Source organism: Chenopodium album, chromosome 22 (assembly GCF_948465745.1).
Source record: "Chenopodium album chromosome 22, dcCheAlbu1.1, whole genome shotgun sequence".
Lineage (NCBI taxonomy): Eukaryota > Viridiplantae > Streptophyta > Magnoliopsida > Caryophyllales > Amaranthaceae > Chenopodium > Chenopodium album.
In genome coordinates, this window is record NC_137855.1 from 37,971,186 (window position 1) to 38,257,615 (window position 286,430).

Consider the following 286,430-nt stretch of genomic DNA (forward strand, 5'->3'; position numbering starts at 1 on the left):
ATTGAAGAAATACTTCATATTTATAGTAGTGTTAGTGGACATAGTTCTTGAGATCGAGTATTAAACTTTTAAAAGAAAGAAATCACACAAATTAGGTCTATAATGTATATTGGGCACGTTGGCATTTATCTCTTCCATTTATAGATTATAAAATCATTGATTTTAGCTTAGAAATGGAAAAAATATATATCAAAATTTATCGTGTCAAAATAAAAGAATGAAATTGGCCTGGTAAATGCACTTAATTAGAGTGTGCATCATTTTATCGAAATTTATCAACTTATATAATTAAGAGAAGAAAATCTTTATTAATTTAGCTAGAGTGTAAATTTTAATCAAAATTTATTAACTTACAAAATTAAGAGAAGTGAATCTTCATTATATTTCCCCTCAAAAAAAAAAAAAAAATGAAGCTATAAAGAGAATTCATATATAATTAAGAGAAGAAAATCTTTATTAATTTGTAAGCAAAAAAAATGATGTTATAAAGAGAATTCGGAGTATAAATTAACAAATTAAATGCTTGTATACTATCTTCAATTCATATATCTTTTACATTAAATTTTTATAGGGTAAACAAATTTTTTTAAAAAAAATTTAATTAAGAGAATATAATTTATGATTAATTCTGTTTGTAATAATGGTTAGTATTCAACCCCTTATAACAACTTCAACTTTTTTTTTTTGAAAGCTAACAATTTCACCTTTATGTTTTTTCAATAAAAAAAAAAAAAAAAACTTCACTCTTTGTATACTCAAATTATATCACAAATAATACCTCAAAATTAAAACTAAAAGTTAACGGAGTTAGTACAAGTATTTCGGTATCCATCCTTGTGTGATCCAGATGATTCTTTGTCATCACAACGAAAACAAGCCGTTATTCTATTCCAAACGAACCCTTTTTCTACATTAAGCTACCCATTCATGTCTCGTGGCACTCGTTCACAAACAAAAAAAGAAAAAAAAAATAAAAATCTCCGTATATTCGGATCCGTAACAAAGAATCTCACCAATACGTCACCGTTTAATCTCTCCAAACTTCTGAATCTTTCAATCTTACATCAAACTAACAATGGCGTGTTTGGATGAACCCAATTAAAACTACCCACTTTCACATTTAAATTCACAAAACTCCATTGATGAACTCAAGAAACCTTCAATTTTAACAACCATGCCAAACACGCCCTTTTCGATTTTCTCTCTCCTCTTTCTTCTCATCTTCTTCCCCACTTCAAACCCCCTGAAATCCCCATTTTACCCCTCTGATGTTCTTCCTCTTCTTCCTAAGGAGGTTTCATGGCAGGTTCTTAAAACCATGAACCGGGCGGTTGACCTTTTGCCGACTTTTGTGGGGGCTGCTTCTTCTTCTTCGAATAATAGCTTGGATTGGAAAGGGGCTTGCTTTTATGAGAATACTGCTTGGCTTGAATTTCATAATAAAAGTGGTAGTCAATTTGGTGGGGGTACCCTTCATATTAAGGTTTGTATCATAATTTTTTTTATAATTTGAATTTGTTTTCTTTTTTTGATCAGTTTTGAGTGATATTTGAGGTTTTTCTATGTGGGTTTTGTGAATTTGGACTTCAATTTGATTGAGTTGTTATTTTTTGAATGAAATTGATTTTTTTTTGTTGGTATGCGTGTATGTTGTGTTTTTGTTTGCATATGAACTTCAATAGGATTAATTTGTTTTTCTTCCTGAACTTCTGTTTAATATCGGCAAGTGGGTATAATGTTAATTTAGCTGAAATTGATTAAATAAGAATACTGTATAATTTTAGTTGAATTTGAATATGATAATTAAGGCATGTGTGTGTGTAATTTTACTTAAAATTATTTGATTTGTGAAGTTTTGTGGGAACTTGGTGAATGGAGTAGTGCGGTTAACGACGAGATGTTTGGAACTGTTTGATTAGGTTTAAATGGGGAAAAGAAGGGAAGGGGAATGGGTTATTGGCTGTTTGATGAATCCATGGAGTTTTGGTTGGAGAGGAATGGAGTTTGAATATTAAAGTTGAGAGAAACGGGGTGGGGGGAAGCAAAGCGAAAGCGGGGAGAAGTGGAATTAGAGCTAGGAATAGGGGAGAGAACCAATCAAATGCAAAAAAAATATTAATATTAGGCTATCATCTTTTCCTTATCTTCCTCGCCAGTGATATGTCCTTCCATACTGTGTTTGGATAGCATTTTTGGAGGGAGAGAAAGTGAGGGGAGTAATTTTGGAGGGAAGGAAAGGGAGGGTAGGGAAAGGAATGTTTTTCTTCCTAATCTTCTACTGAACACCACAGGTCATAATTAGAATTTCGAAAAGTTGTACGATATTATTATGAAATGTAGGGAATATACCATGCAAAAGAAGGATTATCACTCAATGAGTGAAACAATTTACAATTGTATTATGGCTTATTTAGCTGTAACAGTAAAGCAATTTGCGAAATATTATGGCATGTTGGTCTTGTAGTAGTAATTTAGTTGTTTCTGTGTTGTGATCAGTTGTGGCTCTATTCATACATATGTACTTATGCAGTTATATGAATGTTTTATAAGTACTGTAGATATGAAGATCTCACTTTGGATATGCCTGGAAGCAACCTCTTTATGTTTCTGCCACTATGAGAGTTTAGAGATATGTCCATGGGAACATAACCTCAAACCTTTTCCGATTTAGATTCTAAGTTCAGTGGCTACATGTGATTATAGCTAAGTTAGCTCTATGGCTCTATGTTATATGTTCTCCTGTATCACCTATGTCAGATATGGGTGTGACTCTTCAGACTCATTGGTGTCAATTGCTATATCCTAGTTTAACACTTTTGGTGGGTCCCCATACATAGGCTTTATGTATGTTTATGTACATATGAGGTGCAATGTATCAACAAATGATTTAGTGTAGAATGGATTGGCTTAGGTATTCTTAGAACTTTCATGTTTACTTTTATTTGGTTAGCTAATGGGAAATGAAGATAAAGAGATGGGTTCATTGGCTGTTTGGTAATCCCATGGAGTTTTGAGGAATGGACTTTGAATCCTTATTCAATTTTAATTTGGGAATTGGGAGTTTGGGTGGATGGCGTGCACACAAATATTGATAAACATAGTATTACAAAAACATATGTCGGGTGGGGTTTTTTTTTTTTTTTTTTTTTCCATGTTTTCGGTCGATGCTGCCAACAGTAATGAAGATTGAATAGTAAATGTGATTTACAAATGGTTGTGAAGCTCTGTTGAGAACTAGTTTTCTGATGTGTCTATATTCAGGAATCTAATAATAGGTATTGCTTGCTCACTAATCACTAAACTTTTAGTCTTTTGCACAGAAGTATTACCCTTCTCGGCTTCTCAGCTCCTCCTTATTTTGGAACAAGACTCCTAATGTCTGCTAGAGCATGGATGTTTTCTCTGATAATATTATATTTGTTGCTTGTACAGTGTCTTTTGTGTTTGTATGGGTGGAATCCTTCAACGGATATTTTACCCTCCTTGATAATCTCTTGATTTGTTGTAGACTTTTAGAAAGTAGATGGCTTTCTTTTTCTTTCTTTTATCTTCATGCATTATCATGGGATCATTTGCCAAAACCTTTTGATTATGGGTTTTGTCACTTTTTGGTATTTTGGTGTTGTAAGCCTTGGGATGCTTATAAATATGATCCTTGAAACTCTGGATTACATTAATAGCCTTATCTTTGTTGTTATGCAACCAGGTTAGCAGTGCCCATAGTTGGACCTGTATGGACATTTATGTCTTTGCAACTCCATATCGTGTGACATGGGACTACTATTTACTATCTCGGGAACATACTCTGGAGTTCAAAGAGTGGGAAGATAAAAACGAATATGAATATGTAAGTTCATTTCATTCTGGGCATTTCTTCCTCTCTGACTTGGTTATTAGGAATTCATTGACACTATCTTTATTTCAGGTAAAAGAACATGGGGTTTCAATTTTTCTTTTGCAAGCTGGAATGCTTGGTACTTTGCAAGCTTTATGGGAGGTCTTCCCTCTATTTACAAATACTGCTTGGGGTGAGAACTCTAACCTTGCTTTTCTTAAGAAGCATATGGGGGCTTCGTTTGAGGAACGCCCTAAACCTTGGGTTACAAACATTACCACTGATGAGATTCAATCTGGAGACTTCCTTGCTATATCAAAAATTCGTGGCCGTTGGGGTGGATTTGAGACCCTGGAGAAGTGGGTCACTGGATCCTATGCTGGTCATAGTGCTGTGTGCTTGAGGGATTCTGATGGAAAGCTATGGGTTGCAGAATCTGGACATGAAAATGATAAGGTCAGTGTAGTTATGTCTTCATTTTTGATACTTGAGTTGAAACTTGGAAACTGCTTATTTGTACTAATTGGCCCTCATTTGAACTAACCTTAATCTATTTGAATTTTGAACGTATGTTTAGTTGTAAATTGCAATTGATAGCCCTTATCTGAACTTATGGACTCTTATCTAAATTCACCTGAATTATTTGCCCTTAAATGAACTTATTTACCCAAAACTTATATTAAAGTTTAAATGCTGAGCATTATTGTATCTTATGCATGGTTATCTCAAGGCTACAACTTCATATGTACATAATTTTTTGAATTTGTGCACGTCTGTGTTTTCGGAAGTTGCCGGTAATGGAAAAGTTGACTAGTGATCAAGCTTCAAGGGGTTTAGTCACTTCTGTGGAGGATCGTTGGTTCTTGGTTGAATTTTTTATTCACAGAATGAACTAAATAGTGGTGTAAATTTTATACCTTTTCTATAGAAACATATTTTTGCTTCATTTATTAGTGACAACTAGTTAAATGTTTCTGTCCCACCCCCCCCCCCCCCCCCCTCCCAAAAAAAAAAAAGTATTGAGGTAATGAACTACTGGAAACTCTTTTTTTTAATAGTTGTATAAGTGCGAGTAGTCAAGGTAATTGTACATAAAGAAAAGGGTTTAATGCATTTTGTAGAAAATTAACCTTGAAGTTTGAGTACACTCCATACTTACCGAACAGCCAGGTTAATTGTTTTGCTGATACCTGGATTCTTTAAGAGAAGATCATGGCTTGTTCACTGATTGATTTGGACAGTCCTGTTTCTGGATTTCTAGAACTTGGCTGTGAAACTTGTGCTCCTTATCATCAACTTGTTCCTATTTTTAATACTATGATTGTAGGGATGGATTTTAAGACTGGAGAGGTTGAGAAATGTGGAGATCTTAAATCCCTCAATTCTTATTGTGCTAGGGGTATCCAGTATGGGAAATTTTCATTTATTTTCGCTTGCTTCACCATTTCTTTATCCTATCATTCCTATGTTATCCTCACCACTAACCTCCCTTTGTCATCTAGAGTCTAGACAACTTTTTCCTCCCATGCTAACTTTAATTAACTTAGAAAACTGCTTAATTGAGAAACATTGGTGAATTAGTGATGTCCTGTCATTTTGCTATGATTCTGCAGGGTTTTGCTATTTAATTGAGAAACATTGGTAAATTAATGATGTTCCTGTCCTTTTGCTATAATTTTACCATTTGCTGCTTTGTGATTACTTTATTTGTTATCTGTCTAGAGGTTTAGCTGCCTTCATTTGTTTTGTATCAGTTTGACTCTGAATTTTTGTAATTTCATGTTACAGGGAGAAGATGTTGTAGCTCTGCTTACTTGGGATGAGTGGTGGGAATATGAGTTGACTAAAGATAACGCTAATCCTCACATTGCATTGCTTCCCTTACATCCTTCTCTACGCGCCAAATTTAATGAAAGTGCTGCTTGGGAGTATGCAAGAAGTATGGATGGGCAGCCATATGGTTACCACAACCTCATTTTCAGCTGGGTAGACACTGTTGATAAGAATTATCCTCCTCCTTTGGATGCACATCTGGTATGACATATTTCTTACATTCTCTTTCAGCTTAGTCCACTTTATTCTGGGATTATTGAATTCCTAGAAATTGTCCTACCATTCATTCCAATTCATATTCTTTATACGGGTAACTTTTGGCTAATGAGTTCATCTTTCCACTTTACTTCATTATTTATTGTCAACACTATGCTTTATATCCTTGATGTCATATCACGATCACATGAATATTGTTTTCGATTATTCTCAAGAATATGTGTTCACTCTGTGGCCACTTTTAGCTGCATACACAGTTTGCTGTTAATCCTAGTACTGTTGTAACCATACAATCTCTGAATTGAAAATTTCCTGTAATTAAACATGATAAATGATGTTTGTGTACTAGTTATTAATACTTGTTAAGTGCCAAAACGTGAAAATTCTGTAAATTTTGTTGCAGGCACTGATAATTTTTGTTATATTTTTCTTTATATATATATATTATCTAGTGTAGATTCTGGCCATCCAGCTTGAGAATTCCATTCTGTTGATGCTTTTATTTTATTTATTTTATCAGAAATTAGCTATTATGTCAAAGCTTGAATAGAAGGAAAAGTATAGTGTCTGCATTATTAGCCACATTTTATTAAAAACCTTGACTATTCTGATTTTTTGCTACAGATTTTTTTTTTTTTAAAATTTTTTTTTGGAAAATAACTTCATGGACTTACAGCCTTACAGGTGGTAATGTTTTACATATAAAATATCTTAGATTATTAGTTATTACTATCATTATGTCAAAAGGTTATTTTCTTATGTGAAAAGTGGTAGCTCATCTTTTAGTGTCCTAAAAGTTAGAAAGTGTTCAGGTATTTCAGTTTGTTGGAGAGTTTCTCAATTAGTTTCAGTCTCTTTTTATGTCTTAATCACCTTTCAGCTAACAGATATTTCAATTTCACTTTTATGATAAACTTTAAAGGTCTTTTGATGTACAAAAAACATTATCTGATTGATGGTTTCTTATATAGTAGTACAATTTAGTTTAGTTATTCGTCTATTTGTTTCCTTTTTTCAGGTTGCTTCTGTAATGACAATATGGTACCAGATGCAGCCTGCTTATGCAGCCAACTTGTGGAAGGAAGCATTGAATAAGCGGTTGGGAACTGAGGTAAATGTTCCATAATGTCTCTCATTCTTAGTTTTTGTATTTGACTCATCTATTGTCCCAACTGATGATTGATAAGATGTGAATGGTGCTTCCTGATTAGCATGTTCTATTGAACCACTGAATTTCCCCTCTTGTGTGCTACCACCCTTTATTTTTAAGGAACATGATTTTATGATATTCAGGGAAGGAATGGAATGTTGTTTCTAATATAAAAAATTGTTACAAAAATATTTATACAGGGATTTGACTTTTGTAAATGATTTTTGCTTTTTTTGCGGCTACCCTTTCTCTATGCAGGATCTTGATCTTCCTGAAGTTCTTGTAGAAGTTGAAAAACGTGGCTCATCCTTTGATCAGTTGCTTGCTATTCCTGAGCAAGATGATTGGATCTATGAAGATGGATCGTCTGTCTCGTGTGTTGCTTATGTTCTTCAAATATACAAGGCAGCTGGACTCTTTGGGCCACTTTCTAGTTCCATTCAAGCAACTGAGTTCACTGTGAGTTTTTTCTTTTATCCTCGCTCTACTAATTTTTTAACTGGCCCTGTTTAATGGGGTTAATCGCTGTCCTCGTGCTTCATATAATTATGTAGCATGATTCAGGAACAGTGCCCTTGTGTACACCAAGATCCCCACAAGGCCCCAACGGTCTTCTAACAATACAGCATCACTTGAGATTTTTTATTTTTTTTTAATCAGTCAGCTACCTTACGATTTGATCTTCTTTTGATTGCTCCAATATAAACAGGCAGCTGAGCTGCTAATATTTAATGTAACTCGGGGCACAAGTTTGAGGACTTCTATTCTCACTGTCTTTGTGAAACCAAGGGTTGATATATTTTGCTTTGATTGCAGATAAAGGATGCCTACTCACTGAAGTTTTTCGAAGATGATCTAAGTCGGCTTCCGAGTTGGTGCAACGACAATGATCATGTGGAGCTTCCTTTTTGTCAAATCCGAGGAAGATATAGAATGGAATTGCCTGGTTACAATACCATTGATCCGTACTCACATATGAACGAAATGTGCCCATCCCTTCCTCCAAGATATTACAGACCAAACAACTGTTAATGAGTCACACTAGTTGGTTTTAGCAAAATAGCAGGATTTTTTTATACTTTCATGTTATTTCTGTACATAATTTTCGTGTATAACATCATAACATATGTAGGTTGATGTAAGGTGTATATTTGGTTCAGCTAGTCACCATAGAGAGTGTTGTCTGTACACATGATTAATCTAAATGCAACTTTTGTTGTAGCTTGATTCGACTCTGATTATACGTAGTATATAAGTTTCACCTTTCCTTTTAGCAAGTGGTATCTCAAATTGATTCTTCAATTATGGTTGCAATCAATCTTTTGTTGTAACTTGGAGCAATAGCTCCCACAAATTTTCCTACATATTTTCGCTGAGAAGATCATTCACAATTGATCAGTTGTATTTCACTATAGTCAGGAACTGTGTACGTCCTTGATATTGACAAAGTTTCCCCTGAAATCGACAGGCTTATAACAGCATAGAATAAGTTGCAGTAGTAGCATGGTTTTTAGTTACCATGTTAACAGTCACATTCTAATTCCACCTTATAAAGGTATAGAGTAAGTGCAGCTTGCATACTTCACGCTTCTGCATCCGAGCCCTCGTTTGTCTGGCTAGCAGTTCCAAGGTCTTCGTTTGAGTTCTTCTCGCAATGGCTAAGGATGTGATCCGGCCTGCTCATTAGAGATGTCCCGCAATCAAACATAGATTTGAGCATCTTACTTGATATTCTCTTTCATTATGCGGTGTCTTTCATTACCATTTAGCTATCTGATATGATGGTGAAATTGCTTCCTGTGTTCCAAAAACAACATATCTGGATAAGCATGTAGTAGTATCATACATTGTGGCGACATATATAAACCCAAGAGTTTTCAATAAGCTGGAACAAATCGTGTTTAAGATGGTGGTTTAATCGTCTTACCAAAATTACCCACAAATGTAATTCCATTCCTTGTCCCTATAATGAACCAAACATCCCCTATCTATATCTACTATGGCTTGAGCCTTAAAGGGAATAGTTGTCTACAACTTTATAGATACCGCCAAGTTTCATGTTCATGATTCGAGAACAATATGCAACACAGGCGCCATTAGATTGTTTCAAGGATTAGTTTTTGCTGCAAGTATTTAAGTGAATTTGAATGGAAACAGGATACTATTGGCTTGAGCAACAAACATTGAACTCATTACGAGTGTGTACTGTATTTGCTGCTGGTAATTGCTGCGACAAATCATACCCTCTTATATGGAGTAAAAGTTGCGGTTTAAAAAAACTACTATAAGCGCTGAGATCTGGGACTGAATTAGCTGAACTTGTTAAGCTCCAACATAACAGCACACAGCAGAATTGCATCTTTTTATAACAATTCAGTATGTAATAAGCGGTTGTCTAATACAGTAAGTTTTACTGATCCAAATTTTTGCTGGTAAAGGATTAACAGTTCATGAACTGGGGACTTGAACTATTATTCTGAAACAATTTTTCATCGTCTATAATTTTTCAATGTACATACCTTTGAAAAACTCTGATTGTTTGGGCTGTATGGGGCAGAATTCATCATACCTACAGTTTAAAGGCCAAGTGCCAAGAAAGTAGTAAATCTTTGACAATTCTCTGTTATGCATCTACTTCAGGGTTAAATCCGGCAGAGTTTTTATAGGATAACTTACTCTTCCTAAGCAAATATAAGAGATATTGGCAAAATGGCAAGGCAAATTGGCCATCTCTGAAGTCACTAAGAATGAAAGTTGTACGCAGAATCAGACAGTAGTAAATTAGAAATCAATTCATCATTTCATTTCTAAGAAAAATTAGTATCTCGGATACACATACATTTGTCATATTTCAATACAAAATACATCTTACATAAGTAAAAGCAGGCAAATTAGAGATCTTTTCGACTTGAAAATGGTATACTATAGCTAGGATTCACATAGCTAGGATTCACAGTAGCTGTAAGAAAAAGAATGTTACTAGTATGCAACAGAAATGTGCTGTAGGGCAGTCAACAGAACTTTTCGACTTGAGAATGGTATACTATAACATTACTCAGCCTTGGCCGGAAAATGGTTGCCACCACTTGCTACCTTGTAAGCGTAAAAGGCAGTCATGAATGCACTGCAAATAACAAGAATGAGAGATGGATGAGAATTTATCAGAAAAGGAAGAAATAGTATCGAGCAAAGGAGCTGGAAAAAGATGTTTAATTAACACATGCATCAATTAAACATATGCTAGCATAGCCTATGATTATGAGGTACTTTGTATATCATGGTTTTTTAAAGTGACTAATCATAGGCTCCGTAAATAAACATAATAAGTTAAGTATTCTAAACCTCATATCGTGAAATCTTAAGTGCTCATGCATGAAATCTTCCTGGTTTAACTGTTTAAGAGTACTTCATATGTTCCAAAATATAAGTCGTTTTAGCTACTTCATTTTGATCCAAAATATAAGTAGTTTATTATAATAATGCAATATTGTATGCCAATCAACATTAGCAATTTAACAATGTAGACCAATTTAGCACAACATACTAATATTAAATGTAATGCAAATTTAACCAAATTTTATTCAAATTCTTGATGTGTAAAAGTTCCTGAAACGACATGTAGATGGGGTAACATTTTGCCAATGATTAACAAGTGTAACATCACATAAGGCTCCTTTGAATATCATGGAGAACTCTTTATGGATTTAAACACAATGAAGATGCAAGGAAACCATGCTACTAATGCAAAGAGAATAACAGAGTAGGGTTTTCTAATCAAGGTACCTGATCATGGCAATTACTCCAGCAGGCATTATCTTTGATGTCTCCATATAGCGTTGTCCCATAACATATGTGAGTCCAGTTGCAGTCACTGTTGAGATAGATAGATAGATCAAACTTCAAATACTATGCTTCAAGATATTTCATGTATAGAATGAAAGCTGAATGGCCATGTTTTATTTGTCTGAGTTAAAGTGAACTTATGATGGTTGATTGGTTTCTTGACTTTCTTCAACTACCATCAGAAGTAAGCCAGCTATTTCAAACTTTCAATCCTTATTATTGTCTTTCTTGAATAAATTTATAGGCAAGGAAGTATGGACGAAATTGTATGCATTCAAGGTATGAAAACAACCACCAGATGCTAGAAGCAAAAATACATACTCGTATAAGTGCATGTAAGTTTTAGTGTTACTATTGCAAACATAAAACATCCAAATACAAAACTAGTTTCTTCTGCATGTTTGCCTAGCTTTATCCAGATAAAAAAGTATCATAGAAGTACTTGTAGTCTCAGAATACATCACAAATAATTCTAAACAGTTAAGGAACTGCAATTTTAGAAAGCCTGCAAGGATGTGTGCATTGCATTGGACAAGAACACTTTGCTTTACTTATCTATGATCAGGAATCATTTGCATTTGGAAGTTGAACTATATGCTAAATCTACGTGAAAATCGCATTGCTATAATCTTTAACTCAAAAGGTCTTGTTAAACATCTCCAATGTGTTCAAAAGGTCCTCACTTAAAATTTGGTACTCCTGATCAACGAGCTTCCAAAGGCCGAGATCTCTAATTTACAAGAAGTTTGATAATATATGGAATCTTTCAGAATCAGATTCAGGAAAGGAAAAAACTAGCAATCCCACTTACAAGGGTATAGTCGTATAGAAACCCTTCCATAAAGTTAGATCAACATTTCACATCAAAAACAACATATTGCTGTGTAGCTATCCTCTCTTTCATCAGCTAAATTTCGGTTACCTAGAGCTAAGAGGTGTACCAAAAGAGTCAGCACAAATTTTATCTATAGTTAGTACACAACTACACAGGTCATATTGCTTGCACAGTTTTCTGCCCTGCTTCTTGCAGTACCTCATATAACTATATAAATCTTCCCGCGAATTAACTTACCTCACAATACCTCTTAGATAGTCATTTCTGCTCAAAAATTCATTAGTCATGGCCAACATCAGTGCAAGGAAAAGGTTAAATACCATTAAACCTTATCATCAAGATTCAAGACAAAGATCATTTTGAACAAACCTTAAAATAGCAACAACACAATTCTTTCCCCTAAAATCTGAGGTGGCAAAAAACCAATTCAGATTATGATTCTTCACCTTAAACCATGGATCAACCAAAAATAAAATAAAATTATACATCCTACAAGCTGCAAAATCAATACAAGTCACAATTCTCACAAATCTAGCTAGGTTCCAACTTCCAAGAAGACATAGCTCTAAATTGTTAACATTGCGATGAAAACACACATGATCACATTATAAAAACCAACCAAAGATCACTTATGAAGAAATTCATCACAAAATTGCCCAAAAAAATAACTTTGAAAAGCCAATTGAACATAATAACATTTAATTAAGCATACCAGTCTCAAGAATCAAAGCAAAGTATGAATTTTTGCGCTTTTTGAAAGCATTGAGGCTCAAATAACCAGCTAAAATGAGCAATAAACCAGCACCAGCACCCCCACCAAGTGAAGCCAAACTGCCTTTCTTGGCGTACCCGATGAGCCCGCCCAATACAAGAACAAACCCATATGGGATTGTGAAGCAAAAATCATGCATTTTCGACTAATGGGTATTTGAGATTATTACAAGATTGATCAAATTTGAACTGGGTTTTTGGATTTGAGATCGATGAAATTGCAGAGAGAATTATTCGAGGAATTTTGGAAATGGTCAAAGGGAAAGTGGGTATTGGCGTGTGGCCACCTTGAGCTATTGCAATTTGGTTAGTTGTATTAAAAATTACGAAATGGAAGCAATAATATGGATTAATGGATGATGAGTAATTACTAATTAAGTAATTAGTTAGATGTCAACGACTCTCCGATCCTAGTTTTTCATTAATAATTTATGTTTGTAATAAATTGGTCATTATCTATGCTTTATCCAAATTGTTGAATGGGGAGAATGGACCACTGAATACTCGATTATCAAGTTTAACTCTACTAGTGAAAAAAATTGTACATCTTAATCTTGAGGTTGAGATTCAATTTCCACTATAGACACTTTAAGGATTGGACCCCTTACTCTTTCACCTATTTCCTAGTTTTATATAGGTTAATCTAATTTTTAGTCGTCATCCTATTCACTTAATTGATTCTATGTGGGTTTTCTTAGTCCATATCATTTCATCAAGATTATCATTGTTATTAGTGGTTTTAAACTTTTATTTGTCATTTAGACTTCTTCTTTTTCAAATGCATTTCAAAAATGATTTTGCTCTAAACAAAATAAGTTTATAATTGTTTTGAGCTTGACAATACAATACGGGAGTGAGAGTGAGAAATTAAAATGTAACAGAGGCTTGATGAGAAATGTAGATTTTAAATTTTCAGCTCAAATTAAGTTTATAACCGTTATGAACTCGACAGCTCTCGGCAAGAAAAAGGATGGGAAATTTGAGTGTAAGAATGACTATATGAGAAAGGTAGAGCTTAACTTCTCGACCATGACCATATTAAGTTAATAACCATTATAAGCTCGATAACCCTCTACAGAAGAGACAATGGGGAACTAAAGTGTAAAGATTGCTAGATGAGAAATGTATGTAGAGCTTAAGGAAGTGACATATAACTAATTGAGAAAACCATTACGAACAAAGCTAATTTTCTAAGATCGATTAGTAGGTGTACCAAATTATCCGTATTTACAAATAGACGAAGATGTAATTTATCTTCCTCTCTTTAGTCCTTACATGAGTTACATCCACTCCATTCCTTTACCTAAGCAAAATACAACACATCCATGCTAACATATTGTTAAAACAAAACTTTTAAGCACCCAAATAACACCCCTAATTGTGTACAAGCTTCATGTCTCAAGTCAAGACTAAGATCAGCAACTTCCAATGCACCAGCAAACTTTCAACATTTTTTACCAGAACAATTTTTTCTCTCTCTAAAATCCCAACTTTAAAGATGAAATCCCAGCAAAATTCCAAGAGACCCACCTGCCCATCTTGCTCTAAACCTCTTTCTCTCTGTCTTTGCACTCGACTGAAACACCCAAATCTTAATAACAAAGTTCATGTCACAATTCTTCAGCATAGCTTAGAAAGAAAACACCCTCTTAATTCTGCAAAAATTGCTAAATTGGGTTTGAAAAATGTCGATGTTTTCACTGTTACTGATGTTATGTTTGAAGCTCAGCTTGATATTCAGCCATTGGAGTTGGATGGTACAGAGATTTTGTTAGAAGACGAATGCACGTCAACTGTTTGTGAAAATGCCTCTGAGAGTTTAGAGGTTAAAATTTCTGGAAAGCGGGGTTTTGATCAGGTTACTGATCTTGATTCAGAAGCTGGGTACATTGAAATTTCAGATTCTGAGAGGCTTTCGGGTTGTATTCAAGAAAATGTCGATAAAATTTTCGAGTTCGAAGGAAGTGGTGGTGCATTGGCCAAGAAAGATGATCACTTGCTTAAGCAATGTGATGCAGAAGTTGCTGGTGTTTGTGATAATATAACTAGTAAAAATGTGAAATCAGAAATTCCTAAAGCTGTAATGAGTGTAACTATTGGTAAATATGGAGAAATCAGCAACATTTCTCATCAGTGGAAGCTGCAAGATGAAGGGAAAACACTCAGTCTTGAACATCTTGCCGCGTCACCAGAGGCTCTGCAGTCACTAACGGGAGGGTTCGTGGTAAAGAAGCTGCAAAAGAAGCAGATCAGTGGGAGTTTAGAACTAGAACAATTTGAAGAGTTTCAAATCACGGTTCCACCAGGATCAGCACTTCTGTTTCCTGCACAAAAGGCAATGCCAGCTGAGGCTGTGGACTTTGAAGTGAAGAACTTGATTGTTTTAGATGGAACTTGGTCAAAGGCGAATAGAATGTATAATGAGAATCCATGGTTGAAAATTATACCGTCTGTGAGATTAGACATGGAGAAGTTGAGCATGTTCAGTGAAGTTAGGCGACAGCCTAAGCCTGGATATTTGTCTACCATTGAGAGCATTGTGTATGCATTGGAGGCACTAGGAGGAAGCGAGAAATTAGAGGGGCTGGATAACTTACTAGATGTTTTTGAGTCCATGGTTAAAGACCAGAGACGATTCAAGGAGGAGGCACTAAAGAATCTATCTTCATATCGATGATTAGTGTACCAACACAATGTATCTGCATGAGCGCAATCTTTATATACACATATACGGAGTATATTTAAAACTTGCTGATTATTAATTATATTATTCTCTTGTCCTTCACTTTGCTAGAATCCTGCTTCAGTCTCTTTCATCTTGCTTCTTGCAGTATCAGGCTGTTAAATGTTTACTTCTACCATTTGCCTCGCTTCCGTAGAGTAAAACATAGAACTATATTGAAATGAGGTTAATTATGCCTATGGTGGCAATTTGAACAATGTGACTGCTGCTTTGGACTGTAGGCAGGCAGTATGCAACTAATGCAAGTAAACATATGAATATATGATAATGGCAGGTTGAGATTTCTTGCGACTAACCTGCCTAGTAGGTTCTTAATACAAGCTATTATGTTTGTTATATCTCCTTATTGCTTGCAAATGTAACTTCTATGACTTAACTAGGCATCATAAAGAATTGCATTATGTAACTAACCTATTTTAGTCTCACATTATTCAAACACAATAGTCACATATACGGAATATGGAGTACTATATAATATTGTCCTGTTGTATAGATGATTATGGGACGATGATGTTATCCAATTCTCATGCATAGTTTTTACTACTCTGTATTTAAGTTATCAATCCCTCGGCCAAACCACCTCTTCACCCAACAACGAAAGGGTTATCAAAATACCCTAAGCCAACAAAATCACAAAAACCAAAGTAAACCGAGAAAAAAAAAAAAAAATTTACACATTCGGTTTGTATGGGTACTACGACCTATTAGTACAAATCAACTTCTGAAATCAACCGTAGACCCGATTTGATAGCTCTATCTAAATTCAGTAATTTTTTTAACTCAAAACAATTATATCTAATCCATTGGCCTTGGTCACAACAAAAGAAAGCCCAAAGTTCTTAGAAATCCAGTCCATATTATAAATGGCTGAAATGCTGATAAAACCGTTCTTCTTCTTCAACTCTTTCAGTGAGAGTAACCAGAAAAAGTTAACTTCTTCAACAGCCAATGCTAAACCTCCTAATACGACGTCGTTGCATCCCTCTAACCCAATTCACTTCCTCCTTCTCTTCTCTCTCCTCCGACGCCGACGACCCACCTTTCTCTCTCATCCCAAAACCCCAAAACAAGAACAAGAAAGACAAACAACCCCACAAAAATACCCAAAATGCCCCCAATTTCCTGGTAAATTCCGACCTACCCTTCGACTTCCGGCACTCATACTCCGAATCCGACCCATCGGTTAAGCCCATTGGGTTCCGTGAACCGCCCAGTTTTTCTCCGTTTGGGCCTGGCCGGCTTGACAGGAAATGGACCGGGACGAATGCTCCGGCCCAAGGGGAAACAGAGGAGAGAGAAAAGTGGGAAATGGAGAAAGAGAGAGTTTTGGGTGAGCCGCTTTCGGAAGAAGAGGTTGCTGAGCTTGTGGAGAAGTATCGTCATAATGATTGTAATCGCCAGATTAATATTGGTACTTTTTCTCTCTCCTTTTATTCAATTCGTTTGTATAGTAGGTTCGTTAGAGGTTCCGGTCTGGTAGAGCGCCTTAAGAAAACAAAAAAAAGTCCATATTTTGAGATATTATCATTTCTGTGATTTTGGAGATGATCATAAGCTTTATATTCTATTTGATGGGGTTGAAATGTTTTGATTGTTTGATAGTTTGTTGTGTGATAATGTGGATAACTTGTGTATTTGCTAAATTTCATACCATTTAATGTGGATTGTATGTTGGTGATATTTGACAAAAAATAAGAATTCAACATGTCCTAGGGTGTATGGGTACACAATTCACTACCTATGCCAAAATGTGCACATATATGTATTAATTTGCTTTTTCAGTTTGCTGTTTGCAGGGGAATGAGTTATCTAGGTGACACGGACTTACAATAACTTTGTGTTCGTGTTACGTGTTAATCAAATACTATGTACAAACATATTTTTGTAATTTTGTTTCCTCTTTGATCATTGTAGCAGAAGCAGTGTTAAGTGTAGAAGAAACATGACCCTGCAATCTTGCATGAATAATGCTGTATGTTGACCTTTTGATGAGTATAAATAATTAAATTTACAGCATTCTAGTTACAATATATAGAGTATAATTTCAAGGTTCTGTCATGTGATAATGAACAAGTATATTTGATTTCTCGCACTAAGGAGATTGGTTGTCATGGCTTTGTATAATCCATGGTACACTTAGTGTGGTTCCATTATAATGGCTTCTCTATCCTCGTTAAGATAAGAGTTACTTGAAAGTGACTTGACAATTTTGTTTTATTGTCCCCTCTTCTTTAATGGGGTTAGGGAAGGATGGAGTTACCCATAACATGTTGGATGATGTCCACAACCATTGGCGGAGAGCTGAGGCTGTGAGGATCAAATGCTTGGGAATTCCAACTCTTGACATGGACAATGTTTGCTTCCACCTCGAGGTGCTGATCCGAATAGCATTTATTTTATCAGCCTTTTTTGGTGGGAATTATGGTCATTCAGAGATGTTGATATTCTGCTCTTTTACTTACTGCAGGATAAATCGGGTGGAAAGGTCATCTACCGCCACCTTAATGTTCTAGTTTTATATCGGGGTAGGAATTATGATCCCAAAAACAGACCTGTTATTCCTTTAATGCTTTGGAAGCCTCGTGCTCCAATTTATCCGAAGCTTGTGAAAAATGTTGCTGATGGCTTGACTTTTGAAGAAACCAAAGAATTGAGGAACCAGGGGCTTAATTCTCTTGCTCTCATGAAACTCAGTATGTTATTTCTCTTAGTTATCCCTCTGTTCTTTCAATTGCTTATGAAGTTATGATTCTATGAAATATTAGGCAGCATGAAAGAAAAAAGAGAGGGAAAAAAAAAAAACACTTTTTCATGATTGATGTGTTTCTTTAGCCAGGAATGGTGTGTATGTGAATGTGGTGCAAAGAGTGCGGGATGCCTTCGAGACTGAAGAGGTAGTGAGACTGGACTGTACCTATGTTGGAACCAGTGATTGCAAAAGGATTGGTGTGAAGCTAAGGGTAGATCTCTTTACTTAAGTTTGGGTTCTTTCACATTTTCTTTTATAACCATTGTTTTAAAATCTATGCAGGACCTAGTACCATGTATCCCAATCTTGTTCAAGGATGAGCAAATTATTCTTTGGAGGGGAAAGAGTGACCAAGGCAATCAAGCTAGCTATAAAAATGAGCCATCAAATTTGTAGTCATGAATGAGAGTCGCTCTGTGTTATTACTTATTACCCAACATCTTATCACTACTGTTGGCTTCAGGTTGGTCCGAGTCAGCGATGTACTCATTGATCTTCGTCACACTTTCTTATATGTCAAATGGGAAGATTGTTTCACCCAATCAGGAGGTTTCTCATGCATGAAGCTGCTGTATGTCATAAAGATTTGAAGCTGTACCATCATTACACATACTCTACATTTCTATTTAACGGCATGGATGACAGTGAGTCCTAGTGATTGCTGCTCTGAGTTCTGGTCGTGGTTGATTGGGAAGGTAGAGATGAGAAGAGACACCTGAGGATTCTTATGTTCATTGTGTCATCATGTTTATTTCATTTGAACCTTGATCAATATCTATGACAATTGACAATGGACAAGTTGTAGCTTCAATTGTTGTGGTTGTTGTGATTCCCTACCTTGCTCTACAGTTCGTACCCTGATAATTACAAACTCTAAATGAGATAAATCTTGTACTTGTATTTTTGTTTTTTTTATCAACAAACATGAGCATACATCTTATAACATATCTTCCTTCGCCTTGGCAATGTTGCATTTTTTTGTTTTTTTTTTTTTTTTTTTTGACATCCACTAAACTTAGCTGAAAAACTAATGAACCGCTAAATTCTGTTTGCAAGCAATATCCATCATGTGGCCTGCTGGGCTTCATTTCTGAAGACTGCACACAGCAATGAGAAGACGCTTTACATCTTTTCGTGTATGGTGGAGAGATGCTTGTTAGTCAACAGGGATGCACTTCCTATTTCTCAGAATTTCAACGAGTGAAGCCAAGTCTGATAGAATTCTAACTCTTCCCCAGTTATTTCCCGATCCATTCAAATAGCCAGCAGATGTGCATGAGCTCCAATTGTATTGCTGTTTGAGCCTGAATACTGCAGGGTTGTATATAAGGTATCCTGTTTCAGAAATGGTAACCTAAACTATATCAGCTCACTCAGAATCATTCTTCTATACCCCATCAGCCCATCTGATGTTAATCAAAATTGTGTTTCAATTACCAATTAGCTGCCCTATTTGAGCAACTAGAAACCCCGGCTGAAATCACAGTTCTGATTTTCTTCTACATAGAAGGGCTGAATGTGGATCTGTATCACATAAACTTTCTCCATTTGTTCTTACCAAACCTCTAAAATTTTAACTTTTTGCATTTACATAAATACTTGTAGCTTTATAAAACTCTCAAATGTGCGCTGTGGTGTTTGATTTCAAATCCAACATTACATGAAGATAAGTGGTGAAAGTATTCGTGAATGTATTTGACACTTTTACATTGGTTCACTGAAAATGGCATCTCCATGGCTCACTCATCCAAGTTGTTGAAAGTCTTTTTATAGAAAAACTCATTGACCCAGATATACAAATCATAAAGCTGTGTTGGAGGAATAACTGAAACAAAACTGCAACGCCTGCAAGTATACAGGAAAAGGTCCAAGATGAAACAGGGCGATATACGAGTACTTCTATATATATAAACATCTGTACTACAATGGTAAAATTTTAGATTACACCATGTAGTAACAAAAACAATAATAGCAACATAAGCTGTAGAGGACACAAATTCCAGTACAGAAGCAAGATACAAGATCTGCTAAAACCAAGACTGTCAGATATCCCTGTAGCGGCAGAGGTTCTAAAATAAGCTCTATAGCCATCTTTAGACAGGGTACAAACATGATTTGATGACAATATCTACAAGGAATCCTGCTAACTGATAACAGGAATAGTGGAATACGAAAATAGTTGCTACTATCTGACAGTCCTATGGCTCCAAAAGTATTTTCCTGAATTCAGGTGCCTTGTCTGCAAGGCATCCTGAACTAGCTAAAGAGGTTATCCAGACCTCATCTGATTTAACCGGCTCATCATCATCATTCCTATGCCAGCTCCAGAAAGCATGAGATGAGTTCACAATCTGGAGTTCTCCATGGCCAAAGCTAGCTTCCCGGAATACTGACCACTCAGGGTGCGGAGTTTGATACCTGAAGTCCATAGAAAACCAAAACATCAAGGAAGATCAAGGAAAATCAGTACAAACCTGATATTCATGAAGGAAATGAACAAAAAGGCTGAGAAAATTTAGAATTAACATCAAAAAAGGCGTGATCATTTATTCATAACTGATGAAGTTACCTTCATATATACTATCTACTCACAAGTCTATATCATTAGGATTTTATGCAATAAGTAGATGAGTATTCCTTCTACATGATCATCTAACAAGGACAGAATGTAAACACAAATGTAAAGTGCAAATGAAGAAGGTTCATGAGTACACACCTTCGAGCTAAACCCTCAGAGTTCCCACCATCACCAATAGTAATATGGACGGCACCACAACGGTCAGATTTACCTCCATACACTCGATTCTGTCAACATATGGGTAAATATTTAACATACAATTTCTTAAAAAGACCAACAGGATAAAGGAATTTAAACACTCATACCGATCGTTCATAAGCATGCACATGCCCAGCAAGCACCATGTCTACACCAGCAGCATAGAGTAATGGTTCCATATATGACATCATCTCATCTCCTTCACCTTGGTGAGCTGTGTTGCTATTGTACCAAGGGACATGGAATAAAGCAATCAACCAAGGAGTTCTCTTTCTGTCTACCTTATTAAGATCATCCTATAAATAAAACATGGGTTAAGTAATATCAAGCTACAGAAAGAAAAAAAGAAAAAAAAAAAAAAAAAAAAAAAAAAAAAAAACCAAATTGGGTTCCCCAAGTAACAACCAATCCATTCAATGATTCAATTAACAGAACAAAAGGCCTTAATTGGATTAACCAACTAACAATCATTACATTTAATGATTCAATTAGCAGAACAAAAGACCACAAAAGATGTTTCCCCATGTAAATTACAGAATATATCCAACTTATCAGTAGTGAGAGGCCATGCATAATACTTCCCTATACAAATGGAAAACACAGTAGACTGCGGTTAATGCATCCTCTAGCAAGTAGCAATTATTATCCAGGAAATTAGTGTCTAAGTAAGAACATATTCTATCAGAGCAATACCTTGTACAGTAACATTGAGAGGTATATAATTAAGAACAGATCTTTGACACAAAATTTGCAATCAGTAAAGTAATAAGGTCCAGATCACTAAGTGTCACAGGCTTTTAAAATCTCTACTTGTAAAATGAAAGACGGGTGAAGCAAACCCAATAACGGCACTAAACATATGCTTGAGGAAATATTTCTTGTATAAAGCATCCCAACCATCGGAAACAAGTAATTACTACCATATGTATATCTGCTAGTATAAAATACATGCAGCAATGTTTCAATTTGATCAGTAGATATGCAAATTAGATATATCTTTATCTCGATTCAATCTCTTTTTTACATCAATACCTCCTAGAAATGGGATCGCTATACATGTCAGAACTTGAGAAACTTTGCAAATGGAGTAAGCCTATATAACCATTTGGCAAAATACATGATAGTAACAACAATTCAGAAAGAATATTGTTAGTGATGAAGGGGTCCAAATGAGTTAAAACTGGAGAGAGGTCTCAGAATTGATAAAGGAGTAAAAACACTTCAAACAATTTGATCACGCACTATCTGTCAAAAGATTAAGAGTGAGAAATAAAGCTAACCTTTAGCCAGCTAAATTGCTCAGAGTATTCATCATAATCTGTATATGAACCAAGCATGATAACATGCACCTCCGCTACTTCAAAAGAATAATAAAGATTGGAACTTGAACCACTCTCCTCAAATGGCATTTTCCATCGTGCATTGTATGATTGGAAACCTTCTTTCACTAAAGGGATGTTTTCTTTTTCATGGTTCCCTTCCGTAACCATCCAAGGCCTTCTACTAGCTAGTGGTTGCACTAGTTCACCAAATGTGTCCCACCTATGCTGCATGTAATTAGCATAGGAAAGATCTCCTGGTAGCAAATGCATATCATACTTGCATAAATCTATGTGGTCCAACGTTGATTTTGTCCAGCCCGTTTGACCTAAATCACCAGCAATAGCAAAAGTAATCGGTAGTTGAGCTGGAGGAGTTTTCAGCTGGAACTCTGGACCTTCCCCTCCACAACGATAGAAGTATGCAGTGTCAGGGTTCAGTGGCCCAATAACAGTATGATGTATCTTTCCTGATTTGTATAGCATATAAGAGTAGGAGGTGCTCTCCCCCTCAGCTTTTGCAGAGTACTGTCCAGGTGATGTTCCATATTCAACTATAGAAGGAGCTGATGAATCATCCGTAACCCATGAAATTCGCATATGATTGTCTCCTGCCAATGAGATATGTACCTGAAAACAAAATAAATGTTAATAAGACCTCTAATACTTCAGTTTAAGATTGCCTTAAAACTCCTGCATTATTTGCTTTTCCTTCGACCCCTTAACTCGCATTGCACCATTTTGATGGGTGTCTCAGGCAACAATGTAGTTTAGCTCGCATTAAACAAAAACCTATTGACAAAATGTAAAGGAAGTATAGGCCCAATCCTACAACAAAGATTCACTAAGGGCCTGTTCAGATTTACTGAACTGAACTTAGCTGAACTGAACTAATTGGACTGGACTGAGCTGAACTGAATATTTTATGACAGTACAGAAATTAAGAACTGAATTGAACTGAAAACAAGCTGAAGAGAACAGGCCCTAAATGCAAGATACAAATATAAGCACTACTCAATCAAACAACAAATTTATGCAGTCACACAAAGACAACACCTTGACAAATAAGAAAAAACAGCGCCTTTGAGACTGGAAAGACAACAAAGAATTCACATTTTGCCATCTATAATGCATATTTCTAAGTTTAACAATGTAGAATCCTGATTGTTGAGTTTGTGCCACTTATGCAGTCATGCTTTAGCAAAGAAATGTCACTAGTAACATTCTAATTTCATCCCAACTACAACTTCTACTTACAATCACACAATGTTCCTTTCCTTTACATTTTTTAAGGGTTTAATTAATTTTGCATAATCAATTTACCTACTACAGAACAAGAATTAAGCAAAGTTTCTCTAGATATATGACCACATTCCACATATACTTCGATCACAACAAAAACAAAGCCTTAGTCCCAAATTGATTTGGAGTCGGCTAACACCCGAGTACCCGACTATGTTATCTAAAAACTACTCATGAGTCATGAAGGTCCTTTACTAGAGAAGACGTCAACTATCTTAGTTGATTAAAGTCTAGAGTGGTATAGTAAATCCGTGGGTACCCAAGACCTAAAATCAAATCAGGCCTTTATACAAGTAAAATTTAGGTCCTTTCCTCCATATAACACCAAGATCACCTCCAACAGGATTGATTTATCATAAGCAAACAGAAAAAAATAATTAAAAAAAAAAATTGAAACAAACTGAAGATAAATACACGAACCATCCAAAAATATATCAAAAATAAAACCCAATTCATAAGTTAAAAATCAAACCATAACCCAAAGATTATAGCAATCAAATTAACCAATTAATAAAATTTCAGTATATAAAAATGAATAAATGGAAAAAACCTGTTGGGGTTCGGTGGAGCTGCGACGATTCCATGGAAAATGAAGAAGTTGACGAGGTTTAGGCCGAATGTATTCAGTAGCATAAGAAGCAGAGATTAACAGAGTTACAGTTACAATAATTAGTTGCAAAATTTGACAACCCATGTTTTTGGGATTGAATTAAATGATACTTGTACTTGGAATTTAGGAAAGATTTGATTTTGTTCTAATAATAATGGGAAAAGAAAGAATCCCCCATAAATTTCGGGCCAGGTGGTGTAAATCTTCGGAAAGTTAAATTGGGAATGGTATGTTGTTTTTCTGCTTTTAGGATTGAACTACTTTTGTCATTTTTTTTGTTTTACTTAAGGGAGGTCATTACTTTACAAGCAAGTGGCTAACAAAAGTCGTAAAGTTTGGAGGCCAAAACTAAAACAATTGTTCAAGTCGGTAGATCATATTCACACGCCACAAGACAAAGTTACTAGTTTCGCTACGACTATGGGCTATTTCTTATTATTATTATTATTATTATTATTATTAGGAAATTTTGACATTTGCTACCAGGTAAAACACCTCCACTCACATTTGCTACCGTTTTAATTTTTTTTTTACTTTGTTACCACCAAAATCAGAGTTTGTTGGAAATTACTACCACTTAACGGAATCCGTTGGATTCCGTTAAGTTTATTAAAAAAAAAAAAAATTAAAAAAATTAAAAAGAAAAAAAAAAAAAAAAAACCCCAGCCACCCACTGCCACCCTCCCCCCACCCCCCTGCCAGCACCCAGAGCTTCGACCAGCGCCGGCGGCCCCACCCCCTCCCGTTCCCCCAACCAAATACCGACACCCCTAACCCAAAACCACCAGCCCGAAACCCCGAAACCACCCTAAACAGGTATTAGGGTTTCGCTTATGGTGGTTTTGGGGTGGTGATTTAGGGTTAAGGGTGACCGAAAAGGGTAGGGGAAGGGGAGGGGGGGTCAATTCCGGTGGAGGAAATGCCGCATCTTCTCCACTGCGAAACCACACATACGAATTCCACAACGAATTCATCTTCTCTGAGCAAATTTGGAGCAATTTTGGTTCTTCTCCGAGTTGATGCCGCTGCTGCTGCCACGATTTGCTGCCGTGGTGGTGAGACAAGGGAGGTGCGGTGCTGCTTCTAATGGAGGAAGGTGCGGTGCGTGGTTGATTGTTGATGGGAGCAGGGGTGGCTGATTGTTGGTGTTTTTCGGTGCTGCTGCCAATAGAGCGAGGGAGGTGCGCGGTGTCCGTGGTGGTTGATGGTTGGTGGTAGCAGGGAGCAGGAGTGGCTGATCGTTGGTGTTTTGCGGTGCTGCTGCTAATAGAGGGAGGTAAGTGGTGTCGTTGGTGGTAGCAAGGGTGGCTGGAGGGAGGGAGTGGTGGCTAGAAGGTGGGTGGACGTTGGTTGGGCCCCACTAACGGAGACAATAACGGAATAAGGCATGTGGTATTGATTTTTAACAAACTCTAATTTAGGTGGTAGTAAAGTAAAAAAAAAAAAAATAAATAGGTAGCAAATGTGAAACATGGTGTTTTTAGTGGTAGCAAATATCAAAATTTCCTTATTATTACTACCTCCGTTACACATTATTTGCAACGATGTGACATAAAGTAGAGAGGGAAAATGTCTAATCGTTGCAAATAATATGTAACAGAGGTAGTATTATTATTATTTTTTTTTTGACAAAGATACCATGGGCTATGTTTAGTTCACCATAAATTATGAGCAAGTTGTACAAAAGACATTTGAAATGGAAAAATGTTTGGGCAAGCATGTCAAATACTTCATCCGTTTCTATTTAGTTGACGTGTTTGATTTAGGCACATATATTAAGAAGAGGAGAGAGAGTGATAGAGAATGAAAAAGCAAGTGGAGTAACTTGTAAAGCAAGGTAAAAAATTTACCCAAAAAGGAAACGTGTCAACTAAAAAGAAACTTCCTAAAAAGGAATACGTGTCAACTAAAAAGACACGGAGGTAGTATAACCTTGGATTATTTTTATTTTTTTATTTTTTTATCAATCCTGATATTATCCTCTTCAACAGTTCAACTTAAATCACCTTAAAATAATTTGTATATTAGAGAAATTTTTGCATTTGAAGTTAGGTCTTTGCCTTTTCTAGTTTTCTCATTGATTTCAAGGCACATTTAAAGATACTTTGTGATTTTTAGCACTTACATGAGATTACAAAGAGTCAAAGAATATACTTCCTCTGTTTTCTTTTAGATGCAACACATACTTTTTCACGGTATTTAAGAAATGTGGGATTCACATGATATAATAGACTTTAAAATAGGATGAGTGGTGGTTAGGAGTGTAATTTAGTGGGCTATGTGCTTTAAATAAGGAAAACAATATAATTTTTCCCTAAAGTAACTTTTCTTTTATGGTGTGTTGCAAGTATTGTGACATTTTTTTAGGGAAGTGTTGCAAGTAAAAGAAAACGGAGGAAGTAATAAACTGCCGTGGGAATCCCCCCACCCCCCCCCCCCCCCAACTAGTGAATGCACTAAAAAATTTCACCATGTGAATCCTAGTATATTTTATTTTATTTTATTTATTTTTACATAGAGAACTAGTAAAAAAGGCAAAATCTAACAAAACCTAAAAAGACCAAAAAAGAAAATCACGATCACGAGCCTTCCCGGCCAACCAATGCGTCGGGGACACCCAATCCCTCAAAACCTTCTGAATCTTGCAAGAGTTAACAGTAGCCAAAAGAGCCCGAATGTCACAAAGTAACCCATAAAGCGAAATATCATCACGTTGTTTGTGGGCCAACGTCAGAAAAAGACATTCACAGTCTGAGAAAGCAAGGATCCGACGGAAACCTTTGGAATAGGCATGACGTAATCCCTAGTAAAAGGCCTGCAATTCAGAATGGAAAGCTGAAGACGAGATAGATGCACGGGCCCCTCCTCCTCGTACAATAGGTGAATCACAATATCGGATATTCCATCCCGCACCTGACCTATTGTCTGTCGGCGACCACGCCCCATCACAAACCAAACAAATCTCATATCCTGAAGATGAACCACAGAGCGTGGCAGTAAAACCCGTTTCAGGAAGGCGGACAAGAGGCCTAGAGCACAGTCGGCTACGGAATTCCTGAGCCTACAATCCCTGCACAGTCCACAGGGAGGCAAGAAGGAAAATGTCATCCGATGAAACTACTTGGTGCCGAAACCGGATACTGCTCTGAGAAAGCCAAATAGCCCATAAAAGAGCAAAGAACCGAACCAAACCCTTAGCAACTCTCAGCAAAGAGACTGTCGAGTTAAACCATTGAAGAAAAGGAAGATGGAGAAGTCCTGGACGATGAAACCGAAAGGAACTCTAGACCCATAAAGATGCAACAAAGTCACAATCTTGGAAAAGATGGGCTACCGTCTCCTGTTCCCTGTGGCAAAAACAACAAACTGAATCAACCGAAATACCACGAGCAGCTAAAGCAGCAACCACCGCAAGTCCAGACTAAATTAACTTCCAGTCGAAAATCTTCCATTTCGGGAATAGCGGGAGACCCCGGAACTTCCCCCACCAGGAAGAGTCTATCCCCTAGAGAAGGTACTAGAAGTCTTCTTGAGCAAGAAAGCATAAGTAGACTTCGTGGAGAATTCACCATCCTTTGTGAACTTCCAATACATGCACAAAATCATCCATGAGTTTCAACGGACGATCTAGACTAAGAATACGAGAAGTCGTCAGATAGTCAAAGAACTTGTGGATCCTCGAGGAATCCCGTGCGTTACACTACTAGAAAATAGCTCGATTCCGACGGAAAAATTCTGTCGGAAACACCCCAAAATTCGTCGGAAATGCCGTTTACGATGGAATTCTGCCAGAACCGGTTGTCGAAAAAGCCTTCGTAGGAAAAACGACATCTTTCGACGGAAATTCCGTCGGAAACCTTTCTCCGACAAACTTTCCGACGGAATTCTGGTGTCGGAACAGATTTTCTGGCTCCGGAAAAGTCCGTCGCAACTTCCGACCGAATTGTGTCCGTCGGGAAGTTGCGACGGAATTTCCGTCGGAAAATATTTCAATTAAAATAAAAAAAAACACGCCGCACCACCAGGGCACGGCGTGTCACCACCCTATCCCCAACTGCAGACCACCAACACCACTACCCCCACATCAGCCTTACCCTAACCACACCACCCTCTTCCCCAGCCTTACCCTAACCGCACCACCACCACCCTAACCCAAACCAGACCCACCCCCTAATCCTAAACGACCATTTCCACCACCCTAACCCACCCAAATCAATATCTAACACCAAAACAAACCCAGATCTACAACAAATCTGGCCGTACCACCACCATAAAAAACCACCACCACCGCTAAAAACCACGAATTTCAACCCAAAAACAATAAAAAAAAAACCACGAATTTCAACTAACAACCAAAATACAAAAAACAAAAAAAATTAAAACCAGAAAACATACCTTAACAACCGAAGCTTCCAATTTCAACCCGAATTTGGTTTAATACGGCTAAATTCGACCCTGAAACCTCTAGATCTAGAGATTTCATGGTCGAATTTGGCCGTAAAAACCATTAATATGAAATAGCAAGAGAACTAAGGCGCGGCGCCGGTGAGAATTGAGAAAGAGGAGGAGGAAAGAAGATGAGGAGAAAATTAAAAAAAAAATAAAAGAAAAAAGGGAGAGAGGAGACCGTGAGAACTGAGAAGTGAGGAAGAGGATAGGAGTAGAAACTCAGAGAAGATGGGAAGAGAGGAGAGGAGAGAGAGACAGAAGAGAGGCGGAGTGAGAAAAGAGGAGAGAGAAAGAGAAATTAGAATATATATGGTGGGAGGGGCGCCGTTTTTAATTAGGGTTTGGGGGGTTTGTTTGTTTTTTTTTTTAAAAAAAAATTAAATTTCGTCGGAAACTTATAATATTCAGTCTGAAATTTTTCGACGGAATATAATTCCGTCGGAAACTTTAATTTCCGACCAAATATTCCATCGGAAATTTCCTACGGAATAAAATCCGTCGGAAAACACTTACTTTACGACAGATTTTCATTTCCGTCGTAAATTTCAGACGGAAATTACAAATTCGTCACAATTTCCTACGGAAAATAAATCTGTCGGAAATTAAGTGTTTTCCGACGGATTTTCATGTCCGTCGGAACCGTTCCGTCGGAATTAGTCCGTTTTCTAGTAGTGTTAGAACGCGGATCAATAATGTCAGACACATGAGTCGGGAGATCTGACTGAGGCAAACCCTGTTTGAAAGCAACCGGCACGCTAGGGGCCCAGTCATCCTCTAAAACCCGAACACTCATACCACTACCAACCTTCCATCGAACTCCGGGAGTTGTTACCGACAATGCCATCTGTAAACCTTTACCCCCCATGAGGCTCGGGGAATTCTGGTGTCTGGAGCAGAAGCTAGTAAGGGATATATAGAAAACATGACCCTAGATACCAACAACTGAGGATTTTGAATCGTCCTCCACCCAGAACTAGCCAGAAGAGCATAATTAAAACATGCAACATTACGTAATATTCCCAGCCCTCCTAGGCCTTTCGGCAAATGCAGGAGAGAAGCCAAGCGCAAGGCGAAGCCCTTCACGAAACCAGAAGATCGCCACCAAAAGCTGGCTAAAAGACTATCAATTTGGGAAGTCACAAAAGACGGAATTTTGAAACTGACAAGATATGGTTAAAAGAAGCCACCAACACTGAATTTATAATTACCAATTTTGTTGCTGCCGACATGCGCAAAGAAGCAAAAGCAGACAAACGGTTAGCAACCCTGTCAATTAGGAACTTGAACTCCGAAACTTTACTTCTCCCCAGGTTAACAGACATACCCAAATAAGTCCCAAGAGAATCCTTCGACTGAAGCCGCAAACCCCGCGCTAGGAAATCCCTGTAATCAGGAGGAGTGTTAGGGCTAAACTTAACAAAGGACTTCTGAAGATTGATCATTTCGCCTGAAGCAGAACAAAAGGCGGCAAGAATGGCTAGAAAGAGTAAACCACAATTTTGGTTATTAACATCATTGCATTAATTCCCTAGATACCGTCCAAGTAGGATCGGTGTTGGGTGTTTTTTTATTAATTTAGTTCAGCTTAAACCGTGAATGACAATAGCGGTTATAGCTTTAAAACCGCTATTTTTGTTAGCGGTCTCAGAAAAGAGATAATCTTTTTCTATTAACAGGTCTCTTTTTCTCCTGACCTTCTGTCAAAGTAAGAAGGCAAATAGACCTGCCAACAAAAAAGGCGGTCTCTTTTCTGAAACTATGCCTTAGCCAACAGTAGGAAAGAGAGCGCCCACATTAGTATTGTTAAGTTCAAAGAGACTTGATTTCAGTAATAACTGGTCTCTTCGCTTTTTAATTTTTTATAAAAAAAATACAAAACCGCTAATGTTGCTAGCGGTTTTAATATAAAACCGTTAATAAAATTAGCAGTTTTAAGCCAAACCAAATTACCAATCCTACATAGACGGTATTCTGGAAATTTGCTTTTAAATGGGTGCATAATGGGAATTTGTTTTTGTTTCAACAATATTGAGGGAAATCGCTCTAAATCCATCTCTTCATACCATCAATGAATCTTGCTAAGTTGATTGAAAGCCCTTAGTACTACATGGGATGATACGTTGAGGAAAATTTATCCCCTTAGTGCATCCTTAATCCCTAATTATGTTAATTTATAGGAAATTTTAATAATATATTTCATCTGTTTCTATTTAGTTGACGCGCTCAATTTAAAAAAGAAATGTGTCAATAAAAAATTAACTTCAAGGGATATGTGTCAACTAAAAAAACGGAGGTAAGTTACATTTGTTACATTTGTAAATTTGCATGAATTGTTAGGAGCATAAAATAAAACAAATAGACTATAAAGCTAAACATTAGCTACTTTGTGTTCAGGAGCCATATTCTTGTCCATTGGAAATGTTGTCTAGGTGATAAATTGTTGTGTTTGCTTCTTTGCTCCATAGGCCATAGCCGCTGAAGGTTACCAAAGGCTTTCGTTCCACTAATATGTTCACGGTATCCTGTATCCATTAGTAGAGGTGATGTGAAAAACAGTGAATGATGGCAAGATCCAATCTAGAGAGAGAATCCTTTTTTTTTTTGCCCAGACTTAGCCTAAAAGCCAAACAAAACCTAACCCAATCACTTGCCTGGTTACCCAATTGTGGAAAATTATAATATGCACCATGGTGCATATAGTTCTATGTGAACCACCCAATTAAAATATACTCTTTCTTCTCTTTCCTCCTATACTTTCCTAATTTCTGATTTTCTCTCTCTTAAATTCTCTCTCCTCTATTTTCTCTCTTCTCTATTTTTCTCTCTATTTTATTATTCATTCTCTTGAATTCGTTCATCATCCTTTTAATTGAATTCCTTCATATTGTTGATACCATATAGTGAATTCCATCATTACAATAGATTATATTCAAAAATTGTTTCTCAACCTTCAATTTGAAGCTTTGTTAATGGAGTATTTACAATGAAGTAGTGAAGCTAAAAATGGCGTCGTCGTCGAGGAGAAGGTGGTTTAGACGATGGTGTGATTATTTTCCGATGAGATTTCATTATCTAAATCACCATGCCTAGGTTTGAATTTCGGAATATGTAGCTTTCATTAGTTTTTGATTTTTTTTAGTGATAATTGTGTATTTTGTTATGAGCAGTTCTATATTTGAACATTTTAAGTTAAAAATATGAACGTATGATGCGTTTTCTGTAAATACATAACATGTATTTTTGGAATTACGAACATCTTTATTATAATTCTGAACATGCGATACATTACTTATGAACTTATTTTTGTTTTAGATCTTTGTATTTTTAATTTTATTAAAAAATTTGGCATTCTCTACTTCATAGTTTATAAATCTGAACATTTGGCATTCGGAGTAGTGTCTTCAAGTGCAGAAGTTTTTGAAAGGTGTTTAGTGGTTAGTGGTTGGGTTCAGAACTTTTTGTAAGGGGTTCAGAGGTTTTTTAGGGTGTTCAGTGGTTTATGGTTGGGGTTCAGAAGGTTTTGTAGGGGGTTCAGAAGTTTTTGTAAGAGTTCAAAAGTTTTTGAAGGGTGTTCAATGGTTTGTGGTTGGGCTTCAGAAGTTTTGTAGGGAGTTCAGAGGTTTTTGTAGGGTGTTCAGTGGTTTGTGGTTGGGCTTCAGAAGTTTTGGGGGGTTTAGAGGTTTTTGGAGGGTGTTCGGTGGTTTGTGGTTGGGGTTCAGAAGTTTTTGTAAGGGGTTTAAAGGTTTTTGTAAGGTGTTCAGTGGTTTGTGATTGTAGTTTAGAAGTTTTTGTAGGGGGTTTAAAGGTTTTTGTAATGTGTTCATGCAGTGCTTTGTGGTTGTGGTTCAGAATTTTTTGTAGAGGGTTCAGAGGTTTTTGTAAGGTGTTCAGTAGTTTATGGTTGGGGTTTAGAGGTTTTTGTAAGGGTTCAGAAGTTTTTGAAGACTGTTCAGTGCTTTGTGGTTGGGGTTCAAAAGTTTTGTAGGGGTTCAGAGGTTTTTGTAAGGTGTTCAGTGGTTTGTAATTGGGGTTCAGAAGTTTTTAACAATTGATTTTTCTTAAATACATCATCTAATTTTTTCTTTTTTGGTGTTCATACGCTGAACATTTGATTATTTGTACTGTTCAAAAAATTTAGGGTTCAAGTTAGTATTTAGCTCTAAAAATTAAGAATTTAAAATCAAATTGCAAATTTAAACAATAAATTACTTACACATCTTCATCCCCTTTAATAGGAGCAGATAATTTTGATTTTCTACAAAAAAAAAAAAAAATTAAAAAAAAATTAATTTTAAAAAAAGTCAAAAAGACAATTATGTAGAAGAATATAGTTTCAATTTTACAATTTATTGAATTATATTAACAAATTTAACATAAATGTAGGAAAATCAAAGAAGTTTAAGTGATGTTTATCTTTTTGAAGGTGTTTTCGTGTGTGTTTTGTCTTTTGCCATGGTAGATTGCAGGTTTTTAAGAGAGCAAGATGGTGAGAGGAGAAAGAAAATACAAAAGAATTAATTAAAGAAGGTTTTTAATTTATGAGAAGAGAGAGAAAAATTTGAAAAAAAAATAAAAAAAAAATAGATGTGACAGTTTTTTTTTTTTTTTAAAAACTTAAATAGATATGACAATTGGAGAAAGGAGAAACTATTATTCTTATAAAAAAAAAAAAAAATTTAAACTTTGTGGGCTTCTTTTATCTAGGCTTCCTTTGTTGGGCACAAATTGGGCCAGGTGCACCTATTTCTAGGTGCACCATGGTGCACATAATACTAATTGCCCAATTGTGGCTAGGCCCGTATCAAACCAACCTGACACTTTGGTATACATATGGGCTTTGTTCACTTTACCTTATAAAAAATAATATTAAGTATAAATAATTTCAGTCCAATAAAAATAAGGTCACTTCAATAAAATTCAATAATTTTGAAAAAGAAATATCGAAAATCAGTATGAATAATTTCAATTCAGCCAAAATAATTTTAGTTCAGTAAAATTAATTAGTTCTTTGTCCGATTAACATTAGGATACTCAAAAGAAACAATTTTTTTTTTTTTTTTTTTTTTTTTTTTATAAATTACTATTAGTTTAATTTATACGAAGTATCTATTTATGTTATTGTAGACACCCATTTGTGTCTCCCCAAAACCAAACCCAGTGATGAATACCTGTCACGTCGAACCATAATCGAATGAGGTGAAAGTGTGAAAAGTCAAGTGTTGCGGTTAGTTTTTATTAAAATCCTTCTTTCTGTTTTCGAAAACCCACTCTATTTTATGAAAACGTCCAATTAAGTTTATTTTGGTCCATGATAAGGGTCCAATAATGGTGTAGTTGGATGAGGCTTGAAAAGACCTTTCCAACGATATATTATAAGCCCAATTCCGATGAATAATGAGGAAGTTATGGCCAAAATACTAAACTGGGCCCAAACCGGATTTTACCTACGACCCAATGATCATGAGGAGGGTCCAAAGGTTTAATCCTATTCCTAAACTAATTAGGATTGATTAGAATCTTCTATAAGTTTCTAAAATATCTTAATTATCCTTTTTTGAAAAGATAAGATCATAGAATTTGATTTGTATATAAACTTTTCTTTTTTAAAACTTTCCTAATTCTATTCGGATTTAAAAATGTTCAAAGATAGTCAGATATTATTTTCGTGCCTTATAATTTTTATCCAAATTTTATATGGTTGGATAGATCTTGAAATTATCTTTCCAATGATATATTATAATATTAATTCCGAGCTATAACGAAAAAGATATGAAAGGAATATGAAACTCTATCCAAAAATGACACCCTTTCACTATTTCGGCCATATCTTTTTATCTACAAAATATTTTAATCTGATTCCAATTGCACTGGAAAGTAGATTTCAAGATCTTTCCAACTACATATTATATGACTTATTTGGACTTCTAGATCAAAAGATATGATAAAAACAAAATCCGCAAAAATTGTCTCTGTCGCCAAACGACAGGCTTGTCGCCTCGCGACAGACTCTGTCGCCTGGCGACAAGATAAATTCTTGGCGACAAGGTCCGTTTGTTAGCGACAGAGTGGAGTTTTATTCCTTATCAAATTCTATGATTTTCCGGACTGTTTTCTTATAAATAGGGTCCGAACCTCTGTTTTTATTCATCAATTCTCTCAATCATCTTTCATCAACTATCATCATCAATCAACTTTCATCAACTCTCATCAAGAATTACTTAATTCTTAATCTCTCTCTCTCTTTCTAAACCAACCTTTTTACAATATTCCGCATTCACAAGACTTAGAGTCTCTTAGCCAAGTTCGAAGTTGCCTTCGCCCTAGACGTGCAAGGTTGATAATTTCTGAGGGTTTGGTCCAAATCTAGTCTAAACTTTATTTAATTTGATTTTAATTTAATTCTTTAATTGTTCTTTATTTATTTTCATTGAAGTTTACTAATTTGTGTATTTTGTTATTAGAAAGAGGTACGAGGCTTCAAAGTATGTAATCTTATTACTCTCTTTCAATATAGAAAGCATGTTTATTATTGATTTAATATTCCTAGTATCATGTTAGGATGTTTTTAATGCTTCCTAGTATCATGTTTAAGGTGCCTTAATCCTTTCTAATATCATGTTAGTACCATGTTGGGTTAAAGCTTTGATCTTTATTGTTTAGTGACATGCTAGGAATTGTTATTAATCTTGTTAGTATCATGCCTAGGATCTTGCTATTATACACTACAAAAAAATTCTAGCTTAAAAAATTGATGTATCAAGTTAAGTAACAAGTCTAGTAGGCTTGTAGCTAAGAAGATTAGTATGATGGTGGGTTGTATCTTTACATGTGGACGGTATAATTTGTAAATGTGTTTACTAGAAAATAGACTTAGAAAATAATAGATTAATTGAATGTGGTTGGAGTTGATTAGAAGAGTTGTGGTGGATGAAAAGATAGAAGAGATAAGATTAATGTGGTATGGAAGAGAGAAATGGAGATAAGTGGTATTATATATTTGAATTTTGGATGTACTGTTCAACGTTTTCGATGTTGATATGGGTTCACGCGTTTTAATGCTCAATTCAGCTTATCAATTACTGTAGTAAACCCGTTTATGCGATGTTGATGTAGCATATGGATTAATTTCATTACTACTTTGTGTCAAATAATTTCATTACTACTTTCCTATCAAGTGATAAATAAATTACTCTCTCTCCTCTCCCCTCTTTTGTCTCCATCGGTTTTAAGTTTTTAACTAGTTAGAAGAGTAAACATAAACCTTTTGAATTCCTTCAAAAAACAAAGTTTATCTCCTTTTTCCAAAGCAGATTGTCGTCAAATTATTTCATAGGTGAAAAATTATGCGAGATCGAAAAGATTTTAAAGTTTTGGAATACAATCAGATAAATCAGAAGGAAAACATCCATATAATTACGGGAAATAGTAAGATTGATTCTTCAATAAGGCGGTATTTTTCAGTGATATAAACAGGAGATACTCCACGGTTGAAGATCTACTCGACGAGTCGACGATCATAGTTTTTATGAATTTTTTTTTTATTTGATTCAACATATTATGTATATGTTAAAATCGAATATTTTTTTTTATATAGATGTCTTATGATTTTTATTATTAATGAATTTATTTTTCTATTTAAAAAAATAAAATTAGTAAGTCATATTTGATATATGAGTTAGTTGGATGTATTTTTTTAGAAGAAAAAAAAAAATTCACGTAATCTAAAATTTTAACACAAGTACATACATAACACATTAGAAGTAATTACATCGCAAATTCAATCAAAAACCGTCTTAATAAAACAGCTTTATCCGAAACAATATGATATGTGAGTCGGCACTAAGAGTTTGTTTACATTTACTGAACTGAACTGATTGGAGCTGAACTGAACTGAATTAATTGGAGCTGAACTGAATATAGATGAAATGAATATTTTATGAGAGAAGGAAATTAGGAGTTCAATTGAATTTAACTAAACTGAACTGAAATTAAGCTGAAATAAACAGGCCCTAATTCGGCTTGAAATCCACCAGTACATAAATTGGATTCCTCAAAAAAAATGAAGGAAGTATTACCTTTTACGACATGCATTTATTTGAATATAGTACACATTAAAATACATTCAAATCCTCACAAATTCTTAAATGAACCTGGTTCACACTAATTTATTATGGACTACTAGTATTAGAGAAAATATGGTTGTTTTATCAATAAAAAAAAGGTCACTATAATAAAAACAAGGTCACTATGTTGAAATAAAAGTCATTTTTGTACTATATAGGTTAGAAGAGGTTAATTTTTTTAATGAAACATTTTATATACTAGTTAATATGAATCATAAAGTCACTATGTTCAAATAGGTCATAACATCATATTCAAATTCATAATAATATTAAACGGTATATAAGTTTTAATAAAGGTTACTATGTTAAAAATAAGGTTACTATGTTAAACATAAGGGTCACTATGTTCAATATAATGTTAGTTACGTGTGTATAAATCTCGGGTCCACAATAATATTATTGTGGACCAGGTCCACGCAAGTCTTTCCGTCAAATCCTAACATATTACAATTAAAAGTTGTTTTTGTAAAAATAGAAAACAAAAACAATTATAAATGTTTTCTTTTTTACTTGACAAAATCAAAATAACTTTTTTTTTTTTTTTTTTTTTTTTTTTTTTTTTTTTTTGTAAAAATAGAAAACAAAAACACTTTTCTATTGACAATGATTAATTGAATGACTTAGGGAAATTTAAAAATTCTATAAGAGTCTTCCTTAAAATGATTATTATTATACTAATTTTTTATGTCAAAAATAATTATAAATGTTTTCTTTTTTACTTTTAAATTTTTCTCCTTGTTATATATATACTTTTTATTTTTTTATTTTAATAATTAATATATAAATTATTTTAATAATTAATAATTAAAATTTAAAAATTAGCTAAATGATTTTTAATTAATTTTTTTTTTCTAAAAATTAGTTAAATGATTTATAATTAAATTTTTTTCTAAAAATTAATCAAAATCAATCAATAAAAAATTAGTAAAATAATACTTTAGTCATTTGAAGGATACCTACCATATTTCCTAAAAAAGAAAATAACTACCATAGAACCATGTTGTGGAATTAAAGTAGTTTTACATTTCCAAGTCAATAATTGATTTTTTTTTCCTAAGTGTTTATTTAACAAGTAATCCACTGATAAGCAATTATGACAATTATCATTCGTGTTCCAAATAAGGAAGACTATTCAATAGCTACAATAAAATTGTAGCTATTGTATTAGTTTTAATCTTGACCCTTTATTTTTAATGACCAATCAAAAAAAGAAAAAAAAAAAAAAAAAAAACTGCCATTGATCCTATATACACATGCAATTTCTAAGTTCAAAGGAATCTCCAATATATATCCATAAAAAACTAACATTTGATTCTAGTTTATCAACAATAAATCTACTACGTAGTACTCTAGTATCTAGAGTATAATTTTTCCATTAAATTTATTAAATCATCCTCCATGATGCATAAAACAAAACCAAAAAAATGAAAATGCCAAGAATTTGAAGATAATAAAAAAATTGCAAGATTTGTCGTCTCTAATTACAAGAAACCACTTATTTGACATCATCCAATAAGATAAAAAGCATAGGTTCAATGATGAGACCAGATATTTCCAGTATTAACAAAAAATTGAAATCCCAGACCAATTAAGGCTAAAACTTTTAGTTTCCCAATCATTATGATGGAAACTACTCCCACCATTTTTATATACTTGCTCCACTTTTCTTTTCGGGCCGTTTTTAAATATTTGCTCTATTTCCTTATTTGAAAACTTTTTACAATATTTAATTAATTTCTCTTACCTAGTGGACCCAACAATATTAATTTCATATCCCGTCAAAAAAAAAAAACAATATTAATTCCATATTCTCTCCTTCAGTTCTTTCCCCTATTTTTGGTTTTTTACAATTTTTTATTTTTCAACCAACCTCACTATCTCCATATTTTATTACTTTCTCCAATTTCTCCTAAAACTCCGCGCATGAAGAAATTGAGCAAATATTTAAAAACGAGGGGAGTATTATGCAGGTCGCAGGTATATGTATTCCGACTATTGAAGCAATGAAATTGGGGAAAACTAATTAGTCTTCTGTCATGTATTATAGATAGATTTCAAATATTATTTTCATTGTTTGTATACAAACTATTAGTAAAGAATTTGCAGAACGAATTTTGTGAGAAATTCTACACTTCCTTTCCTCCTTCAGAGAACTCAAACAAGATTGAGGAGAAAAACCAAAAAATAACTACTCTAAATCAAGAGAAGCTGGCAGTTTTTTTTTTTTTCCTAATTTTTTTTGTAAATATAAAAGTTAACCATATCAACGGTTTATATTAGTCAATAAAAAATAGATGGTTATGACAATTTAATTCTAGCCATTTGAAAACTATCCTCCAAATAACTCAATTGATTTTTTTTTTCCAAGGCTCACTACGCGGTTGGTTGCGTTGCTCTTAATAGATGCAATATGGTGTTTACGCTAGAAGCCTAACATTCTGTGTTTATTTCATTGTTTAGATCAACCATGAATGTAAGCAAAGCTTCAAGTTTCAGCAACATAGAGGAGGAACTAAAAAAATCAGTTGAGGAGTTGGAAAGCTTGAAAAATGAAGTGATACAAAGCTTAGACCAGGCTAAAAGTGCAAATAAAGAGATACTAAATGAGCAAGATATCCAAAATTGGATAGAAGAAGTGAGTAATATTGGGACTTTTGGGTGTGTTGCTAGCAAAAAAAAATCAATCTGCTTGCCGAGATTCATTTGGGGTAGCAAGCAGTCGAGGAGTTTGGAGGAGGATGTTTTGAAAAAGAAAACAGACATTGCCAATCTTTTTGCTCAAGGCGAGAAATTCTGAATGTTTGACTATTGACCAACCTGGAATTGACATCATACCACTAACCGGTTATGTTGAATTTCAGTCCAGAGAATCTTCCTTTAACGAAATCATAAATGGTTTAAAAAATAAGGATGTCAGAATCATTGGTTTGCGAGGGATGGGAGGAATTGGAAAGACTCAACTAGTGATAAAGATCGGTAAGAAAGCTCAGGATGACAAGTTATTTGATCGGGTAGTCTTTGCTGCGGTGTCTCAAACTCCAAATATCAGGAATATCCAGGGGGCTATAGCTGACATGCTCGGCGTGCAATTCAAAAATATATCTGAAAATGATAGAGCAACTAAGCTTCGAGAGGGAATTTCTAATGTCAGAAAAATCTTGATAATCTTGGATGACGTTTGGGAGAAGATTGACTTAGGGAACATTGGAATTCCTTCACTATCAGATCACCTAGGCTGCAAGATCATCCTTACTACCCGTCTTTTGGAAGTTTGCCAACGCATGGGTTGTGAACAAGAAGTTAGTCTAGATCTTCTTAAGTGTGATGAGGCGTGGAGTTTGTTCCGCAAGTTTGCGGGTTTAAAACTGGTTGATGACCGTGATAAATTGGCGAAGAATATTGTCAATCAGTGCGGTGCCTTACCTCTTGCAATCTCTGTTGTAGGAAGTTCCCTAAGGGGTAGGAAAAGTGTAGAGGAATATGAAGATACATTTAAAAAACTTGAAAGATCAGACTTTATTAACGTCGGAAGTGCAGATGAGGAGATTTATCACCTTTTGAAGGTCAGTTATGATTATCTGGAAGATGAAGAAACCAAGAAGATCCTCCTATTATGTTCTTTTTATCCGGAGGATAGTAGAATCGATTTGGAGACGTTAACAAGGTGTGCATTTGGGTTAAGGCTATTTGAAAATGTTGATTCGGTCAGTGATGCGAGAGAGAAGATCGTTGTATCCATCAAGAGACTTTTAAATGCATCCTTGCTATCAGGCATTCAATATAGACGAAATAACTTATATATGGCTGGAAAAATTTACAATGCCTCCTTCAAATCATTGCTACCAGATATAGAGGATCATGATGAGGAGAGGTTTAACTACTTCCAAGACACGCTTTTCGTGACAATGCATGACGTGATTCGTGATGTTGCGTTGTGGATAACCAAGGCTAATGGTGCTCCTTTCGTCATGCCAACATCACAGGAGCTACAAAGGAAGTTCCTGAGTGGGAATAAGAATGCCACTGCATGTTATCTACGATTAAACTCAAATTCTGATCATATTCCCCTACAATTATTTCATTATCCGAATTTAAAATTTTTGATGATTGACTGTGATGAATTGATAAAATATAGAGGTAAGCTTTTCTAAAAGTCTTAATTAGCGAACTACTTGTATTATCTTTTCTAATGTTAAAATATTCTATTACATGTTTTTAACAGACAATTTTATGGAGCGTACAACTGACCTACAAGTTTTATTGGCTGGCTACACATTGGTGTTGCCAATTTCGCTGGGAAACCTCAATAGTCTGATAGTTCTTGACGTTGAATGTTCCAGGTATTAGATTCATACATTTTTTAGTGCTACTTTAATTTTGTTCCCAATCGATTTATGTCCTATTAATTAATTTAGAATCTTAACTGTTACAAATCTAATATATCATATAACTAATATATAAAGCTAAACTTTTAGTCAGGCGACGAGATAACGACACTTGGCGTTCCAACTTTTCACCAAGTGTCGCGCCACGTAGGATAAAGTTATATAGAATTCAATTTGTTAGATTAAAAAAAATTAATTTAGAATTCTATTTTCAATCAAATTTGGATAGAATTTTAAGATAAAATTGTTAATTTATAGTTTTATTTTCGATAAAGTACCAATATTTCATATGTACAAATTAAATTATAATTTTATTAAAAAAAAAATTGTAACACTCCTAAATTATCATATAAAATTATTTTTTGTATCATAGTATTTTTTTGGAGCAAAGGAATTAGCTCAAAATGCACCACATCCATTATTTATAATATATTCTAATCAATTAAAACAACATACTTTACAATCTAATATAATTTTATTACTGTGTGTAGACCTGTCAATCGGGTCGAGTCACGAGTCATTCCGGACAGGGTCATTATTACAGGTTACGGGTCAAGAAATGTTTTTCACCAATGTTATTATTATTAGTCATTACATGTCTACTATATAGTTTAAATCATCACAAAAGCACATCAATTCCTAACTTATTTTGTCTTATGTTTTAAAATTTGACATATAGATTAAAAATTATCTTAAAATTCAATAAACAACCCGGGCATCGCACGGGCACAAAACTAGTATATATATAAAGGGGAGTTTTTTCCCGAGTTTTTAGACAGCCACGTAGGATCTAATTTTCTCAGTGCGCCATGTAAGATTATAAATCTTAGTAGTAGCCAATTAAATAAGAGATTATTAACTTCTTTTAGAATTAAATAATTTAAATGGCATGTAAGCAAAATTAGCGAATGAAATTTTTAAGTTTAAATTAATTAAATATTATATATTATCTTTTAATATTAGAAATTTTATCTAAATATATAACAAATTTTAGGCTCATAAATACAAAACAAAAAAAAATCAAATAAACCATGCATCGCACGGGCTTCATCTAGTCATCATATACTAGCCAAACTTTTAGTGAGGCGACGAGGCAGCGACACTTGGCGTTTCAACTTTTCGTCAAGTGTCGTGTCACGTAGGATAGAGTTATATAGAATTTAATTTGTGGGATCAAAAAAGTTAGTTTAGAATTTTATTTTCAATCAAATTTGGATAGAATTTTAAGATAAAATTGTTAATTTAGAAATTGAATTATAATTTTATTCAAAAAATAATTAGATTATAACTCTCATAAATTGTCATATAAATTTATTGTTTGTATCATAATATTTTTTTAGAGCGAATGAATTAGTTCAAAATGTACCACATCCATTGTTTATAATACATTCTAATCAATTAAAATAATATACTTCACAATTTAATATAATTTTATTATTACTGTGTGTAGATCTGTCAATTAAGTCGGACCACGAGTCATTTTAGACAGGGTCATTATTTCAGGTTACGGGCCAAGAAATATTTTTCACCAATATTATTATTATTAGTCATTACATGTCTACAAGTTTAAATCGTCATAAATACACATCAATTCCTAACTAAGTATCAATGATATGTTTTAAAATTTGACATATGATTAAAAATAGGATTTTTTGTAAATTACCACCCTAAAATTTAACATGTGTTGAAATAACCACCCATTTTGTTGAAATTAAAAATAACCACCTATATTTTACAAAACTGTAGGTTTTACCACCCCTACCTATACTTCGGCCAGTTTTCCGATCATGTGCCATTCAATTTCATTATGAAGAACCCTAATTTTCAATTCAAATTGAATAAATCAAACAACGATTACATCATTAAATTCCTAATAAAACACATTCCAAACAAAAAAATATCGTATAACTTGAATTCTACTTTATTAAACATTGCAAAATAACTAAAAAAATAAAAATAAAGTGCGATCGTCAATTACCTTGATGTAGAAATTGGTGTAAAAAAATTAAGTGCGTTCTTCAAAGGATTCGATTGTCAATTTGCAAAACTTGGAGTAAAAATTGGTAGAATTTGTGGAAAAAATGAAGAATTTTAAGTTTGGGATTAGTTTGTGAAACAAGGGAGGAAATAAATCGAGAAACAACTTTTATAAAAAAAAAAAATACAGCCGTTATGTGGGGCCCATGCTCGAAAAACTGGTCGGAGTATAGCTCGGGTGGTAAAACCTACATTTTTTGTAAAATATGGGTAGTTATTTTTAATTTCAAAAAAAAATGGGTGGTTATTTCAATACATGGTACATTTTGGGGTGGTAATTTACGAAAAACCCTTAAAAATATATCTTAAAATTCAATAAACAACCCGGGCATCGCACGGGCACAAAACTAGTAACTAATATACAAAGCTAAACTTTTAGCCAGGTCACGAGGCAACGACATTTGGCGTTTCATCTTTTCGCCAAGTGTCACGCCACGTTGGATAGATTTAAATAGATTTCATAAGATAAAAAAGTTAGTTTAGAATTCTATTTGAATAGAATTTTAGAATAAAATTGTTTACTTAGAGTTTTATTTTCGATAAAATACCAATATTTCAGATGTAAAAATTGAATTGTAATTTTATTTAAAAGAAATGTTAGATTATAATTCAGCGAACAAACCGGGCATCGCACGGGGCACCAAACTAGTCTATCTATAAACCTATACTAAAAGCAAATAAGTAATGACACTTGTCACTACATTATGAATAATTTTCCCGCCTTTTTATTTTTCCTTTTTTCTTCTCCTATCTTTTATTTAAGGAAATTAAAGTAAACAATTGGAAGGTGGAACATATTAAGTTAGTAACATACAATATAAGTAATATAAATAAGTCAATCATACCATTTACAAATCTGTACAAAATGTTAAATTTTTTTAAATAATTAAAGCTTGACAAAAATTGTGTTATACGGAGTACTAAACATTTTGCATACTACATCAATACTAGCTAAATATAACTTTGTCTTTACATATAAAATAATTAATAGTTTCATAGATCATACCAGGAAAAAAAAAAGGCTTTGGATATAGCTCGATATAGGGCTAATATAGCTAATCTATGTATGCATTTTTTAAAATAATTATTGATATTAATTAAATCATTTCAATAAGTATTAGAAAATTTTAATTGTGTAAAATATTATGAGATAATAGAGGAAATATTAAAGAGACATATGTATCTTTCAAAAAAAAAAAAAAAAAAAAAAAAAGTAGACATGAGTAAATAAGTCTTTGTTCATATAGTCGTCATACGTACATTTTCTAGCTTTTAATTAAGGAATAAGTAAACTATGAGGGAGTGCAATTTAAATTTTATTGTAGTAAAAACCGGTGGAAAGCAGGAAGTTATGAACCCAAAAGGATATGCATACAAAATTAACATTAGAATCTTCATTTAAGTTGTAGAGGCAGTTGGAAAGATTTTTTTTATCCATGGTTTTGATTTAAAATTTTATGAAGTAGTAGTAATGATTTCATTTTTCTTGAATGTATTTATCTTTCTGAAGTCTCACCAACTAATACGTCTTTCAAGATGGTATCCATAAAAAATATAAATAAATAATAATAAAATTGGTAAAGACATAGATTAACTTAGCCGAATTTAAGATGATAAAAAAACCAAAGGGAATGAAATAGTGATAAAATGTAAATGCTCCAATAAAGTCTAAAATGTCGCGTGTTTGAACTTATCTATTTAAATATGTCTAAAACCGAATAAGTTTATACATTGAAATATTGCTTTACTTTCATTTATTTATTTTTTTAATTTAATTTGTTACATATAATTATTTTTTTTTAATAAAAAACTAATTTAAAATGATTTTTTTAAAAAATTTATTAATGTGCATGGCACGGGATTTAAAACTAGTATAAAATAAAATCAAAATCAATGAATAATAAGGTCATTATAGTCTTTTTCTCAAAGTAGTCAAGGTTGTATGCATGCCAGCAATGATTAGCTCAATATTTTGTAATTCCTTCATTTCTATTTACATGACTAACATTCCTTAAATGGAAATATCCTATTACTTGATGGTAGAGGGATAATCGATCGTTGGACAATCACCCTAAAGCCAAACAATATTTCTACCTAATCCAACCTAAGACAAGTCTAGGGTAAGTAGAGGGTCGTATCCCACAGGGAATGGGTAAGTACACCGAGAGTATGAAACGATTGCAATCTAGTTCGGTTACAAATTGGGGGTTTTGATTAGATAACTTCTATGGAGACAAACACTAGGGGGATATGGGAACGACACCAACCAAACCAACGGATCAAAACAATAAGCAAGCATGAATACAAATTGGGTGATAGAAAGAGCACTCAATATTGTCTTCTTTCGAAGCCACAACACTAAGCATTCCTAAACCAAACTCAACTAACTAGATAGGCCAACCAAGTCTTAATGATGCGAAGTAGATTACTAACTCGGGTTTGTCTTTCGATCAGTTTAAGAAAGTATTAAAGCACAAGCAATTGAGATTTCTCACCTAATTGTTGCAACTAAGACTACTACATCATCCAAACAAGGAACCATAATCAAGAGGAATTTAGCATAATCATATAAGAAAAGGCTCACAACTAGAATCCATCTCTCAATGCAAACATAGGAGTGACTACATGAGCAATAAGTGGCCATCCAATTACACATGCAATTAACCAATTCTTTAACAATCAATCATTAACCCGGCCAAAATGAAAATGTAAGCACAAACATCAATCAACCCATGGCTTGGTTGGGTCTTCACCCAACCCCTAGCTAATTAACTACTCACTAATCATGGTAAAGAACATCATAACAACAAATTCTAATTCTAACATTAATCTAACAAGTTGAGAAAAGTAATAATAACAAGGTAGATTGAACATGCAACAACAATTAAACAAGATTAAGGGAGAAATTAGCAATTCAAATTTATTAATAACAAAAAATAAAGAACAAGAGATAGAGGAAAGATATTACTAATGAAGCTTCAAAGTTGAGGAAAATGTTAAAATCAAGATAACAAACTTCAATTAATCTACTACAATGATTGAGTTTGAGAGGATCTAAACTAATTAATGAGAGTTCTAAGAGATTAAGGGCCTAAGAAGACTAAGGGGAAGAAGATCCCAAAAACTGAAGTCTAGCGTCCTATTTATATGCCCAAAAATTACTTTGTAAAATCCGTCAAAAATCGGGTTCAGAACAGTAGGAGCGCCCGCTCCATCCCAGAGGAGCACCCACTTCATAGACAAGAGCGCCCGCTCCTAGCTTCTCTGCGCGCCCGCTCCTAACTGCAGCTTAGAAGGCAGAATGTTGGAGCACAGTTAGGAGCGCCCGCTCCTTGAAGGCTACGCGCCCCGCTCCTAGCTACACAGTTTGGGGCAGAATGTTGAAGTTCACTTAGGAGTGCCTGCTCCTCAAAGATTGCACGCCCTCTTCTTGAAGATTAGGTTTAAGGCAGAATGTTGGAGGTGGGTTTTGGAGTGCCCGCTCCTCTTGAGGTGCCCGCTCCTCTTGAGGTGCACGCCCGCTCCTTCCTGGTGAATGCTTCCTCGAGAAAGTCTTCAAGCTCATGATACTTAACCACATTCTCATTGCATTTACAAACACGAGCACACACATAAAAAGAAACGGAAAAGCCAAAAGATGAAAATTAGCACAAAGAGGAGTTATAAAAAGGGAATAAAGTAGGGGAAAGAGTACAAAATCATGTTTAAAATGCCATGATAAGTGGAAAAATAAAACTCTTATCACTTTCCTATACTATATGTAATATGTGGTAAGTTTTTGGGGGATATATTCTCTAAATTACCCTCAACAAGTGAACATGGGGGCAACTTTTGGGGGTAATAAGATAAGCCATATGCAACAAGAGCCTCAAAACAACAATTTCTCTCTCCTCTTCTTATATATTGTGCCCAAGGCTCTAGGTTAAGTAAATAGAAGCGGATGAAGTATTTCCTAGTACTGTCATGTATGTCATTGCTAGGAAGGATCCTGTTATTGCCGTTATTTTGTTTTCAGTGCATGTTTGTTTTGCTTGCTATTGTTGTACATAGGGTATTGTATTGCTACTTGAATGGTAATGAGAAGTGACTGAACATTCCCTCTATTGAATTCTCTTCTATATTTTTCTCTCTATCCTCTTACAACATTCGTTTTATTTTACTCTTTGTGGTATCAGAGCTAATATTGCAAAATCATGATAAAATCAGTAGAACTGAAGTAGCTTTCTCGTTTGAAATACACTAACTCAGTTGTTGATCTTCTTATTTCTTCTTCATCGTTTCTTCTCATATATGTTCTCCTCTTCTCTCAAAATGGCAACTGATACAAATAGTCTTCTTTATCTGCATCCGAATGATGGGTCTTACACTATTAGTGTTGATAAACTCACTAGAGTAGTAGAGTACAGATATTAGAGAAGATCTATAGAAATAGCCTTCACTATAGAAAATTAAAGAAGATTGGGTTCATAATTGAAATTGTTTTGAGATCTTCTTACACTGAGGATCCTGTCAAAATTGATCAATGGGACACCAGCAACTCAATGGTAATCACCTGGATCCATGCTTGCTTGTCTGATACAATTAAAATTCTGTTTTGTATGTTAATACTGGTAGAGAAACTTGGATTCAGCTAGAAAACCGTTTTTCTATGTGAAATGGATCTAGGAAGTATAACCTGAATAGAATTCTTTACAACTTAAGGTAGAATAATAACCATAAATGTTTACTACACTTGTATGACTAGTTTGTAGGAAGAAATAGATTATATGAATGTTATGCCTGTTGTGTTTGAAACCTCTATTGAAGTTAAAAGTTTGTTGAGTGTAATCTCAAAATATTAGGAGGAAAATAGGCTTTTTCAGTTTGTGAATGGCCTGGATGAGCATTTTGGTGCCATGAGAAATCAACTTCTCATGTTGACTCCTTTGCCAACTGTTGAATATGCATGCTCAATGCTTGAATAAGAGAAGAGTCAGAGAGAAAGGTCTTGAATCTAATTAGGTTGGAACCTAGTCTTTCGGCTATGTACAATCGTGATGGTGCACTGACATACATGAATGTTGCACAAAGTCGAGCAGCTCATTCGAGTAACTATGTATTGTTACTGATCTGAGTGTAGTTCTTGTGGAGGAAAAGGGCATACTTAGAACAAATGATGGACTATTATAGGGTATCCAAAATGGCATCATTAACACAAGTTTGAGCCAGTGTCAACTAATCCTAGATCCCAGGACCAGATTTGGAATTACAGATCTACACCCAAAGTGGCAGCTGCTGCTCAGGCTTGTAACAATAACTCAGGAAATGTTACTCTCACACAACAGTATTTTGAACAATTAATCAAATGTTTGACTAGAGTTAGTGGTAACAAATTAAGTGAGACAGATGAAGAGCTAGACAATAGCTTTTCTAGGATGGTTTCATGTCATGCTCCAATGCCCACTACTAATGTGTGGATAATAGACTCAGGAGCCTCATATCACATGACATCAAACCTGGATCTTGTGACTGAACCGAGAGAATGCAAAGAGAATTTCAAGATCAACTTGCCTACGAGAGCCACTACAAGAGTTTCTCACATGGGAATCATTGAACTTCCCAACTTTCTCTTATTGAAGAATGTGCTAATAGTGCCAAATTTCAAGCATAAAATTATGTCAGAAATTACTGCAGGACTCCTAATGTGAAGTCATCTTTCACAAAACACATTGTGTGATTAAGGATGTGGTGACAAAAGGAATAAAAGGGGTAGGAAAGGCTAGAAATGGGCTTTACTATCTTGTTGATAATGCTCTGGATATGTTGTCTGGTGAACAAAAGACTAAAGACATCTCTCATTCCACATGTCTCGCTGCAACTTCCAAATTAAAACCCAGTGCCATTTGTTGTTTGGCACCTAGATTGCATTGGATCATGCATCCTTGGAAAAACTCAAACACATCGAGTGTTAAAAGTACCATCAAGGATAATAATTAAATTTGTGTAGCTTGTCCTATGGTAAAATTCACTAAATTACAAATCTCATGCCTGTACTTTCTTTTAGCTAATCCATATGGATATCTATAAACCTTACAGGGTGAGCACTATAGGGAAATATAGGTATTTTCTTACAATAGTGGTTGGGCTTGTATTGGGCAGTTTACAAGGTTCTAAGGGTAAGTTTGAGAAGATCGAGGTGAGTTATGGAAGGTTTCGACTGGTTTTAGGGGTTTTCGGGGTGGGTTCGATGGGACTAGGTCAAGTGAGTGGTGGTATGGGTTCAGGGTGGTTAGTGTGTTTTGGGGTGAGTAAGGGTGGGTTTGAGGTGGATCGGGGTGAGTGGGAGACGATTTTCGGTGTTTTGAGGTGAGTGGGGGGTGGTTTGGATTGGTTTAAGGGTGGTTTGGGGTGAGTAAGGTGGTTATACGGTGGTTCAGGATGAGTGGTGGTGGTTTCGGGTTAGTTTTGCGATTGTTAAAGGGTGATGGAGGTGGTGCCAATGAGGCTGCGGTTTTGGCTATTATGGTGGTAGCCTAGTTGGATGACTGTTGTTGTTGGTGGTGGTTAATTATCTCCATTCTCTCTCCTATCCTTAATTACATACTCTTTAATCCATTAATTAACTATTATGAAATTTTATCTTGGGTTCCGTGAGAGCTCCAAAGTTGTGTATAATATGATTTGGAGGTAGTATTAAAATGAAGTTTTTTGCTAAAAAGGGAAGTGTAACAAATTGTGTTTCAATTGAGAGCGCTGCAAATACCTGTAGCTGTTAAATTTTTGTACATTTTTTTGTTGCGTGTTTATACAAATAATGCTGTTATTAACTCATTAAATGGTTAACTGGTGTTGATTAGTTATTATTTGCAGCGTTCAATAGATAGGTATGCTGCAAATAGTGTGCTAAAAATGACATTTTTTTCACTAGTGATTGGACGACTCACATGCTTTCTGTGTAATTATTGGATTTTTTGTAATTTTTATACTTTACAAATTGGTTTACATTTTATTTACAAAAAGTAAATGAAAACTTAGTAAATATTATTAAATAAATGAAATCAGTTAAACCGTAATTGACATTGCGTTAAAAGAAAATAAATGAAACTTTTAAGACATTAATGTCATTTTCATAATTTCCAGTTTTTTATTTACTTTATGATTGATTTCATTTATTTTTACTAAGTATTCATTTACTTTTTAAAAATGAAACTGAAAATTATTTTGTAAAGTTGAAATATTACGAAAATGTCATGACACGGGAAGCAAGTGGACCCTTATATAAATTTTGCCAATATGAGCTCAATTTGGTCCCTGAAATACTAAAATGACACCAACATCTCAACGGAACATTTTTGGCCAGGAAATTGAGGAAAATTTTGGATGGGAGGCAATGAACAATTTATTAGTACTTTTGGGCTGTAATTTGTAATTTTTTTAAATGTCTGCAATTTACGAAATATAAATTTTAAATGACTGTAATTGATAAATTTTCCTTATTATGTAGAAAAAACTTGTTCTTTTTTTTTTTTTATCTTTCATTTAGTGCTGATATAAAATAAAGTGGGTCCCACATTTACTTTTTAGGTACTCGTATGAGAAAAAGTTGTTGAATCCTTGTTTTAATAAGAGTTACACTTACCAAATCCGACCGTGTTTTAATAAGTGTTACACTTCCTTTTTTTTGGCAAAAAGCTATATTAAAATATTATATCTCTCTCCTTTCATGGTCCCCACCCAAACCCACTAATACTTTTTTTATTATATCTTTCTCCTCACATTCATTACTTTTCAATAAACTATTAACTCCACTATCTTTCTTTTACAATTTTTTAATACTCCAACTAATACCCCACTTACCTCTTATTTTATTTAAGTCAATTACATTGCCTTAAACTATGTGCCGGTTAAACTGTAACACTTAAACTATGTGCCGGTCAAACAGTAACACTTACAAAAAACACGGAGTAGTAACATTATTACATAGTTTTATGTGGACCATGTGGTTGGATAAAGAGTGTGATAAAGGTAGAAAACTTCTTTACCATAAAATGAATGTAGGAATTAAAAAAGAGTGGAGGGAGTATATAGTACTCTGTATAACTTATTTTAAAACCTTAAAACCAATAATGTAAACTATAATTGAAAATGTAGTACTCCCTACGTCGCCAAAAGTTTAACCCTTTTGGCCTAATTTTAGTCCCAAAATGATCGACCCATTTGCATTAAAATACCCACCAATTTACAACAATTTTTTTGCAAATTAGCTTCCTCATATAAAATTTTGTTTTTTCATGTATTTTTATTACTTTCTATTTCTATTTTTTTTACAAACCCCATATAAATTTATGTTTTTATTTAACTTTTTTTAATTAATACCTGCGAAATCAAGTCAAAATGTCGTTCTTTTGGGGACGGAGGGAGTATTCTTTTGAATATTATACTCATTTGATTTATAAAAAGTAAATCTAACAAGATCCCAAAGGGACACTAATTTTGGTGGTTTGTCTAAATGATAGGAATCTTTGCATAATCGGAAAATTGAAGAACCTTGAGATTCTCCAAATACGAAACCGCGGATATGAACGTGATGTATTACCGGAAGAGTTCAGAGAACTTTGTAACTTGCGAGTGTTGGATCTATCTCTCTGGCGGGAGCTGGGAAGTGTCCCTTGCAACGTGTTGTCGAGATTAACAAGGCTAGAGGAGTTATATGTCTCTTTTAATTATATTGTTGATCCGACAGTGCTTAAGTTCTTGCCTCGTTTGACTGCCTTCTCTGGCAGGTTTAGTGGTGTCATGTCTCTTCCCCATGATTTTATATTTGGAAAGCTGCAGATCTTTCACATACGTTGCTGTGATGAATCTGATGATGCTACTTTTTATCAAGACCCCGAGAGGGAAAGAAGCTTGGAACTGGACTATCTTGATGGCGATTCAGTAGAGATTTTTGAGCAGTTGTTGCCAACTTTGGAGTATCTTTGTATTCGTTCAATGGAGGATATAAGCAACATTGTTCCTCAACTTGATGACACAGGTTTTCAGAATCTTAGGCAACTCCATCTTAGAGGTTGTACGGATCTAGAGTATGTCATTGATAACACTGGTACAACACTAGGATTGCCACCTAATTGTCTGGGGAAGATAAAGGTTGTTTCGATTGACATGTGCCCAATGTTGGGGAATGTAGTTCCAGACTTGCTTCCAGTTGGATCACAATTAGATCGGTTGCAGGTACTAAATTGTGATGGACTGGAGAACGTGTATGATGTGCGAATACAAGTACTTCAGCATGCTAAACATGACCTCCCGCTGCTCTGTCCTACAATCATGTTTTTGTTCAACCTGGAGAAGCTCAAGAGTATTTGGAAGTTGCCTGACCAACTGGTATGAGCAAGCACAGCTTTTCAATTCGCTTAAGTTACTATCTATTGAAGTAGTGTATGAAAATATAAAAATTGCTTAATTTGAAAGTAACCAATTGGTATGGAGTATGATGGTCAAGGGCTAGCTAGGCCTAGGTTTTCTTTATGCTTCTAATTCTATACATTATTGCTGGGCTTTTGATTTATGCTATGATCTAAAGTTTGGCCTTTAATTATTGTAGGGAAAACAAGAGCTCATTGAGGAAGAAATTGAGCTTGAATTTTGTACCAAAATTCTTGAAGCAATGGTTAGCAGCTTCAATTCTCTGCGTAAGATGAAGATCCATGACTGCAATGAATTAGAAGAAATATTCACGCTTATTGAGTTCAACCATCGGAAGTATGATGGACTACTCTCAGAGTTGGTTGAGTTAGAGTTGGATAACTTGCCAAAACTGAAGTACATATGGAAGGGTCCTCACCAAGCTTACTCTCTCAACAATCTCACCAATATTCACTTGAACGAATGTAATGGTTTGACTTGTCTATTCACCTCTACTTCTGTTCGGAGTTTGGATAAGTTACAGTGTCTCAAAATCGTTGAATGTGGAGCACTGGAAACAATTATTAAGCTAGATGATCCATTTGAACAGATGAGCTTTCTTGGAATCAAAGAGATTCACATACGTTCTTGTGACAAATTGGAGAGCATTCTGCCAATATCCTTAGCTGTTGGGGATCGCCTTCCAAAGTTGGAGACCATGTTCATACAAAAATGTGCTGAGCTTAAGCAAGTTTTTGGTTATGCCGATGATAATGTGGCTGAGGTTGGGGTGATCAAGATGGACAACCTCAAGTGTTTATCCCTACTAGATCTGCCGAGACTAGTTCGCCTGTTGCCTGAGAACTACAATCTAAATTTCCCATCTCTGTCTGAATTAATTGTCAACACATGGTTCATAACCAAACAAGTCACTAAACATGCTGGTGGTCTCATACCAACGGAAGATAAAGTATTACTTTGTCTATTCTTAAGCTTTTACTGTCTAAATTATTATTTCGTATGTGGTCATGATGCTAACGTATTTTCAAGTCATAGTTAGTAGTGGTACATCTACCCTCTAAGCGTGAACAAATGAATAGGGAGTGTTTTATTCAATCCTTCCCCCTTTTGATAGTCCCTTATGGGCATTTTTCACGGGAATTAATAAACACAAATATGAATAGTTAAAGTACATTGAAAAAGTAAATTGACATTGGGTATGCAAAAAAATAGAGATAGAAAGTAATAAAAGTACGTGGGAAAATAAAATTTACATGAAAAGTTAAATTTGCATAAATATTGTTGCAAATTGGAGGAAATTTTGGTAAAAATTTAATATTATTGGAAAAAACAAATAAGGTGAACATTTTGGGACTAAAATTTGTTCATAAGGGATTATCAAAAGGGGACGAAGAGAGTAATTATTATTATTATCTGAACTTATTAAAACTTATCACGGAATATGTAACCAAACTTCATCGTTGACGTTAAGGGTACAACCTTTCATTAAGGATCCTTGCACACAGTCACGTACAACTTGAAAAACCATGCATGTTAATTGGCTATTTTAGTTTGTCATCATCCCAAGCTCAAAATTAACCTATTGGATAGATGGTAAATTGTGCAATAAAACATTTACTGCTTAGCTTTCTTTGTCCGTCATTCATAGAAAGAATCTTCTACCATTTGTATACTGAGTAACTCTGTCTCTGTTTGACAGACATTGCAAGAAGAAATGCCTGCTAATGCCCAGATTATTCTTCAGCCGTTATTCTTGCAAAATGATGATAGAGGAGTATTCCTGGTTGTTGAAGGATTTGATAAGTCGTCTAAGCACATTTTCATACAGCAGGAATCTATTCCTTCTGCATTGCGTCTCCCTTTTAACCATCCTGAATTTAAAAGCTTCAATAAACTACGAGTCCTCTTGACAGTTAAAATAGAAAACTGTCCAGAGTCAAAAAGCCTATTCACCCTCTCCATCCTCAGAGCTCTCCCTAAACTACGAGTCCTTAAGATTGATAGGTGTAACAAGCTGGAGCATATTGTTGACACCAATGATGAAGACTATTCAAGTGTTTCTGAATCCGCTTGCTTTCCTGGACTGGAATGTATTTCCATAAAAGATTGTGACAATTTAATAAGTATTTGGCCGCTTTCATTGGTAGAAGCTCTTTCATGCCTCCAAGAGCTGCTAGTAAGGGGAGCTGAAAAGCTAGAGTACATAATAAGTGATGACATAAGAAATGGAAATGATTGCAGAGAGTTCCAGGTGATTAAGCTTCCCATGCTTCAAACTCTGGAACTCTACAAGGTGCCAAGTCTTAGGAGCGTCACTCCAGACAATTACCATGTTGATTGCCCCTGTTTGCGAAGTCTAAGGCTCGATAATCCTTACGGACAGGTACGTGCATATTAAACAAAACTCGTTCATAACTCCTTTTTGTTTTTAGTTGATCAATACACAGTGTACTATCTATCCATATATATATATATATAGAAAATTATTACATTTCTGACTTTTTAAGATGCTAAAAGATAATACTTTGTATTTCCTCTAATTTTATATTAATTGACACATTTTATCTTGATGTTTTTGCAACTATACTTTAAAATTTCATAACTCCCATTGTTTTAAAATAAATATTCTAATATATAGATCTATTAATATTCAGGACACGAAGATTTGTAAAAAAAAAAAAGAAAGGAAAGTAAAAAATGGTTAGAAATATTTTAATTAGAACATGACAAGCGTCATGTCAGATTTACCTTTAGTATTATGTTATTGATATTAATTGATTGATGTGCCAAGTCTTAGGGGTATCCCTGTAGACAATTACCATGTTGATTGCCCCTTGTTTACAAATTCTATGTTTCAATAAACCATGGTATTATTCTGAACCATACTCATACATATCTTTTTTTAATTTTACCAAATTAAGTCAACGGTACAAATTAGATCAAAAGTAGTATTTTAAAACATTTTACCTTTTATTAGGTAGTTTCTTAAAACATTTTTTTATTTTGCATATTCTCACAAAATTTAGGTTCTATTAGGAAATTTCTCACAAAAAGTTCTTTAATGTTTAAAAAAAAAAAATTGCAACGTGGATATAATCAATATTATTGTGTGATTTTAATTTTCTATAATAATATTTAATTTACTTGAAAAATTCTAATTTGACATATTTATATATTAATGAAAGATAATAAAGATTATTATATTATTCATTTACTTATTAATATTGTTCAATATTAACCTTTTTTATTAATTTTGATCAAATTTGTAATTTATGATGTATCAAGGGCATTGCCCAGACCAATAACTATTTATCAATTAAATATTTAAATTAAGCAAAAGTGTGAGAACAAAGAGAAATAGAATAAAATGTGAGTGACTAACCATTAAAGAATACTACTCCTCTGTAGAATGGATTATATTAATAATATGAAATATTTAGTGCTATTTTTTCTTTTTTTTTATGTTTTATTTTTAGGGAAATCAAAAAGACGTTCATTAATTAAGGAAAAAATTGTCCATAAGTACATACGGGGCTACATCGTGTGGAACTGTAGATAATGAAACCCATGCTTATAAACTAGGAAATTCAATGCGCTCGTTATAGCTAGCCCTTTGAGAAGAAGTATTACCATTAGCCTTAATGCCTTATTCATGTTTGCATAATGTTTTTTTATTATAATTATTTAGGGGCGATAAATGTGTTGGATGTTGTGTACATCTGCAATGTTCAAACTTTATTAGAGCTTCTTTGATTTAGCGAAATAACGACAAACAAAGATCGATCGACACCTGAAATTATAAATGTTTTACAGATTTTAAGTACTTATTGGAACGAATTGATGAATATATATATGTGTGTGTGTGTACTAAAGTTAATTCATTGTCTCTTTAATACTTTATATCAATTAATGTTTAAATTCCAAATAGGAAAAACAAAAAAGAAATGGGGATAGTAAAAGATGGCTTCAATTATTGAAATAAGCACAATTTTAAAGCTTTTGAAATTAAATAGGGGGATATATGTAGAAGACCATATTTTAGGGATGTAAATGTCCATGCACTTTAGGGATAGATGTATTTATAAGAGTTTTGTTAAACTTTATATGGTAAGGAAATTGGAAATGGGTACCTATTTTGAAATGAACATGGGTAGTTTGCGTGACATTTACTTTAAAATATAGGAAGTAACAAAAATTATTAAATTTAATATTTGAAAAATAGACGTTGAGATTAATTTATTAATACCCCATAATGTGTGGTTGGTGCACCCGATTGCACCATGCACATTTGCACCCGGAAAGAACATTAAGTATATTTAAAAGAATATGGACCAAAAAAAAAAAGCATTATAGACATTTATAAACAACACGAGTATATAATATGTTCTTTGAGTTTGATTATTATGTTTTTTGACTTTGAACTATATGTTCTTTACATTATACAATATGTGTTTTAATGTATGTCCATGAAAAAAATATTAAATCCAACCACCTGAGTGACCATGAAAAAAAACATGTTGTTTAATGTATTATCATGTTCTTTTTGTAAAGAGTAAAGACTTTATGTTATTCACTTATTTGTTTGGGGGCGATCAAAGTTAGCCCGACCCGTTGGTCCGAGACGATTTTGGTTTGGTTTTGGGCAGAATATTTCCTCCCAAAATCGGGTTGGGCTTGGACTGAAAATTTACTTTTTTAGGCGGGTATGGGAATGCGTTTTTATGCATTTAGTTGGGTTTTTTTCCGCCCTAAAAAGCTCAGATGGCCCGACCATTTTGGGTAGGTTTGGGCACAAAAATTTCGTCCGAACATGTTATTTTATGTATTATCATGTTCTTTTTGTAAAGACATTATGTTTTTTGTGATGCCATATTCTTTGTCAAATTAAACACAAACATGTTTTTTTGTTAAACACATGTATATTCTCTTTCAAACACTAATATAGTCTTTTTTCGCTCATGTTCTTTACAATATGCTTAATGTTCTTTCCGCGGTACACTATACTATTTTCAAATACCCCACATGATTTTTATTTTGTTTATATAGAAAATTTAATCCTAATGCCAAAACAAACTAAAGTATGTGAATAGTGCATATAGTTACAATGTGTCAATTAAAAAGAAAATAGAGGAACTATTTATTTTGAATAAAGATAGGAAGTAATTTTTTTTTTAAAAAAAATGGATTAAGTATTTTTATTAGTATTACCTTCATTTTAAAGTTTTTCCTCCGCCCCCCTTTACTTTTTCCCTACTGCCACTTTTTGAGTAAAATTTTAAATGCTTGATCATATATTCTCATTAATCTATAAGATATAATAAAGTCATGTGCAATCTTAATTACTACCTCCTTGTTATTCGCAACAAAGGAATATTTTATGTCTCACAAATAATACCCTTTGTTGCAAGAAATGAGAGTAATTAAAACCGGAGGTAGTATTAGATTTGTGTTATTGTATATTTTATTAATATCACATTTTTTTTTATACGAGTAATTTTTAAATGTAGGAAAAATGAAGATATATGTGTTTTAAATTTCATCTTAGAAATCGTGAAAAGTCAAATGGAAAAAAAAAACAAGGATAAAAGGAGTAATAGTTACCCTTTAGGGCATGCTTAGATTGAGGGAAATGTATTACTATTAGGGTAATAAAAAGTCCAATTAAGCAAAATGAAAGTGAATATAAGGAAAGAGGATATAGTAATGGTGTGATTGTGAGGAATATTATGTAGTGGTAATGTGGTATAGTATGAGGTTAATAAAGGAGAAGTAATAGTTACACTAAGGGAAGGGTGGGTAAATATTACCTTTGTTATGAGGGTAATAATTCTTATATCCTTCTCTTTTCCTCATGGCACAACTACCATATTTCATTTAAACACCTTGCCTCCTATAACACCTCCTCTAATTACTTATGTTTTTCAAATTTGACTTTTTTTTACCCCCTTATTATATAACCCCAATCCTAGCATGTTAATTTTTAATTTTTCATAACCCATACAACAATATGATTGTAAGTTTAACACAGTATCATTTATTGCATATTAACTGTTAACAACTCTTTTTTATTTTTACTTTTTAGTAAATCAATAAACATATATAGCGACCTATAAATAGGGTCGGCTACCTGAACTAGCATGATATGATTAATTGGTTAGTTCTTCTTATTCTTCTTCTTGAACGCCTTAATCCCATAAATAGGATCAGCTACATAAATCAACATGAGGACTTCTCAGGAGGTCACGTACTCATCCTTAAGCTAATCTCAATCATGCATTGTGGTTCATGTTAAACGATGTGACAAAGTTTTACATTGATTGTCACTAGTCTACCGTAACCCTCCTCTTTATCCATACTTGGGACTGGTTAGATGATAGTATTCATTGTGTAGAAGATATCTTTTAGTGCATATGCTGGATTATGATAAAATAATCTTTTTACGAGAATTCGTGTAAGATGAGTGATTAATTGCACGCATTATTCATTTTTTGCATCTGATATAGTGAGATTGTGAGAGTTCACAATTTTTTTTATTTATAAGTATACGTTATTTTCATAATTAACATATAATAATAGTGTGAGAATTATACGTTATTTTCATAATTATCGATATTATTGTGAAAATATATACAAGAGATATTGTGAATAGATTTAGAAAGTTAAGATATTTGAGAATATTGCGGTCTCCAATTCTATTTTTTATTTCACTTTTTTTTAATAAACTAGGTTAAGTCCCGTGCCATGCACGATAATAATTAAACTTTACAACAAAAATTATAAAGAATGATGATAATTCAACAATAATCTAACCTAAAACAATATTTGTAACAAAATAATAGTCTCTAGTTAAAGATATTGATGGTCAAAGTTGTGTCTCGACAAATGTGCAAATTCAACTATAAATTTTAATCTATAAAATGATTTTGTTCAGTTGTTCTTATAAACGTTATGTATAATTTTCAAAGTAGGCTACCAAAATAATTTTTTCTATTTTTAATTGAAATAAATTTTAAGTTGGAGGAAAAAAAATTGATAGTAATATAATAATTTTGGATATTGATATATTTCAATACTTAATTTTAATCTATGTTAGTATATTTGTAACTAAAAGATTCTTATCATATAAAATATATGTTAAAAAAATAATAACAAAAAAATTACTCGTAATTGAGTATGATTGGATTAAATATGTTGTTAAAATGGAAAATAAGTATTATGAGAGGATTATAAAATGGAAGTCATTCAAATTTGGCAAAAAAAAAATAAAAAAATAAAAAAATAAAAAAGGCGGGAAATTTTTTAATGACATCGTGACAAGTGTCACTTTAGGTTCGCTTTTAGTATAGGTTAATACTTAATTTTAATCTATGTCAATATATTTGTAGCTAAAAAATTCTTATCATATAAAATATATGTTACTCCCTCCGTCCCTAAATTACATTCCTCCTTTCTATTTTTGGTAAGTTTTTTTTAGTAAATCAACTCTCTTTTTCTGTTTTATATTTAATGTTTTCTCACTCATCCTTACCTAATCTCACTCATAATCCTTGTGCCAAATTACAATGAATATGATTGGTTAAAATTTTTTAATTAGGAGCATGTGATTGGTCCTCTTTTTTTTGCAAAGGATTGATGACTTGTCATGAGTAATAACTAATTAATCTTTGTACTTCCCATTGCATTATCAAATTATTGTTATTTATCTTATTCTTCCCTCCTTAATTCTCGTGTAAATTTCCAAAGAGGAATGTAATTTAGGGACGGAGGGAGTAAAAAATAATAAAAAAAAAATTAATTGAGTATGATTGGATTAAATGTGTTGTGAAAATAGAATAAGTATTATGAGTAGATTATAAATGGAAGTCATTCAAATTTGGAAAAAAAAAAGAATAAAGAAGGCGGGAAATTTTTTAATGACATCGTGACAAGTGTCACTTTAGATTCGCTTTTAGTATAGGTTAATTGATTAACCAACTCAACTTATTTCCATACAACTATGTGGCGGTCAAGCCAACGCCATTGAAAAATATTAAAGGAATGAATACTCAACTTTTATTAGATTTGATAAGTTAGTACTTGTATAATTTATGGAATAATATAGTCATGTGAGATTCTATTATGTTTCCCCTAATTTGTAATATTATCAATTACGGAGTACTTAATTTTGCTAGCATCAGTGTTATTAATTTTCTTTCCTATCACAAAATCAAAATCACTTTTATTATGCAAATGTCAAAAGATATTTATGTTATCATTTGCAGGAAGAACTATGGCATAATTCCAAGGGACTTATACCAATTAAAGTGTCGCAATTACTGGATATAAAAAGTTTAGAGCTCAAGTTCATGAAAACAATACATGGAGACGATGGAGTGTTTGATCTTGAAGCAGCTCAAGAACCAGTCCTTGAAAAATTAGAAGAGTTGAAGTTACACCAGTTTTCAGATCTGCAGTACATATGGAAGGGACCCACTAGGTTCGTCAGCCTCTCTAATCTCCGAGAAATAAATGCATCCTATTGTGAGGCCATCAAAAGTCTCTTTACGTTCAGCATTGCCCAGAGTTTATGCTCTCTCAAGGATGTGACTGTACGTAACTGTGAGAAATTGGAACATATCATTGAACCTGGTGCTCTTCAAGAGTTTGAGCAGATTGAGACTTGTTTCCCACAACTGGAAAATCTTAGAGTGATCAATTGTGAGAATTTGCAAACTATATTCCCTCTCTCTTTGGTTTCAGCTCTCCCAAGACTGAAACAACTTGAAATCAATAGTTGCCCTAAGATAGAGACCATATTTGAAGATGATATTGGAGAGCAAACGAAATCAACAAGCTTGCAGCAGATACATCTTCCAAAATTAAAATGGTTAGAACTCATTGCACTGCCAAGCTTGAGAAGCATTGCCCCTCCAAGTTACCATGTGTTAATAGGCTCTTCCTTGAAAAAGCTCTGCCTTCTGGACACTGAATATTCCAGTACTGACAGTGAAGATGAGGTATACACCGACAGTGAAGATGAGGTAAAAATTTAATCAAATCTTGTGCTAAAATAAAACTATTATATCTTTTTTATTACACGTACTTGGATACAGATTACATAATATTCTACACAGGGATTTGGGTCCAAAAACTTTTGGTAGTCAAAATCTTGATTATTTCTGTGTCCTTAATTTTATCGACAGGAATTAGGAATACCTTTGCAGGGGCAAATCTATAAAAGGTATAACGGAATTTTGCCATTTAGAGTACTGAATGAAGTTGCCGACATACAGATTGAAAACTTTGTTGCAGAGGAAGTGTTTAATCTGGAAGACTGCAAAGATGAGCAAATTCAAGAATCCTCTTTTGCATATTTGGAAGAATTGAGGCTCAGCTGCTTACCCAATCTAAAATGCATATGGAAGGGGAGCATTAACTCCATGTATCTATGGTCACTTCGCCAAATCACAATAAACAACTGCATAGCCCTGGAAACCAGTCTTTTCACACATAAAATGGCTCGAACTCTAAATTGCCTTAAAATAATAGAAGTTTATAACTGCAATGAGCTAGAAAGTATTTTTGAGGCGGATTATGCTGAAGACCACGTTCAAGTTGGTAGCCTCTCGTGCTTGTCAAGACTGATAAGAATAACTGTAGAAGGATGTGAAAAGCTAAGAACCATCTTCCCACTTTCCGTTGCTCAACGCTTTCCAAGCCTTGAAAAGGTATCTGTAAAACGAGCACCCAAATTAGAGCAATTATTTATTGAAGATCGGGAAAGTTTTGCAACTGACAGTAAGGAAATTACCCTGCCTAACTTGAAGATGATCCATCTTGAAGAACTTCCTTGCCTCATTAGAATTTGTCCTACAAGTTGTGTTTTGAGCTGCCAAAAATTTCAACTGCTGATTAGTTTGCCTAATGATGTGCGCAATCTGGGAAATTATATTTGTGTGCCAAACTGCCAGCTTTTTCTCTCAAACTTCAGGTTATTGGCTCAGCTGATCAAGTGAACTGCGACTATGCATCTCGAACAACTTCCCCGGCTCTACAGCATCTGCCCAGCTGTTTATCCTTTCCGTCGGCTCTCTTATGGGAAATAATATTATTGTGTTGTTTAGTGCTCCCAAACTTACTGGAACAATTACGCGGGATTGAAATGTTTTTCATTCTCTTTGATTTTTGTTTATGAATATAAGATCCATTTCATACATTAATAACATTGGAAGCATTTTCATAATATTTGTTGTTTCAACCCAAATATGCATCATATATATATTTACACTTCTCCGTCCTCTGTTTGTTTTTTGTTCATCAATAATGGCACTTCAATTTCTAAATATCAGTGCACATAACGATAACAAAGGGATGCCCCAGTTTCTCATGGTGTTCTCACATAGCATTTTCGTGAATAAACATACGACTTTATTCAATTGTGGAGCCTACAATGATGAAAAATTTGTTGATTTATTCACGAAAATGCCCCCATAATAAACAAATTTCTCGTTTCTCAATATGAGAAACAGAGAGTTTCCCGATAACAAAATTAAATACTTTAAGATTTTTTGGCAAAAAATTACAAAAATATATATAAATTGGAAATGTTTCTCTTCACCAAAACTAAAAAATAAAAATAAAAAAATTGGGATGGTTTTTTTTTTTACCGTTTTTGTTGGTTATAATGGTTGGTTTTGGTTTCTCTCCATTTATCATCCCTGTCCTTGCTGACATTTGGAGAGTATTTTTCTCTCTCATCCTTCAATTGCATTTGGTATGTTTTAGGAATTATGTGTGTTGTGTTGTAGGAAAGAGAGAGGAACGACATTTGTGGTAGAAATGTTCCACTTACCATAAAGAAAAATAATAACTCAATACATTTAGACGGCTACTTAGTGTTTACAGTAGGAGCATTCTGTAAATATCCTTCCATCCTACAAGCAAAAATGCGGATGGAAGGAAGTAGAAGAAATTTTTTTTATCCTAAGTTACAAAACTCAATGTATAGCCTGATCTGATACTTTTCTTGTTAGATTTCAGCAAATTTTTATCCTAAACCCATAGAGCTCCGGCCTCTTTCAACATTGGCACAAGGCTTCCTTGAACCTGCAGGCTAATAATCTCATTAGCACCACCAACTAATGTTTGGCCTATGAAAACTGCAGGAATACTCGGCCTTAATCCTAGCCTTTGTAGTGCTCTATCTATTTCTTGACCGTTGGAAATGTCATCTAGCTGATGAATTGTTACGTTTGCTCCATAGCCGCTTATCAATTTAATTACTGAGTGGCTTATGCAGCAAGAGCTTCTGCTGAAGATTACTGTGAAGTAATGCTCTCAGCCACGTCAGCACACTTGCCAGCTCACAAGGAGTTAGTTAGAACAATTAAAGTTTGTTATTAAGTGCTATATTAACAGAGCATTTATATGCTACTGCTTAGTTTTCTGTATTCATTCATTCAATAACAACTTCTCTCTCCAAGATTGGGATTTTCCTCTCTTAGCTTTCTCTCTCTATATTCTCTCTTTTACAGTGTATAATCTAGAACTCCATTAATGGAAATTGGATACTTCTCTTTCTCAAATTGTTGATTCAATTAGTACAGATTTCATTTTCATAACATGGTATCAGAGCGGGCTTCTGATTTTTCTGGCGTTTCTTGAAGCTTTCGTCGAGCTGCGTTAATGGCGGATTTCTGGTAATTTCGTCGTTTTCATTTTCTCAGTTTTTGAGCGATATTTGGGCTATTTTCTAGTGATTTCTGGTTGATTGGTGCTGCATTTCTTAATTGTTTGTTGAGGAGATGTGATTAATTGTTCTTGTTGATTAATTGCGAAAATCTTTTGATACATTGTTGCATAATTGAATTTAATGGCTTCAGATAGAATTTTAGATCTTAATCAAGATCCTGCTTCACCATATTACCTACATCCTTCGGATTTTACTGGGATGAAACTTGTATCTAATGTGTTTGATGGGAGTAGTTATGGTAATTGGAAAAGATCAATGATAATAGGGTTGACTGCTAAAAATAAAATGGGTTTTGTAGATGGTTCTTTGCTTAAGCCCGATGATCCTGTTGTTTTGAAAGCTTGGAATAGATGTAACAGTATGATAATTGGTTGGATTATTGCTGTTCTTGATCCTCAAATTGCTGGTAGTATTTTGTTTGTTGAAACTGCAAGAGAGATCTGGCTAGACCTTGAGGAGAGATTTGGTCATGCTTCTTCAGCACAGCTATATGCCTTGCAACAAGAAATTTCAAGTGCAGCTCAGGAACTCATGTCGATTTCTGAGTATTACAATCATCTCAAGAAGTTATGGGATGAACTGGATAATCTGTGCCCACTTCCTACTTGCTCTTGTAGTAATTGTACTTGTTCTTTAACACAGAAGTTTGTTAAGTTGCAGCAGGATCAAAGATTAATGGTTTTTCTGATGAAGCTCACAAATAACTATGCAAATGTAAGATCTAACATTCTTATGATGCCAAGTTTACCCACCTTAGCTCAGGCATATAGGATGGTCTTACAAGAAGAGAGACATAAGGCATTAAGTGCAGCACCTGATAAGGCTGTTGAACTTGTAGCATTTGCTGCAGACAGGAGGAGGTTTGATGACAGGGGCAGTCATGGTTACAGGAATACTGGTTATGTGATAGCATGCTATTTTGTATGATTATAGAGTGGTTTTTAACGTTGAATATGTGAGGTATTGATGCCTTAGTTCATTATTCACTCTATTTTTATGCAATTTTTGTGTATCCTATGCTTCACGGGTTGTTAGTGTTTTTGTTGAGATTTTAGGTCCAAAGACGACCAATTAAATCCTATGGATGATGAACAAGGTTAGAAGCAAGAAGATGATGGAAAGAAGCCAAGGAAAAGGAGTCAAGTCAAGAATAAAGAGAGATGTGCAGTGGAGAGGCCTCTCCATAGAGTGGCGCGGCCTCTCCCTAGGAGCGGCCTCTCCAGGTCAGTGGAGAGGCCTCTCCACCCCGCTGTTGTAGCTACTGCCAAACTTGGCAGTTTCAAGGATTTTGTGAGGAGAGGCCTCTCCAACTTTATGTCGCGGCCTCTCCACCTGGAGCGGCCTCTCCACCTATTTGGAGAGGCCTCTCCACCTCGTTGTTGAACTTCCTGCCTCACTTGGCAGATTTGAAAGAAGAGATGCGGAGAGGCCTCTCCAACATAGGGGAGCGGCCTCTCCACCTTTTTGGAGAGGCCTCTCCACCCTGCTACGGAGCATTCTGCCACAATTTTCCCCAGTTTGGAGCGGCCTCTCCAAGACATGGAGCGGCCTCTCCAGACTTTGGAGCGGCCTCTCCAGACCTTGGAGAGGCCTCTCCTGACGGGTTCCGCGAACTTTCTATTGCGGAGTTTACTATGAAAGTTCGCGGAACCCGTCAGGAGAGGCCTCTCCAAGGTCTGGAGAGGCCGCTCCAAAGTCTGGAGAGGCCGCTCCATGTCTTGGAGAGGCCGCTCCAAACTGGGGAAAATTGTGGCAGAATGCTCCGTAGCAGGGTGGAGAGGCCTCTCCAAAAAGGTGGAGAGGCCGCTCCCCTATGTTGGAGAGGCCTCTCCGCATCTCTTCTTTCAAATCTGCCAAGTGAGGCAGGAAGTTCAGCAACGAGGTGGAGAGGCCTCTCCAAATAGGTGGAGAGGCCGCTCCAGGTGGAGAGGCCGCGACATAAAGTTGGAGAGGCCTCTCCTCACAAAATCCTTGAAACTGCCAAGTTTGGCAGTAGCTACAACAGCGGGGTGGAGAGGCCTCTCCACTGACCTGGAGAGGCCGCTCCTAGGGAGAGGCCGCGCCACTCTATGGAGAGGCCTCTCCACTGCACATCTCTCTTTATTCTTGACTTGACTCCTTTTCCTTGGCTTCTTTCCATCATCTTCTTGCTTCTAACCTTGTTCATCATCCATAGGATTTAATTGGTCGTCTTTGGACCTAAAATCTCAACAAAAACACTAACAACCCGTGAAGCATAGGATACACAAAAATTGCATAAAAATAGAGTGAATAATGAACTAAGGCATCAATACCTCACATATTCAACGTTAAAAACCACTCTATAATCATACAAAATAGCATGCTATCAAATCCCCCCAAGCTAAGCTTTTGCTCGTCCCGAGCAAAATAGTCATAACACACCATAGTGAGGAAAGAACTTACTAAAGCCAAGCCAAGGGAAAACAACAAGAGAGGGAGGAAAGGTAAGTAAAATAACTTAAAGCAAACACGAATCACTTTTAGCACAAGTAAGAAGCCATTTAAACCCACAAGTCGCCTTACGGGACGAGTTTTGATCTCGTGAGGGTTTCCCTTGAGCTTAACCCACAACTCACAGAAAAACCAAACACAAACCATCAATGGTTACACAATATTCCAACGTTTTTATCGCCCAAGTCAACTCATCTGGATAAAAATCACAAGCAAGACAAGTGAGCAACTTTCGAGAATTACCAATCATACAAATGTACACATGAGTTGGGGGTAAAGAGAAGAACTAAGCAAGATTGCACTACGCTACTTCCTTAGACCTTTTACTAGTTCATTAGAGCACATCTAGATATTCCAAAGTTGTAACAAGCCCTTTTTCAGTTATAAAATCTCAAAATGCTAGTCCACCTCCCAAAATGCACACCCAAGGCCCTTTAACTGTACTCTAACTCAGGAATTTCACAAGATATAACAATGTAGAAACGGTGTGGGAGGCATCCACAAGTTGACCTCTAAAGAAGAGAAAATAATTTTTTTTTTTTTTTTTTGAGAATTTTTGGGGGAGTTTTTGTTCTTTTTTCCTATGCTCTTCTTTTCTTTTTTTTTTTCAATTTCATTGCCCTCGTCTCTTTTAACTGTGAGCGGCTCTTTTTCTATTCAAAACATGTGGCTTATTATGCCACTTATTACACATGATACAAGTAGAACCAATTCCCTAATAGAGTTTCATTTTGGGGATGAGGAGGATGCACATCAAGGGCACAAGGGACCGCAATTCAAATCAAACATATCCTTCTTTGGGCAAATTTAGACAATATCCTATGCTAGATGTGCAATTGAGCATTCATCGGTTTTTATTTCACAGATACTAATGCAATCAAGGTTAATAATTCTCTAAATGACCCCAACTCTTGCATACACCCTTCTAAGAGAACTTCTACTCATCACACAAGAGTCAAGCAAGCAAAACACATAAATATCGTCATTTGAGTCTCATCCTTGGGCATTTTTTTCATTGTACACAATTCTTTTTTTTTTTTTTTTTTTAGAATAATTCACAATACTAACTAGAAAAGGGAAACTAATATTCACATTATAAGAATTTGGATTTCAAGGAAGCAAATTTGGATTTAGGGCCTTGGATATTAGAGAAATAATGAAACAACCAAAACAAACGCAACCAAAACAAACCAACATGTCAAGAAGGCACGCAAATGACTCCCCCCCAAGCTATCATAAACATTGTCCTCGATGTTAAGCAATAAAAGCACATAAAAAGGGAGAGAAAGAAGACTAACTCAAGGATCGGGTCTTCTTTGAAGCTTGAACCTCCTTGGTACCTTTGTTCTTCTTGGTTGTTGTTGGAAGACTTGCACTTTGTGTTGTTGTTGTTTTTTTTTTCGCTTAATCCACTACAAAAATACCCGGGTTGCCTCCCGGAAGCGCTTCTTTAACGTCACTAGCTTGACGCAAATTCGAAAAATATCCTCAAGGTGGGATAAAGTTCGAAACCAAATTGTCACCATTGTTTTCATTGTTACAACTCGCCATCTTGGGCAAAACCAAATTGTTTTCTTGACTAACACCTACAATAAATTCATTTTCATCAATTTTCTTTGAATCCTTCTTCTTCCTTTTTCTCTTTGACTTTCCCTTCCTCTTCTTCTTGGAAGCCTTGATGTCACCCTCTTCATCCTTGTGAGCATCGGACTCACCATCTTCAAGCATAGTCTTGAGGCAAGCAAGCATGGCAATCACCTCATCAAACCTATCCAAACTTTGCTTTGACTCATGGACATTGAAAAGAGGGTTAGTAGCACAAAGCATTCTCAACATATGCAAATCATTATCACTAATAGCATCTAAGGTCATGCAATCTTTCATGGGGGAAGGACATCCTCTCTTGGGGTCAATAGTAAGACAAAATTCATCATCACCCACATTTAATGTGAGTTTTCCTTCCCTTACATCAATGATTGCACCACCCGTTGCTAAGAAAGGCCGACCTAGGATAATAGGGGTGAGTACATCTTCCATCATTCCTAACACAATAAAATCAACCGGAATGGTGAAATTACCTACCTTGAGAGGGGCATCCTCAACCTTACCCTTAGGGAATTTGGTGGATCCATCGGCAAGTTGAAGAGTGACATTAGTGGGTACCAAACCACCTATACCAAGCTTCTCATAAACCGAAAAAGGCATCAAACTCACACTAGCTCCTAGATCACATAGGGCATTCTCAAAGGAAATGTTCTTAATTGAGCAAGGAATAGAGAAACTTCCGGGGTCTTTTAGTTTAGTGGGAGAGTGGTTTTTGATAATTGCACTACAATTTTCGGTTAAGCTCACCGTGGTGGACTCACTCATGACAACCATCTCATCCTCACTTGACTTAGACTCCTCACATTGTTTTTCTTCTCTAACCTCATCATTCTCACTCTCTTTTTGCAAGCTCATGGGTGGAGTTTCATCTATGCTAGTCCTACATCTAGTCATGATTGCATTACAATGTTCTTCTTGACTAGGAGAAGAGGTGCTAGAATTGTTACTTTTAAGTGCATTAACTAATTGAGTTAATTGAGTTTCTAGCATCTTATTGTGGACTTGCACTTGCTTGATAGACTCCTCTAAGTCATTGGTTTTCTTGGTTTGAGCATTAACAAATTTTTTCATTGTTGTTTCTAGACTTGACTTAGGAGGGGGAGCTTGAAGTTGGAGAGGAGGTTGAGGGATAGGAGCAAGGGTAGGTCTATTTCCTCCATTAAAACCGGGTGGGTTATGATTAGACGAATATTGACCTCTTTGGTGATACCTATTGTCATTTTGTTGATTAACTTGGTTGTTTGACACATAGTTACCATTACCTTGGTTCCTATAGTTTCCTTGATTATTTTGAACATTCCTTTGGCCACTATATTAACCTTGACCATTTCCTTGGGTTTGGCCCCCTTTCCAACCAAAGTTTGGGTGATGTTTCCATCCCTCATTGTAGGTGTTGGAATAAGGGTCATACCTAGGATTGGTTTGACCATTGTTGATTGCATTTACTTGTTCCATGGAAGGGGAAGGGGATCATGAATCATTTAGCAAATAGCATTCTGAAGTCACATGATCATCACTTCCACAAGCATCACAAGACATCATTTGTATCGACATGTTTTCATTTTCATTCAATGAACTAGATGCATGTGAATTTTGACGTGGGGAAGGGGATAGAGAAGAGGATTGCAATTGATCAAACTTAGAAGATAAAGCATCTAATTTTGAATTAATCATGTTTATAACATTTACCTCATACTTTCCTCCTTTCTTGGAAGTGCTTCTCTCATTGGGGCTCCAATCGGTGTAGTTTTGAACTACATCCTCTATGATCTTTAGTGCCTCCGTGGGTGGCTTGTTCATGATAGTTCCTCCCGATGCTCCATCCAGGAGTATGCGGTCCGATCTCAAGAGTCCTCTATAGAACCCATGGAGCAAGAGCCAATCTTCCATGCCATGGTGAGGGCATTGTTGTTGGTAGCTCTTGAATCTCTCCCAAGCATCATAGAGGGATTCATCGGGCTCTTGTTGGAAGTTAGATATCTTTGACCTCAACTCCGCCGTTTTCCCAAGAGGAATGAACCTCCCAAGGAATGCCGAAGTCACCTCATTCCAAGTATTCAATGAGTTCGGAGGCAACCTATCAAGCCAATCACTTGCCTTGCCCGTTAAAGAGAATTTGAACATGCTTAAGAGAATGTACTCCGGAGTCACCCCATTTGCCTTCACGGTGCTACAATACCGTGTGAATTGCTTTAGATGCGCAATGGGGTCCTCATGCTTTGCCCCGGAGAATTGATGACCCTCAATCAAGGTGATAAGGGCGGGCCTTATCTCGAAATTATTTGCTTCGGTAGTGGGAGTAACAATCCCACTTGCTTCTTGATACGGAGGAGGAACACCAAACTCTCTCAAAGTCTTATTTGGAAGAGCCATCTCAAATTGGTGAAGAGGTGGAGAAGTTGGAGAATTTGTCCTTGGTGACTCTAGTGGAATGGTTTCTCCACTAGTCTCACTAGAACTAGATTGATCGGACTCAACTACCACTTGTGGCTCACTTGATGTGGCACCACTAGCTTTCGCCCTCTTTTCTCTTCGATTTGCCCTTACTACCTTTTCAAGCTCGAGATTCAACGGCACAAGAGGAAGTGCCCTATTGCTGCGTTTGGGCATAAACAAAGAAGACTAGATGGGAGATTAGTAGGTTAGTCAAAGAAAACAACGAAAAATAAAGCTATACAAATGAACTAGTCTCACATATCTCATAAGTAACTCAATGTTTAACGCCATTCCCCGGCAACGGCGCCATTTTGGTAGGAGGGATTAATCGGTCGTTGGACGATCACCCTAAAACCAAACAATATTTCTACCTAAACCAACCTAAGACAAGTCTAGGGTAAGTAGAGGATCGTATCCACAGGGAATGGGTAAGTACACCGAGAGTATGAAACGGTTGCAATCTAGTTCGGTCACAAATTGGGGGTTTTGATTAGATAACTACTATGGAGACAAACATAGGGGGAAATAGGGATCGACTCCAACCAAACCAACGGATCAAATCAATAGGCAAGCATGAACACAAATTGGGTGATAGAGAGGGCACTCAACATTGCCTTCTTTCGAAGCCATAACACTAAGCAATCCTAAACCAAACTCAACTAACAAGATAGGCCAACCAAGTCTTAACGATGGGAAGTAGACTACTAACTCGGGTTTGTCTTTCAATCGGTCCAAGAAAGCATTAAGGCACAAACAATTGGGATTTCTCACCTAATTGTTGCAACTAAGACTACTACATCATTCAAACAAGGAACCATAATCAAGAGGAATTTAGCATAATCATATAAGAATAGGCTCACAACTAGACTCCATCTCTCAATGCAAGCATAGAAGTGAATACATGAGCAATAAGTGGCCATCCAATTACACATGCAATTAACCAATTCTTTAACAATCAATCATCAACCCAAAATGAACATGCAAGCACAATTAACAATCAACCCATGGCTTGGTTGGGTCTTCACCCAACCCCTAGCTAATTAACTACTCACTAATCATGGTGGAAAACGATCTAACAATTAAATCTAGGGTTAACATGAATTCAATTAAACTAGGAGAGAGATTAAACAAGGATGGTTGGACATGCAAGAACAATTAACAAAGATTAAGCAAGAACTAAGATTAATAAAAGATAAAATCAGAAAATTAAATAGCAAAGGAGAGAGAAAGAGATTACTAATTGATGCTTCAAGATTGAGAATAATTGTTGTTGAAATTGATAGAACAAACTTCAAATAATTCTTACAAAGATTGAGTTTTGAGAAAAACTAATCTAATTAAAGAGGGTTTAGAGAAACTAAGGGCCTAAGAAGTCTAAAGGGAATTAAGAAAGAAGAAGATCCTACAAATGAGCCACTTAAAGCTATTTATAATCCCCAATTTCATAGTAAACTCCGCAATAGAAAGTTCGCGGAACCCGTCGGGAGAGGCCTCTCCAAGGTCTGGAGAGGCCGCTCCAAAGTCTGGAGAGGCCGCTCCATGTCTTGGAGAGGCCGCTCCAAACTGGGGAAAATTGTGGCAGAATGCTCCATAGCAGGGTGGAGAGGCCTCTCCAAAAAGGTGGAGAGGCCGCTCCTCAGATGGAGAGGCCGCTCCCCTATGTTGGAGAGGCCTCTCCGCATCTCTTCTTTCAAATCTGCCAAGTGAGGCAGGAAGTTCAGCAACGAGGTGGAGAGGCCTCTCCAAATAGGTGGAGAGGTCGCTCCAGGTGGAGAGGCCGTGACATAAAGTTGGAGAGGCCTCTCCTCACAAAATCCTTGAAACTGCCAAGTTTGGCAGTAGCTACAACAGCGGGGTGGAGAGGCCTCTCCACTGACCTGGAGAGGCCGCTCCTAGGGAGAGGCCGCGCCACTCTATGGAGAGGCCTCTCCACTGCACATCTCTCTTTATTCTTGACTTGACTCCTTTTCCTTGGCTTCTTTCCATCATCTTCTTGCTTCTAACCTTGTTCATCATCCATAGGATTTAATTGGTCGTCTTTGGACCTAAAATCTCAACAAAAACACTAACAACCCGTGAAGCATAGGATACACAAAAATTGCATAAAAATAGAGTGAATAATGAACTAAGGCATCAATACCTCACATATTCAACGTTAAAAACCACTCTATAATCATACAAAATAGCATGCTATCATTATGGAAGAGGCTTTAATCAACAAGGACCTAATAAGTTTGCTGGGGGTAGGAGAACTATCAATTATTACTGTGATCATTGCCAGATGCCTGGTCATAGCATGGAAAGGTGCTTCAAGTTGAAGGGCTATCCACCTGGTTATAAGGGAAATCAGTTAGCTCCAGCTTCCAAGAAGTTTGCAAATTGTGTTGATGGTGGTCAAATTTTAGATGATGCTGCAAAAACTTCTGAACAAGCTAATGTGTTGAATTTAGCTGCTAGTTTCACTCTGGATGAATTGACTCAGATGAGGTCTCTTCTTAATAGACAAAAGGTTGATCAAGATGCTAATGCTATGTTTGCAGGTAATTACTGTCTTCTGTCTTCTTCTTATAGTAATGGGTGGATAGTGGATAGTGGACAGTGGAGCTAGTGATCATATGTGCCATAGATTGGACATGTTTGATTCATATGATTTAGTTCATGACCAGAACTGTTATATAACCATACCTGATGGCACAAGAGTCAAAGTGACACATATAGGGACAGCTGTGTTAGACACCAATATCACCTTGAAGAATGTCTTATTTGTTCCCAGTTTTCAGTTCAATCTTATCTCTGTACACAAGCTGTGTCAAGATGGTGGTTACACAGTGCAATTCACTTCTGATCAATGTATTGTCCAGGATCAAATGTCCTTGATTCCACCACTTGTTCTTGGTAAAGTGGGTAATGGTCTCTACTTCACAAAAACTTCTCACAGAGCTGTTGCTGCTGCTTCCAGTTCAGGTTCTGCTTCTTCTCCTATTGTTTGTTAGTCTTTTATAGACCAGGCTAAGTTGCTGCACCTTAGGACAGGTCATATTCCTTTTACTCATATGAATATGATTCAGATTAAAGTTGATTGTAGAAAATTGGGAAATGAGGTTATTTGTAGTATCTGTCCAGCAGCAAAGCATAGAAAGTCCTTTTCTAGTAGTTCTATTAAAACTGTTCATCCTTTTGAATTGATTCATGTAGATGTGTGGGGTCCATATCAGTCAAAAACTCATAATAATTGTAATCTGTTCCTCACTATTGTTGATGATTACACAAGGTGTGTTTGGACACATTTGATGAAGTATTAAACTGATTCTGTTGATATTTTAGTCAATTTTGTGACTTTTGTTGAGAAACAGTTTGGTGTCAAGATAATAAGGACTAATAATGCAAAGGAACTCTGTGAAGGCAAGATTTTATCCTTGTACAGTGGTAAAGGGATTTTATACCAAACCAGTTGCAGTGATACCCCACAGCAGAATGGGGTTGCTGAGAGGAAACACAAGCATTTGCTTGAAGTTGGAAGGGCTCTATATTTTCAGTCTAAGCTACCTATTTCTTTTTGGGGAGAATGTATAGAGTGTGCAGCCTATTTGATAAACAGAATGCCTTCTCAAGTTTTGGGGAATTTATCACCATATGAAAAGCTCTATAACAAATCACCTAATCCTGACCATCTTAGAGTCTTTGGCTGTCTATGTTATGTGAGTACAGCAAGGCAACACAGAACAAAATTTGAACCTAGAGCTGAACCCTGTGTGTTTGTAGGGTACTCTCCTACTCAGAAAGGATATAAGGTATTACACCTATCCAACATGAAGATCTCAGTTTCAAGAGATGTAGATTTTCATGAAAAACACTTCCCATTTCATATTTCACCACATCCTCAATCAACACCAACCCCTTTCTTTTTACCCTCTCATACACCTACTCCTTCTCCTTTCCTTACTATTGATATACCAGACATATTTCAAATTATACCTCCCAGCAGTCCTGTTCCCAACAGTCCTGTTCCCAGCACAACTGATTTTCAGTCTGAAATTTCAACACCTTCTGATCACCCTACATCAGTTGTTGATATTACTCTTGATACTCCTGTGCCTATACCTGTTGTGCAGTCTGTGAGGCATAGAAAACCACCTAAGTGGATGGGTGATTATTTTTGTGGGGCTTCCATTGTCTTCAATGATCACTGGTGTAACTTGGCTTCCCATTCTTCATTCTCCTGTGAGCATAAAGCCTTCATCTCTCAGACAGTCTCTATTAAGGAGCCTACCTCATATAAAGAAGCAGCAGGGGATCCAAATTGGGAAGCAGCTATGAAAAAGGAGATTAAAGCTTTATTTGATAATAAGACCTGGGAAGTGGTAGATTTACCATGTGGAAAGAAACCTATTGGTTCTAAATGGGTTTTCAAAATCAAGTTGAGGAAAGATGATTCTATTGAGAGATTCAAGGCTAGGTTGGTAGCTAAGGGTTACAACCAGAAATATAGGATAGACTTTAAGGAGACATTTTCTCCTGTTGTTAAGATGTCAACAGTCAGAGGTTTGATTGCTTTAGCTGTACACAAAGGCTGGACAATCTATCAATTGGATGTCAATAATGCCTTTCTGCATGGGGATTTGGTTGAAGATGTCTATATGAAAATGCCAGATGGTGTTCCAAACCCTGGAAATAAAGTCTGCAAGTTAAGGAAGTCCTTATATGGTCTCAAGCAAGCAAGCAGAAAATGGTTTGAGAAACTGACTTCTGAGCTAGTTGTTCTGGGTTTTGTTCAGTCCAAGAATGACTATTCTCTCTTTGTCAAGCACTCCAGTCAGAATACTACTCTTGTGGCAGTCTATGTTGATGATATTATCATCACAGGTACAAATCTTCTTCAGATTGCAGTTCTAAAGAAACACTTGCATGATACTTTTAGTATCAAGGATTTGGGTGTTCTGAGTTTCTTTTTGGGGATGGAAATTGGTTATAATGGTAATGCTGTTATTCTTTCTCAAGCCAAGTTTACTAGGGAGCTCTTGGCTGATAGTGGTCTCCATCCTTTCAAGACTGTAGCTATAACCCTGCCCATTCATTTGAAGCTTAGTTTTGAAGTTGGTGATTTACTGCAAGACCCTTTGCAATATAGATGTCTAGTTGGGAAACTTAATTTCTTAACCCATACTAGACCTGATCTGGCATTTACTGTCCAATGCTTAAGTCAGTTCATGCAATGGTCTCGTTCTTCTCATATGCAAGCTCTGACTCATACTCTGAATTATGTGGCTTCAACTGCTGGTCAAGGTATCATTTTTTCTGGAGGTATGGATTTGAAATTGCAGGCTTTTTCAGACTCTGATTGGGGTGCATGTGTTGATACCAGAAGATCAATCACATAGTATGTTATGATGCTGGGTTCTTCTCCCATCAGCTGGAAATCAAAGAAACAACCCACAACTTCAAAATCATCTTCTGAAGCTGAATATAAGGCAATGTCAGCTGCTTCTTCTGAGGTTGCTTGGTTGGTCAGGTTACTGGGTGATCTTGGTATCTCTGATTTGAAACCTATTACATTACATTGTGACAATCAGTCAGCCCTGCATATAGCCAAGAACCCTGTCTTCCATGAGAGGACAAAGCATATTGACATAGACTGTCATTTCACAAGAGAAAAGGTTCTTGAAGGCCTTATTCAGCTCACCTATCTTCCCACCAGTTCTCAGTTGGCAGATATTATGACTAAGATCTTGCCTTCTCCTCAGTTTAATATCCTGAAGTCCAAGCTTGGCATGTCTTCATCACCCCAAGCTTGAGGGGGGATGTGAAGTAATGCTCTCAGCCACGTCAGCACACTTGCCAGCTCACAAGGAGTTAGTTAGAACAATTAAAGTTTGTTATTAAGTGCTGTATTAACAGAGCATTTATATGCTACTGCTTAGTTTTCTGTATTCATTCATTCAATAAAAACTTCTCTCTCTAAGATTGGGATTTTCCTCTCTTAGCTTTCTCTCTCTATATTCTCTCTTTTACAGTGTATAATCTAGAACTCCATTAATGAAAATTGGATACTTCTCTTTCTCAAATTGTTGATTCAATTAGTACAGATTTCATTTTCTTATTCATAACAATTACTAAAGGCTTTTGTTCCACTAATCTATTCACAGTATCCATTGATAGTTAGCTGACTTGTTTTTGGAAGCTGTTGCTTGTTCTTTTTCTTCCACGCTGTAAAGCTCTTTCTGAAAACAAATGGATTTTGGTAATGGATTTTCTTGCCTTGGCTGTGAGTAATTTGAGCCATCATACATGCCATCTATTTATAGTATGAGTAGATCAGTGACATTGCTTCTCTATAATTTTATTTTAAATTAGAGTAAGGAATGATGCTCCATAAAAATCAGTTTATTCTACAATATATCCTCTTTTAGGCTTGAAATTTTGTCTCTATGTTGTCTCGAGGTTTAGAGAACTGATATCTGTGGACATGTTTAAGAAAGGGATCGGAATCTAGCTAGATAGAACTACAAATGATCAAATAATGAGTAGTGTTTTCTTTTTTGCTATTGAAGCACTCGAAGAGACTACTGATGAAAGAAAAAAGTTGATGCTCAAAGGTATCACCTAGAATATGGTACAGGCTCCATAACTTCATGATGCTCAGAATATATATCTTTGGAACCAATGCTACTTTTATTTACAGAACATCATGTGTCAGTGTCCAAATTCAATGTATTTTGAACTTTTACACATTTCATGACACCTAAGAGTTTTATTACATACATGATACATTAATCTCAATGAGCAACAATAATGGGATTAAGATGGTGCATGATTCCTGATCTCATATGGGAATAATCTTACTATAACAGCCGCATTAATAGGCATCTAAAACTCTGCTATTGACTTAAGAGATCTAACTTCAGTGTGTATAAGAAATTTTATCATCACTTTGTGATGATTATAAGATATAGTCAAATAACAAATGTACAAAGATAACTAAGGTAAGGCTGTTCATCATTTTATTGTCTTAATTTTAAGGACTTACTGAAGTATACATGTACTGTTTGATAGCAGGGCATGCTGCAATACTGCATGGAGTACATTTTTTTTTCATTTTTTGAGCTAATGCTATAACTTAGCTTGTTAACATCTCATAAATAAGACAAAGAAGAATGTTGAGCTTGCATGGTACTAGTGTGAATGGAACGTCAACTCGGGCTTGTTCGATCATTGTGATATTCTGTGATCAAGCAGAAAAAGGTACAAAAGGGGGTGTGGCAGTGGCTTTATGGAAGGAAAAGTATAAAGGGGATGCAAGAATGATTCTTCCCACCACATCAATGTGTCAGATTAGGTTCTCTTGGTATTGTACTTTGTCCTCCTGCCTCTGCCTTCAAAGGATGACGCGCTGCTACTTGTGTATAGATTAATTGTATTAGCCTCATACATCTAGAAATCTCTGTTGATTGTGTAATTATGACAGATAACTACAGGTACTAGCACTCACAGAAAAGTCACATTAAATTATGAGAACCAAGTAAAAATGTGTCACAGCAAGAAGGTGCTACTAACTTTCCTTTATCTGAAGTTTTTATCATATGCTATACATTTACTGTTTTGTTTTTGCATGATCATACAGAAAATGATTCAAATGGCTGATTCTTTTTTAGTGTAAGTGGATAAGTGTTGGAGGTTACATATTAGTGTAAGGTAGTTGGTTACTTGTATTCCTTGGCTAATGTACTTAGTAGTATAAATATACACAAATAGTATGATGTAAGTATCTTTGTATTTTCCAACATTCTCATTCTAAAGAATATACTCTCATTTTCTCTCTCTTCCTTCAAGCTTCTCTCAAGTTCATCAATGGCAGCACACTCTCTTTTCTTTTTTCTTCCTCCTTGAACTCTCAAATTTAACATGGTATCAGAGCGGACGATCTTAGGTTCCTAGCTCCATAATTCCGCGTTTTTTTTTCTTCTTCAATTTCAAGATTTTTCATCTTATTTTTCTGATTTTTTTTTTGTTTGGAATTTCTTGCTCGTAATTTCCTTAATTCTTACTCGAAATTTAGCAATTGGAGGATTAATTCACGTAATTGTCTTCTATAATCACTTACAATTTGTTTTTCGAACCAAAATAATCAAACAAAATTTTTTATTCTTGAATTTTCCCCTAATTTCTAGGGTTCTTTCAATATTTCACTCTTTACTATTCGAATTTGAACAATTAGCCACAAATTGTAAGAGTGATGCTTGTTCGACCTTCTGTATTTGTGAAATTTCGACCAATTTCTGGCATATTTGATCAGTTTCCGGTGGTTTTATGGGTGTTTCGTTCTTGAAGATTTTCGATCGATTTACGGGTTTGCAAGTTTAGTTAATTAGAACCTTCAGTTTGTTTGGCTCGAAGATTTTCGATTGCTTAAGTTTTCGCTCTGGGTTTTGTTGCCGAAATTATTGTTCGTGAACTTCGGTTTCTAGGTTCCTCGGTTTCGATTGGAGACTACTAATTAGTGTTACTTGTTGATTGGGTTCGTGTTAAGCCCGGTGGTTGGTGGAGTTTGTGGCCTCCGTCGTCGTCACTGCGGGTTGTGTTCTCCAGTGGTATTGGAAGGAAGTTGGGTGTGTTCTGGTTCACTATTACTTCCCACATTCTTGATTGGCTTGAGACTTTCTGCGAAATCTGGTATAATTCTCATGCTTTCACTCCTTGCTAGATTGGTGATTTAGTGTTTTTGGTGTATATTGATTGATTGGAGGTGTAGTCAGAATTTGTTGATATTGGATTTGGGTTGTTCTTGATTGATAGTTGAATTGAAGTTTGAGTTGTATTAGTGATTGATATGTTTTGTGATGTTGATATTGCTCTGTTAGTTGATGGATGATGGTGAAAGTTTCTGGTTGTTTTTAGAGAGTTTATTCTTCTTGAGTTAAGGTAGAATTAAAGTGTGTTTTGTGTTGTTGGATGTTGATGATGAATATTGGTTTGTTGGATTGATTATACCGATTTAGGACTGTTTCAAGGTAGTTTGATTGGATGTTGTAAATATTGAGTGGTGGTATAAAGTGTTAGTTTGGTGGATTTTTTGTGTTGAATTGATGATGATTGGTTGAAGTTTTGGTGTGACCAAGAAGGTCATTTGTGAATCATTTGTTGCCCATAGAGGCTTGATTTTGCCCATAGTGGCTTGTTGATTTGCCCATAGAGGCTTTGATTTTCAGACCCATAGTTGGTCATTTTTCCCATAGAGGCTTTGTTTTTTTGAGACCCATAGTTGGTCATTTTATTTTTCCCATAGTGGCTTTCTTTTGTGATCCATTGTGATCAAATTTTATGACCCATAGAGGTCTTTTCTCAAGATCCATAGTGATTATTTTCTATCTCAAATTGGAGTCGTGGTGTATGAGTGTTATTGGTGGTTGGTCTTTGTTGATGGTGCTTCTCAATGGAATGGAAAGTTGGATTGTTGAAGATTGGTTTAGTTGTTTGGTGACTATATGGTGGTTATGAAGTGTTATGTTGGGCTGGCAATCTGGCATAGCATGGCAGCAGTGGTTTTGTGTTACTTATTAGTTGTTGATGGAAGGATTAACAGTTGCTCGATGTTGATCTTGATGGTGTTTAATGTCAAGTTGATGGAAGTGCATCATTTGCTGCAGGAAGTCTACAACTCGAGTTCAAATCTTTGCTACAATGATTGGTTCAAACTGGAAATGTGTTTCACCCATTTCCAGTTTGAGGGGGGGTGTTGGAGGTTACATATTAGTGTAAAGTAGTTGGTTACTTGTATTCCTTGGCTAATGTACTTAGTAGTATAAATATACACAAATAGTATGATGTAAGTATCTTTGTATTTTCCAACATTCTCATTCTAAAGAATATACTCTCATTTTCTCTCTCTTCCTTCAAGCTTCTCTCAAGTTCATCAATGGCAGCACACTCTCTTTTCTCTTTTCTTCCTCCTTGAACTCTCAAATTTAACAATAAGAAAAGAGCCTTAGGATTGATGTCTGAAATAATTGGCATCTTTAATGATTCCTTTCAGTTATTTCCAAATTGAAAGGTTCTGTTATACTTTTCAAACACCAGATTCTTTTGATGAGCAGAAGTCCTGATACAAGATAGCTCCTAGTTTTAAAAAGATAACTCTAGGAGATGCCAACGACCACTTATGTTATCGACTTCCCTGTAACGTTTAGTCTTTACCCCCTATCTAAGAACTGAGAGGGTGAGGACATGACTGTGTCAGATGAATAACCTCATACGTACGTGAAGTGCAGCTGGAATATCAGTTTTGGGTCGCGTATTTCTCATAAACTTATTGTGGGAAAGAAAGTCACGGCTCTTTATCCTAAAAGCAGGTTTTTAAACTGAGATTCCACCTTTTTATCCTTTACTTTGGAGGTCTTTAAAAGAAGGAAAAATACTGTGTTTTTTATTTAGATCAGATTCATGCAGTGAATGTGGCAATTAGACAAAGATTTTGTGTCCTTGATATGCTATAGTTATCATTAGTCCATATCCTTTTGTATGTCATCACTTTTCCTTACAAGAAGACTTGATGGTGTGGGAGATTTAGATTTTATTAGCAATGTATTAAAAACTCTGTACTCAAAACTTCCCAGAGAATGATAATGAAATACATGTGCAATGCCTTTATTAATTAAAAAAAAAATACAATTTTTGCACTCGATGTAAAGTTAGAGGGCGTGCCCTAGTTCCTCTTCTTGAGAAACAAGAAGAGTTTCTCAAATGGAATTTGTGTAATTAAAATGCATCAGGAATTGTAAACTAATGGTATTATAATCAGAAGAATTGATGACTGTAAAATCCACTATAGTTGATGACTTGGACTAAACTTGATGGCGTCATATTAAGTTTGCGTTTATCGTTAGCGGCGTTACATTGCAGTACCATCGGAGCTTAGTCTTTCACCTCTATCACAACAAACACCAACACATTCACCTTCCACTTTTGTCTCCACCTAAAACAACCACAGACTGTCCAACACCATCTTCTTCCTCTTTCACTAAATCATCTCCACCAACAACAACCTCCATTGAAGCTTCGCCGCAAAAGCTCCAATTCCTCCATTCAAACTCGAATGCCTCCATTAAATGGCGGCTTTGCCGCCAGAATTTAACGAAAAACCCTACAGAAAATATTGAAATTAAGGGTATGGTTAACCCCTAATGGATAGGTGTTTGACGCTTATGAGCTTTCCTTCTCCATTGAAGCTACTACATAATAATAGATTGTGAAATTGAAATTTGATGATTACCGATTAACACTAGATCGTGAAATTGAGTTTTTAATCTTACCTTAAATTGCTTCAATGGTGGAAAACTGGAAATAATGTACTCTGTTGAATCGGAATTTGGGAATGTATTTTTTCTTCTGAGCATCACTTTTGAGCATTGTTCAAAAGTAATGTAACATGGGTTTACCTTGTTAACGCCGTCTATGTCAAGTCCAACAGCTGTCATACCAGAATTACAGAAATACCCTCACGAGAAACAATTTATGTTAATCAATATGAGAAACTTGGGATTACCCGAAGTGAGATTATCCTTCTGATCCTTCTGTTCAACAGCCCTAGCAGGTGAAGATACAAAAAATGAGATGTAATTTCATAATTTGATTATAAAAATGTACATTATTTTTCTAGGATCACCCCATCTTTTCCTTAAAGGAAGAATTAAAATCTAGATTACCTAAACCTGTAAAGATTAACTATATCTTTTTCTTTGTTACAAGCCCAAATACTAGTACACTATATTTTAGTTGGCAGAGGGATATGAAGCACTAGCTGCTGGCTGCAGCACTATTGACTGAACGAGTTTTACTATGATGTTCCCTGGCACTGCCAGAAAAATAAAATTATAACAGTACGCTGAGGTTATCTGCTTGTAATGAACTTTTTTAGCTATTTTATCAAAACAGACCATTGTTAGTATTATGCACATAACATACAGAGGAATAAATGCTGACACGAGATCATACAAGTCAGTACAGAAGCAATGTCAACTTGAGATTTGGCCTAGCTAGAGATTTGCAAACTATAAGATTGGCTTCTAGCATAGCATCACTGCTCAGGCCGCTGTAGCATTAAACTCTCTTAAAGAAGGAAGAATATTTGTTGCAGTGACGTGCAGTAATGCAGTACAATGTAAGGGTATGAAATTGTTTGATTCTGATGTTAATCAGATCGATTTTATCTGTATTCTGAAAAATGGCAACCACCCAGTTGATTTTTGTATTTGAGGAATTATATAACCACACAATTACGTTTTTGGGATTGAATTTAATGATAGTTGTACTTGGAATTTAGAGAAGATTTGATTTTGTTCAAATTACGGAGTAATAAATAATACTACCTCCGTTAATAGTTATGTGCAACTTTTGCCATTTTTGTCCGCTAAGCATTATGTGCAACAAAAGAATTTCTTTCCTCTTTTAGTAAATAAAAACTAGTCAAATGTCATTTTTACCCTCATTTAAGAAATTAAAACACAATTAGTAACTTTAATCAGATTTATTAATCATTAATTCTCACCCAATTCTAGGGGTGTCCATAATTCGGATAAAAACCGAAATCCAATCCAATCCAAACCGAATTATCAATTCGGATCGGATCCAAACTTTGAATCGGATCGGATCGGATTGAGATTTTTTGGAAATTCGGATTTTCGGATTGGATCGGATTGACCCTAATTGTATCCAATCCAAACCGAAAACCGAATTATAAAATTAAGCTTGTATAAATATGGATTTTTGTATATTTTGAAGTTTAGCTTAAATACTTACTACTACATAAAATAAGTTAGAGAGACTTTGTATTAATTAATTAATGACTTGACGTTGAACTATTTATTTTAATCATGATTTTGAAGACTTTTATTTATAGTAAAGCTTTGTTTTTATAATTGTATTAGGCGCTAAAAAATAATGTATTATAATTCGGATTTTCGGATCGGATCCAAATAACCGAATTTTAATTCGGATTGGATCAAGAGAAAAATTCGGATCGGATCGGATTGGAAAATTGAAAACCGAATTATATTTCGGATTGGATCGGATTTGGACTAAATCCAAACCGAAAACCGAACGGACACCCCTACCCAATTCTCACCCCCAACCAACCTAATCTAATTTATCAACTCTTCATCTTCAATTCAAGAAACCCAAAACCATCTTCATCATTATCTTTCCCCATATTTTCTCTCTCCTCTTTCAATCACATTATCTCTTTGAATTTTTTTTATAGATCTTCTTTCTCTCTCTTGAACATCAATAATTTCTTAACATTTCTGGGATTTTGGGATGGTTTTTGTTTAGTATTTCGTCGGGCTTTTGCGGTGGGATTTCGTGGGGTTGGTGGTGGTTGGTGGTGGTGGGTTTTGTGAGAAGTGGTGGTGGTTTCGGGGCGGGATTTCGTTGGGTTTCGTGGTGGGATTTCGTGGGGTTGGTGGTGGTGGGTTTCGTGGGAAGTGGTGGTGATTTCATGGGGTTGGTGGTGGTGGGTTTCGTGGGCAGTGGTTGTGGTTTCGTGGGAGTGTTGGTGGTGGGTTTCGTGGGGAGTGGTGGTGTCGTGGTGGTTTCATTGGGAGTGATGGTGGATGGGTTTCGTGGGGAGTGGTGGTGGTTTCGTGGGGGTGGTAGTGGTGGTGGTGACGCCGGCGTTGAAGGCGGCAGTGGTGTTGATAAAGGTGGTATGGGTGGTGTTGGTTGGTCTTGGTGGTGGCAGTGGGTGTTTTATTATTATTTCTCCCTACCTTAATTACATACCCTTAGAATACATTAATCATCATTATCAAATTTTGCATTGGCGACCGTGTCAAGCCCCAAATTGCACAAAACTATTAATGGAGTAGTAACTGTTTTGAGGAACTTAAAAGAGTTCTTTTATTTTACAAGCAAGTGAGAAGTCTGGGAACCAAAAGTTGTAAAGTTTGGAGGCCAAAACAAAAGCAATTGTTACTGTATTATGTTATAGTGGGTAGATCACATTCACACGCCATGTCGAGCACGACCCGGTTAATCACCTGTATAACAAAATCTATTAAAATGATTATTCTTAGCAATTTTTCATTTAAAAAATGGTATTCTGAAAATATAAATTGAGACATTATTAAAATCTCCTATGTATGTCTTTTATTATAAGTTCATAACTAATTACAAAAGTTAGTCAAGGTAGTGATTATAAATGCTGTTAAAGTCACTTTATTTTGATTTGTTTATGTGATTTGTAATTATAATAAATAAATAAACTAGTCATGTAAAATCTTTTTATTAGATTATTGTAATGTATACTTCATAATATAACAACCATTTATACTCCATTTGTTCCAAATATATTGTTAATTTTTTTTTTAAGGAAAAATTTATTGTTAAATAAGTATTAATATAACAGAGGTCATACCGTGTGACTGCTTGTAAAAAATAATGGAGTAACCTCCGACAGTGTAACCCCTTATTATTATACTTATTGAGTAATCCTTTAAATAACAAAATAACCCCCTATTACAATGATAAGAGTAACCCATATATTACTAAGTAACCTATACTCGCATATTACTAATTAATTAACACCTATAACACTAAACGAATAACCCCATAAAAAGTTAATGTTAATGTACAGTTTTATAATATCTATTTTTTAATTTTTTTTTTGTAACTATTATTTAATAGGTATAAATTGTGCATTAACATGTGTATCAAGTTTGATTGTGTCAATAATTCAGATATAAAAAGAGTATATATATTAAGAGTAATTCAGAATATTCTTTCATCTTATAAATAATGCTATGATTTGAAGTGGATTTTGATCTAGTTTTATGTAGAATGCAACCACACGTGCGGATTAATGGCTTTGTAAATTTCTTCCTAAGCTTTTTTTTGAAAACCCGTTAGGGTGTCATTATATTGATAATTGATCCATCAATACATACGGAGAGACCTCACAAGGGCAATGGTTCTCCCAAATTTGCTCAACACCAAAAGGAATTAAGCGGGCTAGATTGTGAGCAACTACATTTCCATATCTTTTCACATGACACCAACTAACAGAATTAAAAGAGGTACTAGAAGAAATAATATCATCAAGAATGGAGTCAAGCTCGGTGAAGAAGATTGAAGCCTTGCACAAAGGCCTATGAGGACTTGGCTATCAGCTTCGAAGATGACATCCGAAAAGCCAAACTGATTTGCGAGCCTAACTGCCATAGCAGCAGCTTTAGCCTCCGCAACAATTGGTGGCCAGTGAGCTCTGGTGCGTCTAGTAGCAGCAAACAACACCTCACCCTTCCAGTTTCTAGCCACGATTCCCAAGCCAACCCATCCATCAATACAGAGCGATGCATCACTATTTATCTTGATTATACCCTCAGGTGGAGCCTTCCAAGTCTTCGAGCTGGGGCAAGCACATTTCTTAACTCCACCATAGATTTTTCTTGCATACGTACCACAATCCTCCGCGAGACGGTGAACTCTTTCAAGAATTATAGGATGGTAAGTTTCTTTACCTTCGAAAATCATCTCATTCCTCCTAGTACATAGATACCACATCAAAATAGCTCCCCGAGCCACCTTCTTCGAGTCGAGTTTACTTCATGATTCAAGCAAGTCTAGGAAAGACATACCTGTTGGCCATAGCGACACCTCTACGCAATCACATTCTACCCATAGTTCACGCAATGAGGGGCAGTCAAAGAGAGCATGTTGCACCATTTCGGAGCAGCCCGGGCACCAAGGACAGTCCTCCAAGTCAGTCATATGTCTGTATTTGAGGTAAGCTCTAACTGGCAGTGTCCCTGTACAGATTCTCCAAAGGAAATGACGAACTTTGGGCGTGACCTCCATCTTCCAAATATCTATCCATGACTTGTGAAAAAGGTCGAGGTTGCAAGACATTCCAATCATGTATGCTGATTTCACAGAATAACCACCGTCCATTGAGAAAGCCCACATTATGGAATCCGGATTCGAAATGGTGCTTAAGGGAATGGTAAGTATGTTGCGGGTGTCCTCGTTATTGAAGATACGTTCAATCAAGGGCACGTTCCATTCCCTAGTTTCATGATCGATCAAATCACTTACCATTGCAACCACGTCATTTATGGGGGTAGAAATAAATCTGGATTCCCCACAAATCATCCACGGTGAGCTCCATATGTTGACTGAAGTGCCATTACCAATTCTCCATAGCATACCCTCCTTAATTAACGTCTTTGAAGCCCATATACTTCGCCATGAATAGCTGCCTCCATAACCCAAACTGGCGTCAAGAAAGTTCTTTCCCGCATAATACTTTGCACTCAAAACCTTATTCAAGAGGGAATTCGGATTGCTTGCAATACGCCATGCTTGTCGACCAAGAAGAGCATCGTTAAAAACCTTCAAGTCTCTAAATCCCATACCCCCAATACACTTGGGAGTACAAAGATCTTTCCAACTCTTCCAGTGCACCCTTTTCTTGTCTTCCTCTTGACCCCACCAAAATCGATCCATCATGGAGTGGATCTCATCAATAATCTCAACCGGAATTTTATACACTCCCATGATATACGTCGGAATAGCCTGGATGACTGACTTGAGAAGTATCTCCTTTCCTGCTCTCAAAAGTAATTTTTCCTTCCACCCCATAAGCTTTTTCCAGATTCTGTCCTTGAGCGCCGAAAATACCATCTTCTTTGATTTTCCAATTATGGTCGGAACCCCAAGGTATTTTTTGTGTCGATCAACCCATCGCATAGCTAGAATTCCCAATTATTCCTCCTGTAAAGAGACACTGACACCGTTGCTAAAAGAGACCTCCGATATGTCATAGTTAATTTTTTGTCCGGAAGCTTGTTCGTATATGTTGAGTATATCAACAATCTCAGAACACTCCCTTCGGTTGGCTCTTGCAAAGAGAAGGCTATCATCTGCAAAAAGAAGGTGAGAAATTTCGGGGCCATTTCGGCTAGCTTTTGCTCCATGTATCGAGCCCTCAACTAAAGCTTTCCGCAACAAACCCGAAAAAGCATCTGCAACTAAAATGAACAGATATGGGGAAAGAGGGTCTCCTTGCCGCAGACCTCTAGAAGGTAACACAGAACCACTCACATTGCCATTGATGATGAAAGAATATTTTACCGTAGTCACAAAATCCATGATTATCTCCACCCATTTACCGGCAAATCCCATCTTCAAGAGTAGCTTTTCCAGAAAATTCCACTCTACTTTGTCATAGGCCTTACTCATATCAAGCTTCATGGACACCATACCCTTCTTGCTTTTACATCTTGTTTTCATCGTATGGAACAATTCAAGAGCAATTAGTGCATTATCCGTGATGAGTCTTCCCGGAACAAAGGCACTTCGGTTTTCTGATACGATGTCAGGGAGAACCGATTTTAATCTCATAACAATGGCCTTCGAAGCAATTTTATACAATACATTACAAAGAGCAATGGGCCTATATTCAGTCATCAGAGTCGGGGATTTTACTTTCGGGATAAGGACAATGTTAGTATTATTTACAGAGCTAATAGACTCATTACCCTGTAAAATATTACTAACCAATCTAGATACATCATCACCAACAATATGCCAAAATTTTGAAAAAATATAGCATGCATACCGTCAGGGCCCGGAGCCTTACAAGGATGCATTTGGCTGAGAGCGGCAAATATTTCATCCTTTGAAAAAGGGCGAAGGAGTTCAGCGTTGATATCAGGGCTAATGCATTGCTCTATTGATTCGAGTACTCTATCACACGCTTCTTGTGATGGGGTGCCAGCAGTGAACAAATTCTGGTAGTAGCTCTGCACAATTATTTCGATGTCCTCATCATCTTCTTTCCAAGTACCCGATTCATCAAAGAGGCCCTTGATTTCATTTTTTCGTTTCCGTTGGGAAGCCTTGTGGTGGAAATATGAGGTATTTCGATCACTATCTTTGATTTCCGAAGCTCTAGATCTTAGGAACCAATATGCCTCCTGTTTATCAAATAAATCATCAAGTCTCTTTTCAAGATCCGCACATAAAGCAAGCGACTCATCCGACACAGCCTCTCCTTGCACCACCTTCAGTTCACTTTCAAGCTGTTCAATCTGATGTTGCAGCCCCTGGAACTTGGTGCTACTCCACCGCTGAAGATCACCAGCAACATACTTCACTCGGTCCTCCACACTCCCCACATTACCTCTCCACGCACCATGCACAACCTCTTCACATTCACCATCAAGTAGCCAGCAGGTTTCGAAACGAAACCTCTTTTTCTTTTTCCTTTTCTTCTTTCTATGGGAGCCAAACTTTAAGAAAATGGGTGCATGATCAGATTTCATACGAGCAAGGTTCTCTACAGTTGTATTAAGAGAAAGGTCAAACCATTTACCATTCGCCACAAAACGGTCAAGTCTTTCCCTAATATGAGTTTTCACTGTCAACCCTTTTTCCCAAGTAAACCACTGTCCCTCATAACCCAAATCATGAAGGTTACAGTCTTGGAGAGTCTCACGGAATTCAGACATAGCTCTTCGTTCATTATCCACTCCACCTTGTTTCTCATCATAAGAAAGAATTTCGTTGAAATCTCCACTAAATAGAATCGGGCCATTAAAGTTTTCACACAAGTTTTTAATTAATGACCAAGTTTTGCCTTTGTTACTACTCTCAGGCCAACCATAGAGTCCAACAAAACGCCATACAACACCCGTATAAAGTTTGACATCACCACAAATATGGTTTTGCGAGAAAGAAACAATAGAGAAATTAACATTATTCTTCCAATATATACAAAGGCCCCCGGCCCTTCCAACACTACTAACACCAAAAGCATACGGAAAATCAAGAATAATTTTTTTTATTTTCTGCAAGAGTTTTATTAACTTTGGTCTCAGACAAAAACAAAATGCTAGGGGCTAAAGAGTTGCACCACTTACGAAGTGCTCGAACCGCCCGGGGGCTAGCCATCCCTCGGCAGTTCCAACAAAGTGTACTCATTGGAGAGGGCGGGGTTGATCCATGTCAACCTCCGCCGGGCTAGTAGAAAGAAGAGTCACCCCATGGATTGATTTGTTGCGCTTCCCAATAGATGATTCGTCTGTGTCCACCCTATTAGAAATTTCAGAATTTTCAGATTGTTTTCTTTTCCCTACAAGAGCAGTGTGCTCTTTCATTGAGATGTCAATATCTCTATCAAGCCTCCTCCAAGTCTTTTTTGCTATGCCCTGCTCCCCTTGTTCCCCTGCTATCACATTGCCTACACAAGCTGTGATTGGAGGATTTTGAGTGCCATGGTTGCTGGGCTGATGTACAGGGGTGATCACGCTGCTAGGGGGCTCAAATAAGCTTGATGCTTGTTGTTGATCAGGTTCGAAAGGCACCAAGGGAGTCTCAACACTACCTGACTGTAATCCCTTTTCCATTTCCTGCAATGTATTATCATTCTTAGGCTGTTCAACCTCCTTGCTCACAAAGGATAACTTCCTAGCCACCCCCGGGGGGCCCTTCCTTATTGCACCAGGGCTATGATATCCTGGTAGCTTGGGAACACTTGGTTTCTTGAGCTTCAACAGCCAAGATTTCTCCTTCTCACGATCAAGGACAGTGAGTCGAGTTCGTTTTTTGGGTGACGCCCCAAGCTAAGGACCATACTCATAGACGACCTCCTTGTGTAAGGTCGAAGCTTCGAAGAATTGGCACTCATTGTCAGTATGATCCATCCTTCCACAATAGTAGCAAAACTCCGTTAGACGCTCGTATTGAATGCCGCACCATTTCGAACTTCCTGATCCAGTAGCAATTTTGATGCCTCTGCGCAAGGGTTTGTTGATGTCAATTCGAACTTTAACCCGGAGGAATTCATTCCAACCAAGAGGGTCAGAATCATCATAGTCAATAAATCCCCCCAAATGTTCACCAATTTCAAAAGCAAAATCAATATTCCTTCTGTTGAAAGGAACATCCTTAATTCGAATCCAAAAGGGAGTGTGGGAAAATTTAACCTCAGAGGGTTGTTCATCACCATTAATTTCATTCAACAACAGCAATTTCTTATCAAAGAACCAAGGGCTACCTTCCATAACTCTAGCCTTGTCTTCCTCATCGAAGAATTGAAAGACAAATAAATTCGTTTCCACCATTCGAATTGCTACATTATTCTTGCAATTCCAGACATTCAATAAAGTTCTCTTCATTGCTTCAACATTATAGGGTCTTACCGTCAACAATTTCCCCACAAGGGTGAGCGAAATTCGAGTTTTGGTCTCCTCATCTTCTCCAGCAGCAGGGGACCCGATAACAGAGTTCTCTTCTTCGGTCAATCGAAGCTTTTCCCACTCCTCAATCAGTTCATTAGCCATGAGATCAGAATTGGGTATAAAATTCGGTCAGAAATCGAGTCAGAATCGAGAAAGAGAGAGATCATAATTTCTTCCTAAGCTTGTTACAAGTAGAAGATTAAAAAGATCAATTCTCTAAACACTCTCTTTAAAACCATTATTGACATACACCTACATTTATTATAGGGTGATTGCAAAAAAAAAAAAAAACATTTATTATAGGGTGAGCATATGCACAAACTAATAATCATATCCTAACATAAATAAAGAAACAAATAAATATCCTACTCGTAATAACTAAAACCATTAAATCCTAAAAATAGGAAAGATCATTTCAAGTGAGAAGGAAAAACCCATAAGCAAACTAAAGCATCGTACATAAATCATCGAGAAAACTCATATTCGACTATTACTCTCGCATCAAGATTTTAAATGAAAAAAGTTATTACGAAACGGATAGAGTAGTCTAAGCTATCTTATAAAATTTCCCTATGATCATATTCCTACCCTATAATTTTAAATGAAAAAAACTATTATGAAATAAATATTGCGATTAAAACGAAACATAGGAAGTAGTAGATTACTAGATTATTTAATTAGTTTCATGGGTTCCGGAAATAACGCGCATAGACGGCATATAGTCTGTCATCTACTCTCTTTACTTTGCTCTTTGCCTTTTAGGTTTCTTCTTTGCCCAGGAGACAGAACAACGGTTTCGTTGACCAAAAACTAAGAGGTACGATGATTGTTGCTCTTTTTTTTTTTTTTTTTTTTTTTTTTTTAAGGTTTTCTGATGAATGGGTGCATGTAATCAGTGACTTAATGTTTAGCAGTTTGAATTATTTTGCCTGATCTCGATTCAAATTCCATGTTGTCAAATCTTGAACTGTTATTGTAATTCAGGCATGATTATATAACAGGTGTATGTTTTGATTTTATGACAAATCAAACACCATTTAGTCGTCCATTACACTGAGTTACTGACGCAATTGTTGTATTAAGTTGTAAGTGCAGGAATAACTAAGTAATGGACTCTCTAATTTCGGTGATCATGAAAGTTGCCGAGTGTTTTGTGGATCCAATTAAGAAACGCGTTAAGCTCATTACTAACCACGAAGGCATCAAAACTGAGCTGAGGGAAAAGCATGAGCAATTACTGAGCGATCGAGCTGGAATCCAATGTCGAGTCAAAAGAGCTGAAAACAACAATGAAAGAATCCTAGAGCATGTAGACAAGTGGCTACAAGATGTTGAAGAAATAGAGAAAAGCTGGCCCTCTGATATCAGTGAAACAAGTAGCGGATCAACTCTCAACCTTTGCCACCGATACAAACTAAGCAAGGTAGTGTTAGACATAATAATATGTAAATATTATTGTCAATTTTCACAGTATATACTATATACATATGTAGCACTCTAGAGTTTAATATATTACAAGGCTAATATTGGCAATAATTTTTACATATTATTTTGTCTAACAGGTAGCAATAAAAAAGAAACATGATGTTGATTTATTGCTTGAACGTGGTACCAACTTCAAGGAGTTGGCGGAACCAATCACCCCTAAAAGACCAAACCCTGATAATGTCGCCGATCTTGAATCAACTCATTTGTCTATGGATAAGACTTTGAAGGCCTTGAAAGAAAGCAACACGAAAATCGTTGGTCTTGTTGGGATGGGAGGAATTGGTAAGACAACCATAGCTGAAAAAGTAGCGGAAGAAGCCAAGAAAACAGGTTTGTTTGATCTAGTGTTGTTTGCTGCGGTGTCTCAAGCACAAGAGATCAGAAAGATTCAAGGCCAATTAGGTGATACTTTAGGCCTAACATTTTCTAGAGAAGGTGATGCTGGCAGAGCAGATCAGCTTAGAAACAGAATTAATCGAGTCGGTAGAATATTGATTATTCTAGACGATATGTGGAGTACAATTAGTTTTGCAGAGATCGGGATTCCATTTAAGGATGATCATAAAGGCTGTAAGATTCTCCTCACCACTCGTCGTGAGCAAGTCTGCAAATCTATGGATTGTCAAAAAACCATCGAAGTTGAACCCTTGAATGAAAACGATGCTTGGAGTTTGTTCCAAAGCAAAGTTGGGGAAATTTTACTTGAGCCATCCCATGATCTTAAGGAGGTAGCAACCCAAGTCATAAAAGAGTGCAAAGGGCTGCCACTAGCACTTGTAGTTTTGGGATGTGCTATGAAAGGAAAAGATTTGGACGAGTGGAGATTGGTTGCTGAAAGACTTCGAAACTCGAGGCTTCCGGATATAGAAGCAGTTGAGCAGAATTTTTATGCGTGCTTTAAGTTAAGCTTTGATTATCTCAAGTCAGAAGCTACAAAGAAGTGTTTTTTGCTATGTTCTTTATTTCCAGAAGATCATGAAATTCAAGTGGATGAACTAGCCAAATATGTATTGGGGTTTGGCGAATTTCAAGATATCGACTCGTTTGAATTTGTGAAGTCTCGTGTGCAAGGTATTGTAAAAGATCTTAAGGAATCCTCATTGCTATTAAAAACACATGATATGACAAAATATGTTAAAATGCACGATGTCATCCGTGATGCAGCTCTATGGATCGCCAGCGAAATGGGAGAAAAATTAGTGGTGCCAATATCCTCGGGGAATAACTGGACGAAGAATGATAACTATAGGACTGCAGTCGCAATATCTTTGCTAGCTTGCCCTATGAATAATAATTTTCCTACTGAAGGAGACTCATTCTTGAGATTGAAATTTTTGATATTTGCTCAACGCGTACCTTTGCAACTTACTAGCTCGTGTTTTCAGGGGATGAAAACACTTCAGGTTCTTGATTTGACAGCAGAGAAGTATCGTTTGGAGCTTTTGTTGCCGCGTTCCCTGAAGGATCTTCAAAATCTTCGGACTTTGCTAATCAGAAGGTGGGAGCTAATAGGCGATATATCAATGATAGGAAGTTTAACTAACTTAGTGTTTCTTAGCTTTTCTGGAAGTCTTATCAAGCAGTTGCCAAAACAAATGGAAAAACTTTCTATGCTGAAGGTTTTGGATCTGTCTGGTTGTTCAGAACTTGGAAATTCCTACACCGTGGTACAAAGCCACTTATGCAGTATAGAAGAAGTTTATACCCCAAACAAGCCTTGTTATAATCCAAGCCTTGATTGAGTACTTTTCCTAATGTTTGAGCAATGAATATTTAATGTTTATTTCGATAAAATGGAAATGTGTTGTCATTAATAATATCAAATCATATAATTCAATGTTAGTCTTTCCTGATTGCATATCTAATTTTAATGGTGCATTTCCGTCAACTTTTTATTAGGAGACGAGCATGAAATGTTAGAAACAACTGGTGTTGCTATGAATTTAGATGTGGCAATATAGGATGTCCAAGGAACGCACGCGCTTACAAATTTTACGGGAAACTTGGTCTATGTCAAGGACGATTTAGTTCTTGACTATAATTGTAACTAGATTAGGTCTCGTACCATGCACAGTAATTTCACTATTATTCTAAATTTAACCCTGTATATATTAGCAAATAAAAATAAAACCATTTGTAGTATATAGCTTTTCTTCTTAGTTTAAGTATATAATGAAATAAAACCTGAATTATAATGAAAGAGCGAATTAGAAAAATAAGCTAGTGTTGTACAAACTTTAATTTGGTACGTTTTTTTCTTCTTATTAACAACATAAATAAATATTAAGGCCCTGTTTGGTAGTTAGCTTATTCGGGGTATATTAGCTTATTTGACTAATTTTAGCTGATTGACTAGTTAAACAAGCTAATATAAGTGTTTGGTAGTAAGCTTATTGAAAGAGCTTATTCCACTAAATAAGCTATTTTTGAAAAAGCTCATTTTAGGAGCTTTTTCAATTAGCTTATTCATTAATTATTGTGAAATGACACTTATAACCTCATTTAATTTAAAATCCTATCTAAACTACCTACCCCACAATTAACTTATTGGTCATTTCACATACTCAATCACCTTTAAGCTATCAGCTATTTACCAAACACTTTTATATAATCAGTCAATTCAATAAGTTAGTCAAATAAGTTAATAAAATCAGCTAGTCAAAATCAGCTAACTCAATCAGCTTCAGCTTTCAGCTTTCAGCTTTCTCCCAAACAGGGCCTAAGTATTTTAACAGTGTATATATTTGCATTCCCGTGTATATTAGAATGTAAGACATCTGACAGTTACATTCAAATAAATATGATATGATAAAATAAATACCTCGAAATAAAAATTTACATAGGTTGAAATCTTAATTAATCAATTTGTCTTACATGATTTACACGTATAGGGTATTGGATATACTCCATACAAAAATATATCGTATTGGACATTTAAAGGTATATATAAATACTACATCTGAAGATATTTAAATGTACAAAATAATATGCACTCCATATGCTATACAAAGTAAAAGATATAATAATATTTTATGCAAAAAAATATAGAATGTATGTGAATATTTTTTTAGGAAGTGAATCACCATTATATGATTTGGTGATTATATTTTTTAAGAAAATGAATCAAAATTAGGTAAAGAAGTGAATTTTTATAAGAATATTAAAAAAAAAAAAAAAGTTGGAGGGAAAAAAACAAAACCAAAAAGTAACACGTGTCATTCTTGATGTCTGTTTTAGTATTATGTTATTGATATACACCTGATGAATTAAATGTGAATGATCTTCTCGGTGGACAAAGTTAGGAAGATATTGGGAGCAATTAATTGCTCCTAGTGATTAATTTAACCATTTTGTAATAAATTTGAGATATCATTTTCTGTAAGGATAGAAAAACTTTTACATATTCAGTTTGACATGGTGATAAGATATTTGAGTTATCATTTTCATTAGTGACCTACAGGGTTGGGCAAAACTACCAGAAAACCCCGAAACCCAAAAACTCAATCTGTAACAGATACGAAAATTAGGGTACTCGGTCCGATAATCATCATAATAATCGTTTATATATCCAACCTGATAATTTGTTATCAAGTATGGTTATTGGGTATCATTTTAAAATTAATACGATAAACAAATTTTTTTTTTCCTACTTAAATTTATTTATCCAAAATCTAAACTTTTACTTTCTTTATACTCCGTATTATAATCACTTTATAATATGAATAATTGGTAACATTATTAATAATTTAGTCAAGATCACATAGCATTGTTGTGTTAAATAATACGAAGTATCATAATAACTACTTTATCAATTAGTATTATGTGCACCATGGTGCACCTAAAAATATGTACACCACTCCTACACTTTTGAACATTTAGGAAAAATTTGAACATTTTACAAAAATATAAACATCTATTAAAAAAATATGAACACATCACAAAAAATGAACATAAACATGCAATTTTTATGTTCATATTTTATAAAGAAATGTTCATTTTGTATACAATAAATGTTCAGTTTATATTACAAAACTATTGAATTATTATGAGTTAGACAAACTTCTTTCAAAATTTGTTGACTTGCAATAATTCAAAATTTGTGATTGTTCATATTTTTTTACTAAATGTTCAAAATTGATTATTGTTCATATTTTTTTTACTAAATGTTCGAAAGTATATGTGTGGTGCATTGCGATTGTTCAGATTTTTTTTTATTAAATGTTCAAATTTGCGATGTTCAGATTTTTTTACTAAATGTTCAAAATTCACGATTGTTCAGATTTTTTTACTAAATGTTCAAAGTATTGGTGTGATGCATTGCGATTGTTCAGATTTTTTAACTAAATGTTCAAATTTTGCGATGTTCAGATATTTTGACTACATGTTCAAAATTTGCAATTGTTCAGATTTTTTTACTAAATGGTCAAAAGTATAGGCGTGGGGCACCTATTTTTAGGTGCACCATGGTGCATCTTAAAATTTGCACTACTTTATTAAGTTTAATTCTTATTATTGGATATCACTATATGAAGCCCGTACGATGCACGGTTTGTTAGAATTTTTTTAAAAAAATATTTTTCATATTTATATCATTAAAATTGTTATTATATTAGTTTTAAAATATTAGATAAAATTCTTAATCTTAAAAGATAATATTTTGTATTTATTTAATTTAAATTTTAAAATCTCATTCGTCAATTTTGCTTACGTGGTATTTGAATTATTTAATTGTAAAGGAAATTAATAATCTCTTATTTAATTGGCTATAACTTAAATTTATAATCCTACATGACGCGATAAGAAAATTAAATCATACGTGGCTCTTCAAAAATTTGGAAAAAAACTCCTCTTTATATATATAAAATTACTAGACACCCAAGCTTATTGGTTCGATTTACGGTGATATTGGTTATCGATTATCCAAACCGCTCACCCCTAATTCCGACCAGGGCAACTACATAGCAAGTTCTCAACATTTTCACAGCATTCGACTTTTCTCACGAATTGTCTTTCCGTACAATAAGGGTATGTTCTCTTACGTTGAAATTCAGTTCAGTTCAGCTCAGCTCAGTTCAGCTCTTAATTTCCTTCTCTTATAAAATTTTCGTTTCAGTTCAGTTTAGTTTAGTAATTAGTTCAGTTCAGTTCAGTTCAATTCAGTCAATGAAAACAGGCCCCAAGTCAATAATGGTCGTAACTCGAAAAAGGAAGAAATCCGCGTCTCTAAGGCCCCACGGACAGCAATCCGCGTCTCTAAGGCCCCACGCACGCTTTTTGTTACGAAGCACTTGGTATCTTGCTTCCCTGGTCCTTGTCCTATACGAAGTACGAGGTATTATTTTCAAAAGGCCACAAACATCGATGTGGTTTTTACAGAATGTATCAGACGCCATTATGGCTTCTAGCTTTTGATTGCACATGTATGCACATATTCGATTTCTGTTTTTTTTTTTAAAAAAAAAATTTAATAAATATTTTGCATCAATTTGTATTTTCTTTTTAAAATTATTTTTATTTTAAGTGTTTAGGTTTTAAGAAGTATTTTTATGTGGTACCTTATTATTATTTGTGGGCCATTTATGTGATGTAAGTCATATAACCTTTTGTTTTTTGATGCAAAGTCATGTAACCTTTTGTATATCTAGCTGTTACATTTGTTTATATTCGTATTATTTTGGATGTACCACATGGTGAGGTATTGTCTTAGTTATTTCCTTGTTCGAATTTATTAAAGGGCAAAACATGGTTTTTAATGGAAGAAGGACGTTATAGGGAGGTTTGATGATAAGGTTGAGTTTTTGTTTTTGTTTTTAAGAAAAGAGCTTTTTATTTTTAAAAAAGTTTATTTATAAAATAATTTAATTGTTAAAATAATAAATCAACTTTTATGTATGTGGTTGGCCATATTGTGTGGTAAGTCATCATGGGGGTTACTTCATTAGCATTATATACTAATACTCCCTCCGTGTTTTTTTAAGTATTACACTTTGACTGACACATAGTTTTAGGTAATTTAATTGACTTAAATAAAATAAGAGGTAAGTGGGGTAGTTGGAGTATTAAAAAATTGTAAAAGAAAGATAGTGGGTTAATAGTTTATTGAAAAGTAATGAAAGTGAGAGGAAAGATATAATAAAAAAGTAGTAGTGGGTTTGGGTGGGGACCATAAGAGGAGAGATATAATATTTTAATATAGGTTTTTGCCAAAAAAAGAAAGTCTAACACTTAAAAAAAACACGGTCGGAAATAGAAAGTGTAACACTTAAAAAAACACGGAGGGAGTATATACTTATAAAGGTTATTCGGTCAGCATTACATGAGTTACTTCGTAAGTAATATAGATATTACTCTGTCAATATTATCGGGGTTAATCAGTCGGTATTATAAGGGTTAATCAGATATTTTACAAGCATTTACATAGTGTGCTTAGCCGCACACAAAATGTGCTTAAAAAAACTAACTATATTTAAAGACTTATTTAAAGATATCATTAATGTCATGAGCAAAAGGTACCAGTCTCTCTGTATTTTTATAAGTGTTTAATTTAACCGACACGAAGTTTTTGGCAATGTTGACTTAAAAATAAGAGGGTAGTGGAGTAGTTGAAGTATTAAAAAATAGTATAGTGGTGGAGTCCATGAGAAGAGAGATATAATATAAAATGTAAATTTTTACCAAAAAAAGGTAATGCACTATTTAAAAAACACAACCACATTTGATAAGTCTAACACTTAAAAAATACGGAGGCAATAATAATTTGCGATATTAAAGAAATATGATAAGATTTTTTTATAATTCACCAAAAAGAAAATTAAAAAGTAAAGTATTAGTAAAGATAATTTTCTTAATTTAATCCCTAACTTTTAACAACTACTCCCTCCGTCTCAAAAAGAACGACCCATTTGGGTTGATTACGCGGGTATTAAGGAAGTTAAGTAAAAAGAAGTAAAAGTATATTGGAAAGATAAATTTACATGGGGTTTGTAAAAAAATAGAGAGAGAAAGTAATAAAATAAGATGGAAAATCAAATTTTTATATGGAAAAGCTAATTTTGCACAAATATTGTTGCAAATTGGTAGTGTTTTAATGCAAATGAGTCATTCTTTTTGGGACAAAGTTTTGGCCAAATGGGTCGTTCTTTTTGGGACGGAGGGAGTATAAACAAACTCTTTAAGAGTAATGTGATTTTATTTATACCCCTAAAAAGTTTATATTAACCTATTTACCCCTATAAAGAACTTTGTAACTGAAATAATTAGATGATTTTTTTGATGTTTGATAAATGTAAGAAAATGAAGGGAAGAAAGTTCATTTTTCTCTTTCCTCTCAAATTCCTCCGATTTTAAGAGGAAAGGAAAGTGAAAATTTTGTAGACTCCTTCCTCTTCTTTTCCTTTCCTTTCCAATCAAATCCCAAATATTATAAGTAACTATAGCCCACTACCAGGTATGAGCTAGAGTTATCCACACCACAATAAAAAAAATATTAAAAATATTTTCTTTTTTATCCTTTTTTTCCCCTTCTTTATTTCCTCTTCATCTTCTTCCTCCTTTAAACCCTTTCCCCACCTCCATGGATAGCTCCCATTTGTCGACTAAACCTCCGCCCACCATACCTCCACCTCCGAAAGCACGGAACCCACCCCACCATCCACCACCTTTTTTTTTGAAGGGAAAGATGCTAAATTAATCATTAAAACCAAAGTTAGTTACAGAACCAGTAGTATTTGCTGGGACATCACCAGCAGAATTCAAGGTAATGTTTCCAAAGTTTGAGCAAAGCTCACTTTCAAAAGTGACATTACAGCATGGAGCAGGAAGATACAAAATTCTAATTTCGTGCATTGACTCCATGTTACATCTAGCATCCTTTGCAATAGCGTCTGCTACAGCATTTCCTCTACGATCCTCAAAGTGCAACTCCAGATGGGGCAACTCGCCAGCTCCCTTAACAGGTCCCTGCATTTCAGAATTATATTAGGAACATTTTCCACAATGGTGGAAGCTTTGATTTCTTCAACAGCTCTTTTTGCATCAGAGCAAAGGATTGTATGTTGCCAATTGTTGTGTTTTATCCAAGTCATGTTGAGATGGATTGCTTTTAGTTCAGCTTCATGACTAGATGGGGAGTACCCTTTCCACCTAAATCCCTGAATCCAGTTACCAAATTGATCTCTACACACACCACCCGCACCCATTTCTCTAGAAACATAATCAAATGAGGCATCACAGTTGATCTAAAGAAAAGGAGAGGAGGGAGGTTTGCAGGCATGGGGTGAGGGCTTTTGACTTTCTGTGAAGCTACTAGTAAAGTAACATTCAGAAGCAACCCAAATGCACTGGTTAATGAGTTTTTGGAGGGGGATATTAGATTTGCTGAAGATCCAAGCATTTCTTCTTAGCCATATGTGCCACAAGATGAATGAAAACAGTGTATTCCAAGGGATCAAGTTTGAGAAATGATCAAAGTAATTCAAATTTAGAGACAGCCAAGATTTCCAAAGGATGAGGGGAGAAGAAGCAAAGGGGGAAGGGATTGAATCCCACACTTCTTTGGCTCTAGAGCAATGAAAAAAGAGGTGTTCAAAAGTTTCAGCAAGAGAAGGGCAGAAAGGGCAGTGTGGTTGGATGAGGCTTATTCTTTGGTGGAGATTTGAATTGGTTGGAAATCTATCCCAAAGAAGCTGCCACAGAAAAAACTTAAGTTTGGGGGTGAGAAATAAGGTGCTTCCAAATGGTATTCCAGTTGAACTCATGGTTAAGGGGTGAACTGTACAAAGCAAGCTTTGCTTGGTTAGAGTCAAATTTATTTTTAAAGGTCCAGGAACAAAAGGCTGAATCTTGGTCTTCTGTAAGGGAGACTGACTGCAAAAGAAGAAAAAGCTCAGCACTAATTTGAAAGGAAATGAACTCTTCAAGGAGGTGTTTAGAATGAATATTGGCTAGGCATTGGGAGGTGAGAATGTTCTGCTTTTGAAGATGAATTGGACCAATTAGGAAATCCCTAAGAGGTTTATTTAGCAGCCATCTATCTTGCCAAAGGTTGATAGAGTTCCCATTACCAACATTCCAGACAAGACTGTTTTCAAAGTGATTTCAGGCCTTACCAATACCCTTCCCCACAATAGATCCTTTAGTAAAGGCAGTAGGGGCCGGTTTTCTGTCAATATATTTCTCTCTAAGGAGCTTAGCAGCCCACCCTTTATGACCAGCATAGCTTTGAAAGGGAGATTACATTAATATGCTCATGCTTAGTGAATCCCAAACCCCCCTCCTCTTTAGGTTTGCAAAGACTTTCCCATGAGACCCAGGATAGCTTTTTTTCTTCCCTTGACCTCCCCCCCCCCCAAAAGAAATTAGAGCAGATAGAATCAAGCTTTTTGCAAATGTACTGGGGAAAAGGAAGGACTTGCATGAAGTATCTGGGGATGGCCTGTAGAGTGGACTGAATCAGCATTGCTCTTCTAGCTTTGGTGAGAACCTTAGCCTTCCAAGAAGCCAGCTTGCCACCTACTTTGTCAATGAGAAATTGAAGGTTTTTTTTTTAGTGTTTTTTGATGGTTAAGGGAAGCCCAAGATATTTTCCAAGATCCTGGGTAGAGGTGACATTCAGCTCTTGTTCAAATTCATCAACCATGGTTTGTGAAGTATTTGGAGAGAAGAGGATAGAGCTTTTCTGATCATTCATCCTCTGACCAGACATAGAGAAGAAATTGGAGAGAGTAGAGGTAAGGGAGGCTAGGGTGTTTCTGTCAGTTTTACCAAAAAGGATGACATCATCCGCAAAGAGAAGGTGAGATATAGAAGTTTTGCCACCTCTGAATCTAAATGGACTCCACCTCTTACGAGCACACTCTCTGTGAATCATTTGAGACAAGTACTCAAGACAGATAATGAAGAGATAGGGAGACAAGGGGTCTCCCTGTCTCAAGCCCCTAGTTGGAGTAAAGTACCTAGATTGTCTGCCATTGATAATGATGGAAGAAGTGACTGTAGTTACACAGCTCATAATGAGATTTACAGAGTCATGATCAAAGTTGAAATGCAAAAGGCAGTGTCTAATAAAGTTCCACTCCAATCTGTCATAGGCTTTTTCTAAGTCTATCTTGAGAGCAAACAATCCCTTTCTCCCCCCTTTTTCTTTTATTCATTGAGTGAATGATCTCAGAGGCAATGATGAAATTGATATCAGTTCCCCTCCCAAGAAGGAAACTATTTTAGTTGGGTGAAATGATTTGATCAAGCTTGGGCCTTATCCTATTCACTAGGATTTTGGAAAGGAATTTGTATGAGGAGTTTACAAGGCTGATTGGTCTGTAACTTGCAATCTTGGTTGGGTTATCAATCTTAGGAATCAAGCAAATTATGGTTTTATTTATCTGAGGAGGGACAGCCTTATCAGAGAATATGTTAGAGAGCAATTGGAAGCAGTCATCCTTTAAAGTCTTCCCAGAAGTGCTGGAAAAAAATGGAGTGAAAGCCATCCTCTCCTGGGGCTTTAAGAGCACCCACAGAGAAAACAGCCTCTTTGACTTCAAGCAAAGTTGGAACAAAGGAGCAAGAAAGGGACTGAGAGGAAGAGGGTTCAGGGAGGAGACAGGTGGGTTCAGAAGAGAAAAGGGATGAGAAGAAAGACACTATATGATCATGGATCAAGGAAGGGTCCAAAATCCACTGACCCACATCATTCTTTAATGAAAGAATTATGTTTTTTCTTTTCTCGGATTGTGGCTGAAAGATGAAAGAAATGAGTATTTCTATCACCATTGAGCAACCAATCCGATCTAGCACGAGTAGCCCAAAACACTTCCTCTTGCTCTTGCAAAATGTTAAGTTCAGCATTTAGAGAACATTCAAGATCAAAGAGGAAATTATTATTTGGGTTTCTCTCTAGAGCCTTTTGTGCTCCATTTATTCTGGCTTTTAAACAGTTTATTTTTTTTGGACCGACCCAAACACATTTCTGGCCCAATCCGAAAGAGAGAAAGAAAGAAGATTTAGTTTGGAAGGAAAATTTCCCCTGTTTACAGCCCACTCATTCTTGATAAACGGGTCAAAGTTCAGATCCGACATCCACATGGATTCGAATCTGAAAAGTTTTTTACCGGTTGCTTCGACCCGTTTTTCAAAGTTGAGTAAGATCGGGTTGTGATCAGAGGACAATCTGGGTAAGTTCGTGACTGCCGCATCCGGGAACTGGCGGATCCAGGTATGGGTAGCCCAGAACCTATCCAGACGTTCAAAAATCGAATTTTTTTTTCTCTTATTAAACCAAGTAAATTTGTGACCCGTAAAGCCTAGATCCACTAGATTACACTTATCCATGGTCTCTTTATAACAGTTCATTTGGATAATCGGGTGCAAGTTACCCCCCCCCCCCCATTTTTCATGGTTCAAACAAATTTCATTAAAATCCCCGCAAACAACCCAAGGTAAATCCACAGACTGTTCTAATCGAATCAGATCACTCCACATATCTAGTCTAGATTTAAAGCTTGTGCTTTCATAAATAGAAGAAAGAAAAAATTTAGGAAAGTTTCTCACCTGAACCACGGCGTGGATAGCACGTGGTTCTTTTGACACCACTACGACACTGTTGACACCAGAGTTCCAGAGAATGAGAATGCCCCCCGATAGTCCCACAGGGTCCACCACTTCAAAAGAGTTAAAAGGTAGATTATCCACAATTTCTTCCACCCCCGACTTGTGCACCTTCTTCTCAGTAATGACGACAATTTCCGGGTTATGATCCTTTAAAAGTTGTCGGATATTGCGCTTAAACCCCCTTCGCGCGATACCCCTAGCGTTCCAAGTGAGAATCGACATTCCACGGTTTATGAACGGGAGCTTTGCAAGCTCCTTCTTGGACTCGTAAGACGCTTCGTTGTCCACCGTTATGTATCGTCCCAGATATTGACTGAATTTTTCGAGAGTGTTGACCTTGATCTTCACCCCGGACATCTGATTGGTTGTTCCCTTCTCCGTTCCCCAAGCACATTGGAGCTGGAGCTTAGTTGCTTCGCGGACCAGGTGAAGCCACTTGACGTTGCTTGTCCCTGCCACGCTTTGCACCAACAGCCAGTCGCTTGTAATCGACATTGCTTTTCTTTCTAGCGGAAGCACGGGTTCCGGGTCGGAAACAAACTGGAGTTCCCACGGCATCACAAGGCCCGAGTAATGCTTTTGCAGATCGCTTATCCACCAGCGGAGCACCACTCCTAGTGGTTCGTTCATCAGAGTGACATCCTTCGGTGAGGGTAATTGCACCGGAATCAGCACTCGAGGATCCACTGGATGTTCCATCTGTATATTCTGAAACATTGGGGGAGTTTTTTCCGGTTCCAGAATCAGCTGCCGGATTAGCCCCGGTGTTAGGGAGTTCCAGGTGCCGAGAATTCCCTGAGCAAAGAACGACTGAAGGTTTATCATTGTGTCTGGGTGGCTGAATTTTGGCTTTTTTCTGGTGATGATGTTTCGGTCGGTTACTGGTTTTACCGTGACCGGATAAGGGCGGGGTCTGGACAGAATCCTCGACGGAGGAGGTTTCGGCGAGCGTCTGGTTCGATTTTCCATTTCCTTTGTTTTTTGTTTGAAGTTTTTGGGGATATTTTTCTGGAGAGAGGGTGGTGTTTTGTGAGAGGAGAAGGAGATAATAAGGGATGTGAGGATGGCTGAAATTGAATTTCGCCAGATATTGGGAAGGGGAGAAGGGGTAAGGTGAAACGACATTTTATTAGACTGGACAAGTTTTGACGGCTTAGCTCTGAGACGAGATTGGAAAGCGAGAAAGGGGGATTATGGAAGGATTTGGAAGGAGGAGGGGTTTTTATTTTCCAAAGCTGGTCAAAATTAGTGGAGGGGTCCACTCCTTCCTAATTCTCCAATTGAAGCTGAGAGAAACTATTAGTTTGAAGGAGCTGATGTGGACTATTATTTTCTTTTGCCTGGTCCCACTTAAATCGCTCCGTAGAACCACCGTGTAAAGTTTTACCTTTACCTTTTGTTGTTACAGTTTTCCAAAATGAGCTTTCACGCTCACCAATGGAACAGTCACCAGCCTTTGGTCGATCTCCTTGCTGTTTATCCTGCGAATTTTCCGGTTTCCGATTTGTACCGGCGAAGGTGACAATTGTCGAGGGTTTGTTGGTTGGGGTTTTCTGCTGAACGTCAGAGTAGATTATGGTTTGCTTAATGTTGGCAATCCATATACTCTGTTTTCTTTGCTGCTCTTCATTGACAAGTACCATTATTTTTGCTAGCCGGAGGCTATTTCTCCCCGTATTTGTTTCAGCTTTTATGAACGAACCAATCGTGTTGCCTATTCCTGTGAGAATTTTTGTGGAGTGTAGCTCAACCGGAAGTTCCGGGAGCTCCACCCACATTGGCTTTCGGTGCATTTCCGAAACAGAGGGTCTGAATCCTGGAGTCCACTTGCTTATTAGCAAGTACGTGCCATTGATAAACCAGGGTCCGGACTTTAAAACTTTATCTAAGTCCTCTTGAGACTTGAATTTTGTGATGAAAAAACCTCTCCCAATTGGAAAGGAGGCAATGTTTTGTTTAGGCTTCCAAATCTTTGGGACTGTTTCAACAAAGAAATCAGTAGAGAATGATTTTCCGCAAGGTTTTGAGATAATGGAAAGGTTCCATTCCTTACATAGGGACGCGTACTCTGTTTCTTCAATTGGGAAGAAGAGATCCTTCTCTTTGTCAAAAGAGACCGGCGGTGAGCTAGAAGCCAATGGTAGGACAAAGGGGGTGGAAGAGTTGGTGAGGACATTTTTGAAGGACAGCGGAATGGGAGGAGAAGGAGTGGTGGAAGAGGTGGAAGAGGAGAGGGAGGCAGAGAAGGTAGCTAAGGAAGTAGCTAAAGGGGTTTGGAGGATGGATAATTGAGCAATTTTTGGAGTTTGTAAGATAGGGAGTGATGGAGGTGGAGCGGTGGAAGAATTGGTGGCGGAGCGGCTGCCAAGAAGGTGGTTTGAAGAAGAAAAAGAGGGGGGGTGGATTTTGCTTGGATGGGAAGGGGGGCGCTCTCTCTCTCTCTCTCTAGAACTCATTTTTCCTCAGGAACTGCCACACCATCCACCACCTTGGTTGGAACCCAGAAACACGCAACCACCTTCATTGAAATCACCGGAAACCACCCAAAAAACATAAGCCAAAAACAAAAGAGTGAGCAATGCTATGGAGTACTTCTGGTTGGAGTTTAATTCTCATGGGACTTATGGCTCTAACCATTAAAAACAGTGAGTTTTATGCTGGAAATTGTCTAAGTTCGGTCGAAGATTGACGATGTTAATTGTTTGTCGGTGTTAAGTTATTATTAATTTGTATACTGTTATTATTGAGTTGTATATTGTTATTTGTGATTTGTATACTGTTATTATGGTGTTGAATATTTTTATTAAGAGGAGAGAGCATGATAAGTAATATGCAAAATTACATTTTTGCCCCAATATGGGCCTAAAGAACCTATACCTGGTAGTGGTATATCACTAATTTATACTTCATGCGTTCTTTTTTACTTGACCCGCTTTGACTTTTATACTATTCACCACCCCTTCTTTGACCGTGTTTTGTGAATAATATGTAAGGGAAAACATATTTATGTTGGATCATTTTTAATTCGTCTCAATAAATGCTATCATATATATACCTTTTATATTTTTTTAAATTATGGAGAATTAAAATTATTGACCGTTAAAATTTTGCATTGCCAAGCGTGATAAAAGGAACAGGTCAAGTAAAAAAGAACAGAGGAAGTATTTATCATACCAAACATAGAAAAATAATAAAACTCACTTAGTTTCTTTTCTTTTCCAAGCCAAATCCCATCAACCACACAAAGCGTTGGAAAAATATATTAACAAAGACTATATGTGTTGACATTTAAAATCATCAAAAGAAATTTCAATGATTCGTCTTTAACCTAACCACTAAACAATGTTTTCTTTTCCCTCAAAAAAAAAAATAAAAAGTTTTTCTATTGTTGGCTGGCTTTTTGATTAATACTGCTTTCCAGTTTCCATTAGTTGTTATCAAACCAGTTTCCGCTTGAGCATTAATTTCGAGGTAAGTTTGAGTTTTTTTAATTTTATTTTTGAAAGAGTGCTCGAGTATAATTTATAAAACACATTTTTATCCGTTTTCTTGTTTAGGAATTTCGTAAATAAAATATAAAAGTGAGTTGATACATTTTTCTCCAAACACTGACTGTAATCAACATCAATTAAATTCCGCTCTTAACAATTAATATTTCGAATAAAATGGGTAGTTAACAAACTTTGTTCCCTTTCTGATATGATCTATAACAGTGGTAGGCAGACGCCGTTGTTGGGAATAAAAGAGAAGACTAAAGGGTGACAATCGAACGCCTCTGGAGCCGCCGAACTGCAGAAGTGAAGGCGCTAAAAGATTCAATTGGCGGAAGGTATTCTTTTCTTTTGCAATTTTCATACTTAATTCAATCCAGTGTTAACTATATTACTATCATTTTTCGCCAATTCAAATCTTTGACAAAGTTAATAAAACATTTTCTCATTTCTTTTAAATTCGGTTTTCTCTCATCCTCTCTTAACATTTTCTCAATTGTTTTAGGAAGAGTTTTAAATTTAGGATCGCAAACAAAGTTACAATAATATAAATAAATGAGTGCTCTTGTCTTTTTTTAAAGGCTTTTTTCTGGGAGTTTGATATTGTTCTTGGGTATACTTTATTAAGTGGTGAGTTTAATTCGTTTGAGTGGTCTCATCACTCTCAATGTTAAAAAAAGCGGCAATTATGAGGAAATGATTTTGGCACACCCTTAATTGATTTTGGCACACCCCTATGTGAGACCACAGTTTTCTATGCTCTTCTCACATAGGGGTGTGCCAAAATCAATTTCCGTAATTATGTTGCACACCAATGCACCATCTTGCTAAAGTATTATTGTTTGGTGCCCAACAACTTTGGGTCAATTATTGTTTTTTGGGGATTTCTCCTTAAATACTTTCGGACTCTTTGTCCCTTAATTAGTACAAGTATTATAGCTCAGTGCTTTTCCTAAAAGAAAAAAAAATGGTATGTTGGTATAATTGTAAAGAAAATGTTATACATAGTCCTTCATATAAGCATTAAATTTTGCACTTGAAAATCGTAAAAAGTTAAGAAATCATCAAAATATAAACACTAAAAACACTGATTTACGCGTGTTTTTGTCATCAAAGTATACTTTTTGTCCCTTAATTAATATTATAGCTTGGTGCTTTTCCTAATAGAAAAGTACGTAGGTATAATTATACTCTCGGCCTAGAAGGTCGTGCTACACTTTGAGAGTGGGTAAGAAAGGTACTCCCTCCGTCCCTAAATTACATTCCTCTTTCTTTCTATTATGTGAGGAATAAATGCTAGAAAGAGGAATGTAATTTAGGGACGAAGGGAGTAAGAGAATCCCCACCTAAAGTCCCTTAACATTAGCAGTAGTGGCCATAAAGATGCACATTTATGAGGATAATTTAAGGTTAAAAAATTTAAATTGGCGGAAGGTATTCTTTTCTTTTTCAATTTTCATTCTTAATTCAATCCAGTGTTAATTATTTTATCATTTTTCGCCTATTCAAATATGTGACAAGTTAAAAAACCATTTTCTCATTTCTCTAAAAATTCTGTATTCTCTCTGCTCCTCTATTCTAGATTTACACAAATTGGAAATTTTAAACACAGAGAACAAAGCAGAGTCAGCAAACCCATTATTTCAGTCCAAACCCCAGAACAGATTGGGTTTAGACTTTTTTTTCTTTCTAAATTTAATAAATTTTTTAATATTACTTCGTAGTACTCGCTCCATCCCTAAATAAAATTCCTATTTCTAAATTTACACGGAAATTAAGGAACTTGGAGTAATCTAAAACCCCGGATTAGAAAGTACAATGGAATTACAAGATATTTATTGTTGTCTTTGAATTAAACAAAACAGAATGATATTAAATGCTTACACATGTCATCAATCCTTTAAAAAGAAAAAAAGACCGATCATATTTGTTTATGACAAATAAAAGGACCAATCAAATTCATTTATTGTGCTGCATATGAATTGCAATGTTCACATGGACCAATCAAATTATAGTTTTTGTGCAAACATTAATTGCCAAACGTAAAAGTAATTAAAGTAATGTCACATCACACTAATTTAAGGATAATATGGGGACATTTTAGGGAATAAATTTGGAGAATAAGGATAATTTGGTAAAAATTCACTTACTAAAAAAAGAAAGTATGAGTCTAATTTTGAAACCCTATAAAGGAAAGTAGAAATATAATTTAGGGATGGAGGGAGTATTGTTTTCAGAAGAGTTTTAAATTTAGGATGACAAACAAAGTTTGAAAGTTAACAATAATATATAGGAACATTATTGTGGAACGAAACATGACTATATTTACTCTTATAGATTAAGAGAAATTTAGAAAATTCTCTCTTTCTTAAAAAAGTCAATGATTTCAAACAGGAACATCATTGTGGAACGGAGGGAGTATTAGAAATGGTTAGATGGAAAGAGAAATAGGGTTGTTTGTTTCCCCCAAAAATACAGAGAGATAGATGAGACTTGTTTTTAGGAAAAGAGATTAAACTGATGATGTATAGGAGGAATTTTGGGAAAAGAGTCGGTCTGCTCTTTCGAGGCAAACGAGTTGGGACTTCCATTGAAAATGGTAGATGTTCTTAATGGTTAGTTGCTGTAATTAATTTTAAAAAGTTAAAATAATGACTCCTATAATATGTCATTTATGACTTTTAAGATTATGTGGTTGATACTCTTTAACAAGCGCCCCAAGAGCACCTGTTAGCTTTTGCCTAATTTAAATAAATGACAGAAAAATAAGTGTTCTTGTCTTTTTTAAATGGCTTATTTCTCGGAGTTTGATATTTTTATTTATGACATTCTATCTTTAAGTAGTGAGTCTAATTGTGTTGAGTGGTCTCATGTTAAAAGAAGTGGCAATTATGTTGCACACCAATGCACCATCTTGCTAAAGTAGTATTGTTTGGCGCCAAACAACTTTGGGTCAATTATTGTTTTATAGGGATTTCTCCTTTAGTATACTCAGACTCTTTCTCCCTTAATTAATACGGAGTAATATAGCTTGGTGCTTTTCCTTAAAAAAAGGAAAAATTGCTCCCATTAATGTGTGAACTTTGCCTCATCCGCCGAAAATAATTCCAACTTCAGTTTATTATCTATCACTGCCAACTTTGGGGGGTGTTAATTTTCGTTGCACCCAACAGGTCATCTAACCTGATGTAGCAGGTTACCTAGACACGTGTCAACACGTGATAGGTCCAAAAAAAAACAAAAAAAAAAAATTAAAACAAAAATTAAAAAAAAAAGGAAAAATACCCAGCTCCCACCATATCCCGGAAAACACCACACCCCCACCTAAACATGGGCACGGGCCGTGCCCGTGCCGCCGCGGGCCGTGCCGGGGTGGGGGCCGTGCCGGCTCCGCGGCGTGCCGTGCCGTGCCTGAAATTGGCACACCCCAGCCCACGGCACGGCACGGCCCACGTGCCTAGCGGGCCGTGCCGTGCCGGGCCGCGGGCCAAACCGTGCCACCCTTCTTTTTTTTTTTTTTTTTAAAAAAAAAAATAAATGATAAAAAAACGAATTAAAAACAACAATGCATATAATAAAAAAAAATACGAGTGCGATAATCCGAAAACACAAAAAATTGAAGAATAACTTATTTTATTATATGACGGTAGCCGGTACGAATGTACGATAATTCAATAATACAAAATTACAAAATAAGTAATGATAATTAAAAATCGTACAATAGTGTATGAATATTGAATAACTTCATTTATTATACGGAATACGAAGTTCGATAATACAAAAAGAATACAATAGTGTATAATGTAAATATGTAATCATGTAATTATTATTGGTCGTCTTCGTCTTCGCCTTCGTCTTCATCTTCGTCTTCGTCTTCGTCTCCTAGAGGTTCAAGTTCATCCGCCAATTGAGTGGATTGAGAAGTATGAGAACTAAAAGAAGTCGACGTTCCTTCATCGTCGTCGTTTTGTGCATAAGTACGATATTGAGAACGAGTTTCGGCATCCAACCAATCCTTGAAGCAAACACACATTTCAAGTGTTTCGGGTTTTAGTCTTGTTCTTCTATCGTCTAAAACTCTTCCCGACGCACTAAAAGCTCTTTCGGAGGCAACGGAGGAGACTTGGATAGCAAAAATATCACGAGTCATTGCCGACAAAATTGGATGTTTCACGGCTTGTGATTTCCACCAATCGAGGATGTCGAGGCCAAACTTCTCTTCATCGTCCATGCCTTTCATGAAGTCGTAACTTAAGTACATTTGCAACTCCGAAACATCGCTTTGTGTTCTCTTACTTGATGATGATTCCGTACCTGAAAACTTGGACATCATGTTAGCAGCTTGTGCAAATAAACCTTTGGCCCGTTTACTTACATTTTTGGATGTTTGAGAAGGGGCAAATCGAGACACGGTTCCATATTTACTTTCATAAACTCTATATAAAGAAAAAAACTCATCCATCACCTTATTTTTAAAAGTTTCAACATCATCTTCAAAATTCATGTTACTATAATAAATATCAATTAATAAAAAGGTGCCATCATATTTTTGTCTAGCATCTAAAATAGAAGCAAAAATATAAATCATAGGAATATCGGTGTTGGAAAACGGGGGGGGAAAACTAGCCGTTTTAGAGCTGTTGGAAAACGGCAAAAAACGGCTAGTTTTCCAACGGTCAAGGCACGGGCCGTGCCGTGCCGGGCCGTGCCTGGCCGTGCCACGTGCCGTGCCGGCGGGTCGTGCCAGCGTGCCGGCCACCGTGCCACCCGCCGTGCCACGGGCCGTGCCCGTGCCAAAATCCAAAAAATTGTTCACGGCACGGCCCACGGCCCACAGGTGGGCCGCCGTGCCGTGCCGTGCCGCCACCCGTGCCGTGCCGGGCCGTGCTGGAGTCGTGCCGGGCCCGTGCCACCCGCGTGCCGGCACGGCCCGTGCCCATGTTGGCCCCACCCCCTACCCCGCCGGAAAAACAACCCCTTCCAGAAAACCCCTCCCCCGCTACCGGAAACCGCCACCCCTTCCCTTCCCCCGCCCCCGATAACCCCTACCCAGCTCCGATAACACCCCTCCCCAGCCGCGATAACCCCTCCCCAGCCGCGATAACCCCTCCCCAGCCCCCGATTACCCATCCCCAGCCCCCGATAACCCTTCCCCAGCCACTGATAACCCCTCCCCACCCTCGAAATCGGCGAACCCAGCCACGAAATCAGCGACGCCTATGCACGAAATCGGCCACAAACGGCCGGTTTAGGGTATTCAGCCCCAACATCGGCCATTTTCGGCCATTTGTGGCCGATATTGGCCATTTTTTGCCAACGGTGGTGGTGGTTTGATGTGCGGCGGTGGTTTTCGTGTGGTGGTGGTAATCAGCTGGGGTGTTCTATTTTTTTTTTTTTTTTTTACATTTTTCTTTAATTTTTTTTTAAATTTTCTTTATTTTCTCAACCAATTACATATTGACACGTGTGCAAAAAAAAATCACAAAGGTTTACCTGCTTTACCGGTTGCAAGAGGGTGCAACGAAAATTAATACCCCCCAAAGTTGGGAAAGATAGATAATAAACTGAAGTTGGGATTAATTTCGGCAGATGAGGCAAAGTTTAGATTAATGGGAACAATTTTTCCTAAAAAAAAAGTATGTAGGTTCAATTGTACTCCCAAGATGCTTTGGGAGTGGATAAGAAAGAAAAGAGAATCCCCACCTAAAGTGCCTTAACTTGCAAAACTAAAAATGCTACTCCCTCCGTCCCAAAAAGAACGACCCATTTGGCCAAAACCTTGTCCCAAAAGAATGACCCATTTGCATTAAAATACCCACCAATTTGCTACAATATTTGTGCAAAATTAGCTTCCCCGTATAAAAATTTGATTTTCCATGTTATTTTATTACTTTCTCTCTCTATTTTTTTACAAACCCCATGTAAATTTATCTTTCCAATATACTTTTACTTCTTTTTACTTAACTTCCTTAATACCCGCGTAATCAACCCAAATGGGTCGTTATTTTTGGGACGGAGGGAGTACAATAGTAAATTAATAACGATACTAGTTAATGTTTGGAGCTAACAATATCAGTTTCTTTTGCTGGCCACACCATGAACCGATGCGTAGCAACAACTAATACTATCCTAAAACGCATCACTTTGTATTTAGCTTAGAAACAAAAAAATAAGGCAAAATTGGTCTCAACACTCTAAGCTATGAATGGTGAAAAACGCAACTTTAGTGAGTTTTTCCGGCCACCATTCCGATGAATTAAATTTTTTATTTTCGATTTGTGTGCTGAAAAATGTCCCGTAAATATTTCAGAGGTCATGTTGACCGTTAAGGTTCCAAATTGAGCTAAAAAAAACTAGCGTTAATGACTTAATTCGGCTTAAAAAACAATCTAACGCAAATCAAGACATTTTTTTTTTTGACAAGAATCAAGACATTTTATAACACACTAAACGAATCACGTACACTATTTTTTTTTGCTTGTTTCTAGTTCAATTTGGATCTTTAAGGGTCACTACTAAAAATTGGCCAAATTGCGACCGGCGCAAACGGTCGCAAAACATAATTGCGACCGTCAACGGTCGCAAAACATAATTGCGACCGTCAACGGTCGCAACATGGCGGTCGTTATTATTATGGTCGCAAAAAAAATTACGACTGTTTGACGGTCACAAATTTTTAACGGCCGTTTTACTATTTTCAACGACTGTCATAAAAACGGTCGCAAATATTTAAAATTGCGACCGCCTTATGAAACGGTCGCAAATATCGAATTTAGCGACCGTCATAAGCCGTCGCTAAAAGTATTAAAAAAACAAAAAAAAAGAAAAAGACCCACCCACCCACCCTTAGCCCAGATCCATCCAAACCAGATCCCACCCAAACCACCACCACTGCTCACCCTAAACAACCACTAGCTGCCTCTGCCGCCCTCTACCCACCATCACCGTCGCCCACCAATACCTAGCACCACCCACCCATCCTTAACCCAGAAAAACAGTTAAAAAAATACCAAAAAAAGCAAACAAAAACGAAATAAAACATTATCAAACAATCAAACAATTTCGAACAACAATCCAAAAAATACATAATTCGAACAAATTTATCAAAACAATTTAACCCACAAATAAAATGCTCAAAAATTAAACCAAAAAAATCGCCCAAAAATTCAACCCATAATTATACCCAAAAAAATAAACCCACAACAATTAAACCCACAATTTCGAACAAAAAATTTGACAAAAAAATCAAAACAAAAACCAAATAACACCCTCATAAATCGAACCTAAATTCGAGAAGTTCAAGCTCAAAATCAAACCAAAAATCTATGAAATTCGAACAAACAAAGAACAAATTCGAACAGAATTAACAAAAACTCGAAATAAAACCAAAATCTAAGAGCTTGTTTGGCATCGTTTTCTGTTTTCAATTTTCTGTTTTTTTAAAAACAAAAAACCAAAAACAAGAAACAAGAAAAAGGTGTTTTCACTTTTCTGTTGTCAGTTTTCAAAATTATCATGATTTAAATAAGTTTGACTAATTTTTGTTTAATTATATGACTTGTATCATATGAGTTTGAAAACCAAAAAACCAAAAAACAGAAAACCACAGCAATGCCAAACGAACCCTAAGGAATTAGAACAGAAACGCAAACAAAAATCGATAACAAAATCAAACAAACATGGAAATTCGAACGGAAAACGAATTCAACCACAAAATTCGAAAATAAACAAACTTTTCAGAAAATTAAACATACCTTTCATTATATATCTTCCTCTTTAGGTGAATATGGTCAAATTCGATCAAGAAAACTCTAGATCTGAAATTTTTGAGGTCGAATTTGACCATAAACACCAAAGTTCGTGTGTTGTTTTTAACGGTGGGCTTTGCTTGTAACGGTGGCTGCTCTATTTCGGGTTGGTGAAGAGAGGAGATGCGAGAGAAAGAGAAAAAGATGAGGAGAAGAGGATGAGTGAGAAGAGGGCCGTTCACTGGTAGGTGGAAAGAGGAAAGAGAAGAGAGAGACAGAAGAAGGGTGTGAGAAAAAGAGAGGAGAAGAGGATGTGTGAGGAGAGAGAAGGGATAGAGGATGCGTTAGGACTTAGGAGAAGAGGACGGCTGCTTCTAATATTAGGGTTGGGGTGATCTTGTTTTATACCCTTTTTTTTTTTAATTTGAAAAAGCACTTTTGCGACCGTTATGGCGGTCGTAATGTTGCGACCGTTTCTCAAACGGTCGTAATTAAAGCATTTTGCGACCACTACTAACGGTCGTAACAGAATTAATTTAATTTTGAATAAATTTTCACATGAATTTTATTTTTTAAATATATTTAAGTACCTTTGCGACCGTTTTATAGCCCAAAAACGGTCGCAAATATCAATTTTTGCGACCGTTTTGATGACGGTCGTAGAAAAACGGTCGCAATTTGCCCGAATTTTAGTAGTGGGTTAAATGACCCCCAAAACCTTTCCGGGACATTTTTGGCACGCAAATCGAAAATTAAAAATTTAATTCACCAGCTCCAGCGAGAAAGGTGGCCGGAAAACTCACTAAAGATGCGCTTTGCATCCAAGCCATTAGTTTGTGGTGTTTTGGCTACTACGCAGAGTACAGGGTGCTTGGGCACCCAAGCCATACAATTTTGTTCAAGTATTTAAATTAAATTACTAGTAAATTCATGGATGTATGTTGCCAAATATACACAATGATTTAACTTAATTACTTTGTCATTAAATTATTAAATTAATAATTAATTTATCAATCAAATGTAATCTATACTAATCTATTAAAAGGTGTTCCTAAAAATGTTGATGTGCCACATATACCCTTTGCACCACGTCATCTTTCCAACATCTCATGACGCTACCATCACTCAAACATGCCACATCACTCCATAAAAAAACATAAGGATAAGGGGGTTTGAACCCTCAACCTCTTATAACACATATGACTATTTAACCATCTAAGGGTCTGTTCTCTTACGTTGAAATTCAATTCAGTTCAGCTCAGTTCAGTTGAGTTCAGTTCCTAATTTCCTTCTCTTATAAAATATTCATTTCAGTTCAGTTTAGTCAATGAGAACAAGCCCTAAGCCAATATCATCTATGTTATTTGTATGAAAAAAAATTCATATAAGTGCAAACTACGAGGTTCAATAAAAAAAATAAAAAAATATTCGAAGAGAAGTTTAACAATGACAATTGTTGTTTTGAAAAGCCTTTTAAAAAAATTAGAAAAATTTGACTTTTGCTACCTCACAAACACATCAATTTCACTTTTGCTACCTATCAAAAGTTTTATTTTATTTTGCTACCTAACACCTGCCCTTTTTTTTAAGTTTTGCTACCACTTAACGGAATCCGTTAAGTGGGTCCTAACGACACGTGTCGTGTTATTATTGGCCCAAAAAAATAAAAAAAAATTAAAAAAAAAATTAAAAAAAAAAGGAAAAACCTAAACTACCCAGCCACCACCCTCGCGCCACCACCCCCTTCCCCCCACCTCACCGCACCCCTCCCCGAAACCACCAGCCGCGTCGCACCACCACCCCCTACCCACCGGAACCCTTCCCCTCTCTTTCCCGCAACCGCCTCGCCCCCAAAAACCACCAAAACTTTGGACAACTATTAGTTATTAACGTATTAGTTATTAGTTATTATATTTGCAATAAAATAGATTTCACAAATCTTTCTTAAGAAATTTGGACAACTATTAACGTAAAAAATCATATTTTTATAATAATTTGTGACCTATTTTACAAGAAAAATTAATGTTAAGATTTTTTGCCCACTTTTGTTTTAGTTGTGTATTGGAAGTTACAATTAAAAAATGCAAATAACAAATCAACATATCATATAATTTTATTATTCATCGACTAATTTATGATTATAATACTTATAATCATATAATTATAAATAACTATTGATCATTGTGCATGACATGGGATTTAACGTAATTTATGTAAATTTACTTCTTTTTCTTTCTTGAGTTGAAAGATAATATTTGTGTATCAATTGATCTATTGTATAATGCGTTTTCTGTGTGGTTGGTGTATTGGATTACAACTTGAGAGAAATCGGAAAATAAATCGAAAAATCCTGAATTAGACCAATAAAATTCTGTCTGCTATACTACAAAAAATTGCTTCGGACATAATGTGACTGCTTGTAAAAGAACAAAGTAACGCTAATAAAACTAGCAAAGTAATCCTGTATTATTGACGGAGTAACACATATAATATTGACCGAGTAACCTTTATAACATTAACAAAGTAACTCATGTAACACTGATCGAGTAATCCCGATTTCAATTTATTACTTTTGCTTTTAGGAGTTAATATGAATTAGGCAAGGCAGTTGGTTGCGTTGCTCTTATTGGATGTAATATACTGTTTAAAGCTTGATGCCTAACACGGTGTGTTTATTTTCATGTTTAGAGCAACCATGAATGGAAGCCAAGCTAGCAATATAGAGGAGGAACTCCACAAATCAGTTGAGGAGTTGGGAAGTATAAAAAAGGAAGTAACACAATGCTTAGAGCAGGCTAAAAGTACAAATAAAAAGATATTAAATGAGCAAGATATCCAAAATTGGATGGAGGAAGTGAGTAATATTGGGTGTGTTGCTAGCAAAAAAAAATCAAACTACGTGCATTTATTCATTTGTTGCAGCAAGCAGACGAGGAATCTGAAGGAAGATGTTTCTGAAACGAAAGCAGTCATTGCCAATCTGTTGACTCGAGGGAAGAAATTCATTTCTGAATGTGTGACTATTAACCCGCCTGGAATTGACATCATACCGCTAGGCAGTTATGTTGAATTGCAGTCGAGGGAATCTTCCTTGAACACAATCATAACCGGCTTAAACGATAAGGATGTCAGAATCATTGGTTTGTGGGGCATGGGAGGAATTGGAAAGACTCAACTAGTGAAAAAGATCGGTAAGATAGCTCAACATGATAAGTTATTTGATCTAGTAGTATTTGCTACGGTATCTCCGACTCCAGATATTAGGCATATCCAGAGGGATATAGCTGATGGGCTCAACCTGCAATTGAAAAAGTCATTTGCAGAGAATAGTACTGATGCGCTCGACCTCCAATTGGAAAGTTTATCTGAAGAGGATAGAGCAACTAAGCTTCGAGAGGGAATAGCTAATGTTAAAAAGATCTTGATAATCTTGGATGACATTTGGGAGAAGATTGAGTTGGAGAACATTGGAATTCCTTCACAGTCAGATCACCAAGGCTGCAAGATTATCCTTACTACCCGTCGTTTGGAAGTTTGCCACCACATGGGTAGTAAACTTGAAGTTTGTCTAGATCATCTTAATTATGATGAAGCGTGGGAGTTGTTCTGCAAGTATGCGGGTTTAAATAGGTTTCGTAGCCCTAACAACGTGACAAAGAGTATTGTCGATCAGTGTGGTGGCTTACCACTTGCAATAGCTGTTGTTGGAAGTTCCCTAAGGGGTAGGGAAAGTGTAGAGGAATATGAAGATGTATTAAAAAAACTTGAAAGATCAGACTTTATTGACGTAGAAAGTGCCGATAAGGAGATTTATCCCCTTTTGAAGGTCAGTTATGATTATCTGGAAGATGAAGAAACCAAGAAGATCTTCATATTATGTTCCTTTTATCCCGAGGATAGTCGAATCGATTTGGAGACGTTAACAAGGTGTGCATTTGGGCTAAGGCTGTTTGAAAATGTTGATTCGGTCAGCGATGCGAGAGAGAAGATAATTGTATCCATTAAAAGACTTTTAAATGCATCCTTGCTATCAGATATTCAATATAGATATAGCATTGGGGATCATGTAAATATTTTCAATGTTTCCTTCAAATCATTGCTACCAGATATAGAGGATCGTCTTAGCTGCTTCCAACATACGCCTTACGTGACAATGCATGACGTGATTCGTGATGTTGCGTTGTGGATAACCAAGGCTAATGGTGCTCCTTTCGTCATGCCAACATCACAGGAGCTACAAAGGAAGCACTTGAGTGGGAATGCTACTGCATGTTATCTACAGTTAAACTCAAGTTCTGAATATTTTCCCCTACAATTTCATTATCCAAATTTGAAAATTTTGATGATGGATGGATTTATAAAATATAGAGGTAAGCTTTTCAAATTGTCTTAATTAGCAAACTACTAGTATCATTTTCTGAAAAATATTTCTCTTATATGTTTTTGACAGATAATTTTATGGAGTTTACAATTGACCTACAAGTTTTCATGGTCGGCAATACATTGATGTTGCCAATTTCGCTGGGAAATCTTAATAGTCTGAAAACTCTTCACATTCCATGTTCCAGGTATTAGAATTATAAGAAGTATATTTTTTAGTGCTATTTTCGTTCCCGTTCTATTTATGTCCTATTAATCGATTTAGAAGCTTAACTGTTAGAAAGATAAAAGAAAATCAATATCAGAGAACACGTGTGATATATATATTTATAAGGAAAAATTGTCAAGAATAAGGAAAAATTACCGAAAAGAATACAATCTTTAACACATTCTTTTTTAATAATACAACCTTTTGATTATTTTGTAGTAATACAACCTTTAGGAGTTTTCATTTCAAATAAAACAAAATCGAATTTTTAGTTGGTTTTAAAGTTAAGAAAGGAGAGGGGATATTCCCCCCTTTCCCATCCCCATTCCCCACCACCAAAAATTCATCCCCTCCCTATTCCTAATCTATAATAATCGGTCTCTTTGATATCTTTTTTGTTTAGAAAAAAAAACTAAACATCACATTTTTTTTTGTACTATTGTGAGTCACGTGCACCGCTATGCACATGAATAGATCCTCCCTAGAGGGGTGGCTGAGGCTGTAGAGGAGGGTATAGGGTGGCTAATGCCGTGAAAGGGGTGGGTTTAGGATGGTCAACGTCGTGAAAGGGTGGTTTGGTGGGTGGGGCCGGGGAGGAGGGCAACATCGCAAACAAATTGAAAGGTATGACTTCACACAAACAAAAAACAAAAAAAAAACAAAAAAAAAACAAGAAAAAAGAATTTGAGTGCAAAAAAAAAGAAGGTTTTTTTTTTTTTTTTTTTTTTTTTTTAAGTGCTTTTATAAAAAGGTTTTAGACAATATTTCCTATATTAAATATAATATTACTTAGTTAATTCAAGTATACCTTTTAAGAATTTTTATGATTGTAGTTTATTATTATTATTATTATTATTATTTATTTTTATTTTTATAAATACTTTAATACTCTATTAATGAATCAATTACAGAAATGACACGTGTCATTCCTAATGCTATTTTTTTTCCCTTCAAAATTCTCTCATCCCTTTTTAGCAAAAATATTTATTTTTGGAATATTTGTATAATACAACTATAATAATATATATATTAGAAAATTTGCTAAGAATAATACCACTTTTCAGTCGTCTTCCTATAATGGAACCACCTTTTGTTTATTTCAAAATAAAACCACCTTTTTCCACTCCACTCTTGTTTATATGGAACGCGACCTGCTAATAATCTGTTTAATAGGTTACCTATGACACGTGTTACGATGTCAGTAGTTAATTTTTTTTTTTAATAATTTTTGGTTTTTTTTTTTTAAAAAAAAAACCTTAAAGCTATATAAACTTTTAAATTAAGTAAACCTTAAATTTTTATTCACAAAAAAAAAAAAAAAAAAAAAAAAACCCAACACCTTCTTCTACTAAACCACCTTCCCACCACCGGATCAGCGCCCAGCCAACCAACCCCGCTCCCCTCTGCATCCCTACCTGATTTCGGCCCTACCTCCCCTCCCCGTCTCTAATTCCGGCACCCTTTCCCTACACCGTCACGTCCCCGATTCTGATGAGCCCTCCCTTCTCCGTCTCAGATTTCGACACCCTTCTCCCCTTCACACAAGAGTGCAAGACCCTTGAAATCCCGACCTTTTCCCCTACCCTTCACCGGACTTGAGCCCCAATCAAAACCCCATTACTAAAGTCCAAACTCGAAAATCCTAAAATATCAAAGGGTGGTTTTCAGCTTCGAGATCTTGAAGAAGCGGTTATTCTTAACCTTGAAGAAGTGGGTTTGAGGGTGGGGACGAGGAGGGGTTATTTTCGGTGAAATTTTTATCATGGAGGAGGATGCACCATGCTCGGTGCATCCGGATTTCTTTAAAAAAAAGGCGGAATGAACATATAGTTGTTCGGTAAAGAACATATACTTGTTCAGTAAAGAACATATAGCTGTTTTGTAAAGAACATATCATTATTTAATAAAGAACATCACATATGGTTGTTTTGTAATGAACATGTATTTGTTTTGTAAAGAACATATAACTATTTTGTAAAAAAAACATCCACTTTTATGTTCTTTGTATATATTTAAAGAACATCCGTAATATTAATAAAGAACATGATATATAATGTAATGAATATTATTTGTATTAAAAAAAACACATACAGAACATAATACAGAGTAGTATTTTTTAAAGAACATCTAGCTTTTCAATCTTTAAATGAATTATTTGTTCCATAATTGAAGAGTTTTAGTAATTATTTCCCAATCTCAATAGAAATTTATATATTTCTTCATGTTTAATTTCACTAGTTTGAATATTTTAGAGAGGGGAATAAAAATCTTAGAGAGAGAATTAGAAAATTTACAGAGAAAAAGAAATTCTTCTAATAGAAGACAATGGCTGTGCATTTAGATCGAGTTTCGTGGTGCTTTTGATCATTGTTTGTTAATGGAGTAATTTTTCATGAAGGTGAATATGTGGATTTGTTAATCAAAGATTGAAGGTAATTTTGAATGAAGTCTTGAATTTATTTTTCTTTAATTGTGTTACTTTAGATTTGTATTAGAATATTTTGTGATCATAAAATTCATTGTTTATTTTTCTTTTTTAAATTTGATGAATCTGGATAAATGTTGAATTTGAGAATAATGTGACAAAGGTTGAAGATGATCTAATGTTCTTTATAAGATAGTGTTATGTTCATTTCTTTAATATTTACGATTCTATAACATGTTCTTTTCACTTTAACTAAATGTTATTTTCATTTTAGCTAAATGTTCTTTACATCTCTATACAATGTTCTTTCCGCTTTTTTTTGGGAACGGATGTACCATGCGCATGGTACATCCGCCTCCATGAACCACTAATTGTATTTTCGGTGAATTTTGGCTAAGTTGGGTGGTTTTTGTTTGCCGGAGTTTGTGGTGGAGGTAGGTGGAGGGGAGGCCGCTAACGGGAATTTAAGATGGAGTTTTATTTTATTATTTTAAAATTTGGTTTTTTTTTTAATTTAGTTTTAAGGTTTTTTTTTTTTTAAAGTCGTGGTTTTTAAAATTGTTATAATTAAAGAAAAAATTATTAACAACTTACAATGCGACATGTGTCAAATGTAACCTGTAAAATAGGTTATCGATTTTTTTGTTCCATTTAAAGAAGAGTGGTGTGAAAGGTGGTTTTATTTTGAAATAAATTGAAAGTGGTTCCATTATTAGAAGACAACTTAAAAGTGGTATTATTTTTGTCAAATTTTTCTAATTTATTTACACTTTTGCGTCGGAATGAAACTTAATTACGGAACTACTGTTCACGTAGGCTCGGATAAATATTTTTTTATTTTCGGAGTAGATACGCTACCTTAAGTAGTGATTTATGTACTAAAACCGCTACTTGAAGTAACGATTTTACCCTTTATAAATTGCTACTCCGTATCTTTACTTGAAGTACCTTGTCTCTAAAGAAAACTTATCCCAAATGTGTTGCCGAGCCTACGTGGATTGTGTTTCCGTAAATAAGTTTCATTCCAACGCAAAACCGTAGAAAAGTTTTTTAAAAGCTATATTTTTGTAAATCAGCCTTTTATATGGCTAGAAAATCTAATTAAGTATGCAACAAGTTAACAAGATTCCAAAGGGATACTAATTTTGGTGGTTTGTCTAAATGATAGGAATCTTTGCATAATCGGAAAATTGAAGAACCTTGAGATTCTCCAAATACAAAGCCGCCGCAGAGATGAAGTCAAAGATAATGATGAATATGGTGTATTACCGGAAGAGTTCGGAGAGCTTTGTAACTTGCGACTGTTGGATCTCTCTCTCTGGAAGGAGCTTAAAAGGATCTCTTGCAACGTGCTGTCGAGATTAACAAGAGTAGAGGAGTTATATGTCTCTTTTAATGTTATTGTTGATCCGAGAGAGCTGAAGTTCTTGCCTCGTTTGACTGCCTTTTCTGGCAGGTTTAGTGGTGTCAAGTCTCTTCCCCATGATTTCAAATTTGGAAAGCTGCAGATCTTTTACATACGTTGCTGTGATGAATCTGATGATGCTACTTTTTATCAAGACCCTGAGAGGGAAAGAAGCTTGGAACTGGACTATCTTGATGGCGATTCAGTAAAGATATTTGAGCAGTTGTTGCCAACTTTGGAGTATCTTCGTATTTTTTCAATGAAGGGTTTAAGGAATATGGTTCCTCGACTTGATGACACAGGTTTTCAGAATCTTAGGCAACTCCGTCTTTCACGTTGTACGAATCTAGAGTATCTCATTGATAACACTGGTACAACACCAGGATTGCCTTCTCCTACATCCCAGGTATTCCCCAATTTAGCTGAAATACAATTAACTGATATGCGTCAGCTGAGGAAGATGTGCAATGGGCCACCTCCACCTAATTGTCTGGGGAAAATAGAAGTTGCTCACCTTGCCAAATGCCCTATGTTGACAAATGTAGTGCCAGACTTGCTTCCTGTTGGATCACAGTTGGAACTGAAGATAGAATATTGTGATGGGCTGAAGAACGTGTATGATGTGCCAATACAAGTATTTCAGCATGCAAAACATGACCTCCCATTACTCTGTCCTGCAACCATGGAGTTAAAATGTCTGAAGATGCTCAAGAGTATTTGGAAGTTGCCCAACCAGCTGGTATGAGCAAGCACATGTTTTCAGTTTGCTAAAGTTACTATCTATTGAAATATCAAAATTGCTTATTTTGAAAGTAACCAATTGGTATGGACTACGGAGTATGGTGGTCAAGGGCTAGGCCTAGGTTTTCTTTATGCTTTCAGTTCTATTATTGCTAAGTTTGAATGGCTTTTGTTTTTTATTAATAAAAAAGTAAAGACAAGGAAAACAATATTATGCTATGATCTAAAGTCTGGCCTTCTATTATTGTAGGGAAAGCAAGAGCTCATTGAGGAAGAGATTGAGCTTGAAATGTGTACCAAAATTCTTGAAGCAATGGTTAGCAGCTTCCATTCTCTGCGAAGGATTAAGATCCGCGAGTGCAGTGAATTAGAAGAGATTTTCAAGCTTATTGAGTTCAACCATCGGAAGTATGATGGACTACTCTCAGAGTTGGTTGAAATAAAGTTGATTTACCTACCAAAACTGAAGTACATATGGAAGGGTCCTCAGCAAGCTTACGCTCTCAACAATCTCACCAACATTTACTTATACAGATGTGATGGGTTGACTTGTCTATTCACCTCTACTTCCGTTCGGAGTTTGGATAAGTTACAGAGTCTCAAACTCGTTGAATGTGGAGCACTGGAAACAATTATTAAGCTAGATGATCCATTTGAACAGATGAGCTTTATTGAAATCAAAGAGATTCACATAGAATCTTGTGACAAATTGGAGAGCATTCTGCCAATATCCTTAGTTGTTGGGGACCGCCTTCCAAAGTTGGAGAGCATGATCATACAAAAATGTGCTGAGCTTAAGCAAGTTTTTGGTGATGGGGATGTTAATGTGGCTGAGGTTAAGGTGATCAAGATGGACAAGCTCCTGTGTTTATCCCTACTAGATCTGCCGAGACTAGTTCGCCTATTGCCTGAGAACTACAATCTAAATATCCCGTCTCTCTCTCAATTAGAAGTCAGCACATGGTTCATAACCAAACTAGTCACTAAACATGCCGGTGGTCTCGTACCAACGGAAGATAAAGTATTTCTTTCCCTTTTCTTAAACTTTGATTGTCTATTTACTATTTAGCTTTATTTTCAAATCATAGTTTTTTGTCAAAAAAAAATAAATAAATAAAAATAAAAATCATATTTAGTGGTACATTGCTCCAAAGTGAAGAATAAGTATTTACTGCTTAGCTATATTTGACATTATTTATAAATGATTAATCTACCATTTGTATATTGAGCAACTTTGTCTCTGTTTGACAGATATTACAAGAAGAAATGCCTGCTAAAGCCCAGATCATCCTTCATCCCATATCCTTGCGATCAAAGAGAATTTCTGTGCGTGATAAAGGAGTATTCCTTGATCTTACTGAGGTTGTTGAAGAAAGTAATGATATGGACATGGAGACCCGTAAGTCGTCTAAGCACATTTTCATAGAGCAGGAATCTGTTACTTCTGCATTGCGTCTCCCTCTTGACCATCCAGGATTTGCAAGCTTCAATAAATTGCAAACAGTTAGAATAGCTGACTCTAACAAGTTGAGAAGCCTATTCACCCTCTCCATGCTCAGAACTCTCCCTCAACTGCGAGTCCTTAAGATTGTTAGGTGTAACAAGCTGGAGCATATTGTTGACACCAATGATGAAGACTATTCAAGTGTTTCTGAATCCGCTTGCTTTCCCAGACTGGAACGGATTTCAATAGAAGATTGTAATAAATTAAGAAGTATTTGGCCACTTTCATTGGTTGAAGCTCTTTCATGCCTCCAAAAGCTGCAAGTAAAATTAGCTAATAAACTAGAGTACATAATTGGTGATGACGTAAGAAATGGAAATGACTGCAGAGAGTTCGAGGTGATTAAGCTTCCCAACCTCCAAACTCTGGAACTCTCCGATGTGCCAAGTCTTTGGAGCGTGACTCCAGACAATTACTATGTTGATTGCCCCTGTTTGCGAATTCTATGTTTCGATAAACAATGGTATTCTAGAAAACAGGTACGTGCATATTGAACCATACTTGTACATATCTTCTCTTTTGTCGTTTTAAGTTGATAAAAAACATAGTAACCTATATATATAATTATTAAATTTCCGACTTTTTAAGATGCTAAGTAATACTTTGCATTTCCTCTATCTTATATTAATTGACACATTTTATCTTGATGGCTTGATACTTCTCCAACTAGACTTTAAAATTACATAACTCCCTCTCTTTAAAAATAAATATCCCGGGTCAAGTGGGCGTATAACTCCCTGACCATATATTAACCGACAATCGAACTAATCCAATACTTTTTGACCTGAACCGAACCTGCTCCCGACCTGAAAGTAACCGTCAACCGATTTAATCCAACCCAACTGTACCCCAACTAGTTCCCGACCCTATTAGAACCTATACCCGAGTAATGGAAGGTTTAATAAAATTTATATGCCTTTTGTTCAACTTATATACGGGTGCAAATCTGTAATCCCAAAATCCAATTCAGCTTGTATACCTTTTGTTTTCTATTACTCATATACAGGTTTTATAAAATCTTGATAAAGCTGATCAAATTATGGAAGGCGTAATTATATAGGTTCAATTTGAGCACATCGATATTTATTGGAATTGAACTTGAACCAAAACTCAACCCAACTCAACACTAACGTGAACCCGAATGTACCATCTATTTACCCACTCAAACTTGACTCACACACAACCCGAACCTGAAATTGAATCCGATCTGAATTTGGCTCGAATTAAACCCGGCATATATCCGAAAAGGTGAACGACCCAGAATAAACTCAACTGAAATTGACCCGACCCGAACTTGAACCTGATATGAGGCTAGATTGACCCGACATAACCAGATCCTAATTTAACCCGAGACATGATTTGACCCAACCCAAATCCGACTTAAATACCTGAATCGACAACTCCAGTAAATATTACCTTTTGAAAGACAGGAAATATTACCTTTATTATGAGGGTAATAATTCCTTTATCCCTCCCTTTTCCTCATGGCACAGTTACGTTATTTCATTTGAAAACATCTTGCCTCCTACAACACCTCCTCTAATTAGTTTTGTTTTTCACGTTTGACTTTTTTTTACCCCTTAATATAAGGGCCAATCCAAGCATGTTAACTTTTAATTTTTCATAACCACAAACAACTATATGATTGTAAGTTTAACACAGTATCATTTATTGCATATTAAACCGCACACAACTCCTTTTCATTTTTACTTTAGTAAATCAATAAACATATATAGTGACCTATAAATAGGGTCAGCTACCTGAATTGAACCAACATGATATGATTAATTGGTTAGTTCTTCTTCTTTTCGAACGCCTTAATCCCATAAATAGGGTTGGCTACATGAACCAACATGAGGACTTCCCATGAGGTTGCCCATCCTTAAACTACTCTCAAAGTCTCAATCATGCATTGTGGTTCATGTCAAGCGATGTGACGACTAATTAGCTAATCTAAATTATAATCCAAATAATCATTTATTATTTGGATGATATAATTAATTGATTGAATGTTATATTTTACTAGGTTAAAATACCGTGCAATGCACGATTGTTAAATATTTTTGACAATAACATTACAAAAATATAAAGTATATAAAATTATTCAGAAATAATATAAAGTATATCTATGGAATAGTATAGTCATGTGGGATTTTATTATGTTTTCCTAATTTGTATTTTTATCAACTACTTAATTTTGTTAGCATCAATGTTATTAATTTTCTTTCCAATCATTAAATCAAATTCACTTTTATTATGCAAATGTCAATGTGAAAAGAGAGTTATTTTATCATTTGCAGGAAGAACAAAAATGGCATAAATCCAAGAGACTTTTACCAATTAAAGCGTTGCAAAGTTTGATGGATATAAAAAGTTTAGAGCTCAAATACTTTGAAGCTGTACAAGAGGTATTTGATCTTGAAGCAGCTCAACAACCAGTCCTTGAAAAATTACAAGTGTTGAAGTTAGAGCAATGTCCATATCTGCAGTACATATGGAAGGGACCCACTAGATTCATCAGCCTTTCTAATCTCCGAAAAATAGAAGCATCTTCTTGCGGGGCCATCAAAAGTCTCTTCACGTTCAGCATTGCTCAGACTCTTTGCTTTCTCAAGGCTGTAACCGTACACAACTGTGAGAAATTAGAACATATCATTGAACCTTGTGGTCTTGGAGAGTTTCGGGTTGAGAGTTGTTTCCCGCTATTGGAAGAGACTTGTTTCCCGCTATTGGAAAAACTTACAGTGAACAATTGTAAGAATTTGCGAACTATATTCCCTCTCTCTTTGGTTTCAGCTCTCCCAGAGCTAAAACTTCTTTATATCGATAGTTGCCCAATGCTAGAGACCATATTTCAAGATGATATTGGAGAGCAAATGAATTCAACGAGCTTGGAGCAGATACATCTTCCAAAATTGGAAACGCTCTGCCTTCGGGACACAATAGATCAGGTAAAAATTCAATCATATTTGTGGTACAATAAATTTGTTATTTCTTTTGTATTACACGTAGTTGGACATATATAATATTCAATGCACAGTCTAAGGGATTTGGGTCCAAAACCTTTTGGAAGTCAAAATCTTGATTGTTTCCGTGTTCTTAATTATATTGACAGGAATTAGGAACACCTTTGCAGGGGCAAATCTGTAAAAAGTCTAATGGACTTTTGCCACTCAGAGTACTGAATAAAGATGCTGATATAGAGATTGAAAACCTTGATGCAGAGGAAGTGTTTAATCTGGAAGACTGCGAAAATGGGCAAATTGAAAAATCCTCTCTAGCACATTTGAAAAAATTGAGGCTCAGCTGCTTACCCAATCTAAAATGCATATGGAAGGGGGGCACTAACTCCATGTATCTATGGTCACTTCGCCATATCACAATAAACAACTGCATAGCCCTAGAAACCAGTCTTTTCACACGTAAAATGGCTCGAACTCTTGTTTGCCTTGAAGTTATAGAGGTTTGCGACTGCAATGAGCTAGAATATATTTTTGAGCCAGGTTATGCTGAAGACCACGTTCAAGTTTCGTGCTTGTCAAAACTGATGAGCATAACTATAGGAGGATGTGACAAGCTAAAAACAATCTTCCCACTTTCTGTTGCTCAACGCTTTCCAAGTCTTAAAGAGATATCTGTAAAACGAGCGTCCAAATTAGAGCAATTATTTATTGAAGATCGGGAAGGACTTGCAGCTGACAATAAGGAAATAACTCTGCCCATGTTGAAGCTCGTCCATCTTGAAGATCTTCCTTGCCTCATTAGAATTTGTCCTACAAGTTGTGCATTGAGCTGCCAAAATTTTCTGCTGCTGAATAGGATGGCTATTGAGCACTGCCATGTAGATGTGATGCACAATGTGGAAAAAAATATATTTGTACAAAACTGTCAGCTTCTTCTCCCAGGTTGTGCATTGTCTCAGCTGATCAATTTTTCCAGACTACGCCTTATAGCAGTGAACGATTTTCTGATCCTGTCAAAGAATCTCTTCGCGCACAACATGGTTCAACGTCTACAGTCCCTTGAAATTTTAGAATTATTTAACTGCAAGGAGTTAGTGAATATATTTGAGCCCACCAATGATCATGAAGCCGCTGCATCACAGGGTGTAGTCCAGGCGAAGTATTGTTCACCGGCATTGCCAAATTTGAGGGCTCTCCTTGTACAAGGATGCGATCAACTACAAACCATCTTTCCACTTTCCGTTGCTCGAAGCTTACCGAGACTCGAAACAGTGTATGTAAAAGGAGCTCATCAGCTAACTCAAGTTTTCAGTGAAGACAAGGAAGAACATGAAGTGCACAGAATAATTACACTTCCTAAATTGAGACTAGTGCATCTAGAAGAATTGCCCAGCCTGTCTCGCATCTGGCCAGCTAATTATCAACTGAACAGTTCATCATTTGCACTGGAGTTGAAAATGTGTGCCATTACAGAGCCAGAGAAGCTATTGTATCTGCCTTCTCTGGATATCGAGAGTTGTGCCTTGGAAGTGTTGTTTGATTTTGAACAAATTCCAGCACATAATCAAATCAAGTATTTATGCCTGGCCCACTTGCCCAACTTAACTTGCATATGGAAGGGACCAGCTGAGTTGATCAATCTTTCCCAACTTCAGCATATTGTGATAGAGGATGTCGAGAGCTTGGAGATGAAAAATCTCTTCACACATACCACCGCAGCTCACTTTCTATGTTCTCTTGAAACCATAAAGATTGTAGACTGGAGGAAGTTCGATAATCTCATTGAGCCCGGTGAAAATGAACAAAGTGCTGCATTGCATCACAATAAGTCTTCACCCAAATGCTTACCTAAGTTGACATCTCTCCATTTAGAAGGATGTTACAGATTACAGAGCATTTTTCCTGTCTCTGTTGCTCGATGCTTGCCAAGTCTCAAAAAATTGTTTGTTATAGGATCACCCAAGTTAAAGCAAATTTTTGTTGAAGATCAACAAGTATGTCAGGGTAATGATTCAATTAAGCTTCCTGTATTGGAGAATATGCTGCTTGCAAATTTGCCCTGCCTCACCCAAGTCTTTCCAACAGGCTATGTTATGACATGCCCACCATCAGCATGGCTACATTTGAAAGAATGTGCAATGAGAGAGCCAAATTATTTGAGGCATCTGCCTGATGTGCGTGTTACGAATTGCAGTGTAGAAGTGTTGTTTGATCTAAAAAATATTGGTGAAAGCCCAAGGCCTATTAATCTTCCGTTACTATGCTTGAACCTTAAGCAGTTGCCAAATTTAACATGCATATGGAAGGGGCCTACTGAGTTGATTTGCCTATCGCGCCTTCGCTCCCTAATAGTTGACAATTGCATGGCCTTGAGGAATGGTCTCTTCTCAAGTACCCTTGCTCAAACTCTTTGCTTGCTGGAAACTATACTGGTGGTCAACTGCAAGGAGTTGTTGAATTTGATTGAGCCGTCCGCTATTCATCCAGGTAACATTAATTCTGCAGTCAATTGGTTCCCTCGATTGGTCTGTCTCCAAGTAGAAGGATGTGACAGATTAAGAAGCATATTTCCAGTCTCCGTTACAGTAAAACTTCCCAGACTAGAGAGAATGATCATAAAAAGAGCACACCTACTAGAGGAAATATTTGCAGCAGATCAGAGGGCTGTAGGATACAAAACTTTGATTGAGCTTCCCGACTTGAGGACTATGCATCTCGAAAAACTTCCCCGTCTCTACAGCGTCTGCCCAGCAGGTTACTCTTTGAGCTGTCCGCCGTCATCTGTAAACTTACAGATACGAAATTGCCCCTCGCTGGACTTCATAAAGTATTTTCCTGAGCATTCAATCCGTACATTGATTTATGATGAAGAATCTCAGGCCAAACAGCATGATCCCTCAACCTCTTTTAGTAAATAACATTATTGTGTTGTTTAGTGCTCCCAAAATTACATGTACATGAACAATTTTTCATACATTAATACATTCAGAGGCATTTCCCAGATATGCATCATCTGGAAAATGTTTGGGTGATCCGGAGGGTTCTTTACTCATCAATAATGGCACTTCAATTTCCAAATCCATAAGCACCTCCTTCTAATCTTCCAAAAATGTCATTGAACATGACGACTGATCTAATTATAGTGATAAATTCAAAGGAAACTATAACAACTAAATTACTACGTATTAAGAAATTATTTAACAATAATTGATTCGCCTCTACTATGCGGAGTACTCCGTATACTGTATACACTAACATTGAAAATGGTTCATTTCACCAAAATAAACAAATAAATAAAAATTGGGTATGGTTTTTCATTACCGTTGGTGTTGGTTATAATGCTTGGTTTTGGTTTCTCTCCATTTATCATTCCTGTCCTTGCTGACATTTGGAGAGAATTTCTCTCTCCTCCTTTAATTTCCTTTTCGGTTGTAATTTGGTTTGTCGATTTTTGCTTTGGTTGAAATTTGATAAGATTTCGCCTTTCTGTATTATGTTTATAAAGATGTCAAATTTGTGTTTATTTTATGTTGCGGGATTGTATATAACTTGTTTTTGTGATCATAAATTGGAATTCAATATAGCTTTGGATAAATTGCATTTGGTATATTCTAGGAATTATGTGTTTGTTTGTGTTGTAGGAAAGAAAGAGTAAAGAGATTTGTGGAAGAAAAGTTCCACTTACCATGATGAAAAATAATAACTCGATATCCTTCCGTCCTAGTAGCAAAAATGCGGATGGAAGGAATTAGAAGAAATTTAATTAACCTCCTAAGTTACAAAACTCAAATTTATAGCATGATACTTCTATTGTGTGATTTCAGTAAATTCTAATTCTAAACCCATAGAGCTCCAGCCTCCTTCAGCATTGGCACAAGTCTTCCTTGAACCTGCAGGCTAATAATCTCATTAGCACCACCAACTAATGTTTGGCCTATGAAAACTGCAGGAATACTCGGCCTAAGTCCTAGCCTTTGTAGTGCTCTATCTATTTCTTGCCCATTGGAAATGTCTTCTAGTTGATAAATTGTTGCGTTTGCTCCATAGCCACTGATCAGTTTAATCACTGAGTGGCTTATGCAGCAAGAGCTTCTGCTGAAGATTACCAAAGGCTTTTGTTCCACTAATCTGTTCACAGTATCCATTGTTAGCTAGTTATTTGACTTTTTTTGCTGAGTTTTTTTGGAGGTACTGTTTTTTTGGCTTTTCTTCCGCGCTGTATAGCTCTGTCTGAAAGCAGAATGAAGCAGGCAGATCAGGATCAAATGTGTTAATGCAGCTGAGTTTTGATAATGGATTTCTTGCCTTCGATTTGAGTAATTTGAGCCTCATACATGCCATCTATTTATAGTATGAGTAGATCAGTAACTGACATTGCTTCTCTATTATTTTATATAAAAGTAGTGCAAGGAATGATGCTCCATAAAAATCAGTTTATTCCACAATATATCCTCTTTTAGGCTTGAAATTCTGTCGATATGTTGTCTTGAGGTTTAGAGAACTGATCAGTGATCTGTGGACATGTTTAAGAAAGGGAATCTAGCTAGATAGAACTACAAATGATCAAATAATGAGTAGTGTTTTCTTTTTTGCTATTGAAGCACTCAAAGAGACTATTGATGGAAGGAAAAGTTGATGCTCAAAGGTATCATCTAGAATATGGTACGGGCTCCATAACTCCGTGATGCTCAGAATATATATCTTTGGAACCGATGCTAGTTTTATTTACAGTACATCGTGTGTCTATATTCAATGTATTTTGTACTTTTACACATTTCATGACACCTATTGACTTTTAAGAGATCTAACTTTAGTGTGTATAAGAAATTTTATCATCACTTTGTGATGATTTTCTGATATAGTCAAATAACAAATGTACAAAGATAACTAAGGTAAGGCTGTTCATCATTTTATTGTCTTAATTTTAAGGACATACTGAAGTATACATGTACTGTTTGATAGCAGGACATGCTGCAATACTGCATGGAGTACATTTTTTAACATTTTTTGAGCTAATGCTATTACTTAGCTTGTTAACATCTCATAAATAAGACAAAGAAGAATGTTGAGCTTGCGTGTGAATGGAATGTCAACTCGAGCTTGTTCGATCATTTTGATATTCTGTGATCAAGCAGAAAAAGGTACAAAAGTGGATGGTGTGGCAGTGGCTCTGTGGAAGGAAAAGTAGAAAAGGGATGCAAGAATGATTCTTCCCACCACATTAATGAGTCAGATTAGGTTCTCTTGGTATCATATTTTGTCCTGCCTCTGCCTTCAAAGGATGACGCGCTGCTACTAGTGTATAGATTAATAGTAGTATCTTCATACATCTAGAAATCTTTGTTGATTATGTAATTACGACAGATAACTACAAGTACTAGCACTCATAGAAAAGTCACATTCAGTCACTGAGAACCAAGTAAAAATGTGTCACAGCAAGAAGGTGCTACAAATTTTCCTTTATCTGAAGTTTTGAGCATATGCTATACATCAATTGCTTTGATTTTGCAATAGAAAATGATTCATATGGCTAATTCTTTATTGGAAGTGGTTAAGAAAATAACCTTAGGATTGATGTCTGAAATAATTTGGCATCTTTAATGTTCCTTTCAGTTTTAATTAAAAGGATCTGTTGTACCTTTCAAACACCAGATTCTTTTGATGAGCAGAAGTCCTGATACAAGATAGCTCCTAGTTTCAAAAGATAGCTCTAGGAGATGCCAACGGCCACTTATGTTGTCAACCTCTCTGTAACGTTTAGTCTTTAACCCCTATCAAAGAACTGAGAGGGTAGGAGTCTGAGGACATGGCTGTGTCAGAAGAATAAAAATCATATGTACATGAAGTACAGCTGGAATATCAATTTTGAGTCGCGTATTTCTCATAAACTTCTATGTGGGAAAGAAAATCACGACTCTTTATCCTAAAATCTGGTTTTTAAACCGAGATTCCACCTTTTTATCCTTTACTTTGGAGGTCTTTAGTAGAAGGAAAAATACCGCGTTTTTAATATTATTTAGATCAGCTTCATGCAGTGAATGTGGCAACTAGACATAGATTTTGTGTCCTTGATGTGCTATAGTTATCATTAGTCAATATTCCTTTTGGATGTCATCACTTTGTCTTACAAGAAGACTTGTTGGTGTGGGAGACTTAGATTTAGTAGTAATGACGTATTAAAAACTCTATTCTCAAAAGACCTGTTTAATGCCTTGACTAAAAAGTACAGTTTTTGAACTCGATGTAAAGTTAGCCTTCTGATCCTTATGAAATTTTGATCAACAGCCCCCGACAGGATGAAGAAACAGAAAATGAGATGTAATTTCATAATTTGATAAAATCTTTACATTTTCTTTAGTGTACTTTCACTTTCTAGGATCACACCCTATCCTTCATTTAAGGAACAGGTAAAATCTAGATTACCTAAACCTGTAAAGATTAACAATATTTTTCTCTTTGTTACAAACCAAAATACACTGTATTTTAGGAGACAGGATATGAAGCAGTAGCTGCCGGCTGCAGTACTATTGGATGGTGCAGAATGCAACTGCTGACTGAACGGGTTTTACTATGACGTTCCCTGGCACTGCGAGAAAAATAAAATTACTAGTATAACATTAGAACCATGTATAATTTCATCATATCAGCTAAAAATTATGAATATGTTTTCTTACTAGTTAAAACACGTAAAAGTAAACCTTTGTATCAGATTTTGGTTTGTGTCCTTCAGCATAATTTTTTTCACAGTAAACCTAACTATTCAATTACTAGCAAGGACGATTGCTCTAATCAGAGATAATTAGCATGTACTGAAATTGAACTAGCAACTAAATGTTATTTCGAATATCACTAGATTTAAGTTATGTGTATCAATCTAATATGCTGCTCAAATGTGGCCAGCCCTATCTATAACTAATATGAAAAAGTAAAAGCAGAATACAAGTCCATGCTGCAAGCACATGGAGGAATTTTATCTAGAATCAACAGCTCTAGGTGTAGTGAAGAGCCAAAAAAGGTTTTGTAAGCCAATTCTACAGTACACCGAGGTTGTCTGCTTGTAATGGACTTTTTTAGCTGCTTTATCTAAATAGACAATTGTCTGAATTGTGCACATAGATTACAGAGGAATAAATGCTGACATGAGATTGTACAAGTCAGTACGGAAGAAAGGTCAACTTCAGATTTGGCCTAGCTAAAGATTTGCAAGCTAAGGTTGGCTTCTAGCATAACATGACTGCATGATACAGGATGTAGCATCAAATTCTCTATAAGAAGGAAGAATATTTTTTACACAGTGACGTGCAGTAAGCAGTACAAACAAAGTAAGGGTATGTTTGGTTCTGATGATGATCATATCAGTTTTATCTGAATTCTGAAAAAAAGACAACCAGCCTGTATTTGAGGGATTATATAACCACACAATTATGTACACTTAATTACTTATACTGTACTAATTGATCTCAAGCCTATAATTGTTTGCCAAAGTAGAACTTTTTTAGCGACAGGGCAGGTAATTAGGGAAGATGATCATAAAGCATGTTTACAGTAAGTATTCCATGCTTAAACAAGTGTTCTTTCAAGTATATTCGCTCTGTTTCAGCCCTGTTTCTTTTTGCTTCCTCACAAACAACTGAACAAGTTTGAGGCTCAAACATAACAAGAACTCAAACTAGTAATCTTTAATATTTCTTAATTCTATGTTCTTAAATAGCTGATATATTTTCACAAGTGGTACAGTATATTTATTATTGTCAGAACAAAAATAGACATTAGTCCAGGCTCATTTTACAACAAACACCACACTTCAATCCCTACAAGTTAACTTATGGAACTTTGTGATATGCATGGAATGATTATTATATGTTTGATATGACAAGCACAATGGCACAATGCATCACTTCTTCCTCTACATGTTCCAGATTTTCCGGTCCAACAAGGATCAAGTTTTTGTTTATGACATAAAATTGTTGTACAACCAACATTTCTCTCATTTGTTACTGCCTAAAAAATAGTTCAGATATGTCAAAAGAACACAGGAAAAAATCATAGTAACTAGAAAGACGCTTTATTCAAATATGAAGATCAAATGTTCAAGCAACGACTTCTGGCATATGTTAATTAGCACACATAACTATTGTATTCTGCAGGAGTGAAGGTGCGGCACTAAACAATTTAGCCTCATCTTAATACAGCTAAAATAAACAAAAAACCACTCTCACAATCATCAGAATTAAGTAGACTATTGATAATATTAACTACTGGTTTCTGTTCCAAAACCATATGGCTCGTGCATCAATCAGCTTTTGCACTAGTTCTCCACGAACTTGAAGGCCAATAACATCATTTGCCCCACCAATGAAGTTCCCTCCAATGAAGATAGCTGGCACACTAGGAGCCTGCACTGCCACCTGATCAAGGGCACTTTCAACTTCTTGTCTATTCGGTAATTGATTCAGCTCATAAACTACAGGATTTGCACCATAGCTAGTAAAGAGCTGCTTCATGGAATGGCTCACAGGATCAGAATTATTCCTGCTGAAAATAACCACCGGTTTTTCATCCACCAACGGCCTTAAGGTATCCATTAAAACGATGATTAGGATGAAGAAACCTCTGTTGCCCTTATTGTTACTAAGCCAACCTTGGATATGTATTTATATAGCGCACAAAGAGGGCTGTATCTCATTGTCATTTTACTGAAAATGCGAGGGATATGTTATTATTCTTAACTATGAAGGCAAAGGAGCTTTTTGTGATTCTGTTATTGTACCTAATTATTTTTCTCGTGACAATCAGATAGATCATGCAAGTGTATAATATGCACCACTAAAACCCTGAGACAAAGGCAAGGATGTAATTGAGCTGCTAGTCCAATATACTTATGCCTAGTGTCAGAAAGATTGCCTGTATCATCAATTCTTATTGATTAGGAGAGCCAGTGCCATGATTCACAGCATTGGACAATTATGATTCAGTAGGCAAAACTGTCACTCGACAGATGAGAAAGTAGATAGCATGGTGCTTGATTAGCCACAGCAGAATTATCCTGCAACTTAATGAAGTGACCAAAGGTATTTTGTGATGGGTATGTGCAGATTCTTGGTGAAGGGCAAAATGCTAAGAGGCACCAGTATTTTCAAGAGTGCTCGAGTTAATTGTATAAATGGCTCTATAAGAAGGGAAGGGTCGTTTCCCCCCCCCCCCCCCCCCCCCAAAAAAAAAAAAAAAAAAAAAAAAAAAAAAAAAAAAAAAAAAAAAAAAGAAAGAGCAGATAAGGTTTCAAAGATGTGCATTGAAGAATATATGAATCTGAGAGGTTGTACAAATAAGAAGTACGGATGCAGATGCCAAGTTAAGTCTAGTCATATAACTTATTGCAAGATTTACTCCTCATATCTTACAGTAGAGATCATCTTTAAAGTTGCAGTCTAAATTCTTCTGCAATATTCTTGCGTGGAGCTGAGATAAAGATTAAAATGATTAAAATAAACACTTTCTCTCTTCGCCTCATATTGTGTACATGCTGACTGGAAAAAGGAATGTACAGCTTTCTTATCCTAGAAGAACAGAGTTACAAACCTTTTTGAGCAGCAATATCTTATCCTTTGAATAGAAAAGAAGGGCTTTATCATATTATACCTTCATTTTACTGAATGCAAAATCATGGAATATCAGTTGCCCCTACAAGCCAGCTGTGCTAAGGCCAAAACTGTCTTCACCGGCTTCCTCCATTCCCTGACAAGAGAATATTGGTTTTAAATTCACCTTGAAAATTTTACACATGTGTCACAGGATTGGCACCATGGCTGATAAAGTGCTGTTTCACCAAGTGACTACAGAAGCTGAACTACTTAGAGTTGAATACCAGAATTACACACCGCTCCTATTTTGTTTTCATTCTTTTATTATTTTCATGAGAAATCATATGATGAACTGCATTAAAGTTCACTAAGCTGTGTAGTAGATGAACTTATGTGCCTACTGCCTAGGCATGAAGTATTTAGTCATTGACTGAGCATGAGGGCATAATGCCAACAGAGTGACAATAAAGTAAGCATTGGCACATTTCCCTTAATTTCTTTGTTAGCAATGACTAATCATGTAGATAGGATGGATATGACTTAGGAAAACAGCCTAATCCCAGATCTTGAAAAAAAAAAAAATAAATAAATAAAATAAAAAATCAAGTTGATTATACTACTATGGACATGCTTAAATGAAGCACATTATAAAAAACAACTCCATAAGCTTTAGCCTCAAGCAAGAGCTAGGCAAGATCACCTAGGGGATGAAAACAGCTACTTTCACATTTCTGCTGTTAAGAATTTTAATTTGGACGATGCAATAAACTAGTATTACACAGTCTCAAAAAAAAAGAAAAATATATATATATATTGGGTGACTTTGTACACATAATAGGTGACCTTTCACAATTTTATTTTATTTTTTTTTAACAGAAATTCATTGCTAAGTATCTCATCTCATTGAAACCTTTCTGTGAGAAAAACAGGTTAAAGGCCATACATGGAAAATTTTCAGCAATAGTATCTTTGTTTAATATCTTAACTGACTAGTCCTCCATTCATCAGTTTGGAAGTGATCAAATATTCGGTCAATTTCCAGCGTAAAGCAACAGTTTTGTTGATATTGCAGTATGCAGTATTGCTGAGGCTAATCCCACAGTAACATGTATTACAATCCTGACCCATTAAATGATAGACAGAAATTGTTTGCAAAGCAGAAGAATGTAAAAGTTTCAAAGCATGAGTACTAAAACAAAAGGAGAGAGAATAAAAGAGTGCACCATTGGGCTTCTTTTTTTACAACCATTTCTAGCCTTAGCCCAACTTGGATGAGTTAGATAGCCCAACGTAACCATGCCTTGCTTTTTTGGGAGGAAGAGAGCATAATTTATGTTTCTGGAAGTGTGTACTTTCGTTGTAAGGGCTTGCTTCTGTACCTATCACAGAGCATCTTTGTGAATGAGAAAAGGTTTGCAAGAGTTATCCTTGCATCACACATTGAGATTCTCATCCCTTTACAGAAGCAAAATGTAAAAGGCAAAATAAATTCGACGATAAGATTATATCAGTAGAAGTAAATGTTTGTGATAGCTTATGTAGCACAAAATTAGTTCTGACAAGGAATGTCTGCTTGCATTTTTTTTTTTAAACTACAGTATTTATTCATATTATTAGAGAAAATTAACATTACATTTCAGAATCGATTTTTATTGTTATAGCAGCTGAAATTTTACAGTCTAAAGGAATAACATGTAGAGTTTTACAGGAAGGTGATAGATATACTTCAGAAAAGATCATCAGAAAAATCTGCAATGGACAAAATACAAACATTTGCAGTTAGGATAGCACCTGAACTTGATTAATTCTAGGATCTTCAAGAGGCTGAGACATACTCAAACTGAACATGTCATACAGATTATGTTTTTAGGTAATGCCATCAAAATCACATCCACGTATTGGCATCGAACCTCAAAGAAAGTAAATTCAAGCACAATTTTATAGATTGCTTTAAAGGTTCTTCTATTCTTTCCTTATCACAGAACCAGCAGACATCAGACACCAACTATAATTTCTGTTTTTTATGGTTTATAAAAAACAAGGAGGTGTCAACTTCACCCATTACCCATGTACAATATATACTTCTTTAGCCACTAAATGATCAGAATAATATATGCCCACTTCCAAAAATGACAACTCATGACTAAAATCTTGTGTAGAGCACATGCTGATTTATAGATTAGTTCTCTTTCATCCTGGTTGTAAATCAGATTTACTCAGTTCTTGCTTTCAGAGAGCAGTTAAGTATCAATTTAATGAATAAAATGACAGATTGATTTTGGACTTTAAGCTATGATCTCTGACATGGTAGTAAACTAGTAACTATCATACTTGGCTTCTTAAAAATGATGAGATGACATTCAGTACTTTAATCACCCTTTATTTCTTACAAGTATTAGCAACTTCTTTTCCTGTTTCACTTGTAACAGTTGAAGGTTCACTATTTCTGCATTTTTATTTCAGAATGGACTTTGTGTAGGTAACTTGATCAAAATACATTCACTAAATTAACTTTACTCGTACGACAAAGTAAGTACAGGAAGAAAAAAAAAATGGTTGCACAGTTAAAATAAAATATCTTCAGCTGCAAGCCCTGTAATCTGAGCAAATATGTAATGTGTACACACACTTAGAAAGATCAATGTAGGTTTTCAAAATAAATAGCGGAAAGGTTTACAAGAGTATTAAATAAAATAAAAGAGGTCCATAATGTGTACTGATTTTTTTTTTTTTTTTTTTTGGTAACATCAATGCAGGTTTTCAGGAGCGGAAGCCTGGTTTACATCATTAAGCTTCAAGATCATCCAACCTATAACCTATCCTTTTAAGAAGGCATCAAAACAAAGTGTACAAGCAAAAAATTGATCCTTTGAATAAATGAAGCCATGAAGGCTGCGACTAAGGGCTGCAACATACAGAGCTAGTAACTGTAATAGGCGTAACCACAGAAAATGTAGGCATAGTTAAGCTTTACATTTCTAATTAAAAGGAAGGCTAGCACTTTATTCAAGAAATTCGAATTAGTTCTGAGAAACACTGAATTAACATACTACAACATAAAATCATTGGATAGATTGCATATAGAGGCATATACATGAACTTTTGTCCAGAAATCTATAGGCTTCACTTAGGTTGATTTAATAACGTATGATGTTTGCATGTAAATATTATTCGTTTGAGTCATGCCAGTCTATTGTCTATACTTTTGTGCAATGTTCTAAACAAAATCTTACTGACTTGGTATTTAAAGATAGTAGATCATTATTTATCAAAGCATAAGCAACTGAATACCAGTCTATCATTTTATAACAGTAAATCAAGACAGGTAATAAGGTACAGAAGAGTGCATTATCAAAATGAGAATGCAGCTTTCACTAGTATTTGACTCGATAACAAAGGCCAAGCATTTACTCAGAGGATATACTCTGTTTTTTTTCTTTCTTTTTTTTTTGGTAGAAGGAGAATAAGACTGTCACTGAAAAACACTAATTTTCAGTCACCAAAATATAATTGTGCTTAGAAAAACAAGGCACTGCAGAAGACGCATTATTTCCCAATCAAGTCCTCTATATAATATAACCTAAAACTTCCCTTATTCTACTTCTAATTGCTGAGACTGGAATATTTAGCTAGTTTCTATTCCAGACCCAAATAGCTCCAGCGTCCATCAGCATTTGTACAAGTCTACCTTGAACCTGAAGGGTGATCACATCATTAGGTCCACCTACAAAGTTTCCACCAATGAAGATGGATGGTACGCTTGGTCTGCGTCCCATCATCTGCAGAACTCTCTCAATTTCCCGTCCATTTGGCATTTGATCAATTTCATATACAGTAGGATTAGCGCCAAAGCCACTGATAAGCTGTCTCATCGAATGGCTCACAGGACAACTAGTCTTACTGAAAATAACCACAGGCCTGTCTTGCACCAAACCCTTCACAACCTCCATTATCTTTGAAGGAAATTCCTTTGTTTGGGAGATGAGTGGGAGATGAAAAAGCTGAAATACAGAGAGCTTTTGTGACACTAGGTGGAGAGAAGACTCAAGGTTTGGGATGAGGAAAATGCTTAGAGCACAGGTCTATTTATAAGCCCATCCTAAGGTGACGCAACTCAAATCTGCATGCAAGAACTGATACTGTTCAAAGGATAAGTTCCAAGACTTTCAACAAAAAGAGAACTTTCTATTTTCTCTTTTTGATCCACAAATTGTACTCGAAAATGACCCTTTACATCGTCTATGTTCTTCATATTCCGTAAAGAAACAAGGACATTTGTTCTATCGAATAATTTCACTAAGACACAAGAGAAAAAAAAACAAAGGGCATCTAGAAAAATTGACTTTGCAACACCTAAAGAGTAAACAGAATAATAAAGAGCCATGCTCTAAAACTCCACTAGAAGTCCTCTTTTATTTGATCTTCTCCTAAATCAAATACTCGAGCAGCACAAACTCTTTCTATTAACAGACACGTGGATGTTTATCGTACTTTAACTCAATTGAACTCGAAGAGCCAAAAGAAAATCAAGAGCACGGAAAATATGAGATTAGGCTGATCGAAGAAGTACTGTTTTCTGCATTCGTCATTCTTATTAAGATGCAGTGAACATAACATATTGTGACTTTGCGTACCTTTCATATGAATGATTTGGAATTGATCCTGCTAAAATATCTTCAATACAGAAAGAGAAATAGTAATGTACATCAGAATGTATCAAACATGACATTACCTTAATCCTTAGCATTTCTAACCAGGCTGTAATTGACCATTTATAAATCTCATGAGATTCAATAAAAGATTTATTATACTTGCTTTTACATTCTTATATCAAATTGGATTATACAGCAAGAGGCCTGTCCAGCTATATGCATAATTAACAATTTAATCTTGCAACTTGAAGGACATACATCTCTGATGAATACAACTAACCAGTAAAGTGTGCTATTAGAGGACATTCAGCCTCAATTACCTTAATATCTATTGTCGTGTACTGATAAACACATTGTTCCGGAGTTTTTGTATAGTTGTCAACTGTGTATGTATTGGGTTCCATTACCCAGAACTGGCAGCTTAATTATATAAAGCATGCATAACACGCCTCTCACAGAGGCACTGACCTTTGTGCCTCATGGAGCAAAGTGAGTACCTCAAATTCACAAATGTGTTTATATTCACATCGATTCAATCTTGTGAGTTAGTAAATACTCAATATGAAATACTAATGTAACATTAATGAACTATAGATGAAAAAATAAACATGAAAAATTTGGGTTACACATTATGTAAATTTCTCAACAAGGATTGGATTTGTATTGTTTACACAAGATTGCAAAACTTATGTTGCACTAGATGAGAATGCATACCTTATGCGTAAAATATGATTATGTTAATGTTAAATGCTACTCCATAAACATCTAAGGCTTAAACATTTGAAAAGAAAAATCTAAACCTATTGTATGTAGTCCATTTTCAATAGAGTTGACTCGTGCTCTAATTTAAATCTCTTTTCTATTTAATACGTATCATTTAAAACATTGACCAAACCAATATAGTTAGACACTTTTATTGTTCAAGCCTTAGTTGATTTGTGCTCTATTTTACATCATACTGCTATTGTACCTACTTGCGTACAGACATAAAAAAAAAAAAAAAAAAAAAAAAAAACTAAAGAGATCATACAAATTTGACGTAATGCATGCAGAATAAGGCAACTTCGGCTCCTCGCATCACACAAAATGGATTTTATATCTGACATAAGAAAGCATAATCCCCACCAACTTTTTCTCTCTTCTTTCCAAGAAATTCCATAAAATAGTGGGGCTTTGCCTTTATAGAAGTGGCCAATTGCAAAGAATATATGTCCCCAAAAAAAATATTGTGACATATCAAATTTGCAGTACCTTAGCTAATGTCATGATCCTAATTGATTCTCCAGAACTCTTTATTGTTCTCAAAATCTCAGGTTTCCTGATTCTTAATAAAACTTTTTTTTTTTCAGGTTTCTAAGGACATTTTAGTATATGGTAAGAACACGTTTTTCAGTTATTAACAGTACCATCAACATTAATCGCTTTCAATGGGACTAACAATCATATCTAGAACGATTCGGATACTTTGTTAGAATAATACTACAATTACACTTAATTTAATCAACATTTTTTCTTAGGAATTTTTTAAAGGGGTTTCCATCAGGCTATAAGTGAAAAATAGAAAATAACAAGGGTCGTTTAGTGTAATAAATTATCCATAAGCCACTTACTGTAGCTAAGCTACAGTATTTGGAGTTGTATTTTTAAAGGTTGTAGATTAGATTTATGGGAATATATTAAGTCTGTAATACATAAAAAGCTTTGAAGCCTTGAAGGGATACTTCAACACTTTTAATTATACAGGAAAGATTGTTTCAGAAATAGACCAAAAAAAGGGGAAATTCCATGTTTCTCATATTGAGAACCGAAATTTGTTTCTCATGGGGGCATTTTCGTGAATAAATCAAGTAATCAACAACTTTTTCATTATTGTGGGCACCACAATTAAATAAAGTTGTTGGTTTATTTACGAAAATTGGGACATCCCCCAAAAAAAAGTTTCCCATGCAATTTGCATTCAAATCTAAGATTTAGAAGCCGTCATTTGAACCTCTTAGCTCAAATATGGCTAACACATGAGGTTATTTTTTATAATCATGCATATTTTTAATATACATGTTTTACAATCATGACATGTTTAAAGACCTGTAGAGATTTTTCTTGACACATAAGAAGCAATTTTGCATAAATTAGAACTATTGGCCAGCTTACCAATTCATAGAGGTTTATAGGAACCACCATGGCTCGGGTGCTAAATTGCTAATAGTCAAGTTTTTCATGTAAATAAATTATACAAGGTATATCTAGCAAATAGGCTTGATCTAATGTCATATTACCATCCAAAACAGGAAAAACAAGCATAATTGTTGATCTCTGTATTACTATTTGCAACTGTAAAGGATATAAATATGTAAGCAAGGAAATCGCAGAATGTATATATTTCCATTGAATGTGAAAGAAAATTTTTTACTCTTATTCAGCTAGAGTCTAATGCACTCTCCTAACTCACTAATAATAGCCCCTAAACAATGAAAATGAAAAAAGCTGGAAAAAAAAGAGAAATATGTTCACAAGATTGTAGGGATAGCTAACCTATTTCACTGTATTTTGAACCACAGAATTGTAGCGCTCACCCAGATTGAAGGCGTGCCTGTGGTATGATAGCATGATGCTAGAATTCAATGATGTGGCAGCATCATCAGTCTTGTACTCCTTACCCACTTCAACATCAGGGAAACACCATGAAAAAATCATCATAAATTTATAAGTATCTTTAAGCAAAGAGTCAAAGTGCCAAGCTCCAATTGCCCACCCCAAGCCACTGTTGATTCCACCTCTCTGCAGTAATTCTCAATCTCTGCACCAGAGAATCATCTGACTCATCTTCAACCACATCCTCTGACAAGAAATATGGGGAAAATTCTGAGGCATGATCACGCATATAAGAAGCCACCATCTCTCTAAACTGCTGAAAACTATAAGGTGAAGACCCTCCAAACAAATAAATCAGTTGATCCTCAACAGCTCAAGGCAGAGGCCATCTGGTTTAACCTCATAAATAGCTAATCCAAGCGGTTCTAGCTTCTTCTCAAAAATCTCATCTTCAACCACTCTGTCACTAATGGTGTTCCTTTGTTCCTCTTTTGTTCTCTGCTCCCTTGCAGCTTCTTGCTGAGCTTATATTCTCACATACCTAAATGCTTATACTAGGCATGTAATTATCAGCTTGACTGCCAACAGATACCCCTGCTATGACCTTAACAAGGGTGTTGAGGTTTCCCTTATCGTTTCCATTGCCATCTGTACTGGTATAGCCCAGGGATGAAAGTTCCGGTGCATGCTTATTTTTATGAATTGTGGATAGTTCATTAATTTGGCTATTTCCTCAACTTGCTTCTTTTTTGCTTACTGTTCTGCTTGCTGCCTTTAGCTGCAGCTTTTTTTTATTCGGCCTCTTTGTTCTGTAGTTGACCAATTTCCTACCTGTGGCATTGAACAGGAAAAATCAATGATACATCTAGATTAAGGAAAATAGATAAAAGTATGACATGATTTAGAAAACTCAGAAAGACATTGACCCTTACAAACCCAACTGCAATATATGAGCTTAAAGACATTGTCTCTTGTTTCATATTTAGAAAAATGTCAAATTGGAGCAACGCTATAAGAAATAAAAAGTACGTGTATCCACCTGATACATCATGTCTTCGAAATTTATGGAATGTCCTAGATGATAGTCCACAGTAATATTTTGGATTGTCCCAAATTATAGTCCACTATCTAAATCAAGGTTTAATATATTCAACTTATCCCTAATAGTCTAATACCCTTAATGATAAGCTAAAGGACATACTACTTTGTGGCATTAAAAAAATGTAAAAAGTTACATAAAGATGGACAATCATGGTCTTTCAATCCAACTCCTTCAAATTTATCTTTAATTAGCTTATTTAGGGACAGAGAGAGTAAGTGATCTTTACTGACAAATTTTGTTTTGGTACCCAGCATTAATATCTTTAAGGAAGATGAGAATTTAGGGAGTAGAGTTAAAATAAAGTTGTTGTAGCTTGAAGGAGAAATTAGTTAGTGTGTTAGGGAAATGCTCTATAAATAGAGCTAATTAGAGAGAGATAATTATGTAAAATTTGTTGAATGTTTTGGGTTAGCTTTAGAGGGATAAATTGGGAGAGAATCCACCTCTTGAAAGTGGAAAGAGGAATTATCATACAAAAGTGCTGTTATTCAGTTTACTCAAAAACATCATCTTCCTATTTCTGCCATTTAGGATGCTCAAGCTATGATAATTCATAGCACAAGGTCCTCCTTTTTTCCTTTAAAACAGCCCATACCATTTTCATTCCATATAATCAATATCTCCTAGTTCTCTTGCATTTATTAGACTGATGCACAAGCTAATCGATCCTTTTAGCAAGCATTCAAGTGCCCCGAAAAAGAAAGTTCCATTTAATCAATATGTCCAAGTTACCTTGCATTTATTAGATGCACAAGCTAATTGTTCCTTATAGCAAGCATTTAAGTGCCCCGAAAAAGAAAGGCAATTCCCTCAAATTCACAAGTTTTTGTAACTGTTTCAGGTCACAAAGAAAATCATTACAATGATCATCAAAAGACCATCCTAGTTTCAGGTTCACACATCTGTCGCATATGTTTGGTAATCATAGCTTTCACTCAGTTACATACTAAAATAGTTGCCCTTCACTTTTTATCCACAATACAGATTATATAATTGTATAAACCAAAATTTAAAAGCTTCTATTTCACCCTTAAAGCGTTACCATCAATAGGGCTAACTACGGCATTTATAAAACAACCCAAATAAGCATCATTCATGAATATCTGAGCAATCCTACCAGTTGCTTTTACAAAACCTCCGTTGTATTATTAAACTCACCCAATAATACAACACCAACATAATTCGATTCCAAATTCAGAGCAATACCAATTGTCCCCTCTTCAACTTCTACTTAGTCCATTTTCTATTAGAATACAGAAGAATTTGAGACAATGACAATTCCCAATTCATAAACCATAGTATATTATTAACAAGAAATAGTTGTATAACCATGAAAAACTGAGTGCGGTTGTAATGACTAATATGCCACATGCAAATGTCTTATACTAAGAAACAATGACAATTTCCAATTCACAACACTTTGTGCTTATATTAAGTGCACGATATACCCGGGTGTATAATGGCAAAGTGCTTCCATTCTTACAAAGATAACAATTTGGGATTTCAGGAAAAAGGGTTATTTCACATTCCTAATAACAAATGCATTGATCATATTCCAACCCCAAAATTTCTAGCAAAGAACAGACGAATTCATTACACATTTCTATCAAATGATAACAAAATTCATCAAAAATTAAAAATGAACTGCTCAATCAAACACTAAATTTCTGAATATTACAGTAAAACAATTTAGAATAAGATAAGATAATGATATAGAACTTGCCTAGTAAGTAGTAACAGTTGCTACCGTCGGCTCCAATTGCCGCGCTCTTCTTTCTGTCGCCATTTTCACTCTAATTATTTCTTCTATTCACTTGTAAATTTCGAATTTCTTTGATAACCCAAATGATAAAATTGAATGAAAGATTGACTGGTAAGATAGAAGATAGAATTTTTTTTTTTTTTTTTTTTTGAGGAAAAGATAGAATAAAGTATATAGAATTATAGAAATTTTAAGTTTCGTGTTGTTCTATTCTTGTGTTCTTCATAATTGGTCTTTTGTCTCTATTCTGGGGATTTTGATTCTTATTACAATGAGGTGTAATAAGAGTACGGACCATCAAAGTCGAATAGTAGACCTGATAAAAATGACTCGAACACGATTATTACTCGCTACTCGATCCAGATTGTATGATCCAATTTTGGACTACAACCGGTTATTGCATTACTCATATTAGACCTAAGCCATAATTAGAGCCGAGCAGATTTAGAAACTGTTGTGACTAGTATTGATTTGATTTTGTGTATGGTGACTTGGATGTGATCCAATCAGAATATGACTCAGACCGCCACGGAATAGAATTGAATGTCACTTCCGCATTTGACTCGACAACACACCAAACCATGAGTGTGTATCCGGCATTTGACTCGACAACACACCAAACCATGAGTGTGTATCCGTGAGACGAGCTCCGAACTCTGCTCACCTAGAAATTGCAAATGCATCTTGTTTTGAAACTTAAATCAATGTATTAATCAAAAGCCAAATAGTAAAAATAAACTAAGGAAACCTGTTAATAATAGGTATTCTGAAATGGGCTTTCCAGCCAATTAACTTCTTTCATTTAATGTGGAAAGAATACAAGTTCTCTGTATGATTCTGTAAAGCTACAACTAGCAAGCTACAAAAAATATGTACAATTAGAATATGGACCTATAGTAAACATGTTATTCTTTTAGGAGGTTAGTTCTCTCCCATTCAAATAATCCTGAAGATTCTAATTCTTGAGGGGATAACAACTCGTGTTCTGATGATTTCTTTTCCAACACTCCTGAGACTATAACCAGGAGTTTTTGACATGCATGTCTTTCATCTAATTTTTCCAAATCAGTGTGTTCTGTTGCAAGATCAGCCCATGGCTGATCAAATGACCTGTTAACAAGACACGAGGCACTTCATTAGTTTAGCTCAAACAGATATCAAACAATACCACAATACCCATTATACACGACTACTTGTTGCACTCGTGCTTCCTTTAAATGAAAGGGGAGGGAATGTCCCAATGGGTTTGCCTGGTATTACTATTATAAGATACAGATATTGGGTTGAGCTACAGGAGATTAACCTTATAAACAAGGATGGATTTTTGGGAAGGACTTATATTCAGGATTGAGAATAACAGTACATGTAAAATGAAAACAAGATTTCTGAAACCAGGAAGGAACATGAAGAAAAGAAAAATCTGATAAAGAAGCATAGTATCTTACCATCTCCAGGAAGGATTAGCTTCAGGAGGACAGTATATCTTTGACCAGACAGATGACAAAGAATTTTGAGGGTTGACACAGGTGGCTTCGCCTGACAATTCACCTATATAAAAAAAAATTAAACCAGAACTCAACAAACAAATAAAAAGGAATGAAAATTAATAAAGCCCGTCTGAGTGCTATGCATATAATTGTTATATGCATTTGATTTCAGAAATCAATTATCGAAAATTAATATCTTAATGAATGTCTATCAAAATACAACTGCAGTATTTGCATTTATTAGTCCCCTTATGTCTCTCATCTGACAAATTGTTACTCATTTTGGGTTTTTATCTTTTGAGGATGAGTGAACATGATTGGGTTATAGATGTTATGATTTCAAAATTCCAATAATCAGACAGGCTGCAGTTTTTTATTGCTTATTGTGATCATTCCATATGTTCAGTGATGTTGTGACTTCTGGTACATACCTGCAGCAGCATATGACCCATCACCAAGGAGCAAAATTGAGAGTGCTGCAACCACTGAAGGCAGCACCAGACATTTCATGCCAAGAAGCTGTTGAAGGTGAAAAATTGCTGTAGCTAAGATTTCTTTAGAACCAGACACAAGTTTGTCTTCTCCACCTTTGCTTTCAAGGAGTGTTATTAATGATTGCAAAGTTTCACCATTTTCTCCCCTCGGGAGAAAACTAGGGTTGAAGACACTATTGCTACATGAAACCCTCCATAGAATTACAGAAGCAACAAGCCAACGTAGAAGTGTTGAAGTTAGAGACTCTTCTTGTATGTGTTCTGCATCCTGATTACACACTTTGTGGGGAAAAAATTGTGTTTGCTGCAACGTCTTCCGAGAATCTGTATGTAGAGCTGTAGAAACTGCCCACGTAAGAAACTCAGAGAGCTCTTTCAAGTCCTTCAGGAAAAAGAGGTAACATGTTAATATATGCAATAGCAATTCTACAGATGCATCTAAAACAAGATGCTCAATTGCTCATCAATATCTTCAGCACAATTCCAATTCTACAAATGCATCTATAAAGAAATAAGTAACACATCTCATCCATACTAGTATTCAAAATATAAACACTTATTACACAAGTTGTCTTCCTTTAACAGTCACAATAAAATGGATATCCAACCTTAATACCACTTTTTTCTCATCTTCTACCATGATCAATTTTAAAAACAGTATAGAACCAGTGCACTATACATGTCAAAAATACTAGTCTAACCAGTTATTGTAATAGAACTTCTACACGACTACATGTGTAGATGCATCTAAATTAAACAACATTTTACTAAAATCTTAAAAGTCAATTTCTAGCAAGAACAAGTATTTAAGAGAAAAACACACACACAATCATGCACAAACAGAAAGAAGAAAGGGAAGGAAGCCTTTCCCAAAGCACATATCAAGGAGACCAGATAAACCAAATTATGCCCCTGCATGCAATAAAAATGTTAAGCAAAGTTGCAGCCCAATGAGCTACAAAATACAGATATCCATTACTCATTCAGACCATAACAAAACAGTTCTACTTTTATATAATTAATTCCATAGACAGTCCTGGTGCAAATGTGGGAGTCATGCAATGGCACAACCAAGGTTGAAGGCTGGAGGAAAAGTGCATAAACAAATGCAGCCACCCACCCCAATGACCCCTACCCCCAAACCAACACACGCATAAAGAAAGGAAAAAGATGAAGATGCTACACAGGCAGAGAGAATACCAGGTCAAAAATAGTTGTTGACGGTGCACTCATAAGTATAGCTTTCAGCCCATACTCTGCTAAATCACCAGATCTATTATCATGCACATCAACAGCCTGATATATTTGATATAAACACCGCATGGTAGGCGTAAGAGGTGGTTGGTACATGTTCCCTTTTTGTGACATCTTCAAGACTGCCACAATTATTTCTAGAATTAAAGTAACCAATGACTTAGTCTGCAGAGCCAACTTTGAGCATCTAACTAACAGATTTAAAAGTTGACAAAAAAGATCAGAAAGCTGCTCAATTGCATGCTTTTGCAGCCATTCCATTGTGCTTGTGGATGAGACGGTCTCACGCGCTACCTACATAATGAATGAAAAAATGGAAATGATCGATACTCAGTTTCAATAGTAAGGAGCTAGTGGCCAATAAATAGCATCATAACAAGTAACAAATTAAAATGATTGTAACTATCAAACTTGAGTTCTTAAAAGATAAAAACCATGTGCATTCTATTTGGGAAGTAAGCTTCGTACTGCCTTAACCTCAAGAACAATTGCAAGTAAAGGTAACAGACAAGAGCAAATCATCAAAAGGGCAGCAACACAGCACACTGAAAATGGCACCTGGGGTAGGGACTAGAAAGACAGAGCATATGATAGCAAAAATAGAGCCTTGGTCTCTTCAACAAACAAATACTGAGAAAAAGGATTAAGTAAGCTCTAGAAAACAGATTCAATGAAACAGATTCAATCCAGTCAGAAAAAAAAAAAAAAAAAAAAAAAAAAAAAAAAAAAAAAAAAAAAAACTGAGCCCCAAAAATCCAAAGTAAAATCCCTAAGACTAAAAACCCAGCACATGGATGTGAGCCCCCCTCCCCCTTTCTTTTCTATTAACAATCTGATCTGCTCCCACGAATCAGTCTATTATTGATTTAAATGACCCAGTACAGTAACATCTATGGTTTTCTGATCAGGCACATTTTAAGGGCTAATAATGTTTCTGTTTTATGAAATGATATATATACTCCCTATACCTCGACCTATTTTGATTCTGTAATCAGTTTCCTCAAGATCATAAAAACTCCTGAACCATGTAAATCTGTGTGGTATTATTTGTTGTTTTTTTGTTTAATTTTCAAGCATCCATTATAACATATACCCATTGCCATGTGAACAAAAGGTACATGATTACACCACCACTTGTGCAACCACTTGATCCAATAATCCAAAATCTGTTGAGTTCACATGATGAATCAGTGCAAACACAACAAAAATTGGTTGCTATATTGGTGACTCGGTGTATAGTCAATATTTCCTCTACCAACTGACCCAGATAAAATTCTGTCCTACTTTTAGGCTTCAGAAAAGACGTAGATAAAGTTTATAATATTAGGATTTAGCTAAGGAATGCTGTGAAGTAGGACAGAACTGTATTTGGGTAGCCATTTATGTGTAGCCTTACCCCCTTCACTGACCAAAAAAGATCATGTCCAATTAACCCTTATTTCAATACAAAATAACCATCAAGCAACTTTACAATATATAAGAAGTACAAAGAGTAAACTTGAAAGCGTTATTAATACATTGGCCCAATCAAAATCACATCATATTCAAAGAATACAAACTATGACTATACCATTACATCAAACATGCCACCATATATACAAGCTCAAAAATGTGAATAGAGTGAATAGATAATCTTAAAATAAAAGGTTCAATGGATAAGAAGAAATATGATTAGGGACAAACCTCAAGTAGAACTAGCAACTGCTTAGAGAAAAACATATCTTCACCATCAGTATGAATCATAGATAAGGCAAGAGCTGAAGATAGCCAGGAAATCAGACAACAATTATCAACTAAATAGCAGGCTGTCTTGTGCAATTTAACACACTTCTTCACCACCTGCAAAATAAAAAACAATAAAGCAGAAGTTCATTAGATAGCAGCAAGACATTCATAATATTCTGATCAGGATATTGAACAACACAGGGCTGAAAGATTGAAAGAACACATGAAGTTTGATAAAATAAAAAGATGGTGAGCACAAAGAAGAAAACAGCTTCTAACCGACTAGATTCACTAGAATAGCTACCGTACTAATCAATGTGCTTTCAATGCTCATATATTAAATGCAAAGCTACTCACTGCAAAAATTAGATCAACAAAGGATCTACTGCTCAAAGTGAGTTGTCAAAATGCAAATGAAAACCTTTTGAGTGAGTGGAAGATGGGTTTGAAAAAAAATACTTTAAACAATTAAATTAAACTCATCTTCTTAGATAGATCCCAACATTTGATTATTCCGAAGAAAAAGATTTTTTTAAAAAAATATTAGCTATTAAGGACGAATACAATAATACCCAAGATTTATAGCTTCAAACAATTGTCCCACAAAATGCAAATCTCCTGTCAATTGGGGATTTTTTGAGAGTAAAACCCTCAAAATTGGGATAATTAATAATACTAGGCTAGCTCCCGTGCCATGCACGGTAATTTTAAGTACCCAATATTTTCTTTTGACAAATTAATTTATTTATAGCATAAAATATAAAAATTGTTAAATATCTTTAACAAAATTGAAGTAACATGGAATATATGATCAAGATCATATTTCTTAAAATATATTCCACCAAAATTACATTTCCTTAAAAGGATTATATATTTCTTTATCATTCCATAATTAATTTCGTATCAACATAAAAATGGTAAATATTATTGCTCATTTATATAGTTGACAAAAGCCAAAATAACTTCCTTTAAAAAAAATTTGTAATTAATTATTAAAAAAATATACTAAGGACACACCAGAAATTGACATGTGTCATTACCGGTGTGTCTTTTAGTATATAGTTATTGATTTTGTTAAATTCAAAGTTGAAATTCTATAAGAAGATGGTCAACAGTTCAGATTAATTTGAATACAAAAGGGATATAATGGTAATGGAAATTAGAAACATAGTGGAGAACCTGCATAGTCAATAGCATTTGGGAGCACTCCCATATGATGTACAATATAGCGTGATATATATTTTTCAAATAAAAATGAATATTATCATAAAGTGAAAATAAACTGCAGAAAGAACAACCAGAATACCCCAAGAGTCAGCTACTGAGTAAAATTTATCCCTCATAAATTCCACTGTTTTTTGAGCAAAGCAGTTCCAAACTTTGTCCCAAAATAAAAAGAAATGATAAACAAACATATAAAAACATGCAAGAACTCATTCACATCACCACAACTTACCCTAAGAATCAACTCCTTCGATTCAAGATCTGAAAGAGGTGAAGCATAAACACTCAATAAAATCTCAGGCACTGAGTTCCTAACGCATATTACAGCATCATCTTCTAAATTTATCCCTGCATAGAGTAGACGAAGCATCCACAACCTGTCTGTTCTGAAGTTCACAGAGCTGCTCCAGATAAATTCATGAAACAAAGGTATGGACTGCAAAAGAACAAAGATTAATGAGCAAGGAGATTTTGAATTTATAATAAAAAGACATACTTAAAATATGTTGACATAAATCATTAAGGAAAACTAAGAGTCAAGTAACTTCTGCAAGTTATTACCTTCAAATTTACACGAGGAGATTGCAACAAGAACTTGCTTATGACTGGATAATGCTCGTGCGAGGGATCCAATAAAACAACAGAGGCTTCGGCAACAAAAACAGCAAGAATGGTTGGAATTTTTTGCCATGGTTCTTTTATTCCATTCTGTAAATACGTCAGCAAAAGCTTAAGGCGTGTCACCTCCCTTTTTTTCTCACATCTCTGCCATCAGCAACAAAGTACAGTTAGAATATTTAATACACAACTTATGATCAAATAAAAGACATAAAAATCAGATAAACAACAAAAAACAACCCGGCCAATTAATAGTCAACGTTAAATAAGCTCTTATAGTCAGAGTGTACACTCTACTTCGACCTTTTGTGCTCATTGTCTCAAAATAAGGCTCGTGCTTTGCATTCTGGGTATAATTGAACTAATCAGGTTTATATTTACAGTAACATGATTATTAAATGAACTATAAGAAGAGAGCCAAAATGATGTACAAGATGGATAACATAAAATCTTCAAGGGCACATCAAGGGCACATCATGAACAAGCTAATCAGCCATTAATCAAGGAGAAGCTAAAAAGACAAGGTTGCCTGGGACTAACATTTGGAAAGGAGTCTCATTATAATATACTGCTGTATCCATCCAATAATATTGAAGATTGGGATTGGTAAGGAATATATGGCACACTTCCAAAGGATTTTCAACTACTATTTTTCACCTTTTCAGGCTCCCTCCTTGCCCCCCCCCCCCCCCCCCCCCCCCCCCCCAAAAAAAAAAAAAAAAAAAAAAAAATCCCTGAGCGTTTAATCTAGAGCAGAAGCTATGCCCAACAAGGCCAACATTCAAAGAAATTGGAGAGAACAATTTAACAAAAAGTTTACTAGCAACAAAACTGAAGAAAATGCATGTTTTCCAAAACGTATCTTACAACACATTTTTAATCACTCAAGATAACTATATGCAAGAAACAAGATACTAAAAACATTTTTCAATGATTAGGAGTCCTGCTCCAGCATGTGAAGCAAGAGAACTTCCCAAGTATACTAACACTTTGACACAGTAAAGCAGCCTGAAACACACTACTCCCATCAGCCAAAATTCCAGGGTAATAACTCCAACCTTCTTCCTACCTCACTGGATTAAAAGTAGGATGTACAAACAGACCAAAAGTATTTGATCATTGATGCCCGAAATTAAACCTAGAAAGGGAAAGCCAAAAAAGATAAGTAGATTTGATATTTTAAGACAAAACTAGCAAATTTAAGCTCGTCCTTCCATTATAGGAGTATATGATCACACCAAGAATTGGAAACCAGCTCAAGATGGATGTAGTCAGCTTTAAGATCTCATTTGAGCACTAAATACAGCTACGTACTTATCAATGACCACTAAAACTCAAGCTAAAAGAGGACATGTTCCTCTCTGATGCATCACCAAGTCAAAGAACATGAGAAGACACAACTGTTCGATCTTTGGTAACAGTTCAGTAGTTCACCAAGTTCAGGTTCTCCATTTTGCTTCCATTATGGGAGTAAATGGATTTGTTTTGCTTAGAAACCTAAGAGAAGCAACTCAAGGCAATTACTAAATACTAACACCAAGAAACAACATAATTCCCCAAATGAGATGGCCATAAATACCAGAAGCGGGGAGGATTAGATAGCTTTACCTCCACACAATTAAGCAAAAGATATTTCTGGAGCACCCCCAAAATTCAAAGAAGAAAGCAAAAGCAAACAAATTGAACACTCACAGACTGTGAAACAGTATGATAGACAATTTTTTCTTTAATGCAAGCTCCATTTAAAAGCATACCTTAATACAAGATATGAATTTAAAAAGAAGCTTGTAGTGTATCCTCTTTTTCTCCCAATAGAAGCATAATCTTCCATTATATTCAAGTTATCAAATTAAGATATTTGAACAAAAGACCCAGCAAAACAAGTACAAATAAAAAAAATGAAAAAAATAAAAAAGAAGAAAGAAAAAAAAAAAGAGGTTAAATTACCATCAACGCGTCCTTGAATCTCCAAACAACCTCGTAAGCTAACTTCCGTATCCCATCTTCAGGTGATCCCATGCTAACCAATGCAATAGCAAGCAAGCCTAAGGCAGCAAGCTCTATGGGATCCAAGAAGCCCATTGTCAAGCTATGAATGGAGAAAGATAAAATAAAGATTGGATCATAACGCTCTATTCTTCCTATATCTGTAGACTGCTCCTGTACCACAAAAGAGGGGGGTGGGGGGAAATCAGTAAAATAAAAAGATGGTGATAACAGGTAAAAGAGAATAATATAGAACCATCATATATTCATATATGATGCCAAGATTGAGCCATGTAAATTATTTAAATATATGTGATAGATACCTCCTTAGTATCTCTGACTCCACCCTGATGAACATCATCTATGAATAGCGACTTTGCAGATGTGGTCCTTTCATAAGGAAAATATAGGACAGTCTGAATCACCAACTTAGGGTTAATAGGAAAATTATCCCTGAACTGACTTCGTCTACAGTCTTCCACATCTGCCGTGCCATCCTTCATAAGCACATTATTCATTGTGTGTCCTTTTCCAACTTTGAGAGCACTTCCCCACAGGTAATCTTGATCAGAAAATATTTTGTCACCTATCCCCTCGTCAATATAAATTTCTGACAGAAGGCTATGAATCTCCAAATCAATTTCACTAACCGTGGCGCCATAAGTAGTCAATAGTAGCAAAGATAATTCTCTTAAATTTATACCTAAGTCATCCTCAGAAACTGAACCGCATCGAGTAGCTCTTAAGTGAAACAGTAGTCTAAGTAACTTGATTACCTCCAACTGGGACTTGTATTTTTCTGATTTTTCTGAATTGCATCTTTCTAAAGGAACAACTAGTGTCCTCAAAAGGCTAGACATGGGCTTTATAACCATCCCAGATGAGGCAGAAGTAGATGAGTCAACAACAGTAGCAACAGTTGAGGCCAACTGAGAATGCCCAAGAACCAGCTGAAGAATAAAGATTATAGGCAACTTCCCATCAGATAAAGATGATAAAATGTGCCGGAGATATTCAAATGTCACAGGGTCCCCAAATCTATGAAGAAGAGAAGTCTTTACCATCTTTTCAATAAAGGAAAGAGAATTCATCTGAATCAAGATACTATGTATATTTATGATCAATTTATAAATGCATCTCAGCGTAAACATTTCAAGAGATCTCAACAACAAACAGATGGGAGTCTTTAGGCCGGGATTATCAAAGGCAGATGGATTTTTTTTCACAACAAGTTGCCAAACACAGATCAGCATATCTAAGAACCTTAATCCTAATAAGTCTTCACTATTAGAGCCGATACAAGATTCCCGCTCTACATCAAGAGTTTCATTTGTTAAGCACTTCTTACCTCCCTCTGGGAATAAAAGCACCAAACAAAGAGAAATTTTAGCGAAAACTCTATTGATTAAGTTTGTCAACTGTCCAACAGAGTATGAATCAATATCTCTGACATCAAAGTCCATAAAATCATCTAAAGCTTCAGAAATAGGGCAAAGTGAGCCCACTATTTTCAATCTCTTATTTTTATCATCCCCACTTGAGGAGAAGTACCACTGCAACATTTGAACTGCTTTATGAAGGAGACTGCTGTTGAAAAGATCATGAATATTCTCAACAGAATACGGCAAAACATTATCAAATTCCACCTCAAATACAGATTTAGCCACAAAGTCTTTCCAGTTAGAAAAACCATCCAAGAGAATCTTTGAATAAGAATCCAGAATGAACTTAATATTCCTAGAAGGGTGCTCTCTGAGTTTTGTCCAAGAAACACTTATGTACAAGGCTGCAGCAGGCAAAAGCATCAAACACTCCGCATCTGAAAGAGACTGACTACAGATCTCTTTTGATGCATTGACAATTGAAACAGTATCTTCATCCATAAAATCTGAGAGCAGCTGACCAAAAACTGATAAATGTAATGCACTCATCTCAATTATTAGAAATAATATATTTGCCTTGGTATCATCAGTTCTGTGAAGACAGTGGGAAACAATTCTTATAGGACTGCAGGCTGTCAATCTAGTTATTTCAATGCTGAATGGAAGACAATCCTGCCTATGAATCTGGCTGCAAGCAGCATTGAGAGCCTTAAGCAAACATATGTCTGCAAAGTCAGTTTTGAGACAAGTTGCAAAGGCATAAGCCTTAAAATATATGCTTTTGAATAATGTAGCATCAAGACTTCTCAATTCGGTAGCTTTGGAAAATTGTGGCACCATCCCAGAATTTGGAGATTGCATACATTGAAACAGAATGCTTAAAGCTCCACAAGCAATAGAAAATGCCAAACATGAGCGAGAGACATTTAAGGTTCCAGGAATTATGGAGTCAGTAAGTTCCACACATGAAAGCATCCAATTTGCCAATTCAAGCAACTCGATGGGTGAGCTAAATCGCATCAAAGCAACAAAAGCACATAAGATTGGAAAGAGGGCCATATCACCAGATCTATACCACAGTTTGAACTTCTGCTTAAAAACTAAAAATATCCACTGCACCAAATTCCTAAACTCCTTGACAATATTTTCCTTGCACTCAATATACATGGATGAAGAAAGTTCTTTGTTACACAGAGCTAATAAGAATTCAGAAGTAGTAGTCAATAACTCCAGAATATGAAGTTCTGTCTTACAAATACCTTCTCCACTAAGATGCAGAACTCCCTCTGAGATATCCCTTAAAAATTCTTTGGTGAGTTTACAACCACGATCAAATGGAGACGATATTGCTGCAGTTACTAAAGGGTGGCGAAAGACGGTTGTAGATACTTCTTGAAGACATAGAGAGAGAGGAAACACTGCATTAATTGCTAAAGAACCAGAATCAAATTTCAAAGTAGGTAAAAGAGCTAAAATGTGTTTCGCAAGCACATAGCATAGTTCAACTTGCAATTCCTGCTTTTCAGATGGTTTCTTTCTATACGAAATCTGTATCTGATGATACCAAAAAAGGACCAGCCTCAGTGAAGAAACAATCTGCTCAATTTCTAAGATAGACACCTTAGCTAAAAGCAACTCTTGGATTTCTGGATGATGTTCCCAACCACAGAACAAAAATGAAGGGAATAATACATAGAATGGTGCATCTTTCAGTAAAGAACCAAAAACAGCAGAAACATATTCTATCTCTACAAAGTTATTCTGCAGAGCCTTTATTGAAGTTTGTTCGTGATTTTCTTGAGTCAGTTGACTAGATGCTAGGACACTCAGTTTAAGACCTGAACAGAACATTTCCGGCCAAAGCTTAGACACGTGTTTCATAAGGTTCTGATCAAGACAAAAGCAGTCCATCACTGAACGGTTAAACCCAGGAAGTTCACCAGAAACAGCCAAAACTGATGGTAAATTATCCACTATATCATCAGGGTTTGTGCACACTATTGTGGAGCATAATGCTTTAGATATTCCAAAGACGCCAATGCTGCCTGCACTCAAAAGCCTTTTCACCTCAGCAAGCGTGTCCATCAATGAGCAGTTTTCCTTCCGAGAAACCCTATCAGTAGAGACTTCATTGCAAGTTTCATGATATAAAATGCTCCGTGAAAACAGAAACAATGAAATCATCGGTCTCCACTCACAGCAGGAATTTTCAATTACGGCTACTGCAGAGATATACTTCTCGATTCTATTCAATAACTGCTGATGAACAACTGCAGCTAATACTCTGGCATCAATCTATCAAATTAAGAGTGTCATGTTATAATTCAAACAGAAACTTGCAATGAAAAGCTACAGTGTTAACGATTACCTGAGTTTCCATTAGATATTTTAATGTGTTACAGACATACAACGATATCACAGATTTCTCAGGCAAAGTGAATGTCTCTGATCCAGAGCTGAGCAGCCTCAAACACTTTTCCAGAACACAGGCTACAAGTGGGCTAAAATCAACACTCGCTTCTGCCATGGGAAGAAAATTTTCAACCTTTCAGAAAACCAGTCATGTCACTCATGTGCTCGCATCACGATACATTCTACTAGTTAGGGACCCTCGTAAATTATCTTCTAAGTGTGCAAATCACCATCGCAGTTAACACGTCATGATTTAAGGCAAGTAAACAACTGTAGCTTAATACAACAATATGTCAATACGTCCTCAATTCCACAGCTGGCAATGCAGAAAGAAGTAGCAATTATATAATACCTTTATAACAAACCGCATAGTACATTGGTCCTTTTCTAAACCTCTTCTAGTTATAAACTTTTATTTGCCCTATGAGGTGCTTCAGCATAGCAATAATTGTAGCAATGAGAAATGCAACTTGTTACATTCGCAGATAGATAATAACATATCAACACTTGCAGCACCAAAACTTACTATATAAAACAAGGAATAGGGTCAATCAATCATCCAAATAACCCGGAAATCTCAGTAATGATGAAAACATGAAAAACTCTTATATAGAAAATGTGTAGTTTGACTATGTGCAACCAGAATACAAATTACTACAGACCAATATATTAGACTAACAAACAGCATTAGACAAAGACACTGTAGCTGATCGCAAAGTAAATGGAGGAACTCTAAAGATATAATAGCGTTAGTCATATAGGATTTTAACAATTTCCATTGGTAATAAATTGTATTTAGATAGTACCGTCGTGGTACCAATATAGTTCTTCATAGGTACCAATAAGAATTTTTGCTTTGTTGGTATCATTTTATTTCTCAAGTAAATGAGCTACTCCATCTTAATCAATGCATTGAGGTGAAATGCACCCCTTCCTTGCCCCCATCTCCCTGACCTTCCCTCCATCTTGAATTCTAGTTTGTGTTTACTATAGATCCCTGTCAATTGTAAGACTAGTTTCTACACTGTAGTCACTACTCCGGATCCCCCCTCCCCCACCAGCTCCAACTCTTACTGCTGTAACAAAAATGCTTGCTGAACTTTGCTTTTAAGAGACTTTTTTATTGTACATATTGGGTGCACAGTAAGGTTTAGATGAGTTTTTGTGAGAGAAAGCATAGCTTTATAAATGACCTTTAAGAGAACAGGGGAGCAAAGTGAGAGTTAAGAGTGGGTTTTATTAGACAGGGGTGATTGTGACTTTGCCATTGCGCACAAACTTTTGCATTATTCATTTTATTACATCCATTCCAGAGTGCGTTTACAACTGGTGTTTAGGAAACAGCCTTTTCACTAGACTCAATTGGCTAGAGGTAAGGCTACATATTCCAGGGCTTGTTTGGCATTGTTTTATGTTTTCAGTTTTCAATAATTTTGAAAACAAAAGGCCAAAAACAAGAAACAAGAAAAAGGTATTTCCACTTTTGTGTTGTCAGTTTTCAAAATTAAATTGATTTTAATAAGTTTGACTAATTTTTTATTCATTATATGACTAGGGATGGCAATTTAATCCGAGTTCGATTCGAATCCAATCCGATCCGAAGGAAAAAGTCCGATCCAGATCCGTTTAAAATTAGTCCGAATCCAAATCCAATAAAATAGATCCGAATCCGAATAGGAGGCGGATCGGACTTGGACCCTACGCAAAGTCCGATGGAGTCCGATCCGAGTCCGAATCTGAGAGTATGAGCATATGCTTTATAACTTGGGACAATTGTTTGCTTGTGTTTGTATCAAAATTTTGTTATGTAACTAAGTTCATAATTTAAGTATGTTATGTTTATACTTTACTTGGTATGACAATACAAACAATTATAGGTATATGACATTACAAAAAAAAATTAAAAAAAAAAAAATTTCTGATCATTTCGGAGGTTCGTATAAACGGAGCGGATTCGGATTCGAAAAATACGAGTCGGATCGGATTCGGACTCGGATTTTTCGGATTCGGACTCGGATTTGCTAGGGTCCGGATTCGGATTTCGCTAAATCCGATCCGTTGCCATTCCTATATATGACATATATCATATGATTTTGAAAAACAAAAAACACAAAACCACAGCGATGCCAAACGAACCCTAAGTTATTATTATTGTTGCTGGACATACATATCAATGACATAACTACTCATAAGCATACATTTTTTAAACCTCTTCCCCTTTCGCTTCTTCTAGGTGTAAAATGTCTTTGAAAAGCTATAAAATATATGCATAAAAGTAAACAAATTTAATCACTTCTAAATAAAACGAATAACATGAATGACTACTCAATAATTAATTACTTTATTATGTAACATCTTGCCAAAGTAACAAGTCCATTGAGCTTGTTTTTCTCATTGACTATGTATGTCACCATTTCTCAAGGCAAGAAACAACTCAAAGTACCTCCCCCCCCCCCCCCCCCTCCAGCTGAAGCAATCATGCAACATAGTAGAAAGTCTAGGCTCCAAATTTCGGTTCTACAAGAAGCATAAAATAGTGTCTGATGCTTAAATATATATTAAGACCAACAAAAGGTAAATAAAAAAGGAATTACGGAACCAGTGCTTTGTGTGATTGTGCAACATTTAGTTAGACATTTTAGAATGTAAGCATTACCTTTTGCTAAAAGCAAGATTACTAAAACCAAAATAAAAAAGCATAAAAAAGACAGAGATCATTCCAGTTTATTACTCCGTATTACCTTTTGTACTTTCCATGTCCGACTGTTGGCACTTCAAAATACCTTTTGTAGTCTCCACTTCAGAAAGCTGAAACTTCATAATATCCCAGTACTTGACTAAGTTATTACCGACGGTGGATACAGCATCACAAAGAAAAGAAACAACAGGTAAAGACAGAGAATGGAGTAGTTTTTCCTCTTCCTCTTGGCATTTGCCACTGTCATATTGTCCGACATCACCAGATAAAAACAAAAACCATGACCCAATTTCACATGGGTTGTGGTCAAAAGCACCAGTACTCGTCATTGCTGCTTTAGCCAAAACATATGCATGCTCTCTTACATATCCAAAAGGTGAATTTAATGACAAGTTAAGAAAAGGTTGCAGATGCTTGTAGATAGGAGGCAGTGTTCTGGCTGAGAAACCTGACTCTTTTGAACAGCCAAGGTGTTCTATCAACATGGACAACAACGATTGCAAAAGAATTCCTGGCAACTTTAGCGGATTATTTGGCAAAATTTTAAGAAAATCATATGATGCTTCCAAAATAGCTCGAAAGGTCCCCTGTATAAAAAGAAAATGAAAAGCAAGTTAATCATACAAAGGATATTTAGGATACAAAGAAAGCCAACAATCAGTTAATCATAATTCCTGACAATTTCTCTCTAAATTGCTAAACACAGAATTCCTTACTCTATAGTGTATTCCTACTAAGTAAGCCAAGCAAGTTCGGAGACCACAAAACCAAGCAATCTAGTCCTTGATTTTCTTAACAGGCTAGGCAGAGTTGGTCATGACATTCGTGGAACAACTCCCAAACCCAGAAAAATTTTCATTGGAAAGATAACATCACAACTTACAAGGTCTTAGTAGATGTGCAATGAATTAATACAAAATTACAATAAATATAAATAAGCAAATCAATATATACATATATACAAAAAGTACAGCAAAATAAAGCATACTATACTACTACAGTGATTTGTTTTCATCAAGATGTGTAAAGGATGGACGAGTCACATACATCAGAGTATGCTGGTAAGAAGTTGAAAGCAAGTCATACACTCATACTACCATGGTATTTAAATTTTTAGAAAGTCCTCCAAAACAAGAAACACTTGCTGAAGTAATGTTGAAGGGGAGTAAGATACATAAAGAAAGATGCAGAGATCCACATGAATTCCTTTTGGGGCATATCTAATTTCATACCAAGCTCCTGATCCAATCCCCCCCCCCCCCCTCCCCGCAAGCCCAAGAAGTCAGTAAATATTTATTTATTTATTTTTGTTGATGTAAGTAGCAAGAGGCTTCTCCCATGTCACAAATGCAGGTGTAGAACCGTTCATGTCTTCAAGCTGTCAAGTGTCGAGTATAATTTTATCTATAAAGTGCAGGAGTTAACTAAACTTGATGATCATAATCTCTCAATTGGTGAAATTGTGACAGTCCAGTTATATTATTAGGTGAATGTAGGTACACTATTCAATGTTTGGATCCCCAATATGGATCTTGACTATCAGAATTTCAGAAACCTTATTGCCAAGTTACTCAGGTTGAAGCAAAAAAATTAAAGCACGTACTACAAAAGACTTCATCAGTTTACAACTCTAAGTAAGTTAGAAGATCAGGTTGGTTTCTGGCTGCAGAAAAGTGAAGGAGATTGAATGGAATGCTTCTGTATCAGATGAAATTCTGCATTCTAACCCAGATATCCACCACAGAATGGCCAGACAGATCAAGTATACATGAACCAATTAGCAATAATTTATGGTTACAAGAGCTAAACCATAGAAAAAAGGCCCTGGAAGATAGTAAATGATCAAGGGTTGAAAAAAAAAAAGTATAATAATAAAGTGGACGGTCTAGGGTATCTAGGTATGACACATTGCAATAGAAAATGAATCAAATTATATTAGGCACAAGACATAATCACATTGCAATTTGCAATTGCCTCTCCAAACCTATTCATATGTTATAGATGTAGTTACGGCCTTATGGGAAAGGTTAACCTACATGCATATTAATGTTAGATTTCTTAAATAAATCCTAGCCAGGGAAGAAAACAAACAGAATAAATCCTAGCCAGTGAAGAAAACAAACAGTACAAAAAGCAGGCAACACACTTTTGTCAGGTAATTTGAGTGTGGATTTTAGATTACATTGTAATTGTAATTCATGTGGCGGGCCAAATAACGCTTAAAAACGATGTCAGAGAGAAATTGATTGACAATGCCCTAGTTTACCCCAATGTAGGCAAGTTTCTTCTCCTCTGAAGTTATGTGCACAACACTATCTGACATGACACTGTAGAGAAGCATAATTGCCACTGTTTTGCAAAGATAATAAAACCTAACAATAACTACATGCATTATCTTTGAATTATAAACAGCAAAAAACTTACATGATATATTTTGAGAGCTTCAAGTACTTTGCAATAGAAGTAAACTTCAGCATTTTTTACAATATCCAAAGAGAAAGAGCTTTCATAAGAACCCCAAATTTCCGTGATTGACTCATGATCATTTCCATCCTCAGAGATCATAGCTTGTTCCGGTGGTTTTACACCATCTACTGGTACAATGCTTTCAGCACTTGAACTTAACCCGGTCACAAGAATATCAATGTCTTCATTAACCTTTGATTTCTTTTTAGCAGAACCTTTATGACTGCCAATGCTTTCTGAATCAGCTGCTCTTTTCAAGGAAGGCCCTGACATCTGATAAATACTACTAACCGAACTCAGTAATGTAAACAATACTTGAGGATCAGGGAGCAGGATACGAACTTCATCTTGAATTTTCTGCTTGAGTGAAGACAATCCTTTCAAACTTAAAGCATCAATGAAGGAGCTTAACAATTTTAGAACCTCTAAAAGGAGCCTTAAGGTACCATGTTTGATCAGAAAATCAGAATGAAGTAAGCCTTTGTTGACTACCAGACGACTGAAAGGGCGAAGACAGACACATTTTATAACACTTTGTACATCTGACGTCTCAAAGGCCAGCATATTTTTGGCTTGGGCATCAAGAAAATCCCATGAAATCCCACCCCTCACCGAGGAAACCACATTTGCTGCCAAGGTGACAGCAGAGAGCCTGAAAGAATTTCTAGTTACAGCCAAAAAAAAAAAAAAAGGAGTAATGTACTATCAAATGACCAAACACTAGATTCCAATGAAAAAATCTCACCATGTGGATGATGTATGATCATCAAGGTTGTATGGGAACTGATCCAAATACATTGAAGCTAATGATGGTCTCCCATTGACAATTGCCAAAAGCAGGCTCCTGTGGTATTCAACTTCCGTAGCTTTAAGCTTCTTCATTAGGTCAACAAGCCGCTTTGGGTTACCCTTTGCAGGCGGTTGTCTTTTTAAGTCAATCATCAATCCATTGTCAGGATCAATGCAAACCATGAGAAGAACCTCATATGCAAGCTTTGCAGCAAGTGCGCCATCTTTCCACGCAGAAATCTCTACTAACTGCTCTAATGTAACACTCCCAAAAAGAACACTTCGAAGACCCGGGGGAACCAAGGACTCACGGGTAAGAACCCGATCACGCAATGTCGACAACACATACACCACAGTCATTTCATCATCATTCCCAATCCCTCGAAGGATCCCAGAAAAAACCTCCCTCAGCTGCAAAACCCACCTCAACAATCCCGGCTTACCCACCTCCAAAAACGACATTGCAAACTCAATAAAGGAATCCCTAGTAGAGTCCTTCCTCTTCCTATCTACTTTCTTCTTCCTATATCCGGACAACTTAGGCAATATCGGCAACTTAAAATCGAATATCTTCGCAACCTCAGCAGCCAACAACGAACCACGCCTAACAATCGACGCCATTAACAACAATGCCGCATTTTGGCGCTTCCCATCCTTACTATTAAGCTCCTTATAAACATCATCTAACTTCTCTTCAATAATCAATTTCGCAAACTTATCTAATTCTCTACTAATTGCAATCCTACCAGGAACATCAGACCTAAACTTCCCCTCAGGATGCCCCAAAATCACAGAAATAACCGACATTACATAATACATACCAGGCTTACCTCGCCGGCGATTCCAAACTTCTAGAAGCTCCGAGAACTTCGACGAAGCCCGAACATACTCGTGCAAAAGCTCCCCACCTGAGCTTCCCCTCAAAAGCTTCATGAACTCCTTTGAACCATCAGAGCAAAGCTTGGGCTCAATTGAAGTAATATTCCGAAGTAATTCACGAATTTTCGCCGCGTGTGACGGCTTCGATTCGAAATTTAGGGTTTTTGCTTCATCCTCCATTGCTGCAACTTAGAAATGCAGGGTTGTCAGAGATTGAGTGAGTGAGAAAGAGGGGAGAAAAGAGGGTGAGAGAGTATTACCGTGTTCATCGTATTCAAATTCGTTGTCTTCTGTGAATGTTGTTAGGGTTTCCATTGGTTGTTCTTCGTCGGAAAGTGTGTCCTCCATTGGAGAGTACAGGTGAAGCTCAGAGGAGGCGAAGTGAGGGCTTTTCAGAGGTTTTGGGGTTTTGCAGTTTAGGGAAACAGAGCAAGCAGAGAAGTCTTCAAAAGAGACTACCTTTGAAACATGACCAAAGTCATGCTGGCCCGACCCGATCCGAAAGTGATGTGTACGACCCGGCCCGATATTTTTGGAAAAAAAAAATGGGCTTTTAGGCAGCCCAAATTACGTTTTGGTTATAAATTAGGCCCATCACATCATCACCTAAAGGCCAATTTCTTTTGGTCTCGCCCGATATTACTTTAACCATTGTAACTAGAGTTGTCAAAAACTGATCCGACTCGAGAACTCGACCTGAACCGGCAATGATTTGAACCCAACCTATACCCGGATAATGGGGTGAAACTAGTGACTTGTAACTCAACCTGAACCTGAGCGTATGTTAACCGACAACCGATTTGATCCAATACTTTTTTACCTGAACCCGAACTTGCTCCCGACCTGAGAGTAACCGTCAACCGAGTTAATCCAACCCAACAACAATCTGTACCTGAACTAGTACCTGACCCAATTAGAACCTGTACCCGAGTCATGGAAGGTTTAATAAAATTTATATGCCTTTTGTTCAACTTACATACTGGTACAAATTTATAAACCCACAATCCGATTTAGCTTGTATACCTTTTGTTTTCTACTACTAATATATAGGTTTAATAAAATCTTGATAAAGCTAATAAAATTATGGAAGGCGTAATTAAATAGGTTCAACTTGAGCACATCGATTTTTATTGGAATTGAACTTGAGCCAAAACCCAACTCAACACTAACTCGAACCCAAATGTACCATCTATTAACCAAATCAAACCTAACTCAAACACAACCCGAACCTGAAGTTAAATCCGATCTGAATTTGGCTCGAATTGAACCCGACATATATCCGAAAAGGTGAATGACGCAGAATATTAATTTTTTGACCTTTTCTCGCCCAGAAATAAAAGTTGTCGAGATGTTTACCATGGTCCCTAATATCCTCCAAGAATCCAATTGGGTCGGTGCAACCGTCCAATATGCCTTTAAACGGTCATTTTACCCGTTCATAACTTGCAGTGATTTCGTAAAACTCAAGTTTACCACACACGTTTATGACAACGTATAATGATCATATATAGTTTCAAACGGCATTATATGACCCCGAGATGTATCCCTTAGGGTTTCAAGACTTTTCGCCACCGTGCCCCGAAACCTCAAAAGTTCCACAAAAAGCGTGGAATATAACCTTCAATTTTGTAATTTTTTTGACCTTTTTTCGCCCGTAAATAAAAATTGTCGAGATGTTAACCATGGTCCCTAATACCCTCCAAGAGTCCACTTGGGTCGGTAGAACCATCCAAACGGTCATTTTGCCTGTTCACAACTTGAAGTGATTTCATAAACTCAAGCCTACCATGCACGTTTATGACAACATATAATGATCATATGTGGTTTCAAACAAAATTATATGACCCCGAGATGTATCCCTTAGGGTCTCAAGGCATTTTGCCATCGGGCCCCGAAACCTCAAAATTCCTCAAAAAGTGTGGATTATAGCCTTCAATTTTGTAATTTTTTGATCTTTTTTCGCCTAGAATAAAAATTGCCGAGATATTTACCATGGTCCCTGATATCCTCCGAAAGTCAATTTGGGTCGGTGGAACCATCTAATATGTCCTTCAACAGTCATTTTATCCGTTTACAATTTGCAGTGATTTCGTAAACTCAAGTCTACCACAGACGTTTATGACAACATATAATAATTATATATGGTTTCAAACAGTATTCTATAACCCCGAGAAGTATCCCTTAGGGTTTCAAGGTTTTTCGACACCGGTCCCCGAAGCCTCAAATTTTCCTAAAAAACGTGGATTATAGCCTTCAATTTTTTAATTTTTTAACCATATTTCGCACGGAAATAAAAAATGTCGAGATGTTAACCATGGTCCCTAATATCCTCCGATAGTCAAATTAGGTCTGTGGAACCTTCCAATATGTCCTTAAACAATCATTTTACCTGTTCACAACTTGCAGTTATTTCGTAAACTCAAGCCTACCACGTACGTTTTTGACAAGATATAATGATCATATACGGTTTCAAACGACATTATATGACCCCGAGATGTATCCATAAGGGTTTCAAGGCTTTTCGCCACAGACCCCGAAACCTCAAAATTTCCTCAGATAACGTGGATTATATTCAATTTTGTAATTTTTGACCTTTTTTCGCCCGGAAATAAAAATTGCCGAGATGTTTACCGTGGACCCTAAAATCATCCGGGAGTCAAATTGGGGCGGTGGAACCGTCCAATATGCCCTTAAACAGTCATTTTACCCATTCACAACTTGTAGTGATTTCGTAAGCTCAATCCTACAACGGACGTTTATGACAACATGTAATGATCATATGTGGTTTCAAACAACATTATATGACCCTAAGATGTATCCTTTAGGGTCTCAAGGTTTTTCGTCACCGGGCCCCAAAACCTCAAAATTTCCTAAAAAAGCGTGGATTATATAGCCTTCAATTTTGTAACTTTTTGACCTTATTTCGCCCAGAAATAAAAATTGCCGAGATGTTTACCATGATCCTTAATATCCTCCGGGAGTCAAATTGGGTCGGTGGAACCATCCAATATGCCCTTAAACGGTCATTTTAAATTACCTGTTCACAACTTGAAGTGATTTCGTAAACTCAAGCCTACCACGGACGTTTATGACAACATTTAATGATCATATATGGTTTCAAACGGCATTGTATAATCCCGAGATGTATCCCTTAGGGTTTCAAGGCTATTCGCCACCAGGCTCCGCAACCTCAAAATTTCCTAAAAAGCATGGATTGTAGCTTTCAATTTTGTAATTCTTTGTCCTTTTTTCGCCCAGAAATAAAAACTGCCGAGATGTTTACAATGGTCCCTAATATCCTCCGGGAGTCCAATTGGGTCGGTGGAACTATTTAATATGCCCTGAAACGGTCATTTTACCCGTTTGCAACTTTCACCGATTTCGTAATCTCAAGCCTACCACGGACATTTATGACAACATATAATGATCATATATGGTTTCAAACGGCACTATATGACCCCGAGATGTATCCTTAGGTTCTCAAGGATTTTCGCTACAGGGCCCAAAACCCCAAAATTTCCTCAAAAATCTTGGATTGTAGCCTTCAATTTTGTAATTTTTTGACTTTTTTTCAACCGTGTGTGCCTCGTGTCTAGCAACACCACATAATTCGAAATATGTTGACGCATGTACGTGCCAGATGTGCCTTGTCGAATATTATTGAAGCCTCGTTGAGGCACGAACAACGTGCCTTATCTTTCTTCATCACTCCTTCGTAGAGGCACGACGCCCATGCCTCCTCTAGGCATGGACGTGTCTTGCTCCACTTCTTCATAGTTTTCAACTCCTAGTTTCCGACTCAAGACACATTCCTTACATTACAAGAGGGCATAGTGAATGGTACACATATTTGAGACAACAAATTTGAGCCCCACCACCCTAATTACCTCTTATTATCCCCATACCTCTAAAAACTTTTCATTTTTTTCATATCTTTTATATATCTTTCATTCCGATTCCTCTAAACGGTCAAGTTGTGAGGTAGTCTAATTTATTTATTGATCAAAACTATAGACCACGTCAAAATACAATTTGTGATGCATTTAGTTTCACAAATTTCGCAAATCGCTTATAAATAATAATAAAAAGCAGTTTAATCAAATTTCAAAAACCGCACTGCAATTTCCAATTCAAACCACTTCAAATATTAATTTTATTTTCTTTCATTTACAATTCTAACTGTATTCAATACAACCTTAATCCTTTCAATTGACCTTTATCTTTTAAGAAACAATCCTTTTTTTTGGGAAACTCGTGTACCCTTAAGTTTTAAAAAATGCACCGTGTACCACTGAAAACTTTCAAATGCACCGTGTACCTCTGAGGTTTGTAAGACGATCAGGGTTTGTGGTGCTTTTATTATTATTTTTTTTTTTTTACAAACCTCAAGGGTACATGGTGTATTTGAAAGTTTTCAAGGGTACACAGTGTATTTTTCAAAATCTTAGGGGTACACGGAACAATTTCCCCTTTTTTTAACAACAAAATATTTCATTACTTAAAAAGTCATTTTAAGAAACAATTCTAAGGGCCTGTTCTTATACATTGAAATTCAATTCATTTCAGCTCTTAATTTCCTTCTCTTATAAAATATTCAGTTCAGTTCAATTCAGTTCAGATCAGCTGAGTTCAGTCAATGAAAACATACCCTAATTACGAAGTAAATTAAACACTACTCGATAGTAATTTACATCTAACACCTCATAAAATTCTCTAGCAAAACCTTGTTAACTTTTTTCCAAATTTTCTTAATCCAAATAAAGTCCCAATTCTTTAATTTTGATATCAAGAAGAGGTAACCGATCTATGATTTTGAGAAGCATCCTAAGTGAATTTTGGGTTTTAATTGTCTTGATTGTGAAATAAAATCATTTAATTGCCTTGATTGTAAAATCAATTTTATTAAATACAATAATTGAGATGATTATAAATTAGTTGAATAAGTAATCGTTATGAAGATTGTGACTACAATATTTTCAATTTTTGACTGACTAAATTATTCAATCATTTAAAGAGTAATAATTTGAATTGCCGAAAAAAAATAGACTACACTATTGAATTGCCCAGTTAACAATTCACTTTTTTCTGGCTAAATTTGTGGAATTAATGGCTGAATTAATATGAGTGACATTAGTACTACTACTCAACCTTTCACTATACAACTAACCATATTATGCCGCAAAGTTGTAAAAACGTTCTAAAAGTTTACATACTTGTATTTCATTGAATTTTGTTTGAACTTATTGCGGTCGAGTAATCAAGCAAAGGTGTTTTGCTTTGAAAATATCCTCATTTTATTGATTTGTGGTAGTAGCTATTGTTGTGGAGTGATTAAAAAATCACCTAAATGTTCCATTTTTTTTAAGGGGTTGTCAATTTCTTAAATGTCAACTTATGAGGCACGAACAATACGTTTAAAGTTTGTAAAGCTAATAATACAAATGAAAAACCTATTCAGACTAATCCCAAAACCACCCTAACTTAAAAACTTGATCAATAGCATCATTTGTTCTGTTATTTTCATTAATTTCCTTTTTTATGTTGGAATTTGCAGAGTCGTCTGAGGCTAATTTCAGTGGTCGACACTTGACACTGCATTTCAATAGCCTAAGGTATTTTCTTCTTATTATGCAAATCAATTTATAAAAAATGTAAAGCGTAATTCCGCTTGGGTGTCTGTGTAATATTATGATTAAAGCTCGGTTTACTCTGTATAGTTGGTTAATCTCTCATTGTCACTTGTGATAAAGTGAGATTCTAGCTCAATTATCACCCTTTCATGTATGTAATTACATCAATTTATTTTTATAAAATCAATTTCTGAGTTCTTCATAGAAGGAATGCTATGGGCTTCAGACTGTAATGTCAGTGAATAATTTCAAAGTAAGTTAACTGTTTTAGCTTAGTACAGAGGGCTTAAACAATGTAGTTTTGTAATTTAGATAGTATGTTTCATTTACTTCCTTAAAAAAAGAATATTAGTCATGGTAATTAGTTGGCATGTAGTTCAGAAATTGCTCATAAGTTACAACTACAGGCATATGTTAGCTACATATTGTTGATCTTTTTAATTTTATTTACCAACCTTTATAATTTTCCATATTCACACACACAACAATTGATTTACTAACTTTGTGGAATATGGAGAAATATTCTAACAAAATTATAAGCTTGAAATATCACAACATCTACAAACAACAAAGAAACAAAAAAATCGGGGCATCGCCCGGGTCACTAACTAGTTCTCTAGCAAAACCTTGTTAACTTTTTTCCAAATATTCTAAAGAATTTTTTTATTTTAATAAAAACTTCCTTTATTACTACTCGTAGGTTATTTTATTCATTCATTCATCCACCCACAGAAAAACAAATTGAATTCACTCCACAATCGAGGAGTTTGACATCACATCACAATATCACATCTCAATAAATACACCGCCTCATCTCCAAAAATCCCCCTCTTTCTCTCTCTAACCTGTTCTGGGATTACCCAAATCCCTACCTCCCCTTTCGTGCACCCATTTTCTCTCTCCTCTCTTCTCCTCTAGGGTTTCTTCTTCCCTTCCTCAAACCCTAGCTACCATGATGCAGCAACCATCTTCCGGCGTCGTACCACCGGCGATGCAGCAACCTCCGGTCGATCCCAACCAGCAGCAACCGCCGGCTCAGTACGGTCAGCCGCAACAACCGTGGATGATGATGGCGCCGCCTCCTCCTCAGCCGCAACAACCACCGTATGCGCCGCAGATGTGGCCTCCTCAGACTCCGCAACAGCCTGGTTTGGCTCCTCCTCAGCCTCAAGCTCAGCCTTATCCTTTGGCTGCTGCTCCTGCTCCGACGATTCCTGATGAGATTCGATCGCTTTGGATCGGTGATTTGCAGTATTGGATGGATGAAAATTATATATTCTCGTGTTTCGCTGCTTCTGGAGAGGTATACCTAATTTTTCCCTTTTTTGAGTTATTTTTTGAGTTTTTTCTGTAGTTTATGTAGATGTTGGTGATTTATGTTCTTGAAATTGTGTTCAATTATGTTTTTCTTTGGAGTTTTCTTGATTATATGGAAATTTGTTTGAATAATTTGGATAATGAATGAGGTGTATGGCTTGGAAGTCAGTATTGATTGTGATTTAGGGTTTTGTTGTGCAAATATGATTTTGGATTCTTTGTCGATTTGTGGCGAATTATATTTGATGAATGAGGTGGATGTTAGGAGATTACAAGTTGATGTTAGGATGAGTGATGTGGTTTTAGTGACAGAGGAGAATTAAAGCATGCTCGTTGGATATGTTGTGAAACTGTGAAAGACTGAAAGATTATCGGTTTGTGAAGTATAAGGCAGTTTGATGACAAATTTATGGTGGTGGTGTGTCCTTTTCAATAGTGTTTGTGTACTTGTTTTTTTGGTTATATTAGCTATGTTTTATCAAGCATGTTCTAATTTGGACTTATCAAGCATGTTTTTTTATTCAATGACTCACGCGCGAGTAATTTATGGATCAAAGCTGATTTGTGTCATTGTGTTAGATACAAATCATTGTGTCAGGTTACACCTAGCTGACTGATGGTGCAATGCTAAGCATAGGTAGATTGGGATAATCTGTGTCACATGCTCACTCAGGCTATTGTGCGAGTGATGAACTTGTGGTCAATTAGGATGCTATTTGGTTGATGATATTCAGGCAATGCTTTTTTGTAGGTAGGATTGCTTTGTAAATGATTCAAGGCTTAATTGTTGCTAGGTTGTTATGTATTAATATGAAATGATAATATGTTGTTTCTATTTAGAAGCCATGATGAATCCGTAAAATGTTATGGATGTGGGTCACTGCTTAATAATGCTTGTGTATGAGTGATATGGAGTAAGACTTGTTTGATGTTACTGTGCTGAGAATTTTCAGACATGAGCAAAGGTTTCTTCATTCTTCCTGAGCTGATGAGAGATGCCAACTATTCTTAGTTGTACCTTTTTTAATGTTATATTTTTAGACCTTCTAATATCTTGTTTGCATGTGGTTTATTTCTTCATTGAAAAGGTGATTTACTTTATTTATTATGTCAATTTTTTGTTCTGCAGGTTGTATCTGTGAAGGTAATTCGCAATAAGCAAACCAATCTCTCAGAAGGTTATGGGTTTGTAGAATTTGTTAACCGTGCCGCAGCTGAAAGGACATTAGCTACTTACAATGGGACAGTTATGCCACAAACCGAACAAGCTTTCAGACTGAATTGGGCCAGTCTTGGTGCTGGTCAGAGGAAGCAAGATGACTCGGCTGACTATACAGTTTTTGTTGGAGATCTAGCAGCCGAAGTTTCAGATGTTATGCTTCAGGATGCATTTCGTGTTCATTATTCTTCTGTTAAGGGAGCAAAGGTTATCACTGATCATATTACCGGGCGTTCTAAAGGGTACGGGTTTGTGAGGTTTGCAGATGAAGGTGAACAACAGCGTGCCATGACTGAAATGAATGGAGCTGTTCTATCAACTAGGCCCATGAGAACTGGACCAGCTGCCAATAAAAAACCAGCTGCTGTTCAGCAGAAAGGTATGTCTGTTATTAGGCTTGTGTGATGTTGCCTTGCTCTTGTTTAGATGTTGGAATTGCTTGAAGTTGTTATGATTAGTTAATGTTGATCCTTTTCTGCTTTGTTCTACCCTGTTGTAAAGTTAATTTGTTAGCTTATAGATGGATTCCTATACGAACCCTTCGATACTTTTACGAGTCCTTTCATTCTAGTTTACCTATATAACTTGGGCAAGATAATGCTATGAAAAACCTGCGGAAAACGCTTATAAAAACTCATGTTGTCTCAAAGCAGGACACCAAGAGGCTCTCGTATTAGGGGCCTGGAACTGACTTCAGCTGAAATGATTCCACTTTAGTGCGTGGCCTCATTTTAGGTCAGTCATTTTTAATGCCAGAAATTCAATATTTTTCTTTCAGTTCTTGTGGCATTTGTTATGCTACATTCGCAAGTTAGTTTTTCAGTTACTTTTTCTTAAAGCACATTTACTCTTTTAGTGAGGTTCAAAAGTTCTTGTTTCTTACAATCCCTTTGTTTAGTTTTTGTAGATTTAGAAGAATACTTGGTCCTTATAACTAGTCTTGTCTTAAGCTTTCCATTTTTCTCGTCCCGTATGGTTGTTTTTTTTTATTATATTATTTTATTTTTTAAATACCTCTCTCAAAATTTGTTGGGGATGAACTGTTTATTTCCGAAGTGTTGCTTTCCTTTTAATCTCAGTTATTTCGCTTTTGTTGTCTTTTTTCTGTCAAAATTGAATTCTTTGGCAGTTGAGGCAAGTTGCTAATTAAATCCTTTCAGGATATCCAAAGGGCTATATATATATAAAATTTAATTTACTCTGCTTTACCCATTGAAGAAGGAAAATACATTGGATGGAATTAGATGCATGGGTTATGTTATCTTGTCATTGAATTTTTATCACAGTATTGTTTGATTGGAATGAATTTGTAACTCATGTATTTGACTAAAATGAAATGGGTTGGGTTGGAACCATTCAGTACATCAAGAACCTGTCCCCAGTTACTTCATTTTAAGTTTGTTCACTACCTATAGTTGTGTTTGTGTATCCTTAATGTATATCTGTCTATGTTTTGAGTTATTTAGCTTTTGGCTGGATATATTTATGTTCTTTTTTTTGCTGAATTTGTCATGTCACAACAGTGCATTGTGCAATGCCCTCTCTCTCTCTCTCTCTCTCTCTCTGTTACGGGTGTTTTTTTTTTTTTTTTTTTTTTTTTTGGGGGGTGGGGGGGGGGGGGGTTAGTTGGTGCTGGGAAGAGGGCGCTCTAGCCATGTCAGTGTTGGTTTTTTTTAGTCATGAAAAGCCTATACATGTTATCACAATTAATTGCACATTGCTGGAAGTTGGCCATGATGATTTCTCATTGTCTGCCATTTTTGTATGATGTGTTTTCTCTTTTGATTTATGCTATTAATATGTTCTTATGTGAAAAATATATTGTTAATTTTAGCTGTAAATTTAGAACCCAGTTTGGATTTCAGTTTATATCTGTATTGTTACATTTTTTTTTTCCTGTTTGCCACTTGCAGCTTCTTATCAGACTACTCAGGGAAATCCAGGCGAAAATGATCCAAATAACACAACTGTGGGTAGTCTGTTGTTTAATGCGGTTGTAGTTATTCTCCATTGCATTCTAATCTGCTTTCCTGTTGCTTGCAGATTTTTGTTGGCGGTCTGGATCCCAATGTTACAGATGACCAGCTAAGACAAGTGTTTAGTCCTTATGGTGAGTTAGTTCATGTGAAAATTCCCGTGGGCAAGGGCTGTGGTTTTGTACAGTTTGGTAGCAGGTGAGCAATGTGCTTTTGTTTATCTTTTGCACTATATTGTGATTTTACTGCTCAAGTTTGATCATCTTGACTTATTTTATTATAGAGCTGCTGCTGAGCAAGCATTGGCAGCATTGAATGGAGCTCAGATTGGATCTCAGAGTGTTAGACTTTCATGGGGTCGTAGCCCATCAGCTAAACAGGTCTGCTTGTTTTCCTGTTGCTGAAACAATCTAAAGCAATTTATTTTGCATTTTTGATTTGTGTTATTTACTAGCTTATCTTGTGTGCTGATTCTTCCAGGTACAACCTGGTCAGGCTCAGTGGAATGGAGCATATGGATATGGATATCCTCAAGGGGGCTATGATGCCTATGGATATGCAGCAGCTGCTCCTCAGGACCCTAACATGTATTACGCAAATTATGCTGGATATGGGAATTACCAGCAAACACAGCAGGTGAATTTCCTTTCTCTCTTTTTTGCTCTTTCTTGTCATGCGTAGGTTGCATGACCTTTATCTAAGTAATGATCTGATGTGTCAAGCTTAATCTTGATGAAGTTCTGCTAAATCTTTGCTATTGGTTGGTGGCTTTGTTAATCTAAAATTACAATCTTCTATGTCCATTCTGCTGTGTTAAATCCTGGGTTGTATGGCTTTGAATAGTTTGGTTAGTATTCAAATGGTTTATTTCTCCCCAAATAATTTAGTCAGTTTATTAAAATAAACCACCACTCCTAGTTGAAATATATCCTTGTATTGGGAAGGACATCATAGACTTGTTCTGCATTCCATGTCCATGATTGATTTCTCTGTCAGTGTTATCATTGCTATCGTGATTTAGTAATTTATCTATATGTGCTTTGAACAATGTTTTCAAGGTATCTTGCCTATGTTTTGCAGTGATTTATTGATATGCTGGCTGTGAAGTCCCGGGAGATGGTGATGGACGTTCTACTTCACTGAGAGATTTGTTAGATGAATTTTCCTGGGATACGTGTATTTTATTAGCCCTCTTCCCATTCCTAGGAGTCTCCCTCCCCTCCCTTCCCCATCTTTTTTTTTTCCTTTCTTTTTTCTTTTCTTTTTTCTTGGTGCCCTGAGAACAAACCTTCCTCCATGTTGATGGATGTGAATTTCCGACTCTAGTGTTCCTCTGGATTGGTGAGGGTTAGTTACAACCCCCATCCTGTGACCCCCATCTTCTGGATATTTAAACTATTTTGCTTATTCTGAATGGCCAACATGATGCTTTTAAACTATTTTCATCCAACTGTAGCAATTTAATCTGCTAACTCTGGTCCTGGATGAATAAAATTTTGCAATTTAGAGAAGAGTTTTTGTTTAACGTCAACTCATGCCTTTAAAGATGCAAATGATGTTTGAGATTATAGGCATCCTATAGGTGCAATGATCCAATCGCTTCACTTCAGCCCTGCTAAATATCGGCAAGCTGAATGCTTAACCTCACTTGGTAATTGTTACTTGTTAGATCTTCAGACATCTACTAAGATTTGCTGTTGTAAGAAACTTTTTGAGTCATGATCATCAACCACCAGTGTTTTAGGTAACTATGGGTTGTCATGAGCCCAGAAGTATACGACTTATGTGATGGACAAATATGCTGTATTTTGGGAATTCTTAAATAAATTACTTGTTTTAAGGAAGCAGAAAAAAAGCTTGGTGTGACAGCAATAGAACAACCCATAAGCTCTACGATTGTCAAAATTAGGCTCGTGAGAATCGCCTATATAGTATTATCTGATCAGCTGATACTAGTTATCGAGTTTTATTTTTCCATCCTTGGGCTGGTGGCCGGTCATGCAATGGAATACAGATTTGGAGAAATTGGATGAAGACATGCAACTCCAATCATAAATTTATAATCTCACTAGTGCTGGGAAGGAAATTATCAGAACATGAGTTGCTATCCCCTGAAGAATTATACTCATCGGGTTATTTTATTGGAAGAGAACTAAACATTAAATTTGATAACATCCATAATCTGATTGTATATTTTTTGTAGCTTGCTGGTTGCTTTAGCAGTCCTGCTTGTATCCCTTTAATGAAGTAAGATTAATGGTTGGATGGCCCTATAAATATCAGAACAACGAGCCACGCAAAGTGATCATGACATAAGCATATAATTTACCAGCAGTAAGCCACAATGACTCAATGAGTACGCGATTACGGGAATCAAAGCACCATTGAAATAAATGACTACTTAATTTTGTTCATATAGATGGGTTAATGACTACTTAATGTGCAATTACTCAAAGATGTACTTCCAACTTGGAAGGATCTTTTGGCTTCAGTGTCTCCATGTTAGGCCGTCCTAGTTTCTCAGGGTCCTACCTCCCTCAGCATTTAAGAGCAATTTTTTTTTTTTTTGGCGAGGGGTTCAATATTTAAAATCCTTGCATATTATAACAATTCTTGTCCTCTGCATTATTGTGCTCTTTAGTTCTGAGAATTCTGTATGGATACTTTAACCTCGAGGACTTTGGGTGACATTCAAGCTCATGAAATTACAGTATCCCTTCGAGAAGTAGCTACTCCCTCATGGTTATCGATTATAAGGGCACTCAGAGTACTTGTTCGATGGATTAATTCATCAATAAATTCGAAGCATGGTAATCATCAGATACTCCCTTGCTTCCACATGCAATCAAGCATTTAGACTGATTGATCACGAATCTCCAATGTGCTGCTTCAGCACTTTTACACAACAATTATCAGCCACAGTTATATTATTCCAATAACAATGGTTCCACTGTATTTTGCTCATGACTTTCCAAGGTACATTGCTGGTGTATCTCCCAAAGAATGTCATGAATTGCTTTAGCCTCAGGATGTGAAATTGCTCCTGCAGCGAAACTACAAATGCAATTGTTTAGCTCAACGGAGCTTTCACCAGGCAACTTCTTTACACCAGAGCTTCTCATTGTTTTCCTCACCAACCTAGCTTCGCTCCAACGTCCAACTGATGCATATGTATTGGAAAGAAGAGCGTAGTTTCCACTATTATCAGGTTCCAAAGTTGCAAGGTGCTGCAAAGCTTTTGCAGCAAGGGACGAATCTTTATGCATCTTAGCAGCAGCTAGAAGAGATCCCCATATAGCAGCATTAACGTTGAAGGGCATCCTCCTGACTAGATCCTCTGCCTCCTCGAGGCATCCAGCTCGGCCTAACAAATCCACCATACAGCCATAGTGTTGAATTTTGGGTGTGATCCCATACTTGGAGCTCATAGTCTTGAAGTACGAGTTCCCCAATTCAACAAAACCAACGTGTGTACAAGCAGACAAGACTCCAATGAAAGTGATCTCATTCGGCCTACATCCCCCTCTTTCCATGCGAGAAAACATCTCCAATGCTTTCATTCCATGCCCATGAAAGGCTAACCCCACTATAATTGTAGTCCAAGACACCACGCTCTTGTGCTGCATACTCTCAAAAACTTGCAAGGCCTTTTCTATATTTCCTGATTTCACATACATATCAACAATAGAATTGTATAGAGGGACCGTTCTACGCAATCCACGCTTCTCAAGGAAGTCATGTATCCACTCCCCTAACTCAAGTGCCCCTGAATCAGCACAAGCTGAAAGAGCAGCCAGTAGAGCAACCTCATCAAGCTCCACACCCTCAACTCGCATCCTCCGAAAAATTTCAATCGCCTCTTCAGGTTGGTTCACATGAACATAACCCGCAATCAACGTAGTCCACGAGATCACATTCCTCTCAGTCATACATTCAAACAATGCCCGCCCATTACACATGTCACCAACACCAACATACCCAGCAGACATCGCATTCCACAATGCAACATCATTTGAGCTAGACATTTTATCAAACACCTTACGTGCATCCTCCAAACACCCACAAGATGAATACATCTGAACAATGGCAATCACAACATGAATATTCAACTCAAACCCAGATTTTATACTCTGCCCATGAATCATTTTCCCTGCATTGCCATCACAAACCCGGCTCACCGCCTTAAGAACAAACGGGAAAGAGTACGAATCGGGGAAAAGACCGAAAACCCGAATTCTGTTAAAGAGAAAGATGGCTTCTGGAGCAGAAGAATGGTGGGAAGACAAAGATTTGATCATGGTATTGTAAAGATAAATACAAGGTTGAGAATTTTGGTTGAAAACAGAGTACCCATAATCTGAAAGATTGATTCTTGAACAGGATTCAATGAATTTGGAAAGGAGGAAGTAGTCATGGTGAAGTCCAGTAGAAAGAAGGAATCCATGAATTTGGTGAATGTGTTTTGGTGAAGAGCAGAGTTTGAGCTTGGAGATTAGGCTCCCAATTGCAAGCATTTAATTTGCATGTAATATGAAGATGTTCTATATCATATTCTTGCATCACATATTTATGGGTTTCATTCTATTCATAATGGTACTTTGATCAAATTTTTGCCTTTCTTTTTCAGTTCAGTCTTGCAGAAAGTTTAATTTGTTACACCATTTCTAATAAATTACTACACTATCAACCTATCATAAACTAAGCAAGTTATACGAGTATGAAATTACGGAGTACGAGTCTGTCCGCTTTAGCTAATGAACACCCTATTTTACTGTGACAATAATTGAAACAAACATAGGGTAGTTCTTGCAAATTGCAACAACCATCAAATTCTCATTCATGAATGTAAATAAAATAGTAAATTTTAAATTCAAACCTCCTCAATGGTGTCAACATAGTAAGGAGTAAAATACAATATAGCTGTTACAAAGGCGAGCAAAATTGCATGTACACTATAATCTACCAAAAATCTCATAGAAGAACTAATCAAATCCGGAACTCTTCAAAACTTTTGGAATTTCTTCAACTTCAAGTAATACTCGACTATCCAAGCTTTCATATCTGTATGAGCTAGGATGTCAAGAAGTGCAGTGAGCAGTTGAGGAATATATGAGATGAATGAAGACCCCGTAGACATCCTTTAGGGGCTTTTGTGTGCTTTCAAACGAATGTGTGACGTACATGTATAAATTTAGGAGTTCATTGAACCAAGCAACTTGAGAGCCAGATCCTCTTGCTCTGCCAAAGATATTTTATTAGTGTTGATATCCACCATTTTCTTGTCTTCTGTGTCCATGTCACTATCACTGTCAAAATATATTTTCGACTTTTTGTTGGGTCGTCCTGCAGTGGCTTCCTCTTCTGACTCAGAGCCATCTTCTTCTTCATCTTCAGCCCTGTCCCTCTTCAACTTCATCTTCTGCTTCAATCTTTTCTCTTTGCGAAGCTGACGAGCGTGGACCTTGTCCACTTTATCCTCTTGCTTTAACACTTCCCTCATCTTCTGATACCTTTCTTGCACTGCAATGTAAGTCGACAAAAGTGTTAATAAATGTCACAAGGATATTAATACACCAGCAACTAAAAAATGTTGCAAGGATATTAAACAACAGTAGAAAAAAAAGGCACGAGACCATAAAGCCCTCAAACTTATAAATTGTAGTATAATAAAACTATCCAAATATTTTAATCATACGAATTATATTAGATAAGTGTACACATTAGTAACTTAAAAGGTCTATAAAAGGCATGATAAACAAAATCCCAAAGCAAATGACAATGGATATAAATGCAACAGTTATGCCTTAATGGTTTATGAAGAGATTACAAATATTGGGTTGACAGTTGGAATAGAAAAGATAAATAAGGCGGTAACCTACAAGGTGAAACAAATTCTTTATTTTTCACAATGATAATCTAGTAGTGCATCACATACCTTTATCGACATCAATTGCAGATGAATCATTTGTCCTATCCGCTAAAGTTGCAAGGGGAGGAAGAGTGTTCCCCTCTTCATCAAAGACAACCCTTGAGCCAACGGGTCTATGGACATTAATTTTCAGCTTTTTTTTCTTCAAAACCCTGGTAGCCGGCCTACAAGAACAAAGAACTAGAAAAACTGAGTGATTGCCCAAGAAAAAGAAAAAACCTTGCAGCAAAAGGGTACATCTTAAAAAAGAACTTTTATAACAAGTAGATGAGCCATACACAACAGATTCAATTTCAGTTATTGCTGGCTTCACTTCAGATGGAATCTTGTCCCCTAAAAGATCATTATCTGATTCATCTTCATCAGATTCATCTTCATCAGATTCACTACTCTCTGCCTTGGCAGTTTCCAACAAATATCCTGTTGCAGACTTGTCTATTTCCACAGTTTGACTTAATTTTGAAGAATTTTTGCCCGTGATTTTCTGGTTTAGGAAACGGATTTTTGGCGTCAATGGTAAACCTATTGATGCTGAGAAATCATCAATCCCAAGTTTCATCACATCAAAAACTTCTTTATCCTTTTCTTTACAAACAGCCTTGAGATATGTGATGAATGCTCTTCGGGCCAATTGCTGCATATCAGGATACTTCACTAATAAAGACGCTAGCAGAGGAGAAACAGGCTGCAATTTCTCTTTGTTTATCTGCAAGTTTAAAGAGAGCATAAATAGGTCACATCAGGTACTTAGGGGGTGTTTGGTTCATCAAGTTGGGTATTTGGGGGGGGGGGGGGGGGGGGGGGGAGTTAGAACCCCTTAGGTCTGAGATTCCATTACTTAAAACCTCAACCAAACAAAAAACTAGATGGAATGGATTCTAACTCCATTCTAACCCATTCCAAATGATCCAACCAAACGACCCCTTAATTGGTGATAAGTCCCAGAAGAAAGCATCTGAGACAACAGTATCCAAGTATGTCACAAAGAGACTTAAACAATAACTCCAGAGAAGATTACCGTTTTCGCAATTATAGGAATCTTTGCCTCTTTTAATTTTTCAAGCATTTTTACTTCTGATGGCTCCACAAATAGAACAGCTTTCCCGCCAGTAGTGTATCGAGCAGTGCGACCGACTCTGTGTATGTAAGTTGCAACATCTGATGGACAATCCATCTAAGGAAAAGACAGAATGAGTTGAGCACTTAATCAAATGTACAGCTGATAGACATGAAACCAAAGCTCACCTGAACAACCCAGTCAACTGACTTATCAAAATCAAGACCTCTTGAACTGACATCAGTTGAGAATAAAACAATACGTTTTTCACTAAACTGGGAATATGTTCCCAACCTTCTCTCCTGATTCATCTTTCCGTGTAAACACTTCAATGGAATACCTGGGCGCAGTTTCTTGAAGGCCTCAAAAACAAATTTCACCTATACAGAAGTTAAAGGACCATAAGGGAGTTCAACCAAAGTAATATAACATAAAAGAAATATATAAAATTAAAAGTTGTGTTACAAATCTCAACCAAACTGTCTCCAAATAAAAGAGTAAAAGAACCATACATGTCTAAGCAAAACAAAGAGCTGTAAAAATGTTGAACTATGACAACTACCTGCTTGCGACTGGTAAGGAACACTAAAATCCTCGAATTCAAGTGAGACTTTATAAAACTCCACAAAAGGTCTAACTTCTGATGTAGAGGGACAACAGTAGCAGTCTGCAGCAAGTGCTTGGGAGTAGCAGTAGTAGCTTCCGCATGAACACTAAGATATTCAGGGTCTCTCAAACTGAGCCTTGCGAGGTCCTGAACTGATTTTGTTTGTGTTGCAGAAAAGAGCAAGGTTTGTCTTTTCTTTGGAAGCTGTGATACGATTGCATTCACTTCTTTTTTGAACCCTATATCAAGAATTCGGTCTGCCTCGTCAAGAACTAAAATCTGTTCCCTGGAAGAAAATTAAAACCCTCAAATACTCACCATATAGAGCCTAATACAGAGTTACGCAATAAGCTATAGACCTACAAACAAAGATAGATTGAAGCACTACTTAAAAGTCGGGGATTGTTTTTATGAAGTTTAAGAACACCCATACTCAGATTCAAGAGGAGCATGCATCAAAGTAAAGAGACTAAAGACTAAAGACTAAAGACAGATCAAGATACCATTAACCATCTATAATAAAATGTGGGCAAACCCTACTTCAGTAACTTTGTATAGCTCTTCCCCTTCTCCATTTTACTGATATGAAAAAAACCCACATTTTGTACAATTAATGGAATTCCTACTATTATCAACAACAAGATTGAAATTAAAAGAAAATGTCTCATTGCAGGTTAGATTCTAAAAAAGTAAGAATCTGTAAGTATCAATACTCATGCTTGCAAGCACTACAGAATTTATGAAGTGTCTACAAATAGCATGACAATTAGACACCATCTATTCCCTCTGATAATCCTACATAGCCTAAATATTATGAAAAGAGTAAAAAAAAGGAGTAGAGTATAACCATCACTGTTTTGTTACATTTGAATAGCTCCATAAACTAAAAGAGACATAAAATTGAATAGTACTCCATCCAAGTTGCAGATAGCAGAAATGCTAATTTAGGGTAAAGGTCACTATTAGACAGTCATTTAGACAGCATTATCGGGGGTAAATAACACTCGTTAGCTGCTATTACTTATAACTTATTAGGATACAAAAAAAAATCAAATGGACTCTTTACCTATGAATACCAGTTAAGGCAGTTATTGCTTTTATAGTCTATTGCATCTTTTATGATATTAATATAAAGTAAAATATATGCTTCAAAAAGAAAATGGATAAAGTCTTATCAAGGATCCAAAAATGTAGAATTAAGATATTATTTAGGGGCTAAGGAAAGCAATAACAGAAAAGTTATGGCAAATCACATATCACCTAAACTTGTGCCATAGAGGATCAAACATTTAGAAGAGAAAATGTTATGCCTAAAATAAAATAACGCAGTAAGGATGTGAAGATCATGTGGACCTGAAGCTGAGAGCATTCAAAATTTGGTGTTTCATCCATGTGTTGAAGCAGCCTTCCAGGAGTACAAATCAAAATATTCAATTCATTCACACGTTCCTTTTCTTCATCAACACCTTTACGACCACCAATTAGCAGACCGGCACTGAAGCCATGGTGCTTTCCAACTGCCTTCAAAACACCAAAGATTTGACTAGCTAATTCCCTAGTAGGAGAGATGATGATGCAGCCCACACCATCCTCTGGACCCCATCTTTCCTTGTATAGCTTCTCTATAACCTGTCAAGACAACAATAAACTTACAACCACAGTCCAGTCCACCACAAAAACATTGGCAAAAAGCCATAACGCTAGTCTTTGTTACTAAGAATATTTGAATATATTGGAGATTATAAACTAAAGCACAGATCCAAGTCCAACACGGATAAGAAAGCTATATTTGGTTTTTTATATTTGAAGGAACAAACCTAAGAATTGTTATACACTTTAGGTGTCATATGCATGGTGCACACAAGTATATTAGGGTAATCAGCAAGTTGAGGTAACAGACATGGTAGCTACTAGCTACAAGTCTATGACCGTATGACCTAGAATATACATCAACGGATGTAATCTGAACTGATGACCTCATGCTAAGTTCATAATACTGGATATTAGACTATTACACCAAAAACTATTTTGCATCAATAAGTTGACATCATTAATATTACTCCCACAACTTTTGTGCTCTAATAAACAAGACGAGCTAAGAAAAAGGAACAAATAGGGGGGGGGGGATTCATATACATATATTCTTGTTCCTATAATGGTCAAGGAAAGACAGTCTCATGGACCTGATACTTTCAGCCATATTTCTATAATTGGTCAAACTAAATTATTAGCCTTTTAGAGTTAATCCAAACTATGAGCTGTACTAGCCACAAGAAAACACAACTAAAGTACTCAAATTCAATAACAAACCGCAGCTAAAAACTCCTATAAAATACAGTAAGCAACATAGTGTTCTTAACAAAAAAAAAAAGTACAGAAAGAAATCTCCTGCTCCCAACACAAGGAAATGAGCTTTTTGGCGCTTCTTTGAACATGGCTAAATAGAGAAGAAACAATCAATCCACAGCTGGCTCTTAAGAAAAAGTTGCCACTTAAAGAGATCAAGCAGAAAGATAACCACTTTGAGAGATTTATCAAGGCACTTTGTTTTAAGGAAAAGCTAAACAATTTGACATTGTGAAGCACTCAGTGTAAGAGAACATTCACTTTATTCACAATCATGTATTGGTATCAGTTATTTTAGCTATTAAATAGACGAAATTTTTTTATATCCCTGAGTTTTGAGTTTTTGTACTCGATTTATTTCAAATAATTTATTCTGTTAAAACACAATTAAATCAATTAATAAACAAAGTGTCACACCATGCGCCCTTCCTTGCAGATTGCAATTAAACCACAATTTATACTTGGGAATTCACTGAACGCATTCTCTCTACCAAGTTACCTCTAACATTAAAACAATGTGTAAGGATGCTGGCCAGTAAATTTTCGGATCCTCAAACAAGAAACAGAGCAAGTATAAGAAGATGGAGGGATCAAGTTCCCCCCAAACCAAATTCTTCCAATGTTGGAAACTTTCAGGAAGGAATATGCTAGCTCACTCGTGCTCTCCTCCCTTCCTTCCATCCTATCCCTTCCTTTTCGCTTCTGAAAAAAATTATCTCACCTCTCCAATAGAGAAAAACTCTCTTCAATTCGGACCCAATGGCAGCTAATCCTCCCCTACCCACCCCACCCCCTCTAACCCAATCAATCACCCAACCCAAATTCAAAATCAAAGTGAAATGCACCTCCACACCTTCAATTATTGCTAAATTCACAAATCCAAACTATAAAACATCTATATTATCAAATCCAAAACCTCAAAAGTAAACAATTAATCAAAACCAAGAAAAGAAAAAATCAAAAAACTTACAGGAATAACAAAAGCCAAAGTTTTTCCAGACCCAGTTTGAGCAGCACCAAGAAGATCACGACCCGAAAGAGAATGAGGCAAAGAAGCTCTCTGAACATCAGTCATCTGAGTAAAGTTGGAAGCTCGCAACCCATCTTTAGTTTTCTTTGATAATGGCATTTGCTTGAACAATTCACACCCACAATACCTTGAGAAGGTATCATCGTTTAATTTACCCACCGGAGAATCGCGGGGCAGTGGAGGAAGCGATAAGGGGTTCGAACCCGAGTCGGGTTTTCCGAATTCAAGCCATTTTTGAAGGAATTCGATTTCTTCGGCTTCTTGTTGGCGCCTTTGCTTGCCCAATTGACGGCGTTGGGGCTTGGGCTTTGCCATGGTTGTTGATTTGAGAAGAAAGTTGGAAGCTTTTTGATGGGAGAGAGAGAGAAAGAGGGGTTTTAGGGAGGTTTTGGGAGAAAGGGAGTGAGGAAGGGTGGTGCTGAGGGATTAGGGTTTGATAAATTTGGGGAGAGGGGTAACCGAAGGTAAACCACCAAAAACAATACAAGAGTACCGAGTACACTATAATTGTTGGCAAACGTGACATAGGAAACACTACAATATGTCAACTAAAAAAACACAAATATTGCCTTATTAAGCAATGTTTTGGCTTTAGTTTATGCTCATAATTTTATATGGTACGTGAGATAGGAGGTTAAAGCAGTTGGTTAGTTATTTGACATTTAGGCACGGGGTTACGGGTCAAATACCAATCTCACTGTAGAAGAAATCTTCCTAGTCAAATCACTTGGGATGGAACATGAGCTTAACAATACAAGGGTTTACGTAGTTGGGCCATATTATACATCTAATGCTGAAAAAAAAACAAAGAAAATTGATTTTAGGAAACTTTCTTAACTCTGTAACTAGCTTAACAATGCCGCCAAGGCTCTATATGGTTGAGCTATAGCTCACTCACCTAGAGCCCAAAGCTATATATCCTTCATGCCAAGATGATGCGTGAGCTATATGTTACGGGACGCGCGCAGATCGTCCGTGCGGTACTTGAATTCCCAAGACTTGATGCAACCAATCTTCCCCATATGCGCAACAAGCTAATAAATAGAGGAAACAACATGCAATGACACTTACCTACGCCACCAATATATATTTCAGTAAAGGCACATAGGGATCGAGAGGTTGCCTCATTTAGCACTTGTTGTGCCAAGCATCGGGGATAGCTCGCTTCCTCATTGCAATTTCATTGCTTACGCACAACTCCGAGCTACCTAGTGAGCTATTACTCGCTACTCCAAAACACTGTTTCATGGCATATTCCTATGACTTTTTTTAAACAAAGTATGAGTATAGATGGATGATAATTTTTAGCTTTTGAAGTAGTGCTTGTCAATTGCTACTTCCTTTTAAATTAATCCCTATAAACTTCTATTATTGTGTTAAATTTAATTTTATTATTTTAATAGCCTATTTGTGCCGAACACTTTTAGCAAACACCTATTTCTAGCATCTATTAGAGACCATTATTGAGACGGCATATACTAATGTACTTACAAAAACTAATTTTTCCAAACATGTCCGAAGTTTAGCCAGCGACTCTAGTCACATACGGAGTAATAACCAAAATGCCCTTAACATCGTTTACTAGTCTACGACTCTACGCCGAATAAAAAAACACACTCGTATAAAAAAATCTTGGTGCATAATTCATAGGACGAGGGAGTAGACAATTTATAAAATTGTACGTCAAACAAGAAATAAGGCTTCACATTTGAACATATTGGCAGACCTCGAAGCGCCACCCAGAAAACAGCGAGAGGTCCCCCGATCTTTGCTGTAATCGTAACTTCCCCCCTTTTCTCTCTTCTCCTCACTCACCAAAACAGAGAGAAACACAGAAAAAAAAAACCACCATTTTTCTGAAAATGGGGAGAATCAGAGAATTCACAGAAGATGAATCAACAACAACAACAGCATCACTTAGCGAAGCTCTGCTGTTCACCACCATGTGCATCATTGGTCTTCCTGTTGAAGTTCACATCAAAGATGGTTCTATCTTTTCTGGAATCTTCCATACTGCTTCTGTTGATAAGGGTTATGGTTTGTTTCTTGCTCCCTTATTTGATCTTCTGTAATTTTGTCGATTGATTTTTTTTGAAATTTTTAGCATGAGAAATGATGTTTATTTTCTGGGTTTTGTTTGTTGTTATGTATTGCATTTGGGTTTTGCTTTTTGTGGGGAATTGCTGTTAGTTGTGTAAATAGTTTATTTCAATTGGATCATGGTTGTTTGGATCTAGGTTTGTTGATTTCTGGGTTTTGATTGCTTTTACATGCTGCTTATGGCTTTTAATTTCAGGTAGAATTTATGGTGTTATAATGTTATGTGAGTAATTTATGTGGGATTTTGTGTTAGCTTTGATCTAGGTTTATTTACTCTTGCTGGATTTGGGAAGAAATTGAATGTGGGATGTAATTTGATTTGCTTGGTATTGAATATTTATTTCGAATTCCGACTTTGTTCAATGTTTAGGTATCGTTTTGAAGAAAGCAAGGATGACAAGGAAGGGCACACAGAATTCAAATGTGTCAAATGGTGGCCTAATAGATACTCTAGTTGTTCAACCTGGAGATCTTGTTCAAGTTGTTGCCAAGGTGTTAGTGTGTTACAAGCCTCTTAACTTTGGATGTAATTTAAGGTTTTCAATTGGTGATAAATCATCGAATTAAGTGATTTTATTCCTTCTCTGTATAGGGTGTCATGCTTCCAGCTGACTATGCTTCTAGTTGCGCTAATTGTGGTGATGAGGAGACTGTTTCTGGAACAATTGAATCTTCTCAAATTTCTGAAAATGGAGCTGTTTTGACTAATGGACGGCGGAATCCGGAGAGGTAACTATTTTTTGGTTAAGTATGGCTTAGAGCATTTGCATTTATTTCCTTTTGCCATTCTAGGACAGTTTTTTTTTTTTTTTTTTTTCACTCTTCATCCATTACATAATAAATTTACTTTGCTTCTTACGACCTTTAAAGAATGGAAGAGAAAATTTCTGTAGCAACTTCAGCCCTGAAAAATTTCTAGGTGTGAGGAAGCTTAGGATGAATGTTTAGTAGCAGATTACAGGGTTTAGTTTTATTGCTAATATGAGAGGACATGTGCTCAAACTGTGGAGGTGTTGCTATAGTTGTGAAAGCATTTGATCACATTTTCTTGACTCCTGAGACAGTTTGGGTGTACATGTACATTAGGTTAGGCTAAGATTAGTGCTTAGCTCAAAAGACTAGCTGGGTATATTTTGAGGGGTAAATAAGGTAGATTTTCTTTAAAAATAAGTTTGTGGTCTCAGATTCATGATTTTTTCCTTCTTTTGGATGGACAGACAAGTTGGTGTAGTCATGCCTCATGAGGAAGAAGATGGTTACCTCCATCAATCTAAGGCCTTGAAGGAAGTACGTATTTATTTAGACATATATAATGTTCCCATTTTAGGTTATATTTACTTTCTTATTGCTGTTTGTAACTAAGTTACCATTCTCTTATGCAGGTTGCCAAAGTTAATGGTTCAAGTAAAAGCTGTAAGTGCATTATATATTCCAATCTTTCCTCAGTATAAGCTTCTCTCTTTTCTTCTCCAAAGAACATAGTATGATATTAGAGACTCTGTTGTGAAAAAAAACCCTTTAGATTGCAGACCTTTTTTTGATTCAACAAAGCAGAAATTTTATCCTGGAACACTGGATACTGATGCTTGGATTATTACACTAGGGAGGGAATACTTGGCTTGGAGCCTTTACTTGATTCCATATGAATACAGATAAGGTGATGGGGGTAGCTTCTACCAATTTACTATTATAATTTTTTCTAGTACTATTCTTGCAGTTAAGTTTTGTTTTAATCATTCTTAAAAATAACTTTTTAGGCTGTGTTAGGAAATTTTAAATCCCAGAATTTGATACTGGAAATTGAGATTCAGATGTCCATTTTCAAATATGATGTTTCGCAATTATTAGGAATTCTTTGGCATTTCAAATTCATCTGATAAATGATGGAGTTTTGATGATGAAATTCTTTTCAACTTTTTTAAATAATTTGATTAATTTTTTTCTGTATAAATCCATTTTTGACTATTAAGTTCCATTATTTTTACAATTTGGAAAAATAGGTAGATAATTGCATAGAACTTAAGATTATGGAATCAATCAGATAATAGAAAAAAAAAAAATACTGATTCATATACAAGGCTGCCTCACGCAAGCACGGAGTGAATAATACATGATTTAATATTTTATGAATGGTGGCTGAGGCTTCTTTTGGAGGCATTGGTTGTGATGGTTGAGGGAAGAGGAGTGGAGAGAGTGAGTTTAAGGGTTGAGAGATGAAGAAAGTTGTGAGGTGCACATGTACTAGAGCAATGCTAAATGGAATCATGAGGGAAAGATCACAATAAATGAATTTGAAATGAGCATTTCATGTTTCATTTGAAATTACACCAATATGGCCTATATGGGCCTTTGAAAATGTTGTAAGTATTGGCCCAATTCCAGAAATATAAATTCTGTGAGTTACAAATTCACTTTCAGAATCTCAAGTGAAATGGTTTAAACACACCATTATAGAATCTAGCATTTAGAAAAAAAAAATCTGAGTTATCTTTGATTGCTTCACAGTTTCACTGACCAAACACTATTACATTTGACCTTTGGTGACAAATGTTCTTGCTCTTTATTCAACTGCTGGATCTTATTCCTTTTTCTTTTTCCCCTTGTTATTGTGTTTATCTCTCCTTACGTTTTGCAGTTTGTCTCATTTTTTGGTCCTTATTGGTTCTTGACTGAGTGTCTGAGTTATTATAACATTTGGTATAGTTTTATCTTTTCAGTACTTATTACTGGTAAATTATGGTAATGTTTTGATACAATTCTGTTTTTGGCACCTTCTCTTTTTCCTTGTGTGACAACTAATTTCATCTGTTATGCTCTACTATCAGTGAATAAAGCCCACAACAAACTGAATGCTCACAAGGAGATTCACGAGAGGACTGTAGTCAACCAATTAGCCAATGGATCACTGTCTGCCATTGATGCATCTTTGGATGTCAATCATGTAAATCAGCTCCCTGCTAAAGAAATGACATGTGCAGAATCTGTTGCTTCAGAGGTTTCTACTTCTTCCAAAACAGATTCGGATGCATCTCGTACTCCTTTGGCAGTTCCAGTGGAAAGGGCTCTTCAAAATCCACTTCCTAGTAGGACTGCTAAGGTAAAGATAATGATACATTTTAACTTCTCACAGCGGAAGTCATTATTCTGTTTCACTTTGCCTTTCTTACTGCTCCAGAAGCAGTTTAATAAATTTGCTTGTATGCCTGTTACTTATGGTTTTCCGTTTACTGCTATCCTGTTTGAAATAGGGATTTCACAATTTTTCACAAAAGTATTGTATGTGTGTTATTCCGACAAGGTCCTTTTCATTGTTGAATTGTGCTCTTGGGGTATTAATAATTAAATACATATGATGTATGTAATTCATGGGTCTTATTTTCTTTGAGCACCTCTAATACTATCCGTCTTCTGATTTACTAATGTTACATGTATACTTCACAATATGATATATCCTATTTTATGCTATATTTCAGGAATCCAAGCTCAATCCAAGTGCGAAAGATTTCTCACCGTCTCTTCCTAACTTCAGATCAACACCACCTTTGGTGCCAACAGTTCCAAGTGTTCCTTATGTACCCAACAACATTCCTGCAATTCAGGTAGCTGGTGCACAGCCAGAAGTTGGAAACAGATCCATTCTACCACGTTCATCTTGGCCTGTTAAGTTTGTTCCTTATGCTACTTCAACAGCAATGAATGCTGATAATGGTCTTCAATATAATCAACCTGTATGTACTATCTGGTCTTCTTGATTCACTATAAGTCCCTGTTCTTTCATCCTAAAAAAATATTCAGTAATAATCAGCTTTAATAGATAGGAAAGAAAAAAGAGTTTAAAAAAGGTAAAAATCAATTTAATCAGTGATAAGTTCAGAAAAAATCAGTAACTCCAAAGAATAAATATAAAGGAAATTATTAAACAGCTATCTTAATCTGTAAAAATCAGTTATTGATGAGCAGGAAATTTTTTTTTTTAAAAATAAATTTACTTTGTAATTTCAGTTAAAGAGAATAAGGCATAAGGAAAGGAGTTACCTGAATATTTCTTGGGAGTGTAAGAACTAAGAATTGCATTTGATATTGCTTGAATTTCATTAACCTTGTTTATCCGTATTCTGCAAGCAGATTGCTGGTCATATGGTAACAAGAGCACAGCCTATTAGACATGGTAGACAGTACCAACCGATTCAAGCCATGCCTTCATTTGTACATCCTAATTCGCAAAATGTATGTAATATTTGAATTATCTCACAGTTAATCACAAATTTTGAATTATTTTTGCACTGCTGCTGGTTCAGCTTTGTGCAGCAACATAAGAGAAAGCCTTTTGCTTTCTTATAGAGATTTGCTCACTTGATCACCTAATGAATGTGTCAGCTCCTGCAGGGTATATTTGGAAGGCCTGGACAGGTTGTCTATATTCATCCAGTTTCTCATGTGAGTTTTAAAATCATGTTTGTTATTTACTTTTCCTTTCATTTCTGCTGGGCTGTTTGATCACTTTCATCCATTTTTAAATGTTTGCTTTTGCTACTTACTAAATTGGCTAACTTTTGATTTGAAGGATGTGATTCAGGCTCCTGGATCTCTCTCATCACAAGCTCCACACCCCTTATTGGCTTCACATCCAATCCATGTTGGTTTTGCCAAGAATGAAGGTATGATAATAATGTGTAATTTGAGATGTTTGGTGCAATACGGCACTGGTGAGTGGTGACGAATGTTAACATGTTTGTACAGAACTATGTCGGTCTATTTAAGTTCTCATCTCCCAAAGCCTGCACAAGTTAAAATGTCTATATCATTAGAGTTTGGTGTGCCTGATGTTGCAGAATTTAAGACAAGAAATTGTATTCAATGTGGCTCATATTGCTTCTCTGAAGTTTAATGCTGAGTTATTCTTTTTCTTCCCAATTACCAATCCATGTCCCTTGAATGGAATCTAATCGATATTTGGCATGTCAGTAGTCCCCTCTATTATACATCTGTTGGTGGAATAAATGTCCTAAGTCAATTAACTTATCAAATAAGGAACAAAAAGTTTCCTATCTATTCAGAAGTAGAGATGTGTTTACAACTGTAAAGTTCTTGTGATTGAAATACAGATACTCATTGCTTGCTGTAAAATGACACTTCATATAATGCTTTGGTTTTCATTTGCAGGTGTTCTAGCTGGTCCGGCATTGCCAATTTCCATGACTTCACCTTTAATGGCAAATGGACCGCAGTCATTTACAATGCCAAGTCACATTCATCGCCTGTCATCACCTCATTTTCCTTCCATGCATCCTATTCCAATCTTAGGTCCTAATATTCCTTATAATGCCAAGTTTCCATAAACAAATATCCTTAATAGAAAATTTTCTTCGCTTTTCTTTGGAGCTGGTCCCAATTTTTTTATCGACATAAATTTTGGCATAGAGCATTTTTTTTGTTCTTGAGACTAGGTTTTGAGTATGTCAAGAGTGCAGTTTGAAGGAAACATTTCTCCACCCATGTTTTAGAAGAGGGAGGGGTGATGCGTCGATCTAGAGAATTTTTTGTCGTCAGCATATGGTATCAAATTTTCCGTTGGGTTTTACAGTTTTTCAAGATCTATTGACGGGTATTTGCTTTAACATCAATCATTAAATTGGTTTATCCCTGAACACCCATGTAAGTATTTTGATCATTTGACAGAATATAGGAGCTTATATTCACCTATTCTTCGTTCATGTTTTGTTCAATTAGTAATATCATTTATTGCTCATGTAATTTCTGATTTTACCCAAGGATTGCAAATTTGCAAATGTGCATGTTAGCTGGTTAATTGTGATTTGTGAACTAATCAAATGTGAACTTGTTTAACAAAAGCAAATGAATAGGAAATGTATTCCCTGCCTCCTCTGTTTTGGGTTGTTGACCAAACTTATAAATTTGAACGATGAGTTTAACCCATTAAAAGCTGACCTGGTTTGGCTGTCCATATGTATTCCCCATACTCTAAGCTATCTCAATACCCACCTGACAGTCGGTTGTCTCTGCTCGGAAGCAGTATATACACGGATATACCGAACTTTGATAAGAAGGTAACCTTGAACAGGCCACCGTGGTTGTTAACAAGTCCTCTGCCACCACTCACCAGCCAAACCAGGACAATCTCTCATCAGACGAGTTGAACAGCTAGTTCAAATTCATCTCATTAGTAAACTACATAAAGCAAATCTCGTTGGAGGCAAGAGAATTCATTTCCTGTTCCTTTGAACAAGGTTGCCTATGAGTTCACAAAACTTGAAAAATAATCAGCTTACAAGCCTTACATACAAACTACGCAATTGAACTTGATAGATAATCAGGTAAATCACGCCAAATCTAAAATTATTTAAGCAATGTCTTGCATTTAAGGCTTGATTTTTCAATAAGCAGCAGATTGAGGTGCTATCGTACCTCATCAGGTCAGTCCTCTACCCAAAGCATCTGCTGTTTCATTTATGTTAAGATACAACACAAGTACACAATAGTTTTGCTTCCTATTGCACCTGTCAATTCCTACAAAATCTCCAAAGGGACTGCTTGATGTTAAGAATCCAACTTGGAACCCCATTGAATATATCTTTCAGCTTCCTGAAAGTGACCAGAACGAGTAAGCAGTCCAGCCATGACAGAGTATTGCTCTTTAGATGGCTTGATTCTATATTTTCGAGTCATGAGCTGGAAGATTTTACATGCATCATCTGCGAATCCAGCTTGATCACAAATAGCTAAAACCACATCTAAGGTGTCCGTATTAGGAGGCTTACCTTCAATCAACATTTCGTTAAAAAGAGCAAGCGCTTCTCTAAAACAGTTGTTATATCCATAAGCCAACATCATGGCAGTTGTTGCTACTGAACCATCGCAAGGGTAGAGATCAAACAACAACTTTGCTTTCTCAATCATTCCACATTTTCCATACAACTTCACAAGTCGTGCTAAAACCCAAGGAACATACTCAATGCCCTTCTTCAATACTTGTCCGTGGAGTTCTTTCCCAAGTTTCAACAGTCTCAGTTCGTGGCAAAGCTCTAATATTCTGGCCATTGTAACTGAATCTGCCCTGTGCTTCGATTGCTGCATTGACCTGAACACATCAAGGGCTTCGACTGGATGCTCGTTTTCAATACAAGAAACCATATAAGCTGTCCAAGCAATCACATTTCTTGCTTCCATGCCATTAAACAATCTACGACTTATCTCCAAGACACCACATTTCGAGTACATCACAATCAATGATGTTATCAATGATACATTAGGCAGAAATCCATTTTTCAACAAAAACCCATGTATCTCCTTTCCTTGCCTCAACGCCTTCAGCTTAGCACAAACCGGAAGAATGGTTGCCAACGAAACGACATCAGGCCTAAACCCTTCTTGCTGCATCCATATGATTGACCTTATAGCCTGATCAAGCTTACCATTCGAAATATAACCAGATATCAAAGCAGTCCATGAAACAGTCGTCCTATCACCGGAATTATAAAACACTTTCCTCCCATAAGTCATATCCCCACACTTACAATACATATCAATTAAAGCCGACTTCAAAAACGGCTGCTCAACATAATTTCTTCTCTTGATCACAAAAGCATGAACCTCCTTACCCATCTTCCAAGCCCCAAGTTCCCCAAGAATGGGAAGCATTGTAGTTAACACAACCGAATTCGGCAATACACCTTCCTTAATCATCCACCTAGCATACCTAATCACTTCTCTAGGCAACTTATTATGAGCAAACCCTGCAATCATTGCACCCCAAAGAACAACATCTCTCTCAGACATTTCATCAAACAGGTGATAAGCAAGCTTAACTCTACCACATTTAAAGTACATATCAATCAAACTTGTCTTCAACATCTCACTACCAATAAAACCATTCTTAATCAACAATCCATGAATCTTTAATCCTTGCCTGAAAGCCGCCGCGCCGCCGAAACTCTTGATCAAACAAGAAAAACTATACACATTCAATTCAACTCCAGTTTCTCTCATTCTAGCAAAAGTATACAACAAATCCTTGTACTTTTTCCCACCTGCAACAACATTACCTCTAAGCAATGCATTCCATGAATAAACACTGTTAGATTCTTCATTTTCATCATCACCAAATACCCTTTTGGCATCATCCACTAACCCACAAGAAACATACATTTGAACAATCTTGGGTTTAAGGAATTCATTGTTTTCAACCCCATTAATCCTGATATGGGCATGAATCTGTTTCGCTTCGGTTTTCGATTTGGAACGAATACAAGCAGCAATCAAAGCAGAGAAAGTTGAAGCATTTACAGGGATACCCTGTTGCTCTAAATAATCTAGAATTGTGAGAGCTTCTTTGAGCTGGTTTCTTCTTGCAAATCTCTGAATATCTTTGTAAATTGAATGTGGGTTTTTCTTTTGCAGTGGAAATGACCAAGGGTATGTTGATTTTTCTCGTTTTGGAGCTGTTTTCCGGGGATTTTTGGGGGTTTTTGGTTTTTGCGGAATTGGTGAGCTCGGAGTTTTAATGGAGGTTGAAAATGGAGGAATTTTGTTAGGGTTGTTTCTGTGTTTGGAGTTGGCGGGAATGGAGGAAAATGGTGGAGGTGATGATGCAGAAATCGATGTTGTCATTACAGCCATTTTTCTGTTGCTCTGTTGTGTTCTGAAGTCTGAATTAAGCGCATCATCTTCTACGGTTTACCTGTTGGGCTTCTTTTGGGCTCCCGGTTTTGGTAATAGAGATAGTCACGAATGACAATGATGCATGAGTTTATATATTGGTTTAAGACATGAAATTTTAGCAAAATTAGTATGAGTATTTTTTTTTTTCCTTGAGTTGTTTGTGTAATGGGTTTAGGGCATCTATTCTTAATCTGATATTCACTTATCTCCATACAATGATACAATATTGTTACAAGTTTGAGAAATACTTTCTTTGTTTTTCTAAGTGCAAGTGTGCAACACATAGGTATGAAATTAGATTTTATTCAGTATTCTGTTTCTGTACTAATTATTAGGGCATTGTAAGAGGGGGTGGGGGGGGGGGGGGGGTGGGGTGGGGTGGAGGGTGGTTGGGGTTGGATTAGATACTATCTCCGTTACATATTATTTGCAACGATTTGACATAAAGTAGAGAGGAAAAATGTCTAATCGTTGCAAATAATATGTAACGGAGGTAGTAATTTACATAGTATTAATTTTGCAGCATTTTGAAATTTTGGATCAGGTAACTGAAATTTTAAGGCACGTCAGACAAATTGCCATTGTCTAGTGTCTCACCACCTTTGAGGCTTTGACAGCCATCAAATTTCAATCCACCAAATAAGACCAACCCCACTACCATCAACCACCACCGCCTTACAAAGCCACCACCAAATGGCTAATATTATTGACCATCGCAAACCTTTAAATTCACCGCATCAACATCAGAATTACAGGAGAGAGAGCCTGATGCCTGGCAGATCATTATGGAGTAAATTTAGCAAGAAAGTACTAATATGCTAATCTAGAAATGAAAGACCTTTTGAAGACTAAGACTTTAAAATGAATACAAAAGCCCACTGAGCTTCACAAGAACCAGTCTTCAAAAAAAAAAAAAAGCTTCACAAGAACCATAATTTAAAGATGTGCACTAATTACTTTCGAAGTGTTGGGACCTCCCCGTCTGGAATTGGATCTTACTTAAGTCTAAAAAGATCCTATCCATTATCGACGAGTCCAACATACCACACTAAACAATTCATGTATAACTTGAAACTAACCACAACTGTATTATGATGGAGCTATTCATAAACATATTCATACAGTTCTTTCAAAAAACATACAATGATTGAAAAAACTCGAACCCCATGCAAGCTAAGCGCAACCACCTTGCCTTCACCTTGAACAGGATACTGCGCTTGAGCAGCTTGGAAAAATGCGCAGAGTCTAGATGAAATTTCTTTCATGGCTGCTCTATGACATACTGTCTTAACCAACCAGAAAGTAGTTAGAGATTCGATTGGTCTTCCTGTACAAGATAGCCAAACATGGAAACTTTGTGAAGATATGGTCTTTGAGCAAAATTGTCATCCATTCTGAAGAATGATTTTCCAAGTTCTTTCGTTTGCTCAGTTCAGTTTCCCGGGCTCTTGAAGTCTTGATGTTGACCATCAGAAATTTGCCTCTCCATTAAGTTTTCTTGCTGTACAGCCTTTGCAAAGCAGCAGAGCAGTTATGTTCAGTTAGCGATTTATATAAAATAAAATTGATACTTTCAGTAACATAGTAAGAAGTATTTCAAACGGTCAAACCTAAAACAATCATCCAACTAGTAAGGTAGTATAAAAATCAAAAGTTAAAAATAAATACTTGTATAAGGTTGCATAAAAATTGAAAATTGACATAAAAAAACCTCTTACATGATGAGAATTAAAGTTTTGACTTTCACTCACCATTAGCAGTTCTGTCATCTTGCCTGCTCTTCTCTCAGGAAAAGTGGGGGGTATAGATGCAGATTGATCTGGGGGCTCTGAGCGAATGGCTTGTAGGGGCTTAACCAAAAGGGGCTTACTCAAGTCCTGGACTTGTTCTGGGGTAAGCCCCGGAGTATCTGGCAACACTTTGTTTGACTGTCCACTATTGTTTTGAGTTTCTGCAGACTCAGGTGACCCTTGTACTCTCTTAGCAGCATCGACATGGTCATCAATTGGTTGCGAAGCAGAACCACTATCTGTCTGAGATCCTTTAGGTGTTGCCTCCTGGGTCAAAGGAGGCAACCTGCTTTTCAAGGCTGCTAAATGAGCAGGTTGAGAAGCAATGGGAGGTGCTTCAACAACAGGAGTTGAACCATTTGACAAGCTCACTGGTTGCAGAATCACTGGTACCACAGTGCCTCTTTCTCCAACTGGGTGGGTAGGTTGCGCTGCCACAATAGACATTTGTGTAGCTCGAACCCTAGCCAATTGATTAGAAGTAGGTGAACCATTTGATGGATATGCAGCATGGTGGTTACTTCTCTCTCTCCCCCGACGCTTGTGACCTTGGTTCCTTGATGGAAAAGGAACCTCATTCCTTCTGATCATTTGCAAACTAGGGGCCACATCATTTTCGGCTGAAACAGGAACATAATGTCCTGGCTTGAATACAATACCTCTCAGACTTGTGTCAGAATCACCAACACGAACTGACAACAAATATCCAGCATCAAATACTGCCTCAATCACACCTGTAACTATTTGGCCAATCACTGAATCCTCTTTATTGCTCCTAACTGTATCAGCTGACGGCGGTTTTCGATTCCCATCTACTTCTTCAAAACCTGGGGGCACAGGAGCACCTTCACCATGATTTTGGTTTTGATCCCTTTTACGCGGTAGATGGGTTTTTCCAGGGTTTTCACTTCTTTCTTTTCGAGGACGACCTCGCTTTCTCTTCACAGAAGCATCTGACAGAGGGACAGAGCCGCTCATCTGCTGTGGTTGATTAACTTGATTTATCTCCATGTATAACAGCCAAAAACACTGAAATTTCACCTGCAAGACATCTGGAATCATGTCAAGCTAAATGCAGCTTAAGACAATCATGTGTTATGCCCTTATTAAATTATCTGAATATCAGTAATGCTGTTTTCTCCACTTCAGGAACTCTTTTGAAATATAGCTGCATCCTAACATAACATTGACAGTACTTTAACACGAGGAGTAATACATGAGAAACTAGATGCTCATGAGAAGCAACATATTCATCCTATGGTACATTTTAAAAATAAAGATAAAGGAACCATAAGACTCCCTAATACAGTCTGTGTTTGGCAAAAACTTCTCAAACACTCCCTCCATTTTCCTTAGCACCCACCTTCTTCCGCATCTGGTTTTTAGAGTTACTTTTGGCAAGGCATTTTTTTAGAGTTATACCTACCTTTTGTTTTATTCCTTATTTGATCACTATTATTCCTCATCAACCCTTTAATACCCTAAACATGGGACCCAACCCACACATGTTACCTTTACCTTTTCCTCTAGAAAAGTATCCAAAAAGGTTCATTTTTCAAATCATCCTTGGTTAGATTCCACTGGTTCAACACGGGAAAACCAAGGGGATAACAATTCGCATCATCATTCAATCAAAAGTCTACTATGTTAGTATGTTGAACGTTTGTATAAGTACCAAACTAGGGTAGCAATTCAAATTTATTTTTTGTTTTGGTGAAGAGAGAGTCGCAAAGGGCAAATGCAATACACAGTCTGTGATCCCAGAAATTGGGTATCACCCCCAAAACTTTAACTAACTACGATAATCGGCATCAAAGTAGTTCAACTTAAAATAGCTTTTCTCAATAGCAATTGGAGCTAATATAGCTAGGTAGTGTAAGCTGTGTTATTTAACATGTTATAATTCACAATACACCCAAAACTAGTTGAATTGATCACTTATTTTACAAAACCAACTACCTTAATAGCTAATCTCTGACAACTAACACTAACCCATTATTCACTATTAGAATAGCAATAGCTAATTTTGCCGAATACGCCCATAAACCCGTAATCGAAATCGGGTAATACAGAAAATTCAAATCTTGCCAAAACAAGAAAGAATATTTTTATACAAAACAGGAAACAGTTATTTGAACTGTCCTTAAGCAAGGGCAAGAGGGGAATATAGAAGGGTGATATACAAAAGCCAGCAACACAATAGTAATAAAATTTGACTTATTTATCAAATTAGGCACCAAAAACCACACATAATTCTTCTTGCTTAAAAATATCAACAAAATTGCAAGTTCTAATTTTTCATAACTTGAGTTAATTATGAGTAATAGTTCAATAATCCATCTTAGAAGAACCCTAATTTGAGTATAGTGACAATTAGTTAACATAAACCCTAGATTATGAAATTAATTGAACTTCAACGAATTAAATAAATAAATAAAAGATAAAATCTTTACCTCAGAAGTTGAATTTAAATGGAGGAGAGGAAGCCTGATACATGCTTCAATGGAGAAGTGGGAAGAATACGCTTCAATGGAGGAGAGAGAGAGTGAGGTGCAGTGTAATAAAAGTGAAAAGTGAAAAAGGACTAAACAAAAATTGAAAACATTGGAGGCAAGATTAGTGGCACGTATACATTTTCAACAGTCAAATTTCGATTATATCAACGGTTAGAATTCATTCTCAATTAACTTTTGTTTAATTCTATAACTGGTGTGTACTTGTGTATAGGGGTGTACATAAATGAACCGGACCGGACCCGGGCCGGAACCTTCAGGTCTGGTCCCGGTTCTAAAAAAAGGTCTATTCCGGTTTTTGTTCTGGTCCGGGTTTAACCCGGAATTTCCCGGTCCAGACCGAAAACCCGGTTTGTTTTAAAAAAAAAAAAACAAAAAAATATTTTGGGTATAATCAAACAGTTCATTTCAATTTCAACGTTCATTTTCACTCTCTCTCTCCTAAAAACCCTAAAATCACTTCTCTCTCACGGCGATCCTCCCTCACCGGCGTTCTTCCTCACCGGCGAATCAAATATCTCTCTGCGACTCCTCATTCATGGTTAGTGTTTTTTTCTCAATTACATTTACTTGTTGATGTTTTGCATGTTGATTTTTTGAATTGTATTACATTCTTTGAGTGCATTTGTGTGGGTTTTTGAAATTCTCGATTTTGCTGTAATTAATTTTATTAATACTCTGATTATATATGCTGTTTGGTGTTCTGTTTTCAATTTCGTGTTTATTGGATTGATTTTGGTATTTTTAATATGTTTTGGATTTTGATTATCCTGTTTGATGGAAAGAAAACTGGATTAATTTTGGTGAAGTTTTGAGAATTCCGAGGCAAAATTGGGAAAAGGGTAATGTGAAATTGAAATTGGGGCTTCGGTGTTGCTGTATCTTTGAAATTTTGATGGTTTTAGTGTTAATTTGAGATGAAGGGTTTGTTTTTAGAATAATTAGCTAAATTTTGTACTCAGTATAAATATACAGTTCAAGAATGAATAAGTCCATTACATTCTCCATTGGGTTTTACTAGTCTGGTTGCCTGATAGGAGTTATGGATGTTTCGGGGTGTTACTCAGTATAATTATGTTGTGTACTTGGTGTAGTACTACTAAAGAACGGGCAGGGCAAGGCAGAGCAGAGTAGCTCTAAAGAACGGGGCCTTAGTGTGTGTAGTGTTTCGGGCATTGCCTTGTTTTTAACATCATATGTGTTTATATTTTAATCTTGTGAAAATAAATGAATTATATTACCTCTAATTTACTTAACAAATGAAAGAAATATTATACTATTATGTGAAACTTGAAACATTAATAATAGTTGGTTGAGATAGTAAAAGTATATACGTTGGATGATGACGTGACATTGTGATATAGGCACACCTACTTTGAAGAGTGACACGTGACACTGCTTCTGTGGCACCGTTTCTTTAAAAGGAACGCTTTTTAATATATTGATATTGACTAATATTGATATTGATTGATTTTTTCTTAAGTGGTACTAAATGCAAGGACAATTATGCCTAAATGCAGAATAAGTTATTTTTTTAAAAAATATTATATTCCAATTTTGTCCTTGTTTTAACTTAATCCTTTACATTTTTTTTACAACTTACCATATTCTAACGTTTTCAATCTTGTATCTTATTTAATATTCAATACTATACAAATTCATAGACAATAATAAAGTGCACTACGCCATTTTTTTTAGGTATGAAAATTATGTTAGGTAAGCCTATAATAGAAGAACAAACAAACAAAATAAAATTTCCACCTTATACGGCTAAGATTTTTGAAGGTCTCTAACACCTCTCTTATACGATTTCCGGGGGTCTCAAGTATCCCCCGGCTAAGATTTCCGGGGGTCTCTAGTACCCCCAGGATAAGATTTCCGGGGGTAACTATAATACCCCGAAAAACGTAGCTGGGGGTACTTATGATGAAAAATTACAACAATTATTCAACAAAAGAAATTAAACGAAAAAAATACTTAAGACCGGATGGTTTATGAGCAATGAACGATTTCTTTGTTTCTAGGGCTCGAATTGAAGAATTTTAAGGGAAATGGTGAAATGAAATGATTTGGAAAAAAAAAAAAAAGTTTGGTGACTGAAATGAAAAAAATTGGCGAGTAAAATGAATTGCAAAATAAAAAAATGTAAAAACAAAAAGCCTGGTGAAATGTCAAATTAATTTTTTCATTTAAAAAAAAAGGGTATTTAAGTCATTTTATTATTTTCATATCATTAATTAATTTCTGCATTTAGGTTATTTTGTACAACATTTTCTTTTACCTAATAAGCCGTTTTGTTTGTTTTTTTTAAAAAAAAAAATCCGTTTCTTTTCGATAATATCAAGTACCCTAATTATTATTTTTATTTTTTTATTTTTTATTTTTCCATTCAGACTTAAAAAACAGAATATCGACTGACCTCTAACCTTTTCGCACGACTGACCAACCACCGTGGCCACCGAGGTACCGACCGGCGACTAGGGACCGAGAGTTCGAGTTCTTCCGTTCTTCGTGAGTTTGTGAGTCCTCTTATTCCTCTACCCCTCTTAAATTTTAAATCTTTATTTGTTTGCTTCATATTTTTTTAAATTAGTGATAATTAGATTAATTACTAGCTTGTTTAATTGGTTTTGATATATTGTTGTTGAATACTTGAATTTTTGACAAATTGAATGGTAGAAACTTAGAATTTTTAATTTTTACTCGGTGCACAATAGATTATGAATGATGATGATATTTGTGAGAAGGAAGTGTTGGGTTTTTTTTGGGAATTCGGTTATCTTGGATTATATTTGAGAAATAGGAATTGGGTTTTTTTTTTTTTTTTTTTAATTGTGTGTGTGTGTGTGTATGTGTGATTTTAATGGATGTATTTTGAGAAAACAGGAGTTGGGTATATAGAGTAATTGGTAGGTGATTTTTTTTGCAATATACACAAATTTTTGTATGCGGCTGGCCACACGGTGCGGCAGGGGTTACTTGTATGGTGTTACTATAGGTGTTACTTGTTTCTGGGATTACTTGTATGGGTGTTACTGGTTTTGTCAGGGATTATTTGTAGGTGTTACCTGTATTCTAGGGTTACTTGTATGGGTGTTACTAGTTTTGGTCAGGAGTTACTTGTAGGTATTACTTCTATTATGGGGTTACTTGTATTGGTGTTACTAGTTTTGGTCAGGGGTTACTTGTAGGGTGTTATTGGTTTGGTACGAGATTTTGGTCTGGGGTTACTCAACCCATTCAAGTGTTCCATACAAGTAACCCCAGAATACAAGTAACATTCTACAAGTAACTCCAGAAACAAGTAACCCAGAATACAATTTTTTTTCTCAAGAGTTACTTGTACGATGTTACTGGTTTTGGTCATGGGTTACTTGTAGGGTGTTATTAATTTTGGTCGGGGTTGCTTGTAGGGTGTTACTGGTTTGGTATAGGGCATAGGTACAAGCAACCCTTGAACAAGTAACCTTGAATAAGTAACTCATACAAGTAACCCATGCATACAAGTAACCCTTAAATAAGCTAGTAACTCATATAAGTAACCCTTGAATGATTTATCATACAAGTAACTCTTGAATTAACTCATACAAGTAGCCCCGGAATAAGTAATCCATACAAGTAATCCCTTTAAAAAAAACAAGTAACCCCTAAAAAATACAAGTAATCAGTAACTCATGAAAAAAATAAAAAAAATAAAACAAGTAACCCCTGAATGATACAAGTAACCCCTGAATAAGTAATCCATACAAGTAACTCTTGAAAAAAAAAAAAAATAAGTAACCCCTAAATAAGTAATCATACAAGTAACTCCTTAAAAAAAAAAAAAAAATACAAGTAACACCTGAAAAATACAAGTAACCCTGACAATACCAGTAACTCCCATTATGTTTGCTGACTTGGCAGTAGGCCACACCATGTGGCCTGCTGCACCAAAAAGGCACTGATTATGAGTTGGGTTTATAAAATTTGCAATAATATATGAAATGGTTAATGTGGATTCATACAGTACGTACCTTGATCATAACTCATGCTTCTTGACTTGTTCCATTAACTTCTAATCTAATATCATCTCATGCATGGTTTTGTTTAAAAATAAACCAACTATTTATTCTACATTGTAGTGGACAATCCTTTGTACTGCAAGTCCTTCCGTCCTAGTGGCGACGTTTTTTAGGAAGTGATTTAAGGGTGTAAACGAATAAGTTAAGCAAAATGGTTTTAAGACAAGCAAGGATGCGATTATAGATTACTAATCTTAGCTTTATTTTGATTAATTTGTTCGTTTACACCATTGAATTGCTTCCTTAAAATACGTGCAAATTCGATTGTTGAAATTAATATGTTACGGAGGGAGTACATTGTGGTGGATAATCCTTCATACCCAATTCCCTGTCCTAGTGACGTTTTTTAGGTAGTGATAAGTGGGTTATCTTCATTTGAGGTATTTAGCAAACCTTTTGTAGCTGAAAATGGGTGATTAAGTCTCCTTTATCTGCTTCTCTTTTTTAAGGCTATTGTTTACCAAGTTTGATTATGTTATGTATGTATGCAAGTAAAGTTATTCAATCCTTCAATATATCATACATACATGCAAGTAGATAATGAACTCTGAACATTATGAGATATGAATGCTCCTATATATAGTAGGACTAATGTTAGTTCTGCCCATAACCTTCAATGTTACGTACTCTTTGTCTCCTTTTCTTTTTCTTTTCTGTTGAAGAAAGAAAAGTAAAACTATTGTACAGGATTATTGCTAGATAATTTAGAGAATTATAAATATTTTTAGGCTCTTGTTTTCAGTGCTTAATATACTGCATCAACCTGAACCTATATTTTATGTATACTGTTTTTTTCCTTGTAAAATTCAAAATGTTTTGGAATGTACTAAACGGAATAAGATTAATTATTAACTCGATGGTTCATCTTTTTGTTAGAGAATTGATAATGGGGCGCCGTGCTAATTATAAAAAGGAACAGAAAAAGAGAAGGCAAAAGCGAAAGCAAAAGGAAAAGGATGATCCGTTTTATGAGATTAGGAAATTGATTCAAACAGTTTCCGATGATGACGCGTTGTGTTACCGTTGTGACGCTCCGAGTGACGAGTCCATGGATGAGATTCCATTCCCAAATGTTGAGGTGGTTGCTCCTGATCATGAATGGCTAACTAACAACTTGATGGCTGGGGTTGATGAATGGGGAATGGCGTGGTATAGGGTGCTACGAGAAGATGGTTTAGTTGACCCTTCTAACAATGACTATGACAATTATTCAAGGTTTTCAGAGCAAGAGAAGCAAAGTTATAGGGAGAGAATGATAGATATTGTTAGGAGAGAGGGACGAAGTACGATGTATTGTAAGTGGATGATTGCGAAAAAGAGATTGGGGTGGGAGAAGGTGTGCGAAGGGAAGAAGAAAGTTGGCAGGGAGGAGGAAAAGGGGGGCCCTAAGGCAATGTCATCGTCGGAATGGAACACATCCTGGGGTGATTGGGATGACGATGATGTGATGGTGTCCGTGGGCGGCGAAGGTCATGGAGATATGGGCAGTGAAGAGGAGGAGCTTAAGGCTGAGAGCAAGGGAGATACATGAGGCGCTGAGAAGGAGTTTGAGTATACTATTAACTCGAATAATTTTTTGTTCTAATAGGGATTAACCCTCAGCCTTATTATTATTGGAAGAATTTTTTGTTACCAGGCCATTAGACAAATACGGAGTACTTGATCGTCATTTCTACAAGTATTTCTAAGGTACACAATTTTTGTTTATCCTATGACATTGTCGTAAATAAGTGAGTCCGTAATGTCGATGATTGGATAAAATTGTTGATATATTTACCAAAATGTTCATGTGATATCTTAGAGATTCCGTTTGGCTATCTTTCATTAATGAAATCCTTTCTCTTCTTGTCAAAAAAAATCTTAGAGATTACTATAGGATTCTTCACTCTTTTTTGTAGAGTGTGATATATGTGGATAACAATAAATACTAAAAAAGCGAGCCCTAGTTTATTATTTTGGTAAACAAAATTCGTTTATCATTTATCAAGTTACTTAATCGTAAACAAATTAACAAAATGTCTATTTATTATGACATTTTGTAATGTATCAACAATTGTGGGCCTATATTTAAATAAAAAATATTGATTTCATACAAGTAATCGTAAAGATTTTGCATTGTCCTAACTCCTTAGGATAGGGACGAGTTCACCAATAGAAACAAAGAGCTAACCGTGATAAGATTGATTGATAATAATCAACGAGACAGCGATGTATATAATTGAACTTTGAGTGGTAGAGTTATCAAATTTGAAAGATTATCGTTTACAAAAAAAAAAAAAAAAAAAAAAAAAAAAATTGAAAGATTATCAAACAAGACAAGTCAATGAACTTGTCACTTTTTACTTTGACATTAGTAGACAATATATCTTCGTCACAATTATAATCAGATAAAGGGATAAACAATTTAATAGAGCACACACCTTTTCTAGAAAATTGCTAGTCCACAAAACACATTTATTTGTATCATTCGTTGTTTTTTGTTTGTCCCATTGAGAACATCAGTTTCAGGAGACTGAGACCACTTCACTACTAATATTAGTCTATAAATGATAGTTTTAAGTAAATTTTCAAATAGAAAAAAAATACCAATCTATTAGTGCATAGACTTCTATAAAGAAAGAAAATGGAAGCAAAGGCAAATAGTAGTGGAAATAACAAACGATGGTCACTTCAAGGGATGAATGCTCTTGTCACCGGTGGTACCAAAGGCATTGGGTATACTATACCATTTACAACTCTTTTGTGTCTTTTATTTTTTTTTATTTTTTTTTTAGATACGTTAAACATTTATATATAATAATTGCAATTGATTGAACAAGTCAAGTTTTTGTGTTTGCTAATTACTTAATTTATTGGTTCATTTGGATTTTAAAATATGCACATAAATGATTGATTACAAATTAGGTCATCACAATTTAATTCTTCAATTACTTTATTAACAAAACTAGCTGAACAACAGTATATTATTAGTATGTCTAATTCACAAATATTTTATTAAGTTTTGGTCCATAAAAATGTTAAAATCATTGTACAAATTGAAGTTCTACGGTTTTTTTTTTATTAATATTTTCTTAGTTTTACTACATTTATTTTTCATGAAATTTATTTGTTCAATGGAATTTTTTATTCTTTTGTCTAATATTATGATACAATTATTATTGAGTTATAAACAGGCATGCAATTGTAGAGGAACTTGCTGAACTAGGAGCAAGTGTTTATACATGCGCTCGCAATGAAGAAGAGCTTAATGCTTGTTTGGTTGATTGGAAGAATAAAGGTTTTCAAGTGAGTGGCTCAATCTGTGATGTTTCTTCTCAACCTCAAAGAGAGAAGCTTATGGAGACTATCAATACCATCTTTGGTGGAAAATTGGACATACTTGTAAGTTCGAGTTCAAAAATTTTCATATATAGATGGTCATTTAATAATATTATAAGATATGCGAGAATCATGAAGTGGAGATAGATGGAGGGACGGGCCTCCATCTCCCCCAGGAGTCACCTGAGTTCGATCCTTTAATTTTTCTGTATCCAAGTTCAATAAACTCTATATACATATATATGGTTATCTGATCTTTAAGATAAGTATAGAAGAGTCGCCTTTGTCAATTTATTCATTTGTATTTCATAATAATAACAGATCGAGAATCAATATAACTTTACTCTTGGAAATCAAGCTACCTTAGTTGTTGAATTTCAGGTAAACAATGCTGGTGGCTGTAGAATGAAAGAAACAATTGATTACACAAGAGAGGATTTTTCATATGTAATGGCCCTTAACTTTGATTCAGCATACCATCTTTCTCAACTTGCTTATCCTATGTTTAAGGCCTCAGGTGGAGGCAACATTATATTCCTTTCATCAATTGCTAGTTTCTTTGGCATTAATGTTGGCTCCGCTTATGGAGCTGCAAAAGGTACACTCTAACGGAACAATATCTTAATTTTGTCCTACTTTCCGAGCTTTAATAAAATTTATATGAATTATATATCTTTTTTACTGAAAAATGTTTAAAAGAAAATTTTAGAGTAATGAATTATTATGATTTTTTTTAAAAAGTTTTTTATTGTGTAGGGGCATTAAACCAACTAGCCAAAAATTTGGCATGTGAATGGGCCAAAGACAATATTAGGGTGAATTCTGTTGCTCCTGGGTACATTAAGACACCTTTGGCTGATGTGGTAATATTCTTTACGACTTTACTCGTACTTAATTATCAATTTAATTGATCATATACTTTACAAATCACCCCTTTACAATGTTATATTCCCTACATCCCTAATTATATAATTAGCCATATGTATGCTTGTAATTCATTTTTACAAAATACTTGTGTAGTCAACATACATAGAATCGTGATATAAGTTATAAAAATTCTAAGCTTAATTAACGGTACATTATCATCTATTAAAATGTAAGAAAATTCAAAATTTAACGTACTATGTAATCATAAAATTGACAAACTTTTGATCCGTCTTAATAATTAATTAGGTCTCTTTATCATTTTTCTAACGTTCCAAAACAATATATGCTGCTATGTTACTTCGACACCTTATTGTATCTCAGGTGTTGCATGCCGGATAGATCTTCTATCACTTCACCAAACGTGACCCTGTAGTTGCCTTCTATTAGATCATCGTGTCGGATAAGACACCCAAATTCGAGTCCAAGCAACATAGATACTTCAATCCGTACTTTTCATTCTACTAATCATACTCTTTATATTGACAGTTACTGAGTAAAAAGGAGAATTTGGAGGATATCAAGTCACGAACAGCTCTTGGACGTGAAGGAAAGCCTCAGGAAGTGTCAGGACTAGTGGCTTTCCTTTGCATGCCAGCATCTTCCTACATTACTGGCCAAACTATATTTGTTGATGGTGGAATTACTGTCAATGGTTTTCTACCAATCGTAAACTAGGATAATTAACAACTCGTGTTTTATTATTCTCTCTGTTCCTTTTCATTTGTTGCGTGTATTGTTTTGGTTTCGTTTTATATGCGTAATGATTGAACTTTATAATCGATTTAATTATATCATAAATTTTGGACACATTTATCCTTTCTATAATCTTTGATGTTCCAACTTTATCCCTATTAATTAGTGCACACTAATAATATATGCATGAAAGTGAAGAATAGCTTAAGTGGTTATTCCCTCCCGATTCCAGGAGATCTTGACCTCTTGGGACCAATTCTCACCCCCGCTCTTATGGCTCTCTAAACACCAAAAAAAAAAAAAAAAAAAAAAAAAAAAAAAAAAAAAAATAATGATCTATGCATGAAAAAAAATTCGAAGTAGGAGAGATAGGTATGAGGCTATGAGTGGGGCCGGCACGATTGTTCAATCTCACCATATGGTCCATATCAATTGGAAAGCCAACCATGTAGCAATGTACTTGATAGACCCTTTATTTTGTAGATATAAAATATTTTTAACTTTTTTTTTTTTTTTTTTTTTTTTATATAAGTTTAGATTATAATGTTGAAAGAAGGCTGTTATATAAACTTTGTTTACCTTTCCTATTTCTGTACAAAAAAACAATGATAAAAAAAAGTAACAAACGGACTTATCAATGGTAGATTGTGACAAAATAAAAAGTCACTCCCTACATTTCGAATTAATGGTCACCATTTTTTTAGTTTATCTTAAATTGGTTGCAACATTATTACTGTTCAATTATGATAATGTTATTGTCGTCTCTACTTCTCCTACGGTTGCTCGATTGGCATCCACTCTTACCAATTATTTTTTTTACCTTTTAATTTTTCATACGTGTCAAAAATATGTAGAGAGTATACCGAAATGATAATAGATTAATACGTATAGAGCAAACACCTCTGTAGAAAATTGTTATGTCCACGAGATTCGAAAAACAAAAAGACTTGCATGGACCTGGTTCACAATAATATTATTGTGGATCCGATGATTATACACACGCAACTAACATTATATTGAACATAGGACCTTTATCTTTAATATATTAACCTTATTTTTAACATAATAACTTTTATTAAAACTAGTTCAACGTTTAATAGTATTGTGAACTGAGAGTGAGGGATAGCTTAAGTGGTTAGAGCTTCTCTCCCGGTTCCAAGAGATCCTGGGATCGATTCTCATCATCGCCCTTGTGGATCTCTAAACACCAAAAAAAAAAAAAAAAAATTGTAAACTTGAAATACGACGCTATTACCCTAATTTTTTCAGTAAAATTAATTTCAATTCAGTAAAAATAATTTCAGTTCAGTAAAAATAAGTTCAGTTCAGTAAAATTCAGTTTTCTTAAAGAAGAATTATAATAGAAAATCAGTAAAAATAAATTCAATTCAATAAAAATAATTTAAGTTCAGTAAAAATAATTTCAGTTCAGTAAAATTAAGTTCAGTAAAAATAAGTTCAATTCAGTAAAAATAATTTCAGTTCAGCAAAATTAAGGTGAATCAAACAGGGCCTTAGGCCTATATATTACCAAAATGACTTTTATTTCAACATTGTGACCTCTTTCTATAATTATAGTGACCCTTTTTTTTTTTATTAATTAAACAACCATAGTTTCTCTAATGTTAGTGGTCCACAATAAATTAGTGTGAACCAGGTCCATTTAAAAATTTGTATTCGACAAAGAAGCAAGTACATATATACACTCTTAAAAGTCTTAATTATAGTAAGTCAGTAAGTAGGTGAAATTAAATTCTGTTTAAGGATAGGGCCGGGACACATAAATTCACCAATAATTGTCTACCTATACATGGTGGAAGCAATGAAATTTCAAAATTAGAATTTTAAAAAAATTCCATAAAGAAAGAAAATGGAAGGAAAGGCAAATAATAATAATGGAAATAACAAACGATGGTCACTTCAAGGGATGAATGCTCTTGTCACCGGTGGTACCAAAGGCATTGGGTATATTATTTACATTTCTCTCGTGCTTGTTAATTTTTAATAAAATTTTCTATTTTATTTTTGATACGTTGAACATGTATAATAATCGATCGATTAATATTTGTCTTTTAATTATTACTTAATTCATTGGCTCCTTAAGATTTTATAATTTAAATGATTGATTGAAATTATGTCACAAATAATTCTTGACCATAATTATCTATTAAGTTTTGTGCTACCTCAATATCAATTGATTCTTACAATCATAGTCTTGTTTTGCTAATATATAATTCGTAATTAGGAAATTGTGTATACGGAGTATTATTTAAAATAATAGATGATCAATTACGTACACAGATATGCAATCGTAGAGGAACTTGTGGTACTAGGAGTAAATGTTCATACGTGTGCTCGTAACAAAGATGATCTTGATGCTTGCTTGGTTGATTGGAAGACTAAAGGCTTTCAAGTTAGTGGATCGATTTGTGATGTTTCTTCTCGATCTCAAAGAGAGAAGCTTATGGAGACTATCAATACTATCTTCCATGGAAAATTGAACATACTTGTAAGTTCGAGTTCGGTAGTTTTCGTACATTATTATATATATAGAATCTATCGAAGAGTATTAGTTAAATATTGATTTACATAGTATAATTGAGTCAATTGTTTGTTGTTTTTGATGATGCAAAAGGGTATTTGTGCCTATCTAATTTGTTATACAAATGTTTTCTATCGCCCAATCTAATTTTCTAATTTAGACGTAGTGATAAAAGAAAACATGTGGTTGAGAAAGGTCATGAATTCAGTAATTTCTATATATGTTCATCTTTAATATACGAGTAACCATAGAAGAGTTTTCGTCACCAAACAAGGTTTGGTGTAGGTGATTAAGAATATATAATTACCTTATATCGAATAAGTTGTAACCTTAAGTTCACTACATCAAATCATCTTATAAGTAGGTACTTAATTGGGAGTAAGGATCCATTATTACTTGCTCTCCCCTAACTTCCAAGTGCGCGGACATAAAAACACTTGTGAGGATTGAGGTCTTTAAGGTCTTCATTCTTATTTTAAAAAGATAAAATAAAAGAGAACGTCTTCATCATCAATTATCAATTTATAATGTTTTGTTGGATCACGAAATAACTAGTTGATTTTCAAGTAAACAATGCAGGTGGTTGCATATTTAAAGAAACAACCAATTACAGAGGAGAGGATTTCTCACATGTAATGGCACTTTGCTTTGAATCAGCATATCATCTTTCTCAACTTGCTCATCCTATGTTAAAGGCCTCGGGGGAGGCAACATAGTATTCATTTCATCAATTGCTAGTATCTTTGGAATTAATGCGGGTTCCGTTTATGGAGCTGCAAAAGGTACATTCTAACGAAACAATATCCTTTGTCCATCTTTCTAAGTTTTGTTTATACGAAATACTCCGTATATCACTTTTTACAAAATAATGTTTATTAAAAATTGCTAGCACAAAAGTGTGACTGAAGATTTAAATATCTTTATTTTTATACCTTGTTTATAAAACTTTTGTAGGGGCAATGAATCAATTAGCCAAAAATTTGGCATGTGAATGGGCCAAAGACAACATTAGGGCTAATTCTGTTGCTCCTGGGTACATCAACACACCTTTGGCTCAAGGGGTAACGTCCGCCATTAAATCTTTTTAATTTACCATTATTATACTCCCTCAGTCCCTATATGAATGATGCATATATTATATTATAATGACTCGAAATATTAGAGACTGATAAGGTATAACCGTATAATAACTTTGTATGATTGAATTATATTTGACAGATTCTTAGTAATAAGGAGTGTATGGAGGTTATCAATTTCAGAACAGCACTAGGACGTGTAGGAGAGCCCCAGGAAGTGTCAAGTCTAGTGGCATTCCTTTGCATGCCAGCATCTTCTTACATAACTGGCCAAACTATATTTGTTGATGGTGGAGCCACTGTCAATGGTTTTCTACCAATTTCCTATATTTAGTCTGGAGTAAAATTTTAATTTAGACAAGGAAATAAGGTAGTGTGCAATATGGTCTTATCTATGATGGACCATATTGCACACTACCTACTGTACAATAAGCTTAATTTCAATAGTACGAAGTATTCAACTTCCTTAATTCAAGTTTTGTTATTAACAATCATATTCTATAATCAAGTTAAAGAATTAAAAAAAATAAAAAAATAAATAAATAAATGGAGGTAACTAGTGCAAATAACAAGCGATGGTCACTCCAAGGAAAGACCGCTCTTGTCACGGGTGGTACAAGAGGCATCGGGTATGTACCAAGCAGATATATAAACTCGAGCTATTTAATTTCCTTTATTTTTTCGTATTTCATTATCGTAAAATAATATATGCTGATTACATTTACATATTAACGGGTTGCATATTTGTAATACGAGTATTTACATATTAGTACCCTGGAGTTCAATTCAATTGTTTGATTATAATTTTAATTTGCATAAATGATCTGATCAAAAGTTATTACAGTATAATTTTTGTACTTAATTAAATAGAAAACTGAGTAATGAAATATATCTATATGTAGGCATGCTATTGTAGAGGAGCTTGTAGGACTAGGAGCAATTGTACATACATGTGCTAGGAATTCAGCTGATCTTGATGCTTGCTTGTTAGCTTGGAAGGCAAAGGGTTTGCCGGTAACCGGCTCAGTTTGTGATGTTTCTTCTCGACCCGAAAGAGTGAATCTAATGGAGACTGTAAACTCCAATTTTAATGGAAAATTGGACATACTCGTAAGCATGTGTACAACAAATAACTTATTACTCGGTAAAGTCTTAGGAGTGGTACTCGAGACTTATATATGCTTACACTAGTTACATATGACTTGTGGGTTCAGGTGAATAATGCTGGTAGTTGTAAGAGAACTGAAACTGTGGATACAACGCCAGAGTATTACACTAATACAATGGCGACGAATTTCGAGTCAGCTTACCATTTATCTCAACTTGCGTATCCACTGTTAACGGCCTCAGGACAAGGCAACATCGTGTTCATTTCATCCATGGCTAGTACCATGGCATTTGATATTGGATCTGTTTATGGGGCAGCAAAAGGTACAAAGCTTTTTAACTTTGTTACTCGACTTTTCAAGGATTATTATATTGTTCATTTATATATCAATTTCAGTTACATTTGTTCATCATTTTACAGGAGCAATTAACCAACTAGCAAAGAATTTGGCATGTGAATGGGCAAAAGACAATATCAGGGTTAATTCTGTTGCTCCTGGAGTGATTTGGTCTGCTTTGACTGAGGTACTATTTTCATTTCCGAAGTAACACAAAATTTAGGAAACGTGACAACTTTTTCTGAACATACGCATCATGTTAAGATACTCCGTACATTATAAACATATTTAGTTGTGGTAATTGGCAGGAACTTAGAAACCATAAGGAGTATTTGAAGGCATTCGAGTCTCGAATTGCTCTAGGACGTGTGGGTGAACCAGAGGAAATTTCATCAGTAGTCGCGTTTCTTTGTCTGCCTGCAGCTTCTTATATAACTGGACAGACTATAACGGCTGATGGTGGTTTTACTGTTAATGCCTTCATATCAATTCCGTAACAGAAAGAAGTTAGAATTTCTGTTTTATGGTTGGAAGGTTGTTTTCTTTGTCCTCGAGTTCTAATTCACCACAGCAGCAATGTTACTGTGAATAGACGAAATTCTATGCTTGAGTTGTACTTTTTACTGTAATAAAATACTTGTAGTCTGATAATTGTCATAAGCATTTGTATCTGTTTGTAATAATTATACTACATCTTGAAATACTTGATCACATACAATTGTACTTAACTCATTTGATCACAAATATTGTGATACTAGCCTGCAGCAAAGTTGCTAATCTTCGATTTAGTTTTATTAAGGCAGAGAAATTTATCATTATAGCTAGAGTTTATGACCTCCTTCAACTTGGATGGACAATTCTGTCACTTAATTTTCTCGATATACCTAATACAAGTATATGATACCGAGTATTATTTAATCTTAGAGTTGGCTGTATTTTTGGCCCTTAGAACCTGCAATAAGTTAAAGTCTGATGATAGATGTAGGCAGCTAATGCAGATGGTCACATGTCTGTCCTTATCACTGGTGGTACTAAAGACCAACTTCAAAGCAATGTGATTTATGTAGGCATGCTATTGTAGAGGAGCTAATTGGACTAGGAGAAACTGTGCATACGTATGCTCGAAATGAATTCTAACTTGATGCTTGATTGCTAGATTGGAGATTTGGAGGGCTAAAGGTATCCTTGTAGATTCATCCAATTAAGACCAATTAGAAAGAAGATTATAAGGAAAAGATTTATGCCAAACTTTGCTGCCAATAACCCAAGGATGTGCAAGCTAAGACAGTGAGCCACTTTATTTCCCTTTTTTGTAATTTAAGGCCTATCAAATGAATGAATGGACAAAAACGAATTTGCAAGCATAACAATGTCATCTAGCATGTAGTAAATGGAGAGAGCTGCAGCCTTGCTATTTGTTCTTAATAGCTGTTATGACAGTCTCATTATCGTTCTCAACCACCACATCAGTGCATCTCATTTCCAAAGCTAGCTTCATCCCTGTCAAGATAGCAGCAGCCTCGATCCCCACACTTTGGGTTCCACTCCCCTCTCTTCTTCGCGCTAGCACACCAGGCCACAACAAATTCCCAGCAGCATCCCTACAGCCGGAGCAGCCCACTGGATCACATGTAAGTGGACTTGCTAATTAACCCCTCCTTTCTTCTCAACATTCATCTCGAGCATCAATCTTTCTTGCATATTGAACAATCTCCTTTGGATCAGTCCAATCATTCTCAAAAACCCCACAGTTTCGCTCCCCAAATAGCCTAGAAAATCACCATCACCATCACCCATACCCATTTCCTATCTTCCTCGCTCAATGGCTTTATACACAGCATAACCACATCCAAATAAGGCTTCCAGCGTCCCTGTAACAGTCAACCAAACCCACTCTCTTCCTACCCTCCCTCAGACCTTAGACTATACTCTGCAGTATTGCAACTTGACAAGTGAGCAACGATGGAAATTCGGAAACTCTAGTGCTTATCAAACTGATGGCATGACTGAACAGATAAATGATGTTCATCAACCAGTCACACCAACATCAAAAGCAACTGGTCAGACCTTTTTTTTTTAAAGGCAAACATGCAAAAAATATTATTGCACCAAACCACTGCCAAATTACCAATATGTAGCTGAAAGTCAATAGAGATTCCATCTATGCCAACTCTAATAGGGTGCCATGAAAGAAGAGAACATATATATAGTACAAAATCATACGTTCAATTTCATAACAGGTCGCTTAACTCGATAAATTGATGTAACCGCCATCATTTCAAATAAAAAGGGAACTAACAGGCTCATACTTTTTTTTTTTTTTTGGGTTTTTCTCATTGGTAGCCATATACATTTGCACATTCTCATTGGTAGCAAAAGTTTTTCAGATATCTCATAAATAGCATAAAAATTATAATTTTTCTCTAATATAACATTATTTTTGTAATTTTAACAATAAAAAATCTTAAATGGCTTACTCATGGTTAATTACAAACCCTCACCATCAACTCTACCTTCACCATTTCACCACCCTCCTCCCTAGCTAAACCCCACAGTTTAATTTAAAACAATCAGCCACTGTCCCCCTCCCCCTGTTCCCCTAAAATATCTTGGTCATCGGTCCCTTTCACCCCCCCCCCCCCCCCCCCGAACCACCCAGCCAAGCACTTCCCGCCCAATCCTGAAACACCTTAGCTTGCCGCCATCCCTTTCACCTCGAACAACCTAGTCGCATCTCCCCTCAAAACCCTTAACCACCCTTTCTCCGCCTCCTTTTTGAAATCCTTTTATGTAGTACCCACTTTGTATTGAATTTAGGAATTTAATGGAATTGGGTCAAAAAATTACCGAGCCCACTTTGAATTAAATTGAATTGTAGTTGTTGACAATGCTATTGTGTCTGTTTAGACAATGTTTGTTCGGCGGTGAGGGCGAGTTTGGTAGGTGGGTGATGTGTGCTTAGTGCTGGATACAAGGGCAGTATGTGGGGGGCGAGGTGGGAGCTATACTGTTTGTGGTTGTTGAGTTGGATGGTGTCGGGTGAGCCAATGAGAGGCGAGTACGGTGTGGGTATATGCGTGTGTTTGCAGGAGTGTGTTGGTGGTTCGAGGGGAAAGGAAGGGGCGGCAAAGGAAGGGACATGAGGAGGTTAGGTGTTTAAGGGGAGGGTGATGATGGTGGTGCCAACGGTGGTGGTAAGGGTATTAGGTATAGTAGTGTGGTGGTGACTGGTGAGGATTTGTAATTAACCATGGTTAAGTTATTAAAGGTTAATTATGTTTAAATTACTAATAAAGCTATATTAGAGAATAATTGTAACTTCTATGCTATTTATGAGATTTCTAAAATAGTTTAGTTACCAATGAGAATTTGCAATTGTGTATAGCTACCAATGAGAAAAACCCTTTTTTTTTTTTGGAGATATCATCAATTTAATTCATGTATTTGATTTTATAATGTACGTAAATCTATTTTACGTAATTTGTTAATTCTTATATTATTTTAAGTAAATTATTTTTTATTTGATTTTATATATATCTGTCAAATAAATTAATATGAGCTAATGACCCCTTAACTTTACCCAAGTGTAAAGTATATATGTTGAAAAAATAAATTATATTTAATTGAAGTGGATTTATAAATAAATAAATTAAGTAAAGCTAATGACCCCTTACCTTTACCCAAAAATAGAGAGAGCGAAAAAAGAAGCCACTGATTATGAGAGCACTTTTTATTTAATTATTATTATTATATTAACTATTATTATTATTATTAAAAATAAATGTATTTTTCACCAACCACCCCACGCCATTGACTAGTTAATGGAACTCATCACCACCAAGCTCGTCTAAACCATAAGAACCCACCACTGCCACCAACTAGCCACCAGAATCCACCACCACCAACCTCGCCTAAACCTTGCGAACCCAACCCCATGTCGTCGACTAGCCACCGAAATTCAATTTGCACCCGATGAAGCTTATTGTCAATTGAGGAAAAATCAAAGACCCTAAAAATATAAAACAAATATTGAAAGGCTAACGAGGAAGCAACAGATCGAGGAAAGCGGAATGGAAAATGAAGAAATCCTAATTGAGAAATCGATTTGGGGAATTACAAAAAATAGCAAGATATTTGATGGATTCTAAAAATCGTCAGTGACGGTTAGCTGCCATTATTGAAGGGGTTTTTGGGTTACGGTGAGGGTAGGGTGGATCTGGGGGGATTTAGGCGAGTAGGGTACGGTGGTATGATCATCGAGGGTGGTGGTGGGTTCCGGGGGCTAATCGACAGCTAATCAGCGGCATATGGCTTTGTACTTTTTATTTATTTATCTTTTAATTTGCTAATTATTGTTTTTTTACAAGATTTTTTTTTTTGAAGACAAACACGGGGAATCAATTTATTAAATCAAGATCCGCCAAAGTTTGAACGCTTTGGGGAATAGAATCCGTACAAATGCATTCCATACTAGAACCCGTATCCCTTCTAGCAACTAAGTGAGCTATAGTATTCCCCGCCCGTCTAACATGAACACAATTAAAAGCAACAAACTCAGCACTCATTCTATAAATACTTTCATAGAAGTGAAAGATCGGAGCTGCACCCTCTTGCCTATCTCTAACTGCACGCACCACGTTCAAAGAGTCACCTTCAAGTATCACATTTGTGAAGCCGAGCCTACACGCGAGCTGGGTACCATAGCAGGCAGCCGCAGCTTCTGCCATCTCAGGAGGCCATCTGCAACGAGTTCTCTTCGTAGCAACCAGCAGAATCTTCCCCCATTCATCCCTTATAACCACGCCTAGGCACACACCACCATTGCTGGGGACATATGCATCAGTATTAACCTTAACAAAATGAGCTTGTGGCGTAACCCAACTAGCACAAGAGAAAGAAATAGGAGCACTTACACATCCCCCAACTCTGGCATTGTACAAACAGTAATCCTCGCACATTCTGACGAAACTTGCAGCAATCATCACACCATTGATCTCATCCGTGTCGCCAAATATAGCCTTAATTCTGCAGCACCACCCCGCCCAAGTAAGACATAAAAAGACCCGTAGCTGTGCTTTATCAAGCCTGCTCGACACCCAGCAAAACAAGTCTTGAAATGAGGACATTGGAGCATCATTTAATAACTCCAGAAACTCACTTTGCTGCCAGATACTCACAGCGTGCTTACAGTAAAATAATGCATGGATTATAGACTCACTAGCCTCATCACAGATGGAGCACCAACTTGAAGGTTGTATATGGCGAAAATGTAGCATTTCCATCACTCCTAGAGACCCTTTGCAGGCCCTCCACACAAAGTGTCGCAGCTTTAGAGGGGCATTCAAACTCCACACCTCCCGCCATAATTGATTTTCATTATCTCCATGAAGCAATTCCCATGACTGTATCTTGCCTAATCTGCCAAGCCAATAAGCTGATTTAACAGAGAAAAGACCAGATTTAGTGGGCCACCAGAACCTCCTGTCCTCCACCCAAGCAGACGGTAGAGGAGTATCAAGAACTCTCAAGCAGTCCTCCTCACAAAAGGTGGCAGCCACCTTCTCAGAATCCCAGCACATATTATCAAAATCAATTAATTCACTCACCCGCAAATCAATGTCACAATGCAATGGAGCAGCCGGGGTAGAAATTGAACCATCAATACCCATCCAATCCTCTTCCCAGACCTTAATTGAAGAGCCGTTTCCCACTCTCCATTTTAACCCCTCAAGGAGCAAAGATTTTGCCCCCCAAATACTCCTCCACGAATAGCTCGGATCAAATCCTCTAGAAGCACCACAAAAATCAGAATATTTAAAATATTTTGTCTTGAGAATTTTTTGCAGCATTGTGTTGTTGTTAACACATAACCTCCATCCTTGCTTCGCGAGAAGTGACAGATTAAAAATTTTAAGGTCTCTAAACCCCATTCCACCCTTTGCTTTAGGTAAACAAAGGTCTTCCCATCTATGCCAATGAATCCTCCTGTTCGAATTATCAGAACCCCACCAGAAACGGGCTAATTAGTTACAAGATTATTAATTAATTATTGTTACTTATTGTTTAATTAAGCTAATTAGTTACTAATTGTAAAAATATTGTCAAAGTAGAGAAACTTTTTTTTTTTTTTTTTTTTGAAGGAAAACGATAGAGCAATTTTATTAAGTGAAATCTAATCCCACCAAAGTCAAAACACTTTGGGGGAAAGAGTCAAGTCGTACATACTCCAAACAATCACCGGTATCTCCTCTAGCAACTAGGTGAGCAACCGTATTACAAGACCTCTTAACATGAGTAATAATACAACTATCAAACCAAGCTCTATCGTACCTAATCTCATCATAGATAATAAACAAAGGAGAAAGCCCTTTAAAGCTCGAATTCACCTGCTTAACGACATTAATCGCATCACATTCCACCCATATATTTTTAAAGCCTAACCTTCGTGCAAGTCTCAGAGCATACAATACCGCCATAGCTTCGATATACTCTGGCTGAGCACCCCACGCCTTCTTCGTGGCTGTGAAAACCAGTTTTCCACTCGTGTCACGCCCCACCATGCCAAGTCCAGCAGCACCACTACTCGGTACATAAGCATCCGAGTTAAATTTGACACAGCCCAGTGGGGGAGGGTGCCACACATCACTGCTCGTAACCCCTGCATTACCAATAGCTGTAGGAAAGACTCTTGATGCATACACATTATAATCCTGAACCAACTTACAAAAACCTGCAGCAAGCATAACAAAATTTGGCCTTTCTTCATCAAACACAAGTAAATTCCTACACCTCCACGCTGCCCACATGAGAACGGCCATCGAGCATACCACCTCTTTGCTATATTTATTTGTTAGCCACTCCCACCTAGATGCAAAAGAATCAGCAGGAGCATCAAACAAATTAGCTTGTAATTCACTCTTGTCCCATATATCCTTAGCCGCCTCACACTCAAATAAAGCATGAATAATTGTTTCATTTGCAGCACCACAGATTTGGCACGAGCCCTCATTCACAATATGACGATATCGCAGCCTATCTTTCACAGCCAAATTCCCCTTCACCGCACTCCATATAAAGTGCTGCAATTTAGGGGGACCATGAAGCTTCCAGACAGATTTCCATACATCTTCACTAATGCTTTCATCAAGACCCTCCAAGCCACCCAATTTTGCAAGCCAATAACCAGATTTTACCCTATACAAACCATCCTTCGTTCCACCCCAATACCTCAAGTCAGCAGTAGGCACTGATGGCAGAGGAGTAGCAAGAATCGGGGCACACCATTCAGCTCCAACCAAGTTTATGATTTTTGAAGTATCCCAATCACTCCTATCCTCGTGTAAGAGCTCGCAGACTTTCAAACCTCCCCTATTCACCTCTCCCATGGGAATTTTGCACGGTTTACCATCCACCAATAACCATGTATCTAACCAAACATCAATACTAGAGCCATTGCCAACTCTCCAGACCAGACCATCACGCACAAGACCCTTCGCACCCCACATGCTTCTCCATGAAAAACTCGGATCGAAACCCCTATTCGCCTCAATCACAGAAGAATTTTTGAAGTATTTTGCCTTCAAAATTTTGTGAAGCAACAAAGACTCATTTGTATGCAACCTCCACACCTGTTTTGCAAGAAGAGCATTATTAAAACACTTAAGATCACGAAAATTCATGCCCCCCTTAGCCTTAGGTAAACACAATTTTTCCCAATTTTGCCAATGTAGCTTTTTCTCATTTTCCCTCGAGCCCCACCAAAACTTGCATAGTAGAGAGTGAATCTCATCAATAAGACCATCTGGTACTCTAAAAATACTCATCATATATGTAGGGATAGCTTGTGCCACGGCTTTGATGAGAACTTCTTTCCCCGGTCTCGACATCAACCTCTCTTTCCACCCATTCACCTTCTTCCAAATCCTCTCCTTTAAGCAGGCAAAAATCGCTTTTTTAGACTTACCAATAATAGTCGGCAAACCTAAATATTTCTCATGATTCTCCACCTCTCTAACACCAAGAGTCTCGATAATCAATTTTCTCCTTTCCACTGACACACACTTGCTAAAAGCAACCTCCGTCTTATCTAGATTAACTTTCTGACCAGACGCTCTTTCATACCTACTGATAATTTCAGCAATTTTCGAGCATTCCTGCAGAATAGCTTTAGCAAACAAGATACTATCGTCAGCAAAAAACAAGTGAGAGACACTCGGAGCAGACCGGCAAACTTTCACCCCACTTATCATCTTCTCCCTAGCAGCCTTCGTAATTAAACTAGAAAAAGCATCAGCACACAGCAGAAAAAGGTACGGAGAAATAGGGTCCCCCTGTCGTAATCCCCGGGTAGGAGTCACCTTTCCTGAAATGTAATGCTATTTTAGAGAATTTGAAAACATTTTGTTACCATTGAGAATGGGAAAAAGTTCATTGCTACCATTGATAATTTCCCTAAATTAATATGAGCTAATGACCCCTTACCTTTACCCAAGTGTAAAGTATATATGTTGAAAAAATAAATTATATTTAATTGAAATGGATTTAATAAAATTGTTTACTAAGAAAATAATTAAATAAAATTGTTTACTAAGAAAAGTTTAGCCCTTTGAAAAGAAAAGAGGTAGAGTAAAAATGAATTAACCTTAATTAGCTAGGGTTAAATTTAACAGAACTTTGACATAAAAGCATCATTAAGGTTTAGTTTGCCAAAATCACTACATTTTGTTCACAATATAATTAATCTAAAAATTAATGCCACTAATTCATTACCTTTGTTTGAATTAAGTTTGAAGATTTTTAAGTAACACCATATAATGTTCAAAACGCATTACAAAATTATTTATAATGTTGTTTCAGAATAAGTCCTGTCAGCTGTCATCACTCCAATGTCAGCTACATGCCATCACGGTGAATAAACAAAAAAAAAACAATTAATTTATGTTTCAAATTATATTTTAATTTTCATATAATTTTTTTTCCAATTACCAATGTTAAACTTGAAATTATTAAATATATCAAATATGGCCTTAATGATAATTTTCGGTTAAAATTCCATTAAATTAAACCTTATAGTGTGGTTGGTTTCATCAACTAACCTTGTAACAATTTTGTACCATACTCAAAATTGACCCGCAAACATTGACCAAAACCCAAAATTGACCTGACCCATACTCAACCCGAAAATAAAATTGACCTGACACCCGAACTGACCCAGCCCAATTGTACCAGACCCAAAGTTGACCTGATACCCAAAATGGCCCCACCTGAAATTGAACTGACCTAAAGTTGATTCGGATTGGAAATTGACTCACACCCGTTTAACCTGTCAAAACCCGAATTTAACCCGACTTGTTATAAAACCGACCCGAATTTAACCCGACGTGTTACTAACACGACCCGAATCTCACCCGACCTATTATTAACCCGATCCGAAATTCAACCCTATTTGTTACTAACTTGACTATACAACTAGTTATTGACCCGAACCAAATTCAATCCGAATTGTTCTTGGCCCATTTCAAACTCAACCTAACATGTTATTGGCCTGACCCAATTGCAAATTACCTTAAATTCAATTAAGACCACCTTATTAATATTGATAAAAGTATTGGTATATAGTTACTTTGTCACTTATTATATAGAAGTACATAATAAGTGAAAAGAATCCCTTTATACTCGTAATCCCTTATAAAAGATCAAAAAAGATTATACACTGTAGTACTGCAACTTGACAAACGAGCAACGATGGAAAATTGGAAACTCTCTCGCAGATCGAACTGATGGCATGAGTGAACATGTAAATAATGTTCAGCAGCTAGTCACACCAGCATTATTTTTTTTTAGGAAAAGTCACACCAACATCATAAGCAACTAAATCATTGCCAATATTTAACTGAAAGTCAATAGAGGATCCATCTATGCCAACTCTAATAGGGTGTCATGAAAGAAGAGGACATATATATATATGTAATACAAAATCGTACGTTCAATTTCATTTGTTATTATTTAAATTTTATTGATCATACATGCTCTTTATTTAGTGACTAATTGAATCTCACCGGGTATTGATGAGTAAACAGTATATTATACAAAGTTATTTGTTTATGTCAACAGCCTTAGCAAGTGTAATCAGTGCCATTTCTTACCCTAGTGCATCACATGTTACAAACATGTCCATCGTCTTTGTATCAAAGACAATAAATAAATTTAAGAACAAACTTTGTTAACATTTCACACCTCTCAACATAACAGGCCGCTTAACTCGATAAGTTGATGTATTTTCGTAACAGCTTGCTGACAGGAAGGTGATTATAACAAGTTGAGAAGGAAAAATAACGCAATGATTTGACCATCTTATTTGTCAGGTGAAGCTCCAAAAACACATATGTTGTTGCTTATATATTCTTGCAAATAAAATTTATAAACTTGAAATTAAAAATTATGATAAATACATTAAATAAAAATAAATTATAATTAATAAATCAATAAAAGTGCAGCAAATTAACAAGCATATGTAGTGCAACTAGCTAAACCCAGCAACACATTAACGGTTGGTTGGTACCATACAAATTCTCCTTTGAATCCCCACTCCCTAGAATGTGATACATCTTAGTGTCTAGAGAGTAAAACACAATATTATTCCCTTCTATCTTCGGAAGGTAGATCCTGTTTCTCATCGTAGGATCACTTGATACTATAAACAACACGATGTCTTGCTAATAAAGAAAATAAGATTTCCTATATCATCAATTACAACCCAACTCTTGTTAATGTCGTTGAATCTAAACACTTGAACCCGACAATTTTCAATCCGGTAGACGAATACGATGTAGAGTTCTCCTTCACAATCAACTAGACGACACGACTCGAAATCATCATCCACATTGTCCGGCATATCATAAACTTGACAACTTAGTTCGTCGTTTACTATTTCAAACACATCGGGATTTCCCGAGCAATCTAGGAAGTAGATAGCTCCCCCGAGATAGGTAGGAGCACATATAGTATGCCGAAATTCCATGCCTTGATCATCGTACATGTCAATATCAAATTCTTCAATTCCCATGTCTCATCCCCTGATTGAAGGGAACATAGGCTCAAAAACGCGGGGATACTTCAACAATGCAACCGTCAAACAATCGGAGCTTGTTGGATTCGATGAGAATCCAATGCTTCTGGTGGCAAATACTCTATTTTTATCGATAAGTGGTGGAAAAACTCCTATGACCCCTGTGAAGAGGTTGTAGAGTTTCAAATGGCATTTAGCAACTAAGCAAATTAACCGCCCATTTTTAGAGAAAACGATCTTGAGAGAATGAAACAAGGGTGCTGGAGCATATAACATCACTTCGACACGGGTCCATAAACTTACACAATCCAACTTCATTCTTAAAGAACAAGAATGAGAGAAAAAGAACAAGAATAAGGGAAATTCATTGTTGGTTCGCCATACAGGTTAAGCGATTGTTTTGTTCCTTTTGTCATTCTGACTCAGATTCCATCGACCACATATTTCTCATTGTCCATTCACTCGTCGGCTTTGGGTATGTGGTCCTTTGGGTTTTCGTCCTCTGGTTCAAGACAGCCCTTTTCATCAATGGTTTATTGCACTATTACTATCTGTTATTTCTCTTAAGAATTGGAATGGGTTGGATTCGATTCTTTCCTTCACATGGGCAATTTGGATCCTCCGTAACAACATCCGTTTCAGACAGGCGATCTGTTCCCCATCTTCTGTTTTTCAGATAGCTCAAGAGTGGACTGAGCGTAATTCAGCAGCCAGGGATTTGTTTTCCTCCGATACCTCTCCACCTCCAGGTTTCGGCTCTCGTTTGAATTCTCTTCATCTTGAAGGGAATAGTTGTACCCTTCCTACTGTCGCTCTCATCGTTGATGGAGCTTGGAGTTCCCAGGATTGTCGGGCAGGTATTGGTTGGTGTTTTTACTCTTTAGATTCTAATGTTAGCCTTGGTGGTGCAGCTCGTGCATGCTTTACTCTTTCTGCTCTACAAGCAGAGTTATTGGCCTGTCTTTATGGTTTAAGAATGGCTCTTCCTCGTGGCTTCTCCCGAGTTCTTATTCGCACAGATTGTCAGCTGTCTATCTCTATGCTTCGCAACTCCTCGGCGGACATTTCTACTATCTGGATTCAGCAGCAACTTCGACACATCCTTTCCTCATTCCGAGTCTGTGTTATCCAGAAGGTTCCTAGAGATGGTGTTCATCCAGCTCATCTTTTGGCTACTTCGGCTAGACGTCGTCAGTTAATTAGTTGTTTGTTCTAAACTGTCTTTTGTTTCGAGTTGTCCTTTGTTGGTTTGGATTTGGAATGTTCTTAAAATGTATTTTTAGCATGACTACCCAAACCGTGAAACAGGATTGTCATAGTAATTATGGCGCAAAACTCAAAAACTCAAAATTTTCATTACCACCTCAAAAACTTTACTCTCTTTTCTTTCCCCCCAAAAACTCACTGAAACACTTTCTCTCTCTCTAATGGCGGACATTGAACCTCCATCATTCTCCTTAGGCCTTGACTTAGACTTCGACTTCGACTTCGAACCCTCTCACAGCCCTCCGCCGGAAATACCTCCGACCCACAAAAATTCCAGCGCAATTGATCCCCAAGGAAAAGGAAAACAAAAGGTAAACGAATTAGAAGACGTCCAATTTGAGTTGCGTGTTTCCGATTCCGAACCCGAATCGCCGGAAAACACTCCCCGGCATCGATTCCGGCGTCTTCGTCGTGGTGTGCCCTCCTCTTACAAGCCTATTTCTACCCCCATTTCGAATTCTATTGATGATGATGATATTGAGGACTTTTCTGATGAGGAAATTGCTCGAACAAGTAAGTTTTTTGGTTGGAATTTAAGTTTTGTCGCTGAATTTGAATGTTTTTTTAGTGAAATGGTTTCTGGGTAGTTTTAATTTGGGTGTTTGATTGTTTGTTTTGGTGGGGATTAGCTGGGTTTGAATTTAGGGTTTATTAGAGAATTCAGTAATTGGACCCAATATTATTGTTTGATGAATTTGTGGAACTGGAAATTAGGGTTGTATACTTGTATTTGGCTGTATTTTATTTCAAAATTTATGAGAATTATTGAAGTAAGGTGATATATGCTGTGTAATTGTAGCTGAATATAAATTAGACTCTCTGAATTGTTTGGTATTAGACTATTAGTGCATATCTTGTACATTGTGCTAGGCATTGAAAAGAAAGTCTGAATTTCCTGCTAAAGCCAGCTCAAATGCCTTGTTGTAATTGATCTAAGTGTAATATCTTCTAGAATCATATCATTTGGGTTTGATAATTTCAGTTTGATTCATTACCTCCTGATCCTGATTGATAGGCAGTTTGTAGTTTCACTTGAATACTTGATTTTGTAAAGACACTTATAAATGAGTGTATAGTTTCTCTAGTATGAGGATTAAGGTCTAAATTGGGGGATTGCTGTTAAGTTTGTGTAAGTTTACAAGGATTATCTCATGTCAATTTCCGTGATAAAATACATTTTTATCAGTATTGGCACCCTTGTTACAGGCACACATTTTTCTTCATTTCATTATTACTACCACTTAACGCCTACTCACCTAGAGTAGTGGATGTAACTCTTGAAAGGAGGTGAAAGAAACAATGCTTATTTAATTCGCGACCTTGTATTGCTGTATCTAACAAATTGGCAGTGTAAGAAGTTGCTTTATATATCTATGATTGAAAATTAGTAGAAAATGGATGCTTCATAATATGTCATTTTTGGTGTGGCTTACTAGCTTTTAGATGGGTTTATTTTTCAAACCACTTGGGAAGAGTAATTGTAACACTTACAATGTGTTTGGTTAGCATTTGAGAAGGGAAGCAGATAGGAGAGAAAATGAGGAGTGAGAAAAGGAAGTGGAAAGAGTGAGATCTCGATTTTCTTAAAAAACTTTCCTATATTGGATTTGTTTTGTTTCTAATAAATGTGAAGGAAGATGGATCCTTCAATTCCTTTCCCCTATGTCATATCAAAACCAGGAAAAATTAAATCTCTCATTTCTACATCCCTCTGTTCCCCCATCTTCCTGTCCAAACATACTGTTAGAATAAGTTGGTTGTGTTACTCATGTAAAATATAGTACTTTTGATTGAAAGAATTTTCTTGCAACAGTCCTATGCATTTGTGGTGGTTTTGTTCAGATGTATCATGGTTTATACTTTGAGAACTCTTAATATGTATTGTGTATGTCTCATCAATTTATTTTGCTTTGATGATCAGATGATTTTGTGGCACCTCAACACCATTCTTCATGTAGCAGTTCAAAGTTACCCTTATCTGGATGTGGGATCTTGATGAGACAACAGGAAAATGCTAAACATAATAGAAAAGGGAAACAGGATTCAAGTTGTCCTTCTACAAGTTTGGGTTCAAGCAAGGGAAAAAATTTGTTTTCAGACTTAACTGCAAGCCCCCTAAGAAGGTTTCAGCTAATTGATTCTGAATCAGATCCTGATCATCCATCAGATGTACGCACTGAGAGGAAAGCTAGCGGGGTTGGCCTTTCAAATAGCGATAAACAAAATGAATACAATATTCAAGCAGGATTCAAGCTACTTGATTCCGAATCAGATCCTGATAATCCATCAGATGCTCACAATGACAGAGACGCTAGCGCAGTCAACTTTTCAAAAAACAATAAACCAGATGAATACAATATTCAAGAAAGATTCAAGCTACTTGATTCTGAATCAGACTCTGATGATCAATCAGATGGTGAGCACATTGATAGGGAATCTAGTGGGGCTGATTTTTCCAAAAACAATAAACAGAAAGAATCCAGCCATGGAAGTCACAGAAAATCTCTTGGCAAAAATGTAGATTTGCAGCCTCACATTTCACAGCAGCAGGATTTGTGGAAAGATTTTTGTACTAGTGATAAGTCTAGTGTACAGACTCCGGCTTTTGATGAATTCTTTACTGAATATTTTCAGTCTGTAAAATCAACAAAACCAGCCCCAGGTTCTCACAAGCTGTGCTCAAGTGAACAGGAAATAAGCATGAACAACGCCAATAATATATTCCAGAATCAAAATTCAGGATCTGCTGTTCCTCCATCTCACCATTACTTTTACCATAATGATATGAGGATCCAGAGATTAGTCCGTAGTCGTTTACCTTACTTTTTTCCATTGACTGCTACTGATGCAGGGTCGAAATCACATAATGCATCATCTATAGATTACATGTACTGTGCTTTTCTTTGTTAATTTGTGTGCCTCTAAACGCTAAAGATTTTTCTAAGATCTGGAGTCTGATGATTCCTTGCTGTTTGGATCAGGAGTCAATTTGGTCAGGATGGTGGTAAACGGCAAACTAGCAGACAAGTCACTTTAGAGAAAAGCTCCAAAAGGGGAAGAAAGAAATCTAAGAACTCGGGTGTAGAAGGAACATCACTTGGTTCTGGAGACTGGATTAACCCTAAACAGACAGCTAGCACTCCAAAAGATGCTGGCAGGAGAAGGGTTCATGCTGATGGCCAATCTGCTGGTCGGTGGCTTGTAGCAGAAAATGGAAGGAAGGTAAGGATGTGATGGGCCAGAAGTTTGCTTGCTTAATCACAGCTGACTGTTTGATCCAGCAATTAGGATTCTCTTGCTGATTTCAGTTTTTTGACTGCTTTTAATTTGCTGATAAGCTTTCTTACTGGATTAAATAATCTGTGCTAACTGGAGGTAGATATATATTTTGATAGGGAAGAAAAAATAGATTTCTTACACTGATTTTTTAATATAGCTAAGCTATCTTGTGTAGCTGAAAGAAAACCTGCGTAACACTCCACCTTGTATATGTGGACCATCCTTGTGTACTTGATCACTTCCGAGTTCCAATTTTTGTGCTACTTCAGGTTCACAATATTGACAATTCAGGAATAGAATTACCAACAGCAGTTATTTGTTACTACTCAAAAGACCCTATTTCCTAATGGTGATGTATTTTTATTTTTATTTTCATTATTTCATCTGTGTTACTAGCTTTTGTGTGTTGTATACTAGTGTCTATTAATGGCAATTTGGTTAACATGACTTTGTAACATTAGCCACAACTATCTGATTATGAATTTATGATTAATATCATTGTGATCACCTCTTTATTCTGCTGCATTACACTTTTTCAGGTGTATATCAATAAAAATGGACAAGAACTGACAGGTCAAATTGCCTACAGACAATACAGAAAGGTACCTATGATCAAATTGTTCTGATATGTCACTCTGCTCATGTTACTAAACATTTTCCGCTCTGCGATCATATATCTTAGTACCATGAAACTTCTCCCTTATTTACTTCCTACTAGAATTCAGTAAGAGTGAATGAAACACCACAATATTGTCATTTGTTTCTATTTGCACTTTAGGGAAGATGACCAATGCTTGATTTTGTTCTTGACAGGAAAGTGGAAAAAGTTTTAAGAAGTCTAAAAGGAAGGGTGCTACGAAGAAAAAGTGAAAGTTTCAAGCTGCTGAGATAGCTATGTAGAATACTAGAATTAGTCTTCTCTATGATCTTTCCTCTTTGTTAAAAAAAAATTAAAAAAAAAAAAAAAGTCATGTTCTTGAGTTTTTAATGTACTAATTACTGTCATTTTAGTCAGTATGCCTGTGAATAAGATAAAAACATTAGTCATATGTTGCAGACTTGCAGTTTTGTATAATAGAGCTATTTTTTGTTGGTACAAGTGTTCATTCAATTCTGAAAGCTACAAACATCTCTGGAGTCTGGACTGATTTTATTTCACTGCTATCCTAATTTGAGTTGCTGTGTAAAATTCTGAAGTCAAAGACTCAATAAACTTGACTCTTTGCTTCCAATACCATACCTTCTTTTTTTTTTTTTTTTTTTTTTTTTTTTTTTGACATAACCATACCTTATTCTCAGCATTAGCACTTTTCCCATAAGTCTCCAATCAATTTTAGACCATTAAACGTTTTTAAAAAAATGATTTGCATCTCCCTCAAAAAAAAAAAAAAAAAATGATTTGCATCAATATAAAACTAAAATAATTTGTTTAAATCAAACCTTTTTTATATATATATATTTTCTACTAGTAGATGATTTTTACATCAATAGAAAACTAAAATAATCTTTTCAAACATTAAGCTAAACACTAGTATAAGATTTAGATTACCATGCAAAATTTGTTTTTGGCTTGGGCAATGCCCCGAATCATTTAAAATTAAGTGAAGTATAGATATAGTTTAGTTATATTATTTGAAACCGATGTTTTTCCAAAAAAAAAAAATAATAATAATAATAATAATAATAATAATAATAATTTTTGCAAATATTATTGAGCATCAAAACTTATTATCCAATATTTTTAGGAACCTACCTTTTATATTGATTTACTTAATTTATCAAATACTAAATTTATACCCGTAGCTCTTTAGTTACAAAAAAAATCTTGTAAAATCAACATGTTTTGTAGCAAGAAAAAACAACATTAACTTAAAAATTGCAATACATTCTTGGTTACATATTTTAAATAGCTAGAGGTATGAACAACTGAAAAAATAAAAAAATAAAAAATATATATTGACCTTTGTCATCATAGATTGTTGTAAAATTACACGATTACATGTTTAAATCATTTATTAGATTTTAGTTTTATGAACACGATTAAATATTCAACTATAATAGAAATAGATCATGGGTTCAAGTATTGACGATAACAATTGTTAATTTTAAAGGCACTTAAAGACTTGAACACGACATAATAACAAATCGTTGATTATCTGACTACAACAAATCTGTATTCAGTCTTCCTCCAAACTCTGATAACAATCAGGCACTGATGCGCTTTGATAACATAAACTAATTAGTTCGTGGCCAAAAATCCAATATTGGAAGAGTTACAACTTACAAGACATAGGGTGTTCTCCTATATACAGTTGATTTAAATAACATTTTCCAAACTATTGATGTCAAAATTCCTAATCACCCCTATTACATCAAACTTTGATGTATGAATGCCCATTAAACAAACAGAAACTATAAGTGAGCAGAAAATTCCCCAGGTAACAATCTAACTTATTCTAGGTATAAAAAAATCGGGCCTCTGTTCGTGTCTTTGTTCTCCATTTAACTATCTTATAATCAGCACTCAATTCGAACAACCCCATTATCTGATGATATGAACTTGGGCTTCCGTCTGATTTCCTCCAAGCATTGGACCACATCACCGATCTGAAAATCAAAACAATCTTGAATCACAACACCACATTCTTTTCCCTTGATAACCATGTCCACATCTTGCTTCTCGTGTTTGAGGGATGCACAAGATCCCTCAAAAACAACTTCTCCGCTTCTTAAAAGCCTCATTGTCGAAGACTTAGCTATGTGACCTGTTACCACCTTACAGCCCGCGATCTTAACATCAGCCCCTTTGGCCTTGCTTCTACCAGTGATCTCAAAAATATCAAGCACTTGTGCTTCCCCAGCCACCTGTATCTCAGCTGTTCCTGGGGCTTTCTCTACTATCAAAGCACCAATGTCGTTCAAGAGGTGGTAAATCACGCGATGTAGAACTATCTGAAATAGAAAAGGAATTCAAAACAAATTATAACGAAAACAGTCAGTACAGCAGAAAAAGTATATTTGCAAATTACAGCACCTCAAGATCTAGTTATAAACACAACAGAACTGTCTGTACCTTTATCTTGGCTCTCTCGGCTTCTTGATTGATGGAATTAGGTGGACTACGAATATTGAACCCGATAATACAAGCTCCACAAGCTTTAGCTAAGTCCAGATCAGATTGTGATATTGGGCCGACTCCAACATGAACCACATTCACAAGGACCTGACAAGAAAGGTTTTCAGAATACATGCAGAAGAAGACATATACGATGTATGAAATAAGAAGGCCCACTTGGGAATGTGTAACTCTTTATTATTAATTGTTCACCTTCTCCATGTTACACTATTCACCAAACTCACTTTGACCATGTGTTTTTTTTTTTTTTTTACTAAAATATGTAGATTTACAAAAAAACATACATAAAATATTATGGAATTCGGTTAATGTATATTTTCAATTCAGGTAACAGCAAAGCAAGCTAATGAGTATTCTTGAGGGTTCAAATCTAACCAATAGTAATAGGGTTCAGACTTCAAGACAGGCGAGGAAATATTGTTATGAAAATGAGTCATCTAAAAAAAGTACATACAAAAAAGTCAGCAGGCACAACTCATTTTCATAATAAATTTTCAGGATTATTTGGGGAGGGGGTTTAGGGTTCGCAAGTACATAAAATAAAGGAAACAAGGACTAGAGGAATGCTGAATTGGAAACTACTGAATAGGGGAGCAAAAGGACACCAAATGATATCAGACACATCATCTCACCTGAGGGCTAGTCAAACTTCTCAACGAATCTGTAACAGCTTGAACAGTTCCCTGGACATCTGCTTTTACTATGATAGGCAATTCAACTTTTTCAACTGTTTCGGGTTCCTCTTCAGAGGGCAAAGCAATTTTCAACCTCTCCTGTTCAATCTTCAGAAGCCGGTCTCTCTCTAGCTGTTTCTTTCTTCCTGCACTAAGCATCTTTGCTCTCTCCTCAGACTCTACAACAACAATATCATCGCCAGCCATTGGCAGACCTTTCAGTCCCTCAATCTCGACGGGCATGGCAGGGTTTGCTTTCTCTGTTAACTTCCCTAGCATATCCCTGATAGCTCTTATACGACCCCATTCTACACCCACCACTACATACTGACCACAAACTAATGTTCCTGCCTTGATTATAGCAGTGGCCAGTGGACCACGGCCTTTATCAAGCCTTGCTTCCACCACATAGGCTTGCGCGGGTCCATCCACACGTGCTTTAAGTTCCATCATCTCAGCCTGGAGAAGCAAAGCCTCCTCTAAAGTGTCCAGCCCAGTTTTTGTTGTTGCAGATACTTCAATCACCTGAATATCCCCACCCATCTCTTCTAAAGCCAAACCCTCCGAGGCAAGCTGTACTTTAACTCTTTCTGGGTTAGCACCAGGCTTGTCACATTTATTTATAGCAACTACAATTGGAACTTTGGCAGCTTTAGCATGTGACATGGCTTCTAGTGTTTGTGGCATCACTCCATCATCAGCAGCTACCACCAAGACAACTATATCAGTGACTGCAGCACCTCTAGCTCGCATAGCACTGAAAGCAGCATGGCCTGGCGTATCGAGAAATGTTATGAATGCCCCTGACTGCATGCTCACAACAAAGGCACCGACATGTTGAGTTATACCACCAGCTTCTTTGGCTGCCAGGGATGTTTGGCGTAATGCATCCAAAAGGGAAGTTTTACCATGATCAACATGACCCATTACTGTCACAACAGGGGGCCTTGGCAAGATTTCTGAACCTTCATTTGAGTGTAGTCTCCTCACGTGAACACCAACTTCCTGGAAACGAAAATAATCACACCATTACTTTTTTCAGTGCATATAACAGATACAACTGAAGAGATCAGCAAAAGCAGTATGATCTAAGATGGCAAGGTTGCAACTATATACAACATCATATTGAACCTAATGTTTCTAGAATGAACACTGCTCAATTTTGTTTCAAAACACCTAGTGTGAAGCAGGTTCCACAGATTAATTCAGTAACAGGTAAAACACATACCATAGCAACCAATTCAGCAACATCAATGCTAAGGGAGTCAAACTCTGAGCAAGCCTTCTCCCCAACGTTTATCAGGATATCCTGTAGATAATGTATTTTTTTCCCGGTGCGCTTGGAAAGCTCAGCAATTGTCATACCTTCAAAAATGTCAATTGTCTTATCTGGCATAAGTTTGATTTTTGTTTTTACTGATTGAGGCACATATGGGGCTTCAACAGGAGGTTGTGTCCTGCCGTCCTTCTTCACATAATATTTTTCTCTCCTGGCAGTCTTCAAACCAAATGACTCATTGTTTTTTTTAGCCAATAAATGGAGGCTTGCATGGAAACACCTGGCAAATTTTCAAGCCACATACAAATAGCTTTAGGTGTTAGGATTGTTATGACACATTTTTTTTCTGAAATATATCTACCAAAGTAACCATTGATTTCCCCTTTATATAAAATGGAAAGGAAAATTCACGGTATTTAAGAGCAATGGATCTCAAATAATTTAACACACTTAAAATGAATTGTGAGATTGACAGGAGTATAATTAAGTGGGCCATGAGCTTTAAAAAAGGGTTATAGTACAAATGTACAACTTTCACCAAAAACAAACTTTCCAATTATTATGTGTTGCAAGTATTGTGAAAATTCCATTTTAGAGAAGTGTTGCAAGTATTACAAAATTGGAAGAAATATTACTTATTTGCTACTGCTAGCAAGAAAGCATTTTGATGATTTTCATATACAGATTTATAAGGAAACTTATCATCAGATTGAAAATATTATGAAACTCATAGAATTCAACAAGATAATCTCCCATCATTCCATCAAGACATTGACGAATTAGTACTTAAGTACAACAAAACACCATATTAATCTGGGCAAGTGGGCAATCTGGGATGACGAATTAGTACTTAAGTTGCTTGAACAAAGTTGGTTTCCCCTCAATCAATAATCTCTCAAATTATTAGTTAGAGTCAGAGAAACGAGTACAAAGTGATTGAAATTTTAAATAATTCTTTATTCAGTATTCCAAGAAATTGAATATCTTTATCATTGTTAATAACTACTAACTGATTTTTTTTTTTAATGAAAGAAAAACTATAAATGCTCTAATCATTTAAAAGTAAATTAGAGAATTATTCTAATAAGAACAATAAAAATAACTAATCTTTGTTGAAACTTTGAAAGTCTACTATATTTACTAGTCACAGACCATTCAGAAGACCAATGCACATGTAGCGCTCAACCATTGTCACCCTATCTAAACCCTTTCCTCCACATCTCCTGAAGACTTGTTTCCCCTTATTTTTCAAAAGATAAAATGAGAGATTTATAAAGCATACAAGTGCATTGGAGGCGCAGAAAAGAAGAAACCCTCTCACAAAGACATCTCCATACTTCCGCTTCATAGTAAACAACAATTCAACTGAACCACCATGATAAAGTATGTAGGAAATTAGTTACTTGCACAAGAATCAACATTGTTTAACAAATAGATAAAATCATCCAGAATCTCCTCTCACCTACAAACATTGACCTTGGAGTAGCTAAATAGCTGCAGTGTCTTGTACCATAAAGACAGCAAGATTAGCAACCACTCAATCAGCAAAAAAATTTACATACTAATTTGTTAATGCTTATTTAAGTTCCTCAACTGATCTCTAAAGCTATACTATGTACTACTTATTGTTGGGTCTAGGCTACTGTTCCAACTGTCATTATTCCAACATCCATCCAGTAGTTTGATTAAGTTAAGACTTCAAAGCCCCTCCACATCTACAAAAGAAGGTTCCATATGTAAGGTAAAATTGACAATATGGTCCTAAGGACTCCCAAGTCCCAACTATATCTATCCTATAAACAATCCATACTTTTTATATGTTACTCAAACTAGGGTACCCATGTCAACTCGGCTGTTTTATAATATCAAGAGTCACATTGTCTTACACATGTACGGTGTTGAGGATTCGACACGGGTACTTAAGGTGAAATAAAGAGTCCGCGTGAGTGCGTGACATAGTTTGAATAACTAGGAATAGACCCAACTATATAATCTTTTATGTTCCTCAGCAAACTTTACCATAACATATGGCACATGATACTTACATGACCTTAACAATTATCTCCATTTTTGGTCATTTGAGTTTCATAACCACCATAAAAGAATCAGGTAATCAATAACCTCCACCCTTTAGTCCCTCACCTCATCAACTGTCATTCTGCTACTCCTTACCAACTCCAGCAACCACCAAGACCCAACACACATCTCTCCTAATCCTTTTCCTAGCAGTCCCCTCACCTTCTCCACCACCCATAAAAAGTTAAAAACCCTCACCTGCCCAATCATCTGCCCACCAATAGTCGCCGAACAAACTGAAAGGAGACTCAAATTATTTACTTATTTTACTTTAATTAAAATATGGCTGATGGGTTTGAATTGGTGAGTTTGTGAGTAATAACTAATAAGGGTCTCACATATATTAATAATATGATTCAATCAATTTAAATATGATCCCACGTAAAGTCTAATATGTCAACACACAAGAAAAAGGAATTAAACTGCAACAAAATGACACTAACTGTCTTGAGACTGCAGTTTCATCTTGACTGAGGCGGCTCTATTTCTCTTCTAGCTGCCTGAATGCTACTAAAACAAATATTATCAACTAAACTCCTGTGAGGTTTTGGGTTGCCGGTGAATCCTATGTGTGGTCAGGGGTTGTTGGAGATGACCTAAGGATGGATAAGCCATGGGCCACAAGAGAGAGAAAGGATAGGGAAGTTTATTTTTATATCTTTTAAGGGAAAAAAGATCAAGGGAACCAATGAAATCACTCCACATGGCATAGTAACTTTCAAAGTACAAATTGTTCAAGGCATAGGTCACCAAGGACCAATTGGGGAAGGCATCCCAAAATCACGGGACTGTTCCTGGTTATAGAACAGAACCCAATTAAACAAATTTCAGATGGACTCATGGACCCTATTTAAGGATGACATAGTTGAGAGTCTTGAGACAATTGTCAATTTTTCCAAATTACAGAATCACAGACATACACAAAGGGAAGAAAAATTATTATTCAATAGGCAAGATGTGTAAGCATATGATATAAAAACAAAAAACAAAACAAAACAAAAAAAATCAGCTCACCGCACTAAAGGCCGTCTAGTCAAAGACTTGTGATTGAGACCACCAAGAAATTGTAGCTTGTTTAATGACCCTGTCACAGCAAAAAAATAACAACAAAAGCAAAGTTTAAACAAGATTGTCGATATTTGAATCAAATTAAGATCTGTCTACCTAGTTTTTAAAAAACCTTTAAAAGAGCGAACCATATCAAATTATCAAGTACATGTCATTAGTTCCAACTTACAGGTTATTAAACTGGCTCACTGGCTGTACATAAAACTCTAAAAAAAAAAAAAAAACTAAAAATTAAAAAAAGAAAAACACAGCCTCCCTACCTAGTCAAAATACACAATCACACAAAGGGTAAAAAAATCGAAAGAAAAAATTGAAAGGAGAAGGTACTAGTCATTAGAAAATTAGAAGAATCATCTTTCCATAATATAATACTGTAATATATAAATAAACCCCATTAAAGGCCAGTCACAATTAAACCGATACACGAGAGCAGGACTAGCAGATAGGAAAAGCACATTTTGACTTTACCTGGCATCCATATCTCTGATTCTAAGATTGACCTGATAGCATGCTTGGAGTAAGATCTTGACACCGATGCACCTCCAGGAGCTGGAATAGCCAAAGAGTTTGCTAGACTTGCAATATAAGTTACCTACAATAAGCAGGAAGGTATAAACACAATATTGAAACCTTTTTCCTCACATAATGAGAAAAATGTACATAATCAATAAACACAATAATTAATATTCCAGTGTATTCTTTTATGCAATCAAGCAGAACCAGAACAATGATGCCCACAGTCAAAGTCTCAAAGATGATGGAAGAAGGGGGAAAAAAGGTATAACAAGACTCTAGAGCTCTTTGTTCGTGACAGAGAAAGTTCTGAAATTTATATACTGGAACCAATATCTGGCATGGATGGTCAAGCTCAATCAGGGCCTGGGATGGAGTCAGACAAACCTAAATCCAGAAAACTAGGATATGTCATAACAATTAACAAAGGTGGTGGGTGGATCATTCATAGACCTGGCCAATGGGATTGGACCAATTCAGGATCTTAAACCGCTAGAACAGGTTGGTTTCATGAAAGTAGAACTCAAACTTGATTAGGTTCATAGTCTCCGTGATAACTCAGCAGTCCAAAATTAAGTAAGCAAGAAGGTTATGGGTAACACCTCCCTTGCATTATCAATTTATTAATGTCCAGCTTTATCATTGTATAGTATCAAAAACGTCAATTAATCTCAGCCCTACTACTGTGCAAAACTGCAAATGAACACGGCCAACTTGAAATCAAGAATTTCAACATTAATCACGCTTTTGAAATGCTTTTCGTTCAGAGACCAAATTTTCATGTTCTTGCTTTTTTCTCCTCCTAAATTCCTGGCAAACCAGCAACAAGTGCATTGTCTTCGAGAGAAATATGGTATTCATTGTGACCCATCCAGTACTAAAGTTCATATCTCACTTGATTAAAGATTGTATTCATTATCAAATTTAGAAAAGAGGCAACTAGGGTAGAGTCATACTAGGAAATAAGTTTTTCCCAAGGCATCTCCGACATTTCAGGTCAGTACCCTCACCATGCAAACGAACAGGCAAAGGAGCTTATATAGCAGGACCTTCAGGAATAAATGACTAAAAATATTTCTGAGTGCAGGTGTTAATTTGGTAGCAAAACCACTGAAGAATATGCCAAACCAGGAATTTAAAAATCAAAACTAAATCATCATCATCTTAATGATCACTCTTATAAACAGGAAAATAAGAGTATTACCATCAAACTTAATATTTAGCTCAAGGCCATAAACAGAACTGGCATCAAAAGGAATGAACCCTTTTTTTTTTTTTTTTTTTTTTTTTACATATTGACATTGTAACCATGAATCTATAAGGACATCATATTCATTCACAACGACATCACAAATCCTAAGCTCGATTTCCTTCTCGGTCATTGACTCTATATCAATCAAGCAAAAGTATAAGGTTCCCAATGCCAATTTAGTTGTCAAACAAAGGAAAGACATCTGGTCCTGACCCATCTCTAATCACCCACTTTAAGATGTGAAAATCCCCTCTAAAAGCTTCACTAGTTCCGAAACAAAAACATATTTTTGAAAAATTCATTGAAATTCAGTTGTCTAATTGAGTGAATAGTTTCCAACAAGTTCAACATTGTCAATTGCATATAACTTCTAACACCCCAAAGGCCAAAACCCCTCTATCCTCAGGGTTTAGAAAACCAAAGATCCGAGTTAAATTAAGAACATTACTAAGCTATGGAATCAAGTTCATACAATTCACCCATACTAAGCACAAAATCAATAAAATTGAAGGAAAAAGAAGTAACCTTTCGGCCACAGACCCTCCTCCAAGCCATCCAAATGTAATTCAGGCGATTCCCCAATTCGTTAACAGTCAAAAATTCAAAGACCCTGAAATTAAAATGCAATAAGATCAATAACATCCTATTAATTATTTTAAAATAAAAATAAAAAACAATAAAAGGTGCAAACTTCACCGCCAAATATGTTGTTCCTGTTCACACACTCCTACTCCGGAGGATGGGGTGGTGGCCGGCGGTGGAGAATGTGGTGGTGGTTTTTATTTTGGATTAATTTTTTTTTTTTTTCCCAAAAAGTACGAAGAAGAAGGGTTTATAAATGTTGGGAGGAATGGATTAAGAAATTAATGGGTGTTTGGTTCATGAAGGGTTAACGGAATGAAATTCAGAGAGGGAAACAAAGGACAAGAAAAGGATTGACCTTGATTTTGCTTAGTTGTGTAGTTTTGATTTGCAAATATAATGAAAATCTAATTTTCCTTCGAGATTTTTTGGTTCGAAATAGAAAAGCTGAATGAAATGAAATGCAAACATTACAATGTTTCAATTAAATGGGAATAAAGGGATTAAAAATACAGAATCTTTGTCATTGTTCAATGGTCATAAAAGTAGACAAGACATGAGAACTTATTTGTCATATTCTTCTCGATCGATCTAACCAAACAAGGACCCGTCATAGTCACACAAGTCATTCTAAATAAAATCTGTGTCATTGGTCAATTGTCATAAAAATAAATGAGGCATGGGATTTGTCATATTTTTCTCAATCTAACCAAACAAGGAGGCATAGTCACACAAGTCATGATCAGTGTGTGTGCTGAGCTAGTTTCATTGACTTGACCTTCCATACTTTGTAACCCTTATTTACACGATTAGGTAGAAGATAAAATACTTATTTAATTTAACCTACTCATCCATAATGTCTAACCCCTTAAACAAGGCTCTGTCATAGTCTCGTAGAAATGACTATATGAAGTGGGATACGAAGAAGTTCTTAGCCTTAATTGTTGGTTTAGACTCTTTATCTTCGATAAAATACTAATGCGTAGTAGTAAGTAGTTTATAGGTACAAATTGAGTTATAACTTTATTATTTAAAAAATTAGAAAAAAATAATCTGAACTATTAGATGTTTTCTCATAATAATCACAACTATTATCTAACCTTGAATAATCCTAATTATATACTAAGCCTTTCATAAATAGTCTTGAATAACCCAAACTATATTGTTGGGTTTGGTAAGCCCAACACTACTACTATTGAGAAGAAAGATGAGCCTATTTCTCCTTGTCTAACTAATAACAACGATGAAGGTTTAAGCATTGAGGAGGGAGTGAAGTTCCTACGTGAGACTATGCTACCACTAATATTGCTGAAAAGTTCCGTGGGATCTAATGAAGATGACTTCATGGCTTTTAAACCCGGCCAAGTGCAATCTTTTCTCCCACCCCCTACCTTCATGTTCTAAGCCAAGACAATGAAACATAGAAGGTTGTACACGTCAAGGGTGAAGAACAAGAAAGATTACGTAGTACAAATATCGTTTTGAGGCTTTGAGCAAGTCCAAGAAGCGTAAAGAAACAAGCTCAGAGCATCTTATGACTAGTTTTTGTAATGGAATTTGTCAATCACCTTATTTGTATTGTCTAGCTGATCGTGAATGTTGTATCCCAAACCCAGTTTATGTCTTTTGTTTGTATGTCCTCTTGCGTTAATCGTAATCTCTTGTTAGTTGGGAGCTAGTTTTCTTTAAATTTTTTTTTAAAAAATTTGAAGCAAAATAAAAAATAAATTAATTAAATGGCTAAGGGCCTGTTCTCTTACGTTGAAATTCAGTTCAGTTCAGTTTAGCTGAGTTCAGTTCAGTTCAGTTTAGTTCAGTTCAGCTCCTAATTCCCTTCTCTTATAAAATATTCATTTCAGTTCAGTTCAGTTCAATTCAGTTCAGCTATTTTCAATCAATGAGAACAGGCCTTAAAAGTACTCCCTCCGTCCCTAAATTACATTCCTCTTTCTAGCATTTATTCCTCACACAATAGAGCAAAAAGAGGAATGTAATTTAGGGACGGAGGGAGTATTTGGTTTTTTTTAAAAAAAAAATTTATTACTCCGTAAATTATTATACTCATAAAATTTCTCTTTTTTTTTTTTTTTTTTTTTTTTTTTCGGATTAGGACACCAACTTTCTTGCAAAATAATTTGTGTACATTTGGATATGAAAATTTAAGTAAAAGAAAATATTCTTTTCTTCCTTCATCAACCTTTCTTCAAATGGTAGGATAGTGGGACCCAATCAGACAGCCTACAACTTAAAAATGACAGATTTCTCAAATTATATTTAGACACCCAGATTACTTTCTTCTATACGAAACGTTTCCCAACAAATCGGTGCAAAATTTGTAGAGAGAATTTCGTTTTTCCAGCTTTTAGTATTCAGAACAAGAACAGATTCCAAAAATTGTGAGTCTTTCAATAAATAATTTGCTGCAATTTTGATTTCTTTCATTTTTCTGCTGCAAAATTTATCTGGTTGTTTTCGATGGTGGATTTACATTTTTTTGTATGCATAGTTTATGATGCTTCAAGAAGATTTCTGGGTTATTTTGCTAATCTTGGATGGTTTTAGTGCTGCTGATAATGGGTATTTTATCAGTTTATTGTTCATGGTTTTCTTATAAATCCCATCTATAATTTATTATTTTTGAGAAAAAATATTGAAATTCTTTGCTTCTTTGTTCAGGGTAATAGGAAGAATTACTCAATTTGATTTGTTATACTTTTTTACTTTGTTGCTGGATTCTAGAAGCTAAACTCCCCTTTGTGTCATTATCATTGCTGAATTATTTTTGTTTAGTTCCCCAAATTCGAAATTGATACTGTGTTAGTTTCTTTAGTTTACATGCCTAACATTGAATTACAGTATGCTATGCAATGTTCATTTTTCTTGAAGCACAATTCGTTCCGAATTCTTCAATATCGCCTTTTAATCCTTTGCTCTTGTTTATCCTATGCCTTCAGTATGAATTCTGATGTGTGGATTGTAATTTTGTTTACTTACAGGTGTAATATTGGTTCTGTAATATGGAAGGTATTATTGTTAGGCGTGTAATCCCGTCTGATAACAGCTGTCTGTTCAATGCAGTTGGGTAAGTTTCGATCCAAGGATAGCTATATTTACTTGGCATACTGCGCGAGGTGTTTACAGATTTCACATTGTTCATATTTTTGCAGATATGTCATGGATCATGATTGTAAGAAGGCTCCTGAATTAAGACAGGTGAGACTCCTGATCTGTTTTAATACCAGTAAAAATTTTCAAGGGCTAAGTTGTTAGATTGATTAGAATGGTGAAATATATAATATGGTGTGTATCTGCATTTATATGATTCTTCTTCGTTTTATCATCTAGCCTTTCTGTGTCGATTAATAATTGAAGTTGTATGTGGTAGTATGTCACATTCATTATGAGGGAGGAAAATATGGAGTTGAGGCTAAATTGTTTGTGGACTTCTAACAAATAAATTATATTATGCACAGTATAAAAGATTTGGCTGCCTTGTTAAAATGATAACAATCGAATTGTGGGAATATCTGGCTTTTTTCCTTATGTACTCCTTTGTTATTTGCACAATGTAATAGCTGCATTTGGGACAATATGTTACTTGCTAAAGAATTTATATGTTAGTTTTGATTTTGATTTCTGTCAAGTATAACTTCCCATCAAACAGATGATGTGAAATAACTATTTATGATTGGACACTTGGATGTTTATAGGATTTTGTTCTGTTGAATCTTGGCTTCTTGTATAGATAGTCTGTTTCTTTCTTTTATTTCCTCTTTACTAAACAGGAAAAATAATATCTGTTGTTATTTTTGGAAGGTTATAGCTGCTACTGTGTCTAGCGATCCTGTGAAATACTCTGAAGCTTTTCTTGGGAAAACTAATGAAGAATATTGCGCATGGATTCTTGATTCAGAGAAATGGGGAGGTTTGTTATGACTCCTTTTATTTTATTTTTATTCTTATTATTTTTTTTTTCGTCTTTAAAATTCGAAAGAGTGATTATTAGCTGGTGGATCTTTTATATTTATAATTGTGATTCTTGTATAGCTGGTGGCTCTCATCCTATATCTGCTGAAGTTGCTGTATGTAGTCGCATGCATGTGATTCCAAATTGTTTACCTAATTCTCTAATAGAAATAAGAAAGTGAACTCTTTATAGCCTTCTTTTGTTATATTAGGCATGGTGGCTTGACCTGACCATGAACAAGTGATGTAATTCAATATACTCAATACTTGAATACAATTATGAAGCTCTCTTTTTTAGGTCAATTAAGTTCAATGTGTCCTGTAAAAGCATGATGGCTAACAGACTTGCTGTATTTGAGCCTTATTGAACTAATTAATCTAAAGCATATAGCCATGGCAAAACTGAATTATTTTTAACTCACTGTGCTAAAATTGAAGTAGGCTCACATGTCCTATATACCAATTCTTCTCTATCATATTCCGGCTTCTTAATCCAACTTTTTCACCAATGTTCGAAAAGAATTGAAAGTATAGCCCATCTGCTGATTGTTAAGTAGGTACTAGATCATATAACTTAAGGAAAGACCTTTTGGAGCTAAATTGAAGTATTGGACTGGCTTGTGGACTCCCTGCTGTTGGAAGAAGAAATAAATTTTATCAGGCTATTACTAGCAATGACTCAATGTGCATGAAGGAGTTCTAGTTGCGAATGTAGCTGTGGGTCTTTAGATTTTAATATAAATATATAATTCTACGTATAGGGTCTACAATGGTGGAGCTATCTGACTCCGTGACTGCAATTCAGGCTCCATGAAGTGCTCTCTCTCTTCTTTTTTCCTGAATTATAAGGGGTTTTTCCTTAAAAAAAAACAAACAAAATAAGAGTCTGTTGTCAGCTGAATACCTCTTGACTTCCTTTTATCTTTTGTGTCACAGTACACACTTACTTTTATGGATATACTTATTCTTTCTAAGTAATCTTTTGGTGGTGTTACCTTTTTTGAAAAGTGGATTCCTTAGGAAAGATTAGAAACTTCAACATCAATATTAAATGTTGTGAATCATATGACAGTCTCTTAAGTTGCCATGTTATTCTTTATTTCATAGTTATCTCTTTGCTGTTGCTTTGCAAAATTTATGAACCAAAGATGATTATATGTAATCTGTTGATTATTTAAACCAATCATTGTAATGTTCAGACATCATTTGGCTCCATTTTTGCACCAGAACAAATATTGCACCATGGCTCATGTTTTCCACTTTTGCAATTAATATATAGCTGATACTCGTACCTTTCAAAAGATCAGCTGGCTTGTTTAAGTGTGTGTTATTTGCTTAAACACTGCTAGATGCACAAGTTTCTTTTGAAATAAATGCTTCCATTGCTCAGTTAGTTGTCAACCATCTGGGCATTGATTACTTGCCAATTTTAACTGTCGCTAATTCTGGCACTAATCTAGTTCTGTTGCTCTAGCAAAAAGAAAAGAAAAGTGATACTACTACCCAATACTATGATAACTATCAGTCAATTATTTAATAACCTATAAGTTAATCTGCTGATGATAACTTGGTTGAACTCTAGCCTTGACAGATTATGGTACAACCTCATGCTATTCTTTTGGTTTGTAAATATCACTGCTTATAATCTAATATTTCTCAAAGAATTTATGCTTTCTAAACTTTCATCTATGTTGCAGTTTAGAGCTTTAGGTCCTGATTAGATTTCTCAGATTACATCTCTCTCTTATGTTCTATAAGATTAGTGAATTTATGTGCTATAGTTGAGAAAATCCTGAAAGCAGTTTATGAGCAAGTATATGTCAAAAAATTTAAGGCATATAAATAACGAGTATTTTTTCTTTTTCAATTTGTGTGCCAAGGGGAGTCTTGTAATGATCATGATTAAACTGTTGATACATAAAAAAAATTAATGATTATAAGGAAATATTTTTCACGAGTGGCCTTTTTCTTCGGATTAACTTATGAATCTGGGATGAGTAACTAATATGTTATGAAAGGTTTCTTTGGTTAGTGGGAGATTACTCCAACATTAACCTAGTATAATTTCACCTGAGATTGAATCTGAAACTGTGCCTTTATAGACTCAAACGAGTGAGCTTACCTTGGCATTTCATGTAATTTGCCTTTCTAATTAAAAGTTACTGTTTATTTCTTTTGCATTAGAGTAAAAATGATGGAAAGTCACTCAGTAACTTTCTCAATCGATAAATTGTAGCTCTTGTTGCATATCATGGTCTGTTACTCTGTAAATTTCAAATACGAAAACTTCGTATTATCGTGTATTAACTTCTTCTATAAATGGAATATGATCTACCATAATCTAACAGTGAATTATTTTCAGTCCTCTATATCTATTATGGGGCTTTTCCATAAACTGGCTATCTTGTTTTTCCTAACCTATTTGTGATCGATTTAAAATTCCTTTATTTTTTATGCTGGCCAAAGAGAAGGATTAATTTTATGAAATTGTTAACCCCATTGTTTACTATAACATAGTTCGTTTACCCTTTTTTTTGCCCTTCTCTACATTCAACCCAGGCTTTGAATTATAGTTTGAACATTTTTAGAAAATCATGAGCAAGCGAAGTATGAGGTGGATATATGCTGTGTGAGGGGTCTTAACTTGGATTGCGTGAGCATGTCTAGGAAAATTTAATGAGTATATTGCCTCTAATCATGGATGTCCTGTATGATTATGCTATAATTGGCTTCATAATTGCTTGTAAAGAGGTCATGATTTAAAAAACAAAAAAACAATGGTTTATTATATTCCAATGTATTAAAACAGTCCCCTGTAGTCCTCAACTCCCAGGATTTTTGTACTACCTCTGTTAAATGTTATGTGCAACTTTGGAATATTTTATATCTCACAAATAATAACCCAAAGTTGCACATAACTATTAATGGAGGTAGTATATTTTTTGCACTACATTATCTTTTATGTTTTGTTAGTGCAGTTGTGGGTTTTTTTTTTCCTTCTTCTTAAGCATTAGAATATAATCTTCTTAGGCTGTTGTGGGTGTTTTTTTTTTTTTTTTTTTTTTTTCCCTTCTTCTTAAGCATTAGAATATAATCTTCTCCCAAAATCTAGAGTTGTTTGTGGTTCTTGACAGCTTGTATTGTATTTTATTTAATAGGGGCTATAGAACTTTCAATATTAGCTGATTTTTATGGGCGCGAAATAGCAGCTTATGACATTCAGACAACTCGATGTGATTTGTATGGTCAGGTCAGTATGCTTTTTATTCTGTATTCACTAAACAATATCCAATTCTTGATACTAAAGCCTTCTGTTTGTTTATTCTTGTTTGTTTGGGTATTAAACCAGGATCGTAACTTCAGTGAAAGGGCTATGCTTCTTTATGATGGGCTTCACTATGATGCTTTGGCTGTAAGCTCCTTAACCTTTTAAATGCTTTTGTTGAGAGGGGAAGAGGTGGGGGGGGGGGGGGGGGGGGGGGTGGGGGGGTGGGGTGGGTGTTCGTTTAACATTGCATTTCTCTTTCAGTCCTGCACCTTGATGATTCCATTGGATGTTATTTAGAAATTTTACATTATTTGTGGTTGTGTTAACAGATATCTCCCGCTGAAGGTGCTCCAGAAGAGTTCGATCTAACAATATTTGCTGTAAGCAATGACAGAACCATAGGGCCTGTTGAGAGCCTTGCTCAGAATTTTGTGAAGGAGCAGCATAGGTAATTGATCCCTTGCATAATTTTCTTGGAGCTAGTTATTGCTTTAATTTTTTTGCATGTCAAAATACTGCAGTTTAAGATGATAGACAACTGACAATGACTTACTGAGTCTCCGCTACACCAATTAAAACTTGAGCCAAGCTTCCTGATCCTAGTAATGTATGACTTAGCTGGGTAATAGCTTGAGCTTGGATCACAAGCTCCATTTAATTTAATCAAATATTCTTAAAAGCTGTGATATTCACATTTTCTCGTACAAATGTATTATCAATCATAAACCATAACTCATATGTTCTCTTTGATTTATATTCGAACCTACTCTCAATCTGAATTCAGCTTTGACCGACCCAAGTTCAAGTAGTATATGAATGTAAGCCTATTAGGCTCATTATCAATTCTGTAGATGATGATGCCAACTTTTGAGAATGTTATTCAGTTGAGACTGATGGTGCTACTCTGTCTAATTTCACTTTGTTGCACTTCAGGCTGAGAAAGTTTACTGACACTGCCAACTTCACATTGCGTTGTGGAGTCTGCCAAATCGGAGTTAAAGGACAGAAGGTAGGATCCCTTACATCGTTTGTTTAGTGGCATACTCATATAATATTTGGTGTCGTCTCCGAATGCAAATTATGATGATGCTCGAATTTTGTACTGTCACTGCAGGAGGCTGTGGAGCATGCACAAGCAACGGGTCATGCCAACTTCCAAGAATATAATTAGATAATACCTGGAAAAGAACTAAAGACCCATTTTAGAAAGATACATTCATTGCACTGTTAAATCATTGAACATTTTTTTCAATAAATCGAGAAAGAGATGTAACTAAGGAAGCTCTTTGTTATAGAATATCCCTGGTGACTGGTGCAGCAAACTGTTAGTTCAAATATGCGAGACATACAGTTGACATTGGTGCTCGAACTTTACCGATTACCTTCGTAAAATTTGTCTACATTGCAATGTATTTTTTGAAATTATCATTCCTTTTAAATCATCGATAATTATCTATAATTAGGAGTATGAATCATCATCTCCGCAACGTTTTGAGTGGTGGACCTAATTAGTTGAGGTTTATCTCAGGCCGAGAAGGCAGTGGCAATGTAGCTTACACGGTGCTCCGGCACGAAGCAGAAGTAACACTTGCATACATAAAATAACACAGGTATTCATTTTTAAAATTTTAATTCTGTGTAAGGTTGTTGAATTTATGGTGGGAAGATAAATTTATTTTGCCCTCCTAATATGATTTATGCGAGTAAAAGATAATATCAAGATCTTTTTATTTTTTTTTTGGAAACGATCTAGATTTTTTTTGACAGATCTTTGGAATTTTCTTTTAAAAAAAATAAATCTTTTGATTATAAAATCAAGAAGATTATCTCTACGTGATTTTGTTTCCTAATTTAAGGATATGTTTATGTTAGCTAATTAATTAATATCCTAAAATAATGTTGCCCTCTTACGTTTGATTAAATTTGTTTCCTAGTTTAAGTATGATATGTGAACAGCTAAAAAGTTGTATAAATTTGCAATTTGTTTTATGAAGAAGCCACAACACAATTACAAATTACAGATACGGAGTAGTAATCGTAAATTCCTAAGTTTGTGTGATCCTCTATTAGGTTGTTAATCACCGATGAATCAAAAAGAGTTTGACAAATCATGGCCTCTCTCTCTTGAGGAAACACAAACACCTTGGCTTCTGTATACCCATGACCACGATGATGATACTGACTCTAGTGAGTGTGATAATGATACCGACTCTAGTGAGTGTGAACAACTCCATGCTTTTTACTCACCCGGTGACTCGAAGTCGTACGTGAAAAGTATCCCTGAATTGTGCCACAAGGACACAATTGCTTTTTTTCATGGCTGGTTAATTCTACGCGATATGGACGATCAAGGGACGAGACATGGGAAGAATTTGATATTGATATGGACGATCAAAATATAGAATTTTGGCCTACTAAATGTGCTCCCACCTATCTTGGGGGAGCATTCTACTTCCCCTCGGGAAATCTTGGTGTGTTTGAAATAGTTAATGACGAACCAAGTTGGCAAGTTTATGATATGCCAAACAGTGTGGATGATGATTTCGAGTCGTGTCATCTAGTCGATTGTGAAGGAGAACTCTACATAGTATTCGTCTACAGGATTGAAAAATGCCGGGTTCAAGTCTTTAGATTTGACGGCTCTAACAAGAGTTGGATTGTAATTGATGATATAGGAAATTATATTTTCTTTATTAGCAAGACATCGTGTTATTCAATAGTATCAAGTGATCCTACGATGAGAAACAAGATCTACCTTCCGAAGATAGAAGGGAATAATATCGTGTTCTACTCTCTAAACACCAAGATGTATCACATTTTAGAGAGTGGGGATTCAAAGGAGAATTTGTATGGAACCAACCAACCGTTAATGTGTTGCTAGGTTAAGCTACATATGCTTATTAAATACTCCGTAATAATTTTTATATAATGAATTTATAATTTTCACACTAATAATTATTTTCAAAGTTATTTTCCTTGTCAACTTGACAGATAAGATGGTAAAATCCTTGAGTTATTTTACTTGTCAACTTGTTATAATCATCTTCCTATTACGAAAATACATCTGCTTCTATTCACAAATTTGAGTTTTACCTTTCAATCATTGTTTGTTCTTAAATTTATTTATTGTCTTTGATACAAAATGATGGTTGAAACATGTGATCGATGCACTAGGGTAAGAAAGGGTACTTGTTGACAAATTAAAACAAATAAGGGCCTGTTCATATTTACTTAATTTCAGTTCAGTTCCAATCAGTTCAGTTCAGTTCAGTTCCAATCAGTTCAGTTCAGTTCAGTTCAGTTCAGCTCTTAATTTCCCTCTCACATAAAATATTCATTTCAGCTCAGTTCAGTTCAGTTCCAATCAGTTCAGTTCAGTTCAGTTCAGTTCCAATCAGTTCAGTTCAGTTCAGTTCAGCTCAATTCAGTAAATATGAACAGGCCCTAACTAAGTATAATTTACTGGTTCTATTAGTTACTAATTAAAGAGCATGTATGATCAATAAATAAAGAGCATGTATGATCGTCATGGTCAGTTTGGGTGTCGGGTCATTTTCATTTTCGAGTTGAGTATAGGTCGGGTCAATTTTGGGTTTTGGGTCAATGTTTGCGAGTCGATTTTGAGTTGGGTCATTAGTTCTCATTTAGAATTGGCAGGTCTAGGTTTATAGATGTATTAATTATTTAAAAGTACTCTTTAGTATGCTTTCTATTATAAAATTAATCAATAAATAAGTCAACTATATTATGAACACTTTATTTGTATCAACCGTTTTACAATTATAGTAGTGTGCATCGAATGTGGCTCTCAAAGTAGTAAAAAAAAAAAAAAAAATGAAAAGTTGAATAATAGGACAATGAGTTTTAATGTAGTTACTTTTATTCACTTATATTGTACAGTAATAATTTAAAGCAAATGACTCTGATTTATTTTGGGTAACTTTTGATCTATCATTTTAGGCCGACTAACACCTTTTTTATTTTAAATATGTTTATGTTATGGGACAATAGAGTATGTTTTATTATATTGATTAAAACAAAAATGCACATGAAAAGTATGTATAAGATATGTGATTGTCCATGACTAGATATAAATAGGTAAAACATGACCAAGACATTTATAAAGGTTATAAATCTTTACGATAGATGATTAGATGGGTACATGTTATTCATTATTGTAACTAAAATTATTATACACTAAAAGCTTTCAATATAACAAGTAATAGGCTAAAATTTCTGAGATTTAATTTTTGAAATTTTTTGCACGGGTACGATACCAATTGTTACTAAAAATGAGCTAATATTGTAACTCAAATTTTAACCAAAATTAAATTAACTTGAACCAAGGTCTTAATTAAATCCAAAATGACCGAAACTCTACCTCGGTACCAGGCTTAACACGTCTAATACGGAGTATTAAATATTAATAGAGTCTTGTGTATGCCACTTTGCCTAGCTAATATCTCAAAAGAAAAACAGATCTGATCAAAAATGGGAAAGGGGAAGGATAAGAAGATTGGTGACGAATATTGTCACACTTGTGGAGTGAGTTTCTTGGATTGGGATAAATAGAATCAGCATGTTCTTAAATGTAAATTCACGCATCCTAAGGTACAATTATTATTTTGCTTCAAAAAAAAGGTATAATTATTTTCCTTCTTCTCATCCAATTTGTGGCTGATTAATCGCTTATTCTAGATTACAAAATAAAGTTTGATCATAGATCTGGGATCTTACCTGTTGTACATTTTTTTTGCTCTAATTTTTGTATTTGAACTCGTTATAAAGCTAGGATTGTGAATTGTGATCTAAAATGGGAATAATACTGAATAAATCAGAAGCATAAATGGGAATAAAATACAAGCTCTCACAATATTTGGGAAAAAAAGAGTAAAATATTATTATTACGTATATAAAAGAGCTCTCATGATAATAATACTAAGATGGTTTGTAAAAAATAAAAGAGTGAAATGGGAAAAAAGAATGTTACGTCTGGATCTGGGAGTAAGATCAGGGTCATCCCAACAAATCGAATTTCTAGATTCTGATGCATTTACTAAGCATGTGAGAAATTGTATTAAAACTCACCATAAAAAAAAATACATCAAAAATGGGAAAGGGTAAGGATATCACTCTTACCTTGAGCTCACAAGCCCCTCTACTTGTGAAAATAAGCTAGGGTTCTGTGAAAAAGAAATACATCGAAAATTGAATTATTTATGTATAAGGTAAATAATTAAGTTAACAATTAACAAATTACGTGAAACAGATTATGGCGGTTTGATAATATTTGATGGCAGTATTTAACAATCCACTATCATAAACGTCATAAGAGGTTATTTTTTCTTACAAAAGTTTTAATATAGTAGCTAGTATGAAGTGGCTATAAATGAAGGTTTGTATGGAAACTAAGAAAAAATAACATCTTATTTCACCCATATGCTTCACAGTTGGTATGTGACCGCATCTAAAAAATATCGTGATAAATCCCAACAAGTGCGCAACTTGTGGGAAATATTTTCTGGATGATGATCTCTTTATTCGGCATGTGAATCGTTGTATCAAAATTCACTCTGATGCAAAACAAAAGGTATAACCTTTCTTATACTAGTACGTTTTTTATTTTTGCTAGTATTGAATTTAATACATTGATTCAATCATGGAATTGTATGCAATCCAATCATTTTTATTTTTACTGACTTGAAAAAGTGCGCAATTTCATATTCATGTGTGCAATTCAATTCATTTACAGTATAAAGGATATAGGTCAAGTCACTGTCAAATTACAATAAAGAAATACAAGATTTTGAATGTGTAAATCTAAGATATTTGTGAAGCATTCTTGAATATAGTTCGAAAAACTAGGGCCAACAGTATCCCAATTTAAGAAGCTCCTGGTCAGCAATCTGCATATCTGAATCCATTCTTCCAATCATTCTAATAGTAGTTTCCTTATTTAGTTTCAGTTCGAGAGCAAATTATACGAAAACTTAAATTGTTTGGAGTTTGGACCAAGCTAAGGCTACTCCTATTCTCTCTATTTTCTTCTCTCAACTTAAATTGTACTGAAAACTTTCTAATCTCTTTCCTTATCTCATTAACTGGTGCATATGACTGAAGTTCGGCTATTGTTAAGGATGTTCACAAGCCAACTTAATATCTCTCGCTTTTCGCAAATCACGTCACTCCCCAAACCCTCGAAAATCAGTTCCTAAACACACTAAATATTCCTGTAACCATTCCTTAAAACACCAGCAACAAGAAGCCCTCAAAACACCTACGAAACAGGTACTATATATAAACCCTAGCTATCCCCCAAAAAGCAGCCATAGGCAGTTAAATACCTATGAAAAAACATTTGTCAACAATCTTTTTGCTTCTGATGTATAAGCTGTCTTGCTGTTGGGGTTATTTTTAATCTTATTAGGCATACGGCAGGAACCTAGACTAATAGCAGCATCTTGGTCTATGGACTTGGGATACCGAAACTTAGCAAGAAGCTCCTGGTCAGCAATCTGCATATTAGAGGAGAAAATATTATCAAAATAAGTCATGGCAAGGTCTTTTAGCTATTTTGATCATGAATCCATTCACCATATCATCTTTCAGACAAAGAATTTTCCCTTTAGATCTTTTGATTTTAGCAGAAAGGTGAAAGAATTTAGTGTTATAATCAACATATTTCCTCCAATCCATCCATGCTTTTTGAGCCCAAGAGATTCATTCATTGTTGTAAATCACATTTAACTGATGAATGAAATTTTTTTCCAAATGAAAAAGAAATGAAAATATCTTTTGGAAAGAGAATATTTAATACCATTAATACATTTAATTACATTATTTTTGATTCTATCGATATTACCATGAAAAAAGGATTTAATTTGTTGCATTTGTATAGCTTAGAGAGGGCTATGAGCAGAGATCCAAATGTTGCATTAGCAGGGGAAAGGGAGAGGAATTTGGTCAGCCAGGGAAGGAAGACTAGGTTTGGGGAGCCCCAGTTTCAGTCAACCTAGTTGATCAAACTTGGACCATTGTTTCTCCCTCCCCAAACTTGGTAAGCCCTGATACATACGGCGACAATCCTGTTTGGATCGTCATACCAAGGTTACAAGTCAAGAACATTCCAAATCCAAACCAACAACGAATTCATATCGAACACGATGATGACAACATTAATGAAGAAGCACAAGAGGAGGACATTAGTTTTTGGTTTGATAAGCTGTCATTAGTTGTCGTGATACAATCGCTTCCAAACTATATGCATTTGTTTGAATATTGGAAAGTCCGCGCTAGTTGTAAGATGTTTCATACAAGACTCCCTGAACCTCTATGGCGAACCAACAATGAGTTTCCCTTATTCTTGTTCTTTAAGAATGAAGTTGGATTGTGTAAGTTGATGGACCCGTGTCGAAATGATGTTATATGCTCCAGCACCCTAGTTCCATTCTCTCAAGATCGTTTTACCTTGATATTCTCTAAAAATGAGTGGTTACTTTGCTTAGTTGCTAAATGCCATTTGAAATTCTACAACCTCTTCACAGGAGTTTTTCCACCACTCTTCGATAAAAATTGGGTAGGTGCCACCAGAAGCATTGCATTCTCATCGAATCCAACAAGCTCCGATTGTTTGACAGTTGCATTGTTGAAGTACCCTGACTTTTTGAGACTATGCTATCGCCAATCAGGGGATGAGAGATGGGAAGAAATTGATATTGACATTATGGAGGACGATCCAGATTTAGAATTTCGGCCTACTGAATGTGCTCCTATCTATCTCGGGGGAGCATTCTACTTCCCAGATTGCTTGGGAAATCTCGGTGTGTTTGAAATAGTAAACGACGAACCAAGTTGGCAAGTTTATGATATGCCGAACATTGTGGATGATGCTTTCGAGTCGTGTCATCTAGTTGATTGTGAAGGAGAACTCTACATAGTATACGTCGACCGGATTGAAAATTGTCGGGTTTCAGTGTTTAGATTCGACGGCACTAACAAGAGTTGGGTTGTAATTGATGATATAGGAAATCATAGTTTCTTTATTAGCAAGACATCGTGTTATTCAATAGTACCAAGTGATCCTACGACGAGAAACGGGATCTACCTTTCGAAGATAGAAGGGAAAAATATTGTGTTCTACTCTCTAGACACTAAGATGTATCACATTCTAGGGAGTGGGGATTCTAGGGCGGATTTGTATGGTACAAACCAACCGTTGATGTGTTGCTGGGTTTAGCTAGCTGCGTTATGCTATTAATTTTATGTACTTTTATTGATATTTTATAATTTTTATATTATGTTTATAATTATTTATTTTCTACAAAGGATTTTGATGTTTTTATAATCATTAGTTGTATTTTAGAAAATATATTAGCTTCATATTTTACAAGGTAATTAAGATAGATATGTAATCCGTGGTTTATACACACGGGTGTACAATGCTCATCCTACACCCCGGATAAATAAATAAAAGGCGGAAAGAACATCTAGTGTTTCATAAAGAACATACATGTATTTGACAAAGAACATATTTGTATTTGACAAAAACATGCATTACCAAAGAACATAAAGATATAATAAAAAGAACGAGATAAAAACTTAATAAATTTTTCTGAAAAATTACACATTATTAACGGAAGAAATTTAGAGGTGATAAAAACTCGAGTAGGGCCGGGCCATATCATAATTTCTCGTGCCCAAACCCGTAGAAAAGTAGCGGTTTCGGGCTTTTTTTGAGCCCGGTCCAAGTTTTAACTAAAAATGCATTTTTAGGTTTGCCCAAACTCACCCTATTTCGGGTCGGATCGGGTCGAGATGCGAGTCATGCCAATGTTGATCACCTCTTAAAAAATCCTTACCAAAGATATCATTCCCCCAAAAAATAGTTTTTTATCTCTCCAAAAAAAATTCAACATCCCATGATAATTTAGTTTTTTTACTTTAATGTTATTTTCAATTAAAAATAATTTAGGATTTCAATATCAAATTTCAAAATAACATATGTTAAAAGAACATAATTTATATTGTAAAGTACATATAGTGAATACCTAAATAACACACTAATCAAACTCAAAGAACATACGATAATAAAAGTAATTTAAATATAACATATGATAATAAAAATAGAGTCTGGGCGTCACTATGAGCTTAAAGAAACATACAAACCATGACACCAAATTCAAAGAACATAATTTGTATTAATAAACCCAAAAAAATATATATGTTTATCAACATATGTTAAATAACATAAGTTTTAATGTAAAGCACATATAATTTTACTCAAAGAACACACTGATCACATTCAAAGAACATATTAAAGGTATGTTCTTTGTCAAATATAGGTATGTTCTTTATCAAACACTATATGTTCTTTCCGCCTTTTTTTGTTTACCCGGATGCACCATGAGCATGGTGCACCCGGGTGTATTATCTAATTTTCATAGATATGTGGTGGATTACAATACAAATTTGCGATTCTGAGAGAAGCCATACCTGATTTCTCGTAAACAAAATTTGTGAAGAGTAAAAGAATAGAAAACTGGTGTAGTTTTGAACTCACTAAGAACCATTGAATTATTTTTGGCTCTAAGTTTTATCCTGCATAACCTGAATTTATATCGGTAAGCACCATATTACTCCTATTAAACACTAAAGTGCTCTAAATCATTTTGTAATTAGCACTCTAGCAGATTTACATGGCTTAAGATCGAACACTTCCATTGAGGAAAAAGGCGATTTTTTTTACTGAGAATATACTTTCCTCAAACTGTTTTTTCAAGAATTACAAATATAGATATCCTACTGGTACAAATACAAAGAGAAATCTGCTCTGCTAGCACACTCTGATAATGACAATGTTGCTCCTTAAATTAAGCGACATCAGTGTCACCAATTACAAAGAATATTTAGTAACACAGTAGGTCTTACCCGAACAGAAGCCGTCATTATTCCCATCTTTAAGTGTGTTGCAAGAACGATTAAACAAAATTCCTAGCTGGAGCATTTCACTCCAGAGCTTGGCGGAAACACCTCCCCAAAATCCATGAGACTGCTCATCAAGTATTATTACCTATGGTTTTTCTGAAGTCAACCTCATCTAATGGCGCCTCTAGAGATCAGAAGTTTACACGGGCTGTGGGGAGATGAACGGGAAAGGTAGTCCCTTTTGCTTCCAATGAGATCAGATTTTCTGCTTTAAAACATGGCGTAATTGGACCTTCTGAGACTCCATCCTTGCCTCCAGGAGCTTGTGCTTCAAACTGCTTTTATGTGCTCCACGAGGCCATTCAATGCAACCTTTCATCCCCCGATTAATATCAGGTGAGTTCCAACCAACCATAGCTGATGGGCTAATCCCACTCTTATTGGATCCATGATCAGGTGACATGGTAGCTCCGTTTGAAACCCGTCCATTTGAAAGCCTTCCGTTCACACCATCCACAGAAATTATTTTGTAATTATCACCACTATTGGGTCCTGATCGCCAAAGCCTTGTGATTGATTTCACCTTTTTAAGCTGCTTTGAGGGAACTGAGCAGACTTCGCTGATCTCAGTAATGGGGGTCTCATCACCGCCCTGTTCTTCCCATTCAGTGCAGCTACCTGAGGCATTACTATCCCGGTACATTCTATTAATCGACATCATACTTCCATCAGGTGAATAACTAGAGCCTTGATCTTCCGCATGGCTGACAGTTTCCCATCCACTCCCATCATCATCCATGTCAGCGCTCTGATTGGCATATACATTCGAAAGTCTCTGAAAACTCTCTTTGCTATGGTTGTTGGTTTCAGGGCTCACGGCATGAACTTTGGAAGAATGGCTTGCTGGGCTGTATTCAGCACAAGGTTCTATCTCTCTCACATTGCTTTCCGCCATCACCAGTTCTTCAACAACAGCGAATATATCATCTGGGTTTGATGGCTCATATGTAAACTCTTTAAGGTCTTGAATGTCAATAGATGCAGCAGCCCGTGTAAACAGCTCAGCTTCCCTCATCTCGTTCATATCAAGGTTCACACCCTTAGACCTGAGAAACTTGTCGAGCTCTGATACAAGATAGTTCATCTGCGAATATTTCTGATCAAGAGCTACTTTTGCATCAACAAGCTTCATCTGTACACGTTCTTCCCGCCAGACCTCTGCCATCTGCAGCATTTTCCTCTCTTCTTCAACTTCATCCCGGATCTTCATGCACTCCTTCTTGAGTGAGTCAACTTCAGCCTTGTCCTCCCCAATTTCTTTTGCCAGCTCATCACATACCTCCTCGATTAACTCTCGAGCTTTCCTCTCTTTCTCGTAGTCCTGCATATATCTCTTTGCTGATAATTTAACCTCTGCCATCTCATTGACCAACTTAGAGTTGACAATCTCAAGTCTTTGGCGATTCTTCCTTTCTCTGCTTAAGTCAGCTTTAACATCATCAATTATTGCACGAACTTTCTCATGTTCTCTGCTCCGCCAAGTTGCCCTTTCCTCACTAAGCTTCTTCAAGAAGTGTTCAAGTTTCTTCTTCGAGGATCGTCTTTCTGCTTCCAGCTCTTCTATGCGACCCCTAGCCTGTTCAAGTTCCTTCTCTAGAGTAGAGATCATTGAGGCAGCATTTACTTTTTGATCAAGTGACTCCAAATCATCAGGATGTTCATCTGCTTCCTTTGAGTAAACTGGGTCCCACTTTGTTGCCCCCTCCATTGCGTAATTAGTAAAGCGAAATGGAGATTGCCGCTAAGACAGGAAACATAGAAATGTAGTCCACATTAGATCATGCAAAGAAGCATATTACTCTAAAGTGCATCAAAAAAAGGATGCCAATCAATTTTCCAAGCATCGTATCAGCGTAACATTGTCAATTAATTTTTTGTGCATACACCATACCAAAAAACCTTTCACTAACATCAAGATTCTTTCAAGAATGGAAGAATATGCAAAGTAAGATCTTAACACTTAACACTATAGATTAACAAAACAAAGATTGATTCATTTTATTGATCAAACTAAAAATATATACCTCGCAATGATATCCATTGGTTGGACCATTAACAGAACACGGGCTCCTAAGCGGTTCTTTCGCCTCAGAACCACATTCTCTGCTAGCATGATGGTATGATAACCGATCACCTCCATGCCCATTTGCAGGCTGCAAAACAGAACGGAAGATATCAAGCTACAGGTACATGCTTACTATCAATTTTCAGAAACAACACCCAAGTAAACCTTCACAATGGTTCAACAACATCCAATTAATCTATCATTCATTCATTCCCGTTAACATCTATTACAACGTCAACATCAAGTGATCAACACAATACACAAGGTCTCAATCGAGACATACAACGATCCATAATACTCGGGATAACATTACATGTGAGAAACCACGACGTTTTCCATCAACCATGACAACTAAGACCGAACTCGATACGCAAAGGGATAAAATCTGCATTATTAAGCACCTACTCAACTCCAAAAAGCATTGCAATCACACAAAACACTGGTAGGCCAACCCAGTATGAAATCATAATAATTCATAAAGTTATCAACAGGACATCCTAAATTTGAATCAAATAACCCTTAAACTAGCTTCAATCAACTTAATTCCAATCTTAAACACATTCCATACACTTCAAAACCATACAATTTAATGAAACTAGCAAATTAATGCACTGGTCCAATACCTAAGTACAACATTAATTACCCAAAAATGATTGGTAAAATTCATACCAGAAAATAAAAATTGTAACATTATCCACCAATTAAAAGTTCATTTTAGCTAAGCTAAGCAATTAAATCATCAATACATTGATTAATTTCAATTTTTTAAAAAACCCCAAAAATAGAAATTTTATTGGGAAATTTTTTTTAGAAAGAAAAACAAAAAATGAGCAAACCTTCAAGTTCAGATCTTGAGTCTCAAACAACGAGTTAAAACACACCTTAAACCCTAATCGATCTTCACTCTCTTTCTTCTCTCGCCGCTTCTTCACTTGCTCGCCGCCGTCTCCTCCGCCGCCTTCGCCGCCATTTTCAGGAACTACCAATTGCATCCTCCATAGAGTAGCAGCAAGCTTCCTTGCTGAAACTGGGGGACCCACTTTCTCTCTCCTCGATTTCCGGCGACATTCCGGCGATTTCTCTTCGGCGGCGACATTTCCGGCGTCGCCATCATCATCATCACCATTATTATTGTTGTTATTACTATTCTTTACACCGCCATTAACACCGCCATTTTCTCTCTCCTCGTGAAACTTCCACCGGAGAAGAGGGGTAGGAGGGCCGGACTTTTTGGACAAACGAGGGGTATTCCGGGCGGTTTTCCGGGGAGTTTTACGGGTGGTTTTTTTGGGAAGATCTGGGGTTTTTTGCGGTTGAGGTGGGTTTTTCGAGGAGAGTAAAGCGGAGAGGTCGGTGTTAGGGGTGATCTTCATTGTTTCAGCAAATGGGTTGTTGTAAAATCCGCCATTGAAGTGAAAGATTTGAGCTTTTTAGTGTTTTGGAGGAGAGAGAAAATGGAGAGGAGAGAGAAAGTAAGCTGAAACTGGAAATAAAGGATGTTTTGATGTGAAGAGAGAGAGAAGATGAAGAAAAGGGTGGTATGAATATGTATAATTATACGAGTCAACGTATATTTCTACAGTAAAAGCATTGGATTCTGTGAATGGTAAAACGGTGTCGTATGGTCTGATGGGCGTGTTAAAACGATGTGTTTTTGTTGTTTTTGCTAGTTTTGGAGTATTTTGACTGGATGTGGATTTGGCCGTATAAACTATAAAGTCTTGAAGTGCATTGATGTTTTGAAGAACGAAATTGGTGGGCTTTTTAGATAGTTCATTGTTGTACGAGTACATCAATCTATCATTATAAAAATTGACTTAAATTTTTTCTTTTAATTTTGTGATTATGATAAACCCCTATTTTTATAGTTTAAATATCAGATTGGTTTTTGCTTTATTTATATAACTATTTTAATCGTATTTTCATATTAATATATAAATACAGTATTAGATTATAGTGTATGAGGTAAAATATGTTGTTGAAATTACTACAAAGCAAATTTTTCAAATATAATTATACTTTCTCCATTTTTAAAATTGCTACATTTCGATCTGATTTTTACGTTTGTTAATGCATAACTTAAATCCTTAATAATTTTAATTATGTATTTATTAAAAATATATATTAAAAATTAATTAATAAAGTATACATTAAGACGAATCCAATAAAGTATATTGTAGAATTGTTACAAGTAACAAAAAAAATAGAAGAAAACTATGTTCTTGCTAATACAAAATTGCATGAATAATTTATAGTCATACTTGTGCAATAACAAAAATATCAATCAAATTTTTTTTCTTCAAATATTTAGAAACAAAGAGGTTATTAAATAGTGCATTGATATAGAATGCTTTGTTTGTAAAAACATTTTAGATTTCAAGCCTATAAAAGACAAAAACTAAATATGATAATATTAGTCTACACCTCTAAGCTCTAGCGCAGCTAAGAATAAAATAGAATTACTCTAAGTTCCAGCTAAGAATTTAGATTAAATGAGCGCTTAGGGTTAGTTGAAACTTATTAAATCCTCAACTTGTGAATTGTTTACCCAAACATTAAAATACAAAACAAGGTTAACCATTCTAAAGCTCTAAAATAAGGTGTCAGATCGGGTAATATTAATACATGTATGATAGCTCACACACAAATAACATGAATAAACCCACTCAAATGTATGTATTTGAGTAAACGTAAAGAAAGGAAGAAAAATTTGGGAAAATATAAGTTAATCTGCTAGATAAACGAATTTTTGTTAATCCGATGGCATTTTTATAAATATATTCAAAAAGTACATGGTCATTTATTCAGTATTTTTGGTGAGGGGTCCAATTACTGTTTGCTTTTTGCTTTTACTATTTGGTGATGAAATTACATATGTATCCCTCAACTAGTACATGAAAAGACGCATATACCCCTCCACTGCTACTTGAAAAGACAATGATACCCCAATTTGTTTATCTGGGGAATTGACTGGGTATCCCTCGAAAACTTTGAAATGCAAAATCCTATGAAGTATGGAGTATTTGACGCACACACACTCTAATAAAAAAAATATATATATAAAAATAAAAAAGACTTGCTTGCTTAAAATAGTTGTAATATTTGGCTTTACACATTTTTCAAAGCATGTCGTTGACCTTTAATATATTAAAGAGCATAATAATATATAGATGAATGCCAAAATTTTGACATGTTCAAATTATACATTAAAACAATACAATCAAATTTTACATACTTCAACCATAAAAATTCACTTATTACAAATGTATTGAAACAGATAAAGTAAAAGGAAAATTTATTTACAAATCAAAATATTGCAGCATGCATGGTCTTAATGTCTTATGGTACTTTTAATTAAAGAGAATTCAAAAGTATTAAAAAAAACCAACAAAATGTTGGGCTCATGGTAATAAAATTGACTTCTTTACCTTAGGTATCATAAGATTTATTTAGAGTAGGAAACTTTGAATCCCCTTGTCCTTGTTCGATTCTAAAAGTGTCAAATTCGTTAATCAAGTCGAGTTAATTCATGAAAGATTAGACCGGTATGAAAGATTGAAAGTTGGTGGAATATAAAAAATCCTTTATAAAAAAGGAACTAGGTAGGCATGGATCCCACTTGTATAAACTGTTAAAGCACAATCTTACAGAATAGAGAAAAAATACAAAAAGAAACAAAAATTAGGCCCCGCTCTTTAGAGATGCTTTGCTTTGCTCTGCTCTGCTGAAATCTGCTCTGCTTTGCTCTGCTCTGCTGAAATCTGCTCTGCTCTGCTTCAATCTGCTCTGCTCTGCTTTGCCCTGCCCTGCTCTGCTCTACTCTGCTTAAAATTAATACTTAATATTGAATTATTATAATAATAATGTATATTTAATAATAATAATAAATAATTAATACTTAATGATAATTATAATTAATATTTAATAATAATAAATAAATAAATAATATTTAATAATAATAATTAATATTTAATAATAATAATATATAATTAATATTTAATAATAATAATAATTAAAATTTAATAATAATAATAATATTAAAAATTAATATTTAATAATAATAATAATTAATATTTAATAATAAAATTTAATGATTATAATAGTAGTAGTAGTAGTAGTAGTAGTAGTAGTAATAATAATAATAATTAATAATAGTAATAGTAATAATAATATTAATAATAATAATAGTAATAATAATAATAGTAATAATAATAATAATATTAGTAATAACAATAATAATAATAATGAAATCTACTCTGCTCGGCTCTGCTTTGCTCTGCTCTGCTTTGCTGAAATCTGCTATGCTCTGCCCAGAAGCTCAAAAGAACAGGGTCTTAGTGAGCCATCATTCATGCTTTGCAGTTTGCACAGGCTCCACCGGACCGGACTGCGACCCCGAATTCTCAACTCATAGCCTACGTGACACCACTTACCAGCCCATGCCCATGTAGGTTGGGCTTTATTAACCACCGTCAACAAACCTGTATTATACGTGTATTTACTCTCTCCATCTTAATTGAGTTGTTTCTATATTTGACTTTTTATAATTAATTAATTTTGACTAAAATTTTCGATATAAAACACAAACATAATACTATTATTTGTACAATGCTTTTTTTATATGGCTAGTCATCCCATATGACTGGACTGGTCAGGTTACTTATTCAGGGGTTAGTGGGTTACTTATTCAGAAGTTATTATTTTGGGGTTACTCGATCAGTTATCGCGTTTTCTGTGTGGCTACATGTGGCTAGCTGACACACACCAAACACTTAACGAGTAACCCCTAACGAAGTAACCCTTGACCGAGTAACACATGGCTACATAATCTTTAACCGAGTAACCTCTGACGGATTAACCCTTGACTGACCGAGTAACCCCTAAATAAGTAACTCGACTCGACCAAGTAACCCTTAAATAAGTAACCCCTGAGTAAAACCCGACCATATATAAAAATTTGTATTACTTGTATTATTTCTTTAATTTCTCATTAGTATTGATTATATATTTTTCTTTGGTGATTTATAATATTTCAGATTAATAAACATTGTGATTTTTGTTTTGACTTGTACTTTTAGCATTATAACTTTTTACTGTATTACATTAAGGTGTAAAGTTAATATTAAATATAAGTATTACTAATGATTAGACATGCATCTTTGACACGGTAATAAGAGCCTGTTCACATTTACAAAACTAATTAGCTGAACTGAACTGATTGGAGCTGAACTAAATTGAGCTGAAATGAATATTTTATGAGAGAAGGAAATTAGGAGCTGAACTCAACTGAAGTGATTGGAGCTAAACTATACTGAACTGAATTGAAATTAAGTAAATGTGAACAGGCCCTAAGTGCATGGATTGGAATTAAGCAAATATTTAGAGATGGAGGGAATTTTAGTTCTAATCCGCGAATAATATTAAGGGGTTGTTAAATACCATAAAACTCCAAACTTTGTTAAACAACCAATTATTTTAAACAAGAGCAATTTTTTCCATTTCATTTTGCTTAAGCATTTTTATAGTCAAACAAATAAGTGAACAAGATTTATCATTAAAAGTTTAACAACACAATGGCTACATTTTTCATAAAGCTATTGAATAGTCTTCTATAATATGTAGTGTACAGATAATTTGGAAAAAAAAAGGTTAAAGTTTATAATAGAAGTAAAACGACGAAGGGGTACGTTGTTATAAGACACCAATAAAGTAATCCTAACATTAATCTCAAAGTAAGGGAAGATTATTTAGTGTGATAATGGCTAAGCACTAACACAAATTTGGGCAAGTAAACACGTTGTTTAACGCTATCCAAGTGAGCACGAGTGTATGGGGATGATGAGAAATTTTATTAAGCAATTTGTCTGTTTGTTTCTGCAACGTATATCTTGGGAGTTTCTGCGAAAATGTTCTTGTTTTGTACAATCAAACCTTTTAATAATGTGTGAGAGATCTACATTGTCTACTTGTATAATGATTTCCTGCATTTCTTTGTTACTTGCATTATTTTAGCCTGATTGGAATAAAAGTATCCGAGGAAAATCCCACGTGGCTTCTGACCCATGTTGACACGTGTTGGTTTTATTGTGTGAAAGATTTTTTTGGTACATTATTATTACTACGTATTTCTAACTAAATATAGACTTTACCACAGTTTATCATAGAGTACTTCGTATTTATTTAGTGTAAGGTTTCTAAGGTGTAAAACTGTAAATTCAGAAGATATCTTACAAAATTCTCTATTACATCACTTACATGTACTACTCTACTAGCCAAAAAGAACTTTGATATTGCAATGGCTTTAGAATTTTTGTTAGTATTCTCCTCAATTCTTAATTAAGTGTGATTATTATCTTAGCAAAAGTAACAATTTTGAATTTTCGGGTACGTATATCTTAAAATGGAATAAAATAGATACCACTAGTTAATTTAGACGTCATGGATACAATAACATTTATTAGTTACGGGCTTATTGTCGTAAAGATAAGTATTCTCTAAACATATTTGTCCCAAAATGTACATGCAATATAATGCATGGTCCATTTCGCTTGGGAAAAGAAAAGACAATTATTATTTCCTTAGAATTGTTGATCTTCAGGTGAAGGATGAAACAATAACTGATCTATTTTCCCATGTCATAAGAGGGCAATATAGTGAGGATCTAAAACGGGGTAAAAAACTAGCTAGGAGCCATACATATATATCAAACAAAAGATATTGCTTCATGTTGTATAAGTTTAATAATATTTAATTACAAGTAACAAAAAAAGGGGTAATTGAATTGAAGCTAATATTAGGCGATGATTTATGGTTGTAGCAGTAATTTTGATGGACCATTTTAGTTTGCTAGAAACTACAAAGTGGTCCTAGAAAGCTAAGGTATAATCTTTTTGGAATATGCAATATAATTGTCTAGAAAGCTATGTATCCTTCATGTTGTAGATCGATTAGTGATTGTTAGTGATTACAACAATACAACTGACCCATGCTTTCTTTCCCTGGCATTTAGGATAGACGTGTTCTCTTCATCTGAAAACTCAATTTTATATCTCCGTACCGTACCACATAAAATCGTTGATAAGTGTTTTGCCAATATCATATATTATAATTCACTAGTAAGACATTGTTTCTATAGGGAATTATTTACCTTTAAGCTAACTATTAGTCTATCGATCATAAATTCTAGAGTTTGTTGCCAATTTTCTAGTACTTCATGTACGTATATCTATATGTCACTAAATGACCACTAAGTTGCAATTATCAAGTGATTTAATTTGTTCAAATTCAAGCACACCCGAGTATATTTTAAGGAATATTATTAATCAATGAAACAAATAAAAGTGGGATCTGGTTAATTAACACGTGATAGATTTTCATTACAAATTTCAATAACATAATGCAATTTGCTAATTACTACGTATGTACGTATTTAATAATTCATCGTAGAGTATGGAAATGTAGATTAATACGTAATGCACGTTTCCATGTCTAAGGGAAATGAGTGCATGCATGGTATTCTTTCCCATGTATACGATTCGATCGTTTAAACGTACTTGTGATCCACTACTTTCCCTTAAACCTTGGCTACAATATCTTTCTAGGTCGGTAGCCATGACACTAGTTTGCAAGATGCATGGGGCGGCTATACCCTAATTCCAAACAGAATTGATATTGTTGTCTATATTATACAATCAAGTATAAAGAAACAACTATACGGCCCGATCTCTTCACTACCATTTAAGGTATCGCAAATTTAACCAAGCAAACATACAGTACGTCATCGATTGACAATTTATATTTTAGAGGAATAATTTTTCAATACAAACATACAGTACGTCATCGATTGACAATTCATATTAAAAATCCATCTTACCTTAAACTTAGTGTACTTAATTAATATATATACAAAGCACCTTAATAAATATGCACAATTTGAAAATAATTGACCAACTTTCTAAGACAAATAAAACAAATTAAGAATGTACAAGTATCTCTATAAACAAATTCTTTTTTCAAGGAGTCATCAAAAAAGGTCAATTTTCATAGGGAGCTAAAGGCTTTATTTGGATTTGGAAGCAATTTCTAATCAATGTATAGTAGCCCACTAATTGTTTACATTAATTAGCAATGATTTAATTTCTTCATTATAACACTTTTTATTTAAGATTTATGGATATGTAGGGCAGTACTATGTAGTTCTCCACTACTCCGTAGTTATGGACGTAGGGTGAGGAGCTTCCTCTTGCGGACCCCACCTTTTTCAACCGTTGGAGTCTTGAGTTGGAGCTGACCAAAAACGTACTACTCCGTCAATCTCTTACAATAGCCCCATTTATAATTTTACTACTTACTAATCGTATATAAATTTTATACTCCGTATATGAACAATGTATTCTTTCCATTATTTCAAAATACATATTAATTTCCCGTAAAAAAAAAAAAAAAAAAAAAAAAAACTTCGTAATATTAATTTTAATTTACAAATCTTGATAAATTGATACTCTATTATTATAATCTTTGTAAAATTTATTACTATGCTATAATCTTAAATGTGAGTAGACAATTCGACATAGAAAGATTATGAAATAGATACAATAATAAAAAACTTATTATTAAAAATGTATGTCATAGGAAAAGAATTGAAGATTTTAAATTTTTAATTATTTATCCTTCAATCATTAGGTTAAATTATTTTCTAATTTCAACAATCATTAGACTAAAAATCTTATGGAAAAAAATAGTTCAAAGTCAGCTACCACCTTCCCTTTCCCACTAATAGAAGAAATAAAAGAAATACAAGTAACTAGCTAGACTAATATTAGTGTTGTTTTGATACATTGTATCAAATACTATATCAATTTTCCTCACTAAAATAAATATAGGTGGTTGGGATCCTATTGAAATAAAGAAAGGCAAAAAGTTGTTTGTCTAAATTGTGATCTCAAGAATTTGGACATCAAAGTTTCTTTGTCTCTCTCTACAGAAATTCATGCTCAAATTATTACAACCCACATCCCTAATAATGCAAGTATAGATTATGTAAAAACTATAGTTTTGGTGATAGAATGCCGGCCCATTATTAGACGCGGATATCTAGCATTCTAGCACTCTAGCCAGTTGTTTATGTGCGTGGATACACCAACTACATCTTGATGTAATGGTTAATACTAATCAAAAGTGTACTAGTAATTTGTGTGAAAAACGTTAAAGTCAAAGTGTGTCAACTAATAAGAAATGGAGGAAATACTCCTTTCATTGTTTCTTAAAAATTGTCTCATTTGACTTTTCAGAGTTTTTAAGTTACGACATAATACTTTGTATAAAAACAAAATCGCAGCTTGTAGGTATTTTTAAAAGTTAAAACCTAAAGAGTTGTTAAAGGTATACATCAATATGATCTAGTAATAAGAGTGCAGCAAAAATAGTCTTATATTAAGTTATGATGAAAATGTATATATATAGCATTTTTTTATAATGAATAATTGAAAATGAGAAAGTTAATTAGCAATTGCAAGTGAATGCATTAATTATTTAGTTAGCATGGGGAGGTTAGCTCATATGACTAGCTTGTCAAGGTCACATGACATGAACATGAACATGAGGAATCCCCTTATTTGGTGTCTTATATCCCGTGTATATCTCCTCGAAAAGGAAGGTTTGCTTTCTATGTGATCCCCCAAAAGTATGCTCAATTGCACATGATCTTAACAATCTTCTATCAACTTATTTTATTTATTGATTATACTTAAAAGTATATTTTAAAAAATGTTTAGTCATTTATTAGAAAATTAAGGCCATATGTTTAGCTAACCGTCCAACATTCATCAAATTAAACTCCATGTAATTTCTCTTCCTTTTATGAAGATCTTGAGCTTTTGGTAATGTGATAGAGTATGATTTTGACTTTTAGTATAAGATTTACTTTTTAACCTAATTAATGTCCCGGACTCCCGGGTTATTATAATAATGAATTCGAACTATTGTTAGTTTTTAAATTCTATGTGTTGGTAATGTAATAGTTGGATATTATAACAACAACAAAATCAAGTCATAGTTTGACTGAGCCAATTATCCGAATAGTTTAGGAGCAAGCTTGACTCATTAACAACACCCCTGCTTATGACATAAATGGTTAGTTTAAAATATGTCTGTATTTCGTCACGTATAGAAACACTTTTAAAAGAATAATTGTGTACCATATTGTTAATTGATAATTTGCGATGTAGTGGGATTGAAGACGGTGCATAAAGAGAAATCGATTGTTTCATACGTGTTTACTTAAATACATTCAACTTCCTTTCATACATCAATCAGAAGTGACTAAAGTTGGATCGTCAGCTGATAGCCTGATATTATACATAGGGCGCATCGCATGTGCTGGCAACTACAAACAAGGCTAGTTTATCGCCTTTTAATCGTTTCCTATAATTTTGTGTTTAGTTCAGATTTTATTTTTAGATTCATTCCCTTAATATATATATTTATTATTTAGTAAGTATTTCGAATTATATATTGAGACGAATATATCAAGAAAATTTTCGGTTTTCACTCTAAACTCTAAAAAAAAAAAAAAAAAGTGATCAAAGCATTTTCCTCAAAAAAGAAAAAAAAAATGATCAAAGCATTATGTGTTTATTGTGGAATAAAAGTTGCCATAAAAAAAGAGTGGAGGAAGGAATTACAAGTTTACACATTATCAATTTATCATTAGGTTCATTAGTTCATGGCATCACTATTCATTAGTTGTCCCACTAGAATTCAATCATGTAAATCATGAATGGCCCAAAACTAAAAGAGGTGAGATCCAGGCCCAATTCAATAGGCCCTAAAGATAAGCCCAATTCTTCATCTTCTTCTTCTTCCCGTTACTCCCAACACCAGAATCCTGCAATTCAGCTTCATCACTCTGATCAAACCATCTTCAAATACTTCATTTCTTAACTTTTAGAGAGAGAAAGCGAGGAGAGAGAAAGTGAGGAGAGAGAAATGGTGACGCCGATAACAAATTCATGTCCGTTCTTCGCGCCATCTGGTAACTGTAATTTCATTTATTTTTTCCTTTTTTTTTTCAATTTTGCTCAAAATTACTGATTTCTTGCTTTGATTTTTAATTTGATTGATTGATTGATTGGATTTAGGGCAATTTACAATGCCGAGATTAATTTGATTGGTGCCGCCATTAAAGCTCCTTGATTACCTCCAATAAACCTTATTAGGTAACTACATTTCTATAATCTCGTTGCATTTTCCCCCAATTTTTCTTTTTTAGGGATTTCACTTGAGAATTAAATTTAATTATTTACATGAAATTCTAATTATACTAGTATTACATTTGTTATTTGTTATCCTCTGAATTTTATTGATGTTTATAATTGCTTAAAAATGGAAGGTTGAATGAAACTAGATTTTGAGCTCTGATGTCAAAGCTGATAAAATTGGATTAACAACTGAAGCAAAACTAGTGTGTGTTTAAAAAGGCATAATTATGCAAACACCTATTCACATTCCTCTTAATTTATTGGGTAAATTCAAGGTTGGGGAGGGTAAGACGGGAGGTAGACATATGCTATAACGGTAGCACGGTTCCGTTTATTGTGGCTCCGTTTATAGTGTCATTTAGATTGAACTTGTATGAAAATTTGTTAGAAAACCAACTCAACCAAAAGCTTAAGTTATTGGTTGAAGCTCGGGATTGAGTTATATACTCTATTAGCTGTTCAATTATGAATTTATGATACTAGAACTTAGAGAATAGGTTGCATTCTAGGATCATAGGAAATATGATTGGGAAATATGATAGTTTTTGCTACCGTTTTGTGTTTTGGAAAATATATAAAACATAGAAAAGCGAAAGAAGAAGAATAGATGAGGGTACTAGTGGTTGGAGGCTTTCTTGAAAGAAGAAAAATGTGACAGAAATAAAATGAAACTAGAGATTATCCCCTCATGATTCATAGGAAGCAAGACTAGAGAGCAGAGAGCAAAGGTGGAGATTGGAAAAACGGATACATAGAGGAGATTGCCCTGCTTCGGGTTATTGTGGATGAGAAGAGAGGGAGGAATATGTAGAATTGGGTAGAGGCCCTAGAGTGTTTAGCTTGTGAAAAGGGAAGCAGATGTGTGCTATAGTTGTGCCTGATTTAAAGACGCGGTATAGTGGAAATTATGTATGCAAATGATTTCACTTAAGCACAGATGCTCATTCAAAATAATTCAAATATCCTTTATAGTTATATGTTTGCATTTGATAGTCTATCTTGGTTTTAAAAAGCGCGTCTCGGACGCGCCTAGGCGTGCCTCAGGCCCAGGCTCAGGGAAATGGGCTTTAGCTAGTCGAGGCTCAGACACCTACGGAAGGCGCGCGCCTCGTGCGCCTCAAAGCGCCTTGGGTAAGGTGCGCCTTTGCGCTTCAAGGATAATAACTAAGGTTTAAGTTATAATTTGAAGAATGGTGGACATTTTTTCAAATTTAGACTACCTTAGATATACATATATCATTATTTAATTTATTATGAATCTTTTTAATTGGTATCAAGTACAATCAAAGTAAAATATAATTTGAAATAAATATATAAATACACGCACCTTGCATACAAAAGACGTGCGCCTTCGCCTTGCGCCTCGCGCCTAGGCTGCAAGGACCATTTGCGCCTTGGTGCGCCCTGCGCCTTTTAAAACTAAGTAGTCTATGTCTTATGGTGAATATAATGAAGGAAAGCATCCAAATGCACCACCCCTGTTTTATTTACTCCTCTGAAGATGCTGAACTTGCTGATTGTTATTTGATAGTCCATGCTCATGCTATTTGCACTGTGAAGGAGGAATGCTTTCTTTAATTTGTGACGCTTTATGTTTAACCCACTCCATATTCCTTGGAAATCACTCATATGTTACAATGTTTAGATTTTTCCCTTACTAGATTGAGTTGGGTCTCTTAATCTCTCCTATTCTTTTTACAATAACCTTCTCTCAAATACTCAGTGTAGAGCACATACCCTATTCATATGTGGTTATTGCAATTCATATTTGTTCATGGAACTTCCAATTCTGCCAATGCTATTATTTAAAAAAGTTTTACACTTGTAGTAATATACTATACTAATACTAGTGTAACATTAAAAGCCATATACAGCACATATATGCACCGTTGACTATGTTAAATTTTTCTCATGAATTCATCATCAAAAGCTAGTTACTCCATATATTATTGGTCACACGACTTGTTTAAACACTAAGTAATTTAGTTAAATCCAACAATAGTTTAATGGAACTGTTGTATATAACAAATCATCCATGGAATTTTCACTACTCGTGACACCATACTTGCAGGTTTCCAAAGAGTAAAATACCATACCCTTACCTTTAAACCTTGGAAGGTAGATCCTGTTGCTTATCCCAGTCTCCCTGGTAGTCAAAGCCGAAAACGAAGAAAAATGGCTGATAAAGAAACAGTGATTTTCTAGCCTTTTAACTGGAACCCAGTTCTGGTTCAATATGTCAAATATAAACACATTAACCCATTTTCCCCAGTTTCCAATTAACACTGAATACAATGCTCCATTGCACTTGACTAGATGACATTTATTTAACTCACAATCCTTCATATGATTCATCTCACTAGGCTTATTATAAACTTGCCACCTTTTGTTTCCGTTTGCCAATAATTCGAATGCTCCAAGTTTTCCATCTCTGTCAATGATGTAAAAGACTCCCTTGTAATAAACCGGACTGCTTATGCTAGGATAAGTGCAATGATGCCAATGAACTGTGAAGTAAAATTGCAACTCTTCCATTCTTCATCTCCATTTTGATGATAAAAATTCTTTAGATTGTACTAAAAATCGTTATTGATAATGCAACAGTCACAAAATCGGTAGAAGTTGGATAGGTTGAGAATCCGATACTTGTAAGATCCCTAAGCTCGCGATTAGGTGGGTATACACCCCACTCCCTTGTATAAGGATTATAGTATTGTAATGAAAATTGGGGTTTTTGAACTGTGATAAGTAGCCATCCATCCTTGTAAAACTCAATGATGCAAGAATCTCGAAATGGTTGGAACATGATGGAGCATGAATCATCTCGAAATGGGTCACTTACTTGACACGACCCGCTTTCATCCTTACAAGAGAGAAATAAGGGTAGAGATTTATGATAGGTCCGTTGATGCACAGTTTTAGGCACTATGTATTGAAATAACTTGCAGGTGGCTCGCAAGTTCAAGTAATCAAACAAGTGCAGTTTCATCAAAATTGAAACTAGGTCATCCAAGGGAAGCTTGTCGATCAATAACATGCTTTCCTTAATTTTTTTAGGCAGTGGCCTCATGGTTTGCAATAATGGTATTGTTTCCTTGATCAAAGTTGTCGTCTCTCTTGATTGTCTGTTTCATTGCTTGCCTATCTAACAGCCTGTTATTACCAACATGCAATATTTAGAAGATGATCTCATGCTCTAGTCTACATTGAGTTAAAGAATACATAGGCATCGAAATTAGATTGTGCAATTCAAGTTTCTAATCAAGATGTTTAGATCTATAATTCTGAGGTTCCATTTTAGATATGTGTTAAAGATTAGCTTAGAGATATACTCATATACCTGTTATGTTAATTTTTCCAAAAAAAAAAAAAAAAAAAAAAACATCAAAAAGTTAACACTTACCTTTCTTGATGCCGTGGCATAACCCAAGCAAAGTTAAGGACACTGCTGGTCAACACTGAACCAGTGGGAATTAGCATCAAAGTACTGCTGTGTAGGTTGAAAGAGTACAAGTTGACATTATTCTCAAATGTCACAATATAGTAGATACAATTTCCTGGGACATCGTTGCTGCCTCGCGTACAGTCTGATCCCCAGCACCAGGTGCTACAATTTTTCCCAATGAAAAAGGTACGATTATCCAAGCTTTGTACTTGCTCCCATTTCTGTTCTTTCAAATCCATCTCCCAAACTTTTATCCCGGTGATTCGACAGTCATGAATGTGGCGCATATACATCTGGACACTATATATAACACCACAGGATTCAACCAGATGACAGACAATAGTCCCACAGTGGACACTAATTCTAGGCAAACTTAACTTTTAAGTTCTTAGACAAGGGAAATAGATGCATCATTCGTTTCATCCACTTCGATACTCATTAATTATTGTCTCCTCTTCTCTATGGTCGTCAAAACCAATTATAGCATCGGCGTATATGACCTTACCAAGAACAACAGTATTAAATACAATTACAGTTTTTCCATCAAGCTTAAGCCTTTGCTCAATCCAAGTAGGATCACTCCTTGAAGGCCGACAACAGAAAGCTTTGCCTTCAAAATACACTATAAACACACAATCATTTAAATCTGGGGTCGATATAAGCGCGTATGTGTCTGGTAACTCTAATGCACCGTCTTCATTCCGAGGTACTTCAGGGAGACGCAGGGACTGCAAGGTGACTGGATTGAACAAAGTATATCTCAAAATGAAGGGATCGCCTAGGGTTGCGCAATCACGTAGGATTAACCAACCATTGTAGGAAGCTTCTATCCTTTCCAATTGATCAGGAAATCCCTTAAATAAAAAGGATTTATTTTTAAAGGGTAAAGGTGAGACTGTGCATAATATGTGACGTCTATTATTATCTGAAAATATAAGCCATGGTGTTTCGCCTGGTGAGATAGAGCATTGGTTAATAATGTCATGCTTCTTCTCCTCCATTGAAAGATACTAATGAATAATGATCTTCCTAAAACTCGGCTTATGATTTATAGATGTTTATTCTCTTTGTATAATTAGGGTTTTTTTGGGTTAATTAAATACTCAATATATTTTTTTTTTGGTGTTTAGAGAGCCATAAGGGCGGGGGTGAGAATCGATCCCAAGATCTCTTGGAATCAGAGGAAATATAAAGATCATTACTTGAGCTATCCCTCACTCTATATATATGTATCTTTTACTAATAGATAATCAAAGATATATATATATAGATCATTGCTAACTAGTAAAATCGATGGTATTCCAAAAGTTGTAATAGGACAATATACAATTCTTGATTTGTTAGACATGCAACATACATTCTTTACTTCATAAGTTGGATAATCCCTAACTTAAAGTATAACCAACATAACTGGACAAACACGCACTGCTGACATCCTAATGAAGTATGTAGTTTCATAATTATTAGCGTAAATTATATACTACTTGTAATAGCCAAATAATATTGTATTTTATACTAGTACTAGGTTAAGTCCCGTGCCATGCACGGTAATTATTAAAACTTAATACTTATCATTAATTTAGCATTATTATTTAATTATAAAAAATTAAACCTAATAACAAAATAGGATAAAAGTTCTGTAATTACAAAAAAATTTAAAAAAATTGATCACACTAAAGAAAACAGAGAGAATGTGAGTGAGGGATAGCTCAAGTGGTTAGAGCTTCCTCCCGGTTCCAAGAGATCTTGGGATCGATTCTTACCCCCCGCCCTTGTGGCTCTCTTAACACACACAAGAAAAAAATAAAAATAAAAGTAAAAAATAAAACAGAACGAATAATATATACACAAATAACTATGAATTACATCATTAAGTTATAGATAGAAAACAATTATTGCATAATATTGTATAAAAAAAAATTATATATATATCTTTGTTTGATTGTGTACAAATGGAATATACTTATAAAATAGGAAGTGAAATATTATTGAATAGTTTGTATTAAAAACTTCTCTAAGAAGCTTTGACCAAAAAAAAAGAAAAAAAAAAAAAACTTTTGGAGGGAAAATTTTTAACCAGGAGATGACATGTGTCATTCCTGGTTTCGCCTTTAGTATAAAGTTATAGATTATTCCATATACAAAGAACTGTTAATGTTATTAGCTAAAAATGAGTAAGCAAATTAATTGACAACTAGTTGCTTAATACAAAAGATTGCTAATACGACATCCAATAATTGGCTGTATTGGCTGTATAGATAGTGGCAAATATAAACTTGCCATGTGGTACTCTTTCATGTCCAGCCCAATTTCATTGTTAAATAGTCACTCCTTAATAATGTACTTATTTATGTAATGTACTACTCCGTAGATTATATATAATATATAATATGCTATATACTATATATTAGGCCTTAATTATATATCAAACACCCTCCAAGAAAACAAAAGATAAACTTAACTCTTTTTGATCTAATTAAATTACACAACAAATAAAAATATTAAGAAATGGGGAATTGCATAGAGCATGAATCATCTCAAGTTATATGGGGAGGGGAAGATTGGACGTCGTTGTTGATGAGCAACGGTGAAAAAAGAGCAATGAAGATGGAGGAAGAGGAGCTACTAAGGAAGATAAGAGCAAAATACTCGGTATCAAAAGAGGTAAAGGTGAAGATGACAAAGAAGCAATTTGAAGAATGGCTAAAGAAGATAGATGTGGAACAAGAAGGGTTGTGTGTTGAACAAACATTGGGAGAGTTGATGAAAGTTGGTGTTCAATGTAAGGTGCATGAGATTTCTTGGAAGCCTAGATTGAAAGTCATTCCTGAAGCTAAGCTTAATTAGTTTAATTTGCTCATTATTTCTTCTTAAATGTAATAATTTATAGTTAGGTTTTTTAACAAGCAAGGGTTTTAGTTGCTTGATGTGGGTGTACGTATAATGGATTAAATTGCCATTTTTGATCATTTGTATATATTGTTGAAGACTTGAAGCCATGTTTAATTTTGGGAAATTAAAAATTGGTTAAATTTTTTTAATGTTCATCATTAAGTGTGAATTGAATGAATTAATATTTATTAGAATGTTTTACAAATGAGTCCAATTTTTTTTACGTACCATCTCACAAAATTACATAAATAGTCTACATTTAAATGTAATTATTTTACGCCCTTGTATAATATGCTCTCTTCATGATCACGTACAGAGAACACATGGGTCGTGTAATATTAGAGGATGTAAAATTACGCTTAGTTGCACATAGGATGGATCCTAGAAGGACGCGGATTTATATTTTGTACTTTCATTATGCTATTCCATGATAAGAGATTATAGTAACCTCTCCCTCTCTCTCCGGCCGGCCACAAACTGTCATGTTGTTGCCTTCCTTCACATCTTAGAGGATGATCAGGTGCTCCCACGTTGTCTATATATATATTAATTACGAATTGGTCGAAATACTTCTTAATTAAATAATTTTCACTTAATATTTCATCATTATTGCTCCTAATTTAACAATTAGTTATGGTTGCATGCATGTGGTGGTGGTAGTGTTGAGACTCTTGCATTTGGTGGTGGAATGGCATTTGACGGAGTAATCAACCTCATCGTTGCTCGGTTATTCACATTATTGGTGTTGAGAGAGGTAAATACATACGTAGTATCAATCGTGGACATCGTTAGAATTGAAAAAAGTAAATGGACACCGGTTTCGAACTGGTGTTGATTTTGGGGGGTGCCCATATCACAAGTTATTGGCACCCATTCTGAACCCAGTGCCCATTTGTTATAAAGGGCACTGGTTTAAGGGTCAAACTGGTACTAGTATTACCCTTAAACGAGAGGGAACTGTGGCTTTTGTTTTATATCTTCAAACCTGAGCTTAACTTTGTTAGCCACGATAGCATTATACGAGTAGAAAATTCAAAGGTGTGTGGGGAGGGGGGGAAAAATTCCTCAAATGAGCCTTTTGAGATTTGATCCCTAAATCATAGGGATTTGAGGTGAGATTGAGCAAAACCACTCGAATTTTGTTTGATATTTTTTTTAAAATTTAATTTTTGATTATTTTTTTATAGATAACAATTATGGCAGTTATCCAAATTTTTATTTACATTTGTATTACTTATATGACATGTAAAACCCACAATACATACCTATAAAAAACCCTTTACAATTCACATTGAAATCAATCAATCAATCCCCTAAACTTACAAATTACAATATAATTATCCCATAATATAAACACTTTTCCAACATGTACATAAAAACGAATTTAAGTAAGTCATAAAATTTGTACAAGTCATAAAAAAATAAAAAAAAAAAAAAAAAAAAAAAAGTAGAACCATTTTACACCAACCTTAGCATGTTGTAAAACTCAAAAATTTGTACAAGTTAACAAAAATATATAGCACTAAACTTCATATATTGTCTGCAACATAGGCCTCCAAGACCTATGATATGTCTTACAATGAACACTAACTTTGATCAATTGAGCTAAAGCTTGTTCAACGCACAACCCTTTTTGTTCTACATTCATTTTCCCTAACCATTTCTCCAATTGTTTCTTTGTTACCTTCACCTTCACCTCTTTTATTTTCGACGTCGTTGAACTCTTTGTTTCTTTGCTATCATATGTACGTACTATTTCCTCCTCTTCCTTTTTCATGGCTGATTTTTCGTCTTCGGTCATCATTGCCGGCGTCCAATCTTCCCCTCCCCATATAGCTTGGGATTGTGGCTTTATACAATTCCCCATTATTTCCTTAAATTCGACAATCAAACTTGTGTTACTTTTGTACGTGCTAGTGTTGTTGTATTTTTAATCTTAGAAGTTTTTTTTCGTTTTCTTACTCAAAATATGTTTGATAAACAAGGCTATAATTTGGATACAATTATCCAGTTATTTGGGAGCCTTTTATACATGGATAATACACTGTTTTTGAGAAGAGAAGGTCAAAAAAGTCGTCAAACCAATCTAACAAGTTAATTATTGTAAATTGCCATGTAATTAAGAATATTAATATAGGATTAGGACGAAATAGTCTTGCCTGGTAGGTAATGATAAACTTTGTGTGCGTAAAAAAAATGAGTGTTGACTGACTTGCATATCTACTGTATGTATGTACAAGTTAAGCATTATTTGGAATTATGTATAATTATGAATTGTAAACTTTAGAATTTTTGGCCAAAAGCAACTTAGTAGTTTGCATGTGCATGCTGACTCATTATTACTTGTATATTTTATGTACTTTTATTCCGTTCTTATTTGTTTGTTTGTGTAAGATTTTAGGGAATCGCGAAAAATAATTACTACTCCCGTTATATATTATTTGTAATGATTTGACATAAAGTAGAGAGGAAAAATGTCTAATCGTTGTAAATAATAGGTGGAGTGTGAAACCTATAATTCAAAATAATTAAATTAAAGAACAACATAGATAAATTATACCATAGGGAAACAAGGTGTATGAATGGAAAGTTTGAAACTTAACATCCCGTCATAAAAAGAAGTTAGGGCCGGAAATGATTGATCGAGCTACATAGTTTGGTTTTAGGTTAATTAAGTTCTTTATTCGATTTACAATATAGCACTTTCATCTTGAGACATGTTCAAGAAAAAAATAATTATACTTTGATAATCTTAAAAATATTAAGACAACCTGTCTTGAAATAAATTGAACCATATTATTTTTATGATACATTATATGATCGGCTCATATTTTTACGTTATAAAATGGCCACAATTACCCCCACTAATTTCCCTCCAACTCTCTTAATTTAATCTTCCCCACTTTTCTTCTAATTTCTCTCATTCTTCTCTCTCGTCTCTACTGTTCTCTTTCCTCTATGTTCTCTCTCCTCTGTTAATACTAAGCATATACAAAAGGAAGTTCGGATTATATCTAACACACCAAACAAAGCAAACATGCAGTCTTAGTTTCATGTTCCCAATAGATAATTGGAAATTACTTTACTTTAATCTAAGAGAATTAATTAATTATAAAACCCTAACAGTACTACCAATTGTTTAATCAACTTCTCACAATTTTTAAATTGGGGTTTAACTTTGTAATTGGTCCTTTTTAGCTTCTTCGAACACGACGCAACTCCAACACTTGCCTCCTTTCTTGCTTTGTTCTTCGCCATTGAAGAGCAAATTAAAAAAAAAAAAAATTCAGAAAAAACTTACCCAAAAAAGGAAACCCACATCAATATATACAAAGCTTTAACTAAAGTTAATATTTAGGGTGGGTGGAAATTAACTTCTTTGATTGAGGGGTGATGCCATGGAAGAAGGAAGCAGAGAAGAGGATTAATTACCTCGTTAGATGAGAGAGGAGAGAGAAGAATGAGGGAAACTAGAAGAAAAACGGGGAAAGTTAAATTAAGAAAGTTAGAGGGAAATTAGTGGGGGTAATTAGAAGAAATTGGGTGGATTAGTAAATAATAGGTCATGTGACATGCACATGTTCAGTCAACGCCGGAAAATATCCGGTCAATGCCGGATTATGACCCTTGGTTGTCTTCAACAAAAAAATTTGTAATCTGGTTTCTTTGTGCCAAAAAATTTTTATAAGGTTTTTCCCAACAAAATAGTTGTTATAAATGGTTTTTTCTGACAAAATTTCCTAAAATAAATACTATTTTTGAGAAACTATAAAATAAGAATAAAAATTACATAAATAAAACTAAAAATTTGATAAATCTAAAAAATGTTGATTATACTATTTAATGCCATTAATAAGTGATATAATTAATTATATAGTTAAAAATGTGTCAATTATATGAACTATATAATCATTAAAACATTATGGTAGTCTAATTTCAAACGACTACTGTAAAATTTTCAATCATTATATGACCATACAAGAATGAGAGAAAATTGGATCTAAAACTTTCATGAGGAAGAAGATTGGATTGGATCAACTCAACATAAACCTAATGGAAACCATTCATACATGTATTAAACACTAGTTATTTTCCTTTCTTCTCCTTATATGTTCTCGAATCTCGATCTTAAACTATAGCATGAACCAAGAAAAAAAACAAAATCGTTGTTCCTTTAAAAAGTTACAATCAATATATATTGTCTCTGTTTATTAACAATTGTAGTGCGTGTTAGGTTTTATCTTTTGCATGTTTGATTCATATAAAATCAACTTTTCATATTATTTTGCTATTAAATGGGAAAAAAATTGATAACATGTAAATGGTGGTTGTAGTATTTTGATTTCAATATATATTCTAAAATATAAACATAGTTGTGATACTTTTTTTTTTTTTTTTATTGAAAATAGAAGCTACTATAGATCAAAGTTATAGATTAAATTAATTAACATGTGTGAATCATATTGTACCAGTGTATGTATACACCCGGTGCACCGTACACCCAACTTACTCAAGGTATCTTCATTTTATGATTAAATGAAAAACAATCATCAAAATGAGAATAAAGTACTAATGGGTGTATGGTGCACTCAGGTGTATATATATAACAATTTCTCATTAAAGAAGTGAATAATTAATCTGAGATAGATTGATACACAAACCAAGTAATCTTTCTAGCTAATTTCCATTTTTTTTGGAGGGTCCGGGAGGTGTGGGGGCAAGAGAGGGGCAATCCCTTTTGTTTTCTTAAGTTCTACTTACTTTTCATTTTCTAAGTCTTCTATATGTTTTGGTCCTTTTATTATAACTTTGTATTAATTTTATTTTATTTATTTATTTATTTATTTTAATATACACCTCCCCGCATTGTGGTAGTTTATTTAATTAATCTCCTACTCTCACTATCTCTTCTCTATAATATAAAAATATTCACATGTATGGTCTATTTCAATTTTCCTTGGGTTACTTGCAGTTCAATAACTGGGTAGGACTCAACAAAACGGAGAGAGCGGGCATTTTCAGAACAATTCAATTAAACAAAATCAATGCCTTTTGTTAGTGTCTACGTAAATTAAACTCGTACCTGATCTGAAACGTGACAGTTGAAAATTATAATACATGCATGAAGTAACACGTTGAATATAATCGAGGAACAAGCTGAGGAAAGAAAGAAAAAGAGATAAAGAGTTGA

General features: G+C 35.5%; 24 protein-coding genes, 1 long non-coding RNA gene, 1 other non-coding gene and 5 pseudogenes across 31 annotated transcripts; 19 read left to right on the forward strand and 12 right to left on the reverse strand.

Moving 5' to 3' along the window:
• Window positions 1-939: 939 nt before the first annotated feature.
• LOC145605734 (uncharacterized) lies at window positions 940-8,311 on the forward strand. Its single transcript, XM_081661804.1, has 7 exons — window positions 940-1,483; window positions 3,707-3,847; window positions 3,926-4,291; window positions 5,624-5,869; window positions 6,903-6,995; window positions 7,293-7,493; window positions 7,851-8,311. The coding sequence occupies exons 1-7, from the start codon at window positions 1,175-1,177 to the stop codon at window positions 8,064-8,066; spliced, it is 1,572 nt and encodes a 523-aa protein (XP_081517930.1). The 5' UTR covers window positions 940-1,174; the 3' UTR covers window positions 8,067-8,311.
• A 1,477-nt stretch (window positions 8,312-9,788) lies between these two features.
• On the reverse strand, window positions 9,789-12,780 carry LOC145605777 (protein FATTY ACID EXPORT 5-like). Its single transcript, XM_081661842.1, has 3 exons — window positions 12,425-12,780; window positions 10,818-10,905; window positions 9,789-10,158 (listed from the first exon to the last, which is right to left on the reverse strand). Exons 1-3 carry the CDS (start codon window positions 12,621-12,623, stop codon window positions 10,086-10,088), a joined length of 360 nt encoding a protein of 119 aa, XP_081517968.1. The 5' UTR covers window positions 12,624-12,780; the 3' UTR covers window positions 9,789-10,085.
• A 1,006-nt stretch (window positions 12,781-13,786) lies between these two features.
• Window positions 13,787-15,335, forward strand: LOC145605955 (uncharacterized). Its single transcript, XM_081662021.1, has one exon. The coding sequence runs from the start codon at window positions 13,877-13,879 to the stop codon at window positions 15,158-15,160; it is 1,284 nt and encodes a 427-aa protein (XP_081518147.1). The 5' UTR covers window positions 13,787-13,876; the 3' UTR covers window positions 15,161-15,335.
• An 811-nt stretch (window positions 15,336-16,146) lies between these two features.
• LOC145605119 (CRS2-associated factor 2, mitochondrial-like) lies at window positions 16,147-18,920 on the forward strand. Its single transcript, XM_081661141.1, has 5 exons — window positions 16,147-16,637; window positions 17,471-17,598; window positions 17,694-17,919; window positions 18,059-18,186; window positions 18,258-18,920. Exons 1-5 carry the CDS (start codon window positions 16,175-16,177, stop codon window positions 18,369-18,371), a joined length of 1,059 nt encoding a protein of 352 aa, XP_081517267.1. The 5' UTR covers window positions 16,147-16,174; the 3' UTR covers window positions 18,372-18,920.
• Window positions 18,921-19,848: 928 nt separating this feature from the next.
• Window positions 19,849-24,319, reverse strand: LOC145604753 (purple acid phosphatase 18-like). Its single transcript, XM_081660693.1, has 5 exons — window positions 23,923-24,319; window positions 22,032-22,700; window positions 20,859-21,047; window positions 20,692-20,780; window positions 19,849-20,393 (listed from the first exon to the last, which is right to left on the reverse strand). Exons 1-5 carry the CDS (start codon window positions 24,064-24,066, stop codon window positions 20,174-20,176), a joined length of 1,311 nt encoding a protein of 436 aa, XP_081516819.1. The 5' UTR covers window positions 24,067-24,319; the 3' UTR covers window positions 19,849-20,173.
• Window positions 24,320-49,028: 24,709 nt separating this feature from the next.
• On the forward strand, window positions 49,029-62,376 carry LOC145604356 (uncharacterized). Its single transcript, XM_081660271.1, has 6 exons — window positions 49,029-49,321; window positions 51,472-52,339; window positions 52,560-53,330; window positions 54,081-54,764; window positions 60,643-61,401; window positions 61,564-62,376. Exons 1-6 carry the CDS (start codon window positions 49,029-49,031, stop codon window positions 62,374-62,376), a joined length of 4,188 nt encoding a protein of 1,395 aa, XP_081516397.1.
• A 1,856-nt stretch (window positions 62,377-64,232) lies between these two features.
• On the forward strand, window positions 64,233-65,039 carry LOC145604357 (uncharacterized). Its single transcript, XM_081660272.1, has one exon. It carries the CDS (start codon window positions 64,233-64,235, stop codon window positions 65,037-65,039), a length of 807 nt encoding a protein of 268 aa, XP_081516398.1.
• A 5,038-nt stretch (window positions 65,040-70,077) lies between these two features.
• LOC145606455 (small nucleolar RNA R71) lies at window positions 70,078-70,184 on the forward strand. The gene has a single exon (XR_014105324.1). It is a non-coding gene; the product is annotated as a small nucleolar RNA R71 (small nucleolar RNA).
• A 17,190-nt stretch (window positions 70,185-87,374) lies between these two features.
• Window positions 87,375-90,955, reverse strand: LOC145604359 (uncharacterized). Its single transcript, XM_081660273.1, has 4 exons — window positions 90,260-90,955; window positions 89,624-90,160; window positions 88,151-89,461; window positions 87,375-88,022 (listed from the first exon to the last, which is right to left on the reverse strand). The coding sequence occupies exons 1-4, from the start codon at window positions 90,953-90,955 to the stop codon at window positions 87,375-87,377; spliced, it is 3,192 nt and encodes a 1,063-aa protein (XP_081516399.1).
• Window positions 90,956-91,961: 1,006 nt separating this feature from the next.
• LOC145604360 (disease resistance protein At4g27190-like) lies at window positions 91,962-94,083 on the forward strand. The gene is made up of 2 exons (XM_081660275.1): window positions 91,962-92,276; window positions 92,416-94,083. Exons 1-2 carry the CDS (start codon window positions 91,962-91,964, stop codon window positions 94,081-94,083), a joined length of 1,983 nt encoding a protein of 660 aa, XP_081516401.1.
• A 13,172-nt stretch (window positions 94,084-107,255) lies between these two features.
• On the forward strand, window positions 107,256-117,975 carry LOC145604757 (uncharacterized). The gene is made up of 3 exons (XR_014104957.1): window positions 107,256-107,416; window positions 107,659-107,774; window positions 117,873-117,975. It is a non-coding gene; the product is annotated as an uncharacterized LOC145604757 (long non-coding RNA).
• Window positions 117,976-118,029: 54 nt separating this feature from the next.
• LOC145604361 (disease resistance protein At4g27190-like) lies at window positions 118,030-119,577 on the forward strand. The gene has a single exon (XM_081660276.1). The coding sequence runs from the start codon at window positions 118,030-118,032 to the stop codon at window positions 119,575-119,577; it is 1,548 nt and encodes a 515-aa protein (XP_081516402.1).
• A 4,003-nt stretch (window positions 119,578-123,580) lies between these two features.
• LOC145604362 (uncharacterized) lies at window positions 123,581-131,728 on the forward strand. Its single transcript, XM_081660277.1, has 6 exons — window positions 123,581-123,594; window positions 123,654-124,341; window positions 124,594-125,184; window positions 125,595-126,326; window positions 128,148-128,798; window positions 128,963-131,728. Exons 1-6 carry the CDS (start codon window positions 123,581-123,583, stop codon window positions 131,726-131,728), a joined length of 5,442 nt encoding a protein of 1,813 aa, XP_081516403.1.
• A 918-nt stretch (window positions 131,729-132,646) lies between these two features.
• Window positions 132,647-132,955, reverse strand: LOC145604363 (monothiol glutaredoxin-S1 pseudogene; annotated as a pseudogene).
• Window positions 132,956-137,065: 4,110 nt separating this feature from the next.
• Window positions 137,066-137,395, reverse strand: LOC145604364 (monothiol glutaredoxin-S6 pseudogene; annotated as a pseudogene).
• A 635-nt stretch (window positions 137,396-138,030) lies between these two features.
• Window positions 138,031-146,600, reverse strand: LOC145604365 (OVARIAN TUMOR DOMAIN-containing deubiquitinating enzyme 5 pseudogene; annotated as a pseudogene). The gene is made up of 4 exons (XR_014104933.1): window positions 146,572-146,600; window positions 145,576-146,466; window positions 139,615-139,770; window positions 138,031-138,545 (listed from the first exon to the last, which is right to left on the reverse strand). The product of XR_014104933.1 is annotated as an OVARIAN TUMOR DOMAIN-containing deubiquitinating enzyme 5 pseudogene (transcript).
• A 2,714-nt stretch (window positions 146,601-149,314) lies between these two features.
• Window positions 149,315-168,321, reverse strand: LOC145604617 (uncharacterized). Its single transcript, XM_081660520.1, has 14 exons — window positions 168,174-168,321; window positions 166,991-168,095; window positions 166,204-166,897; window positions 163,823-164,366; window positions 161,038-161,189; window positions 157,611-160,964; window positions 157,249-157,461; window positions 155,245-155,448; window positions 154,916-155,119; window positions 153,418-153,573; window positions 151,681-152,028; window positions 150,418-150,862; window positions 149,945-150,047; window positions 149,315-149,609 (listed from the first exon to the last, which is right to left on the reverse strand). The coding sequence occupies exons 1-14, from the start codon at window positions 168,259-168,261 to the stop codon at window positions 149,405-149,407; spliced, it is 7,815 nt and encodes a 2,604-aa protein (XP_081516646.1). The 5' UTR covers window positions 168,262-168,321; the 3' UTR covers window positions 149,315-149,404.
• Window positions 168,322-174,314: 5,993 nt separating this feature from the next.
• LOC145603792 (polyadenylate-binding protein RBP45-like) lies at window positions 174,315-179,505 on the forward strand. Its single transcript, XM_081659776.1, has 7 exons — window positions 174,315-174,846; window positions 175,990-176,458; window positions 177,993-178,048; window positions 178,123-178,253; window positions 178,339-178,435; window positions 178,536-178,691; window positions 179,136-179,505. The coding sequence occupies exons 1-7, from the start codon at window positions 174,496-174,498 to the stop codon at window positions 179,136-179,138; spliced, it is 1,263 nt and encodes a 420-aa protein (XP_081515902.1). The 5' UTR covers window positions 174,315-174,495; the 3' UTR covers window positions 179,139-179,505.
• A 1,477-nt stretch (window positions 179,506-180,982) lies between these two features.
• Window positions 180,983-182,569, reverse strand: LOC145604366 (pentatricopeptide repeat-containing protein At5g56310 pseudogene; annotated as a pseudogene).
• Window positions 182,570-182,858: 289 nt separating this feature from the next.
• LOC145604999 (DEAD-box ATP-dependent RNA helicase 32-like) lies at window positions 182,859-189,461 on the reverse strand. The gene is made up of 8 exons (XM_081661003.1): window positions 188,965-189,461; window positions 187,002-187,277; window positions 185,604-185,927; window positions 185,230-185,421; window positions 185,003-185,158; window positions 184,263-184,690; window positions 183,991-184,148; window positions 182,859-183,575 (listed from the first exon to the last, which is right to left on the reverse strand). The coding sequence occupies exons 1-8, from the start codon at window positions 189,337-189,339 to the stop codon at window positions 183,247-183,249; spliced, it is 2,238 nt and encodes a 745-aa protein (XP_081517129.1). The 5' UTR covers window positions 189,340-189,461; the 3' UTR covers window positions 182,859-183,246.
• A 1,288-nt stretch (window positions 189,462-190,749) lies between these two features.
• LOC145605783 (uncharacterized) lies at window positions 190,750-196,829 on the forward strand. 2 transcript variants are annotated; one of them, XM_081661847.1, is made up of 11 exons: window positions 190,750-191,061; window positions 191,495-191,616; window positions 191,717-191,853; window positions 192,342-192,411; window positions 192,507-192,537; window positions 193,950-194,221; window positions 194,598-194,852; window positions 195,250-195,351; window positions 195,502-195,561; window positions 195,689-195,782; window positions 196,288-196,829. In XM_081661847.1, exons 1-11 carry the CDS (start codon window positions 190,887-190,889, stop codon window positions 196,461-196,463), a joined length of 1,494 nt encoding a protein of 497 aa, XP_081517973.1. In that variant the 5' UTR covers window positions 190,750-190,886; the 3' UTR covers window positions 196,464-196,829. The 2 variants fall into 2 exon arrangements, with proteins under 2 accessions (XP_081517973.1, XP_081517974.1); XM_081661848.1 differs by having other exon boundaries at window positions 195,511-195,561.
• Window positions 196,830-197,471: 642 nt separating this feature from the next.
• On the reverse strand, window positions 197,472-199,795 carry LOC145605728 (pentatricopeptide repeat-containing protein At1g71460, chloroplastic-like). Its single transcript, XM_081661797.1, has one exon. It carries the CDS (start codon window positions 199,759-199,761, stop codon window positions 197,683-197,685), a length of 2,079 nt encoding a protein of 692 aa, XP_081517923.1. The 5' UTR covers window positions 199,762-199,795; the 3' UTR covers window positions 197,472-197,682.
• An 833-nt stretch (window positions 199,796-200,628) lies between these two features.
• On the reverse strand, window positions 200,629-204,175 carry LOC145605098 (protein METABOLIC NETWORK MODULATOR 1-like). Of its 2 annotated transcripts, none has more exons than XM_081661115.1 (3): window positions 204,047-204,169; window positions 201,555-202,634; window positions 200,629-201,313 (listed from the first exon to the last, which is right to left on the reverse strand). In XM_081661115.1, the coding sequence occupies exons 2-3, from the start codon at window positions 202,602-202,604 to the stop codon at window positions 201,236-201,238; spliced, it is 1,128 nt and encodes a 375-aa protein (XP_081517241.1). In that variant the 5' UTR covers window positions 202,605-202,634; window positions 204,047-204,169; the 3' UTR covers window positions 200,629-201,235. The 2 variants fall into 2 exon arrangements, with proteins under 2 accessions (XP_081517241.1, XP_081517243.1); XM_081661117.1 differs by having other exon boundaries at window positions 200,631-201,313; window positions 201,555-202,645; window positions 204,047-204,175.
• A 309-nt stretch (window positions 204,176-204,484) lies between these two features.
• LOC145606013 (uncharacterized) lies at window positions 204,485-210,576 on the forward strand. 2 transcript variants are annotated; one of them, XM_081662074.1, is made up of 3 exons: window positions 204,487-204,647; window positions 206,500-206,625; window positions 209,044-210,576. In XM_081662074.1, the coding sequence occupies exon 3, from the start codon at window positions 209,054-209,056 to the stop codon at window positions 209,696-209,698; it is 645 nt and encodes a 214-aa protein (XP_081518200.1). In that variant the 5' UTR covers window positions 204,487-204,647; window positions 206,500-206,625; window positions 209,044-209,053; the 3' UTR covers window positions 209,699-210,576. The 2 variants fall into 2 exon arrangements, with proteins under 2 accessions (XP_081518201.1, XP_081518200.1); XM_081662075.1 differs by lacking the exon at window positions 206,500-206,625 and having other exon boundaries at window positions 204,485-204,647.
• Window positions 210,577-210,697: 121 nt separating this feature from the next.
• On the forward strand, window positions 210,698-213,237 carry LOC145606012 (tropinone reductase homolog At1g07440-like). Its single transcript, XM_081662073.1, has 5 exons — window positions 210,698-210,882; window positions 211,341-211,548; window positions 211,867-212,083; window positions 212,242-212,348; window positions 212,899-213,237. Exons 1-5 carry the CDS (start codon window positions 210,791-210,793, stop codon window positions 213,085-213,087), a joined length of 813 nt encoding a protein of 270 aa, XP_081518199.1. The 5' UTR covers window positions 210,698-210,790; the 3' UTR covers window positions 213,088-213,237.
• Window positions 213,238-214,970: 1,733 nt separating this feature from the next.
• Window positions 214,971-217,184, forward strand: LOC145604580 (tropinone reductase homolog At2g29290-like; annotated as a pseudogene). Its single transcript, XR_014104943.1, has 5 exons — window positions 214,971-215,070; window positions 215,407-215,618; window positions 216,215-216,429; window positions 216,602-216,708; window positions 216,866-217,184. The product of XR_014104943.1 is annotated as a tropinone reductase homolog At2g29290-like (transcript).
• On the forward strand, window positions 217,141-218,936 carry LOC145604579 (tropinone reductase homolog At5g06060-like). Its single transcript, XM_081660466.1, has 5 exons — window positions 217,141-217,352; window positions 217,626-217,833; window positions 217,938-218,154; window positions 218,252-218,355; window positions 218,477-218,936. Exons 1-5 carry the CDS (start codon window positions 217,270-217,272, stop codon window positions 218,663-218,665), a joined length of 801 nt encoding a protein of 266 aa, XP_081516592.1. The 5' UTR covers window positions 217,141-217,269; the 3' UTR covers window positions 218,666-218,936.
• A 10,765-nt stretch (window positions 218,937-229,701) lies between these two features.
• On the forward strand, window positions 229,702-234,858 carry LOC145605411 (uncharacterized). Its single transcript, XM_081661455.1, has 5 exons — window positions 229,702-231,015; window positions 232,424-233,390; window positions 233,484-233,724; window positions 234,321-234,383; window positions 234,595-234,858. Exons 1-5 carry the CDS (start codon window positions 230,664-230,666, stop codon window positions 234,649-234,651), a joined length of 1,680 nt encoding a protein of 559 aa, XP_081517581.1. The 5' UTR covers window positions 229,702-230,663; the 3' UTR covers window positions 234,652-234,858.
• Window positions 234,859-246,606: 11,748 nt separating this feature from the next.
• On the forward strand, window positions 246,607-252,964 carry LOC145605271 (OVARIAN TUMOR DOMAIN-containing deubiquitinating enzyme 2-like). The gene is made up of 9 exons (XM_081661320.1): window positions 246,607-246,757; window positions 247,358-247,443; window positions 247,529-247,574; window positions 248,178-248,286; window positions 251,486-251,577; window positions 251,677-251,739; window positions 251,925-252,043; window positions 252,529-252,604; window positions 252,710-252,964. The coding sequence occupies exons 2-9, from the start codon at window positions 247,379-247,381 to the stop codon at window positions 252,764-252,766; spliced, it is 627 nt and encodes a 208-aa protein (XP_081517446.1). The 5' UTR covers window positions 246,607-246,757; window positions 247,358-247,378; the 3' UTR covers window positions 252,767-252,964.
• Window positions 252,965-258,898: 5,934 nt separating this feature from the next.
• Window positions 258,899-259,831, forward strand: LOC145604367 (F-box/kelch-repeat protein At1g57790-like). Its single transcript, XM_081660279.1, has one exon. The coding sequence runs from the start codon at window positions 258,899-258,901 to the stop codon at window positions 259,829-259,831; it is 933 nt and encodes a 310-aa protein (XP_081516405.1).
• Window positions 259,832-261,277: 1,446 nt separating this feature from the next.
• On the reverse strand, window positions 261,278-265,145 carry LOC145605172 (uncharacterized). Its single transcript, XM_081661207.1, has 3 exons — window positions 264,526-265,145; window positions 263,604-263,732; window positions 261,278-263,320 (listed from the first exon to the last, which is right to left on the reverse strand). The coding sequence occupies exons 1-3, from the start codon at window positions 265,015-265,017 to the stop codon at window positions 261,776-261,778; spliced, it is 2,166 nt and encodes a 721-aa protein (XP_081517333.1). The 5' UTR covers window positions 265,018-265,145; the 3' UTR covers window positions 261,278-261,775.
• Window positions 265,146-286,430: the final 21,285 nt, after the last annotated feature.

What these genes read in the sequence shown, in the direction of transcription:
- LOC145605734 (XM_081661804.1), top strand. Translation starts at nt 1,175, where the DNA reads ATGCCAAACACGCCCTTTTCGATTTTCTCTCTCCTCTTTCTTCTCATC. An exon ending in GGGGTACCCTTCATATTAAG is followed by an intron (nt 1,484 to 3,706) that starts GTTTGTATCATA and finishes TTATGCAACCAG; the next exon opens with GTTAGCAGTGCCCATAGTTG. An exon ending in CTGGACATGAAAATGATAAG is followed by an intron (nt 4,292 to 5,623) that starts GTCAGTGTAGTT and finishes TTCATGTTACAG; the next exon opens with GGAGAAGATGTTGTAGCTCT.
- LOC145605728 (XM_081661797.1), bottom strand. Translation starts at nt 199,761, where the DNA reads ATGGCTGTAATGACAACATCGATTTCTGCATCATCACCTCCACCATTT.
- LOC145605955 (XM_081662021.1), top strand. Translation starts at nt 13,877, where the DNA reads ATGTCTCAAGTCAAGACTAAGATCAGCAACTTCCAATGCACCAGCAAA.
- LOC145606012 (XM_081662073.1), top strand. Translation starts at nt 210,791, where the DNA reads ATGGAAGCAAAGGCAAATAGTAGTGGAAATAACAAACGATGGTCACTT. An exon ending in GGTGGTACCAAAGGCATTGG is followed by an intron (nt 210,883 to 211,340) that starts GTATACTATACC and finishes AGTTATAAACAG; the next exon opens with GCATGCAATTGTAGAGGAAC. An exon ending in GTGGAAAATTGGACATACTT is followed by an intron (nt 211,549 to 211,866) that starts GTAAGTTCGAGT and finishes GTTGAATTTCAG; the next exon opens with GTAAACAATGCTGGTGGCTG.
- LOC145605783 (XM_081661847.1), top strand. Translation starts at nt 190,887, where the DNA reads ATGGGGAGAATCAGAGAATTCACAGAAGATGAATCAACAACAACAACA. An exon ending in TTGTTCAAGTTGTTGCCAAG is followed by an intron (nt 191,617 to 191,716) that starts GTGTTAGTGTGT and finishes TTCTCTGTATAG; the next exon opens with GGTGTCATGCTTCCAGCTGA. An exon ending in GTCTTCAATATAATCAACCT is followed by an intron (nt 194,853 to 195,249) that starts GTATGTACTATC and finishes TTCTGCAAGCAG; the next exon opens with ATTGCTGGTCATATGGTAAC.
- LOC145603792 (XM_081659776.1), top strand. Translation starts at nt 174,496, where the DNA reads ATGATGCAGCAACCATCTTCCGGCGTCGTACCACCGGCGATGCAGCAA. An exon ending in AGCTGCTGTTCAGCAGAAAG is followed by an intron (nt 176,459 to 177,992) that starts GTATGTCTGTTA and finishes TGCCACTTGCAG; the next exon opens with CTTCTTATCAGACTACTCAG. An exon ending in GTAGCCCATCAGCTAAACAG is followed by an intron (nt 178,436 to 178,535) that starts GTCTGCTTGTTT and finishes TGATTCTTCCAG; the next exon opens with GTACAACCTGGTCAGGCTCA.
- LOC145604362 (XM_081660277.1), top strand. An exon ending in TTAATGTGGCTGAGGTTAAG is followed by an intron (nt 125,185 to 125,594) that starts GTGATCAAGATG and finishes TCTGTTTGACAG; the next exon opens with ATATTACAAGAAGAAATGCC. An exon ending in TTCGGGACACAATAGATCAG is followed by an intron (nt 128,799 to 128,962) that starts GTAAAAATTCAA and finishes TTATATTGACAG; the next exon opens with GAATTAGGAACACCTTTGCA.
- LOC145606013 (XM_081662075.1), top strand. Translation starts at nt 209,054, where the DNA reads ATGGGGCGCCGTGCTAATTATAAAAAGGAACAGAAAAAGAGAAGGCAA.
- LOC145605172 (XM_081661207.1), bottom strand. Translation starts at nt 265,017, where the DNA reads ATGAAGATCACCCCTAACACCGACCTCTCCGCTTTACTCTCCTCGAAA. An exon ending in AAGATCGATTAGGGTTTAAG is followed by an intron (nt 263,733 to 264,525) that starts GTGTGTTTTAAC and finishes TCTGTTTTGCAG; the next exon opens with CCTGCAAATGGGCATGGAGG. An exon ending in CCAATGGATATCATTGCGAG is followed by an intron (nt 263,321 to 263,603) that starts GTATATATTTTT and finishes TTCCTGTCTTAG; the next exon opens with CGGCAATCTCCATTTCGCTT.
- LOC145604999 (XM_081661003.1), bottom strand. Translation starts at nt 189,339, where the DNA reads ATGGCAAAGCCCAAGCCCCAACGCCGTCAATTGGGCAAGCAAAGGCGC. An exon ending in CTTTGGCTTTTGTTATTCCT is followed by an intron (nt 187,278 to 188,964) that starts GTAAGTTTTTTG and finishes TTGTCTTGACAG; the next exon opens with GTTATAGAGAAGCTATACAA. An exon ending in TTGAATGCTCTCAGCTTCAG is followed by an intron (nt 185,928 to 187,001) that starts GTCCACATGATC and finishes TCCAGGGAACAG; the next exon opens with ATTTTAGTTCTTGACGAGGC.
- LOC145605411 (XM_081661455.1), top strand. Translation starts at nt 230,664, where the DNA reads ATGGCGGACATTGAACCTCCATCATTCTCCTTAGGCCTTGACTTAGAC. An exon ending in GCATCATCTATAGATTACAT is followed by an intron (nt 233,391 to 233,483) that starts GTACTGTGCTTT and finishes TGTTTGGATCAG; the next exon opens with GAGTCAATTTGGTCAGGATG. An exon ending in TAGCAGAAAATGGAAGGAAG is followed by an intron (nt 233,725 to 234,320) that starts GTAAGGATGTGA and finishes ACACTTTTTCAG; the next exon opens with GTGTATATCAATAAAAATGG.
- LOC145604359 (XM_081660273.1), bottom strand. Translation starts at nt 90,955, where the DNA reads ATGGCTAATGAACTGATTGAGGAGTGGGAAAAGCTTCGATTGACCGAA. An exon ending in TTTCTACTAGCCCGGCGGAG is followed by an intron (nt 89,462 to 89,623) that starts GTTGACATGGAT and finishes AAACTCTTGCAG; the next exon opens with AAAATAAAAAAAATTATTCT. An exon ending in GGTTAGTAATATTTTACAGG is followed by an intron (nt 88,023 to 88,150) that starts GTAATGAGTCTA and finishes ATTGCTTCGAAG; the next exon opens with GCCATTGTTATGAGATTAAA.
- LOC145604361 (XM_081660276.1), top strand. Translation starts at nt 118,030, where the DNA reads ATGGAGGAAGTGAGTAATATTGGGTGTGTTGCTAGCAAAAAAAAATCA.
- LOC145605271 (XM_081661320.1), top strand. Translation starts at nt 247,379, where the DNA reads ATGGAAGGTATTATTGTTAGGCGTGTAATCCCGTCTGATAACAGCTGT. An exon ending in TGTCTGTTCAATGCAGTTGG is followed by an intron (nt 247,444 to 247,528) that starts GTAAGTTTCGAT and finishes ATATTTTTGCAG; the next exon opens with ATATGTCATGGATCATGATT. An exon ending in AGGCTCCTGAATTAAGACAG is followed by an intron (nt 247,575 to 248,177) that starts GTGAGACTCCTG and finishes TATTTTTGGAAG; the next exon opens with GTTATAGCTGCTACTGTGTC.
- LOC145604753 (XM_081660693.1), bottom strand. Translation starts at nt 24,066, where the DNA reads ATGGGTTGTCAAATTTTGCAACTAATTATTGTAACTGTAACTCTGTTA. An exon ending in TGCATGCTTATGAACGATCG is followed by an intron (nt 20,781 to 20,858) that starts GTATGAGTGTTT and finishes ATATGTTGACAG; the next exon opens with AATCGAGTGTATGGAGGTAA. An exon ending in TCTGAGGGTTTAGCTCGAAG is followed by an intron (nt 20,394 to 20,691) that starts GTGTGTACTCAT and finishes TATGGACTTCAG; the next exon opens with GTATCAAACTCCGCACCCTG.
- LOC145605119 (XM_081661141.1), top strand. Translation starts at nt 16,175, where the DNA reads ATGCTAAACCTCCTAATACGACGTCGTTGCATCCCTCTAACCCAATTC. An exon ending in TAATCGCCAGATTAATATTG is followed by an intron (nt 16,638 to 17,470) that starts GTACTTTTTCTC and finishes TAATGGGGTTAG; the next exon opens with GGAAGGATGGAGTTACCCAT. An exon ending in ATGTTTGCTTCCACCTCGAG is followed by an intron (nt 17,599 to 17,693) that starts GTGCTGATCCGA and finishes TACTTACTGCAG; the next exon opens with GATAAATCGGGTGGAAAGGT.
- LOC145604360 (XM_081660275.1), top strand. Translation starts at nt 91,962, where the DNA reads ATGGACTCTCTAATTTCGGTGATCATGAAAGTTGCCGAGTGTTTTGTG. An exon ending in ACCGATACAAACTAAGCAAG is followed by an intron (nt 92,277 to 92,415) that starts GTAGTGTTAGAC and finishes TTTGTCTAACAG; the next exon opens with GTAGCAATAAAAAAGAAACA.
- LOC145604579 (XM_081660466.1), top strand. Translation starts at nt 217,270, where the DNA reads ATGGAGGTAACTAGTGCAAATAACAAGCGATGGTCACTCCAAGGAAAG. An exon ending in TGTTTATGGGGCAGCAAAAG is followed by an intron (nt 218,155 to 218,251) that starts GTACAAAGCTTT and finishes ATCATTTTACAG; the next exon opens with GAGCAATTAACCAACTAGCA. An exon ending in TTTGGTCTGCTTTGACTGAG is followed by an intron (nt 218,356 to 218,476) that starts GTACTATTTTCA and finishes GGTAATTGGCAG; the next exon opens with GAACTTAGAAACCATAAGGA.
- LOC145604357 (XM_081660272.1), top strand. Translation starts at nt 64,233, where the DNA reads ATGGCTTCAGATAGAATTTTAGATCTTAATCAAGATCCTGCTTCACCA.
- LOC145604617 (XM_081660520.1), bottom strand. Translation starts at nt 168,261, where the DNA reads ATGGAGGACACACTTTCCGACGAAGAACAACCAATGGAAACCCTAACA. An exon ending in ATTTGAATACGATGAACACG is followed by an intron (nt 168,096 to 168,173) that starts GTAATACTCTCT and finishes TCTAAGTTGCAG; the next exon opens with CAATGGAGGATGAAGCAAAA. An exon ending in AAGCTCTCAAAATATATCAT is followed by an intron (nt 164,367 to 166,203) that starts GTAAGTTTTTTG and finishes CTTTTTATACAG; the next exon opens with GGGACCTTTCGAGCTATTTT.
- LOC145604356 (XM_081660271.1), top strand. Translation starts at nt 49,029, where the DNA reads ATGGATATCTATAAACCTTACAGGGTGAGCACTATAGGGAAATATAGG. An exon ending in ACGATTTTCGGTGTTTTGAG is followed by an intron (nt 49,322 to 51,471) that starts GTGAGTGGGGGG and finishes TCTAAATGATAG; the next exon opens with GAATCTTTGCATAATCGGAA. An exon ending in TCGATAATCCTTACGGACAG is followed by an intron (nt 54,765 to 60,642) that starts GTACGTGCATAT and finishes TATCATTTGCAG; the next exon opens with GAAGAACTATGGCATAATTC.
- LOC145605098 (XM_081661115.1), bottom strand. Translation starts at nt 202,604, where the DNA reads ATGGAGATAAATCAAGTTAATCAACCACAGCAGATGAGCGGCTCTGTC. An exon ending in AGATGACAGAACTGCTAATG is followed by an intron (nt 201,314 to 201,554) that starts GTGAGTGAAAGT and finishes TGCTTTGCAAAG; the next exon opens with GCTGTACAGCAAGAAAACTT.
- LOC145604367 (XM_081660279.1), top strand. Translation starts at nt 258,899, where the DNA reads ATGTTTCATACAAGACTCCCTGAACCTCTATGGCGAACCAACAATGAG.
- LOC145605777 (XM_081661842.1), bottom strand. Translation starts at nt 12,623, where the DNA reads ATGCATGATTTTTGCTTCACAATCCCATATGGGTTTGTTCTTGTATTG. An exon ending in TGCTTTGATTCTTGAGACTG is followed by an intron (nt 10,906 to 12,424) that starts GTATGCTTAATT and finishes CTATCTCAACAG; the next exon opens with TGACTGCAACTGGACTCACA. An exon ending in GGAGTAATTGCCATGATCAG is followed by an intron (nt 10,159 to 10,817) that starts GTACCTTGATTA and finishes TGTTATTTGCAG; the next exon opens with TGCATTCATGACTGCCTTTT.